The sequence below is a fragment of the Apteryx mantelli genome, chromosome 12 (assembly GCF_036417845.1).
Source record: "Apteryx mantelli isolate bAptMan1 chromosome 12, bAptMan1.hap1, whole genome shotgun sequence".
NCBI classification, from domain to species: domain Eukaryota; kingdom Metazoa; phylum Chordata; class Aves; order Apterygiformes; family Apterygidae; genus Apteryx; species Apteryx mantelli.
Genome location: NC_089989.1, coordinates 12,864,443 through 13,108,235, shown reverse-complemented (window position 1 = coordinate 13,108,235; position 243,793 = coordinate 12,864,443). Strand labels below are relative to the sequence as shown.

General features: G+C 43.3%; 3 protein-coding genes and 2 long non-coding RNA genes across 18 annotated transcripts; 3 read left to right on the top strand and 2 right to left on the bottom strand.

Annotated features, from left to right (window-relative positions):
- Positions 1–8,092: 8,092 nt before the first annotated feature.
- On the top strand, positions 8,093–41,898 carry LOC106485965 (6-phosphofructo-2-kinase/fructose-2,6-bisphosphatase 4). 3 transcript variants are annotated; one of them, XM_067303254.1, is made up of 14 exons: positions 8,093–8,229; positions 15,003–15,119; positions 18,474–18,570; positions 20,308–20,374; positions 21,829–21,903; positions 22,802–22,858; positions 23,224–23,345; positions 24,712–24,919; positions 25,501–25,647; positions 26,258–26,362; positions 27,186–27,315; positions 27,692–27,754; positions 30,647–30,711; positions 39,048–41,898. In XM_067303254.1, the coding sequence occupies exons 1-14, from the start codon at positions 8,124–8,126 to the stop codon at positions 39,105–39,107; spliced, it is 1,419 nt and encodes a 472-aa protein (XP_067159355.1). In that variant the 5' UTR covers positions 8,093–8,123; the 3' UTR covers positions 39,108–41,898. The 3 variants fall into 3 exon arrangements, with proteins under 3 accessions (XP_067159355.1, XP_067159354.1, XP_067159356.1); XM_067303253.1 differs by lacking the exon at positions 39,048–41,898 and adding an exon at positions 33,927–34,228; XM_067303255.1 differs by lacking the exons at positions 25,501–25,647; positions 39,048–41,898 and adding an exon at positions 33,927–34,228.
- A 2,750-nt stretch (positions 41,899–44,648) lies between these two features.
- On the bottom strand, positions 44,649–108,908 carry PRKCD (protein kinase C delta). Of its 4 annotated transcripts, none has more exons than XM_067303250.1 (18): positions 108,782–108,908; positions 72,694–72,833; positions 68,698–68,897; positions 66,036–66,096; positions 58,219–58,375; positions 57,482–57,513; positions 56,646–56,731; positions 55,704–55,833; positions 55,009–55,109; positions 53,711–53,804; positions 52,168–52,301; positions 51,584–51,757; positions 50,921–51,012; positions 49,172–49,234; positions 47,742–47,880; positions 46,640–46,828; positions 46,247–46,375; positions 44,649–44,845 (listed from the first exon to the last, which is right to left on the bottom strand). In XM_067303250.1, the coding sequence occupies exons 2-18, from the start codon at positions 72,806–72,808 to the stop codon at positions 44,687–44,689; spliced, it is 2,055 nt and encodes a 684-aa protein (XP_067159351.1). In that variant the 5' UTR covers positions 72,809–72,833; positions 108,782–108,908; the 3' UTR covers positions 44,649–44,686. The 4 variants fall into 4 exon arrangements, with proteins under 4 accessions (XP_067159351.1, XP_067159352.1, XP_013799910.1 ...); XM_067303251.1 differs by having other exon boundaries at positions 52,168–52,298; XM_013944456.2 differs by lacking the exon at positions 108,782–108,908 and adding an exon at positions 107,987–108,007.
- A 60,705-nt stretch (positions 108,909–169,613) lies between these two features.
- Positions 169,614–174,174, bottom strand: LOC136993199 (uncharacterized). Its single transcript, XR_010885432.1, has 3 exons — positions 173,844–174,174; positions 172,219–172,443; positions 169,614–170,549 (listed from the first exon to the last, which is right to left on the bottom strand). It is a non-coding gene; the product is annotated as an uncharacterized lncRNA (long non-coding RNA).
- Positions 174,175–174,260: 86 nt separating this feature from the next.
- On the top strand, positions 174,261–196,050 carry RFT1 (RFT1 homolog). Of its 5 annotated transcripts, none has more exons than XR_010885375.1 (16): positions 174,261–174,344; positions 174,437–174,522; positions 175,074–175,190; positions 177,140–177,329; positions 177,924–178,025; positions 178,924–179,058; positions 180,152–180,230; positions 181,444–181,494; positions 182,916–183,046; positions 184,285–184,429; positions 186,607–186,712; positions 188,693–188,942; positions 189,883–190,631; positions 194,202–194,257; positions 194,458–194,551; positions 195,986–196,050. XR_010885375.1 is itself a non-coding variant. In XM_067303249.1 (13 exons), exons 1-13 carry the CDS (start codon positions 174,282–174,284, stop codon positions 190,045–190,047), a joined length of 1,620 nt encoding a protein of 539 aa, XP_067159350.1. In that variant the 5' UTR covers positions 174,261–174,281; the 3' UTR covers positions 190,048–193,368. The 5 variants fall into 5 exon arrangements, 1 of the variants encoding a protein (XP_067159350.1); XR_010885374.1 differs by having other exon boundaries at positions 194,451–194,551; XR_010885373.1 differs by lacking the exons at positions 194,202–194,257; positions 194,458–194,551; positions 195,986–196,050 and adding an exon at positions 192,966–193,368.
- Positions 196,051–196,822: 772 nt separating this feature from the next.
- On the top strand, positions 196,823–239,056 carry LOC136993168 (uncharacterized). 5 transcript variants are annotated; one of them, XR_010885370.1, is made up of 6 exons: positions 196,823–197,138; positions 197,306–197,506; positions 200,232–200,560; positions 201,258–201,320; positions 237,262–237,590; positions 238,288–238,601. It is a non-coding gene; the product is annotated as an uncharacterized lncRNA (long non-coding RNA). The 5 variants fall into 5 exon arrangements; XR_010885369.1 differs by having other exon boundaries at positions 196,823–197,506; XR_010885368.1 differs by lacking the exons at positions 196,823–197,138; positions 197,306–197,506 and adding an exon at positions 238,979–239,056 and having other exon boundaries at positions 200,159–200,560; positions 238,288–238,350.
- Positions 239,057–243,793: the final 4,737 nt, after the last annotated feature.

Sequence of the window (243,793 nt, the reverse complement as noted above, 5' to 3'; positions counted from 1 at the left end):
TCCACTCTGGAAGGCGGCTGCCCTTGTTTTGCTATTTTTTTGTGCGTTTCTCAGACCAGATTTGTGTTACAAACAAATGACACTCGTAGCATCTGAGCTGAATGAAAGGACTAAAGGATACATATGTATGATAAATGTTAAAATATAAAATGAGCTGTAAGTGGGCATAATTCATATGCCTCTTAGCCTGGAGGCAGCTTCTCTGTTCTGCTTTAAAGCTGCAAATACTTTCCTTATGTTCCTTCTAGCTACACACCTCCTCCTAAGAGCAAACTCAACCTCTGGGAATTGGGAAGAATTTTCTACTATGCTTATGTGACTGCAAAGGGGTAAATTTTTAAGGTGATAGGGTCACTTTTAGATTGCTTAGTAGACACTGTGCCACTCGAACCTGCATATAAGCAATGACAAACGCCTGGGGAATGCAAGTATTTTGTTTTTCACATACTTGGGGTTCTTTAAGCCTCGGTGCTCCTGGGGTGCATCAGGGATTCCCAGGAGCTGATTCAGCTGGCGCGGAAGCGCTTGCTGCTGTATCACGGTTCCAAGGAAGACTGAGTTTCCGAATACACCCGCAGCCGGCCAAAGGTTGTGCAACTCGCTACGTGCTGTTGCTGTAGTAACACCCTCGGGTACTGCCGGAGCAGTGTGTAGGAATGACGGTCCTCAGTAGACTTCCCATCTTGGAAATGCGGTATTTTCAGTTACCCTCCAGCCCTGCGAAAGTGCATGGACAATCTGCGCAAATGCCAGGTATGTTGATGGCCTCTGCTCGCATTTCCTTGGGAGCACGCGCCCCCGTGTGTAATTAGTTTGAAGTCCGTAGTATGCAGTAAGCCGTGAAGCTGCCCACTGGGTTGCACTCGGAAAACACAGATAATGAGTGCATCTTTTTGTCTTGCGTAGTAACAGTAAGATTTAAAATGTTTAATGTTATGATGCTGGAAATTGTTTTAAGCAATAGCTGGAGGCACTGCTTGAGGATCTAGCCTGCTTTTCAAGGAAATAGCTTCAATGCCCTCTTGGAGGGGAAGGTGGGAGGTGGCTGCTTGGGTTGCAGGTGTAATGGATTAGCTGTTGCCCTTCAGATTTAAAGGCACTTCATGCAGAGTGGCCTGAATCTGTGTGTTGGTGTTAGATTGTAAGGACTTAACACTGGAAACTTCCTTGCATTGAGAATAACGGCATCTCATTGGTGTGGTTTATCTCCAAATGTTAGGGGGGGGTCTCATGTTTAAAATCAAGTGATTATTTCTTCTGAAATGTCATACACTTCTAAATTAACACATCTATATATTTAGGAATAATAAAAATGCTTTAAAAAGGGTTCACTTAAAAATAATAAAGAACGGTGATAATGTGGCAAGGTGTATTCTTTATTTGATGAAATTATTGTGTGTGTGAATCTCGGTGGATTCTCATGCAATCTGTGTTGATGACTTTCTGTTGATAGCATGTAACCCCCACCCCAAGTTATCTTAGGTCTCCTGATAGGTTTTATGTGCATATAAAACAATGCTGCATTTTGTAGAGAGCTATTTAAGTCATTATTGGTACAATTCTTATGATAAAAACCCTCTCATGAGGGGAAAACAACTTTGTATAGCAAGTGCTCATTTCCTGATCATAGTCATCGTGGTTTTGAAAGCACCTAACCATCCTGGAAGCAAGTCACACACAAGTACTGCTGTAAGTGATACATCACTATTTTGCATGCCTTATGATAATCTTCTAAGATGTTTCAGCAGATGACGAGGGAAATATAATGAATGCAAATTAGTGTGGGAATTAGTCTTCTCTTCAGCCAAAGAAGCATGGACTGAGGTTTCTGAGTGCTGGAGCCCTATCAGACCTTCAGTCATATCAGCTGTGCTGATGAGTGTTAGAATACATAGGGATTCATTTTCTCGTTGATTTACTCTATACCAGTGTCTTCTGTTTGGATGAGTTTTCAGTCTATGCTCTCTTGGCCTGCATGTTATCTGGAGGCTTTTGAGGTGCCTTATCTACACTGAGGACTATTATTTTGTTTCAGCTTGAGCAATCTCTAGTATGTGTGTGTTTATACAACTTTGTTTGGGATCTAGCATCTTGTTTACATCTATTGCTCAATTAGCACAGAAGAGATTTCTTGTTCTTAGCTCATTCTCATGCAAAGTGTGACCACATACTACTATTTTTCTGAATCACTGTTGTAGATTGATCTGTAGCCAGGAAGTCTAATAATAAAAAACTCTTCTAAAATAACTTCTAAAGATGAGTGGTGTTGAGGGTGGATTTATTTATTTATTTTTGTCCTGAATCCTTAATGGCTTTGCTCATCTTTGACGTAGCAGGTCTACCTCAAGACAACAGGAACTTCCCTGCCTCCAGGCAATGATAGAAAACAGAATACAGAATGAATGGTATCAGCAATACACTTTTTCTGCTCAAGAGACAAAAATGCCATGGACATGCAAAGTATCTCTGCTCTTCAAATCAGAGACCTGGTCCAAAATTGCTTGTGATTTCAGTTGGTTTGGAATAAAGTCCCAGATGGAAGGATGCGTGGAGATGACATGGGGAACCTGCTGAACTTGTAATGTGGGATGCTTGAGATTTTTGAGTGCTTAGTGGGCTATTTCTCATTTTTGCTCGGTTGACTCCTGGGATATTAGACTGAGTGGGGAAACACAGGAGGGCGCTTCTGGTTGAAGACAAAACCATAGGCGGTCTTGAGGAGACAGGAAATCTTCATTTAAGAAGTTGATGTAATGGAAGGTCCTGAGAAACTGCACTTTGAAGGTATGAATCAATCTATGTCATTTTGCTAATATGGCATTACAGCTCTCTTCCCCAGTTGCTTGGTAAAAACTCTTCATGGGAGGCATTTGCCCTAATCTCTGTAGGAAACTGTGAGTTAAAAAAAAAAATTAAGTTTTTAACTAATGAGAGCTCTCACCTGCAGGGTGACAGTTCCTACAGCACCAGCTTCGCCCTCGTCCAAGGGCTCAGGAACAGCCCAGTGGGAGAAGAGCCACCTTTTGGGTTGCTAACATGACTTCCTTTATCACCTAGGCTTCCTTGGCAATCGAAGAGCAAAACTTGGCTAGGTCTCACCTTACAAAAGGTGACCACATCCCTAAGCAGATTGGCTTTGTGTTTTTAGACAGCTCGTTGAAAACACCTCTTCCACAGAGACAAAAACCTGCCAGGCTTGCGTCAGTACTTGGGGAATATGGGAATTACCTCGGGGAGGGAGCTGTCCATCACCTCTTGATGTGATGAGAGATATGACTGAATAGGCCAAGCCTCCCAAGTTTTGGTCTTTTTAGTTGACATCCAGTGGAGCTGCAAGCTTGGATGCTGGTTTTACCCACAGGCAGCAGTACTTCACCACGTGAGAGCACCGTACCAAATGCAGAGGCCTCATGGGAGCAGCATGGCAGGCTCACAGGGGTGGGAAAAGTCTCTCTTGTTCCACCTGAAACCCAGTTTTGAAGCTTTGGAGTGGTGTTCTTGCAAGCAGAAAAGGTGGGCATATTTGTGTGTTGGGTCACCATCTCTTCTAACTGGCTGGCCATGTTGTGATTGAGGACTGCTGTATGATGCAGTAGCTGCTGCCTGTCCTCAGGTGACACTTCCAGCTGCGTAGTTTTGGCCAGTGAAGTACTACCAGTGAAGGTACACTTGATGTGATCTTTTTTCATTAAAATAGAAAATTAGTTATAACCTCAGAAATAATCCCGCACGTTTTATACACATACTGTGACTCGGGGCAGCAGGCCGCCAGTTAACTGGTGGTTACAACAACAGGGCGTGCTGGTCAGGTGTCAAAACTGAGCACGCGAGATCTGTGTGTGCTTGGAGATGGTGCTGGTGTGTCTATATCCCACAAACAACATTCCTGCTTAGTGATCGTTGCAAATTCTGCATTTCTCTGTGCCTCCTTAACTTTCCTGAAACTAAGCTTGGGTTTTGTGATGAGCAAATCTTTTAGAGTTGTTGTAAAGTGTCGGCGGGGGGGATGCAGCCCTACCTATGCTCCTACCCAAAAGTTGGAGTCTTGATTGCTCCTTCTTCTTCTTCTTCTTCTTCTTCCCTCTTGCCACCATTGCAACAAGTGGAAAATAGATATGTGTTTTGAGGCAGAACTATTTAAACTAATTCCTACTTCCCTTGTTGGTTCTAACTAGAACAGTGACCTGCTAGGTGTAGTAGAGACTGTCTGGATGTAGGTTTTTTGTATTTATTGCCAGCTGTGTGTTTGGAGGTCAGCGGCTGCTGGGTTTCTCAAACTGGCTAGTGAATAACTGGCACTGTGGGGGTAGAAGTCTTGCCTCATGATACTGGGCAAAAAAAATTGCTTTGGAGAAATGGAAGTATTAGTTTAATGATGAAATGCCATGTGATAGTGTTTAATATCTGGGAATAAATGGGAATACTTAATTCTTCTGAGACTGAGTGGGGATTCCCCCCCCCCAGTAAAATGTAACATCAATTTTCTTTGGTTGAGAAAAGTTGGGATTAGTAGACTCTTGGTGGCACATAGGGGTCAAACTCCTATAGGAAGTGATATATATAAATATATATATTTTTTTCCCTGTAGCTTTCCATAATCTCTGTTTCTACCCTGGGTAGCTCAATAGCTGCTAGCCGATGTGTTTTAGCAGCAGCCTTCCGCGACGCTGTGGACGGGTTCGGTGTCCCGCGGCGCGTTGCCGCAGCGCTGCGCGGCGGCTCGAGCAACCGGCGCCCCCGCGGAGCGGCCCGCGGGCGCCGCCTGCCGGGCAGGTCCCTGCAGCGCAGCTGGTGTGTGGGTAGGTGTGTGCGTATGTGTATATATATATATAAAATATATATATGTGTGTGTGTGTATATATATATATATAAAACAATAGTAGACTTGTTTGATAAGTGTTGGCTGTTTACTGTACTCCTCTTCTTGGAGAGCATCGCCAATGCCACAAACCGTGCTCGTTAAGCGTAGGTGATCGGAGGGGAAAAACGGGTGTTTTGGTGTCTTTGCATCTTGGAACCTGAACGACGTTTCTGTGCTCCGTGTTTCAGGAATTTTACGGAACGAGCTGCTTGTGTTTCCCTGTGAGAGCAGGGACAGGGTATCACCATAATATGACCAGGGCTGCAAGCGCTGAGCTGGGACGTTGCGTGGGCAGTGTGGCGCTTCCCGTGCAAATACCCCGTGTACCTGACCCACAGGCTGTGACCTCCAGCTGTCTGGGTCTCCTTTAATCATTTTACAGATATGTTTTCAAATAGCTGGCTCTTTGGTGCTGCAGTGGGGTTTGCAAACTGGTTTTTCGTGACCTGCATGTGCCATGCTCATTGCAGCAAGGGTGTGGGTACCGGGAGGACGGGAAAGTCCTCTTTCCTCATCCCACTCACTTAGCTGCTGGAGCAATGGTGGACAAGAGTGGTGGAGGCAGTGATGTTGAGCGTTTGTGGATGTTTTCCAGGCCGGCAGGCTCTGAAGTGACATCTTTAGGGAAGCTGAGCTCACTGGCCTGCAAGTTAGTCATTTGAACGCAGTCAGTAAAGCCTGGTTAGGTGGACCAAGCACGTTCTCTCACTGTGCAACAGGTCAGGTCCGAGACTGCCTTCCCCCCTAGGCCGAGAGGTGCTACGCTTGTGCTTTCGGCAGTGGAAGAGATTTTCCTGGTCCTGTCCATTCCATTTCTTGTATATACCGAAAATTGTCCCCCCAAGACAGCGAGCTTCCTCTCATAATGGGGCAGTTGTCCTTCTTGAAATGAAAGCGTTTTGCTGAGGCTCTTGTAGGTAAACTTCCAGGTCAGCACGTCCCCGAGAGCAGAAATTTTGTGTAAAAGTTTTGTAAAGAGTAAAGGCTTATTTATGATTTCACTGTAACAAAGCTGAATCTCCAGCAGGTCACCTATGGGGACCTGCTTTTTAAGCCTTAATATTAGGACAACTGTTGACATCTTGATTGTGCAGAAGTTTATTTGGAAACTAATGAGCAACGCTTGCTTTGTCTTTCTGGGAATTCAGTGTATTCTGCATTCACTTTGTGTTCAGTCACGTATCCCATTATGCACTTAAGTTATATAAAACTATCTGCTTGAAAAGTCTGACCAGCAACAGCAGCAGCTTGTCATCAACGAAGGAGAAATCTTCACCTCACAAAACCAGTTCATGAAAATAAAAGCTAGGAGGCCGAGTAGGTGCTCACATGCACCTCCAATGCTGTTAGAAACACCTGTAACACCCTTGCTTAGGCTTTGCACAGGTGCCACTGATTTAAATCTGCTAGAGCAAGAAGAGTTGGTTCATGGTGTGCTTAATGTGTGGGTGCAGGACTTAAAAATGTGCTAACTCATACTGCAGGCCTTAGAAAAATGCTAGGGATTTTCTTAAGAGTAGCATGTTAATGCTTTCAGAGGTAAGGTGGGAGCAAGAATGGACTTTCAGTTCTTGTGCAGTGGTGTAGATCTGCAGAAAGAAGTGCAAACTTCATTATTTCTGGAGATCAGAGAGAAATGGTATTTTGCCTTCTACTTAATACATGTAAAACAGGCCTAAGTGTTTCTTTTTTTCGAAAAAACTGGTGGTATTTCTGTTAATCTGTTTTTCTGTTAATATTATGTTACATCTATTGCGGACTTGCCTGGCTTTACTGGAGGAGCTGTTAAGCGGTTACATATATGCACAGGAGAGAGACTTCCAGAATGAACCCTGAGCACGTATTAAACTTCTACTCACAACCATGGAGTGAGACTCTTTCAGTAACTGCTGAAAATAAATGCAAACTTTACAGAAGAAAACAAGAGGCTTTAAGTGCTCCAGAAATGCCTTCCTCTCTCAGGTGCCACGTTTCTACTTTTCTGACCCTTGTAACATAATCCTTCCCCCCGCCTCCCCCATGCCTTGGCTATTAAGTCAAAACAAAATCAAGAAAAAATGTTAGCATAAAAGTATATAGTGTAGGGCTCTACACCTGAAAATACCTGTAATCACTCCTGAAGAGAAAGAGAAACTGCAAAGAAGGAAGGGCAGGTCAAGGAAACATGCTTGGGGAGGGGGGGAGGGGGAATGTTAACTCTTATGGGCAGCTTTTCTGATGCCTTAGTACAGATTTTCTGTTTATAAAAGCTAGCTCTTAGCTAGCAGTTAAATAGAAAAACTAAAAACAGCCCTCAGATGCCCAAACCCTGACTCGTTTAAATGCCCACCTAACCACCTCCAAATCCCAGCTCTATACCAGGCCTCATTGTATTTAGGCCAGTGTTGTCATGTCCGAGTACCTGAGAGTTAACAGTAATGAAAACGCATCTACCATGTTACTGTCATTCTTAGTGCACTTCATTTTATCAACTTTTGGGTAAAAATACATAGATGGAGAGGAATGTCATAGTAAAATATTCAGCTTTTTAGGACTTTGCTCAGCTCAGTCAATATTAGAGTTGATGCACAAAGTTTCTTTCAGGTGTAAAGGTGACAAAAGTGATGTGGAAAGGTGGCAGGGGGATGCTGTGTTTGAAAACACCACCTCTCATATTAGAGCAGAGAATCTTTCCACAGCAAGTTGCATATGAGTTTGGCTTTTTTTGTGGCTGGACAAGATGACAGAAACCTATGGACATATTGTTCACTTGGGCTTTTTTTGAATTGATGTGAACTTTGCCTTCAGGGCAAAAGAGACTTTAACTGGAAGAGGTAACGTATTGAACGCTATATTGTTCACTCCCAGGTAAAGGCACTGTTTTCAGAGCTCCAGAGATGAGCATTCAGAGGTGCTGTGCTGGGTGGCTGCAGAAAAGGGCCTGTTTGGGCTCCTGCCTATAGCTATGGAAGGCAAGGGCTGCGCGACCCCGAAGTGCGCATTGGCGAGAGCTGCCCGCAGCTGCGAGCCGGCTCCCGAAGCGCTGGGGCCTGCAGCAGCCGCCACCCGGCGCTCGCCGCCTCCGCTTCTCCTTGCTTCCTCCCCCCGCTGCGGGAGGCGCTGCCCGGCCGCGGCCCCGGGCCGGAGGGGGCGGGCGGGCGGGCGCCGGGGCCCGGAGCTGCCTCGGGGCGGTGCCGGCGCCGGCCTCGCCCCCGCGCCGCTCCGCTCCGCTCCGCGCCCGCCCCGCGCCGCCGCCGCAGTGGGAGCCGGGGCGGCGGCGAGGATGGCGGCGGCGGGGGCGGCGCGGGAGCTCACGCAGAACCCGCTGCAGAAGACGTGGGAGCCCTACGACAACGGGCTGCCGGCGGGGCACAGCGCCCAGCGCGGCGGTGAGGGGCGCCGGGGCCGGGCGGGGGGAGGCGCGGGGCCGGGGCCGAGGCGGCCGCGGGAAGCGCCGGGGGCGGCCGGGGCCCGTCCCCCCCCGCCCCCCCCGGGGCTCGTGTCCCCCCCCCCCCCAACCCCTCTGCCTCCTGCGGCGGCCCGCGCGCCTCCCCCTTCCCGGCGGAGAAAATTGCCTATTGCCTGAAAATATTGTTGTTATTATTTATTATTTTGGTCCGGTGCTTTATCAGGCCAGCTGTCGCGCCAGTTAATGGCTTTTCTCCCTGTGAGCTGCAGCCGCCGAGTCAGCAGGCTTCAGAGGTCTTGGCTGCAGCGTTTGCAGTCCGCAGCCTTCCAGACAGCTTCGCCGTGCGGTGTTTTTCCTTTTCCCCCCCACTTAACTAAGTCTGAGGGAGGCTCAGCACCCCGCGAGTCGCGGCCGCCCGAGGGACAAAAGCGCTTTTGTCGTGCGGAACCGGCCTTTGTTTGTCGTGCAGACGAGCTGCGCGCTGCGCTGCGCTGCGCTGCTGGGGCGAACGTCCCCGAGCTTCCTCGCCAGGGTCCCTTTGGGTCAGGCCTGCCTAACCCCCCCCGACCGCCCGCGTTATTAGGCAAGCCGGCGTGTGTCTCGGGGGGGAATGAATTGCTCTGGGATGTGAAAAGCAGTAGGCGTTAAGGGGAAAAGAATGGTCAAATAAGAAAAGTGGAAATTCCTAAGATTGCTTTTGCAACCGTGCTGAAGGGGAATGCTTAGCTTTGGCTTTAGAGCTGGCATCTTCCCCCCCCCCCCCCCCCGCACAAAATAATGCTTGTGTGTTTTTATAGCTATAGATATCGCATCTTATCAAAAAACAAAGGAATAAAAGAACCAAGAATAAAATGTATATCGGTCACATATAATCTGGTGACACGTGGAGTTTTCTTAAACTCACTGAGCTTCTCTTGACTAGAAACTATTGAATAATCAAATCGGGCTTATTTTTTTTATTTTAGATGTCTCTTTTCTTTGTAGGGTTCTGTAATTTTTGATTGCCAAGACCCGTTACAATTGAGAAACATTTCTGCTAGAAAACCAGATCTGGACCTATAACTTTTTTTTTTTTTAATCTTTCTGCTTTTGCATGGATTTACACTTGCAATGTATGTATATAACGTGTCCACAGGCATTTGTAGTGTAGCAGCAATTGCAAGCCTTCAAGGGAGCGTAGGAGCTTCTCTTCCTTGATAAAACTGTGTGTCTTGTTTCGGCACACTGAGAACACTTTGTAATTTTTCCTGCGTGAGTGGGCTGCTGAGTCCTGTATTCCCAGATTTTCTTGTAATATGGTGCCCCACGGTCTGAGGAGGCTTGTAGGCCCTGTTGACCAAATCCAGTTCTCTGCTGCTGTGGTTAACTATGTTATGGGATACTGCTCAAAAAGACGAGAGCAAATCTGCAGGCGATTTCTTGTCTTTCAGAACAGCTTCCCGGTGGAAGAAGTGAAGCTGGTTGCTCTGGCGTCTCCCTGATTTCTTACGCCACTTGGTGCCCATTCGTGCCTTGGTGGCCCTTTGTTCTTGAGCAAATTATTAAAAGCAGCTCTCTCTGTCCTACTTTTTTTTTTAAGCAAGATGAACTCTTTCAGGCTCCTTTGGTTGGGTTCTTTATGTCCTTGTTTGCGCTAACGGCATTTACCTGCACTGCTTTTGTCTTTCTAGACGATGGGCGAGCAGGACCGGGTGCGTTGGTCCACCTCGGGCACGTTGTTCTACCTCAGCAGCTCCGTGTTCAAAGGCGCCTGTCCATGCTAACTGGGATTTCTGTGATTTTCTAAAAGTTACAACATCTAAAATTAGCTCAGGAAGAAGAAACTCAGTTAGACGTGTCACGGTTGTAGCTTTTGCAAGGCTTTGAAGTGCTGCTTATTTTAGCCCCTGCCTTGCGAGGGCTTTGAGGAGGAGCACAAGAGAATTGTGCCTGCAGGTAGCCACTGTGAAGACAGCGCTTTTGAACCTGGCGAGATTAGTAAAATGAAGGTGACTCTTCCAAATGAAGCCAGAATCGTAGACGAGAGAGATGTCCGTTTTTATTAATAGCTACCACTTACCTTGTGTGGTCTTCTGTGAAAGCTTTTGTCTGGAGTGGGTTGCACTAAGGCTACTCTTAGGTTCTGCTGGCAGCTTGCTTCAAGTCCTATGAATCACACAGTGCACTACAAACATTAACATTAACAATAAATGGCAAAATATGCTGCAGTGAAAGTTGTTCTGAGAGACTAGGACAAGTTGTTTATTGACTTAGAGTGGAAGTGACAGACAAATATTAAACTTCCTGCAATTAAACTTTGCTTCCCTCCCCCTCTCCACTTCAGTTAACTGATTTTTTTTTTTTTCCCCCAGAGCTGGAATTTGATAATTCTAATGATTTTTCTTTGCCCTCTATCCCCTGAGGGGCTGCAGTGAAGATTGGTAACGTTTTTTCTGAAAACTGGCCAGAGGGCAAGTACGAATTTTGCGTCGCCTGTACGTGAGTGTCATTGGAAACCGATGAATTGGAAGAGAGAGAGGCAAGAAATAAAATACGAGGGACCTCTTCAGGTATAGGAGAGGGGAGGAAGAGCATGAGGATGAGGAACCTCCCCCCCTTGGTGATGGGAAGGGGGGTGATTGATTCCCATAGCTGGTCAACAGGAAAAAAAATGAATTAGGCATAGTTAAATTGGATATGTGATGTGGGAAAACATGTGGGGCTAACCTTATTTGGAAGGGTAGTTGTATCTGCTTATAGTTTAAAGATATTTGTGTATGACCCTCTAAATAGGATACTAATTTCCGAGAGCAGGGCTTTTCTCAAAGGACATTGAAACATCAAGAACGCTTCCATAAACTTCAGATGGCTCACCACAGCAACTTGATACGAAAAACGTCTGACCGTAAAGGTTGACGCAAAAATTTAACACAAATAAGGAAAAAAGAAAATCTTCTTATAGAGGAAAAGCAAGGGACAGTTGATAATTTGTTAGGCAGTAGGTTAATTTGCAAAAAATCAACTCTGTCTCTGATTTCACAAGATCGTGTGCATTTAGAGGGCTGTTGAAATTCTGTTCGGCTGATCTAGGTTGTTCAGTGTCCCAGTTTGGTTTCAAAACCACCTTCTTTATCTTGCATTAGTTCACAGTAGAATCTAGGAGGCAAGAAATAAGTATGTGGTTGCTTTTTCCCTTGGCTGTTAAGTATTTAACTTTAGAAGGATAAGGAGTCTTAATTTTACTCTGAGATACAATCCGCTGTGTTGTTGAGCAGGTAGATACAAAAATTTTAACCGGAATAACAACTTTGCTTAAATTGCAGTATTTGATTTTAATGTGGTTCTTGTCACTTGGCCATTTGCATTACTTGATTGCTATTTTGTGCGTGCTCTTTCTGATGGGGTGGAGGAGATGCAACATGCATTTCCTTTGGGTATTGCTGTGTATAAACTTGTGTTCTTCTGTGCATATATTACAAATGTCTATATGTTTAAAAAAAAAAAAAAAAAAAAGGACTGAGTAAGGAAGTGAAGCATCTTTATCAAATGATGGCATATGACCCTCTACGTTCGACTGTGCTGTTCTGAACATGCAAAATTCCTGTTGGTGGCACATCCTCATCTTGGGATTGTCGGAAACCCTCCGGGTTTGTATACTAGAAGCAGAATTAAAAAAATTGGTTTGGTTTCTGGAGATAGATTGTGGTGAGGGAGTCCTGGAGGTTGGCCAGGCTGTCCAAGGATGAGGGATCACGGGAGAGCTGCCTTGTCCACCTTGGCGTGGGGACTTGGGGTTATCTAACTCCCCTTGCGTTGCAGACAGTATATAAAGTAAGGGAGGGTTAAGTGCTGTATAAAGGGAAAATTGAGCAGAACTCTTAATCTCATATAACTCTTAATCTCTGTAATTCCAAGCTGTAAATTGGCAGCTCTTCTAGCTCCTCTTCTGCTTGCTTCTTGATGGACGTGCTGGTTGCGAAGGGATGTGGACCACAGACACTAAGGAGACTCTGCAGTTCTTGTCTGTGTGAAGCGGGATGAGGTTTCGGCACTGATCATCAGAAAAAGGGACGGGGATAGCTAAGTTTGCAGGAATAAGTGGCCTGAATACTTCTGTGCCATTGGGAAAAGACTAAACTCCATAGTATTTTTTTTTTGTAGGAATATTTTTTTATCTAACATATTTCTTTTTCTTTTTTTTTCTTTTATCAGTTCACATCCTCAGAGCAAAATTGCTTACATTTCTTCAAAGGAAGCTGGAAATCTTGAGACACTGACTTTTTAAACACTGTCATTTAAATGAATGCTTCCTCCCCCCTGTTTGCAGTGAGTGTTTGCAGTGTTTTGTTAAGAAAGCTTCAGTTCAGAAAGATTTTTTTTTGTTCACTTTTTAGTATTTGAAAGTCCTCAAAACTGTCCATTTTGTTTTAGACTTGACCTTTTTTTTTTTTTTATCGGCTAATGAGTGAAATTAAGCCTTGATAATTACACAGCAGCTGTAAGGAAGAAAACAAAAACCTTTATTTGCTCTGCTGAGTCTTACCGGTATTGTTCAGAAGGCTACAGTGAGGTACAGAAGAACTCAAGTAATTGCTCTGTGTGCTTTTGTTTGCAGTCCTGTCGTTACGCTGTTAACATCTGCCATCCGGGCCAGCGTAAAACGCCCTCGATTTTTCCTTAGCTCTGAACGTGTAGGTGTGCTTGTGCACCAAGTGCCCCTGCGTAACTGGTATTAGACAGCAGCCACTGTTGACCGTCTGAAATAAGAAAATACCAAAAATTTTTTGCTGCCTTGAATTTTAGTTTGTGAACTAGAGTTTTAGATTGTGAACGAGGACAAAAGTGCTTTCAGACTAGTGCAGCACTAAAGTGTTGTATGCGTAAATACTGCGTAATAGTGTGTGGGGGGCTATGGTATTACGTAAAAGTGGAGTGTTTAAGATCGTGGGAACTGGCAGTATTCCTCCTTGTGGTGTGCAGAATATCTTCTCTCTTAATGCTATAAAATGTCTTTAAAGAGGAAAAACGCTCTTTCAGCCAACCTGGCACCTAGTCAGAATGGCAACTGCAATTGGATTGGGATTGGTAAATAATTCCTGTGGTTTCTAATATACGTTTGCAGGCTAAAGAGCTGTGCACGGAGCCATCGCAGTAACAGGTTAGGCTTGCCCGATCGGCTGTATGTAAAGGGAGTTTTGCTAGTTTTTGTACCTTATTTGCAGGAGTTTGCATAAAAATATACATTAGATGCCAGGCTTCGACACTTGACTGCTTGGCAGTGGGAGGAAACGTCCCTCTTGCACGTTGTCATTGTGGCACTGATCTGCTTCCCTGTCGGCAACAGGACAGGGCGCTGGCATCGCCCGTGGAGCAGCTCTTAAGAGGGTTACAGGTTTCTGAGCAGTGGCTCTCGGTTTTGCAAAATGCAATTTTGTTCCCGCGTAGCAGCTCAGCTTTGCCGTTACGTTACCAAAAGGCAAACGCGCCCTGGGAAGCCTAAATTTACCTGGCTCACCCAGGGGAAAAAAAAATTTTTTTTTTTTGCAGTGAATTTTTTAAAAATACGTCTGTCCTTGCTAATCTGCTCTTTCTTTTCTGGTGGCATTTCTATGCGAGATAGCCATGCAAGATCTGTGCGAGTAACTTGTTGGGGTGGGACGTTGTGTGGACCCAACCTCTGGGAACATCGGGAGGCGGCAGTGCTTCGTGCACCGGTTTAGTTATGATTTCCAGTGTAACGCTGAGGCTTCGTCTTTTGGAGCTGATTGACTCCTTTTCCGTCGAGGAATTGAGGAAATCGATGTGAACATGGGTTGCATACGTAATCGTATATATATAATTAATCCCCTTAGAAATGTGGGGTGGGGGAAGCTGCTGCTATCTTTGGGCCACCTTAATATCTTCTTTCTTTCTAGGCAGTTCCTTGTAGCTGCGATAGATTCAAACAAGGTATCCGCAGTCTTGTACTGCTAAAAATGTTAGAAAGCCTTGTCATTTGAAAGGAATGCCTTCAAGGTTTTCAGATTATAGATATAAATCCTCTAACTTGGTAAGGTGGCGTTGGTGATTAAAATCTCTGCCTTTGATTTAATTGTGTTTCCGTACGTATATCTGCGTATCAGATGATCGTGGCTGATTGCCTAGAACATTTGTGCTTTATTCCTTTTTCTACCCAAGAAATGAGCTCTATTTCAAGAACGATGCTTGTGTTGACAATAGTGAAGGAGAAATACTAAATAGCGCGGTCCTTCTCATACTGTTTTATATATTAAGCTGCCACCTTTGTTTCACTCAAAACCAAGAAAAGGTTGAACAGCGGTGAAGTCTTGTCTCAAAAATTGGCCCTTAAAAATTGGCTAAAAATTGTGTTGCTTAAAAAATGATTGAAAAATCGTGTACACCTTGCAGTTTCCTTTCAATACAAGCACTGAACCGAGGTACATAGAGGCATAATACATCAGCATCCTTTTTTTTTTTTTGGTGCTGTTTTTGTATGTCTTAAACATGGATGCAAACACATAGGTTTCTTGTCTTCTGTCTGGGTATAGCTTAATGTGTCCAGAGTTGCACTGCTGCCACTGACTTGCCTTTCTAAAATTCGACACAGCGTAAAAATTGCGGTTAGGTCCACTGAAACCCCCCTGCAAGAGCGTAAATCCCGGTGCATGGGCTGCTTGAGCAGTCGCTTCCGCTGAGAGCGCGCGGCTTGTCATCTCCTGCTGCACTAAAGCCTGGGCTTATGGTCGTGCTGAATTCTTGTTTTTTCTCTTCCAGTGTGTATGACCAATTGCCCCACGCTGATCGTCATGGTGGGGCTCCCAGCGAGAGGGAAAACCTACATCTCGAAGAAGCTGACGCGCTACCTGAACTGGATCGGCGTGCCTACAAAAGGTGAGGGGTTTGCTCCGTTTACTCCAGACAGACGGGTGTTAGGCGTTCCCTAGCCCGAATTCCCGGGAATTCTGTCGCCCAGTTCACCTGCGTAGGGTCTTTCCGCTTTGGTGATTTTTTTCTTAAGTGATGGGACACGCTCTGTTCCGCTTAGAGGTTTATTAATCAAATTCTGGTGACTCTTCATTTACCTCCTTATTCTGCCAGACACCTGAATAAACTGTTTGCCCTTATTTCTGACACTTTGGTTCTTCGGTTGCCTTTATTTTTTCCCTTTTTACAAGGGGACGAGTGGTCGGTGCGGCTCGGTTAAAGTTCTGCCTGCGCCACCGTCGTCTCGCTGCGACCTTTGCACAACACACAACTTCTCTGGGCGACTCTGCGTTTAACTGCGTTTTTAGTGTCCACTGCAGTAGCAGCAGCTGTGTAGTTATGACTAGTTAATCATTTAAATAACATTAAACATGTTAGATCATGCTAAAGGGTTGACTTTTGGCTGAATATTCAAAGATGTGTTTTCTAGCAGCTGTAAGAAGTCAAAGTGAGAAGAGTTCTGGCCTCTATTTAAATTGCCTTTGAACTCTAGGGCATAGCTTTGGGAATTAGTATTTTTTTAAGCTCCAAGAAACATGTTTAACATGTTTTGCTTAGGTGAGACATTATAGAGGGTACTCGATACTGTTTCAGTATGAAAATTTGCAGGATACTGATTATCACTTCTAACAGGTTTTGACTCTCTTCACACCGGATCACCCTTCTGATGAGCAATAGGAGGTACTTAGGGACTTTAGTTTAATCCAGTAGACTGACATGGAATAACTATCAAAATAGTTGAGCCTGTATCCAGTCCAATTAGAACGTGTGTGCTATAACTAGGTATGGATGTTAGATGTATACGTTATGCATAGATGTCATTTTGTTGAGGGTGTTACTGCTTGAACTTTGAAAATGCAGAAATCCAGCACTGGACAAAACCCAAGATATTTTCCACATCTGAATCATGCTTGATTGAATATATCCTGAATACAGTAAAATAAGCAGGGGTTTATGCTTGAATTATAGGAGAAATTCCACAGGCTACTCTAAAAGGCATGTCAAAAAATATATGTGTCTGTGCTTAATAAAAAGTAGTTAGAACACTTCTGTCTAATTTTTACACATCAAGTTGGTATAAGAGCTTCTGTTAGAGCTTGCTGGTTATTATTCGTCTTTGTTAGAAAGGGTGACTGGGGATTTTCTTGGAAAACCATTTTTCCTGTGTTTGATGCAAACAGTTTGTTGCAGTGATGCAATTTTGTTGAAGCTAAAGTCAGTTTAAAATACCTTGACTGATTGAATAGATGACACGTTGCCTAATGCTTCCACTTACTTGGGATTGAATGAGTGATATGTGATAAGTATTCATTATTTCCAACATCTGTTACCCTTTGGCTATTAATGTCTTAAAATTAGTGTGTGCTTAATATGGTAAGTGTTTTTATTCTCTGGGACAGATGGTTAAAATTATTAGGTTACGTAAAACAGAGAAAAAATAAATGCCATCTTTTAATGTATCATACATTAAGCACATTGGAGAGTTCAAGAACATGGAGGTAAGGCCCAGGCTGGATGTTATTTCAAATATTTAAACCATCAGGTTTGTATCTGCTTTTGTTCCTTCCAAAATTCCCTGTCATTTAGAGTTGGAAATGGTTAAAAAGACAAGAGGCTTCTGTCTGGGCCTTTTGGAGGAAAGGAGGTCAATTAGATGCCTGAACAGAATTGTATTTGAATGTGGTGTGTAGACACGAAGCTTTGTGAAGCTTTTTGGAATAGTTTTGCCCATTTGGTAGTGGTGAAGCCAGTTAGCGTTATGCGACTTCTCCCCCGAGGTAGATGCTAATCCTAAGGGAGAGCGACTGTCCCACTAGACAGCGCTTCTTCCTTTGCTCTGCATAACGCTGCCGTGCTCGCAGGGACTTCTTTTTTATGACCTCTTGGGTTGCTTTCAAAAGAGGCGCTGCCTGCCATCGCTGGCGCTCTGAACCTCTTCTCCCTTCTGTTTTTTAATATAAGCTGGCCACATTTTCGGGTAGGTGGTGTGGCCTGCGCTTGTTAAACCTGCCCCAGTATAAACTGGGTTATCCTATAATCGAGGCCATGCAGCTGACCACAAAGAGTTACATCAGCGGTACTGAATTGAAACAAAACCCAGCTTTTTGGGGGGTTAAAATACCATTCCTTTCCTTATCTTCCTCCCCCAGCCCAGCACCAATCAATGTATTTTTTGTCAGGAAAATGTGTGCTCGAGCCCTTTGGTCATATGTTTCTTTTAGTCCTCATTACACCGCAGTAATTACATCCATTATTTCTTTTCCTCTTTTACAAATGAGGTCTGGCAAGTGGTGATGCCTTGGCAGCTTGCAAAACAGAATACTTCAATTTGATCTAATATGCTGTAAAGTTCAGCAGGGAAAGCCTATAGGTCACAAAAGGAGTTAAATATTAATTGCACTTTGGAGACCTCCTTTCAGAGCTGTTGACTGCAGTTAATTAGGGTACAGTGTCATTGCCTGCTGCGTGGCAAAACAGAGCTGCCTTGCCCTAATCCCGGGTCTGATATCGTGGCAGATCGGCTGGTGCAAACCTTTGCCCAGCTATAGAATGGTTTTTCCTTGACCGCTGTTAACAGGTCATAGTAAGATTATGTTCAATGCTTATACTGTTTTTTTCTTTCTTTTTTTTTTTTCCAACTTAAGCATTTTCTTAAATAAAGGGAACAGAGGGTTGCAAAGCAATATATTCTGATTCGGAAGGAATAGAAATATTTGAGCAGGGTTCTTAAAAAAGATTTTTTAAAAAAGATGTTTGCACAAGATGAATTTTAAGCGTTGTTTAGCAAAAGCTAGATTGGCTAGTCCTATCTGAAACCCTTCCTCGCCTGAATGAGAGTTTAAAGCCTTGGGAGGTGCTGTCATAACATTATTTCACTCTACATATACACAGAGGGAAAAACTAGATTATTAGAAGCCCTTTGCCGACACTACTGAAATACATTGCCAACCACCCCCGCGAAGCCAGAAAAGCGTTTCCTATTTTGTTCAGGCAAACCGGCGGGCAGAGGTGTAGCCATATGGGCAAATAACTCCACCGGAACTGCCTGCGTCCCCAATGTCCTTATGCCATTTCCACGATTTATTGCTGAGTTATCTTCGTATTAAAAAAGACAAGAAGGTGCATGCTATGGTGGCTTGGTACATGCTAAATTCTTTTATCCTTGAAGGTGGTTTCAAAAGCTGTTGTAACATTTATCCCTTTTAGGCGGGCACTTTGCGAGACTGTTGGTCCCCACTAATACTGATTTCTCCTTGGCAGAATTCAATGTTGGTCAGTATCGTCGAGATTTGGTGAAAAAGTATAAATCCTTTGAATTCTTCCTGCCTGACAATGAAGAAGGCTTGAAAATCAGGAAGTAAGTTTTGGACGTGCGCGGCTGCGCAAGGCTAACTGTGGTAACGCGGTGCCCTGCGCACTTTGCTCTTAGACGCTGCTTTAAGTTTGCTTTCTGCGTGCTCATGCAAACCCTTAAGAGACTGCGGTAGGAAATGACAAGGGAAAGAAATTTTGGAGGAGGTGGAAAAGTGATTGGTCCAGACTGCTTCAAATTGGGAGTATTTTGTTGTTAATTGCTTCACTTCAAGCACCAAAAACATGGAGAAGGTAAAAACTTGATTACTTTTGACCTTTCGGTAGGCTGTGGCTGCCGTTTTTCCCTCTTGCAGGTATTGCAGGAGATTTTCCCTCGAAACGGAAGTGAGGGGTTGTATTTTTCCTTCCTTTTTGGGAAGGTGCCAGCTAGCAGACTTGACCTTTCTCCTGTCTCGTTCCTCAAACGCCATTTCAGAGCTTTTGTGGGGGTCATAAAAAAGAGAAAACCCATATAACCGCGTTTCTTCCAGTTTCTCATGCTGGAGTTCCTCACCTGAAGCACTTTGACCCTATTTCTCATCGTGCCCTTTTGCTTAGAGGTAGGGGAAAAACTTTAATGCACCCCTGTGACACCTGCTAGACTAAAGGCTGGCGAATATGATGTGAAATGGGCTGTGTGAGCTGATCTGCCCCGTTAGCGAGGAGGAAAGAAGGGTTATATTTGTTCAGCACAGCCCCGAGTGATCAGTCTCGGTCCCTGACGTCTATTAACCATGCTAATGTGGAAATACTGCCAGGATTGGAAAGCCTGCATTTTTCTCGGAAGACAAAGCTGCGCACGCAGAATGTGTTTTATGAAGGGAGCGCGATGCATTTCAGCCTGCAAGTCAAAGCAGGAGAGTAATGCACAGAAGGGCCATTGAACCGGGCAGCTCTTCCTGTTGGTGCTCCCGAAAGCCCGCAGTTAATTTGAAATAAGTGGGCTTTTGTCCTGTCGACAAGTAAATCGGGCGCCACAGACAGTGTTATTGTCTATTACGGACTGGGAATTACAGTGCCCTTAAGATATTAGTGACGCTGGGGAAATAGGAAAGTTGCAGCCAAATTTATTTTTGGCCAGATGTAACCAAAGCGGAAAGGGCATGTGAGGTTTCTCCTGTGTTCCCCCCCGCCCATCTCCAGCACTGACCGTGTTGGGCTGGTGGTTGCAATGGGATGCTTTGTTACCTCTAACGAACCCATTTTGTTACTCTCTAACTTTGTTTTACTCTCGGCTTCAACACGTTTTTTGACATAAGGAATTTTGGCGCGATAGTTGACAGGAGAACGAGCAGAGTACTGAGAAACGCTTGCCAAGTCTGTAGGTTCAACAAGCATTAACTTCAGACTACAGGAGAAAACACCGAAGCTGATTTTTTTTGGAAATTAAGACTCGACCCCCCGTGAATAGGTGACTGTGAAAGAGTACATTGGAGGGATGAGTCTGTAACGCTGCTATGGATCAGCTAAAGCCCATCCTGGCCAGCAAAGGTGACGGCTATGTGGTGGTGGCACATAGTTGATGGGGATTTTTTAGGCAGATGGCCATGACCATGTTCCCTTAGTAGCTTCCTTCGCCTCTGTTGGCTTTCTCCTGTTTAATGGGGCACTGATCAGCAATATGCGTTTTTGAGAGCGAGCATCTCGCTAATGCTCGCAGGGCGCGTTAATCGCGGTAGGTAAATGCATTAATAAAATGACTTCAGCTAGCGTTTGAGTTTTGTTCTCTTTTGTTTCTAAGACAGTGTGCCTTAACAGCGCTGAATGATGTCCGACAGTACCTCAGTGAAGAAAATGGGCATGTGGCCGTAAGTTTCTTTTTGAAGACAAATTCGTGACATGTTTCTCTACAAAACAGTGCATCTGTGCCGGATAATGCACAATCTTAATCATTCCGATATATCTTAAGTATATCAGATTTTTTTATTTTTTTCTGTTATACCTCCACACTAGATCTGCCTGGTTGCTGCAGTGGAGGGAGCATTTAACTTCATGGTGATGATGATATATAGTGAATCATCTTTGGAGTTTGGGGGGTTAACTGGGGAGAGGACGACACAAAGGAAAATGGGAAAATGTCCCCTTCCAGCGCACATCATATGACGTATACATCTGTTGCTTTGGTTGCACTTGTATTGCTATTTGGTGGTCCAATGTCCCATCCTAAATACCGCCTGACAGTAGAGTTATTGACTCTACCGAAATCTTGGAAGAGAGAAGGAGAAACTTGGAGTAAATTGCTGCATATCTGAGTATTCAATGACAGGATGCAAAACATCGGCTGTCCAACTAATGAAATTTTACGTTGCGTGTTGACATTATTAATATTTTATGCGTAACGTTTTTGAAGCTGTACTGACATGCAACTTTTATGCAGTGTTTTAATGAACTCATCGGGAAAACCATTAGCCCTAATTGTGAGTTCTACTAAGGGGTTTGAGGCAAGCTTTTGCACTTTGGTAAAATGCTGGTAGGTACTATTCTTAACCCTAAGCTCTTAGAAAAATGGCTCCATGTTTCCTTGTAATTCAGAGGTACGATTTGCAGATTTTCCAGGTCTTCTGTCTGGAAAGTAAATGCTATTTTTGCTGAAGGTTTCAGCGCAAGCTGGTTATTGTCCATGTCGCATAAATCGCTGTGAGGGCTGCTCTTTATTTGGTTGTTTGCTTCTCCCTTTCTCTGAGCACGCTCATGTTGCTGTTAAGGTATTTCTATTTAAGTTAAAAATTAAAAAAAAAAAAGAAATTGTCTCCTGTATGCTGTGCATGTGCCATATTCTTCCTGCAAATGTGAATTTACAAGGGAACGGATAGGCACCTGCTGACCACTCTGAGACAGCTCCTCCTGGGCTCTGCTTTTACGCCTCGGAGGTGCTGAATCAAGGCCCCTTTCAAGAGTCACAACCTTTACACCTAACGCTATGTGACTGCAAATTCAAGGGCATCTTTCTATTTATCAGGGTAAGAGGCTGCCATAGAAACATAACCTAACGTCGCTTTGGGAGCTTCTCGGATCAGGGTGAGATATCTCAGCAGAGCCTGGCCTTGAACCAGATAGTAAACTTATTTTCATGCTTGTTTAGATATTTTTCTGGCGATAGCAGTCTCCTGACGTAGTAAAGGGCAGTGGGGTAGAGGAAAGCAGAAGGGTTTCCTTCACATTGAGGGACTTTGAAGCCTTATTTTTGTTGTTGCTAACACGGTGCTTCTCACAGGGGTTTTTAATGATGCTTTTTGAATTCCCTCCTCTCTCTTTCTCCTAGGTCTTTGATGCCACAAACACGACTCGAGAACGTAGAGAAACTATTTACAAATTTGGCGAAGAAAATGGATATAAGGTGAGTCGAAAGCAAAGGTTTTCTGAGCTAATACTTGGAAAAGCAGCACAGTGATAGTTTTGCCCCTTAGCCCTGTCTGTTTTTGGAGGGACGCGCTAGCACGGGCCACATCCTTGTGTCTATACGATGCATCCATAGATAGTTTTGTGCTTTAGAGCGTTGTTTATATGATGAACAGAGTCACTGCACCTTCCTTTCTCTTGTGTTTAAAGTCTATACAGTTTGGAGTTGATCTCTTTTCTGCCGTGGCTTCACTTGGATCATCCTGAACCTATAATTCTAAGTGTGATGTTAGCAATAACTATTTAAAGTGCGGTTCTCGGTGCAGTTTGGGTCTTCCCTGCCGAAGCACATAGGGAAATTTATGTTAGCTCTGTACGCACCAAAGATTTTATGTGGCTTTCTGCCTCGTGTCCCGGATTGTTTTGCATTTAGCAAAAAATAGTAGTCTTCCCTTTGCTCTACTCTTGCTTCTATACACCTTTGAGGGAGCAAAACACAAACCTCTTCTGCTCCATTAGTTGAAGGAGTCCTACGTTATTTATTCCAGAAACATTAGTTACTGTTTGCATGGCTGAATTTGCGTTCTCCCCGTTTATTTCTCTTCTCCGTCCTAAGTATTTCTCGCCTCAAAACTGTCCCGCTTTTAAGCATCATTGGGGAAAATAGTGTAGAGCATAACGCTTTGGAGAATGGCGAGCCATGGACTTCTGATGGGAGCATGTGGAGGGAAAGGAGGCTTTCTGAGTACGCAGAGGGAAGTTTAAGGCATGGCCCTGCTCAAAAGGGGTTAACAGAAAAACAGACGTGTGGTTGTGTGTGTTAGTCCCCAGAGGCGTTTTCATGCATCTTCTTCCTTCCTTCCTTCTGTCCGCATGACTTCCTGTTTGGATCGAAGACTTTTTTTGTTGAGTCAGTGTGCGTAGATCCAGAGGTCATAGCCGCAAACATTGTGGTGAGTACTGGAAAGTTTGCTTTAACTGCTTTTAGTCTGGAGGCTTTTAAGTCAGGAGCTTAAAGTAGGTCAGTGTTTTTAAAGCTACGTTAGAAGAACTTCCGATAGGAAAAATCATTAGCTCCCATTAACGGAGCATTTTTCCTTTTCATGTATTTTCCCATCCGTGTATATGCTAATGCAAAAGTTCAGTTCTGTGAAGAATAGGTGTTTTTGCTCTATGTGTATTTTTATTAACTTTCAGAAAATAAGTTTGTGTGTTCTGTTTTTTTTTTATCACAACTCCTGTTTCTTTAAACTTCTCTTAAAAAAAAAGAAAAAAAAGAAAAGAAACTCATGTACTCCCCTGGGTTTATTTTAAATAGCAAGTGAAACTGGGTAGTCCGGACTATGTTGATTGTAGTAATGATGAAGCAACGGAAGATTTCATGAAGAGAATAGAGTGCTACAAGAACTCATACGAGACTCTAGATGAAACTCTTGACAAGTAAGTGGTGGAATAGTACTGCGGTCACAACTACATTATCTTAAGATGTTTCATTAGGGGATGGAGCATCCCTTTGGGGACTAGTGTTTTCAAATCATGCTTTTTTGATGGTTTGAGCTTTCTTATCTCTGGCAAATTAGAGTAGATTATGGAGGTATAGCCTGGAAACTTGGTTGTCTGAGGAAAATTGGCTAATAAGTCTACTCTGGGACAATACTCTTTCCTGTTTTCCAACTTGGAGGATGGTGTGGTTCTTCTGGAATAGAGCCTGCGCTTAGAAATGATTCCAGACTAGCTGTGGTGACTGCTTGTTATTTTTTTATTAGTGTGTAGAGCAGACCTGAGTGATTTGGAAACATAACTTCAATTTGTTAATGTGGCTGAGATGAATTTTGAACACACCAGCCTTACAAAATGTCATTTCCAAATTTATTTATTTGCCCGGGCAAATAATCCTGCAAGCTCAGGACTGTGAGAAATGTTCATAGTTAGATTATTTGCCCTTCTCCCAAAGCATTCAACTGTTTTTCATCCACATTCAACACCTGAAAGTAAGGTAGAGATGAATCGTGTTGTTCTTGGTGCAGCCTGGGTCTTGCAGAATGAGAACTTGAGCTGCGCTCATGCCAGGGATGTCCCTCTCCTGGCTCGTTGCAGGACCGGGGCTATAGAGAAGGCCGAGGTGCGTTTTAATGTAATTGAGTGTAAGTGATGTGAAGCTGGTTCAGTCAGATCAGCTCATGCATGTGCTCTCTCTGATGGACCAAACGGTTGTGCCTGTGTGAATCAGTAATGATTAACTCCGGAGAATGGCATCAGAGATAAAGTGGTGATGCTTGTTTCTTAACACCTTCGTGTGTTCTTATTATAAATTTTCTTATTTTCTTATGGTGTGACATCCGAAATGCATCTCTAGACACCAGCCGCGCTTTATTTTAGGCTTATTAGTTTTGACTTTTTTCCCGCTTTAAACTGGATGCTACTCAAAAATTAATAACTCGGATAGGAAAGGATAAGGATGAATAAGTGAAATTATAATCTGTGTGGTGCTGGGAGAAGGTAGTGGTGGGTGAATTATAGTACTGTTGATATATAGTTGTTAGTAGGGTGGTTGAAAAAATGTCTTGCTTCAGGGTAGCCCTTCTGATGCTGCAGTTTTACTGGAAGGATTCACTGAGACGGGTAAATAGTGACGGCGCCTTTTGGCCCTGGCGCACGATCAGACACACACGTGCTGTGGGAAGTGTGTTTGTAACCCGGAGAACAACATCTTGGTTTTATGATGAGTGAGAGGGTGGGAGGATCCTGGGAGACGCTAATAAAAAACACGTGGAATCTTACGTATGTTTTTGTTTGCTCGCGAAAGGGACCTTTCTTACATTAAAATTATGGATGTTGGAAGGAGCTACCTTGTGAACAGAGTCATGGATCACATCCAGAGCCGGATTGTCTACTACCTCATGAATATCCACGTGACTCCTCGGTCAATCTACCTCTGTCGGCACGGGGAAAGCGAGCTCAACCTGAAAGGGAGAATAGGAGGAGATCCTGGGCTGTCCGTCAGGGGCAAAGAAGTACGTGCCTCCTCTGCCGCTGGGACTTTGGATTTTGCATGCATCTGTGCATATATACGCGTGTTGTGTTGTGCAGTTGCACTTTCTCCCCCTACCCTCTTTTCATCTTAACGCAGAAAGGGTTTCTTAGTTATGTTTGTGGGCTGGATGCAGCTGGATGGGCACACTTTGGGTGTCGCAGTTTGGTGGGTGCTCTTTTATCTGCATTTCATTCTATTCCTCGAAACTTGTGTTTATCCTAGAGCACAAAGCAGTTGCAAAAGAGGCGTTATTTTTTACTGTCCAGTTTTTAATCCTGATGTGTGTTGGATAATCGGGAGGGTTCACAAGTTAAAGGTGAAAGGAGAATTCCTGGAGATAACGTTAGGACCTGCAGTAGGTTCGTGTCTTTCTTGTACTCCTTCCTTCCCCTCTTCCCCTTGGCTTAACAGAAAGTGTTGCATTTCTAGCAAAAGCCTTGACGGAGCCTTTTTGAAAAGCTGTAATGAGTTTTTAGGGAGGCCCAGAGCCTGCGGCTTCCAAACTGAGCGCAGGAGGTTGGCTCTGAGCCCTCATTCAGTGCCTCGTGTTTTTTCTTTCAGTTTGCCAAAAGCTTGGCACAGTTTATTAATGAGCAAAATATCAAAGACCTGAAGGTTTGGACCAGTCAGATGAAAAGGACAATCCAGACGGCTGAAGCCTTGGGAGTGCCTTACGAGCAGTGGAAGGTTTTGAACGAGATAGATGCAGTAAGTTCTTCTTTTCTGAATGTCTAATAAGCGGCTTTGTTTGCTAGGGGAGAAGGAAGTACTTTGTTTTGCAATAGCAAGGCTTTCGTGGGATGGAAGGTCATTAAAGCGGCAGTTCTAGAGGCTGGAAAGTTTGTGATTAATTCCTCTTAACAAGGCTATATATTTTCTGAAAGTTGCCTTAATTGATTTAGATTTGGATTGTCTTTTCCCATTAAAACACTTCCCAGGCAAAGTCGTGATGCTGAGTAATTTTTGGTAGATGGGGATTAGAAAGCAAAAAGCATCGCTGGCATCTGACATTTTCCAGCTGCACGCGTAAGGTCTGTAAGCAGTTGCAATAGATAAAAATGTAACCTTGCTCATATAGTGATGTCACTTGTGCATATATGTAAGCTCACTCATATGGTGATTTAATGCTCCATTCTAGCCAAGTCTGGGTCCAGCTGAATGCCCAGTTCATTTTGTGCGAAGATTTTGGTTTTGGGCATCAAAGAGCAATAAAATACATTTGATAAAGGACATTTATATTTGATTTTATTATAAGAGTGATATCTGCTTTTTGTGCTGTTGGAAATGTGTGCTTTTTAATTATTTTTATTACCTGTAGGGAGTGTGTGAAGAAATGACATATGAAGAAATACAGGAAAATTATCCGCTCGAGTTTGCACTGAGAGACCAAGACAAATACAGATACAGATACCCTAAGGGAGAGGTATGCTGTTTTTTCCTCTCTTAAGGTGAAGGACTTCTGTATCTTCTTAAGTACATGCATGCTAGCTGTCAGAAAGAAAAAATCCACTTCTGACTAAATAAAAAGGTCATTCCTTTCTCCAAATGAAAGCACATAGGAACTTGCAAGTATTGAGCCCAGACCATTTAGCTTTGAGGCAGGGCTTGAAAAATAACAGTAAGTGTAAAAAAACAAATAAAAAAACCAAACAAAAAATCCACAATTGAGAGATTTGATTTTGTCAGCATCATTTTTATGCTGGTCCCTCAGCAGGAAAAATGATGGCAAGGCTTCAACTTACTGCACGTGCAAACATACCGGCCTTACAGGGAAGAGAGAAGCTTTCAGCGGGTCCTTCCCTGGCCATAACTACGTGTCCGAGGTGTGAGGACACTTAATGTGCATCAGGGCAAGGGGTGCGTAGTCGCTGCGGTGCAGCCTCCCTTGTGCCCTGCGCTTGCAGACTTTGCATGCGTGGGACGCCCCTCTGAAGCTGACGTATGGAAAAACAGAGTCCTTAAATCAACCTGCGCGTTGGCAGCAGCCCTGACTTAAATTCTGGGGATTGCTGTGGGAATTCTTGAGCGCAGTGACTAATTTAATGCGGCTTTTCCACGAAGGAGGCACGCTCTTGCATAGCCTGCAGGAGCTAGACTGTGTTTTTAAGTTACGGAAAACTAATTACTACAGTATTTGTCTGCGTATTAACAAAACATTTGGAAGATGACTAATATGAAATGAATACCCACCATATATAGATTTGCTTTTCCCCTTTTCATGTGCTGTGTGTTTCTCTCCCTGCCAGTCCTATGAAGATCTTGTCCAGAGGCTGGAGCCAGTCATTATGGAGCTTGAAAGGCAGGAGAACGTGCTTGTCATATGTCACCAAGCTGTCATGCGCTGTTTGCTTGCCTATTTTCTTGACAAGCCTGCAGGTAAATCTTCTCCCATGTGCTAGAAAGAGTCTATTTTTCCCTGCTGAGACATCTTCAAAATTTACCAACCGAGGTGCCAAACACCAAATTCTGACCATTTGCTTTATCATCAGAGTGCATTTGTGCGAGGGAAGTAAGCAAAGAGACTTTCTCATGTTTGACCCACTCATGTTACTTGATAAGTGCTTTTTTTGAGCTACTTATTTGAAATGCCACAGTGTTGCTTTTTCTCCTCTGTTTTAATTGCATGCTAGGAAAGAAAATAGATACACTGCCAGTTAAGGAACTTTTAAAGGGTTGGCCTGTAACGCTTCAGAAAAGATAAAATGTTCTTGCAATCTGTACTTCATACGTAATTTCTTGTTCAAATTTTCAGAACAACTGCCTTACCTCAAGTGCCCGCTGCATACTGTCTTAAAGCTAACCCCGGTGGCTTATGGTAAGTAGTATTTCAAACAACTTTAAATACACCATTAGTAGATACTATTGTCCATGTCACCAGTAAAGTTTGAAGTATTTTAATTAAAGCACATTTAAAATTTATCTTGCTGTGAACCCCAGTGGGACTATTAGGTTTGACTTCATGTGTCTGCCTGTACAGCTTTGCTGAAATTGGTGAATCCTTTGGGTTTGATCTGCTTTGCATTATGCCAGAAACTGCGCATGTGTTAGTGGAGGCCTGGGGCTGCCAGAGAAGCTTCGAGAGATGACAGGCAAAGTTAAATTAGGTAGCTTCAACATCTTATCAAGGGTGTTCCTCTGCTACCCTTAAATAACTTGGATTTGTTTTCCTCAAGGATTTGTCCGTGGACCTTCACACTAGCAGGAGGGCTTATCTCGCCTTGTTGCTGTTGGCATGCGTTGGTCAGCAGTTGTTATCTGTGCTGAGCTCAGGGGATTCGGAAGTTTGGGAGAAGGTACCAGTTTTAGGCCGATGGCTAGTTAAGTTTTGTGTCTGCTGCTGATGATTTTCTTAAAATGATGGCTCGAGCGTGTGCTCCGATATCTAATCATGCTTCAGAAAATAATTTATAGATGGGAAGAAATGTCTGCTTGACTTAGCAGGAGACAGAGTGCCAAAAATGGTAGTGGGGTTTTGAGCGAGTCATGGAAAAAGCAAAGCTGTGCTTGATTATTGGCTTTGAAAAACAGCAGTCGTGAGCCATAGTTTGTGTTTTGTTGTGCTGCAGATAAGACAAGCAAAACAGCTCTTCGGTTGTGCAATCTGCCTGAAGAAATAGTTGTGAGCTGAACTGCAGGGGTGGCCCGCAGTGACTGAGAACCGCCTGCGCCCTGGGGGTGCCTGGCGCTCCTGGGCTCGCACACCACCCTTGGGCTGTGTTATAGAGAAGTTTGGGGGTTATTTTCTTTTAGGGGAAGAGCCAGGTGACTTTGCATATAAATTGCAAGGGCGCTTGAATGTTTTCAGTGTTACACTGTCACGCCAAATGAGGAAGGAGAAGTGGCCATGTGAAATGCTACCCTTGCCCTTTGGACTTCAGTGAAGGAAATGCTGTGGTTTCCATTTTAAAGTGTTGGGTGCCTATGTCTGATTAGGAAGGACGCTTCAGTCCACCTGCTTTTTGGAACATGACTGTCTGGAGGGGGGGAAAAAAAGGGCTTTGTAAAACTTCCTAGATGCTAATAGTTCCATAAAACCATCTCAGACTGGTCGGTGAGTTGGATCCAGCGAGAGAGGACGCGTGATCAGACATGGTACCTTGAGTCCCTGCTGGCTAATCCGTGCTGGGACCCCCCTCCCGTGGGGCTTGCTCTCCCCAGCGCTTGGCCTGCAGCAGGAGCCCCTCTGTCGTGGGCCGCGGGGGAATGAGACCTTTACCCAGCCATCCCGCATGGCGTAACGTGGTTATAGGGATGCCCAGGGGCGGGCGGGGGGCCTGGGAACGCCCGAGAAGGAGAGACGGTGTCTTGCTGTCGGTAGGAACTTGCACCTCCATGGTTAAATTGAGTTATGAATATGCCCAGTGGTGATTAACAATGGAGTAACTGATGTGCCTTTATTTTATATTTAAAATATATTTATTTATATTTTATATTTAAAGCTTAGCATAGGATAACTTTTTTCAGGAGCTGGACTCGGTCAATAGTAAGGACTGAGAAGTCTCTGCGGAAGCAGGTCTGGTGTGCAAGCAGTCCTTAGCAATGGCCAGTATCGGGGATCAGAGCTTGCTTTTGCTTCTTCTCAGGGATCTCAGTGTGTCTATGGACAGAAAGATTATGAGGGTGTTCTTCTAGTGGTAGACGTGTACTTTTTCCCCTTAAAATCTGTTTTTTTGTGGAATCCTTCCCTGAGTGGTGGCCCTCCTGCAGTGTTTGCTCACCACAGCAAATGGGGTTCCTCAGAAGAGACTTCTCCAAGGAAGCAGGTAGTTGTCTTATTAATTTATATTAGGTTTCTTTTTTGAAAGTACAGTGGCTTCTAAGGAAAGGCTAAAATTTTCCCGGTATGTAGTAGTTCTATGAAATGTGTAGTTATCCTAGGAAGGCAGTGAACAGAAAAATCTGAAAACCTCGTCTGTCATTTGTGGCAGGACATGGACTCTGTTAGGTGTGGTATGTCAGAGGAATTTGGCTATTTGTGAATGTTGTGTAGTTTATAAAAAATTACGTTAATGATGTAAAAAGCGTCTTAAGGTCTGATTGTGTTTGGCAATTTAAAGTTGTTGAAAACAGTATGGCCACAGATTATATTGGGTAATTACAATTCTCTAGGTGGGTCAGCTTATCCTAACTAAATCATATTTGTCTCTTCTGACTGGATGATTTTTCTTTTTTTTTTCTTTTTGGAGTTTTCTGTCTTTGGGCTAAGAGGAACGTCCCTTTTCAGAAGTCAGCCTCGAAGTCCCGTTTAGCTGGTGGAGTTAATACTCTTGTTTTCTGTGCATAGAGGACCGGGGTTGCTAGCAACTCCTGATCATTCTCAAGTTTTAAAAAATGAGAGCAGTATTTAAATTGTGTATTACAATGAAATTCTAACGAGACTAGGATGTTTAAAAACAAAACTACAAGTAGGAACTTTCTCATGGAATGTTGTTTGTGTATGTTTAAAAAATGCATATTTGTGTTTCATTTTTCAAAACAATATTAAAGCTAAGGTGGGAATATGAGAGGGGTTATCAGATCGGGCACAATATTTGTTCTCGTGGAGTTGATTCACTTTCAGGCTAAAGCTCTTCAGAATTTAGGAAATCCTGGTATAAATCACAAGAGAAAAGGGATTAACCTTCACCAGTTTAAAATTAGATTGCATCTTTACAGTGACTTTGTTTTTAAAGCAGACTGATTCTAAAAATGTGTTTTCTCTCCGCAGGATGTAAAGTGGAATCAATATTCCTCAACGTGGAAGCTGTAAACACGCATAGAGATAAACCTGAGGTAAGACTATCTTCCACCTCGGAGAACTCGGTGTGATGTACCATCTGAGCTGATTCCTGTTGTCCTCGTGTTTAGAAATGATTTTTATAACTCTGCTGAACGTACTTGATTTTACATATCCAGCTTTGCTGCCAGCTTGTTGAGAAAGCAAATCTTTTTTTATTGAGCAAATAGGCCTTACCTATATGCTAGGGGGAGTTGTTTTGTATCTTCCAAAAAGATGCAGTGTATGTGTGTATATGTGTGTGTGTATATATATGTATATCTACATACATACCTATATACATATACACACACACAAATAGAGTATGAGGATACATTATCAATCTGGAAACTGTACAATTCTTCCAGTCTCTGTGAGCCAGCGTCAGTAAATAGAGTGCAGTCAGAAATACGTTGTTAATGCCACACTTACTTTGGGGAGCATAAATAATGAAAGCATCGGCTTTTTCATCACTGCGATGGTTGCTGCTTGCTTAGAAAAGCAGCGCTGAGGAAGGCTGGGTCTCGGCATGCAGCAAAGCAACTGGGAAAAGGGAACTGAGCCTGTCTGTAAAATAGAAGCAGCGATGGGGTGTCAGGCTGCGGTGAAGCATTGCAAAAAGGTGAGCATTGCAAAAGTTATGCAAAACGGGCAGTGACTGAAATGTCTGGCTCCCTTGCGGCTCCCCACGCTCGTGCTGCTAGGTACGGCACTGACCCCTTGCTGCGGTTGCCCCGGGGAGTTAAAAATGAGCAGTGTCCCCTGGTGAATTAAAAGCCAATTTGGTAGCGGGAGGAAAAAGGGCTCTTTGTGGTGCCTGGCAGAACAATAGCTTAGGGTGAAAAGGAGTATAAAGATAAAGGAGTTTGTATCTGTGTATGCAATTAGGCACATGCCATAAAATACCTTACTTATGTGAGGGTATGCATTTGTGGCGGTTGTGTGTAAACCATGCCAGAGGGATCTGCAAAGAAGTTTTATTCAATGGCTTGGGTGTTCTGAGTTCTGAAAATACTGACTTTTGGTCGTTTGTAGTCAAGACCTTTTCCATCAAATAGCTGGGCTGTTTTATTTCCGCTCCATCCCCTTCTCCCCTGCACCTTTGTGCTTTCCCACTCCTGTGTCTTAGCGTGGTCTGCTAGGTTTAGGAAGCCCACTGTGTTTTCATGGTGCCTGAAAGGTGTTGGATGAGTGTGGTGAAAATAAATTCAGATGTCTGAAAGCAGGTGTTGTGATATCCATGATGAAGTGTTAAGTAATTTAGATGGATTGAGCATTTTTTAGTTTGCCTGGTAAAACACCACAGCTGAATTTACACCTTGCTAAGATTTTGGGGGAGTTGCTGTTGGAAATAGCAGTCAGCTAACTGAAGATGTGAATTTTGAGGATTAAGCTCTACCTCAATCTCCAAACGTGTCTTGCAAAACTTAGATGCTGATGGTGGCATTGGTGCGGGGAAGTTGTGTTTCAGGTGTACATAAGGGATCACGCAGACGGTTGCACTGCCGTGGACACACAGCTGTTTATTTAGAAGAGAAATAGATTGATTTCTATGAATTAAAAAAAAAGAGCAGAGACTCTTTCATCAAAAACCCCCAAATGACCTTCCCGCTCTCCCCAAGAAACCCAAAGCAGGAAAATATGGGCCATGTCACCTTATTAAGTAAAGCTGGATGAAGGACTGCGTTGATTCTCTGCCGCTCAGCGCACTATAAATATTTCAAAAGCTTTCATTTACAAAACCTATGAAAATGTTAATTACTACCATCAAATTAAATTTTCAAATACTCTCTTGAAGCCAAAGCATTTAATTAAATATAGCTTTGCAGGTAGTAACACTGTTAAGCAGAGAAGCTATTTGATTAGGACCTGCCCAGTGTGCTGCTCTGTGCCCACACAAGTCATTTGTGGTCCCTGGCAGATCAAGTATTTCAGAGCAGTGCAGTCCTTGTCTGCTTTAGCTGAAAATACATATTTTCACGTTGCAGAAATGCAGGCGAAGTACTAGATTATTAGTTTATAGTACGTGTAAACTTCATTGTATAACGATGATTTGTCTGAAACAGATTTAACACGAGCGCTTGTCAGCATTGTAGTGGTTTAAGTTCTTGTCCTTTTCCATTGAAGGAGTCTAGTCTTTTTATGGAAAATAATTCAGTGGAATTGCTTTAGCTGTTGCTTGGGTCCTCTCTTTGGGCCAGAAAAGAAGCAGTGGGGTAAAATGTCTACTTTGCACCTCCGTCTTGGTCAGTGAATGACAAATAGGGAGGTGTCAAGAAAACCAACCCCAAGCCCCCTTTTTCCTTTCAGAGGGAAGGGGGAGAGGTTATGGAAAGCTGAGGTTGCTTCCCCCAGGGTGTGACAAACAGACTCACGAAGCTTGAAGAGTGGATTACGAGAATTGGCAGTATTTTGGCCTAAATCAGGCCAAATCTTAGATCAAGATCTTAAATAGGAGTTGTCATGGTTTGTATTCTTGGTAGTAGACCCATTTAGCAGTCGCTTGAGATTTAAATGAGGTGATACCATGGTAGGCCTGATGATGGGCCATGGTGTGAGGCCATGGTAGGCCTGATTCCCAAGACTTGTTCGGCGCAGCTGCAGTCCAAACTCTGCTTCCCAGCCTGAGTATTTGGCTGTGCTCTACTTTTGGCTTTGTTTGGAGCAATTTGCTGCCTTGAACGTGATCATTTTTTTCCTACACCCTCTGCAAAATCAGGCGAGACCTAGTCAGTGTGATCAGTTGTGCGCTGGTAAGGTGTCTGGGAAGAGATTTTTTTATTTTCTCAAGTGTAGGATTTGTACTTTCATATTACCTGTAATACAAACAAATGGAAAATCTTCCCTTGGAGAATAAGTGTATGACATAGTTCAGGAAAGCAATGAAAGTTCTTGGAACTCAAGTGCTTATTTTGAATAGAAGTATATGTACTAAAGTACGTGTTTAAGTGGATTCCTGCTTGGGCCTCTAAAAGACTTCCTCCTAAATATGAATGAACTGACTTTTTGGTAAGATTATCAGCATGGGATCAGTGATTACTGTAAATATGTTTTCCTGCTGTCTAGTCCAGGGACACCAAGCAGCTCTCAGTCTGCTGCACTGTCTGGGGAGGGGGGGGAAATCTCTGCTTTTAACTGAATGCAGCTGTGTACTTGTGAAGGAAGCTGGGATTTTTGTTGCTCTTACTGCTGCATGATAAATATTCTCCTCTGTATTTTTATTATTACACAGAATGTAGACATTTCCAGACCTCCTGAGGACGCTCTTGTAACAGTCCCTGCTCATCAGTGAATCCTGTGTCCTGATCAACTCTCGAACTGAGGGTGCTGTTTTCATCCTACTACTTCAAAATAAATTGAAAAACTAATCATTCCAATCACTTTGAAATAAAAATAAATAAATAAAAGGAAAAAAAATGAACAACTCAACCCCCAAACTGAATATTTGTATAGCGCATGGCTTGAAAAAAAAAAAATCAAAGCACAATAAAGCTGTATTGCGTTGGTTAATGTATGTGGGTGAGTTGCTGAACGTTAATTGGCTCTCACTGGAATGCTGTTTTTCTCGATTGCTGTAACCTAATGATCATGCAGCATTGATTTGAAGACTACTGGAACAGCCAGCAGTCATTTGCTGTTAGCTGAAGTGTGTTTATTCATGAAAGCCACAAAGTCGAACATCCTGTGTAAGACGAGAAAAAGTTTGCAGTGTGTTTTCTGGATGCCGGTATTACCTATTTCAGTGCCCCTGGGAGTGATTGGACTGCTCTGTAGCATAAAATAACAATTCATAGTTACGGTAAAGTTTTAGTCCTGCTGAGCCATAGCACTAGTCCTCTAGATGTGCTAATTAACGTTGTGCTGTTTGGAAGAGGGTGGCGAGTTCCCATGTAGCTCCAGAACAGTTTTTCAAGGTATAGGAATGTGTGTAAATATTTTTAATGTCAAACTCATCTTAACAGCTGTTTTGCATTAAGTAGGCTTTAGCGTTTGCCAATCAGCTTGCTGGTCCTGGAGAAGAAGATGAGTTCCCCTGGCTTGAGCTAGACCGTTTGCTGCCCGGGGAGCCTGGACTTCCCTGAAATGTGGTCCCTTTGGTGGCTGGCAGCAGCCAGGCCTGGTTTATCTGCTAAACCCAGAGCTTGGAGCGGCGCTGAGACGCATTTTCTTTCCCAAGGGTCTGCCTCACGCTCCGTGGTTCGGCGTGCAGCCGGGGCGCTGCGCTCGAGTGCCACTTCTCGTAAGGACGTGGGTGACTGCCGAGTGTTTGCAGCTCTGCTTCATATGTTTGGCACCCAGATTTTTTCCTAGGCTACAGTAAGAGGTGATGAACATCTCAGAAAATGGGAGCAGAGTTACGCCGATTGTTTTGTGGGTTGACTTGCCTTGAAAGGGATTGAAATAGGAGGCTTTGCCCTCCCTGCAGTAGGTGCATCCTCTCAAAAGAGCTGCTGGGATGCGAATCCTGAAGTTTATTCCAACAAAATCTTTTACGTGATGGAGAGACCACAGTCCATGCGAGGTGCGGTGTTGTGCCCCGGTGCCCTCCTTTGCGGCATTGCGGGTGGGCAAAATGAGACAGTCCAGAAGCATCTCTGCAGCTGAGGCAGCCTCATTTGTGTAGCATCGAATCCGGGAAAGGTAGTAAATGGCCGATTCCTTGAACTGCTTTCCGAGGGGCTTCTTTTCATCTTAAAAGTAAGCAAGAATGGCATGTCATGTAAAGCTTTTATCTGTTAGGGAAGTTTCTCAGATGGCCCACTTTTCCAAAATCAGGGTTTTGGAAAAAAACATTTGCCCTTCTAAAATTACACTGCAGTCTGCAGAGGTTTATAGCATTCAGGAATGCTATATAATAATGTAATGCCTAAATATCATAATGCCTAAATATCTTAATACCTAAATATCTAAACAACCTGCTGGCCAGAGAGACTCCCACTATCTACCACTCGACATCTAATTAAAGCGTTGTCCTAGGCTTGGAATAGGAGAACCTGAATTATTTTCCTCTCTCTTTCGTGAACTCGGTGTGACTTGTATGTCACTTTTTTGAGTTGTAGTTGCCCCAACTTCTTCCAATGTGCTGTAGGGGGAAAAAACACCATAGAGGAACTTGCTTGCACAGTTAATTAGCGAGTCCAGTTGCTTCTCTCTGCCCGGCAGTGGGGCAACATCCCTGCGAGGTGTGCAGGGACGTTGGCCCCAGGCGGGTGCTGAGAGCCGTATTGGGATGACTTTGAATGCTTTCATCTACGTGGTTCCTGACTAAGGAAATACTGTGCAATTTGAAACTAAATTTCCAATGGAGCTAAAATCTTTCAAAGACTTCTGTTGTGGGAAAACCTCGCCAGCCGCTGCCCGCCTGCTTTCCTGGGGCCGTGCCCGCCGTTGGCGCTGAAGCTGCTCGTTGTCCTTGCCGCGCGCAGCGCTCGCTGTGCAGGTGTTTATAGCGGAGCGGATGCTTAAAGGTGGTTTTGCACTTTAAGCGGGCTCCTATTATGGCAGCGGAGCAGATTGCTTAATAGTCCTTTCTAGGCTGTTTTCTTAGCGGAGAAAAGGCCTGGTGCTGGGTGGGAAGCGGCGGCGACAGTTCCCCACGAAGCTGGCTGATAAGAGCACTTTACGTCGGGCTGCTTATGCCTCTGTTCTGCGTTGTTCTTTAGGTACAGCTGCCCCTTACGAACTTTATCGCTTAGGGCTTTCTTCGTGGCTCCTTGCATTTTAGAGCCTCCTTTCCTGGAGGAGCCTTTATCCTAAAGCTCCCAGTTTTGTTGCTGAGATTGCACAGAGTTAATAAAAGTGAGAGTAAAATGCCAGATTTTGGCGTGTTACGAAACGCACGGCACTTTGTGGTGGTAGGAGGCCGCGTTCGGTAGAAAATAACGCACAAAGCGGAGATGAGTATAACGAAGACAGGAAGATGGCCGGGTCGCCGCGGGACGAGGCCGAAACCTTTGCGGTGAGCAGCTGGGGTGGTGCGGCAGCGCGGGAGCGTGCGCTGCCACCGGCCGAGGCTGAGTGCGGCAGCGTGCCCCGGCCAGGGCGCAGCGAGCAGCAGCGAGGCTGTACCTAAGCTGCCTCCTGTGTCTTACCTGGTCAGATCGAGTGTTTGGTCCGTTTACGAATATTTTGGGGTTTTTCTGGTCTAAGAAAACCTGGCTTTTTGAATTTAAAATGACACGTGCCTGCTGGCTCTGGTTAACTCGATGCTCCAAAGAATTTGTGTGCCTTGGTTGTGTGTGCTGTGGAGAGCCCAAAAGCATGGGTAGAAATACTGTTCCAAAAAAATACTTTTTTTGTTTATTTTTATTCCCACTCCTGTCTTTTCCGAGCTCTCCAGAACATGCTGGTGTTGATGCATCGCAGTAGTAATTTTGGGGTTTTCCTGGAGTGGTAATTTTGGGCAGGTGTGTTGAGTATGGGCTGGCTGAGTAGCTGCAGGGAGACCTTTTGCTTCCAAAGATTCCTCCAAGTCGGAAAGCCTTTACCATTAAAAGGGCTGTTAGTCCCTTTCTAAGCCTCGCTCTGTCTGCTCTTGCAGTTAGGTATCTTGAATGCATGTCTAAGATGACCCAGGAGCCCTAGGCAGAGTTTAGTTTTTTCGGTGTGACGGTTCAGTATGCTTCTGTTCTGCCTCCTTTTCCCCAACTCGGATTGAAGGACTTCTTGCTCTCAGCTTTCTTGATTGCATATTTTTCCTCCTGAGTCTGTCTCAGCTGCCAGGATGCTGCTTTCATCTGATACAGCTTAAGGCAACGAAAGGTGTCTTCTGCCTTGTCTTGACCCCATCATTTCTATTTATATCTCTCTAGTTCTTGCTGCTTGTGGATTCATTTCTGGTACCTCTGGCTTCCTGGGGTACCTCATGCTCCGTTTCATTGCCTCTGAATCAACAGCAGATGCTCCGCTTAAAAGATTTCTGCCAATATTCTTGGATTGCCTGTGGAGACACTCACGTGGTCACAGTCCCAAGGAATTACTGCATGTGTTAACTGTGCTCCAAGTGTTGCATCAGATGTTAAGAAAAATATAGACAAATGAAAGAAATGCCAGCATGGTTGTGTTTTTATTTTTTCCCCTGTGGTGGTCATGCGGAGTTTGGCTTGTTCTGCCAGGTTCTTGGACAGATGGCGACACCGTTTCTGTGTCCTGGGTTGCAAAAGGGGTGCTGCCTGTAGAAGCTCCTTTCTGAAATAGGACTTGCTCAATCTTTTTTTTCTTTTTTTTTTTTCTTCAAAGTGAGAGGTTAGAGCGGGGTGGGAGGTGTGCTGGGGGGTGAGGAGAATCGCAGAACTTGGCCAACTCGGCCCCACGGCAGTCGTGTAGGTGTCCTAAAAATCTTTGTGTTTTCAGGGTGGGAAATAGGCTGATTTGCCCAAGAGCTTAAAAGCTGATTTGAAGGAAAAGAATTGATGTTAACGTAGGAGAATTGGTGAGAACGAAAAAGGTGTAGGCACGTTTCAACCCCAGATCAAATCTAGTAGTGCTTCTTATCTCCTGTATTGAGAAGAAACGGCTGAAAATCCTAGAAATATGGGGATATTGGGAAGGGGAGCGACTTGCTTTTCAAGCTGATGCATTTTGACGATGGAGTGGTGTACGCGGTCTGATTCGGCCTCCCTGTGTGCTAGTGAGTCTCCTTTTCCTTGAGTTGGATGTGCACCGAAGAGACTTGCCTTGAAAGTAAAAGCTACGAAATGCGGTTGCAAAACCACTGAAACTGGTTATCTGATGCCAATGAGATGTCTGCCGACGGGCCCACGCATCCTGAAATGAATTTAGACTTTGCATTACCAGATCTTTAGGAAGCCCTTCCAATGAGTTAACTGCTTGCAAACAAGACCAGAATTAACTTTCCAGTTGCTGTTAAATAGTTTTCTTCCTGGGGTTTGCTCTAAACAAAGGAGAAACGGGTTTCCAAATTTGGTCAGTTATTTTTGTTGTCTGGTTTATGACTTTTGCCATGTGTTTTTTTTTCCTCTTATGCTGTAAGTGTGTCTGAACCACTAGAAGAGATAGTGCTTAAAAAAAAACAACCCTTAAAGCATAGCAATGTCACCTGCGTATAGTGTGCAGGGGCACCGAATGTCCTACCAAACCCAGTGAGATACGTGTCTCTTGCGATGCTTTTTTTTGGCAGCTCAGGCACCGTGGGGAACGTAGTGGCTGGGATGAAGGTTGAGCATGGCTTCTGAATTATGTTTCTAAGCTGGGACCTTTCGTTTTGTTCCTCAAGACATTTTGAGGCAATAAGTGTTAAAACCTGCTCATCTTTTGCCCGCATCGTAGTTGCGTGTTAAGCAGGACGCCCGCGAGACCCTCGCTTTAAGACCTTTTTGTCTTTCTTTGGCAGAATGTCGGCGTGGATCGGTCCAGAGAAGAAGCGTTGCGGACGGTACCCAACCACCTATAGCTCCAGCTCCCGGCGGCGACAACCCTTCCCCATCCCAAGAGTGTTAGGGAATAGCTCAGGTCCGCGGGGACGGAGAAGGCAGCACCGACCGTCAACCAAGCTGGAAGCAAGGCGCCTCCCCTACACTTTAAGACATTTTGAATGTGGCTCTGCTTCTTTGGAGAAAACCTGTCGTCCTGGATAACTCCCAGGGCCGAAAGGTGTCGGTGAGGACTAAGAATATTTCTGGGGAGCAGAGTATAGTTGGTTTTAAATTTTCATACATAAATTTGTGCAGTTTCAGTGCTTTTTAGTGTTCATCTGTGGATACTGCAAGGCAGTTAATTACCTGTGTTGATTTTACTGTCAGGTTTTAACTAGACTTCACTTTCTTTTTTAAGTGTTTTTCTAAGAGTCCTTTTGTTTTTACTGTGAATGATTGCCTAGAATTAGATGGAGGGCTTTTTTCGATGGCATATTTAATATATGTGAAATTCTGCATTTTGGGCATTGGAGGCTCCATGTCGTAAAACTACTTCAGATTGGAAAGCTTCTCGGCTGTGTTATCTTCTGCGCTTTGAGCTGAGCCTGGGTTTGCCAACTGAAACCTAAACTTTTTGGAAATGGGGAGATTTTCCCTGCGTTGTGACAATGCAACTGTTAGAACTCGATTTCCCTTCCAAAAGCTTCTGCTATTTTAGCAAGGTTTTAACGTTTTCCGGAGGCCGACTGCATTTTGGACTGCAGCGGAGAGACAGTATTAAATAACCCCTTTGGGGGGACATGGGTGTAAGTATAGACAGCAGACTTGTATAATAAATCTAAAGAGAGAGAAAAGCCCTTTCTGCTGCCGCTACGGTGCAGGACGAGCAGCTTCTCTGAGACTTGGAGGGAAATGCCGCAGCCCAGCAAAGGCTCGAGATACTGCCTGTATCTCATTCAGTGCTGTGATTTTTAGGCAATTTTTGGAATGAATTTCAACACAAACTATACGTTTTTCTTTACAGCCACATTCAGTGCATAGGTAAGGAAAGAGTCAAGAAAGGTTTAGTGGAGTTTAACCCTTCTAACAACTCACGCAAGAAAAAAACGGAGTAAATTCTGATTTTTTTTTTTTTTAAATGGCACACCTAACTTTTTAATTTGTTTTTGAGCAACTCCAGTGCTAAAAATGGCATTTGTTGTGTCTGTCGAGGCCAACACCGGGTAGCTGTACCATGTCGATGTATCGTGTGCATTACTAGACAACTGCAGCAAGCTGCAACACGGTCGCTGGCTCTTAGTCCGGGAAATGAGGAGAACGACCGTGGGAATGTGCTTTTTTTCCTTTAAATGACTTTTCATTTAATGGAACTGTTACCATGTATGCCGATGATTTATTTGCTCGTGTCCTGTGTGATATGCCGGGCCCCGCTAACGTTGCTTTGCGGGCAAGGGCTAAATGTGTTTTGTTTGTGCAGGGTTTATAAAATAACATGCTGCTGTTGTGATTTGTCGTCATAAGCTGATTTCAGCAATATATTCCGCTCCGGAAGCAAGCCATATAACTAGACTCCATTTCAGAAGAGGAAAGTATTGGATGCTAAATGACCAGAAGCACTTGCTTCAAGCTGTACTGTCTTTTTGTACGTGATCCATGCGTTCAGTAATGTGCATTTAAGGTCTTTATTAATTTAGCTGTGTTCGTAGTTGCTGTCTGAGGAGAGGGACCACGCAGCGCGCGGCTCGGAGCACTTTATTGATGCGTTGCAGCCGAGGCTGCGCCGGGGGCAAAGCTGTGCAAATAGTTTTCCCCCTCGGCTTTCCCACGTTTCGTATGGGAGAGCGCGGCTACGCCGCAGCCAGCCCCCGTGCGACCCTGCGCCATCCCGCCCTGACGAGGAGCTCACAGCTTTTAAACGGAGGAAATCAGAGTTTAGCCTCAGTTAGAGAAAGCAAACCCCAGAAGGCGGCATTTTCCTGCTGAGCTTAGCCAAGCAGGTGGCTCCACGCCTCCTGAGCATGCGGACCCGGCTGGAGAAAGGTGGCGGCAGGAAAGGTTTCCCGTGGGGGCAGCGGAGCCCACGCGCCCCGTTTCCTCCCAGGAGAGCGTGGAGTGTCCTCGTCCTCGAATGTGGCTGGCCAGGGTAGCTTGCGCTGCGTCCCCCCTCCCTTCCCCTTCTTCGTTTTACCTCTCCAACCCTTCAGAGGTGCTGTAAAATTCTTTAAGGCTAAATGTTTTATGTATAGTAGGGATTTTTATAGGCGGCTTTGGAATATACTGTGATGAGTGTTTTATGAAGCGGGCGTTCAGTAAAAAGAATTGTATACAGGTGTAAATAAACTGTATGTTGATACTTGAAGAGAAAAAAAAAAGTATGAAGTTGTCTGTTCTACTTTAGGAGCTTAACTAAATCGTTGGCTGCATCTGATCCTTGCTCGCCGGCGAGAGCAAACAGCAGCGGACAAAGAATGTAAATTGTGAGCGAGTGGTCGGGTCTCCCCGGGGCAGTTACCTTTCTGGAAACGCACTGTAAAAACTGCCTGGTACCTTCATGGTCCGAAAGGCGTATCCATCCTCCCGCGCTGTCCCTGGCCACCCGTACGGAGTGACCTGGCATTGACAGGGGAGGCGAAAGCCCGTTCCTGCCCTTGTATGTTTTACCCCTTTTTATTTTACTCTATTTTGACTGTTAATGCACTTGCTCGGTCAGATGCAGCCTTCTGATGGGATTAAACTCTCTTTTCGTACCTAGTTGGCCTTCATCTTAATCTTCTAGACAAATGTAATCCTGTGACCTTTGATCCAAGTAATAAAGATCGAGTGCTGGAACGTGCGCGGGTCCGTGCCTCTTTCCTTGTCCGTTTGCAGCAGCCAAAGTGCTGATGAGATAGTCCTGCAGGTCAGCAGCCTGCCACGGCTTTCAAAGCTGCAAGAACCATAGCCTGTTGAGAAGAGGTGGTACAGAAACGAGCACAAGAATTAAGTTAAAATTACTCCATGGGTTGCTATACACTGCCAGACACAACCATGAACCTCCCTAGCGTTTAAGCAGCAGAAACTCGGTAACGGAAGGAAAAGCTCGGCGGGTCTTTCAGATTCGCACGAGTCAAGATTTGCACAAAAGGGCGGAGAAAGGTAAGATTTATGAATTTTCATTTAAGCTATCCATTGGTGTTTTGAGGTGTTTAAGAGCTGATTTGCGCTTGTAAAGCCACCGCATTGCAATGCAGCCTTCCAAATGCTGCTGCTTTTTGGAGAGCGCTGAACACCACCAGAGAACGCTGCTGCCCTGGACCTGTTTGCCCGTGCTGATTAGGGAGAGCGCGCTGAAGCTGATGCTGCAGGTGTCCTGCTTGTCTCGCCGGTCTGAAGGGTAAGAGCAAAATTAATTAATACTTGGCGATTCGAGAGCCATGAGTCTAAATTTTAATATTGATCTTGTTCATTAGCTTATACTTGTGGATAGCATTCACGGGGGATAGTGTATATCTTTTATGACCTATTCAGAGTGATTTTTGGGGTTTTTTTTTGGTCTTGTTTCAAATATGTGGTAGTGTGTCCTTATTTTTTTTAGCTCTACTATGTAGTTATGTGTTGGTGTGAGGCTTTTTTGTTTAAGGAAAGTTTTAAGGCTTTGGACATTAAGCTTTAAGCTCTGGACATTAAAAAGGGTTATCATCATCTCTGGAATGCCTTCATCCCAGTGTGCTTTGAGGACTTGGCGGTGATGCTGCTGGAGCTGCTCGGTCTGTTGCCTGTCCAGCAGGTGGCCCTCGGCACAGCGATCCGGCAGGCCGAGTCCCCAGAGCCGCAGGACGCGCGGGGCTGTGCTTTCTGGGGGCTGGTGACCTGAGCGAGCTATCCAAAATTGCCGCCTACGGTCTCACGGTCCAGTCTACTGTCTGGTTGTATGATAGCCAAGTCTCCCTGGAGTTAGCTGGATTGTAACAATAAGGTAGAGCTGTTCATTAGAGGAAAAACAGAGAAATCACTCTGGGTTGGTTTTTTTTTTTTGAGTCTACAGCAAGTTTTATTGAGAAAGAAGGGAGATCGATAGCTTTCTCCTGCTTTTACAGCAGAATTAAGGCTGAAGCTACCCACAAGCTTGGACGGGCTGGTTTGTGTAACTGCCGGACAAACTGATACGCAGCAGATGACTTTGCCTGCCTGCTCAGTGGGTGACAAACTGAAGCCTTTGCAATGGGGTTAGCAGGTGCGGAAAGCTTCTGAGCGAAGTCGGAGGGACTGTAGCATGGTGTCTTCCCTCAGGCTCTATTTTGCTAGCTAGGTGCAAGCAGAAGAGTTTCTGACCGAGCTCTGCAGTAATTGCATCTTAGTTTGTTCCTTCTCATTTGTGTGCAGAAATAGTTAAAAAATCAAAATTCAGAAGTGGCTGTAGCAAAGCAGATTTTGTTTTAAACCCTTTTTACAGCAAGTATTAAACAATCGAGCAAATAAAGGTGGGGAAGGAAGGCTCTGTGCTTGGCAGTTCAACACAGTGCGCCCTTTGCAGCAGGCGACACAAGTGGTCCTAATGCTCTACACGACGACTGAATTGAGTTGTTTTTCCTTCTGGTAAGGCACTGTGATCATATGGTTTATTTCTATTAAAAGGAAGTAGAATTTAGCAGTGGAAGCTTGTTTTCCCAAGCAGTATGCTGCTGCTGCTGGATACTTAGGCCAAAATGTCTTATGCCTATACTTCCTCGGAATAAATATTTGGACTAATCAGTGCAGCCAGGCACCTGGGAGAAGGGGAGAATTGTCACAGCAGATCTGGCACTTGCGAACACCTTCCCGCGGTGCTGCACAAGTCAGATTTGACTGCAGCTAGTGTAGCATGCGAATTAAAAAAAAAAAAAAGCTTTTTGTAGGAAGGAAAAAGTTTGCTTCTTATTTTTTCCTTAATTTTCCATTTGTAATGCTGTAACTTGAGGTTTTATTAATTATAATAGCTAATGGTGTATCCCCAAGGGTAGTCCTGCCTCTGTTTGTTTAGCACTGGATGCTTTGGTGAGAGGGACTTTGCATTTAGAAAAAAGTAGTAAGAGTGGTGCTGAGCTAACTCTTTCCAACAGCAGCTAGTGTCTTAGGACTGTTTATTCTGTGGATCCTTTTGCCTAATTCTTCATATTATTATTCTTTTTTTAAATCATGAGGGCTTATGAATTATTATGTTTTACTCCCATTTAAAGATAAGATAACTGGAGTTTAATTGAATGTTTCTAGGAAAAAATATCATAAAGCCAAGAATGAAAGTTTAATGTAACTTTCTTTTAATTGAAGACAAATAAAAGAACCAAGGGCTCAAACACTTTTTAAAAAGACATCATCTGTTCCCTGATGTCTTCTCTCGAGCAAAATATACAGCATATTTATATAACATAACTACATTCAAGTAACCAAACAGAATTTACATTTTCCCAAATAGAGAAAATAATGCACATGATTCACATACCTTAAACCCAACCATGCATAAAAGAACACTGCCAATAAATCAGCAGTTACACATAAGTAATCACACTACTGTGTATTATTCTGAAATATTGACAACATCGCTGGACTGTGTAACACTTAACAAACTTAACCCCGCTTTAAAGTCCGACTTGAGCAGAGACTATTTGTCTAGGATCTGGTCAAATTTGGGGTTAATGAAAGAGAATCCATCAAATGCAGACTGATCCATGGACTCAATCAGGTTTTTGTCACTGTAAGATAATCTTGGCTTCTCATTCAGAAATTCTCTATCAAAGTTGTTGTAGTCGCTTGCTGACTTCTGTGTTAAACAAAGAAGAGGGAAGATAGTTTGAGGCAGTGGCAGCAAACTTTTTTTTCCCTCCCCCCTTCCAAAACTAACTAACTGCTAAATACAATACCTTAGCAAATGGTATCTTGAACTATTTAAAAAAAAAAAATAGCTCCTCTATCTCTATGCCTGTTGCAACAACAGTATAAAATTACAGCTTGGCAATTATTTATTGTTAGCTGAAAACAAATAGCATTGACTAGCTTTGGAAAAGAACCACCTGGATTTGTGATAAAGTTTCATTGAATTACCCAAAGATTCTGTGGGGACAAAAGCAAATCATTTACATTTAAGCTGAAGACTTCTTGGTATTAACCAGTATTTTTTTAAACTCTGGAAAGCATTTTAAGTTCTGTGCTTGTTCAGAAAAAAACTCAGATGCATTATGACAGCTGCTTGGTGTCTGGATAAAACGTAACATTTGTGACTGTTACATGAGAATTCGCATTACTAAAGATGACCAAGTTTTCCATTCCAAACCTCCAAAGCTTACGCTTGCAGGGTCCTCGCGTTTCCCGAGTGCGTGGGAACATACTACGTGAACCTCCTATTCTTGACTGGAGCAACTCTCCTGCGTCGAGTACGTGAGCACGTTTTAAAGAGACTGTGTTACCTCCAGATCACTTTATCTGTACCAGCATGGGACGGAGGAAAACCGTTTTGGATTTTTAACTAATTGAAGATGAGGTGAAGCAGCAGCTGCCCATGTTGACGCAGAATATCACAGTAGTGTCTGCTCTGTTCTTTATATGCTTTTCAGGTAACATTAGCCGCATGTGCTACAAAGAGTTCTTGAATGTTCAGTAGTAGTTTACAGAATGCATCTTTTTGCCCTGGTGGAGACTCTAGGCCAAGTTTGAAAAAGCACAGATTTAATGCTTATACAGAGAAAATACTAGCTGAGTAGCTCAAAGGTATTGGTCCTTCTCCAGCATGGCAATACAGGAGAAAAAAAATCCAGGAAACTATCAACAGTGCTAACTTCTTAAGGCATACAAAATGTTGCATTTCTCCAATGATTTAAATATTTAAGAAGGACAGATATCAACTGTTATTTGATATCAACTAAATTGATTTGCCTGAAGATGATATTAGTGAAGAGGTTCCTTGGGGTTGTATAGGGAGACAGTCTAAATACTACAGTAGGAAGATTTTTGGGGCAGTCAAAGGTGTGTCATTTCATAACTGGACTCTCCAAGAGCAGTGGGGTTTGGGATAGACATGTGTTTGGTTTATAAAAGTGAGAAAGAACTGCAACAGGATAGTTTAGGTAAGTAACAGTTAGAAAAACACACACACCCCCCCCCCCCCCAACCACTCCAAGACTGACATCTGCAATACTGCTGCAGGAACAAAGAATAAAGCATGTACCACTTTTGGCCTGAAAGGAGGGTCTACCTCCCTTTTCTCTAGTGCTGCCCAATTGATGGTTTTGAAGAACGAATGGTCTCTGATGTTCCCGGTGACCCCTAGTCGTCTTGTTGGATCCCTTTCAAATAGCTGCAAAACAAGATACTCAGTAAAGCTTTTACGTTTACTCAAACAGTAGGTGGCACTAGAAGAAATAACGGGTATACTGCTAAAGAGAACAAAAAAAGTTGCTCGCAGTAGCCCAACCATTAGCATTATAGTTCATTTGGCTTTCCACTTTTAAGAATTTGCTTCCTGATAAACAGCATCTTTTACAAGTCTAGCTATTTTTGCCAGACTCCGTCCCTAGGACAAACACAGTACCGCAATCCCATGAGTGATCACCAGTCCTACCTTTTCTAATATGTCTTTTGATTCCTTAGTAATCCAGCGTGGGTAATGAGGTGTGTCCACTCGGATTGACTCAAACAACTCATCTTCATCGTCCCCATGGAAAGGAGATTGTCCAATAAGCATCTCATACAGCAAGACCCCAAATGACCACCAGTCCACGGAGAACGTGTACCTCAAGCCTTGCAGGATCTTTTTCCGCAGAAGGAGAGGAGCAGAGCGAGAAAGGCAGGTAATCAGTAAAAGGCAGCTTCCCCATGATGGATGTATTTCAGGCTTTTCAAAAACCTGATAATATTGTATGTCATACACGCCAGAAAAAAAGTTATTTTAGGAGGAAATAACTACCTAGGATTTTTAGGGAAAAGAAGAAAAATAATCCACCTGTCCGGCATGGTTGTTGACACTGATGTACATCCGTAGTTTTATTCTTGGCTACTGTTTGTGCAGATGTGGACAACTCAAACTCTTTGCTCTCACTGACAGATTTTATCCGCTAATTTTAAACACCCTGTACTTGGAAATCATCTTTCTCTAGTTTCTTTACAAGATGATAAAGCAAGGAAAGGGAAGGGGGGAAGAAGCAGTGATGAAAGCAAGTTAGTAGCAAACAGACTTTGATGCCATTTAGAACCTAACTGACTTATTTGGACTATTTTGCAAGTCATATATTTTTTAAAACAACTCTGAGCACAAGGACTTTAATTTAATGAGATGCTCCGTACAAGCTGCTTTTTCTTTGTATTTTGGCTGCTGGCAGCAACACATGCCTCTTCTTTATCTGAAGTACTAATATATTCATTTTGAGGGAGCCCCTCGTGTACACTCAGTGTAAAGGCAGAAGGGAAGATTAATTTTTGAAACACAAACTTTTATCATTTCAAAAACACGTTTTTGAAGCTTGCCATAAATACTGCAGACAGAGCTTATTTACAAATATTAAGTACCTTCTACAGAGAACACAGAGATTTAATGTTTTTACATGCTAATTATCTTCTTTAAATTTATGAAGTATTAGCCTACAAAGGAAGATTAACAACAGCTGCTGCTCTAACATCATTGTATTAAATCTGCCCTGAACAGCATGTGGCAGTGTCATACTGACCTCAGGAGCAATGTAGTCTGGGGTGCCGCAGAAAGTGCTTGCCTTGTTCTCGCCGACGACATTTTCTTTGCACATTCCAAAATCAGCTATTTTGATGTGGCCTTCTTTATCGAGCATCACGTTGTCCAGTTTTAGGTCTCTACAAAAAGTGCGAAAAAAAAGAACCAAACTTGCTTTAAGAACAAGTGAATACTTTTTATTTTCAGATGCATGCAGCTTCTTATTAAAATTAAAATGAACCTACCTGCACCATACGAAGAGGCTTTTCAAGAAAATAATCGTCAATCAGCACAACAGAGACAAAATTATTACTTTGTATTTTGTGTAAGGGTAAGGACAAGGAAAGAATTATGTCTCTCTTGTCTGAGTAACTAAAGAGGCTGATGTATAGTGGGTGACTTTATAACTGGCACCATTTGCTTTCAAATCTAACAGGGCGCCCGGCGCCGCTGTTGCTGCTGGAACGAGGCACGGGTTAACGTGTGCTACGCTGCCTAATGTAAAGCAAAGGCAGCATTGCTGGCGTCCAAGGGCGTTTGGCACGAGAGTGAATGCTCCAAGCCTGCCCAGCTTTAGTGCTTGCTCCTAGTTACGGCACTGGGGAGCTCCGGGCTTGCAGTCGCAGTGAAGGGGTCTGTGAAGTGCCATATTCATGCCTTTTTCAGAATAATACGCCTCCCTCAAGTACAAGCTTTTTAATGGCATTTTCCAAAAGCTGCATTCCCTCACTTTCACAGCAATGCATTTTTTTTGGTCCATCTGGCTGCAGAAGCACATACCAAGGAGAGCAGGCTGAAGGGAAACTCAACAGCCCTGCTGCTTACCAAGAAAAACTTGAATAGAGCAGGCAATTTTACATGAGAACAGTACAGTCTTTTCTCCTCGGTAACTTAAGCTTCCAGTATCAGCCAGGCAGATTGCCAAGTAGGTGAGGTGCTGCTCAGACCAAGATTCCCCAGGCTAAGGCAGCACACCATTAATCCTTCCTCTCTGTTTGGACATCAGCTGCTGTTTGCCTGAGCAAACAATAAACTTCTGAGAGGGGCAAATGCATTGCAACTTGTTCAAATGACAGCTAGAACAAGTTCTAAAATACATCTCCATTATGCTAATACCTGCAAAGACATTGCTCTGTTTCTTCTATGCAGCGATGTTTGTTTGTATGAATCCAAGGGATTCATTTACGTGCAAAGTCTACCTGCAACCACACCAGTCAGTTTGTGTGATTACACCAGCAAACTTTCATTATTCTGGTTGCCAAGGGGAAAAAAAAAGATAAAATGGGTCTCAAGCATGTTAATGCCCTTGGAATAACACCAATTCTCTTAACAGAAAGCTGTTACTAGTTGCATTAATCAGTAGTTCTGAGATAGATACACCCGGTGTTATGACAGTTCATAGGTCCCACACTGGAACTAATAGGTACTCACCTGTAAATAATGCCTTTGCTGTGAAGAAACTGTAACCCACATAAAATTTCAGCTCCGTAAAACCTGAAAAGACCAACACATCCTTTAAATTGGCTTGCTCAGTTAAGACACAGTCAGTGCAGCTGGCCAGAAGAGCTGCCATAAGTTTGTCTTTATGGAGTGAGACGTATTGTACATGTCTTTCAATACTAGGAAAGATAAATGCCATATTTAATAGTACACCTGTATTTGTACAGCTTGTTGCACTGGATGTTACAGTCTGCAAGTTAATCTCTTTACTGCACATCTGTGGTATCTAATGCCAAACATTCAAGGGGTCAGCAGCTGCCTTAATGTTTCATTCCACTTCCATTTGAGACAGCGTCCCTTTTCTACTCTTTAGTAGTCTATGTACATGTTTGCAGAGAGCTATATGCATGTGCCTTTTTGAAAGCCAGCTATCAGGAGCTCAGCACTCACGGGATTGCTGTAGGAGGGGACGGGGCATTAATGGCTGAACTAGAAACAGGCCTCAATTATCTTCTTCTGCACCTGCCCAGTTGTAGAAGGCAGCCTAAAAGTAGCCTTGCTTCAGGGCAGTCTCCTCAAAACGGAGGTGATAATCCAGAGCATACGAGGGAAGACACTAAAGGAATGCTTTCCCCTCCACCTGAAATGCATTAAAAGATTTTTTTTTGTTTTGTTTTTTTTAAACAAATACAAAACTATTATTTCCATTTCTGTATAGCAGATAGACCTGAATGTTGACCCAAAACTTCAAAAATGTGTGCTGAGGATGCAAGAAGATGTTGAATGGAGGTGAGGCAGAGGGGCTTTATCCAGATTTTTGCTGGGGACAGTGGGAATGGAGCTAGTCCTGACCTGTAACACCGGCTACTGCCCAGTCACTATTTATTTCAGACTCCTTGATCCAATCCAATCCCGTATTCCTTAGTACGGCACACAGTAACACAAGTCTAGTCTATTCCTAGTCTGTTTATACAACCATCACTGATGCTCAGGAGTGGATCCAGTATCCTACACTGTTACCTTTAAGATCTTGCCTATTCAATTATTTTAATTAAAACCTTCATGCTTCTGAGTGAGGGAGGTAGAAAATACTGTCATAAAACTAGCAAAATATGATAGATATAATAATAATAATACACTCTAAGTCTTCAGCTCCAGTGATTGCTAAAGTCATAGGTAACTGTGGCAAAATTACACCTGCTAAAAATCAAGTACTTTTTCCTACTGAATAGACACCTTTTTCTTTGGCCTTCCCAGCCCTTTATTAGTATCTTGCAGGAATTGCAGGTTCCAGCATTTCTGCACTATCCTATCAAATTAACAACAAGAGTAAATAATATAGGGATTTTTTTTTCCATGCTGTTTTCTTAGGAATTTAATTATTTCATCAATAATGAAATATTCAGCAATAATCAATAATGAAATATCCTAAGAGGCACTGAAGTGGTACCTTGTGCTTTTCATTGCTGGTCATGTTGTGGTTTACCAGGCATCCCTAGGTACTTAAACTGCTAAATATATTAAGGTATACTGCTAAGTTAATTAAGAAAACCTAACCCCATACATCATTAAATGAGCTTCTTTCATTGTATCAAACCCCTGCCTAGGAATACCCTTAGAATCATCAGCCACTGAAACTTGAGCAGAAGATTGCAGGTAAGGGGTGTAGAATTAGTAGCAGTAAAACCACAAAGATGATGTTTGTTCAGGCAGATAGGGACGGAAGGGTTTTGGACTTACGTTGCTCTGTAGAGATCAAAACGCCCCTTGTCCTGTATGTGGAACATCAGGTCTCCCCCATTCAGGAACTCCATAACAAAGAACAGATGATCCTGTTTGCAAATCAGCAGAATGAAAAAATTACTGATGTTATTGCAGCCACAGCGTGGAATATATGAAGCAGTGATGTGGCTATTGGGGACCAAGCAGTCACTTTCCTCCTATGCAGAGATATTTCTCCACTACGTACACATCTAAGATTGTATGAAATTGCTATAGATTTGTGTATCCTGGTCTTGTATTGTAAGGCTAAATATCTCATCTTGTATTCTGTGGACTTCTAGACTTAATATAAATACACATTTAAGTAAACTTACTGACTCCTACCTGTGACAATCTTTACCCTCACCAAGAATAAATCTAAGGTCAAGGATTTAAATTCAGTTGCCTCTTACTCTAGATTGCATAGATGTTGTTTGGGTCTTGTTCTGTTCTTATCAACCTATATTGGGGCAGCACTCATATTTACTTTCCACAAGGCCTGTGAACTATTTCAGAGTGCAAGAAAAGAAAATTTACTTTTTTGATCACTAACTTATTTTCACTTGACTGCTGGTAACAGCATCCATTGAAGGGTTAAATCTGTTGTGGTGGTGTCATTTTTTAATTTATTTTTCCCCTTACCTTTGTCTGAAATGTGCAGTAAAGGTGCGTGAGAAATGGATTTTCCCATGCAAGTGCTAGGACCCGCTTTTCCACCATGGTACATTCCACATCATCATCGATTAGCACCACATCCTTTTTCAGTGCTTTGATAGCAAAGAATTCATTCTTCCCTTTCAGCTCAGCAAGCAGAACCTGCCAAATAAATACAAACAATGAGATTAGAGCACGCGTATGAAAGACCAACTTTGTCGCTGATGGCAGCAGCAGGAGGAAGTCAAAGGTGACTATAGCAGATGCCACGGCAACAAAAAAATGATTTAAGCAGGAAAGGCAGGTGAGATTTGAGAAGGTGAGGGTGCTGGGTGTAGAGATGAGGGGACAGAGAGGATGTGAGGACCAAATAACGCAGGCAGGGCAGAGTCCAGGGCAATTTTTTTGTCCGTGTCTTGTGAGTTTGGCAAGCATGGCTATAGTCTGTTCTCTTAAAGGTTATCTGCCCAACCGGCTGCAACTGAGAGACCTTTCTGGTTAATGAAAATAGCCCGTAACATTGCAAAGATCCAGCAAGGCAGCTGCCTTAAGACTGCAAGTTTGCTACATACCTTCCCAAAACTTCCTTTCCCTAGTACTTTATGGAAGACAAAGCTGTCTATGTTGAATTTTCTCCTGCTTGCAATCCGCGACGCTGTCTTGGCTGTGCTTCCCTCCCAGAGCTTGTCGTACTCTCTGTTATCTGCTAATTGAAACAGGGAGTTTAAAGTTCAATATATGCAAAAATGTTGCATGACAGATCCTCTGTTAGGAGTTCAGTACTGACATGCTGTTTCAGGGCACCTGCTGCTGGGATCCTGGCAGATCTAAACAAGAGAGGCAAATCAGGTATTTTATAACAAAGTTTAAATTATTCAAGTGTACTTGATACTGTTGAATTTGAATCTGTGATTCTTTCTGATGCTGGCTTTAAGCAATACTTACGACAGGAATTATAAAATCAAAAGCCCTAACTTTTCCCAGTGACTAAGATACAGAGCGTAGTTTGGAGAAAAGGATATTTCACTAGGCCTGCTTTTAAACAAATTATTTATCTTCTGTTAAGCAGAGCAGGCTAGTCCCTCAGCCTAAGCAGGGAGGCCATGAAAGATCTGATTTATGCCTGCTGCTGGCCCATGATTCCAGCTGAGAAGCGTGAATATGCTCGTTAATCCCAATTATATCCTAAAATTATTAACTTTTTCTTTTGATCCCAGCTGCCTAGGATCTGCTGGATCAACAACACAACCCTCTGATGGCGGCTGTGCTGCCTGGTAGCTGCACCCTTAGTATTCAGACAAACTACCTTTGTAAAACTACCTTATTGCCCTGTTCTGGCAAGCCAGATAAGGTGTGATAATTATATCAAAAGTAATTTTCTTACTGGACATGTAAATAGAACTAGCTCAATATATGGATGAATAACTGTATCACTCCAAAAAGACCAGTTATCTCTTTCTGAGCATAGAGATTTCTATCTGGTATAAAGTGACTTTTACAGTTGTTTTTTATTGCATAAATTATCATAGGCTAGCAGTTATTAAAATAAGGCTTATACAATGCTACAATTCTTTAGCCACAATAAAAAAGTGCAGAACCTTATATTGAACGTAAATAATCAGGATTCCAGGTGGTACTGAAACTATCTTGGCTATTAGTAGTATTTTATAGTAGTATTTTGGCTAGTTAAATTCTAACATTGATAGTATTTGCCATTGCACAGGGGTTTCTAATATTTGGTGAACAAATCAAGGTAGTTAATAATGTGCGTGGCAGATTTCAGTTCCAGGAGGGAAAGAGGCATGTTGTACTCAGATTAGCAAGGTTTTTCTCCAGCTCCACCATGGAGAGCTGTGCCGCAATGAGTAAAGCAAGCATTTGCAGAAAGGTGGATATGCTCATGGAATAAAGAACCGTAGGCATTTGTCAAAAGTTATGTAAGCATTGTGTGTGGCCAGGAGACTGTGAAAAAGAAATATATACTTATATTTTTAAACAGCCCTTATTGTTTAAAAAAATGCCTAACACAAGGCAAGAATGAATAACTGCTTAAGTTGTCAGTTTGTGTAGTCTGGTAGGTAAACAGCTAAAAGAAAATAATGCAGCTTTTCTCACCTGTTGTATCTCCTGGACCTCTAGGTTTCTTGTCAAAATCTTGATAAATACCAACACTTTCTACAGATCCAGAATCAGATCTTCGAGTAGATTTCTGAGGAGGAGGAAAGCACTTGAAATTATATTTGCACTGTTAGTTTAGAAATATTCATTTTAACAACACTAGTTGTTAAATACAACATGATGGCAGTATAAATTTTTCTTTTTAATTATCAACTCAGATCACATATCTTCTTTTGTCCAGAAGTTTGGTTCACAGACTATTTAAGCCACACTCTACAGCTTCAGATCACCCAATGTACTTTCTACCCTTTGGGAAAGTACATTATTAAATTTTATAAACAGTCTATGTAGTGTTATTCATTGAAAATTATTAAAGGTACAATGGTTTGAACCCATAATGAGAAGAATTTACACTGTGGGAAAACTTCCCTCTCGGGCATGTGTTTATTTCTTGGCCCGGGAGATGGGAACCACAGTCATACTAGACACACTGAAGTCACACATTCTTGGTCTTCAGCACATGCAAACAACTTTTATTTATGGAAGATCCCCGGTATCAAGTTTCAGTAATGAAAAGATTGAAAACAGTGAGGGCTGTCGCAGCAGTTCTTTCACTACACAGAAAAACTCAAAGTATCTGGTGAATGCTTAGGAAAGCTAAGCTTAGAGGAAATACTATCAGCTTGCATGATACATTTTCCTGTTGTTTTATTTCAGAGCTTGCGTCTGAGTCTTTATTTGCAAGTCAGAAGTCCGCGGCAGCCTGTGCACAAGGGACCAGTCACGCTGCAGCAGGAGACAAATAATGTAAACCATGGGGCCAGTGTGAATTCCAGTGGGGGTTCCTATGTGCATATCTCAGGTTAATAAAAATTGAAAATATCATCTGGTATGTTTCTCCCTATTTTTTTTTTTAATTTTGGTGTTCAAGGTGAATTCAAAGTTGAAGCATGGAAAAACTGACTCTACCTTTATGCTACCACTGTTTAAACACTATTCAAGAAAAGGGGAGAGAATAACCTTGGCTTCATAAAGGAACTAAGTTATATTTCAGGACAACGTGTCTGTTCCTTTTAAGAATTCTGTTAGATGGGATTTTTCCACCCCAATTTGAACTTTAGCCTATCAACATTTTTGTTAATCCTTTTATGAGTCAAATTAAGAAGAGAAAGCCATCTGCATTTCCTCAGTTTCAAACTTCCAGTCCCAATAAAAGTGATATGGAAAAGATTAAGCAAAAAACCAAACATGCTCCGAGAGCAACTATTTACATGGCAAACAGCAGGACAGCATACCTGGCTAACTTGATTTAAAGCTTCAGCTAGCAGCTTCTGGTTTATTCCACACAAGTTTGCCACCTTCTTTTGGCATTTATGATGCACGTTCATTCCACATTCTTAAAAAAAACCCAAAAACAACAACAAAAAAAAACATTTAAGGACAGTTATACAAATGTCATGAAAACATTGTCCAGCATTACACCAAAACCCACCTATCTTTCTGTGTAGTTCAGAAACCTTGTTATAGACCTAGATAGGACATGAATACATTATTAAAACTGCAATTTTAATCTTTAATTTAATGAAGGCTACAAATCTGTTCAAAATGGAACAAACTTCAGGCAGCTTTAGTTTCTCCTCAAAAATCCATTATGATAAAGATCAGCTTACCTTTGCGTAGGAGAATTATAAAAAAATAGGCATTTACAGCAACACTTTGACTACACTTTCAGATACTGCCTTGAGTCAGACTTGTCGAATTTCAGCTCTTGCCGTGCAAAGGGGTCGGACTGGTTACGCAGTGCGAGGGGGGCACGCAGCACCCCAGCCCATTCCCTGACTGCGTGAGAAGCTAGCGCAAAAGCTTTTTAAACAAGGTGTGGATGAGCTGAGTGCCGTATTGCAGACATATATAAATACATGATTCATAGCGGTAGCTGATGTCTCGCGGGGGGCAGCGCGACGAGGTCCCGGCCAGCCTCCGGCCCTACCTTCGCATTTGAGCCCCTGCTTGACGAGGCCCCAGAGCAGACTGCCGCAGTGGTCGCAGAAGGTCGGGCTCATGTAATTGTAAACCTTGAAGCGATGGGGCATGTCGATGTTGAAGCGCTCCTTCTGAAACTGAGAGCAGTGACAGCGTTGAGCCACCTTAGCCTGAGCAGGACCAGCTTCTTATAGAAAATAGCCGGGATATTATAAACCTACAGTTTATGTTTCCTCCCCCCGCGACTACTCCAGTCTTAACATCCTGCATATAAGGCAGCGATACACCTCCAAGCCTAACTAGACACCTAGCGAACACCACAAAGCACTTGTCCACATCTCTTTACACCTCACCATTTAAATGTCTCTTAGCAGTGACCGTGATGCTACTTGCATAAAGTGCTTGGCTTTTAAAAAAATATTTGAGCCTTTTTTTTTTTGTGAGATTTAGGGGTCCTGATAATAGTGAGCTCACACTTTCAAGTGGCAGTGCTGTGATGAAAGATAGGAGAATGCCTACAGAATATGCCCAGAACCACAAGAAAATACGTCAATTTATCCTCCCATACACCATTAGAAATATCAATACACCATGCCACAAAACACACCCAAACAGGAGGGAAAAAAAAAAAATCAGCATTTTTGGATTTTTGAAGCCAGCCAAAATCCTTCTTGCTCCATACATAGGTCCCTCATCTAGAGGGGAAAGAAACAACCCATCATTACTATCCAACTCCTTGCAAGGGGTTTTCTTTTTTTTTTTTTTTTGCTTGAAAATTTCTTTCAGCACCCATTGTATATAATCTTCAAGAGAAGACAGTAACTTGGTTGTGCAGCCAAGTACCTCCCAAACGCACTTGGCTGTTTCTGCGCAAGGTGTTGTCAGCTCAGGAGTGTTCAATTACATATTTATGCTCGCTGTATTATAACCATATTGTTTCACCTCTTACCATTGTGTCCCTGCTGTTGGCTGCAGTACCGGTACACCTCCCAATGATTTTATCAATACATTTCTTATGAATAGCAGCATTGCATTCTTCAAGACATGCACAAGAAAAAAAGGATTCCTTCAGATGATAAATACATGGCATGAGGTGTTTGCATTTCAAAGAGAACAACGTGAAATTCCTTTCCATCATACTAGACACACCAAAACCATTCCCCCCCCCCGTTAAGATGATCATCTTTTTAAAACAACTTCCTCCCATTTCTTATTATCATTATTTGTATTTCTAGACTAAATCTGCCTCCATTAGGCAACGCCGCTAGTACTTGATAACAGGAAGATAATATTTTGTTTTTGAGTTTTACCCTTTGATATCCACCCTACTGTATTGGGTAATGTACAGAGATCAATCCTAAGTCAAAAGTGCTGATCAGTTCAGCTGTAAACCCCAACAATATTTGCAATCCTTTTTAGAACAGCTTTCACAACTGTTCAATGTTTTGTTAACAAAACCTGCTGTGATAAAAGAGTGCAACTTCTCAGCTGCATTATGTGCTTACAAGAAGAAACATTAAGTCTAAATTTTGATACTAAAATTCAGATAAAATGGAGTTGATCGTAACTACAGTGCCTTGGGTCGTCATGCAAAACTTGTGTTTAACATTCACTTATTAAAAAAAATATATATATATATATATGTGTATGTATATGTATATATAAATAAAATGGTGACCATGCACTTTGCCATACATATTTACAGAGTTTTTTTTCCAACAGTAACTATTAGAACTATAGATTAGTGCAGAAAGTAGTACAAGAAAAAGGTAAAAATCAACTTACGCCTACATTTGTAGCCTTGCTTGTTGAGTCCCCTGGGGGGAAAGAAAAAAAAGACAAAGAAAGAACTCATGAAAGCATACGTTTGTTGGACTGAAAAAATTTTTTTGAAGTTGTTTTTACCATGTCAGCCAATCAAGCCTTTATCTGTTGGAATATTTATTCTAATTAATAAACTGGACTAAGTTCTGCTATACAGAATTGTCTGTCTGAGGAAGGCAAGGTTCAAAGAAAAGGTAGCATGTTTTGTTAGACCAACAGATTATGAAGACAAAACAGAAAAGAGGTGGTTTCAATCACATGGGAAGTCCTTCTTCTGATATGACTTACTATGAAAATGGTCTAAAGGGATACAGCTTCTTGCCCTCGATGGGTCTTTACTCTGATCATCCTATCAGCCACTTCACATCTCAAAGTCTGAGCGTTATTTTCTCAGGTCCACACAAAGGAAAGCAGTAATCAATCACACTCTTCCGTGAAAGCGCCGTTGTTGATTACATGCCAGACCTCGCTTTTGGCTCTAATTTTTGCCAATTATTTCAATGGCAAAAATGTTCAAGTTTTTTAATGTGAAAGAAATGACTATAGCTCTTGGGCAAGACAATACTACTAGTAAATATATTTTTTCATCTCGCACCACAGATGAAATTATATGTTACGTTTTGTCTCAAAGTACCCGAAGCAAATTTTACAATTATTTAGCCTTTGGGTGTGGGGGGAGCTTAGCATTTCCTTCTTACCATACAAAATCCTTGCAGACAGAGCAAAACGTAGGTTGTCCAAAGAAGGTAGCAATGAATTCATGATTTTTGATGTAGTGGATTTTGGCTTGCTTGATAGCTCCTCTCCTGTTCATAGTTACTGTCCCCTCTTCTTCCCTCATTGACTGTTTGCAATCTGGGGGGATGGTGGGGAGAAAAGAAGACACACTTTTAACACTGAAGTTATTAGCAAGATTAACATTTGCTTTCCAAAAATGCTCAGTCTGTCTTTGCTTCAAACTTGTATTTTTATTTATTTTATGTCTGTATACCGCAGACTTTCAGTCCAATAAGGGTGGAGGATAGGCATGCGCGAGTTCTAGAGCCTCCCTGCGACCGTGTTTGCAAGCACTTCACACCACTGCTTATTCCTAGGAAGTCTTCAGCAGATGAGCTGAGAGGAAGGAGCAGGAAATGGAAGTACTATCCTGCTAGAGAAACGACAACCGCAGCTGTTTCTTGACGAATTATATACTCCTATATGTTATATGATTTATGTATAAGAGAAATAATGTTCTACTGGAAGCATGAAGGTCTTCAGCAGCAGCAGCCTTTCCATGCTGCAGCTGCATGTGCTCTCCTGAACCAGAGCTACAGAATTTCAGTAAAACGAACATGAAGTGATGCAGGACCCTCTGAACCATCACTGGACCATGCCAGTGTTTCCTTTTGACAGAAAGGTGATAAAGACCAATCTTCCAGTCTCCAGGGTCATAAAATAGTGAGGACGAATGAGATTTCCAATTAGGCATTCCCATTAGGCTCTCTTATAACAACTCCTGATGTCTGTCAACGTGTCCCAGCCCTAATCCCCTCTCCCCTTCCAGTCCCCAGGGCATCCCCTTGAATTTTCATGTAGTATTAACCAAGAAAACAACAACATTCTTGGGATCTGCATCCCATTGGCACATACAGCTCTTTCATTACAGGGTGTAACTATTTCCACTCATTTTCCAAGGAAGCATTCGAGTGGCTCTTACAGAAATGAGCCTCCTGCATTGCGGTCTTTCAGCCGCAACTCACACTCTATGGTCTTACTTTTAAATTTTGAAAGTGATAGGAGGAGGTTGTAATGGAGATACACTCTTTAAGGTGCAAGTGTCAAAAGAGACAGGGATGACTGGCAATTTAACCCTAGGACGTGTTTCTTCTGGACAGAGAGCAGCTGTTGAAGTACACGCTTTCAATGTCATCGGGGCTTTGCTTTTTATGCAGATAGGAACAGATCTGTTTTCTTCACCAAGTCACCTTAACTGCAGTGCTCGAGCTTGCTGCAAGATCATCCAGGACCTCTGTTTTTCTTGCTGCTAGCTGTGCTTCTCTTTTAGTAGCTGGCTGCCAGCACAGCTGTGCTAACAGACTGCCCAACTTGGGAAGCAAAGGCCAAAGTCAGCTGAGAGGTTAAGGAAAGATTAGGCAATTTACTGTAAAGAAAGGTCCAAAAGGTCCCTGGGTCCTACCACAAGATAGCAATGCAACTTCTCTGAGAAGCTGGCCATTGGTTCAGAAAAAAATGATGTTTCATCCCATTTTTCCCCCGAAAAAGAGTTCACAAAACACACTATGAAATCTGGACACCACGTACATCACTAAGCTGCCTCTTCCCACCAGGAAGGGGCTTCATTTCTTCTGCTCAAGCAGCTGACTGGGATCACCGCACACAACCTCCCACCGACAGCTACATTTCGGCTTGTAGATGCCTGCAGACAACACCGTCCTTTTGTTCAGTACTGCCGCACAAATGTTCAGCCCTCACCCCCTGCTCCTCCAATAGATCCAGGGAACCCGGCACTGCATTGCGCGGGAAGGAAAACAACGTTGGTGGGAGCTGGTGCTATTTTGCACGGGCTGCTGGGTGCACAGGGTGTCTGCAGAAGTGTGATTTAATCAGTAACAGCAAAGTAGAGAAAGATTTGTCATTTTTTTCACATGTATTCTCAAGGAATTCCCTGCGGAGGAGCAGTTTAAGGGACAAAAACCCTCCCTAAAGTTTGTGGGAAACCACGTGGCTAAGTGTGAGATGAGCAGGATTCACCGGGTGAGCAGGATATGGCTTCTCCTCACCCTGTAGCAATCTAATACTGCTGATATTGCATGCAAAATTCCCAGAGAAAACTTCTAACCAGTATCAGGGAAACTGTGGTGCATCTTCCCTATTTGGAAAACAGACATTGAACTTGTCTAGCATCTATTTTTAGAGGGTAGTTAAACAGGGCTGTATCATTTGCAATTTGTACAAGAAAAAAAAATTCATTTCCCTTAAACATATTTTAACCATGAGGAATCCTTGAGCCCAGCAGAACTTCCAAATCAGCTGGGAGAACACACTGTCTTCACCACAAACCACCTTATTCAATACCTTTGCTCAAAGCAACCAATATGCCAAAGCACAGTTGAAAATGTTTTCTCCTGCATGCTCAGGAAGAGCAGAGAGCTCTGGGTGGCAGCTACGGGTCAAGCACATTAAGCGAGTTTGCATGGACACTACGGTTCTCCAGATGGGCTGTATCCATGTGTTGCACATGGGACTTAATTTCGGTGCCAGCCCTTCGGAATATTTCCATCCTTACAACCAATAACATCTCGTGCAACCAATAGTCTGGACAACGTTTGCTGAGCTACCCAAAACAGTATTGCTACAATTGTGCTGCACTCTAATAAACCCCAAGGTGACATGTCTAATTGTCTCCATTTATCCTCCCTAAGTTCAAGGACAAGAGAAAACAACCTCCAAAATAACACTATTAGAGTTTAAAAAAAAAAAAAAAAAAGGAAAAATATTTACCGTCTTCAGAGTTCATCTTTCATTTTAAGTCACTCATTTTGTGGCGTTGTTTATAAGCTGAGGAGAGGAAAGATAAACCGGGACTTTGCTTCAAATGGGGATAGGCAAAGCCTTCCCTGAGCTAAATGGCTGATCAAATTGGAAGAGACTTGTCTCAAACTTTGCAATATATTATAAAGTTTACTAACGTTCCTGTTCAGCATAACTGTAAACCTTCTGTTGCCTTGCAATTGGCTTTGTTTGAAAGTTAATTGTGCCCTCCGGGTCAAGAAAATATTAATCTAAGAGCACCATCGTTAAAAGGAAAAGTTATATTTCTCACAAAGGAGACTCTGCTGGTACAAACTGCTTAAGAAGAAAACTGCTTTTTAATTTGGTCCTGGAGAGGGTCACTGTACAGGCATTTATGTATGCATAGGTCACCTGTATATAAAACATTCACAAAACACAACAGTTGCCCAAAAGTCTACATTTCTGTGACTTAATTTTGCTACGCCAAATCATTTGGGTTTTTGGAATCAGCACAACGTTTCATTTACAGGCAGAGTACGAGTAGGTGACGTCTCTCAGTCCAAAAAAAAAAAAAAACAACCCAGAAAAATCCCCCAAACTCCTCCCTTCTCAATCTTGTTGATTTTACGCTGCTGACACTGAAGTTGCAATAGCAATTTGAAATGCACGAGCCGATTCCATCTCCTCTCGAAGCTGGCACGCAACAGCAAATTCCCTCTCCTGGCGCCGAGCAGTTGTAACTACAGGCTTCAATATGGGTGGTCAAAAGTGGTGGTTGCAAACACTTAGTAGCATCTTTATTAAAGACATTCACATGTGTTGTAGTTTATGTAGATACATGGATAAAGTAACCCCACCGAGACTGAAGGACCCCTTCCTTCCGGGGTGGGCTGGCAGCTCTACGCAGACACCCGATCCCCTTCTTCGTGTGCATGTGCACGTCAATGCATGCATGTGCATGGTCAGGGGCAAACGGGACAAGCCCATTTTTTCCAAGTGCAAAAAGTCACAGGGAAACTAACCTTTAAAAATACATCATGAGGTCTGTGATGTTTCCCGCAAGCAGATTCCACCTAGTTTGCTCTGCTCGACGCAGCTCCTGTTAGCTCCCTGCCCAACCAAATACACAGCCAGCTTTGCGTTTAGGAGGGTACCGTGCCTGTGAACGCTCACTTGTCTTACCACAAACAGAAAAAGCCAAACCCACACACCTAAATGCGAAGATGGTTTCCATTAAATGTGTGCAATCACACTGCTAGATGCAGACTAATGCAGGTGTGCAAGGTACTGCTGAATTAATATTAAATCTGTCAAATTTTTAGAAAGAGAATTTTCTCTGCTAAATGATTAAATCACACCAGCTTCCCCATTTACAACTATAAGGCCCAGTTCTGGCTTTTCAGCCCTCATTATATTTTACTGATAATGTGAAAACCCTCCCCCAGCATGCCTCATCCACAGAGAAACTTGCTTCAAATCTTAATTTAGACCCGTGCAATATGCAGACTGTGTGAGCAGAGCATCTGCAAATCTGTTATTTACCCCATTATTTTTCGCAGATGCCTCTGAACAGTCTCAGCTCTCGTGCTTGCTCCACACTCATCTCTACAAGCACAGAGAAAACCACCACATTTATAACGTATACACACCCCTCTGTTCCATATTCCTCTCCCAGGAGCCAGCTACTTTATCAAAGTTCACATGCAAATTATTTGCCTTCTGATGCATCTAACAGTGTTTTAAGGAAAGAATTCACTAACCCTTTCTCCAGAGAGCTGAAGACAGCAAAATGGCAATTCCGAATTCAAAAACGAGGCAAAAAGCGTATTTCAAAAGCCTCCAAAGTGGCTTGCGCAGAGCAAGACACTCAGCAGTCCAGAGAGCTGTCTCTGCGATGCCGCGTTTTCTTACTCGATAAGGTCATTAACTTCACTTGGATAAACAAGATCAAGCAAAGCATTAAGCGTATTGCAACTCAAAGCTATTAAAATTAAAGCTGCTTTACAGAAGCATCACCTATTTTCAACACTAAAATAAGAGGATATGCAGCAGAAAGAATATTATATTATAAAATGAAAATGGGGGTCAACACACTATTCCCTTGCTTTATTTCCAATTTCTCATGCCAGAAGAAAAACTTACAGATTTCCAGCCCAAACTTATTTTCAGCTTGTACGATGGAAGGCAGAAAAGTTGCTAGACAGCTCTAAGTCAGGGCTCTGCAGTCCTATTTTATACAGTCTGGAAGGAAAACACCTCTAAGACTGGCAAGACTTTTCCTACCTACCTCCAAATTAACTGACCAGGCCTCAGTCTGCAAAAAGGACATACAAATGAAACGGCTCAGTGTAGCCCATCGTGGAGCACATTTTAATACCAGTTTACTCCAAGAAAATTATTTGCTAGCAGTAAATCTGACAGTGGAGCAATAACATGCTTACTTCTCAATACAGCTGCCTATGAGTTGAAGTAAAAAGAAAAAAAAAAACCCAATTTTCCCTAAAGATGGAAGGATGTTTGCTGCTTAGAAGGAGGGGTTGGGAATCAAAGGATTTAGTCTGCAAAGCAAGCCAAAGAAAGAACTGGGCCCCTTTGCAAAGAGCTTGGAGATTTTCAAACGAAAGGTACCGTCTGTAAATCAAAGATATTGGCAGTAGCGATACCTTCAAATAATCTGGGGAACAACTGAAATACTAGTTTCAGAAAAAAGCTTTTTTGCATCTATTTTAGAAACACAGCTAATGTACAGTTCTTTATGGAAAAGCACGTCAGAGAGAGAACAAAATAATGTGTGTATAGGGAGGAATCTGAACTGTCTCTAAGCTTTCAACTGCTAACTAAAGGCTTTAGCGATGTAAAGAATGGAAGTTAATACAAACATTCTTGTAATGCAATAACAAACTTCTCTGCTCTAGCACTGATAAATGGTAATTTAACAAGGGGAAACATTTACAGTAGTGATCGTGAGCCAAGATCATTGTAACATTTGCCCATTTAGCAATACTCAGTGACATAAGGAAAAGTGTAATTTTTAGGAAGGTTAACATGTTAAAAAATAATAATTGCACTAAGTGTTCGATGTGAACATTGCAAGGATCAGATTAAGTCTTTCCTTCACAAAACATGCAAGCATAAATATGTCTCAAAAAGGAGACTCCACTGCCTCTGCGGGTTGGTTACCAAAAAGGTCCATAAAATAGAAGGACCTTCCACCTTGCAATAATTTTCTATTTACCTAACAAGAACATTAACACGTGAATCTTAGCTTGCCAATGAACACCTGGCTGTATGATTTAACGATCCATTCAGTGTTTAGACTTCATCCACTATCATCTGCAATCCTTAACTATGGCCTAATAATAAAGATGATGATAAAAAAACCTGCAAGAACATTATGCCTATTTTTAATTTATTTTGATAAGTAACTAAGTACAATTATCTTTGTATTTATTGCACGCAAGTGTATTACGTTCATAATAACAGCTAATAACTATTTACAGAAGGTTTTCACTTATGCCATCTCTACTGTTTTTCATGTCTATGCAGAGGGAAGGACACATGCTTCAGCCTTATTAAATGAGCAATAGAAAATAATGAAGTTAATTTTGTGCATTTTGGCTGAGAAACATTTAAGCCTCTGGATAGCTGGATTTCCGCATATTTTTAAATAGATATATTCTCATAATACTACTGCCACATAAAGCTGCTTTGCACACAAAAGCCATGAAGACCACGGAGATTAAGGTTTTCTAACATGAAGGTTCACAACAGTTTGAACCCAAACCAGAATATTACTGATGTATAAACAGAGCGCTTTTGAGCTTCAGAGAAATGCTCTTATTTAGGGGCTCTTCAAAATCATGCTTTTTTGTTTGTTTGTTTTAAAGAGTTACCTTTTCATAAAAGAGACCAAAGTAATGAGTGTTTTTGCTGTTGCGTTGCCACCACAAGGATAAAATGTCAACTCTGAAATGTCACCTACTGCACATCACATTATTTTTAGTAGCTTTTCCAATAACTGCTATGAAGATGGCACATATGGTACAAAAAATGTTCACAATTAACTTGTTTCATGAGAGCAGAAGTGTGTTCCCTGTATATGTCAGAAAAAAAAATTCTTTTCAACTTACATGCTTATTCCTTCCCCTGATTATTTAAAAACACATGGTATGAAATGACGGAAGACTGATAGGTTAAAATGACAGAAAATCCACTTAATACCCAAGAAATACAAGTTTCAAGACTTTTGGGAGAGGAAAGTTTTAAGCACTAACAGAGCAAGTCATAGGGTTTATATCACTGTCTTTAGGAAAGAATTGCACAGATAAACACATCCCCATCAAAATATTTATTCTTGTTACTGTACCTAAAGCTTCCACACTCATAATTAACTGCATCCATCTTACCTCCTAGTTTCTTTTTCAAAAAGCATGCGCAGATTTCTAATGTATACAGGATGTTCACTTTATAAATTGAAAGGGCAGGACACTGACTTGATTTGCATTTGCATTGATTTGCACTTAATCATTCACTCATTGCTACAATCAGCCTCAGGGATTAGCAAAAATCCCAGGAAACCCAGAGCCCATCCCCCAGTCCACAAAACAGTTTCCCATGTAAGCTAGAACAACAAGATATATAACTTTGCGTCTTAAAAGGAACAGATTATATTTTTCTATCACATCAAAACATGAGAACAGAGAGATTAAAGACCCTAAAGTGGCTAAATGCAACAGCAATATAGGCATAAAAGCATTTAAAAATGCAGCACCCATGACTGTCTCAAAAAAACAAACCAAACCAACCCAACCTCACCCAAAAGAAAACAAAACATCAAAACCCCCCACAATCCTACAAAACAAATCAATGAAACCAGAAAACTCTACTCAGTGCATTAAGTGATTTTTTTTAAGCTACATCTTGTGTTCTACAAATGAAACTGGGAAAAAAGTTACATTTGTACATAACTGACTGAAAAAAAATGAAGAGTTGACATTACCTGCATCTTCTAAAAAATACTGCACAGCCATCAGCACCTTCCCCTGAGGTTGCAGGTCAAGCTACGAAAGAAAGATATCAACAGTGAAGTCTGCGGCCGACTGAAGTTCTCAGGCATTTAAACAGCTCTTTCTAGGGAAACAAATATATTATTCAAGGACTGTTGGACTGCGACTTTGTTCCATGGCACTGCCGCGGCTAAACCAGGTGCTTTCCTTCCTTCGCCTGCTTTGCCGGTGTGCCGCGTTGCTTTGATGCCTACCCGAAAGCTCAGCGCAGTCATAGCTCACATCGTCTTTGTGTGCCTTCTTCTGCAAGCCAGTTTGGTGGCTTCTGTTTTCATTTCTAATAATTTCAGTTTGCACAGGAACCCAGTTTTAAAACGTCTGTACAGTGCTTTAAATGTTTACTGCAAGCGCAAGCCATAGAGATATCAAATACTGTTGTCTGTCATCAGAACAATAATGGTATGAACAAATTTGATGGTGCTTGTCTCCCCAAACCGTGACAGACGGGTTTTGTGGCAAACCCCAGAGGCCAGAGTAATTGCAAAGCTCCCCGCTGCAAAGGGGAATGCCTCTGAGCTGAGAGAGGGAGGGAGCCAGCTCCCGGGCTTGCAGAGTAACCACAAATCCTTAAATTGCCGCCTTCATAAAAAGTAGGAAGATATTACGCATGAGAGAGTCTGATTCAGTCTTCACTTCAGAAGAGAGCAAAATATCAATGGATTAATATCACATAAGTAAAAATAACTTATAGATAGATAGATAGATAAAGAATATAAAATATATATATAAATAAACCCAATTAGAAACACCCATTAAGGTACCCCACCAATCCCACTACTCTAGCGGGCTAGGGGCTAAGCTTTTATCTCTAAGGCATTCTGTCTGACAACCATCAAAACTTTTGCTTTCCACAGCTTACAGACAGCTAAGTCTTCTGCTAGAGCTACTACTGGTTGGCAGCGTCTGCATGCACAAAAATAACCATATAGGCAGAACCTGAATACTAGTAGGTGCTCTGCTAGCATTAGCACCTACCAAGACATCCACACTTCTCTCTCCAGCTGTATTTATGAGTCTTTATTTTAATTCTCCGACCTGCTTACCTTGAGTTGAGAAAGACCAGACTAAGCCTTAGAGGTTTCTCTTTTTCTGCAAACAGAAGAAATAGATATCCCTGCACACGAGAGGCATTTCAGACCAGTACAGGGGAACAACTGATTACCGGCTGTCCCCCTTCCAACCGGAAAACGCTCTGCTGTGCGATAGAGATTTTGTTGATTTTCCTTTGCACTAACCATACTCTGAATACAGAGATGGGCAGTTCCTGTATTACCAAATACATGTATTTTCTGTACAGCTGCCTACAGTACAGCTTCAAGGGCAACTGGATAATTGGCAAGACTACTTACAGCTTTACCCAGAGCACCTATCCACCAAGCCAGAGAGCTCTCACCCAACTTACAGGAAATCCCAATATTCCTCTCTGCATTTTATTTCTCCATTTGCAGAAATGTTGAATATTTAGGACACTTAGAGTCACTTCCAAATTTTATATAAAGTGCCTTATCACATTCTCAACCCCCTTTTTGTCCAACCAAGATGCGGTCAACTTTATTCAAGTGAGAAAAAGGAAGAAATCATATTTATTTAAACCTATTCAGCTGGGTTTGAAAGTAGAGAAAGAAGCTAGAGAACAGGATTTTATAAAGATGATATCATTGAAATCTCAATTCATTGGAAATTCATTACAACTCATCAATTGAATGAAAGCAACAATATGCTCAATATTTCAGATTTCTGGACTCCAGGTTTTGATCTACTCTGCCTCCTTCTCTGTCTCTTTCCCCTCTCTCTAGACATACAAAATCAAAAAAAAAATTTTTGTTTCTAATCTTTTTTATTTGAGTTTATTTCAGTTCTAATTGAAAGTCATTCACATATAACTATTTCAAAGTTGTACTTTGGGTTTATGTAGTTTGACAACTAACAACAAGTGCTGGCAGTCAGAGGAAATGCCTATTTCTTAATTTAAAACCACATTAAACTCTAACTTCTCCTCTGTTATACTTCTGAGCTTGACTCACAGATGTGTACCCAGTATGACACAGGTGCAAATGACAGATACCATCCGGGGAGATGTCATTCCCCTTGACTTCACACACAAAAAATTGTCTGTGTCATGGGACACAAGGGCAAGAAAAGATACTGGGAAAACAGAAACGGGGATCAAAGGATCCCCATTATTGCAGCATCAAGCCCAGTAATTTTTTTTTTGTAAATATAAATAAACAAAATAAAAATCCTAAAGAGAAACGCCCTGGAATCAGCTTCTTTTTTCTTCATCCCTGAATTAATTACAATGATCGGATCCTATTTAAACATCTGCTAATTGTTATAACGACTGTTAAGCTTTTGAAGTAGGCCCTTAGTGTGATATACCATTACTTCACACACTAAAGCCACAGCTTTTATTGTCAGTTCCTTGAACTTTGACAGTAAATCACATGCTTCAATAAAATTGCTAAAAATAATTGTTTTACAAGTCCTGCCACACATTAAAAGGAATTGAACACTCACTTTAAAAAAGCATAATGTGTCTGTCCAGCTTGGAAGAAACCAGGTCAGTGAATTTAAGGAATGAATCTTCTCCCTTACCCAGAATTCTGCTTTGCCGTTGCCTTTCTTGCACCGCTCTGCCAGGACGGATACACCTACAGTCACTTCAGATAGTGGCTCTTCTGCTGCTTTCATGAGAACGATCTGAATCACCCGCCCTTCGTAAATGTGGGCATCAAAAGTTGATTTCCATTCTGGGTACATGGTGGGTTTCTTCTGAACCAGCGTCTTCCCTCTCTCTGAAAGCCACACGCAAAAGAGAAACTGTAAAATCAAATTATGCAGAACTAGCAGTTGAATCTGCCACAATAAAACAAAAAAGACAATCCTCGTTGTAAAATCAGAAGCAGAAAAGAACTTGCTACTTTTTGTGCTGTGGTTGGTAATAATGGTAAGGGTCAAGCCAAGTTTAAACACTGAGTTCAACCATTCTGGACTTGGAGGGCAAAGCTCACCCTGACGTCCAGCCCACGCGAAGGCAGGGAAAGCGTTAACAGGCAGCCCAAGAGCTGCAGGGACAAATCCCATTTTGGAGCTCAGAAGCTCGTTCAGTGAGTTGCATCTTGACAGGGAGTATTTGCACGGCTGCTTTTTGGCATCAATCTCCATGACACATTGTCTGATCAGAGTGAATACCTACTGCTAGAAGATAAATTAAGCTATGTCTTATGCTGACCTAGTTTAAATTGAAACTGGTGGCTGAGAGATGAAAAGCTCCACATTTCATTAATCCAACTCTAAGTTATCACGACATCTCACTTCTATTCATAAGGCAGCCACTCTCATTAGCACTGTACTTTCTCTGCCACAATCATTACTTTTTAAAGGATATTACAAGGTCTTATTTTTCCTCTCTAGCACACGCAGACCTTTCATAGTCAAAGAATAAGGAAAGGACCTCAAAAAAAAAAAAAACCCAAAAACTTGTTGAACAGCCATTCTTTGGCAAGTGTTTTTCTAACTTTTACTCAGCCTCCCATAATAGTGTCTCGACAAATTCCTTCGAGTCTTTCCGTGCTTTCCTATTCTTATTAAACATTTTTTTTCCCCTAATACACAACTTTAGTCTCTCTTCTTACCTGTTAAGCTAATTTCTTCTTTTCTTTACCTTAGGAATAGGAAACAGCTGATCGTTGTGCTCTTTATAACAAGCTTCAGTGTATTTCTAGACCTGGGTTTCTTCTTAGCACATCCAAAATGACACTGCCTCCTCATCAACCACACCCAATTTTTCACTGCGTTTCTAGTATATGATGCCACCTCTGCAGTGTTTCTCTGGGATGTTGCTTCCTAGCCAATTATTACCCATTTGCACTCAGGTAACTGAAAATCTTTTGGTACATTATGCACAGTTTCTACTGCTTATCAAGATCATTTGCTGCAGTAAAAGTGCTAAGTGCTTCCCCAGCTTTGAATGATCCATTTTCCCCCCTAAGCATGTAATCTGCTCCTGAGCTACCAAGGCAGTAGCAAAGCTGATTAAAGAGCTGTTCCCTGCCCCAAGAAGCTACACAGAGTGACCCATCTCTTAAAATCAGCAGGAGAATTTGTGTTGACTCCAATGAAGGAAGAATTAGATGCTGATTATCTAAGTATCTTCCTGGAAGTGGAATGCAAAGCTTGCGTTCAGTCGGTAATAACTTGTTTGATGCACTCCGCTCATCGTGCTGAGCTGTCCAAACAGTAAAGAATAGTGTCCTTGTACTACTTTATTAAGGAATGCCTGCCAACAACAACATCACAAATTACACAGCTTGGATGAGCGGGCACAAGTCTGCTTGCCAAAAAGTGTTCTGAAAGGCTCACAAGCAGCCACCTGAGGACCTCCTCCATTTCACAGCAAACTTTAGTGTTTCTTCTCTGCTCTGTCAAAAGCTTTTAATCTGAATTTGGAGAAGCTGGCAGGCAGAAAAACTTAAATTCCTATCTGTCCAAATCTACTCCCAGAACTTTGTACTCGGTATTCATAACTGTGGAAAACTTTGGATATATTACAGTGAAAATATACGCGGAAAGCTCAAACAAAAGACAATTCAGAGATTATTATGACTGACAATAAGTGAGGGGGGAAATTAAATCCCGGCTGTCTGCACAGCAAGGCTTTTTTGCTAGCCTATTTTTTGGATTGCTAAAACCAGACCCCTTCATCAGTGAGGCACACTTTAGGAGGCATCTTTTGGAAAACGAGAAATCGCAGCTATATGTAGAACCTTTGACAGTGATTCAAGGTTTGCAGCAGCAGCAGCAGCAGCAGCAGCAGCAGCTCACAGAGGAGTTGATAATACTCTTTGTAAGGTTTTTAGAGTGGGAGAAAACTATTCCCACACATTCACAGGACTCTCCCTATTCCCATGTCCCAATACTAACTATTTTGATTTGTTACTATAAGCATTTTTCCCCTATGTAGGGCTGAAGGAAGTCATCTGCATTACTGGCAACAATTTGCAGCCTGGCTGTGCTGCTTCAGTAACTAAAATCGTACTCATCAAGACCCATCGCAGATCACACTATCTGTCTGCAAGTTAACACACAAGCGTCAGCAAAGAACAGCCTTTAAGAAGAATACTGTTCTTATCCCTCCTGGATTCAGGCCTCCATTGTCTGCTAATCCTATTGCCTTCAAAACGCTTTGCATGTTTGCAAATTGGCTTAATCCCTAATCATTAGGCAAATGATTTTCTTCCTCCTATACAATAAGCTTTTTCTCAGTCATGATTCAACATGCAAATCCAACAAAAGTTATTCGAGATCCTGTCAAGCTGATAACGGGAGTGAGTTTCTTTTCCTAGGTGCCCCAATCAATCACTGCTCTGAGATCGACAGCACAGCACTCTTCTCCCCCATTTTTCCGTACTTCAAATACACATGCAAGCAGGAAGGGGAAAAGCTGGGATAATTCTACTGTCAACAGGAGACGAAAGCTGGAAAAAAATGAAGTGGATGTATTCAGACCACTTCCACCTCTCCACACACATTCTGGCAGCTACGACACTTCAAAACCCATTTCTTCAGTGGTTCTCCCAAGAGACTAGGAAATTGCTTCTCTGGAACTTAACACAATTGCTTGATGGCCACATTTTCTGGAAGGGTCCTGTGCCTCATGCTTCGAGTCTCAGTGCAGCCTTTACCTCAAAGAAAAGGGGAAAGCGCAGGCATGCTGTGAGCAAGACAAAAATTCACCTCATTCCTGCATTCATTGGTGTTTTGTGAAGCCCTGGAGACGGAACGCAGGATTAGACAGTCCTGGTCTAATCCAGTACAGCAATTCCTAGGCTCATCCTTCTCAGCTACAGTGATGTTTTCTAGCTGAACATCAGAGACTGTATTAAATGTTTCAAGTAGTTTCTGTGAAGCAGCGTTCTTTGAAGACTGAGAGGCCTCCAGAACAGCCACGTGGCAACAAGACCCAGAGTGCAAGCCATTCCAAGCAAATAACTCTACCAAAATGCTCCAGCTACAACAAAAATCTACATTTCTCATTAATAATTATCCCCTAAGCCAAAAAAGGTCATTTATTATCCTGTGTTTGAGAACTGAGCCTGCTCAAGTATTCTCAAACCTGCCGCAGAGGGCACCCCACCACAGCGTTCCCCACAAGGTCTTCTGCAAATGCCCTCTGTCCCCTGCACAGCTGGAGAGAACAGCGCTTGACAACTTGCAAACCTCTGTCATGCAAAACTCACTCCTCACCATAACGACCCATGCAAAAGGCACATTTCAACTGCTTCCCCAAGTATTTTGGGAATAGTTGGGTATGGGTGGTGAAGTAGAAGGTTAAAAAACTTAAGACTTCATCCTACCAACCAGTGAGCACCCTAGCCGCAGGACAGGAATGCATGAATAAAGAAGCCTCATTTCAAGGTGGGATTACAGATAAAAATCATTATTTCTCCCATTCTAAAAGAAAAGCTTATGTGGAGGTGTTTGTCATGGCAGAAACAGCAGGACTCATCACCATTCACAGACTAAGAGTGATTGCAGCATTTCTCAACAGCTTAGTCACGTCCAGCGAAGCCTCACCATTTGTAACCTCACCTGTGGTCAATGACTCCTTCATCTTGATAGCGCAGAAAGGCTGTAGCTGTTCCCCTTGGTTCTGCACGGGTCCCAGTTCAAAGGAGTTGAAGGATATCCGTAAGAAGGGGGCCATTGCTTACAGCAGTGCTGATGCACACCTGAGTGGAAAGAGGTGAAACACAAATCCTACAATAAAAAGCCTGGTCTTAGACACGTAAGAAAACAATACACAGTTCTCAGTCATCATTGCCCACACAATCCACCGTCTTAAGTTTGCAAGTCTTGCACGTAATTTTGAGACCGTGAGCTTGAAGTAAAAATGGCATGTACTGCAACCAAGAACATTACATGTACAATCAAGGACTGAGTCCAAGACACCCCTTTAACTGTGTCCTGTTAACTGTAAGTAGTGGTTGTGCATTCAACTTAAACATCAGTCAATTTTTAATCAAGACACCATTCATTAAAAAATACCACAAATACCTAAACCTTCTTACTAAACAAGCAGTTCACGAATTATGAGACAGATCACAACTCAAGTGGACAGACTACATACATCTTTTAACACACTGATGATCCTTTGATTTCTTAAATGTATTTTTTTTAAACAACAAAAAATTATTAGTCACTTGCACAACCAAATAGAATGGGTATAATTAGGTATCATTTGATACGTCAGATCTTAGAACTATATAACAACAGGGCTTTTATTTTTGAGGCAAAACTTAATTTTTCAAAGGGTAAGAGAAAACAGCCACTTGTTAGCAAGGGAATGCAGCTGCAATCTGTCAGAGAATGAGGGATGCAGGGAAGAATGGATTAGGAGAAAACAAGTTAGCAAGGTCATAGGAAGAGATGACAGAAAAAGAATCAAAACCAGGCTAGCTGGCCTTTTTACTGTAAATTGTTAAGAAACCTCAGTTGAGCAGCCCTGCGCATCTGTGCATTTTTGGTTATATAGTGCCATTAACACTGAAAGCAATCAGCATTCCTCTTAGATCTCTCAAGGTTCAGCACCGTTATTTAGATAAAAGATTGTGAAATCCGAGTTTTTGCCAGAAGACGGAGTATAGCTTCCGACACCATTATTTGCACACCATACACACTCTCCCTCTGCGGAGACCATTCTTAATAAATGGAAAAGTGTTATGATTCCCTAAAATTGAATGAGTTGGTTTTTATTAACTGATTGTTTCCCTCCTTTCTTTTCTCTAGAGCAAGACAAAGTTAAAAAGCAGGTTTAGGATTATTTGGCACCATTGTTTATCCCACTGAACAGCTGAAAATCCTCTCCTATAATTCAAATTTCCGCAGTCTGCCATGCAGACAAAAAACAAGGTCACAACCTTTCGTACTAATCTGTTAGTTAATGGAGCCTGGAGCTCCATTTCATGGGTTTAGGGACTGTGATGACCTCGCAAGGAAAGAAAAACACACAATTTTTACAAAAATTAACAAATACCATCTGATATCTCAACGCCCTACTTTGACAAACGCAACATAAACAGAACGCTCATCAAGAGCTTTAATGAGGAACATATTTTAACCGCTCAAGAGACCTCGTGCTCACGACACTCAAAAGGGACTAGCTAGATAATTTGCCAACACTGGATCGCGTAGAGTTACCGCTCAATACGGATGTAAAGAAAGCCAGATTTCATAATCTTTCACCTCTAGGGAAATAGGTTGAAGACCCAGTTAGGCCATAGGTAGAAACAAGCTGGGAAGACCAACATCTAGCTCCCACTGGAAAGCTCATTTGACAGCATCACAGGATAACTCAGGTTGGGAGGGACAGCCCAGCTAGCAAGCACAATTTCCAGTAAATCTGGGACTACCCTAACAAAAAATTGGAAAGCACTGACAAGGCTAAACTCATGTTTGCACCAATTTCACCCAGACTGTCTGATACAAGCCTGCACTAGTCCTGAGACAGAATACAAGGCTTGTTATTTGACGTTTACTTTTTTATCTCCAAACAGAGATAAAATAAAAATAGGTACAAAAAGTATGCATTTTGAATAATCCCATGGTGTTCCTTATTTCCAATGGCCGAGTACAAAAGCTGCTTTGAAGGCCTCATTTCCAACTCTGTGTCTCAAAACACTGCTCTCTGGTTTTGAGTAGGGTTCTTTGTTTTAGTTTTCTTAGTACTGTGCTTCGCTGCAATCTCAAACTCGCACACAGAAATGCAGGGCTAAACACAAGCAATTAGGGGGGTTCAGAAAAAAACAGCAAAATCCCAGAATTTCTGACTATGGTCAAAGGAGCTCAGTCAGTTCAAGGTCACCGTCAAAACTAGAAGATACCTTTTTGCTTTTCCATGTAACAAAAATCTCCACACCTTACTTTCACAGAACAAACTACCCCCTTCCTGCCAACTTTCTCTACCCTTATACATGATGCTTTTTTCCAGAAAGGTTGAGATTTTAAGTGGCTGGGTGCAAACTCTCACTACAGTCGCTAGACTTTATTGGGATGCAAGGAGGTGAGAAAGGCGGGTTTGGATTCGCTCCGCAGGTATGCTTTCCAAGCCTTGGCTCTGCTAGGATATGACAGCGAGATAGCTGACATGGATTGGCTATACTGCTGCAAGCAGCAAAAACCTACCCCACTAAAACTGGTTTTGGCAGCGGAAACTGCAGACGCAGAGATTCACTTGAATTCAACAGAGTTTCTCAAAATCCCTGCTGGATGCAGTCACCCAAAGTTGTGTCACATCCAAAATGCAAAAGCATCCAATGCAATATGTTTTTACAATGCAATACATTTTTTTTTTTTAACATTTACTCTTTGCATTTTAGACAGCAGAAATCCCTCTCGTCTCCTTGACTTTACTTCAGAAGTGACAGAACAAGGGCTGACTCCAATTTTAGGAGCTTCACGTGTAAAGAACTGAAACTGCTATAAAACACCAGCTACGAAATGAAGCACAGTTTACAATCTACTCACACGATCTGCATCACTGCTATGAAATATTAAAGCCAAACTGCTTTCCCTAAAGGGTTTGAGTTTATCCAGACCAAACGGTGGAAAAATTGAGATGCAAACTCCAAAAATACTGCAAATCTAAGTTACAAGTTCAGTATCTCAAACAGGTTTAAAGTCATGCACAATCTGAGAAAAACAGCTAGGGGAAAACACTTTTAGCACCATTACTCTGTAGGAAGCACACAGTGATGGCCACGTACTGCAGACACTCTTGGATGCTGTCCATCCTAACATTCGTTTCATCACAAACCCCTAACTTGCCCTATTGCAAGCGAAAGCTAAATTTGACAGTATCTGGAAAACATTCTGAAAAATCCACAATAGCTTCCATTAAGTTTTAAATCTGGGAGCTTTTGTCTGTATTTAATACAAGGAGAAAATCAACCGTGTTGCCACTGACTATAATAATCGTGGAGAGGGAAGGAAAAACCTGAAAAAGCATCATGCAATCAATGTCAACATCTACTCAGTGAACGTGTTTTCAGTTTTTACACGGATTTTTTTGCAGCGCATACTTTTATGAAAATCCTCAAAATAACTTCAAATATCAAATATTCCAAGCAGAACGTTCAAAGGATTTGCCAGCACAAAATTCACTTGAGACTAAAAAAAAAAAATCACAAGGGACAAAGGGTAAATCCTGCAGTTTCGCACAGCAGAGATCCGTGGCTCACATAGTGATGGAAGAAGCCACTCGTTCAGGCTCCTCTGTTAACTATAACTCTGCTTCGTTATAGACAGCGAGAGCCTCCGATCTCCTTGTCGCCATCTGAAAAGCGACCAAGCACCTGTGTTTTACAGACGGGTGTAAAGCTGCACACGCAAAAAGGGTCACCTCCTCTCCGTGCTGTCCCACAGCAACCCTCGCGACTGCACGAAACGATTGCTTTCTGCCAACGAAACGGACTGCTGTTCCCTCAGCTCCTCGCTGAGGCTGAGCTATGGTCCTGATCCTGGTGGGCAGCATGACGCAGAGCCCACCTATTGGGGTTTTTCCCCTGAAAACCTTCAGCAATAACTTCTTTTTATTAAAGATGCAAATATAGGAGTTGTTTCCAGCTTGCAGATATCTTTTTTATACAAGGGTTTCCTGTCCTCCATTCTGGTGATGGACAAGGGGGTTCGAGAAAGGCAGCAATCTGTCCTCCACCTTCCCATGCTCCCACGGCACTTTGGTAGATGCCAACAAGGACCTCCCTCCACTTCGTGCTCTTCCTACAAAAACGCTTACGCAACTCATGGTGATAACACATGAAAGCCTACAAGTTGCTGGCCCTGGCCTCTATTTGATATTCTGCAGGAAGGAGCCAATCTAAAAGCGAAAAAGGGACTTAATATATTTGCTGTGCTCGATGCCAAGAAAACCTGCTGCAGCGTTCTTTATCAGCCGGACTTCCCTAGGCACTACTGGCTATCGCACTCTTGCTGTCCCACTAAAGGCTGGAAAAGGTGTTTACAACCAGTACTGAATCACTGTACAACACGATGCCAAAAATTCAGAGCTATCACAAAAAGCATTAGCTGCACATGCTGCTATGAAGGTTTAAAAAGCCATGGAGGAACTGAAAAGGTTTCTCCAAGAGAGAAGACTAAGCTCACATGATGTATGTAGGTCCCTGCAGGAAAAGAAGAATTTCTTTCTACAGACCCCCCAAAATATTCTCTTCTGCTCCTGTACCAGCATCACCTTCTCCTTGATCTAGGTTCAGCCATTTGTCATCAACAGTCTAATTTCACCAACAAAGATGAAGTGACATGATCAACATGAGGCGAAGGTGCCAATAAAATTCACGCGGCCACATCCCTATGTTTTCCCAGCTTTGAACCCCACCACAAGTCCAAGGAAACTACCAGAGCTCACAGAGGGCTCTGTGGACACACGTAGAAACTGTGAGGTTCAACTCCAAGAGGTCTGGCCCTATTGACTGACTTGCACTGAGCAAGAGGACCATAGCTATAAATTTAATGAAATCTCTGTATGTGCTGGAAAAGACTGAAGAGCTAAAGGCTGGGCCTATAAAATACATGGACCAAAATATTCAACGTTTTCAACAGTGCTGTAGAAGTTTGCCCACAGGGATTTTCCTATTTTAATTGCTGCTGTTCCTGCTTAGATTAGGATCATTTTTTTATTATTATTATTAAAGCATAATCACATTTTTTGCCTTCCATTTTGACCTCATATAGAGCACTTCTCCCCCCAAACTGCTTTTGACAGCAAGTTTTGGTTTTGCATTTCTTCACATCTGCCAACGCATCAGGCCACAACATGTTTCAGCGTGAAGTGACTGGTATAGGAGAAAGCCTCAAGGAATTCTGCATTTTCTGTAAATACTTTGAATTACTCCTCAGTTCGCAAAATTGCTTCCAGTTTTCCAAACCGGAAACCTTCATAACAGGTTTTGCACTGGGGGCGTGGGGGATACGGAGGGAAATCAGGATGAGAAGTATGTTTGAATTTAAAGTATCATACTGCTACATATTCTTCCTAGTTAATGGGACACTTGCACAATTACATCACTGGAAAAATAGACTTTCACACAACTTCAGCAGCACATGTTACTACCTTCTTGAATTTAATGTATCTTTTTCAGATTTCTCTTCATTACCTCTTTTGCCTACTTTCCTAAACCCTTCTCCCTGTTCCCAGCCTGTTAACCACAGATTGCTTCTGCTTGAATAAAACCTATTAAGTATTGAAATCATAACTAAATTTTGTACTAATTATGCATAATAGGCTACCCCTCAATTACAGCACTGAAATGTAGTACTCTCATAGCATGCAAGATTCTTTAACAGAAGTGTTACCCAAATTGCAAAAAGACTCTGAAAGTCAAATTATACTTTTATGAGAAACTTGCTCCATCTAGATAAGATGTCGTCCTGCAACTTCCCTTTGCTTTGAAACATATTTCACTCCATAGGCAACTGAGAACCTGGGCTTCATAACTCACATCTTACAAAGCGCATGAATCCCAGTTTATAATCCTAAAAGCAGCCTAAGGCCATGAAACGAACACTCTTGCCCTCTCCTTTACACGGGTAGTATATATTCATTTCCACTTAAATTATACTCCTAATATACAACCAACCTCCAAAAAGAAAGAAAATACAGCTCTGTTATTTTAGCTATAAGAAAGCAGGCCAGTATTTATCAAGTAATAGAACACAGTGTGTAGTTTTTTGTCTTTTGTTTTTTTTTTAAGAAAGCTTGTTTTCTCCAATTACACTGAAAAACACACCTCTCGGCATGCATCTGCTGGAGATGCTGCTTCTATTAGCTTGTTGCTCAGCAGGAAACAAATAACAAATAAACAAAACAAAAAATCCCCTGACCTTAAGCTGCAAATATTAATTTGTCACCAAAGCACAGTTAAAAGTGTGTAAAATTAAGTAGTAGTGAAGCAGGGAAGACTCCAAGAGTGATAATTAGAAACATTAAGTTTCGCAGCATTTGTTTTGATTTAAAAAAAAAAACCTTATGGAGAAGATTTTACCAACAAAATAAAAATTAATTTTAAAATCGGAACTGCTGGATTATACCTATGAAAGCAAAATACATCCATTAGGAAGTATTTTTAAAATGCAATTTCATTCACAAAATCAAACATGGAAAGAACGTCTTTAAAACTGCACCTCAGGACATGAATTTTCTGCCTATCACCTACAATTTCTGCAGTAGTATTTCAAAAAGAGTGCATCTTCATTAAAAAAATAATAATAATTACATGAGTGAGAAAAGACAAGAAATATAATGCCACATTTTATTCAGTGTTAACTTAATTGCCAAATGTATATGATACTTGATAATTTAAAAAATGAGAATTCTCTACACTAAATTGTAGTGTAAAGGATATATCTTAAGTTTTTGCTTTTTATTGTTTTTAAACAGTGCGTGTAGAACAGTTCACAAGGTCCTTTAAACCTAGCTGGAAAAGCAGCATAGTTACCGTTTCCTTCTTCCCAGCCAGTATTTTCGTTCAGATACTTCTGCTCTTGGTGGTTGAGGACAAGACCAGAAACAGAAAGGATGACGTGATACCTCTCGTTATTTATGTTGCAATAGCACAGAGAAAATCCATCGACATGTAAGTCATGAAAGAAGAGATGATTCTTCCTTTTACCCTGCACTCCTACCTATTTCTTGGTTGGCCGGAAGCAATTTGGAGAGTTTCCATGCCTGTTTTGTATGTCCAACAGGTCCCCCAAGCTGCCTGGATTTATGGCTGCCTTATAAATTGTTGATGCTTCCCCACCATTCTCATGGCCAGGAAAATTACCGATGATTTTCCTGTGATTATTATGAGAAACTGCTCAAAATATGAGCATCAGAAACCTTGTTCTAAACAGACAGGCCAATATTTTAAATTTTGGGAGACCCAACTGCTGGAAAGCTTCAGCAAAAGGCAGTTAGCAAGCGAGTAAAAAAAAGATCTTGAGCAGACTTTTTTTTTTTTTAAGATATGCAGCCCAATTTATTTGGGCATATGATTAAACCCGTAATAACGGTTGTCTTTTCTTAAAGTGCTTGCTTTATATATGTCGAACAAGACAAATCTGGATCGTATATTAAAAGACCAGCAAGCTGAGGAAATTTTGGAATCTTTGAAATAGCAGGATGGGCTGTTGCGTAACATATGCTCCAAGAGTTTAAAACAAAAAAAATTTAAAAAAGCATTTACGCTGAATGCCCTTTTTTTAGGAAATGGAAAGGGAACATTTGGAATGCTCAAGCTGGCTTTTTGGATATTTCACAACTATTACTTGAGGAGTGGTGCGGGATGGAATATATATATAAAATATGTATATGTATATACATATATTAAAATATATATATAAAAATATAATTCCTGAGGTCTCTTTTCTCTTTGAATGCACAGGACTAAACAGCAGATGAAAAGCGCTGTAGGCTATTTTTCACCTTTACCAAAAATCACATCTGAAACAAAAGGGCAAGAGAACTCTCTCCATTAAAACAAGCAAGAGAAGAAAAGCCGCCTGCAATCCAATGACTCGGCTCATGATTTTCGACAGCGCAAGCCGATACCAGCTAAGCAGCAACTGCAACAACACGGAAAGGTTAATACAACATTAACGAAGCTCTAGGCAAGGGAACAATTCATTAGGAATAAAACACATTCTGAAATACGAGGATCTCCAGACACATTTGGGAGGTGAACCATGCTCTCTCTAGGCATGCACGACTTAAGACTAACTAGGAACTTTCTTTTTTTGATGAGGAAAGTGGAGCAAGTTGAGGGTTTTTTGGCAGCTACACAACAGAGCCGCCTCCACGTGAGAGGGGAATCGTACCAGAGGAAAGGGATGAAGCGACACCTCTTCTTCCCTGCCTTAATACACTCCGGATCCAAGCTGTCCTCCAGTTCGGGCTGCGTCCCTCAGCAGTCCTGGACACCTCCAGGTGTTTTAAGCTCCGACAAGCTCTTGCCTCGCGCTTCCTCTCCGGGGTTCAAGGAATACGTCAGTATTTAGTCAGCACAACCAAACTGCAAAACTACGTCAAGCTTATCATGGGAATGCTGGTTTTCCAAAGAAAGTGTAGTTCTGCAAGAGAGTTTATCGACTTTTTTGAAACAGCCAGGAAACTCTGGGAAAGCTGAGCAGAATCCATTCTTCTGTACAGTATTCCTAAGTATCACCATAACAGAAAAACAACCTCTTTCACGTTCAGCTTTTAGGACCAGCGCTGCTGTCCTCCCAAGCACAGTAATTACACAAAAAGCTATTAGCTCACTGTCTATATGAGTAATCAGGTATCTTCACACCACGTGGCCTCCAGGCTTGCGCTCCAGTGGTTTCTGAAGAACTCATTTTGCTCCTGTCCCACCTCTGTAAAAAGCCTCGGAACCAGGCTATTCAAAAAGAAAAAGATAGCACTGGCGAGTAATGCAGGTATTATGATTAAAAACATTATACAGAGCTTTTAAGCCCATTCTCTTCAGTAGGTTATTCAAAATACCGTAATAAGCATAAATAAGTAGGTCTGCTGTGTATTCTCCTATTCTGCTCTTCTTTGTAGTAAGTGAGATAACATGGGGCTATTCATTGATTCAAGATGTCTCAATTTTAGTAACCCCTCAGTTCTTGCACTGCAAATCGTCCCTTGCCAGCTGCCCACCTTCCCCTGCCCGGCGGTGGCCATGCACGCAGCGGGCCGAGCAGCAAACGCTCCTGTGAATTTGCAAAAATAGGCCTCCTCCCGGCAGGCCGGTGGGCTCTCAGAGGCGGCTCTGTCCTAAGACAGCGCATTAAACTGGGATCACTTCTCAGACCAGCAAAGCAAGAGCCAGGCGGGAAAGCAGCAGCGCGGATGAAGGCAGGGATCCATATGCAGGCATTCGCCGTTAGCATCTTTTAACGGAGGGGTTACGACCAAGCCCATCCTCCAGCTCCATCCACGCTCGCACCGCGTGTTTTGCTCTAGGATTCAGTAAAACGTTCTAGATGTTTTTTTCTGATAGATAAGTGCACGCACAGAGCTTCAGATTTTCTTCGTGGACCATAAATTTGCTAGAGATTGCAATATATCTCCCAGGCAGAATAACACAAAATGCCTACAACTGCAGCTAAACTTTTACAACCCAATATACCTCACCCCTTTCTCTCCAAAACACTGTACTTTTTTTACTTTTCATCGAGACGAAAAGCTCCGTCTTTCTTCTTCACACTGAAAAAAGCCAAATACCATAGAGACAGCACATTAATTACCTCTAAAAAAATCTGGAAATTTGTCTTATTTCAAACATACCAGGTTAACATTTCTATATGAGCAATGAAGAAGCAAAAATGGAGAGAGAGAAACTGGGCTTTCAAAGGATTTTTTTTTTTTTAAAAAAAAAGCCTTCTAAAATGTTCCAATTACAGAACAATTTTACTTTGCACTTCCAAAAAAAATAAAAAAATCAGTAGATTGTGCAGTGTAAGTGCCTCTTGCAGAGTATATGCCAGAAATGCAGACTACTGCCAACACTATGATCTAACCCTCCAAGTATCTGGAAAGCCACAATGTTTATTAGCTGCAAGAACTGTATCATCATTCATACATGCTGGAAATCTCCTACTCAGATAACCCCAGCAGATGAAATCCATATTCACTGCTTGGATGCATGATTTTAATCAAGGCTTTCAAGGCAAAAGGACGCAGGATTTGGGAACCAAAAATTGCGTTTGCTAGTTGGGTACTGAGTTGTAGGAACAGATGCAGCTCTCCCTCCTCATTGCATTTGGCATTACTAGGGTTTTTTTGTTTTGTTTTTTTGAGACGCTGTGTTTTCCCGGAGGGCCACAAACATATTTAGGCTGTTTCCACTGGACAGCAAGACAGACCAGTTTTGCCTTGCTGAGCTCTGTGCTCCTTCCCCTTGATCCTTTTGGGTACTTAAAGGCTGCCCAGGGTAGGAATCCTCCTTTTACCACCCTTTTCTATGCCTGGAACGCAAAGGCCAAAAAAACCCCACCTCAGAAATAGAAGTAATAGAAATAAAGAAATAAATGAAGACTTTCTCAATGGTTTAATAACTGAAAATAAACAGAGAAGCTATGGAAGGACACCAGGCATTGCTGACTGTGAAAGCATGTCTCACCTTGGTAATAAAAAGGTGAAATAAGTGCAACTAAATGACAGCGATGGATGTATATGATGGTGCTAAATAATGAATGGCTACAGGGACTGAAAAGGAGAAATCGGAAAGAAGTGAACGTAACTGAAATTTATATCTAATTAAAAGCATTTGTCCCTGCTTTAATTTCCAAGACCAGGCTGAGATTTCCAAAGCCAGCCAGGAAAACAGAGCAACAAACGCTTTTTACTCCCTGCCCGCTCCCAAATCCTTTTCTAGGGGAAATGAACATTTAAATCTCTGCAGTAGCCCTGTAACTCCCAGCCAAAATACATACACAAAATTTAGAAGAAATGGACACAGCTCATTAGCAGCAAGTTGAATTAAAGCGTAAGGGGAAGTTAACAGAGATTTGGTTTATTTAAAGGAAGCACTGAGCTCACAGTGCAATTTGTAAGATAAACTCAGGGTGAGATGTATTATTTAATACCGCTTTTAATTCTTTGCTCTTTAATCCACTGGAGAAGAAGTTAAGAGTAACCCTTTATTCTTGACCTTTTCTTGAATTCTGTGGTTTAAACATACAAACCCCCCACACTGTGATGGCAGGGATGCTGCCTTTATTTAAGTACTCTGATATGTGTCTGCTAATAGCCACATTAAATGATCTCCCACTAAATAAATAAAAAGCATCATTTTAATACCCTTACTGGGAAGAAAACCCTTAAGTACTGACATATCTGAGGCCAAATGCAATAAATAAAGAAGAATAAGCTAAAGAAAAAATCGTGGCGCTTCAGATGAGCCAGAACCTTGGCTGTAGAGATAACCGTTGCAATACACACTCAACTATTTTGAGTTTTGAGAGAGTAAGAAATCTTGAGGCCTGGGTGCTGTCAAGAATTCCCTCTGGCCACTTTCTGGAAATGTTGCTCCTACTACTAGAAAGCCAAAGACCCAAACATTTGGAGAGTGGGCGCAGAGCAAATTATCAGATGCTACGGTCTTTCGTAACTTCTTCCAGCTTGTGCTCCAGGGCTTACTCTATTTAAAACTGGGGAACCATTTAAAAATGAGATGTTTGGTTTGTGTACGGAAAACACTTTATATTGGTACACATATGCACATACATATTCATATGTACATACACACAGAGAAATATTAAACACCGTGTACCCAAGAACTTCACTTGACAGTACTGCAAGTCAGGATCCGTTTTGTTACTTTATTGGGTCCCTGCACTAAGGTACTGAAAAAGAAAACATAAACTTCAGTATTTGTATAAAACTTATTTGCAGAACAGAAAGACGTATGCAACTCACTTGCAAGAGCACCTGTAGATTATCCAGAAAAGCAACTGAACACAAACTCTTTGATTGCAGTTCTGCTCCCATGTCCCAGTCAGCCCTTGGGAGCAACAGAGTATTTAATGGCTTTGCTACAGACAAGCTTCTCCAGCTCATTTGTCCTATCATTTCATCCTTCAATGAACAGATAAATGAATTAAAAGCTTGGTTACTTTCCAAGAAACTTCCAAGTATTTCCATCTTTTCTGCTGTAAATGTGATAAAAGCATTCCCTTCTGATAATTGCAACAGGCATCTTTTATATTTCTTATTAAATCACAAACTGATATCAGATACTGTCTGCTGCATCATGCCACGGCTAGGAATAGTACCATTAAAATGTGTCATTTTTGTTAGATATTTAAGTTAAAAAGGATGAGGGATGGTCACTACTGACACAGAAAAAACTCGAGAGGAAAACCAACCAGCTGCCAACCAAGGCACAGCTAAGGCAATGGGCTGTATCCTGCCATCTGGCTGAGCACTAGAGCCCTGGAGGGTGCAAGGGAAAGTGATGTTTCTGCGTTTTCTGTGCTTTGCATTTTCAGAACTTGAATAATAAGGTGTCTAGTGTCAGCACTCCGATCCCAGTGCACATTGCGCTCTGCCTTTTCAACTGATTTCACCGATTATGTAAGGATTTTTCACCTCTTTGCTTGTGCTATTCACAGTTAAAACACTGAAGGCTTAAACCCATTTGTTCTCTTACATCTCAGGTCAGACTCATCCAGTTGAGCAAAAAAGCTCTTCTTCCTTCCGTTGATATCGGTTTTGCTTAAATACCCTTACAAGCATCCCTTTACCCTCCTCATCGCACATACAGTGCTCTTCCCAAACTTTGCAGTGCTATCGTACTCTTAAAAGGACAGGAAGGGTAATGGGAGGAAAGCAAGTGAGGGTCTGTGAAGCACACAGGAATCAAATTGGTCTTAATGTTTCCAAATGAAATGTTCCCACCCAAACTGTATCCCAGTTATTCCACAACCATGTAAAGATCTTTTCCTTAACTCTGTGCAGGGGAAGACTGTGACCCCAGGCAGCAGAGCAGGACACTGCTTCTGCACGGTGTAATTTGAGTAGACCTGGGCTCGGTGGTCTGCCCAGTTCTGCTGCCTCCTGGTCTTCCCTCCATATGGGCATTTAGCTCTGTCCCTACTGCCTTGATTCTTACTCTCCTTGGAGGTTCTCCCGCCGTTCACAAGCGGCCACATCATCAGCACAACTTACCCCAAAAGACTCCTCTCTGCCATGTGGTTTGCAGCGTGCAGTGGTCCCCAGGCCGCAGGATGCTGGCTTTCCCCCACGGCTCTGGAGGTTTGCTTGCACTAGGCCACTTCAAGTACATAAATACCGTTCTAATAGTACTTTTCCATGTTAGCAATTACTCTCGTGCCCACAGACATGCTGGGGAACCAGGCCTGGGAGGCGATTCGCACAGCTCAAAGCGGGTAGCTAGCTGCCTGCAAGCTGCCGCTTAGGCAAAGCTGGTTCGCGTCGGGAATAATTTGAGAATCTCCTGTACTGAGTAAACAAAAGGGAACTAAACTTTGCTCCAGTGAAACCAAACTCTGTGGGAAAGGGCAACGGAAAGCTGCGATTGCCAGCTTTCCATGCACAACCCCACTCAGTGTCTGTGGGAACATGCTAAAAAATAAACATTTACTCTGACCTGCAACATGGCTAGGTTGACAAGTGTATGTGCTGGTGATGTAAAAAGCTTTAATGAAAAAAAGCACTTTTGCAAAGGTGATATTTATGCTCGCGTAACATCTCCTTGTCCAAGATACACTTTTCTAATCAGAGCATTAGTAGTTAAGAGTTTTCTTAGCTGTTCTAAAATTAAATTCCACTCTAAAAATAAAGCTATGAAACGTATTTCTGACAGAAAACACCAGAACTATAAAAAACGGAGCTTAAAATTCATCTGATGAGATGTGACAGGGGAAGAAGAACCTCACGTGATTCTCTTGTTGCTATAGCTGCCCTGAGCTCATCTAAGACGCGTACCGAAAATACTGCCTATTGGTAAAATACGCAAGTGTGTATCACGTGCACCAAGGTCAGAAATGCTGAGGCAGAAGGCTCACTTCATAATTATCTGCCCACACTAATGCTTTGTCCTACTGAAGGTCTAGAGTTTTTTCAGTTTTAAAAAGTTGGAATAAAACATAAGAACATTAAGACGTTCCTGATATTCAACATATATTCCTTGAGATTATATTGAATTTTTGAACATGTTCAACTACCAAACATATGCAAACATGTTTAATAGCTCCCTGGACCAAAGGGAAAACCGAACATCTGTATCTATTGTATAAGTGAAATGGAGAAAAAGGCTTTAACTATTACTGATGGAAATACTGTACTTCATACACGCTTGTATTTGCTCAGTAGTTTTATGCAACTATTCCCCTAATTTTTTTTTAGTATTTTGGTTTATAGTGGGGTGGAAAAAAATTGCAAACAATGACTGCATCTGTCCTGCCCTTCATTCTAGGGCAAAAGAATACACAGAAAAGAAAGCAAATATTTTTCAAGAAAGAAATAGGTCAAAATAATGACTATAGATTCTTTCCTGTCATTGCAAATAGTCTTAATGCATTTTTCCAGCAATTGCATTCCTTTAAAATGGAGCAAAGATAGATAGAAAATGCCTAACTAGCATGAGCAAATTGAAAGAAATTGAAAAAGGCTCCTTAAAAAAAAAAAAAAAAAAAAAAATCCAGCCATATTCTCAAAGGTCCCACTAACACAATGTGTTAGTCATATATGTATACTGACCTTTCTCAAAACGCATGACAGATTAACTAAAAGGATCAGTGCCAAATAGATAAACATAATTAGACCTCTATACATTAGGTCATTAGGGATTGCAAGAGTTTAAATCCTTAGTTATTCCAGACTTCGTTAAAATTTCCCAAGGTCGTTACCTCTGAAGGACTCAAATACCACAAGTATACAGTACAGTTCTGTAGCAATGATGCACAGTTTAGGTACTGCCCAAGAAATGGATCCTCTGCCCAACTTAAAAGCAGATTTGAGAGGTTCCAGAGTTTTATTGCGAGTCTTATGAACAAAGAAGGGGAATAAAAGCATTTTAAGCATCTTGTACTGTTGCAGGATACAAATGCAGCTCAGGAGAGCCAAACACCCAGTTCTAGGGTAGAAATGTTTCTGCAGTCACTGTTTACACCTTCCAACACCGTGTTGAAAACTTAGGACAAGCGAGTACAATAAAGCTCTTGCCTACAGAAGAGCAAATACTGTTTTAGGTTTGTTTTTCTTCTTAACAAATATTTCAGGGCTCTTGGCAAAATACACCTTCTACGTGCTATGCAGCAATCAGCTCCGCTCTCCCTACAACCCCAGGGAAGCGTTCCCCTTCCCAATACACTAACATGGAAAAAGAGGCCAGACCAGGGAAGCAGGTGCTTTTTCATTTTCTTTAAATCTGCTTCCAGGGACAGGAATCATCATCTATGACTATGAAGATATTCCTGGAAAGCAGTGAGATTCTCCAAGTACAGTGCAGAAGCAAGGCAGAAGACAGAGTTACATTTCTTCTCCCTTTAGGTCCTCAAAGAAGCCAAACAAGAATGACACAAGGAAATAGTCACAAAATCAACGCCATACTTTTAGAGAGACACCAGAAGGGCCAGTTGCAGGTTCCTAACTCCTTGCCACAGCGAGTTACTGGATCCACATTCAGCAACTTTCATCCCGTTTCCTATGGATGAGTTACTGGATCCACATTCAGAAACCTTCATCCCGTTTCCTACGGAAAGGGGAATCAACAATCTTTCAGCAACTTTGGGAAGCTCCATTACGCAGGCAGGTTAGCTAGTCTGCTCCCACGATCAGAGAGGCGGGAGGAGTAAGAGCATTCCCCCCGGGGATTAGTCATTTTGGGGGAAACTCCCGCCTTCCTTCCTTACTCGTGAGCCAGGGACCGAGAGTGCTGACTAAGCACGGGTTACAATTGTAGGGACAGGTAATCACTAACTAGATGTACTTATTAAAACAAAAAAAGAGCAAAAAAGCTTCCGGATGCACAAGCCCTTTTTCAGATCTGAAACAAAATCAGCAAACTTTGAGCTAAGAACGAGTTGAAAACAACTGGTCTGAATTCCCAAGCAGCATCTCAAGCAGTTTGGAGAATGTCTACTCACCTTTGAGCTACATACTTATAAAATTATAAACAAGAATAATAGACTTGTTTTGCAAAAGCTGTTCCTTTCAAGGGCCCTGGAACAAGTTTGTTCCAACTGACCTGAAAACCAGAAGGGACTTTGTGATTATGGCAAAAATAAATTTTTTTCTACCAAGTAAAGAGCTCTTAGGCTATTTAGAGCCAATTCCATACCTTAAGGATTATTTAAAACTCTATAGCAGCCAACATAAATACCAAGAATTACTGTAATATTATTTTTAAGATGGTATCATACTGAATGCACATGCTGTGCCCTCTTCAATACCTTTCATAGATTTTAATAGCAAGTCCATGAAAAGCACTTTGTAGTACTATTGCTGGGAACTACTGAGGCTCTATATGTTTCCTAAGAAAGATCATGAAAAATGTCCTACGAAGCCTAGAGCAATTGAAATGAGCTGTATGCGGGCTTGGTGGGTGGCTGGATGTTGGAACCAAAAGGAAGATTTTTCTGAATATCTAAAAAGCACATAAACGTAACCGCATGTTATTTTTGGACGCCAAGAATACATGCCAGGCTTGATGTAGGTGTTAATAGCACCTTAATTGACAAGTCCCTAATTTATACCATGCACAATGTTACATAAAACCTATTTCCTCTATAAAGCTGCTATCACTCAAAACCCCCAGCTTCCTCTACCAGTACCTTCACAATAAATAATCCTAAGTAAAAATAGCTAAATCTAATAACTGATGGAGTATGGAAGTACCAAGTGGAAAAGAGAACTTTAGAAAATTATTTTCCTGCCATCACGCTTCATACAGCCCCTATCATTTCTTGGTTTAACCACCCCATTTGGCAAAACAGAGAAAAATATTCCCACCCAAGCAAGCCAGTGGAGTACATGGGAACATGCAGTTTATTAGGAAAACATAACAGAGAACAGAGAAGAACAACATCATGAGTGGATTCATATGATACTGAAAATATTCACCTGATAATTCCTAGTTCCAAGACCTAGGCCACTAAGTCTGGAAAAGAAAAAATCCTTGTGCTACAACTCAGCATTCAAACACTCAACAATTTAAGGGAATAAATATCACATGTGTAAGTGATTTGACCGTAAGATATCACTAACTTCATTTCTCCTGCTTCTCGGAGGTGGTGACATCCCTTTCAGGATGCAGTCCAAGGACCACCATTAGCAGCCTCCCTGCAGCTCCTAAAGACATATATGCCCTCTTAGGAGGAGGTGTATGCCAAAACATATGTCTGATCTGTTATACCACCAGTAGAATAAGAGAAGATCAGGACAGCTACTGCGATCCCATATACCTTGTAATCAGGCCAACTCCACAGTGCTCTGATGCAGGCTCTGTAGGCACCAAAACCATGTCGATGCTAACACCCCTAGCAGCCTGCTGCCCCAGGCGACTACCAACAGTGCAGCCTTCAAGCCTGGCAGCTACAGAAATAGAGGAAGTATGTTGTCTGTTTTGTTCTTCATCTTTGTCCAAAGGCACGAGTGCAGAAGTTCATCTTTACCCATCATCGCTTATCTTCCTGGCTGCAAAGGGCTGTTCATCGGATTCCACCCGTCCCAGCCATGCAGTCCAGGGTCTTCTCTCCAGCTCCAAAACCTCCATCCGTTGCTTCTAGAAGCTCTTCTAGGTAGCAAAGAATCAAACCAACAGATCCCTTTTGCTGTGGACCAAAGACTTCTAGAAAGACTTGACACGTCTGGAGTTTGAAGCTGATTTAACATGCTTCAGCTGACCTTAGCTTTATGCTGAATGCATTTTATATGTAACCCATAAGGACTAGATTTTTTAAAATAAACGATTCAAAGATTCACAGCATTCCCATGGAAAAGCGTGCCATTTGCTAAGGCAAGAGCAGGATTATATTGGGGGGGGGAGCATTTTGATGTCTCACAATGCTGGGCCCATGAAAAACATATTTCTGGAAGAAAAGTTGTTAGAATCAAACTCAGTAACATTCAGGGTTTTTGTGGAGAACATCAGAAACATCATGGACAGAGCTAAAAATCATTCCAGTTACTTTTGTTGTCTCTTGGTCATGCAAGAACTCAGCATGGACAAGCTAATTACAGCAGCAGCTCCTTCAGCTGTGCATTTCCTTCCATAAATCCTCTGTTTCAAGAATTGCCATTTTTTTCTGCACCTTTTTTGAGGCATGGCAGCAAGGGGATATGCTTTTTTTTTTTTTCCTTCAGAAGAAGCAACAACAAAAAAAGTAGCAAACCAGGTATGACCTGATTTTTGAATCTTCCCCTTGGTGCTGATCATTACTTGGGCTACGATATTTCATTACATGAATCTCTGGCTCATTTCCAAATGATAGTTCCTCTTTTGGCAGGAAACGGAGGGACGGCACTTTCTGAGAAAACACTGAGCAACTTTTCTGGTAGCTGACACTTGATCCTGCCCATTTCACAAGTCTTACTTTAATATCATGTAATATTTCAGTGTGGCACCAAATAGATAGAAATCTATGAGAATACATAGAATTTAACCTATGCAAGCATATAGTTCTTGCAGACTGCTTCTCTCCCTTTAAAAATACATTTCTGAATGATGAGACAGTAAAAAGATATTACAGTGCAGAAGTTGTTAATAGAGCATTCACATGTTCTGAACACTTTATATATATAATTACAGATTAGGTTAAAACATCTCCTGCCCAACTAATTAATTCAAAATAGTAATAATAGCCTATGACTGCTCAAATATTATAGGTATGACTGCTAGGGAACTCCATCAAAGTTGCTTAGCGCCTCTGATTAGTAGATTAGTAGACTTGTTTTCAGTTATTTACAACTACGTCTAATTTTAATCACCACGTTGAAGTTTCGGACTGGTGTTTTGCCTCAAGGGGACAGGGCTGTTTTTAAAGTTTCAGCCAAAACATCTCAGCTGTTTCTGAGGACAGGACTAAGAAATCATCTGGGATGTGCTCTGGAGAGGCAGGTATAGGTAAAAACAAAACAGCAGACTAGGTATCAAAAAAGAGATGAGAATCTTACTTTTCCTATAACAGTTGCCTGCCTTTAAATGAGGATAATTCCATCTCTTCCTGGCATTGTGAAACTTCTTTACAAAACTCTGAGTCACAATAATCACAAGTGCGATAGAGAAGACAAGGAAATAACTCATTCCATCTTCAGAGCAGTTTCAACGGAGAAAAATAAAACTAAGGCAGAATTCCTACAAAATTAAAGGACAACAACAACAACAACAAATGCCCAGCTAGCACCAGCCTTTATGCACTAAGGAAGGAAGCTAACTCATAATAAGAGACTGCACTATTGAAATATTCAGAGGCTGGCCCAGTTGTAGTTTACATATTAATCTTCCTTTGGGCATTTCCCAGCACTTTATGAACTCTTTTTTCTAGGGAGCAGTGGGAGAGGTAACCAATACACATCCAGTGTCTGGAATCAGCCACAGGTTTGGCCCAGGGGGGCTTTCCTACCTGCCACAAAATAAAAGGCCCTGTTTCTATCAAAGGACAGAAGGACACAGTTTCTATCGTATCGTATGCCTTGATCCCAGGGACTTCGTCAGGCAATTATTTTCCTTTATACGTGGAAAGCTGGAGGCTTGCCGCTTCAGATAGCTGCATAATAACTGGAATTGTCTGTGTGCCAAGAGTACTCACCCATCATACCTGTCCTTCCTACCTGGCAAGGATTTTGTTCCGTCTTCTCCAAGTCTTGGCTATAACTACATTTAGGCAACACAGAAACAGTCACACCATCATCAGATTATCTTTGCTTTTTCCTTGAATACACAAGGTAGTAAGTGGTAAACGCACTAACCCAACGAGTCACAAGGTTTGTCCTTCTCAGGAAGCCCAGCCCAACAGTTTACCCTTCCTAAACCAGACCCTGTTTCCAGTGCAGCCCAACTACAAGACTTCAACTCTATTAATGTAATTCCAGTGACAACACAATACAAAGTTTGAAGACTCACTGTTTACTTCTCTTTTTCTGTTTTTTCCTTCGGTAGCATCTTCCCAGACATATAAGTTTTGGTTTTGATCGCCTACAACTTTTAAGACACAGGCTGCAATGAATTTAAGTCGCAGGGAACCCTTTAGGTGCAAGGAACTCACAACTCGGTGAAACCAAGAAGAATCCACATAAATGAGGCCCATAGCTTCAAAACTTTTCCTGCTTTTCCAGGTAAACTGGGCACAGCTGAGGGTGGTGAGCGTCCCGCATTCTAATGGGAACGGCAATCAAGCTGGACTGCATGATCCTCGTCCCTTGAGCACTCATGCTGAAGTCAACACCAATTATTTCAAACAGTACATATGTTTCTTGCCAAAGTGACACGAGCTTCATGCAACTGCTGTAACTTTATTGTACCAAATATCTCAAACTAAAAGAATAATCGGAATAAGAACAACAGAAAGCAAGTAGGAGGGTAAACAAAATAGGAACCTTTACGTTTTGTATGTAACAGCATCAGAAATCTTTTGATCAGCCACAGAAAGAGCCACCTCTGAGGCAGAATGCAAAATTATTAAAACTCTGCCTTGGATCAGGACATTAGGAACATATTAGAGGGGCCAGCCAAAATGTAAGCCAGGGCGCAATAAAGACAACGGTGTCATATTTTTGCTGTTTTATATCAATCCGATCTGCAGGATACAAGATTGAATGGTACCCAAGAATCTGCACAAGGGTTCCCAAGTGCTTTTCCTAACTGAAAATCGCAAAGCAAACCTCACTGGTATAAACCAAATACAACATGCAGCACTGCTGGCCTGGGAAATATATCCTCAGGCACTTACTATAAGGATATGTATTATTTAAGAAACTGATATTCTAATGGCATCTTTACACTTGTAACCATGAACAGAGAACTGAAACATTAAATATGTATCTTTCCATTCATTGCAAAACTGCTGATTTTTCTTCATGGTGTCTCTGTGCCCCATAAATCTTGGGTTCCCCAGTGCGAAAGGAATTCCTGCTGAGCATGCCCTAGGCCTCAGCTCAGAAGGGTTGCAGAGAGGAGTTAGGAGGCAGCAACAGATATTAGATACCCTCGCAAAAGGAAGTAAAGTATGTTATGGCTATGCTTGCACTACTCTAACAGAGACCTTTTTCTATTTGATTCCATAAAAAGTTATGTTATCCCCCGAGGATGGTCAGGGATTTGAATGTTTCCACAGGCACTGGAAAAAATACCCTTATAACAACAACAACAAAAAGTTCAAAGTGCAGGGTAAAGTTTCAGCTATCAAACTCTGGAGTCATAACAAAGGCTTTATCATCTAAAAAAGATTAAATGGTTGCTATTGTAGAGCGCTTCTGTGAGCGAGAGATAAACGAGAGCATGTTAAAGGTCCAGCACACATCAGCTGAATAAAACCCAATCTGTTACGTTTTCCAGGATGGCATTCTGCTCCGTGAGCTTTATTAGAAAAGGCATGTTGAGTCTGGCCAGTTTTTCCTTCAGCAGGAAAACCTCAGCCCTGTATATCAATGGCAAGAAGAGACAAGGACCCTTTCAAGCACAGAAAAGTCCAGCTATGAAGGACTGAGAGAGAACCAAAGCTTAAGTTGGGGTGTTATAGGAATACGCCTCTTTATTGGTGCATCCTTACACTTTGCACAGTCATAATATCAGTTCTTTTCATTTATTTCCATAAATAAATTTCAGCTGTGACCAATGCAAAGTAAGGAACCTTACACATTTGCAGAACTGTTCAATTGTAATACAGTTGTTCAGAATTTTATTCCATATATCCATATCTCTGTTGACTTTACAAAGCATGCTGAAAAGGAAAAAACTCAGTATATCGGCAGCTTCAGCATGCTGGCTCACCATGATACCTCCTGTGCTATTAGCTATTGAACACACATCACTTGGGCAGGTTAATATAAAACTTCGGCAACTAAGTTGCTCTTTTGAAGGGATTCATGCAAACAAACCAATTATTGTGACACATTCTGGAAATATCCAATTCCAAACTGCAGAGGGACTTTACAATAGCACACCACAGAGTCTGTTCAGAATAAAAAAAGTAAATAAAAACAAAGCAAAACAAAAATCCCAAACAGATAACACCCCCACCTCCCAGATCTCCATGCTTTCAAGCTTCCAGAGAGATTTAATTTGGGGCAAAAGATAACATTTTGCCACATCAGGTTTATTTTCCAGAGTTATATCAGCCATTCCTGAATAAATTAGATACTAAAATTAAAGATAAATCTTTAAAGACTGCAAACTTGGATTTTCTCCAGTTAGGACACCTGTGCAACCAGCAGTTCCTATATAGCAAATTAAAGATACAGCAAGATGACATACTTAATGACTGATCTCAGAAATTCCTTAAATTGCAGTGTACTGCTTCCTGCTAGTATTTCCATTGGAATTGGTTCTTTGTTTTAGTAATGGCCTCTCTGTGGAAATGTTAAGTTTCTTAGGAACACAGTGTGTGCAGGAAAGAAATAAAGCACGCGCACAGTGTGTGCCTGTATCATACACCCAGGCTGAATTACCATCAGTCTCAAGCGGGGGGGGGGGGGAAGCCAAAGTAACTCAGTAAAGTTTCTTAAAATCATTTTTTGACTGTTTGCTATTTAGGTGTCCTATGTGTCACAGAAACCAAGGATCAAAAAGAGGGAGAACTTTGATCAAAAAAAAAGAGCTTTGTTTTCCTGGGCAACAGGAAAACAAAGCTGTTTTGGGTTTCTTGATTTAAGGTTTCAGTGCAAATCTTTGTATGGAAAGTCATTTAAAGACAGAAGTATTGAACTAAAGTTCTGGAGCTGGCTCTTCAGCAAAGCACAGGAATAAAAGCCATAGTATAAGAAAACAGCACGCAGGAATAAAAAAAGGAAATGAAAGAAGGGTTTGAAACAATTCTGTGAAATAGTATCTTTAAGATTGATGTGCACATATGTTACCTGAAAATCAGATCTGAAGAAGTATCAAATTTGAGAGTCCAGAGGTCTGCAGACTAGTCCCTTATGAAAACGGTATCAAAATTGTGTTTTGCTCTTTTTAGTTCTCTTTTTGCTCTTTAATCTTAACAGCAAAGGGTTTTTCCTTTTGACATACAACCCTTATCAGGTGCAATGCTGCTGGTCAAAGCAACTGCAACAGAAGGAACAAAAACATTAGCGCTTCGTCAAGAAGAAAGACCCACTGAAATCAAACAGGCTGTCTGGCTAAAACCAGGGAAACCTCATTCTTGAAACGGAGAAGCTTGCAGCATGGAGTATGAGCACGAGAGTTTATTATGTCTATGCCAATGATGGTACTACTACATCAGCTAAAATACACCCATATTGAGATCTTAGTGAGCACCTCTACACTATCTGAAAAACAGGTTTAACTGTTTTCAATGTGATTTACTCAAATATTGTTCAAAGACTGGTGAACTCAAGTCCAACTACTCATGTTATTATCTAGCTCTTTCCTGGTATGCTGGGCTATATGGTATTTGAGTATGTGTAGGCAAGCCAAAGCATAACAACAATAGATAAATTTGGTTGTCTTTGCAACAGAAAATGGCTCTGAGGCAAAGCGTTAGTACAGAGGTTTCTGGCTTTTGTTTGGGCTACAAAGTAAAATAGTATTTTGCTTTGCCTTCTGGGTTACTTACTTCTAGTACTATTAGGACTGGGTGTTACTAACAGGACAAAATTCACCTGTGACCCTCTCTCAGGCCCCCTGATCTCCCATCCATGCTGCTGCATGCCCCTTACCCTGCTGCAGTGCTGGGGAAGTAACACGCTGGCCATATTCCTGCTACCGGTTCGGCCCTTTCTGCTGACCTATAAAGGATGCAATGTTTTGTTTTGCACAGTAGGAACACACAACCAAACACTTTAAAAACTGTTTCAAAGCCAGAGCTTACATTCTTTTTAGTAGTTAACAGCACCTGAAAACACACAGCCTGCCCAGATTGCAAATGCTGTGCTCCAAAACGCCAGCTCAGGGCTTACTTGGACAACTTCAATACATAAATGACTTGGAAGCCAGCTCAGAAATGCATTTATCTACTGTCAAAGTCAACTAGCCTCTAGATCCTAGGACCCACATAAAAGGACTGGAAGCAACCAGCTTACTCCTTCCTCATACATTGCTTGTTAGGAACATAATTACCCACTTGTAGCTGTTCTTGTCACTCAGGTATAAAAAATGTTCATTTTCACCACTGGCATATTTATGAATGTCCTCTGCATCTGATGTCACATTTTGCTACACATTTGCAAAAAAGAAAACAATTCTAGCGTCTGAGCTTGTGGGAAGATGCAACTACGGACACGTGGTGCAAAGGATCTTATTCTTTAGCCTACTCCCTGCATCTCCAGCTACCCAACCCAGGTTGCGAACACAAATTACAAGGGTGCTAACTCTATACAGCAAGGGAACATTCAGAAAAGATTAACAAAAAACACTGCTGCAGATGAAGCCCGCTGAAGAGACCAGGCTAACACATCACAAGAATCCCAAACACACAATTCTCTGATCTACGTACAACCTGTGACTCCAGCCTGGGGCTCCACCAGACACACAGCAGGGACTGCCCACAACCACGTATTCTTCTCCTCCTCTCTGAGGGGCAAGGCTTCTCTTCACCGATACCTAGAACTTGCCTTCCAGTTTTTCAGTTTACCAGAACGAGCACTCAGAAGTTGTGAAAGGAGAAATGCTGCTGAGCTGAGAGCAAAGACTTGCAAGCTCAACCAACCACAAGCTCAGGTAAATATGAGGATGACGTGAAGTTGCTAATCTGGTTTGTGATGGTGGCTCCCAGCAGAGAGAAGCACTCAGACTATCAGAGCAGGGGTCCAAGCGATACCAAGCAAGTGTCTAACTGGAATCTGCAGAAGGATGAAATAAAATGGAAAAAAAAAAATTCCCAAACATCCTTTTCCTGCTTCTTCCCCGAAATGACTGAAAACCTCTATCTCAGTTACTGCTCTCATTTTCCTCTTACCAACACACCTGCACGGGTATACAAGATGTGAATTCTTGATGTAAAGTGCAACTGCAAGGGAAAAAAAGTTTCTCGGGAACTTCATAATACATCATAAAGCAGCAAAAAGTCCCAGAGATTGCGCCAGAAAACCCACAAAGTCTCAAGACTGTTTGTCTTTCCCTGAGATTTTGGCAGAAACATTTACCTCCTCCTTGTTCCAGCCCCGACACAGACCTGAGCAATGCTAATTACACAGAGATTGCTCAGGTTTCCGACAGAGAGAGGCCCCGGCTGTGCAACGCTGGAGGCGGAAATGATCCAAGGGGGCTTTCCAAAATAAGACCCTGATCAGAAGAGCCTAAGCACACTCTTCTTCATCTACTCACTGCAACTGGAGCTCCAGTTAAGTACTAGTGGACCATGGAAAAAACGACAAAAGCATGGAGAAATAGGCATGTTTTTAAGTTGGACCTACTTTAACTTTTGCTCATTAGGCAATAGGATGCTATTAGAAAGGCAAAACTGAAGGCAATGGAATAAGGATACATTTTCCCATCCTCTGTCTGCCTAGGACACCTACCTATAGGAAACATTTTTGATTACATGAATCCAACGTCTTTATTTGTGCTTTTAAGAAGATAAAACTCTCAAATATGGCTCTTTCCTCTGCAGAGTTTGGATGCTCATACTACTGCCTCAGCACAGTGTCTGCAAATGGTCAAGCATATAACCTAGCCTGGAGAGCTCTTAATTCAAACCAGAACCGTATAGCCTCCATGGTTTGTTTAAAGCAAACAAACAAAACACCCCTCTGCTAAGCTCACTCAAAAATTTTTTTTAGTATTAGGATTAACTTACTTACTGGAAAGCAGCACCAAGTAGAAGTAGTAAGGAAATCAGACTTATGGAAAAAAAAAGACCAGAAATGTAATACAAGTAGAGATTTTTTTTTATCTAGACTAGAAACAACACACAAAGCCTTCCCTAGCCTCCACTTGTTTGTTGATAGCATCAAGCCTTCGAGAAAATAAAAAAAATCAAGAATCCAAGTATGCCATTACCATACGTATGTGTGTGTGCGTATCAAAACCTTTTAAAAGGATTTAGAGGCTTTTCCTGAGTTTCCATGGAGGTGTACACCACTTTTTTTCCAGTAAATGGCGATCTAACAACTGGGTAACTGACAGGCCTTACAAAGTTACAGAACTGGAAATAAATAAATGGGTTTTCTTCCCCACTGACTGACTTACACTACAGACATCACAGATATTGTAGCAGTTATAAAGCCTTGCAGGAAAAGGAAAAGAGCCATTTTCTATCTGACTGTGTCTCTTTCACAAAACTGAATACCCGCTATGTCACGGCTTTCAGAGTATTTTTAGCTTAAAAAACAAGATTTCCATTTTCGGTCAACCAGAGAGTACTGCTGATAAGCAGAATCAGTTTTGGTATCACGTAGATGAAGCTCAGCTCCTGGATGCTCTGCTGTAATTTCTCCTAATTTCTTTGATGGGGCCAGGAGGGGTAGAAAGATTCCTTCCTGGATATTTTCCCCCTTAGAGTCCTAAAGGATTTTACAATTTTCATCTGTCGATCAGGTTGAACTTTGCTCCAACAGCAGCAGAGTTTTGTATCCATGGAAGGGACAAATCTGCGTATAACTACTTATAATGACTGTGTTAGCACAAGCTTTTGTGTTTGACTGCATCAATGTTAAAACTGGCTTCAAGTGGAGTGCCACACACGCTTAGACAAGGTTTAGCTGAGATAAGCTCACTCAATTTGGGCAAGGTAAAGCTGTTGAAATGTATTTATAATAATTATCCAATTTAACTAGCTTCGTCAAATACCAGTATAATCTCATTTTGTGCTGGAAGATGACAGAGATTCATTGGTAAATTCGCTATAATCAAATATTACAGAAGAAGGACTGCCAGTTCCTCCTAGAAAAAGAATTATTCATAAAAATAAAAGACTTCTCCAGGTTTTTATGTGGAATTAAGTATTTACCCAATGTGTAAAGCAATGGAAAGTGCTGGAAGGCACTATCATAATTTTAATAACTTGGAAAGAAAAAAAAAAAGAAACGTAGTTATTCCTAAATTAAATCAAATTATGCTCCTCCATCCAAGCACAATTCCCAACCTGACTTTTGGTTTCAGCTTTGACATACATACTTCATCCAGAATTTTTTTCAAATAGATTTAATCTAATTTATAATAGATGCAGAAAAGTATTAATTTTCACATTAAAATATATATTTATATTGACTAAATATGTATTTTGCCTATGCTTTACTTCTAATTATATATTCATTAAATGCACTAATGTGTACTTTAGTCAAGCAGCACTTGGAATCTAGAAAGGTATTTTAATAATAAATACTTGAAACTCAGCTGTGAGTAAGCTATACACTAACTCCATGCAAGAAATGTGTGTGAAAAAGCTTCTCGGTCACAACTCAGTACTTCAGGGAAATAGGTATCGGGGTTTTAGTACATAGTACATTTCTAAGGATCAGTATTGGATACTTGTGGTCATGATTTGCTTATTAAAATGAGAAAGGATCCCCCTCCCTGCTGGTTGGCAGCACTTTCAAAAGCCACACAGGAACCTTTGCCAAAAAAAAGAAAAAAGCTCGTTTCGTCACAAACACTATTTTGTGAACGTACCGAGCGCTCTGGTGACAAAGGCAGTGGGATGCAGCACATGCAATGCCTCTGAGCGTCCAGACGAAAGCAAGCACGTACTGCAAGGGCAGCCTGGCCGAGCCTGCTGCATCATCGCTCACGCTGCAAACAGCGAGCGCCTAACGCAACGCAGTTCAGAACTTTCTTCCACCTTGAGTTCAGCAAGAAACGGCAATAAATGCTACTACTTACCATGTTCAAAATCTAAATACAGATCTGAGAAGCCAAACGTGCAACTGCAAAGGGTTAGGCGCCCCTGCTTCGGAGGTTGGCCATTAGGCTTACCCGAGGCGAAGCTCTACGGATGGAAAGACTGGGCTCCCAGCTATTAACCACTAGGAGAACAAAGAAAATCAGCAACAGAACAAAACACACAAAGTAGATGCAACTGAAACTACAAGTAGATTTTGGTCACAAGAAGTCCACATCTGATTTGTCCTTCTCCTCAGCCAGGAGACGTAATTAGCGAAGAGAATCCAGCAGAAGGAGAGGCAAAAGCCATGAAGTTCTGGCCTACCTTGGCTTCTCGTCCCATTCCTTAAATCCTTATCACTATAAACTTCCAAGCAAATAAACATTTCTCTTTGCCTCAACTGCCACCCACTGGAAAAGGAAAGTAACATTAATTCCAAATTGCAACATTCAAAATAGGTCAGAAAACCAATCTGGCAGATACCAGCACAGATTACATCAAAGCTCTGTGATTGCCTTGGAAAACCTAGCAGCACTGCTGGAAATAAGAGAATTTGCAAATTAAACTCAGGCAGAAACCGGAGTACAACAACAAGCAGGAGCTCAATGTCCTCCTCCGCCGCCCCAAGCCCGGCCGGCTGGTGCTCGGGTTGTGTTACGAAGGTTTTGGAGACGAGCTGGCGTTGGCAGAGCTGGAGTTGGAGCACAGCGGGGCTGGCGGCACCCCATGATGACCGCAGTGCAGCGAGGATGAGCGGGGTGATGCAGCCCGGCAGCCCCGACCGCTCCGGCTGCGCTGCACCAGCCCAGTCCTGGCTTTCCCACCCTCTCGGGGGCTGCTCTCGCAGGACCTGTCATTGGGGGATGCTGGGGTCTCCTTTGGCAGCTGAGAGAATAGGAGAAGACAGGTCCAAGTGCTGATGACTCACCATTCAGGCCAAAGCAACGCTGGACAAATTTTAAGGTGAAAGTTTGGCTCAACTCTTAAATTATCCAGAATGGTAGACCTGCGTACTAAGAGGCTCCTGCCCCCAAAGCACTGCTTCTTAGGGAAGCCAGGATAAGCTCGTCAAACAGTAATTACAAGTGTCAGCTCCAGTAACTGAGGAAAACAAGCAAACATAACATGAGAGAGCTCTCCCAGTTTCCAGACAGATGGATCTGCTCTGGGTATTTGGCAACAGGCGCCCCTGGGCACCGTGGCATTCCTAAGCCCTTAGTAGGAATATCCGAGTTCATTGGAGGCAACAGTCCTTGGTCAACGGGTATAGAACAAAACAGCTAAACTCTTACTGAGCAACTCAAAGTTCAACACGGACACAGTGTTAATGGAGCAGCACACCGGATGTGAAAAAATGTAATCATTATCATCACACAGTGACTGTAAGAAATGATATATTAAAAAAAAAAGTATTTTTTTTCAAAACAGATGTCTTGCAGCCTTTGAAAAGATATCTATCAATACTGAAAGTATATATAATCAAACCTACACCTGCACATGCAGAGATACTTGTATGACTCTGAGGGTTTCAGATCTTACTGCAAGATTTTTTTCTCTTATCTATAAAGGGAACAGAGCTCCTCAACAAAAACAAAGATCCTGAGAGCACCCTACTTGATATAAGACATAACTATCTGTACCGTCTCTTACAGGCAAATACATTAGGCACAATTTTTAAAATAAGGAACAATAAACCATACTTTTGCAAGAGCAGTAAATTGTTCGGACACATGGTTGGGCTCTTCAGCAAGCACAGCAGTGAATTCTCCAGTGCAACAGGCACTAACAAAATCAATGGGGTACAAAACATTCCTTGTTTTGGTTACATAGCTGGGCCAGCAAAATGCAAAGTCAGCCACAGGCATTACCAAATGTATCTTGAGAATCTTGAGATAAAATGTTCAGAGCAGTCCGTGTCACACTACTGACATGACAGTCTTTCAAAGTTATTGCCCAATGTCCATCTCCGTCTTAGTTTTCTCCTGAGAACACAAGTCAAAAGCATGCAATGGGCCCTACTTGCTACTGTCTGGACTGTATTTCCTAAATTCTTACCAAGTTTTCATAGAGAGGGTTTTTTGGGAAGGAGGGATTGTTTCTTCTAAGGAGTAGTGCAAGATTCCTCCTTTGGTCAAGCAATATCCAGTGCACTCTTCTCCTAGAAAGCGTAGTTGAGACACACCAAACTGTGTTAGCAATAGCTTATCTAAACCGCCTTTGTACTCAGAGCCTATTTTCTCAGAAAAAGGTGACCTGTGGAAGCCAAGTGTAACCTTGAGCTTGGCAGCCAGGCATTTTTGATCATCTTGTTGAGCATCTATCTAGATCTTCAAGCATCTAAATCCAGCTTTAAAAAAATCTGGCTATAAGTTAAAAAAACTAAACTATCAGAAAGACAAATCTGATCTCACAACCAAAAATACTTCTTCCCTGAAGCTATGCCTGTATTGAACGTGGACACACCAGATACACTGAAATAAATTAGATGTCATTGGCAGGATGAAGAACAAAGCAGTACTGACTAAAAACTTGGGTTTAACAGGTCCCTTGGACAGAAAAAAAAACATGGCAAAGCTTAAAATGCACTTCCTCAAGAAAACAGGGAATACGATGAAGAGTAAAACTCAACATACACATAAAAGGCTTTTCGTAGATCTCCAGTAAGTAGGTGTTGATGAAAAATGAGGTTTTCAATAGCTCCAAAGGTAACTTGACACTTAGAGTGCTAAAAAAAAAAAAAAAAAAAACCACACATGCAATTTTCTCTGTTTGTCATCTCATCATTATAAAACTCTCACACAACAACCACCTGGGCTGAACCAACCCAGGCCTAGGCTTTCAGCTCCAAATTAGCAACATGCATGACTTCATAGCTTAGGGATGGGGAACAAACGGGGGCAGAGGTTTAGATCTACTGTATATGTTTTAAGATACACTGTATATATTACAGGTGGCCAAGATTAAATCAAGTCCATGAATATTTAAATCACTTCTGAGACTACAGAAGACTAAACATATTGCAAATTAAAGCCACCCATTCACAAACATGCATGACATTTCAAAGGTTTTCAGCCATCCAGGAGATGAGAAACAGGATACTGTTTTGGACATCTCGAACAACTCTTCTGAGCCCAGTGAAGCAGAAAGGACTTCAGACCACTTACACTTCTTCTAAAAAGAGGGGCACCCTTCCTAAGCTGTTTGGGAAGGGCTGTTTTAGTTGGGTCTCTGCCATAGATACATATAACACCTAGCGCAATGATATCTTGACCTAGTGCCTAGACTCCTTGAAGCTATTCCAACTCCACTCTGGCCACCAAAGGGTAAAAGTGACACCACTTGGTTACATTTCAACCAACTAAGACCATATTCTGCACACAGCTCTGAGGAAAAGTACTAGAAATAACAGGACAGGAATTTATGTTGCATATCTGTTTTGTTCTCAAAAGGCAGCGCCTTGGAATTCAAAATAATCCTGTTCTGGGGCATACAGAGAGGTGCTATTTTTTTTTTATTTTCTTTTTAAAGATATATCTGTTGTTTGCCTCATCAAAGGGCAGGAGATAGCAAGCACACATCCTCCCCCCTCAGAATTTAGGCAAGTATCATACAAGGCTTTAAAAGCTTAAACTACGTCATGTTTATGAAGTTTTCTCTGACAGTTGTTCCAAGAATTTATGGATCAGTTATTAGCATATAAACACCAACTGAATGCTTTTAAGTATCCTTAAATAAACTTTTCTAGATAGTGCATTACACTGAAAGGAAAAGATATTTCCTGCAAAAAACATAAATTTCAATACTGGGATACCATAATAAGCGTTCTGCAGTTTTACACACTTTCTCTCTTAGTTTAAGAAGTATTTTTAATGAATTTATTTTATGGCCTGCCTCTTCAGTTTGCAGCTATTGATCTCTAACTCCTTCTTTTAGTCAGAAACTATCAAATCTATCAACCAGGAAAGAGCAACAGCTAATTTAACAGGTTCAAAATGTAACTCACTTCATTGATGAGGGAAACCTTTCTGTCACTGAAAGGTAGATATAATGCTCCAGTTAAATGAATTTTCATTTAAGAAACAAGCCAAAAAAGCAAAACCGGAAAATAACTTGAAATACATATCTGCACATCAAATTTCCATTCTCTAGATCAGCATTACTTCTAATGGCAGAGGATGGTCTAGATCCGACCACAAATGAATTTTGCACCACTCTTGCCAAGGACGGATTTGCCATGTCCCCTGTGCTCCTCTGCCAGCTCTCTTATTTCCTTACATATCTGGGTATCTGGAAAGAGCAAGAGCATAGTGTTGCAGGTTGCAGGTCCAGTCACAAAGGCAGTGTGTACAATTTAGGTGGCCCTGCGCGCTGCTTGCCACAGAGCAGAGCTTTGCAAAACTACCCAGGGTATACCACAAAAGTTAATTGGGTGGCTCTGGCTTGGAGAGGTAATGCCTCTCCAAGAAAATGCCAAAGCACTATCCATACAGTTAGAAATACAGCCTTTTTAATGGGAACATAACAGAGACCATTTCAGCATTATTTTACCAAGCCTGTAAAGACAATGCTTGCCAAGGCCCAGCTCAGTTAAGCCTACCTTTGCCAAGCATGACCAGATAGAGGCAAATGGCCAAATAGAGGTGAAACCACCACTTTTTCTGTGCTGCCCCCCGAGTGCTGAACGGACACATGTAGTTTCCCCCTTCCCATGTTGCTGCCCCATGTCCTTCGGCTTCACGTGGAGCTCCACAGGACCAAATCAGGCGCTCGCATTATGCCGGTCAAGGAAGCTTCAGAGGAAGCAGAGAGGTTTTCTCATGGAGCAAGGGAGACAGTTAAACACAAACAGGTTCAGCACCTACTAGGTGCCTTTTGGGCAGGACCTGACGTCCAGGATGGAGCAGCGCACTTAATGCGGGGGCAACAACCGGGTAAAATCCCACTGCCTTCCTCAGCAGTGAATGCTACCAGAGGCCTCGGTTCTCCGCAAAGTCAGCCAGCCCCCAGACTCCACTGGCAAATCCCTTCTTGTCCTCTTTTACATTCGGCTCTGACTCATCTCCAAGAAACATTTCAATCCCTTGCCTACTCCTTTTTCCCTCCATTCTTTCCATGGTGAGTTAAATATCTACTTCATATATTTAATGAAGGGGATGGAGGACTGTAGACACACAACGAATGTGGCATGAAGAGACACACCTGAGTTAGCTTTAGGGCACTTAAATACCTCGGTCAGTGAACCTAAAACTGGCACGCGCTCTCCTCGCCTTAGCCAGCACTGAGGTATTTACATGCACAGACTTAGGCTTATGACACTGCAGCTTCACCGTAGGTGCTACTAGCCAGCCCGAAGGTAGCTTGGATGCATCTGTCCGCACGTGCTGCGATCACAGCTTCGGCTGCGCAGTGAATCGCAGCGAAGGGAGGCTCCTCTTTCCAAGGCAGCGGCCAGGGCTGAGCTCCAGCCTGCGACCAGCACCAAGGCCCCGGGGCAGAGGAGCAAGGCGCAGAGCCCAGTGTCGGACGCCAAAGTCCCTCACACAGAAACAAGGACGCATGGGTCCTTGTTAGGCCCCCAAGTACTCAATTTGAGATTAAGTTTAATTCTGATGACTGCAGCTTTCAGACATGAAAATAGACTCAGAGGCCTGAAAGCGTGCATGTTTTTCCCAGGAAATCAGTTATTTTCATAAGAGATGTCACCTTTCCAGGTTTGAATGGTATTTCCTTAACCCATCTATTCAGCAAATAGCCAAGTTTTCTTTGAAAGATCTGCCTAAAGTTTTCTCTTTATAAAAGGAGTAGCTATAGAACTTCATAAATTGTCTAGTTTAGAAATAGTTTCTAGTTTAAAAATAATTCCTTCCTTACAGAGGATCTTTTCGGCTATGTTGTGTGGTTAAAAAGCTAAATTTATTATATTGCTATATACACTATTTCACTTTCCCATTCAATAATAGATTATGACCCTGCTCTATAACTATGCCCAAGGAAAAGATGGCTTATAATTTATGAAATACAAAGTGTGTGTGGGGGGAATAAAAAGGTTTGAGAATGAGTTACTGTTCAGAGCAATATGAGCATCTTCCTGGACAACTACATCACGCAGATTCATCAGACAGAATTACCTTAATGATGTGCTCAATAACTGCGTGTACATCCCGGCAGTGTAACAGATTATAGTTTTCTATACTTTTGTGTCAGCCACTGAGTGGCAGCAATTCCCTCATATCCAAATCTGAATTACTAGATTTAGGATGAAATGTTGGAGGTATTGCTAACTCTTAATTTTGTTATGTTTAGCTTCATATACAACCATAAAAAAAACAATGCTTAATAAAATATCTAGTAATGTGTTTCAAATTTAAGATTGTCACAGTTTCAAAAGTTATGCACTTTATTCTGATGATCATGCCTCAGCTTCTTCAGAAGTTCACTATATTCAATTTTACAAAGAGGTAATTTTGAAAATGATAGGAAAATGTTATAGTCAAATAACCTGGGTCAAGAAAATTATTACAAAAATGCTAGTACTTAATCATTTCTTAAAGTAGAGCACAGAGCTGTATTTTTTTAAAAACAGATTTTTACCTTTTAAACATGATACCCAAAGTGAGGGAATAAAACTAAAAAAATTACCCCAAACCCTCTAAGCTATGCATTGCAACATATTATGTTTGTCTCTTCCCTCAGTATTTGTAGGTTCCCCACAGTAGTGGGGGCAACTGAAAATCTATCAGTTAGAAGACTAAATATCAACTCTAGTTTATTTATTTATTTTTAAAACAGCCATTTTCAGGAACTGAATTAAACAGGAAATGCTGCATATACACTTTTTTAGATGTTTATGAATTATTGCTAAACCACTTAAGAAGCATTTCCCAGTCTCTCATTCAGAAAGCTATACTAGTTTTACTCGGTTACATCTTCCAGTTTGACCAGGATGCATGACATTGCTTTATTTGATGGACAGGAGGCCCGGACAGGTTATTTGCTGGCTTATTACAGAGCTAACAGACTGACAACTGCACAAGGCCAAGGCCCAAATACGATTTGAAAGAAACTAGACAAATAACAAGAGTATCCAGAATTTTGACACAGGACATTCGGAGAGATGTTAAATATTATACTTTGGGCTTTAAATTAATTCTTGAAATGAGGGTAAGGTCTAACATAAGGAGCGGTTACTCCACGCCTGTCTCGTCCAGAGTTTCCCTTCTCTCCTCTGATGCAGCCGACACTAACCGCTGCCCAGAGACAGGCTACGGACCAGACTATCCTCGCCCTTAAATCCAGCGCGGCGATTCCCGCGTCCAGATCAACGCTACCGACTCTGCACCGGTTGGACAACTCGGAAGCGAACGGGCACAACAGCCAGAGCCCAGCTCACTCATTCAGGAGCTCACACGCCGCTGCGAAGGGGAATTCTCTGGCGACGAACGAAGGCGGGTCCGTTACGGGGCGCACGGCTGGCGGCCCGCGGCAGGTACGCGCTCCCGCTCTTCGGCTTCCCATCGCCCTCCGGCAGCCTGGCGGGGGTCACCCCGCCGCAGAGCCGGTGTCTGAGGCAGCGCGCCGGTCACCCGCCTCCAGCTCGCTCTTGTGCTAGAGGCAGAAACGGCGCATTGATAAAACTAGGCGGGGAAAAAAGTTGCTCTACTCAAACTTCGCGTTTCTGCGAGGAGCGAACTCCATGTTTCTGCTACGGGACCAGACCATACGGATCTCATTATCTCGTCGCACGGCGCCGTTTCTTCCCGGCGCCGCTAGCACAGCAGCCGCCTTTCCCCTCCGCCCCCCCCCGCCGCCGCCGCCGCGGAGTTTCCCCGCCGCCGGCGGGTTTCACGCATGACCGCGGCCACGGCCCCGCCGCGCCCCGGAACTCGGCCCGGCCGCGGCACCCGCCGCCGCTCCGGGCCAAAGTCCGCCGGAGGGAGACGGCCGCCCCCCGCCGGGCCGCGGAGCCCAACATGGAGGCGCGTCCGCCGGCGGAGCCCCGCGGCCCGGCCGCCGCCGCCCGCAGCGCTGCCCGCCGGCCCCGGGCGGCTCAGCCGCGCCGCTGCTCGCCCCGGCGGCGCCGCAGGCGAAGCCCGCGTCGCTTCCTCCTTCGCCCGGCGCCAGGCGGGGCGGGAACCGCCGAGCCGAGGCAGCTGCCCCGCCGCAGCAGGTATCGGCGCTCACTCACCCGCTTCCCGCGGAGCCGCCGACGGCGCGGGGCTGCGGCCGGCGCCGAGTTCCGGGCGCCGTCCCGGGCGAGAGCGAGCGAGGCACTGAGAAAGGGAAGGAGGCAGCGAGCGAGCGCCCGCCGCCGCCCGGCCCGGCCCCGCGCTCCGCCCCCGGGCGCAGCCGCGGCCCCGGCGCTCACCTGCCGCCGCCGCCCCCGCGCCCAGCTCCGCCCCGCGGGCGCCCGGGGAGGCGCCGCGCCCGCCCGAGCCGCCGGCTCCGCTCCGGCTGCGGCTGCGGCTCCCTCCCGCTCGCCGCCCCCAGCGCCTCCGCGGAGAAACCCCTCGGCGGCGCCGGGCCGGGCCGGGCTGCGGGGCCTCGTGTGAGGCGAGTGTGGGGCCGGGCCGGAGCTCGGCGCCCGCCGCTTCCTCCAGGCGTTAAACGGCAGATATTTTGGGGCGGTTTAAAAGCCCCGAGCGTTGTTCTAGTAACGGGGCCAAAGGCCGGGTAGGCCCCAAGGCGCTGCCGTGGCCCCGCAGCCTCGCCGGGCAGGTGCCCTTGCGCGAGGGGGCCGCCGGCGTCCCCGAAGGCCGCGGCGTTGGAGGGCGTGCAGGGTCCCGCCTGTGCTCCGCTCCGAATAACGGGGCTCAGCTTTGCTTCGGGCTTCTGGTGCCCCTGTCACCAGGGCCCAGATGAGATGTTTCAGGGACAGAGCACAGCGCGGGAACGCGTGTCGAGCCTGAAACGCGAGTAGCAGAGAAAACCCCACCAAGCTCCTACAGGAATGCAAGGAACGCCTTTGTCATCCGTTTTTTTCCCCCTCATACAGGTAATCTTATTACCAAGTCAGGTGTAATTGCCCTCACATTTTCATCTAGAACGATCTCATTCTTTCCTAGCTGAAAACAGCAAGGAAACTCCCAAAGTTTTCCTTTTGAGCCTCTGCCGTAGCTGTGGGGGACAGGGGTGTTTGCCGGCCTGGTGCCCAGTCGGTGGAGCGTTGCTGGAGGCCGTGACCCTGCCCGCAGCCTGCTGCAGGCTCGTCTCTGAAAAGCCAAGTCCCCCCAGTTCGGTGGCCGGCTTCTTCCTGAGGCGTTTCCCGTGCGCCTTTCTAGCGCTTCCCAAAATATTCCTAACATAACTTGGAAGTTCCTTAGATGGTCTGGCTGATGTCAGAACTGAAAGGCTGTAAAATACATATAAATCAGCCTTGTTAGTAGTTAATTATATGGAGAGTTCAAAGTAGTTTGTTTTAAAACAAAACTGCCAACAACTGAGCGCTCTGGGAGATACAATGATGATCACAGTTGGGGTGAAAGCAACAGAACGGAGGAATCTTTGGTCACTTCCTTTTTACTCCTGCTAAAACTTAAGCTATATAGTACTCTATACAGAAACATGCTCTTATGCCTGTTGTACTGTGCTCTTTTTAAACTGAAAAAAACCAACAATCTTGCTTTGGCACAGAATATTGTCTAATAGACTGTAATGCTGAAAAATTGCACGAGGACCCGCATTTAAAATTATGTTCACTGCTGTAACACGGAAATCTGATGCAGTTTGCAAAATGGAACTTTATATGCATGAGCAATTCTTGAATGTTGTGTTATAAAAGCAAAACTAAAACTAGTCGGAGAGAGAAAAAGCAGAAACTGACTGCAGCCAAGCAATTTTCCTCATTTCAATACTTCCAGTGAAGTTCAGCAAAACGGAAAGTGCTTTATAATGTATTTCATTTAATTTCACGTTCTTTGGGTTTTTAATGGCATGTAAGTGGCCAGACAGAGCCCATTTGGGTTTGTGACCTTACTGCATAATGTTGCACCAAGCCACCTGTTAACTGTCATTGCATTTCAATAATTTAGAATATCACTTGAATGCAAGTCTTTCTGAAACGGATAGACATTTACATTTTGGACTGTGAAAACTGTTCAAGGCCTGGACAGATTTGAGCCTCATTTCTTTGTTCAGCGAGTCAGTGGGGAATTAGGACTTGAATCAGGACTAAGTAAAAATGTAAAAAAATTGGTCCGTAGGATATAAAATGGAGAGTCTTCTTTACGAATTCAGAGGTGTGGCTTTAGCGACTCGAGGTGTTTCCTGGTATTGAAACTCTGCTGGCAACTGATGATTTTCTGTAATTTTGCTCTAAATCTCTGCAAAATATATGGTAATGCTTTTACAGTTAGAAATCATCTTTCATCAGAATAGCTCTTAATGCAGCTCCGAAGGCTTTATTAGCACATTTTGCAGGCAGTGGAGTCGAGAAGGGATGAACACCAGTTTCAGTTGAACATCATTTAGCAGTGTTCCCTGTCATCTGCTGAGTAAATGGTAAAGCATGCTGGATTTCACTGAGATTTTTCTTTTTCAGTTGTCTTAAGTACTATCCTTTTTAGTTTTACATTTCCTTTCTCAGGTAGCTGAATAGCCAGCACGATACCTTCCAAACCCATGCTAAGGCACTGGTTTGTTACAAAAGTGTGGGGAGAGAAGTGCTATCTAATGAGCTGCTAGTGCCTCCTGCAGCTGGATTTTCTCTGGAATTCTCCCATCAAAAATACTTGCTTTGCCTGAGGCTACTCGATCTGTGGCATATGGCACGATGACGTTAAAGGGCGATATGACTGCAAGCCATTTTGTGAGTGTATATTAAAAAGAAAAGTGAGCAATTAAACTTTCTGCAGCAAAACATAAGTGAAAAATTGATAGTGGAGGGTAAAAATTAGTTCCCTGAAGATTTCAGAGCTAGATTGGCATGAAACAGTTTCCCAAAACTGTGTAATCACCTTTTGTGAGTTAAACCACTGTATCTGCAGTGCCTGTTACATTGAACAAGTGAGCCTGACTTTGATGCTAGCAGCAGATACTTGATTTATACAAAGAGGATTATTTATGCAGGAGCATCATTTCAGAACAGAAAACAAGCACAGCAGTTATTGCCGACCTCTATTTCACCGAGCCCCGCTGCGTAACAGGACTTCATTGGTCTCTTTCCCAAGCCTAACCACGAAATGCCGGCTCTCATTTCCTCTTTTCTAGCAGTCGTGGGGGTGTGAAAAGACAGGTCTGGCAGCGATCTAAAAGTGATGGGGGTTTCCACCCAGCACCTTCTGCACGAGTCTGTGGTCTACTGTGCAGATTCTCTTTCTGAAGTATTTTGATCATTACATATTGTCATTTACTTACTTATTTATTTTTAAGGTTGAGGTCAAAAGGTTCTTTGTTTTCTGTATAATGCTTTTCCTCCAGTTTTCATACTTTTCTTCTTCAAGGACGTGAGCTTTTTGTGGGTTGGCAATGACAAGGATGGGTACTGAATTTGGTCCTGCGAAGGTCCAGCTGCTGTATGCATTTGGACTAATGTCCAAGTGAAACAGGAATTGGCTGTCCTTTCCTGAAGTCTTGAAACCGTGGAGGTTCTTTCCATAGTGATATATATTAATCACTATTGCTTATCTTTGCAGATTATTTTAGTTCTGGTATTGACTACGGAAAGGTTTCTTCTTTGTATTAGTCAGCACACCGTTTATTGTGATCTGCAGCTGGTCTTTCCTTCTTTTTAAGAGTTTGCTTCTGTGTGTGTTGCACTTGAGCAAGCTCCTGTGCCTGCACAGAGCTGTAATTGGGTCAGGAAGACTATCTGCAGGTGGGACGATATGTTCAGGCGTGACATCTAGGAGGAGCTATAATCTCTGCATTTAAATTTATTTAGTTCCAGAACGTGCAGTTGCATAACATTCAATGCATAGTAGAATTTAAATAAAACACTGGATTTGTTTTGTTTTGTTTTGTTTTTTCCCCGAAGGGTGAGCTGCATAAGCCAGCTGAGGGTTCTAGTGCAAATTCTGATGTCAGATGCAAGCATGCAAATTGCTCCATATTTGTATAAGCAACTTATTGCAGAACAGTTTTGGTTATCAGATGTGAGTCTAAGTATTTCAGATTAAAAATGAGATATGCTTTACATCTCAACCACCTTGCAGTTTTGCACATTTGAAGGAACTGGTGTATGCGATTCACTTACAAACAAGGCAAGAAAGTAGTTTCCTAACACTTTTAAACCAGTTTTGCTGAGACACCAACCTAGACCGTTGCCAATTCTTATGGTGTTTGATGTTGTTAAAATCTTGATCCCTTAGGAAAGTAATGACACAAAAAGCTCAGACTTATTAAAAAAAAAAAGGGAAGGAGCAAAATGTCCATTCCACATGTTTGTATAGAGTATATTCAAATGTGATCTAGGAGTTCCCAAAAGATTGAAAATCTGGGCTACAAATAAAAAGAATCCCCAAATCTTTTAAGGTCTTACTAATACCCTTCCTCGCTGCCGCCTTCTCATGTGGGGGTGTGGACCCAACTGAGACATTTTGAACATATTGGTCTGTAGTAGTAACCTTATGTTTAATCCATTTTGGGGGAAGAATTTACATTAAAAAAAAGACTTTATGGTATTTACTGCACACACACCCTTACATGGGGTTTCAACATGCCAGCTGCCAGTGTTGATTTTGAGCAACGTAAGCGTGCTACTTCCCCTTGAGACAGCTTTACTTTGCAAAGCGAATGTGATGGTGAAACAAGGAAGTTTATGCGTTGATGCAATTTTCCTGCTGACCACAATCCTATTCCTAGTTGGTTGTGACTACTGAAGAAAGAACTGCGCTGCGAAGGAACACAGACCTTGATTTCTGATTTCTTGCTTTCTTTTTAAGCTCCCTTTTGAAATAACTCTGGATTTTGTGGTGTTCAGGTAAGCTTCAGGAAATTGAAATCCTGTTTGTTCACGGAACAGAGAGTAAATATATAGAGCCAATTCACATTTCTGTGAATTTGTTCTGTATATGGTGGCTTCATAAGTCGGTTGTTCCCCAAATCCCTTTTTGGCTTGCAGCTGAGGTTGTCAGTGCTCAATCATTAATCAATAAGAACAAGCTGGAGGCCATCAAGTCAATGAATTTAGGCTGTCACATAACTTCAGCTGGTAGTACCTTCTGCTTTTACTGCTCACCTGAGAGGAATTAGAGTCTCTACAACTACCGTGCAATCAGCTGACACACTCAGTTCTGCTAAACATGGCTTTCAGTGGAAGGTGGTGGTTCAAGGGCTTTTGTCAGGGGCTCTAGTGGTTGGAAGTCCTAGCAAAGGGCAGTATCCGATGCAATGGTAAGATGTCAGGATATCATACATGGGTATTACACTCCTGGAGCTACTGAGCAGGGCACGCGAGGCAAAGCAGTAAGTGCTGGAGCACCTGGACCTCCCTGCCCTGGGACAGAGGGCCAGTGTTATTTTTCAGATAACTAAACTTTGGGGGCCTTTTTTTTTCCCCCCCTAGTTGATGCAAACAGTTATTTATCCAAAAATCTAAACAGCAAAGGCATTAGTAATTTTTTTTTGGTCAGCTTAAAATGCTTTAGCTGTACTATCAGAATGTACAAATATAATGGATCATTCCCAAACTGTAATTGGAATAAGGCTTTATTTGCAAAGAGAAAAACGTGTCTCGTTGTGACCTGGCATGCAGCACGTTGCAGAGGCTGTGGGAGCGCCTGAATCCTAATTTCATTGACCACTGTGTAATATTAACAAGCAATTCGATCAGTCCAAATGAACAGCTTGTTTTGGCAAGTTAATGTTTCTAACTAACATTTAATTCTCAAGTCTTAATTCTTTTTCGCTTGGGCATTTTTCCTTGTTGAATTTATGAGTAATGTTCTTCCTTGTTTTCATGTCTTCCAGGCCATCTCGCTTCATCCTTTCACTTGTGTGTGCTCAGGCATATGCTATTTAGAGGGTTATTTTGTTTTGATAGCTGTTTAGTAGGATTTATTTTTATTGGTATGGTCTGCGTTGGTATCAAAAGCTGAACATAGTATTGGTGAAACGAGCCAGCATGTGCAATAAGTGCTAGTAAACCTGTAAAACGAAAGCAAACAGCAGTAATGAAACTACGTGGTGTGTATATTTGCATAGGAGGGTGGACTGGAAGATCGAAACAGCCTGCCCTAAGTATGCCACAGGTTTGTTGTCCCAAAGAGGTGAAATCCAGCGTAGGGGTGGCTTTATAATGCCTGGGGTCATAGCACGAGTGTCGAGCCGGCGGCTCTGGCGGGATGTTGACCTGCTTCTTTTCCCCACGTAGCATGGTGGTGGGAGAGCTGGTTGGGGGGACGGAGTGGTAGTTCTGCTCTGAGCTTACCAAGTACCGGGCGAGCCAAACTCCTCTTGTTTGCTGCTATTGGTAGCTGGGTGAAGGGCAGGATTTGACACTGCAATTCAAAACCTGATAAGAGAATAAAGGCACAGGGAGAAAACTTAGTTTTTAGGAAGCGGCTACAAATTGATCCTTTTCCTAAGGACTTAACTGTGCATAAAAATAAACTGGGGTTGATAGCAAAGCTGAAGATGAAAACTTGCCTGCAGCAGAGCTACTTTGCCAACATGTTTGTGTGGCTCTAGTGCGTCTAACAATATAGCCCATTTCCTGAAAAAACTCTGCTGCGTATCTGATGCCTTTACGACTGCGTTGGTGTAATTCAGTGGTCTCCGTTATGTCTCTAGTTGAAACAGTTAATTTGGGGGGTTGCACTCCATGCATTTGAAAGAGGCTGTAGATTAGCTGCCTTCTTAATGCAAGTGTGGCGTATTGTGCCAGCTGAACGCTAGTGTGAGGCCTCTCACTTCCACACTTCAAAAGTATTTGTGAAGTTGCACCCATGTTTCTGGTTGTTGTTGATCTGACCTCATACCTCTTCCAAGGTAAAGTCCACTTCAAGTATGCTTACTTGTGAATGTTCCCAAGTTAGTGGTAGTCCAGGCTGCCTTTTGCTTTTGGAAACCTATTATTTTTTGCACTTTTTAATTAAATATTCTATGATTTGCAAAATAATACATGAATGCATTTTGATACTTTTTTAGTAGGCATACTCTCCTAGACCACTACAATTTGTTTTTCCAGCCTGATGTTAAATATGATTTCCCACCAGTCATACTCATGATAAAAGGGGGCCTGTGTTTTTTCATCACAGAAAGGGAAATGGAAGAACAGCTCAGCTGTTCAAATGTTACTAGTGTGGTTTTTCTCATGCTGTCAGGACAGCAAACGTTACCGTATTGCTAAGGACAAATGTGTTCAGAGGCAAGACTTCTTACATGTCTTTACTTTTGGCTGAAGGAAAGCACATATATTTGGTGTACAGATTTGGAACTGCAGGGAAGATTTTACTAGCTGGTTATAGGGAGGAGGCCAGTGATATAAATCCTTTAGAGGAGGAAGAGGTGAGAGATCTCTTATGTTTATCCAAACATGCTGGTTTTGGGTAGGCCTGGAGTGGAAGAGAAAAAGTTGTTCCTGGTCTAGCTGAGTAGGTTTTTCTTTGCATTAACTGTTTAGGAAAAAACACAGGTTCAGAGCAACTGAGGGGCTTCAGAACCATTGCTTAAGTTTGTTCTCCATGCTAATTATTTTGCATCTTCGTCCTCAAGGATGGATACTTTAAAGCCCTAGACATGATTCATGTTGACCGGTATCTTCATATGGCCTTATTCTGTGTTTAAATGTAGATTAATGCACTCTACAGTAAAGCAGTAAGTACCACTATTTGGGATATTTTGTGAAACGGAACAAATCAGATTAGTGGTGTTGCTGCATCAAACCCCTGTATTGACAGCTGTCATTTAGAGAAGTGGAGATCAAAATCCAGATGTACTGCTCTAGTTCGTTTACATCCAGGGGGGGAAAAAACCTGAATTACAAAGAGAAAATGTACGTTTCTTCAGTAATTTCCTTTTCAAGTTGTATGGGATTGTACTGCCTAAGCAGGCAGATATTGCTTAGTTAATCTAGAATATTATTGTGGGCCTTTTCTTTCATTGTAAGTTCATCATAAAGCACAATTATTTAAAAACATATCTTTGTTTTCATGCATCACTTTACAGCTTGTTTGTAGTAGGCCTAGAAGCAAATGTTCTAAAAAGTTGCTTAAAGGTAGTTGTGGTGAGGTTCCCACTTCACTTGGCCTTCTAAGGATCATCAGGTAAACACCACATTTTTGGAGCACTTCCCTGAACTTGGCATGCCCTCAAAACCACTGCGTTTGGCTTTTTACTGAGAAAATAATTACAGCCTCAGTGTAAGCAGAAAGAAACATAATTTTTTTTTGAGTTGTTGCAGTTGAATTCTCCTGGATAAAATCTATATTCTCCTTGTGAGATTTCATTTGTTTTTCTTATCTAGAGAAGTAAGAGGGTAAGCATGGATGCAGGTACTTTGTCTTACTTTTTGGGATGTGAACTTCTCTTGCATTTCTTAGTTATAATAAATTGTAGGCTTTGTTTTTCTGCTTTATAAAAGCAGGAGGGAAATGCTTGCCTTATAGGCATCCAATAACCATACAAAAGACAAAGTTTCATCTGTGTGTGACTTCATGGGTGGACACAGCTAAAAAGCAATTACTTTACACTTGAGATTTAATGGCATTCCTAGGCTGCACTTCATTTATGTTTGTAAAAAGTACAAAGTTTTAAATGCTTTTTCAGGTACCTAAGGAATTGAGATGATAGCAGTACTGACATTGCCTAGGAGCTTTGCAAAAATCATTAAAATTCTTTGTGTTTTTAGATACTTATACTACATACATGCATGTGGTATTCTGGTTTTTAATTTTAGAAATGAACAGGACTGACTGAATTTTTGGTGGTGCAAATGATTTCATGCCGGAAAAGAACTGCAGGGATATATTCAATTTTAGGTAGCTTTTTTTTTTTTTTTAGCTGGTTATTACTCCTGGGCTTCTTTAGAAAGCAAGGTTCCTCCACCAGCAATTCAGAGCACCTGGCCTAGGTCCCTGTTCTGAATTGCCCTGTGGAGGACCTCATCTCTTCCCATTAACTAGAGACAGAATACTTTGCTTAAAGCAAATGGTGAGAATACCTTCTTAAGTCTCTCTGGGGAAAAAAATAAATAAATCTCTAACTATATGAAGAAAAAATTGAATTGTTTGATAGGAAAGATGCATAAAATCCATTTCATTTGACTTGATTGGGAATAGCCAGAAAGCATGAGCAGAGCTGAAAAGCTATTGCTGTGTACACAAGTACTTCGTACATAAAACTTCCACCAGTGAAGGTGAGATGATTTTTACCTTGTGTAGATGCAGATCTCTGTTGTGGATACTTAAACATCTTGAGCATGACTTAACTGGTTGGGTGCTTTTGAGAAGTATGAGAAACTGCTAAATATCTGCCTACTGTCAGCATGGTTTCTTAACACAGGGTGAATAGACTTAACAGCTCGCTACTGCTGAACTGAGGAGTTGGATCCTGCCCCCAGCTCCTTGTTCCTGTCTTCCTGCTTACTTGTTCTCGCTAGGTACCTTGTGCCAGCTTTGAGGCTTGCTGGAGCACTCCGTGCACGGATTGAACTCGTTAAAATGTCAGCAAACCCTCCCAGCAAAAAACATGGTCAACTTTCTGCCTGGTTATTGAATTGTGGAGGCTTGACGAAGGGTTTCTGTGCTTTAGAGGTGTAGGATGAGTGGAGCACAGAGTAGGTGGAAGGCAGCAAAACTTCTCCCTTTTGTCAGCTGGGAGCTATTATGTTGATTCTGGCAGGCAAGAAACTGCCTAACTTGAAATGATTTCATTAAATTAGATTGCAGTTGCATGTTGGCTTGAAGTGGTTCAATTTGCATTTGGTATGTGTCTTTTTGGCCCATGTGCAACCAAGTATGGCATATAAGTATACTGTATGTAAGTATTTACTAAGGTGCAACCATGCATGTAGTCACATAGACTGCAATGGGACCATTTGCTTCTTTGAAGTTAAGTGTATTTGTAAGTGTGTGTGTAGGTGAGGTTCTCCAAGCTGATCAAAGGGCTGAGTGCCCTATTCCACTGATCCAGCTGTAGGTACCAAAATTCAAGTAGTAAATGTTTTCAGGATCAGGCTTGCTCTTTTCATGAACTGAGTTCTGACTCTAGATGTGTGCAAATGGGAGGAATAAAGAATTTACAGATGCTCTTCCCATTCAGAAACTTAAGTCTGGAATAAAAAAATACTAATTTAGAAAATGAGGGTCACATCTACCTTGTATCTCATGTTGAAAAGATTTCGTTCCTAGAGTCCTAAATCATGGGTCAAGGTTTGCAGGTGGCTTTACTCCCATCTGATAGTAGGTTTAGCTCTGGACTCACTCCTAGGGGTAGTGGCTCTAGGTGAGGGCTGATGGGTGTTACCAGGATGCTGTGGCAGGGGTCTTGTATGGCTCTTTTTCAGGTTGCGTTACTCTGTGGGAAGAAAATTTATATCTCAACTTGATGCCTTTCAGGAGAAACAAAATCTGAGAAGATCTTGTGTTACCTTCGTTACTTTGTTAATCCATAAACCATAATTAGTCAAGATCTGTGCTTATGGCCAAGGTGGGAGGCCTGTTTTGACCTAGCTGGACTAATCCATGCTATGTGCTCTCCAACAAGGTTTGGATGAATTTATTTTTAATCAGTAAATACAAATTGTCAGTTTTCCTTGCCTCCATAGCAAAAATGAAAATGAAATGTCAAGATGCTCGGAGAGGAAATGTTTTGTGTGCTTCAGGGCTTTTAAACATAAATATATTGGTTATGCAAGTTGCTCTTGCAAATGATTTAATATTGTGATGCTTGAATTATAAAATTTTATCATAAAGTTGTGATTTTAATTCTTAATCCTTTTTGATATCCTCAGGAAAGGTCTACAAATAATTATTAATTTACAAAAGAACCTAGCAAAGATAGAAACCTGTCAGTATAGTCATCGTGAACTAAAAAAGTAAGCCTATGACTGATTCTTCTGAAATTAACTCCTTTTAGGTGCTTATCAAGTTTTAGAAAATGTATAGTTTCCAAGTTGAAATGCCTTAGTAAGAAACAAATTAAATACTTGCAGTGAACAAATGTGTAGGCACAACAGAAACTTGATGGTGTAGTAGGTGGTAAAGATTAATTTATGATAGGTTATAATGGATTTCCCCAGGAGCATGTATTCCACCCACTTCAATGCGCATTAATTCAAAAGTTTTGTAGTATGCAGCAAATACCAAGACATAAAAAAATCTGCAGTTTATTATGAAGCATTGGACTAAGTATATGACTGAGCCACTATCTGTAACTAGCTTGTGTAGTTTTGGTGTATATTGGTGTATATTGTGGTCATATATATGTTGTAATTCTACTGTTTACCTCTTGTCTGATAGTGTTCATTTAAGTGTTTAATTGTCCAGAAGACGTAGCCCATGTAGATTTTGGTCCAGAGTAGGGGGTCTACTCATAAGGGGAAATGCTACACATCCTTCTAGAGATTGCTAAATCAAATTTGTTATACTTAATATGTTGAGGTGCTTGAGTGACATTTTGAAAGTCACTTTTTCTATTTCTGTCTATTTTTACATAGCGGGCAGAAATTTTGGAAACTTCCTATGTGACTGCAATTTTGGAGGAGCAGGAAGAGAGGGATGGTTGGTTAGGGCCACTTTAAACACTCTCCATTTTAGTGGAGTTTTAGTACAGTATTCCATGTGGATATTGAGAATATTTGGTATGTTTTTTACCTGTGTTTACCTGATAGAAACTAAGGAGGGAAAAACATGTAAAATGTGGTTGCAGGTTGCTAAAATTTTGCAGGGGCTTATTACTTATCTCTTCAGGATATTACATCTACTATGTGGAAATCGAGTTTTGGATAACAGGGCTTTTATGGTCAATGGGGCACAATTTGTCAATTTACCTAAGTTGTTAGCAACGGACTTGGTATTTCAGCACAGAGCTTGTCAACAGAAATAACTTCATGCACTTTCAGGAATACTTAAAAGGTTTCCTTTCATGGTGGTAATAGCGCATTAGCTGCAGTGGCCTAAGAAAGCCACATAGAAGGAAAATCAGTTTGTTCCATTACACTGAGCTAAATTGAAGGGAAGTGATAACAGTATCTGCTAGGATGACCTAATTTGCTTCATTATATATAAAAAAAGAAAGAAATGGTTTAAGAGTAAACTTAGAGAGAACTCTTTGACAGCTTAAATTCTTTTGACAAATCTTGGTGTTTTTGATCTACTCAAGACTTGCTTAAGGAGCTTTAAGGGAGCTCATGCAGTTGTGCCATGTGGCCCAGAAATCCATATGTAGTAATACTGGGGGGGGGGAATCTTGATTTCTCCCTCCCTTCCCCCCCCGGCAAAAATTAAGCACTAATGAATTTAAGCAGGTGGACTGGAGTGTTGTCCTGCTCAGGGCAATGTGAGTGATTGCCCTCTGGTCTATTAACTGTCTCTGAAGACTGAGGTATGCTTCTTTGGGTGTTAGAAATGATTATAAATTGAATTTATTATTATTATTTTTTAATACTAGTAATATTCTGATTTTGGCAAATGCATCACGTGGATTTTAGTTACAGCAGCTGAAAAACCTCAGTAAATTGAGTCCTTCCAGGTAGTGATTTGTTGCCAGGAAAAGTACTCTGCTTTTTAGTTTATTGCTTCGTTAGAAGAAAGTTACGAAAATATTTCATTAAAGATGTTGCAAAAACATCAACAAAAACAATAAAGAAACCCTTGGCTAAAACTCTTCACTCTACACCATGGAATTATAATTTTGCACCTTAAGTTGTGCCATGATTGACCAAGAGTCTTTCCAAAGATTTTTTTTCTCACAATTGACATGAGTACAAAGCTGGTGTTCAGAGCCTGACAACATGATGTGGGCTACGAGTCTTAGCTCAGGTTTCGGTAATAAGCATATTTTCTGAGAAGCTAGATAAATCACTGATACTGAAATAGGTGAGGTAGATGTTAATACAGATCTAATAAGCTGCATTAAAACTATGATAAACTGTTATTGTGAAGAGAAAAGCTCATATAGACTGCTAAATCCATACTTTGTGGAGAAGCTTCAAGTCATTAAGTACTTAGCATGCCATGGCATGATGGCATCCTAATGTAATTACGAAAGAGCACTATTGATGGGGCATTGTTTTCATATGTGTATATTTTAACCTGTACATCATTTTCCTCGGTTTCAAGCTTTACTCTGCAAGCTGCTAAAAATTCTAGCTGTGATCCAGAAAAGCACATAAACTACTTACCGAAGGTTCAAAAAAGTTGTGAACTGAGCACCAGTTTGTTTTGTTTTATAATATTAGTTAACTTGCGTAGCCAGACAGTGTAGTAGGTAATTGGGTATCATTAGCTTAGGCATAAGTTGATGGAAGGAAATCCCTCCTCTTTGAGTTGTCGCATGCAGTAGATGCAGAAGGTTGGGCTCACCTTTTCTTAGCTCTCCAGCTAAATACGTGGTTATCACAGTAGTAAGGAAGTGGTCCAGTCTGGTAAAGGTGGTGACTGCTTTTGTCTAAGTGCTTATTAGTGCACATATGTATATCTGAGAGGGAGGTCGCTTTGTGGAAGCGATGGGAGAGCGACATTGATGTGAGTGAGTGGTGCTATGCTGAAGAGTGGCTTGTACTACCCAGTTATCACTGTTTTCTCCTGGGACTGCTTGCGGTTAGCTAATATACCCACGCTAAGGTCTCAACCATCTCTTTAACAGACTGTTTTCACCTCAGGATAAGACCGATATATCTAGATTTGTGTATTTCAAACCATCCTGACTTGAACAGTTAGAAAAGTTGAAGATGCTGAATTTGGTAGGACTATTAAGCCTCTGTTAGGAAGCAGCTCAGTAGGTGTTCGTGTGCTGATTTCGTATAACTTCATGTCGTTATTGTTTAGTAGAAATTTTCAGTACTTCAGAACATATTTAAGAGAAGTATACTGTTCTTTATTTGGGGTTCTGATTCATGTCTCGTTTAACACTGCAAATGAGGAAATAGTGGTTGCACTGATGTTGCAATTGATTTGGGGGTATTTGTCTTCTGTGAGCCCAATAGGATGCAGTGTGTTTTGGTGGATAAGGTATCTGGAAACCAGAAGAGCTGCTATGTGATCATTTTGTTTCCCTAAGATGAAAATAATACCAGTTACCTATTGTTTTAAGTGCATTGCTGTCTCTAGAGGAAATCTTTCCTTACTGTTATATATTAATAGATTAAGTTCAGCTGCAGGGCAAGCAGAATGAACTGCAAAGATAACAGAGAAACCACACCTGTGTCTGCAGTGGTTGAATTTGCTCAAGTGTTACTGCTTTGGAGCCACTGCTGTTCTGGAGGGTTCACCCACAGAGCATGGTGGTTGCAGAGCATGCTGTGTCTACTTGCTGATCAACTTGCATTTCAGAATAGCTTGCTACGTATTAAGGACTTTTGCTTGTATACCATGAAGAAATGTGTTGTTTTCGGATTACTATTGAAAGGATTGTAATTTGTTTTTATTGGTGAAAACTGTTAAGTGTAGAGGGCAAGAATGGAATGTGTGCTCCATTCTCCATGCTCTCTAGTGGCCTTGCTCTCTGCTTCTCACTGGTATATGGTCTGTTGTTTATAACCTTGGTAGTTTAAAACTCTGCTCTGGACCACTGCTTTGTCCAAAGCAAATCATGATGAAATTCAGCCAGTGTCAAGGGGGGTCCTGAAATAACAGGGTTTCCAGGCTTTAATTCTGGGAGCCACAGCATGCAGCAGAGGGTCAGAAAAGTACTCCTCTAAGGAAAGGATTTTAATATTAGGTCTGTATTTAAATACAGTTCTAGGTGACATTGCTTTGCAGTGTGAAACATTGGATGAAGTGCTTGATCAAGTTAACCGTTCAGAATCTTTATTCCTCATGTCCTGCATTGAGGAAAACACTGCAAAGAGCAGTTAGCATGGACACGGCCATATCAAAGTAGTGGAATCTGGAGTAACTGCAAGTCTAGACTAAAGTTACTCTAGATTAACAACTACTGTTGTGTTGTGCTAGGCAGATCAGACACGCACAAGGCACGTGCAGGGAATGTCAGGTCCCAAATCAGCCATGTATGCAGTCCCTTGGGGACATGGGCAATTGCAGGTCCTGGTGAAGGCAGACAACCCTCTTTAGACAGAAGGCCATGCATTAGTGACCTTCTCTTGTTGTCTGTTTGCATAAAAAGTGAAACGGCTAAAATGCTCTGAACAAAATTGTGTAGGACAGTGGTATGCGAGTGTGTATGAACAGCATTAAAATGCCTTTAGTACTTTTTTTTTATCCATGAGGAAGACTGAAATCAAATGGTAATATAGTACAGAGTTCATGTCTGTGGGTCTTGAAGCTTGTTTTCTCTGTCAAGGTCTGATTATCTAAGGTGTCAAGTTTCATTGCTTGGCTCTATCTCCCTGCAAATCATCAATTTCAAAATTGGAATGATTTCCCTCATGAAGCAGAAGCTGCTCATCTTTGTCTCAAGGAATGACTAAGGCTTACAATTCTGCCTCATCCCTTTAGGGAAAACTGTCTTGTACAGTTGTTGCGTGTATAGCTATAGGCGGGGGAAAAATCAGGTTTGACTTTGACAGCAGCAATGTAATAGAAGGAATTGTATTTATGTCCCTCTTTATGAAGGTAATTAGACATCTTGAAATAAACTGTACTTGAGAGGTGGATACCTTGATGAATCAGGATACTGAATCTCAAATATGAAAATTCTTTTTGCATCTATAGCACTGTGCTTCCTTTCCTTGTCCTATGCCCTTTCGAAGCTTTCCTTTTATTTCAGCCTTTTGTTAGGGCTTTTCCTCATACAGAGAGTTTTTGTTCAAATCTTGGCAGAGATGTAGACAAGCAAAGATTGCCAATTTTGGTCTGAACCTTGCCTTCTAATGTTGATTCTCTCTGTTACTGTGTGAGTTTTAGTTGTCAAATAAGGTTTTGGGGAATGGAATGAAAAACTTATCTTCCTTTAGTGAGTCCACAACAATTACTCTTTTCCTTTTGATAGCGCACAGAAAAAAGTGAAGGGATCTGTCATCCTTGCGATTAAGGCCCATTTGACGTGTGCTTGTGTTTCATGCCTTTGCTGGTGATCAGCTGCTGTTCCATAAGATGCTTTCCTGATTTTTTCAAGTAAACCCCAAAACACGCAAAAAAGGAGCAAGTGATTGTGTAACAAGGAACGCTACTGTTTTCCTAAATCCTATTATGTTCTTTGCAAAGTGCACTTGGCTTCCTAACTACTCATGTGCACCCTTTTATGTTCTGTTTCACTTTATTATAAAGCAGAAGAAATAGGTTTGAAAGGGCAGAGGAAAAAAATGGGGATGTTGCATTTTAACCTGGGGAACATTTGCAGAGGTGTGGGAGAATATAATTTCATCATGTGATTCTTCCCTATGGTATTTGCTGCCACAGTCATTGCCAAATGACTGCCAAACCTCAGCTTGAAACAGCCACAGCATCACAGCTGGCGATATTGCTGTTCTGTTCATGAGGAACCAAAACTGGAAGAAGAAAAGATTAAAAATATGAAAATGTGAAAAGCAGACATTTATTTGCTTTCTGAACCCCTTATGTCTGTTCAGGTGGTAGCTTCATGCTGCTTTAATGCAGCTATGGTAGGTAAAAACTTCTTTTCAATGACAACCTGAATTTGTCACACAGGTTTTCAAGAGAAGAATGCTCTATTAATGTTGATGATGGTTGTGCCTGGAGCAATCCTTTTTGCCCAACCTTGTTTAAATGCAGAAAATTCATAATTCGAAAAGACAAAAGAGGGGGGAGGAAAGAGGAGAATGTTTGGCTGCATGCCATAGGTGATGGCACTGAGTGGGCATGTTAGTAGTATTAGCTGCTTAATTTGGGATATAAGTTTATTTAGGAGGGGTTTGGGTAAATGAAAAGAAAAGGAGACCAGCTGGTAAGGGGACAGGTGAGGTGGAGTAATGGGTGAGGAGTGAGGTTGCTAAGGGTGGGGAGAGGTCTGGAATAAATAAACCTACAGAATTAGGGCAAAGAACTTTCTTAGACTGTCCTTAGCATCCTCCTTTAACTGTCTGTGCTGGCTGGAGTTTTGGGATGCTTTGCCCTAGACAAGAAAGCCATTTCCTTCAGGGAGAAAAATCATAAAGCCCTGAATATCTTGCAGTAAAATCACGGACTGTAACAGCACTGATGCAGATTGTTGGGTCTCTTTCATAGGAACACTTTTAAAAAGAACTAGATGGTAACTGCTTTTTGTTTCTTTACATTGCCTGTGATCTGTCTGTTTGTTTATTTCAGGCTTGTTAGTACTAGAAGTGCTGGCTCTAGGGTTCTTAAAGAATACATTGGGTGTTGATGGTGGTTATTTCTCATACTTTCGTTTAAAGGACAAAGGTTCAAAGTAACAAGAGCTTCCTTAAATGTTTTACAAATATCTGGAGCAAGTCACTAAAAATCTCATCTTCTTGATTATACGCTTTTGGAAGGACTCTTGATCTTATCATTTTTGTAGTCCTTCACTTGCCACAGAGTCTACCAGAAAAGACTGATTAGGCCAGAGATTTAAAAAAAAAAAAAAAAAAGTGTTTCCACCTGGTTTCTATGTCCTACTGAAGCAGCAGTCGATAGGGAAAATGCTTATTCTGTCCTTTCAGCATTTAGGATTGGTGGTAATGCTTTATGAACCTCAATCATACTAAAACCCAAGAACTATATTTTCTTTCTCCTGTCTGCACAAATCATCACGAAAGCTTTATACTGCTTTCTGATTCTGTTTGTTGACACACTTGTTTTTTTGAAAAGGATTAATGTGCTTGATTAGGAATACTGAGTTTGAACAAAACAAACTCAGTAGCACTGAAAATTATTTTTAATTGGTGCCAGTAAAACCTGGTAGCAAAATCTCATGACCAAGGTTGCCAGAGATTGGGCTCTAGATTTAAAGAACAAGGGAGCCGAAGCTTTCCTCGGGGAGAAAATGGAGGAGTTTTGGTGAAGCTGGTGACAGTTCCTTCCTTTGATTTTTGTGGCGCAGACTAGCTGCATTTAGAAAGCACGATGGACGTAGAGAGGTTGAGTGCTGAGCCCAAAGGATGACGTGCCGAGCTGCAGGGCAACGAAAATCACCGCAGTTTAGCGTGGGTTATGGTTAGTCTAACCTGTAGAGGATATGCATCTTTGCCTGAAGCAAAGACTGACAAATTCAGCTGTAACTATGGCAATTCAGAGTAGACTCCTCTGATGTATTCGTAATATAGAATAGTATGAAGTGTAATGCAAGTTATATGGCCGCAGCATATAACAGCCGACTACACGGTGTTACTGTCCTGATTTTCTTTTCTTGTGGTTTCACCAGAGTGGCTCCTTCTGTCTCCACCTTCAATACTTGCGCAATGCTGCTGTTTGGTAGGCAGGCCACGTGCTGTCCTTCACGCCACCAGCCATTCGCGTTTTACTCAATGTGCAGTTGAGACTTTTTAGGGTGAAAGTCAATATGCCTTAAGCAGTTAAATTACTATTATCTGAATTTAAGTTTTGCTTTAGCATGCACTTTGGAGAAATGTTGGAGTGCTATAATCTGAACAAGCAAATAATGTGATAACATGGCTACTAATCAAACTGTCAGAGCTACATTTGTTCCTCAGCGCACCCAATTTTAATATCAAATAAATAGATACTGAAGAGTATTTCTGTCACTGTGTATTTCAATAGTCAAGTGCCTGGATTTAGAGGATATGATGGCAGTATACTACTATAAATATAATATGTAGCTTTGAAAAAGATTTAAAGTTTCAGAAGAGGGTATTGCGCAGTGTTCCTTTAATTGATTTCTGCAACAAAAAAAATCTAAAATCCCTCAAGTGAATACGATGGAGGAAAGTCCCCATCGGAATACCTGTCATGCAGCGTTTCCCAACTTCCTTGTTTGTCCGACGGTGACTCAGGCTGCCTGCTGGTGCTGACTCAGGTGTAACTTTTTTTTTTTATGTTCCTGTTTTCATGCAGATACTGTTATTGGTGGGCCGGCTCACCTGGTAGTGGATTTCCATCCTGTGACTCAGGTGTACTGCAAGCTACATGACAGTTATAGGAAAACAGCTCTTAGTATCAGGTATGTCGGCATTTATATTTTGTTTGTGCCTTCAGCTGAGAATTTCAGAGGCTTTCACAAGTATTAAGCAAGTCTTAAAGCCTCCTTGCACCTGAGGAATAGTCGCTCTGTATTAAATGGAGGACATCTATCTGAGAAGTATTCAGACACCTTGTGTGGGTTAAAGAAAATGTGTAACCTGCTGTTCATAGTGTCTGGGCAGCAAGTGCAGCTGGACCTGAAAGCAGTCTTGTACCTGCAGCATTTCTCTCCCCCTCGTTGGCCCCAGCTGCTTGCTTCATGTATGGTGGTGTAGCCATGCGTGGGGAGGACATGTCCTTGGAGCAGAAAAAGCAGCCACAGCCCCACTGTCTTTGTGGTACAAACAACTTAAGTCACTGTAAGGCTTCTCCGTTATGCCCCAATCTCCCTTCCACCCTGCAATAAATGCTGCTTTTTCTGTTGTTGCTCCTGGCTGATTTGAGCAGCTGCTGACACCTCCAGGTGTGCTGCAGTGGTTCTCACTGTTAGCCAAAAAAGTGGCCTCCAGATAGAAATGTTTCCCCCCCACCTTATTTAGTACTTCACTGAAGAACTCTTGACCAGCTCTGCTGTGTACCTTGTTTGCTGCTCAAGTCTACTTGATTTTCTTAAGGTTTTGTATGAAATTACTTACACTGCTTTAAACAAGATCTGCAAGTCAGGGTCTTTCTTGGCCTTACCTGAATCCAACTCATCCACTATTTCCCTAATTAAGGAGGAGGCAGACACCAAAGGGAGTCCCCAGTTCCTCAGGAAATTATTTCCTCCCGTTTTCATTTGTTTTGCTCAATGAGTTAATTTATTTTCCTTTGTATGCCCAACAGAGAGGAGGTCTCACCTCTCAATTTGCATCCTTGTGCTTCTCTGTGTTGAATCATTGTCAGAGAGCAGTTGCAGCCGGTGCCCTGGCCGATGCTGGCGACCGGCCGCTCTGTGGTGGAGGAGAAGCCTGCACCACGCTGCTGTCCTGGAGCTGAGTCAAACTAACCGCGGCTGCTTTGTAATTTGAATGCTAAAACTGAGATCTGCCGAAGGGTTTGCAAGCAAGAGCCAGGAGGTAGAAAAACAGAAAACCAAACCAGCCTTTTAAGCAGTGTCAAAAGGTTTTATAAAATTTGCCACAAGCAAAATCTGACTTCTTCATTTACAAGATGTTTGGCTTTTCTATGACGTTGGAGGTTGGAGTATTCTGCCTTTCGTTTTTCTGGGAAACAGAAGGAGGCTTTACATATGATGGCTTCAGAAAATTGAGAACTAAACATTTTGCTGTCCTGGCTAAACCTGGCATCAAAAATGTGTTTGTACAGCTGTCACCTTTGTCCCTGAAGCTATTCTGCTCTGTGGTCAGTGGGTGTTTCTCGTGCGTCTGTCAGATGACAGCCCAGGAAGGGACACACCTTGTGGGAAAAGGCTCTTTAAGTCTGTGCCCTTTTGACACTGTCTTGAATGGAGCAATGTCCAGAAAAACTTTCTGAGATGCTGCTTTGCAAAATAGAAGCTATTTTTCCTCAGAGAGCATCTAAGATTGAAGGAAAAAAAAGTGCATGAAAGACATTTGATTAAAATGAAAAAAGAATTGGTTTTGTCTACGTAGGTGAATGCTGAAAATGGATTCAAAAAGAGATGTTTTATCTCTTCTAGACCATTGCGAACGCTCAAAATTCAGGCCAACCACCGTCCATTTAGATTGTTTTATGAAGATAAATGCCTGCAGCTGGATTCTTAAGCCTTCTTTATAAGTAATCTCAACTTCCTCCATCAGCCGTAAAAATACAAACTGGTGATGTTAAGTGGTTTGGCTGCTGCATAATAAAATCAGAACTAATTCCCAGAATGGAAAAGGTTTGGCTTATTTATATTCTTATTCTGTTTCCCCTTCAAGTGACTTGTCAGAAAATTCATTTAGGATACTAATTAGGTACCTTTCTAGTGTTTTATCATCCTATTCTGCTCTTTTTTGTACAACAGAGGTTAAACACAGACCTCTCTATCTTGGGGATTTCTGCAAAGATACTCTTTTTAAAGACAGCCAGCAATGCCCAGGAAAATAATTTGCATGTTTTGGGGTGATTTTTAGTTAAATTATCCACTTTGTCATTCTACAGTCCTGGTCTGAAGCTGTTCTGCAGTAACACTTTATGTGGAAGTAGTAGTATGGTAAACAGAGGAGGAAAAATGACTTATTCCTAAGTGTCTCTAATACTACTGCTGCAAATGACAGACTTTTCTTTTAGTTCTACTTTCATATTTTTCTAGATAAGCAAAAGAAAAAATTGAGCATGCCACAGAAATAGCTGGTGAGCCTGGGCTGTGTCGTCTTCTCTCCTCTCCCACCCTGGTCTTAGATGCTCTTTATCCATTGGCCCATAAATGGAAGAAGCGGAGGTAATCGGAAGAGGGTGCAGGATGCTTATCCTCGAGGCGATTTGGGGCAGCTGAAATTACAGTTAATTGCAGCTGGACAGTGGAACCTCTGATCTTGCCAGGAGTTTTATTTGTGGTGTGTAAAGTTTTACAAGAGTTGAGATCTGTGCTCTGTTTCCCACTAATGAAGAAGAAAATGAGTGTTGTGAGGGGATTAAATGGAATTGCTCTCTCTTACCTGTTCTTTTGGCAAATGTGCCAGCTATGATTTATTGGAAACCTCGTCTTGGTGCACCCTTTTCAAAGAACTGTGGAAACCCCAGATTAATGCAGTCTGTGCTGTGAAAAAAATGAAGTTCTTGATAAGCTTTATGAAAAGGCTTAAAAACTGGGATTGAGGGGTCTTGCTAGGTGTTTTTTGTTTGTTTGTTTTGTTTTGCCCTTTGATTCTGCTAAAACCTGTAAAACTCGGGATAAATTGCCCTTCTAAGGTTAGGTTGGGAACTTTGTTTTTTCTTTTTCACCAGGTGCTTAACCAGCTTCCATTTATTTGAAGTAAAACTTAAGTTTCACTTTCTTTTTGAAGAGAACAGAGACCTTTTCTGCTGCTTGAGCTGCATGAATGTCAGCACGTAGAATTAAGCGATCCAAACAGGCATGGCTCCTCTGCTGTGACTTGTGTTGCGCAGCAAAAGCATAAAGCTGAGCTCACCTCTGTCTTCTCCTTTAGAGTTTGCTTTGCATCAAGCACTGTGTGTCGGAGGGGCTAAGAAGGCAGTTTTGTCAGCTGCTTTTGTCAACCCTTGTTTCGAGTCAAGGGTTATACAGATTAATCATGTAATCATTAGCTCTGCTCAAGGCAAGGAGCGCAGGAGATAGTGTCAGGCAGATATTGATGGGTAAATAATTGCAGGGAAACTGTGGGCTAGTAAAGTTGCTCTGCCCTTGAGCAGCACTACATGCCTGGCGAAAGCTGGTGCAGGACTGCTCGAGCGCCTATTTTTAGCCCTGGGAGAGGGTGTGTCCGTAATCGCGCACTGGTGACGAAGCTTTCTGGAGCGCTTTGTGGGGCTATAAATACAGAGCGCGCTATTTTGGGGGCAGTACCTGTGCGATGGGTCCGAGAGAGAGAGAAGGAAAAGTTTTCTGCCGGTAAGAGTGCTCTGCCAGCCCGACATCTGCTTTGAGGTCGCCGGCATCCCTTGCGTGCCGTGGTACTGAGCTGCGTTTATGTGCAGTTGAATCCCACAGAGATGACCAACATCGTTACTTCTAAGGCAAATGTTAGCCAGTGGGAGTTTCTGAAGGACTTCAGCACAATCTGAGGGTAGACTGTGTCCAAAGATTTTTTTATTTATTATTTTCAAATAAAACAGCCCTGCAATGAAGCACATTATTGTACTTTGCACTGTAGATATGCAAATTGCTCTTTGCAAACAAGTTTTGCTTTTTTGTTGTTCTTTTTTCTTTTTTTAGATGCCATTGGAGTGTCCCACCAGGTATAAAATTGTTGGGCAAGCATTACAGATTAGACTAACGCTATTTAAGTTAATGCGCAGGGATAACACTCTATAGCAATGGTGGGTAACTTGTGATCCTTTTTTTAATTCAGTTGAAGTAGCTACATGGAAAAGAATTTAGATGTCTCTTGCTTGCTGTCTTTTATTTTTTAGTATGAGCCCCCCTGTTTTAAATTTAGCCTATCTATATTCACTATCTATATTCATATTCTTAACCTAAACTGACCTCTTCTTTTTAGTAGACTGCCTGCATATGCAGGCAGAGAATGGAGCAGAAGGCAGGGCCAGGGGAGCTGGACTACAGGGCTGTTTTGTCTTGGCATCCTCATCAGAGATGTATGGTCTTATTATAGGGTGAAGCCTGCAAGGCTGTTCTGTGATTACCAGGATAAACCTGCTTAATGTTGCCAGGGGAACAAAGGCAAATGGTGTGTTTCTAGGTGCTGAGCTGAGCTTTGTTCTGATGCTCTCAGCCCTGTGAGGAACTTCTAAAAGCCCCCAAAATAGATCCATGGGAGCACCCTCTAATTTTAAGGCATTTGCACCTATCTGCTGCTTTGAACACCTTTGACAGCTTATGGATCCTGAAAGAGGAAAAGGTTCATGTTTTTGCCTTGGTCACGGTGCTGCGTTGGGTTCCTTTGGGCACTCTTGTAGAGCAAGAGCTATAGCCACTGCAAGATGGGAGAATCCTTAAGAGTCTTTAAGGCAGGGGTTACGTCTGCGTGGCCTTCTGGGAGCCAACATGAGGATTCAACGATTGCTCTTAAAGGAATGTGAACGGCGGGACACTCGAGGGAAGGGTTGAGCAACTGGTGGGAATGGCATCATAGCGAGTGCAGCTGCGAAAACATGAAGCTATTTCTCCCTACAGATTTTGAGGGGAGGAAAAAAAAGGTGTTTCCTTTCACAGCAAATCTTGGGATGTGTAAATGGAAAAGAGCAGGACAAGGGAGCCTTTCCCCTGCCCACCAATATTTTGGAAGGCAGTTTGTTGAAGCCTGTGAGTCATACTGTGTTATCAGGCTTTCTTTTTTCTTGTCTTCACATCCATTTTGACAGCTTAAGTTTGGGTGGGAGAATTTTTCTCTCCGGCTCCCACCCTTTCTCGTGTTCCACAGTAGCTGAACCAAAACATTTAAAAATTTCCATGTTCTAATACGTGAAAGAAAGGCTTCCTCTGTCATCTCTGCTAAAAGCCTGTACTTCATGATGCCCCCCCCCCAAGCTATTTCTGTGTTGTCATTGCCTTTAAGATCCTTGGTGTCCTCTTCTCCAGGGCTGTGCATTTGTCTGGAGATCCCTACTGTGGTACAGAAGCTTGCTGCAGTTTGCCATTGTAACACAGCTGCTTTCAGTCTTACCCTATTCATAATTTAATAGCAAAGCACTGTATCAGGCATGCAAAGTAAATGGGGTGTGAATTAGTTCTGCATGGGGGGAAAAAAAAGTTTCAGAGAAGTGGATGGCTTTAATTCAGGGCCCTAAGCTCTCCTTTCTGTCACTTTTGGCCCTAAACTTTTTGGAATAACAAAATGAAGGCAGTTTTTGGTTCTGTTTTCCACAGAATCCATTCCTAGGGAAGGCGAAATAATGAAAAACACAAGCATGTTTTCAAATTATAGCTTTCTGAGGTAAAGTGCCAGTGTCACTAACCACACTCAACAATGTTATTAGCTGGAGCAACAGGCAAAAAGCAAAATAAAAGGGAGGCATTATGCCTTTTGCCCCTCAGACCACAGAATTATTGAAATGGTTAGTTTGGGGCATTTTAAAGCTAGGAATTAAGAAATTATTGGAGTGTTGGTAACTTCCCATAACACCAAAGTCGCAAGGGATGGTTTGTCAGTGAGAAAGATGGAGCCTATCATTTTCAGAGGTCTAATCTCAGAACATGGGGATGAGCTGGTGGTTTTTATCTTATTCTCTTCTGAGAATATTGTCCACTTCATAAAACCAAACATCCAGCAAGTCTAGTACTTTCTATGCGAGTAAGGCTGCAACTTGGACAGCAGAGATCATCAGGTTTAATATTTGACAAGGTACCTTGTGTGTGCTGTGCCCGTACTCATTACTCCCTGAAATCAGGGTTCCACCACTTAGTATCACAAACCATGTGAGGTTAAGGTAGGAGATCTCAGTTGGAAGGTTTTTCCCATTGGGAACCTTTCTCTCTCTCTTTTGGGTGATCTAAGGCGGCAAACCTCTAGAATCCGTTCCAATTCTTGGAGTCATATATATGCAAAAACTATTCATCCTCCATGTTATGGTGGTGGAGCCATGGGATGAGACACTGTTTAATGCTCGTCCCTTAGGACATCTGTTCTGGCATAGCTGAGGGGTCTGCTCATTGCAGCACAAGGACAGAACAGATGACCCAGATCTAGCTTCTTAAACTGGCTTTGCTGCCAATGTGTCATGAAACTGTGGGGCACTTATTGAGGATTCTTTGTCTGTATTATTTCGGTTTCCATTTTTTCACAGAAAACTCTCATGGTGTTTTAATTCAGTCACTGGAAATTATCTCCAGAGCTGCTAGAAAACATCCAGAATTTATAGTACCTGTGCCCAGCACAGCATTCTGCACTATCTGACTGCAAATCTGAATGGTCCTTTAATTAGAAAGCAGAGCTCTGAGATCTGCTCTTTGACGAAGGATATTGTGTCCGTCAGAATGATACAGATTAAAATATGCTAGAAATAAAGAACTGGTGATAATTTAGATAAGGTGTAAATTAAGAAGTAAGAAATTGTTGGGAATCTGTGACCTTATAGAAAACACAAATATATGAACATTTTTCATATTAAGATGATGAGTGGGGTCAATGTATTAGCTAAATTGATACATTCATATACAAGATGTGCTCCTGACAAATTGGAGCCTTGGTGTGTGGGGTTTTTTTTGGTTGGTTTTCAAATGATTACTCCTTAAAAGTTGGGTGAATAATTAGGTGAATTAGGTCACCCACGAGGGTGAATTTCCGAAAGAGCTCTACGTTTGCAGTGAATACCTTCCATGCCTTGGAGCATTTGATGCATTGCAGCCAGACTGCCCTGCTGGGTAGGACAGTTCCAGTTCTGGAAGGCAAGGCGTTCGTTTTATCACGACGGAGAGAGCAGATTCACAGGAAGCGGGTTAGCCTTGTGTCTTGAAGCACCCTTTGGAAAATTACCTTGGAAAACCTAACAAAGGCTAACTCCTCATCCTAATCTTTTTAGGATCCTTCTGTAGGAAGGGAAGTGAAAGGGCTTCTCCTAAAGGTGCCTGGAAGGGCTGACTTGAATTCTACTTTGAGACTCCTCTAAAGGCTCTCTGTCACTCGACTTGGAATGTGTCTCTGCAGGCTGAAAGGAGGCATCATGAAAAGGGCTATGCTGAACAGGTTTAATCAGGACAGCGTGCCTGTGACTTGTAGAGTTAATTTGCAATGTTATTAATGGGCTTTACTTGACATTAGTCCATTTGTGATTACAGATTAACTTAATTTTGTATGTCACAACTTATTTCTCCATGGTGTGTTTCATATACTGATCTTTTCTACTTGCTGTGCTTCCCAGCTAGTCCATCCCCACTGGCCTGACAGAGTGCAGAGCCTTAAAACATCGTATCAGCAGGAGAAGTTCTAATTTGAAAAAGTGGATTAAGTTATGCCCTTTCCAAAGGTATAAATCAGGTGTACATCTGCTGAAGCTGTTAGTGTGATAGTGTTGAGCCAGATACACCGAGTACAGAACTTGGTCTACAGCTTCTGCTTAATATTTTACTTTGGAATGAACTATTGTTTCCTGTTAAGCCCGAATGATTAATGCTCTTATTGCTGGTACGATCTTGTTATCTCAGCATTACTTTGTGTAGGCAGGCCTCCGTTAGTAGAAGATAGGGAGGCAGAATACGGAATATTCCTGGGTGTGCAAGCAAAACATCTTTTGTTTTCAGACTCTTCCAAAGCCATGGCATCTTCCTCTTGGCGTGAGCTTTCTATTTCAGGAGCACTGTGAAGAGGCTTAATGGCTTTTTGCTTGTTCTCTATTGTACAGTCACAGAGCTCTGCGCTTCCTATCTTTTCCCCTGGTATTAGAGAACAGCTTCTTGCTGTTTGTGGAGGTACTAATCAGTGGGTTACATTAGCACAGTGTTTCTTTATATATAGTGAGAACATTTCACGACGTGTATTCTATTTCCCCACGCAGCGCACGGTGTCTGTCTGTTTAAAATGCAATTAAGGACTGCAAAGCCTGTTAGATCAACTGCTTGGGGAATAAAGTTTACTTTGTTAGGAACCAAAGAGAACATTGTGAGCGCTGCATTCAAAGTGAAGACTATTTAGAAAGAAAAAAGTAAACTTGAAGTACGGCTGAATAACTGTTCTCAATTTGGAATGGCATCAGCCACTGTTGGGGTGTTGTCTTAGATCTCCAGCACTGCAGCAATGTTCAGCATCTAATTTAGTCAATGAACATATGCAAAGTGATACCTGGTCTTTAAAAAACTGCAGTCTAATCTTTTCAAGGATCACTGTTCTCAACTAGGCTGACCAGAATTAGCTCCTGTTCATTTTATGGTATGTTTACATTTTTGCTGGAATAAGCTGTAGGATTCTCTCTCCCTCTCTGTGTATATATAAAGCATCCAGCTGTGTTTTTCAAAGGATCAGTGCTTCTTGCACAGCTGTTCCACTGTAGCAAGTGCTACTGGAAGAAATTGCTTGCATGTGCTTTGTGGTACTGCCACAGTTTTCATTCTTAGCTTTTTTTTTTTTGAACAAACTTTAGACTTAATTATGATAATGAGAAATAATTTAGCATCAGTACTTGGCTCATGACTCTGAGACTGTCAGCCACTTTCTGTGAAGGGTGGGGGAATGGAAAATCCACTTCCATTTTCTTGCATCTGCCTTGTGTTATTGCTGACAGTTCAACTACTCATACCTCATTTGTTTCTTTAAAAAATTAAGTTTTCTCTGAGATATGGTGAGAACTGGCACAAAAGACTCTTGGCACTGCTTGAGGAGCATTTGCTGCAAGGATTTGATTAAAGGCGCAGAGGAGAAAAATGGTGTTACTGTTAAGCCTTTAAAATATCACAAAAAATTATAAATTAAAGACTTTCTCATGGTGCCATAATCTTGCTTTATAACATGGTGTGGAGCACATCTCAGATGCTGAGTTTATTAGACACCAAATACTCCCTTCCCTAAAGAATATAGGACTCTAGACACTGTATTGCATGTCTAATTATATTTTAGCCTTAAAATTGCAAGTCTGACTACCTGTAATAGGTGCTTGTAATTAAAGTTTTAAAATGAAGCTCAAATTTTGAAGGACAGCTCTTATATTTTTGGGATTTTTTGTATTTGGATATAAACTAGATTAGTTTCTCAGGCTAGGTCCTCAAGTATGGTCTTATATAAGACCATACATCAGTTCAGTTTTGAGTCCTATCAGGCTTTGCTTTCTCTTTGTTCATCCCTCTTAGCTAGGAGAAGACCAGAATTCATGTAAGCAACCTTCAGGAAGCAAAAGCTTCCTTATGCCAGTTGATTGTAAGTTACAAAGTATCTGATTTTATATCTTTATAAATAAGTGTTTATATTTTTTAAAAGGCTTGTGGTGTTGACAGCCACTAGTAATGGTACTAGTGAGGTTTTAAGAAGTTGCCACTTTCATTTTGACTGCAATAACTGAGTGTTCCTGAGGTTCTGTAAATGCAAATTAACTTGAGTTTAGCTAAGCCCTTGTCAACTTGAACACTTTTTTTGGTCATCTTTTCTAACATTTTTTAAAGCCAGTATTAACGGGAGTGTCAGCTGGGATGAAACTTAAAACTCAATTTTCTGACTAAAGTCTACTTAAATGATCTCTTTGTATATGCATGTGTGTGCATACACACAGAGTGACATTTATAAAAGCTTTTTTCTACTTTTTTAAGCTATCTGTTCCAGCAGACATTTTCATTGCTGCTTTTTAAAATCCTTCATAAATCATTTTCCTCATTAATCCCCTCAGTTAAAATAGACATATGTTCTGTGAGCAGTACTATATATTTTTTTTCCCCTTGTAGAGTCACACACCTAACTATGCTATCTTTACTTGTTTAGGGCAGCCACAGAGTAGGAAAGATAATATCAAAAAAGAATTCTGGAGAGATTTCAGCTTTGGTATCACTGCCTTAACTTGCCTTTATTTGCCCTCTATATTTGATGGCTCAGTTTTGACCTTGTATAGAAACCCGTACTTAATTTTAGCTGTTAACATCTTTAATTGATTTTTTTGAAGTTTGAAGAAATATGATAATAGACAAAGAAAGAAGAAAATATACTGTTATAAGCACAGATGAATAAGAGGAAGTATGACTGGAAGTACATTTATTTGTGATATGAAACAGGAACTGTCCCTAGGTACATTCAAATTTCTCTTCATTACTTATTTTTATTAATTCATTACTTGTCTTATTTACTTAATTACTTCTATTACTTTAAAAAGCATCTTGAATTAGTTATGAAACCTGTTCTTTAAGAACTGGCTTTGTATTTAGCATTCAACTGTCTCAGTGTTTCTCCTAGCAATCGTGCTAATTATTTTGCAGGATAAAGTCTTTTAGAACTACACGTTCCTTACGGTATCTAAGCCTCTGTCATATTGAACGGTCCCAGGTAATATATTAAATAGCTGAATATGGACAGTGCTGTATTTAAATACAGATTGACTGGGGAGAAAGTATGTTTCTACTGCAGAGTTGAGAGCAAATGATTAATGCGCTGGAAGATTTGCCGGAGTGGGGCTCTGCCAGCTACCCTTCTCATTCTTACTCTAGGTTAACATTTTCATTTGCTCCGTTTTATTGGCATGCATGAAACACCTAAGCATGGTGCCATCACACCCCTCCTGCTATACTAGGATTGTTGCTACCACAAATTACAGGGTCGTGACTGACCGAGAAGGGCAGGGCTTGGTCTCTTGTACCTTTTTATGGCATTGCAAATAGCTATGCAGCCATCCTGGAGTAACAGTGCAAGAATACAAATTACAGGCTAACCCAGGCTGCTGGTGTCTCAGTGCAAGAGCTTGTTGGCTTCATCCTTCTAGCGCAACGAAATGCCTTTGAACATAAAGGGATTGCTGAAGTGTCAAATGGGCCTTATCTAGGCATAACGTGTATTTTCTTATGAAACTTTACTCAGAAGTGACGAAGTAGGTATTGTTGAAGTTGCCAGTGAAATGAACTGCCTGAGAGTAAATCATCAGTACTGCATTGGTGTACCATCATTCAAAGAGTAGAAAGTTCCTTCTCCAACTGGAAGGGCAGGATGAGTACGGGGAAGCAGGCGGTAATTAATGGTACTGAAATTTGGTCAGGAGAAAAATCCTTTTCCAGGGAATGTCAGCAAGACTGTATCTGTGCTTTCTGATCCAAGAACTGCATTAGCATTGAGCTTTGTTAGGGTCCTTCTGTAGTCATTACAGCACTTGGAAGGAGAGAGAGTCACAGATATATTAGTGGAAGTTCACTTAGTCTTTAGATCTGCTTGACAAGGGTAAGTGGTAAGAAAGCCTGACCCACAAAGCACTAAGTAAATCACCAAACCTAAAGAAAATAGCTTTCTCGGATGCTGTTAGAAGTCATGGTTCTCTAATATTTGACATAGTAAAGATTGTACATCCCTCTATATACTCATTAGCAGTATACATTGCATAGAAAGGCCAAATTTCACTCTGTTGCCTTAAAGTTAATTGGAATGAGAAGATGCTTTTTTTCCATCCCCCTCCTCCCTCCCCCCCCCCCCCCAAGTAAAAGCAGAAGGCCTGATTTTCTTCAAGCCCTGGAGAAAATCAAAAGTCCGCCCATGAAAGTCAGATGGAATAACTAGTGCTGGTTTGACCCCCCTGTGAATGATGGAAAGATTCAACTGAATGATATTGTGTTACTAACACCGGCAGCGATGACGCTTTGAAGTTTAAAGCTCGAGCATGGCAGCTCAAACAGACACTTGAGAAGAAAAGAGTTGGTTTGGAACAAAACAAATGTACATTGAGTGGCCCTCTGCTTTGAGTCTCCTGATGAAGTCCATCTCCTGTCATACAACTGCAAGCTGTTATGATATGTGCTGTCTATTTTTAGGATTAATACAGCACAGAGGTTTAACACGTTAAAACTTTCTGTTACACAGGTGTAAGTTCTGTGAGAAAACTTTTGTCCTCCCGAGCTGGGAAGAGGACTTTCCAATTTCAAGAACAGGAAGGCAAATAGGTGTTTTTCTGGGAATTGGAGTGTGGACTCTGAGTGTAGGATTACTTCTGATTTCATTTTGCTGTGTTAGAGAAAGGCAGCTGAGATCTTTTCAATTGCATATGCAGATCTTCCTGGGCTTTAATGGACTTGGACGTAGGGCACAATAGAATTTGGCCCTACTCTCATGTAAGCTGAAACCTAGGAGTTTTACAGAACAAAAGTTGCACTTTCAAGTATCAGTGCATGAAACTTTACCCAGAACAATTTAAAAAGGAATTGGCATTAAGTAGAAGATGCTGTTAGAAGCTACTAACTCAACCCTATATTTAAAGAGAATTGTCTCTAAGAATTGGAGGAGGAGAGAAAACAATAGATAACTTACACACAATATTCTTAAGTCTTCTATTCAAAAGTACAAAACTTCTGCTCAAAAGTATAAAAATAGATCTATTAACTTTTAAAGCTGTGCATAATCATTTACATCAGAAGGCTGACTGCAGCTTATGTTTTCTTTTGCCTAGGCAGAGCTTCTACAGGTTAAAAAAAAAAAAAAAAGTTGTAGGTGTTGCTGAGAAGCACATTTGAATGCTAATGTGCTCTGTGCTGTTGTCTTGTTGTATCAGCTTGCTTTTTTCTTTTTTAAACTTCATACTATTTGTCCTTTTTGTAAGAAAATGAGCCAAAGCCAGTATGAGTATCTCCAGATAAGTGAGTAGATCAGCATTGCACTTTGAGCCTCCAACTTGGTTATACCCACAGCTAATTCTGAGATGGTTGCTGCAGCGGTAACCTGGGATTGTTCCGATTTCCTGAATTAACACACAGATATTAATTCGTAATTCTCACCTCAACAACGTATGTTTCATTTGTTATGGCTGGGGGGAGCAATAATCACTCACAGAAATGTAGTCAAGCAGAGTCAGGGTTGAGAGATGCAGTGACTTATGGCCTTACTAGAACAGAACCAGCTCAGGAAATGTGGCCTTCAGTAGTATCAGATGTATTGCCTTGATGGTGGCATCGTTATCTTTTAGATCTCTCCTGCCCTAATTTCTCTGTAAAATATTGGTGTGAAGCGTCAGCAGTCCTCTTAATCCATTCTGCTTATGATTAATAAAAGATAGGGTATAACCCTTTAGCAAGCAACACTTTAGCACCAGGCATTATTGTGGGAAATGGTCTATTTTAGCTCTTAGCTGAGTTATTTCTGAGAACTCTCATCTTTCTTTAAAACACAGCTTTTGTGCCTTGTTCCTATTCTCAAATACTAGTTTTCATAGAAGCCTCTGAAGGGCTAAACAAATGCTAGTTTAAACTCTAAATAACTTCTTTATTTATTCAGGAGCAAAGATTTGTGGCAAGCCTAGCATTTTTAGCAGCAAGTATACATCTTTCCTTAACATCAACAGATTCCACTTGGCTGCTGTAGGAGAACTGAGCTGGCCCCAGCTGAGCTGGGTGAGGTGTGGCCTCTGCACGTGTCCTGTCTTTGATCATTTCTGTTCAAGTGTTTTGGATATTTGCAGTTATTACAGGACTTTAATGCCTAGTTGCGTTTCTGTTGGCTGCCTGTGCCTTTACAATAGCATGCGTTCCCATGTGACTTTTCAAGATTGTGAGTGGTCCGCTTTGACCTTGGCTACGTCATCCAGAAATGGAAATCTCCAGTGTGAAACAGCTGAAGTATCTGGTGACTGAAACACGAAGGCTTCTGATACGGTTACGATATTACATCGGTTGTTTCATCTGTCTACTTCCAGTTCTGCCTGCACGAAGGAGGCCTTCTTGCGAAATGCTGAGATATTGAGAAGAAAAATGTAAAAGACAAAATTAAGACTTTTCTCTCAAAATTATTTCTAATTTCAGAAATACAAAGAAGTGCATTTGTGTACAACTTACTAAAGGGTCTACCTGTACCTCATGGTTATTTACATGAACTTCATGTAAATAATTGTAAAGGAAAAAGCATAATTTTTTGTTTTCATTACCTTCAATTTATCACTAAGTTAAATCACTAAATATAAAGTAGCTTGCTATAGCAATGGCAGCCACAGAGGGATCTGAATAGTATTAATGATATGCAATAAGAGAAGAATGCTGCAGTCCTTATCAAGTGTTCAAGGTCTTTTTTAGAGACTATTAGGCTAGAAGATACTGCATGCCAACTGAAAAATTAAGAAGATCCTAATAACTGGAGTCATTAGCGGTGCTGAGTAACTTTTTGCAAGGTGACAGATGCTTAAATCAAGGTGTCTGGAATAATTGTTAATACGCACTGTTGCTTTCCATCTCCTCTTGCATTTTCTGCTTAAATTATAGTGAAAAAAAATTTTTTTTTCCCCTGCTAAAATGATAGTAGCACAGCAGTGTTTAGCAACTGCTCTATTTCTTTTGGCAGCTGAAGTTGCTAACTACCTCTGTTAGCGTGACACTTTCAGATTCTGTTGGATAAGGTTTTAGTACATACCCCAAACTATTAATGTGCAATAGCTCATTTAGTGTCTTCTACAGCCTTGTTCTGGTAACTGATTCTCTTCTGATTACTGAAGTTGGTGCATTATTGAATGTTGCAGGGTATCTGGAAGCCACCATTGACTCTCCTCCTCCTCCTCCTGCTCTACGCATCTCTCAGACCTGGAAAAGGGAAAGTCGGGACACCTTGTTGATACCTGCTTGAAGATCATGTTTGCTCCAATGTCTCTGTGGGAATGTTCAGGTTTGTTGCTGTTTTTCTGGATGTAAATTTTTCTTGTATTTTCTTTGAAAGACCAATTATTTTTGAATTTTTTTGTAAAGATCGGATCCTGCTGATAGTGGGTTGCTACTATTATTTTCCCCAAAGGAAGTAATTGAAGCCAAAATATCCACAAGATGAATATCTAGAAAGAAGTGCACAAAACTGCTGAAGGGATAAAGGAAACTGGTTGTGCTCTTTAGGTGAGGTTGCTGGTCTCTGCGGTTTCAGTTGCTAGCAGGGGCAGCATGGCACAGCGTCCATGGCTGAGAAGATGCCTGCAAGGCAGAGGCAGTGTCTGTATGTTGTCAGACTCGGGAAGTTTGGGCCCAAATGACTAGATAGGCCCAAATAAGCAGTTAGATGAGTGATTGCAGTCAGGACCATGATCATTCCCAAATTGGCCCTGTTTCCTTTGAAAAAAAGAGGAAGAAAAAATTCTGGTATTGTGTTTGGTGACTGGTGCCTATTCTCAAGCCCCACAAGTGGAATATGTCTGTAAATACAAATTCCAACTTTGTCATTCAGCCCAATCTCCAGAGAGGAACAGGAAGTGATTGGGGCTCATTGATGCTCCATCTGTCACTGGTGTCATTGCTGTCGCTTCCTGGTTCTTTCATAAGGAGATCTGCCCAGGAGATAAATCTAGAAAAGTAGTTGGTTAGACAGCGAACAGCAGGATGGGGGGAAGCCTTTACAAAAGGAAGTCTGCTGGCCTCAATTTCTGAGTCTTTGCTTCAAGACTAACAGCCTTTGTGCACCTTTTAGATTGCAAAACATGTGATGTCACCTGCGCTGAGCTTGCCATGATGCACAGGGTTGGTTATTGCTGTTCTCGTAACAGTCAGGCTTTAAGAAACCTCAGAAATAAATGCTTTCTTTTCTATTGTTAAAAACCTTTTATAATAGCTATCAAAACTCCTAATCCTTCCATGAAGCAGTGAGGCAAGTACTGTGGTTTCCATTTAAGAAAAAAAAAAAAAAAAACTTAGGCAGTTTGCCCAAAAGTAATAGGGAGGAACAGCAGATCCAGTATTAGACTACACCTACCAGAGTGTTGCTGGGCCCTATAAAGATTCCTTTAAAACAAGCATTTCTACATCTTTTAAAAAACAGTAAAAGCTAAAACGATACCAAATTAGCATACTTGTACTTTTTTATTTAAGTCCAATTTTTTTCTCCTTTCTAACTTGAAGGCTGTGGGATTGTTTCCAAACAGTCTGATGCTGAAGGGTCAGGAGCCTTAGAAAGAACAAACAAGGGACTGAATTTTGCTTTTGCTTATGCTGGGTTTGTGCCAGAATAACTCAGCTGAAGTTATTGGAGTTACTTACCCCTGTGCAAAACCAGAGTAATAGAATGAACTGACTTTGTGTTTTGCTGCAAGGAGGACAAAATTAAGAAATTTGTTTCTCAGGTGACTATTGTTTTGTTAGGCTAAGTAACAATATACTGCTCTTACCTGTGAGTTTTGCTTTCTCTCTTCAACAGTAATTATCTTTCTGAATTTGTACTTGTGTTCCTTGTGAACAGCAGGACCCCAGAGTTTATGGAATGCCCTAGAAAAGGGGTTGGCCTGGCTAAGATTCTTCCACATTATGGGGAAAAAAGACAGTCCTTAATGAGTGGAATGGATAAATTTGTTCAATTGCAGTCTTTAGCAGTCGGTTGCTTACTCTTTGCTCATGTGCGTTTTCTTTGTTGACAGCATGATCGCAAAGAGAGGTGGCTGTCTCGGCAAGGGTGTCTTCCTGGGGACGCTTCATCTAGGATTTTAAGCAGCATGGTGCAGGTATTTCCAGCTTGTGCTTGGTTCTTAGGTTCCCCTTTTCTATTTTATATTGACCCCTTAAAGCAGGATCCCAGCTGACTGCCCACTGTTGCTGCTGTGCCACAGTGGATAGTGCGTGGCTTCTGCCACCCCATTTCTGCAGTTAAATCTGGATGCGAACAAACCACCATTAAGTTGTGCTGTTATGATGCAGATAAAATCGTTACTATAGGAAAGGTATTTTGGTCTTATCCTGTCTTATCCTGTAGTTTCTAACCATTTTGAAGTACCTTACCAAGGGGATTAGGATTGTAGAATAGTTAGGTTGGAAGTGAGATCAAGCCCACCCTCCTGCTTGAAGCAGGGTCAACCTCTAGTATCTGGGATGTGGGGGATACTCCATTGCTTTTTTACATTCCTTAGATGTGGAAGAAAAAGCATACGTAAACTTGGATGCTTTGTTAGAACAAGTGACATCCTCTACCCTGTTTCACCATAATACATTTCACCTCGCGTTCAAACTTGGTCACATTTTTTGACAAAGAACATCAAAGAAGATGCTTAATTGCAGCTTTCCAAATTGCTTAACTTTTTCATTTGATCAGTGAGAAAAACTCTCTCTGTTTTGGGGAGCACTACTGGCCTGAAGATTTTTACTTTATTCTGTTTTCCGTGTTCCTCAACCCAGGGTGCTGTTTCAAGAAAACATCTGTTTTAATTATTAGGTAAGTAATGAAATTTCAGAATAAAACTAACTTCAAATTTAACTACATAAGTAACAGAAATTGTGGAAAACTTTAAAACTAACACTGTGATATACTGTACAATTTAACAACACCCCTTGTCACTTTTCCAGTTCACAGCTGAAAATAAAACTCAGTCACCCCTGAATTAGAAAATACATACCGTGTTTTCAACAGCAGTAAGGAATCCAAGCTGACAATGTACACTTATAGAAGTTCATAGTGGTTTTTGTTTGTTTGTTTTTAACAATTTCAGTACAACTGTTCTGGAATTAACTTTCCAATAATTGTACGATTTAAGACTGCTTTGTTCAGACTAGTGCTGGAACATGTCTAAGAAGCAGACCTACAGAGAGAAATTTCTCATTTCAAAGTTTTCTCTTATTTGGAACATGCACAGATTTAAAAGTTCAAACTTGCTTAATGTCCAGGTTATCCTAGTACATGAAACTGGCAGCCCTCCCAAAGACATCCTCAATCAGCAACATCAATAAGAGAGTTTTCCCTGAAGGTGGTCTTGGAAGAGTCACTAAAACTCTACTTACAGATGGGGCTGCTGAAGTGTAAAAATAATAATAATAAAATAATAAAAGGCCATGAGACTTGCCTAATATCGTACAAGAGATAAGGTAGATATATAAAGTATGTATAGAACTGACCCCTTTAGTTTGAAGTCACTTGCATCAGCCTCTGTCAGGTCACAGGAAGACTTGACAAAACTCGAAGGTCTGCTTTTCAAGTTTGCCACCCACCAATAAAGGTTAACCTTAATGATTAACCATATATTGATCTATTACATTCTCTTTCCAAGATTAGAAGGGAGCAGGAGGAAAGAGATTTTGCTGCTTTTCACTAGCCCTTCTCCTCTCTCAGTATTTGTTTCAGAATGTTTATTGAATGTCAAATCTAGCTGTTACACATTTTCATTTGCTGATTCTACAAACCTTCCCTGAGAAAAGGAAAAAGCAACACTTGTACCAGCAGCATCAATTGCAACCACAGGCTGAGCCTATTAAAACTGGATGTGAGCATACTTCGGAGATATCCTGCCATTAAGCACACAGAGGCCCTTAACTTTGGCCATATTCAGACTGATTGATTAAAGATAACTGTCTTTACCTGCCCTCCTCCCTAAAATGTTTTGTGCCTAAAGCTGAAACACATCAGTAGGCAGCAGTACCAAGGCAGGAGCAAGGTTGTCTATGTTGAAAACAGATGCAGCCCACAAAAAGTATTTAAATAATATGGTTTTAATTTTACATGGGGGCAGGCTACATATTTGGACTGTGTCCTGGAAGCTAAGAGAAGAGCTCCAGGCTCCTGACCACATTTGGTTTTTAGCACAACCCCCTTTACCATTCTCCCCATAACACAGGAGAAAAAAATATATATATTTTTGAAGCGGGGGGCCAAGGCTGAACACCCAGCGGCATCCCAAGGTAGCAATGCCAGGTGAGAGGTCTGCTAAGTCTCAAAGGGTACTTTTTTGCCACATGCACAATGTGGCTATTTCTGTACGTGTTACTGAAGATGGGAACAACAGAGAGGGGAGAGAAAGGGAAGGCTGTTTTCAGGGTTTTCAGGAACTTGCTGGAATAACAAATGTAAGAGCTTAAAACTTTTTCACAGATGTGAAAACAACACCAGAAGAAGCTGAATAACGGAAGACACAGAGGAGACTTCAGAAGGGATTTCTAACTGCTCTGACCTCAAGTCAGACCCAGATGCTGACAGCGTCGGTGGGGCCATGCAAGCAGACATCTAGGAGGAGCTCTGTGTGCCATCTTCAAAGCACATGATGTTTTATCAAGGTATAAAAGGGACTTTAATCCTAGTGACATTACCAAGGATATCTACACCCTGATATTTTTATTGGGAGTAGATTCTCATTCACTGTTCTTAGTCTTTGGTTTCTAAAATGTTCTAATTTAAGTCACTGGCTTACCATCGTTTTTGATGGGTTGGCAAATAAGGGATGGCAAAAAGACATTTAAAAAATACATATTGCTCAGGCAAGCTGTTTCACAGCACTTAAGGAAATTTTATGTCCCTCCCTGATTTAGAAAGCATAAGTTTCATTTTTATCGAAGTGCAGTCGGATAGCTCTAGCAGTCTTATTCTTTTTTAATTTAAAACTCTAAATAAAAAGAAAGAAAAGTGGTTTATTATTATTATTTTTAATCTCAGTAGCTCTCTTTAAAAAAAACTAGCAACCAATGTTCTTCTGTCTGGAAGCAGGAGTTTGGTGGGGTAGATGGAGTAACTCTAGAACAGTGTAATATAGTCAGCTGTGCTGAGCATTTAAAGTTTCTTCATGTGGTCGGATGCAGTCTCGTGCCTTTTAGTCCAGTGGTCTGTGTATAGCCTGCTAATCAAGACTGAAAAAATGCGATATATATTTGTTTCCTATGACTGTATGAAACCATTACCTGTTCATTTCAGTGGTATGTTCCATGGCTGGAGCAACTCCAAACAGCCGCTGAAGAAATCTTGGAATAACATAGTCTGCTGTTTGCCTAGAGGTAATCCAATGCATTCTGTCCTCTGATCACAAACTAAGTTCTCAGGTAAGAGTCGCATTAATCATTCATGCTGGCAAGTCAAATAAGCTACCAATATTAGGCACCTTTTTACAATATAACAGTGTCTACTTATGGATTATATTGTATTATTATAATAAGAAAAGTCACACACCTAAGTGATGTAGTTCTTCAAAAGATTCCAGAGAACAGTTGAAAAATTGGAGAGAAACCTCACTACAGTCTCTTACCAGCCAGCAGCAGATGTGGGTGAGCAGGACTGCAATTGAAAAAACATGTTTTTTGACACTATGTGGTTATTAATTGTTTTAGAAAACCTGTCATCCTTCTGAATTGCTGCTGTCTAGACTATTCCTGCCGTAACTGGGTGAAGCAGTCTATTGCAGGCATCTCAAGTATTTGCAGTTGGCTAGTGGCTGGAACCAGTATGTCAAGATGCCTTTCAAAGGTAATGGAAGTTTTGGATGTAAAAGGAGCTTTATGGGTCATGATATTGGGTTGAAAGCTTAAAGAAGTTTAAAGGCTTCCATCCATGATCCCTAAATCCATGAAAACTGTGCACTGAAATGTTTTAAGGAGGTAGTGAATTATAAATAAGAAATGTAGCTTGCTTGTTGAATGCAATTGCATGCTTGCTCATGGATGCAGATACTCAAGCTAATGCTACAAAATGAGAGTTATAAATGCATAGTAAAGCTACAAATAACACTCGTGTCTCACTTCTGTAGCCAGAGTGAAAGATGAGAAGGCTAAAATTTCATAATGGAAATGCAAGTTAAAAAGCTGTAAAACTATGAACAAGTTAACAAAAATAAATAGTTGCTCTGGTGCTGAGCTCGCGTTTCGGTGCCCCGTTCAGCAGTGCTCTAAGTTCAGACACTGGCAGCCAAACAAATATTTCTACCTTCTCCGGCACCAGTAATTCTAACATGCCTTTTTGGGGAAGAAGTTTTTCTTTTCCCTTCGAACATATGGAATTGTCTGGAGCTAACAGACTGCTTTGTGGACATTTCCAAAAAGGGCAAGTCTGATATTGAAAAAGGCCAAGAATGCAACTTCATTTCCTTTTCCAAAATTTAATCTAAAAGTATGTATTTGCTGTTTTTTGTGCAGATCTAATTTGGAGCGCATATGTATGACACATGTAAAATCATCAGATAGTTACCTGGTGCTCATCAGAACAGTGGGAACACAAAGTGAAATGACAGCTTCAAGGTATGTATGGGTAACTGTACTGACTGGTACGAATTTGCTTCCAGAATTGTTTGGTTCCAATTCTGGTCCATGTTAAGAGAAGTAGCCAGAGAACTGGCTTTAAAATGAAGGCCTAGATTATATTAATATTCATATTGCCTTTGTGTACAGTGTATATTATAAGCACTTAAAACCTTAAATATAGTCAGACTCTAGTGTATATTTTAAACGTGTTAAAAAGTTCTTCAAATATTTTCATATGCCACTGTGTAGGCATCACGGTGTAATACCTCATGCTGCTGCTGAGCCCAATGTGTTTCTCTGCAGAACACCGATATTTTCTCTTTTGGAAATGATAAACACTGAGTTCTGGTTAAGTGATCTGCGTGGTATTGTAGGGATACCATAAAAATGTCATTTATGGAAAAAACAGTGGCACCTTAAGTGGTTTGGCATTTGTATGCTACAAATTGCATGTGGTAAGTAGGTGGATTTGTGAGTTGAGCAGTTAATGTAAAAAGTTTCATGTAAACTGTCAGCAGTCAGCGTGCTCCATAATGCTAGTGAAGGAAGAGGCTTGCAGTAACACCTCTGCAAGCAAGATTTCTGTTCCTGAATGCCATTTTCAGGTCATCTGTCCATCTATGTCACAGCTTACGTGACAGAAAAAACATTGGGTTTGCTCAGCTGTGCACATCACATGAGCATGAAATTGTTTGGGACTGATTTTGCCTGAAAATGAGGAGTAACTTTATTGCTATCTATAGATTTTGTAGGATAAATACAACAGTTTCTGACCCTGTAGGGTTTTTCTTTTTTTCTTTTCTCTCTCTCTTTTGTTGTTTGTTTTTTAGATGGTTAAATATAATTAAAAAAATCCAACATATTTCAACTCTATGATGCTAACAGTAAAATTAGGTTGCTATGGTCTCACTGTAAAAATGTTATTCTGCTTATTACTTAGGCGCTGAAGGTAGACCAAGGGCTCAGAGGAAAGCTCTAGCGGATGTAGCTGTTTAAAATGTTGTAACTGTGATTTCTGTTCCTCATCGTATCTTGGCCAACTCGGTTCAAAGCTTTAGCTTCAAATCCATTTCTGTTTGTATATCAGACTTTTCACAACAACAGCTGAGGCATAGGCATATTTCCTGTTCTGCTGCCCCTGTTTATAACCTCTGGCAAAGGGCTAGTGTGAACATCTTAGGATAATTCTTTCTTATATTACCTTAGCTAAGTCTACTTAAGGAAAGTGACCTAAGAGGGTAACTTCCCAGAGTCCATCAGTGATTCTTTCTGCCAAAGAGAGTATACTGACTTTTCAGCTTAATTTTCATAGCAGGTGACTCCCTGCATCCTAGACTTCCATAAAATTCTGAATCTTTATTCAGTTTTTTTTTATTTTTATTCAAAATTACATGAAGAAAGTAGAAACAAACACAAACTTTCCATTTGCAATGGGTCTTTTTAGGAACAGGCATTTCTACAATTCTTTTTGGCAGAGTTCTGAATCCTTTGTTTTATTTTAATGTAATGCAAAGTCAAAGCAAACTTTACAGAATAGCTGGTCCAGATACCTGAAATACAGTTATTCTGAAATAAAGTGGGACAGTTACAGCCCCAGATCCTCCTAGGGCGAAACCACGATTGTAGGGAACAGTGCTTGAGGGCTGCAGCTAAGATTGGACAATGCAAAGTACTTGTTCCAGCCTTCACAGAATCACCTGTTATGAGTCTTACTAATAAGACAGGTGGGATTCATTCAACTTGTGTGTTCTGCATTAGTACTAACTTTGCACAGTTTGCAGTTTATTTCAAAATGTCTTAATTATGTCTATTTAAATTAGATAACACCTCCACATTTGTTATGTGGTTTTCATGTTCTTTACAGAGCAGACAAATACAGTTTAAATACTCCTTCTTCACTGTCAAATCCTGTCAACACTGCTTTTCCACATGACTCTAAAGAAAGGAAATGTCACTCCAGTCTTCAAAAAGAGTGAGGAGGGCTCAGGGAACTATGGGCCAGTCAACCTCACCTTGATCCTTGGAAAGGTGATGAAGCAGCTAATTCTGGATACCATTTCCAAGCACATGAAGGACAAGAATGTGATCTGGAGTAGTCAGCATGGATGGATTCACCAAGGGGAAATCATGCCTAACCAACCTGATAGCCTTCTATGATGGAATGACTGGCTGGGTAGATGAGGGGAGAGCAGTGGATGTTGTCTACCTGGACTTCAGCAAGGCTTTTGACACTGTCTCCCATAACATCCTCATAGGGAAGCTGAGGAACTATGGGTTAGATGAGTGAACAGTGAGGTGGATTGAGAACTGGCTGTATGGCAGAGCTCAGAGGGTTGTGATTAGTGGCACAAAATCTAGTTGGAGGCTTGTACCTAGCGGTGTCCCCAGCGGTTAATACTGGGTCCAGTCTTGTTCAGCTTCTTCATCAATGACCTGAGTGAAGGCACAGAGGGCACCCTCAGCAAGTTTGTTGATGATAGAAAACTGGGAGGAGTGGCTGATATGCCAGAGGGCTGTGCTGCCATTCAGAGAGACCTGGACAGGCTGGAGAGGTGGGCGGAGAGGAACCTCGTGAAGGTCAACAAAAGCAAGTGCAGGGTCCTGCACCTAGGGAGGAATAACCCTATGCACCAGTACAGGTTGGGGGTTGACCTGCTGGAAAGCAGCTCTGCAGAGAAGGACGTGGGAGTGCTGGTGGACACCAAGTTAAGCATGAGGCAGCAATGTGCCCTTGTGGCCAAGAAGGCCAATGGTATCCTGGGGTGCATGAGGAAGAGTGTTGCCAGCAGGTTGAGGGAGGTGATTCTCCCCCTCTACTCAGTCCTGGTGAGGCTGTGTCTGGAGTATTCTCTCCAGTTCTGGGCTCCTCAGTGTAGGAGAGATACAGAGTTACTGGAGGGAGTCAAATGAAGGACTACTAAGATGATTAGGGACCTGGAGCACCTCTTTTAATGAGGAAAGGCTGAACATAAAGAAAAACTTCTTCACTGTCTGAGCATTGGCACAGGTTGTACAGAGAGGTTGTGAATTGTCATCCTTGGAGATGTTCAAAAACTATTTGGACAGGGTCCTGGGCAGCCTGCTTTAGGTGACCCTGCTTGAGCAGAGGGGTTAGACTAGATGACCTTTAAAGGTGCCTTCCATCCTCAACCACTCTGATTCTATTTTATCTCCTTCCCAAAATCCTTGCTGCTCCTTGAAGGCCAAGCAGGCCCCCAGTGCTATCACTCCCTTCCTTCTGTTCTTCAGTTCTTCTTCCTTCCTACCTCTACACCCCCAACTCATTCAAGGATCTAATTTTCAGCTGGTATACACCTTACTTTTACTTGTATGTATGTAAATCAAGTGGAAAATTAGGTCTAAGATTGTACTTTAGTATAAGAAAGAGCTATCTGATTTGTTTATGTCCCGTGCAAGGCTGCAGAGCCCCAAGGTGCTGGAGAAGATGGTCAGCAGTAAGCAATCCAGCCCAGAACCTTGCTGTGCCATAGACAGAACCAGTCAGCATAGCGATGCTTTGGTGGTTTCCTTTACAGGAAATGCTTCATGGAGAGCCTGAGCTCTGGATCAGGGTAGTGTGTGTTTTCTTTCTTTTTTTTTTTTAAGTTTGTAAACTACTTTATAAAGTTGCATATAAGGTGACAGTTACTTGTTGGGGACAGAGATATCACTATGTGTAAGCTAGGATCTGTCAGGCACATCATGGAGAAAATGTACGCATTATTTCTTTGTGCCTTAAAATACATCAGGGAAAGATTTAAACTTCAGATGTGTAGCATGGAAGACCATATGGCCACATCCACACTTGAAAAGACATTTGACTTAGCTAAATTCATTTCTCAGCAAGTTTGTCCTTGTTGACTAGAGGATTTGGGGATTACATCAGGAATGTAGACAAGGCTGTCATGTCCTCCAGCTTTTTTAGCATGAGTAAGTATGAGCACAGGTGGGTAAATAAACACTTTGCACTTCATTTCCCACTGAGCACCCATCACGATTTCACTCCCACTACTAGAAATAAACATCAGTGGTCATGGAACACTCTTCTCTATGTTCCATAGTTAAACGGAGGCACAGCGATATCCCAAAACCTGTCTTGTTTTCTTTGTGGCAGGGACACCAGCTCCTAAATGCTTTGGTGCTTTTTTCTAGCCCAAAAGTAAAGTATGTCTAATCCTTGCTTATTTATGTGGATCTTTCCTCAGAGCTGCACTGCTCTGCAGCCCCTGGTGATAAATGGCTTTTTTCTTTTTTCTTTTTTCTCCCTTTTTTTCTTCTTGATAAGCTCTGAAGGGTAGAGAATAGCATGTTGTCATCTTGTGGATGTAGATGCCTGGATGAACAGAGAGGCCTCCACAGAGTAATGAAAGGTAGCAAATGGTGCTGAGTAATACTGTCTTTATTCACAGAAAGAGTACACTAAGAAATCCAGAAGAGTACAATAGGGAACAGTCTTGATAAAAAAGCAACAACAGGAAAAATATGAGATTTTGGGTGATCCTGTTTTTTTTTTTTTTTTCATTTTAAACAAGCACAATTTGTTTACAACAAGAGAGAGATTAATTCAATGAATTAAAAGCACAGCACAGATAATGTCTATGCTGTGCTATAATCAGTAAAACAAAAAGAACAGTGAAGTCTGTTTGCTTATGAGCCGGGCACAGAGTCTTCAAATTGACCTTTGAATGTGCTTCAGTTTGGGTGAAAGAAGCTGACTTGTTATGGTCCCCTCATTTTCATAAAGGTTCTGGAAAGTAAGATTAGAGATGTTTTCCTCTGGAAAGCTTATCCTCCTAGCTTGGTATTACCCAACATTACTCCACTTTTAGCTAGCGAGGTTTGGGCGAGTGGAGGAAGGGAAGAGTTTTTATGTTGAAATTTTAGAGGAGGCTGAATTTTATATTAGTTTCACAGTTTATTTGTTTTTTATTCCTGTCCAATGAAAATCTCCTTTTCCATGGGAGCCTGAGGAGAGCTCCCTTAAGATGAAAGGAAGTGGAATGTGTCTGAAAGAGCAGCCAAATTTTGATGGGTTTTTCTTGCAGATGGAACAAGCAGTCGCATCTTTTTAAAAGGCGGTGTTGCTTTCCATTTAGCCCTGTCAGCTGTACGACTCTTTTCCATCCTTTGTAGATATATCACGTTTGATCATCTGCCAAAAACTGTTGTTTAATTAAATTCTTTTAAGAACAAATCACTCGTCTATGAAATCAGAAGGATCGTGTGCAGCTTGGGTTTCCCTTGATGCTTTCAAGCTGGTTTTGCTCATCATCTTAGCATATTGGATTAGATGCCCTTTATATGCTGCTTAATGCCCCAAGGGGGATGTGACAGCCTTGTATGCCTAGTATAATGCTCATGTTTCATTACATATAGAAATGCTTATCACTGCTGAATAACCTATTCAGGATGCACCTGTGATGTTTTTTTTTCCCTTAAGATGGATGCTTGGCTCCATGGGCTTGAGGTACGTAGTGTTTTGCATTTGTTTCTGCAATCGGGAACGGGAAACGGGGAGGACCATGCACAAGTCAGTTGGTCAGGAATTAGCAAAATCGAGCTCATGCTGACAAGAATTACAAAACTGATGGTACTGGGCTGCATAGGTGCATTTCTAATAAGTATTACTGTGTGGCATGTTATATACTAATCTTAATATTTCTTAACCACTAAGACACATTGGCCTGTGCGGAGTACTAGACTGTCACAGGTGAACGGTTCTGGTGCTTGAGCTAGCGTGTTTATATGAAGAAGCTCCTATCAGTGAGACACTGAAATTTGTAGTCTCTGAATCCATTCCCTGGTAGAGTGAGGGCAAAGGAACCTGCAGTTGAATTTTAAGTTAAAATTGTTACCCTTTAGGGTAATGATCTCAGCCTGCCTCCAGAAGATGATGCCATATTATAAATGTAGCATGTCTGTTGCCATCCAGACCACATATGGTGTGAACAGCATGATCATTTTCATCTCCGTGGCAGGTTCATTTTGAAGCACTTTCTGGATGAGGAGTGTGGGGGAAAAAGTATGCACCTCCTGTGGAGTGAGGGTATAATTTGTTCAGCAGTTACATCATTTGATCAGTCTAACTATGTTTGCATGTGCTTATCATTCCAGAATTTAAGCGCAAGAACTTTACAGCAGCAAGGAGGTATTTGGACTGTTTAGTGTCTTGTCTTGCTTAACTTCAGACATGCACATGTTTCTTAATTCAGCCTCTCTCCTTGTTTTGCAGTGACTGTCTTAGAAAAGAAAACAAGGTAGCTGCAAAGAGACGTTTCTTATTATTTATCACTAAATGGACTGAATCCCAACCATGCAGGCAGTGACTGTGTCTCAGTGTGTGTTAGCCAGTGAGCCCTTGCTGGAGTGAGCCATCGTTCCTGACACCTGTAGCTCCAGTGGTGCAGAACTGTCACTGGAATGTCACTGCCAGGCCATGAAGGAGTTTGACAAATTGCCTTGGATAGGGAACCCACAGAATGCAACTACACTTCTGCGTTGTTGATTATACTTATTGGCCTGAATTGCTCAGGAGTTGCTCATGGTCAAGGAACTGAAGCTTCTTGAAGATGTCCCCAGGTACCCCCCAAGAAGGACGGCACTGACTTGGTACGTTGTCTGGGTTGTCTGGCTACTGCTGTAGCCAGTTGCTCAGTCGGTGGCGATCTAGCCAGCTAACTGAAGTGGAGGAAAGCACATGTGAACAAATGACCTGCTGCCTTTGCTCTGATTGTTACCAGCTTGCCATTTCACCTGAAGATATAAGCTATGTTACTACTAAAATGGGTTTACAAAGTGTTCCCTACTTGTTTCTGTTGAACATTTACAGTATAAATGACACCACGTGGCACCAGTTAGCACAGAGCTCAAGGAGTAGGGTATAAAAAGCAGCAAACGTAACTCTTTTTCCAGTTCTTGCCAGTCCTTCTCATCTGTTCTGTTTCAGTTTTGAGTTTTTGTTGTTGCTTTCCAGAAATATATTTTCTTTTGCCCTTTGCAGGCATCATTTCTTGGTAATTTTTTTTTCCCTGGTTTATGTCCATTGACAATAATTTCAGTAGAGTAAAACAATTCAATGCGTCTGTTGTTAAAACTTAAAACTTTGTTTACGGCGGTAATAAATTCTAGTAGTTAACATATGACATTGGGTGGGAGTTTGCCTCTGTACCATGACCAGTTACTACTTCTTATCAGAAACTTGTCCTATTCTGCTTCATGTCTGCACCACATTCAATTCCCCCCCCTAAAAAAAAGAAAAAAGACAAAAACTTTGTGACGTATATTGTACAGAACAATCTTCTCGGAGGAAAAAGAGCTGTTTCAAGTGTTGCAAAATGGTTTTCAGTTTTTAATAGAAATATGTATTACATCTGCTTTAGTTTTTCCCAGGTTTCTCACAACATCATTATCAGTTATTTTTTTCAAAAAGTTCCTCACTATTTCTTCATGTTCGTGTTTCTAATTCTTCAGAGGTTGCAGACGTACGAGGACAAGACCCTTTCTTCCTTTTTTTGTGGTCATTTGTTCCAAAATCTTTTTCTAGTCCTCCTCATTTTTTTCCAGAAATGATTTTTACTTTTGTATGACCTTATTTCTCCTATCACATATATGTGATAACATTCAGACTGGCCGATCTGAGAACTACTCGGAGATTCCAATAATTGTTTTTTAGCAGCAATTATTTTTACAGGGTCGTCTTTGCTCCCAATTGCCCTTACTTTTATTAGGAAGATGTGAAAAGCTATTTGCGCCTAATCTAGTTAGCTAATTTTCATCTTTTTCACTTTGTATTATGGAAGCTACTTTGCTGCTGTAGCAGTATCTTTCTTTTAGCTATGCATCTGAATTCTTTCAGTCCATATGGTCATTTCATATGCTTACAACCATCATCTGTTGCCTGCAAACCTTAATTAATAGTCCATGTTCAGTCTCTTTCCCTTTTACATTTCAAGCATGTCGTATCATTTACTCCTAATGAATCCGCAATGACTGATGCAATATATTGCATCATATTATTCGTGAGAAATAATCTCATATCCTGAGTATTTTAACTATTCTCCATCTTACTTTCCACACAAATGGATTTTAGTATTTCCTTTTTTTTATTGCCCACTAGACTTCTTAATTACTTAAACGTTTCCTTGAAATCTAACCCTCCTCATAATTATACTTCATACATCTCTTTACTTCTGCAGTGGTTTCAGCAAGTCCAGAATTCACATTTTCATTACTCAGCTCTTATGGTAGTAACAAATTTTCTTTATCAAAAGTCTCCATCATGAAGAGGTAAAAAAAGTAAAAGCAGGTTGAATTTTTGTATGTGTAATTACAACTGCAAGAGTATTCATGCTCCTTTTAAAAGGGTTTATACAAAAGTGAAGACTGTATTTCCTAGTCCTTGTTCAGATTTCTCATGTACTTATTTTTCCTGGTTTCACCATCTTTGCTAAAGACAAAGTAATTTGTATCGGAGAAAGGATTTATTATCTTGGATACTGTAAATGTGATCAATAGTGGTCATTTGCCTGCAGATGGCAAAGGAATCTGTGGGCCCCTGTGCAGCAGGTCAGGCCGACTGTCAGGCTGCTGCTAACTAAGGAATTGGTCCCTCCAGTACTGCAATTTGTCTTTCCTTACAGCTGTGAAATCCCAAGCAGCAGAGATGAGGAGCCAGATGGAAAATCCGTGACACAATTTCTACACTGCTTCTGAAGCCTTGCGCACTGAAGAGCTATAAATGCTACTAAACTAATGAGGAAAGTGAATTTGATGGAGTATTAATGATGATAAAATGACTTTGTCATTCTTTGATCTTTTTAAGCAAGGCAGTTGCACAAAGTGAATGGGAATATGTTGGTAATGGGAAGCCTTAATTGATTAACCCCCCTGCACAGGAAGCAGGAAGCCGTTTGAGCTGCGTGCCGCTAAATACTGAATTCTTGGTCACTGTTCAACAAAATCTATGCAGAACAGAAGTCGGCAGTCAATCTGGTGCCTGCAACAGTACTACAGTTTGACGATAAAAATCAATAGTTAGTCCCAAAGTCTGGCATTTAATAGTATCCGTGGCTTATGTCTTTTATTGATTCTTGTGGTCCTTAAGGCCGATGGTTAATTTACTCCTTCTGTCGGAATCTGGGAAGGTCGATGGCTTAGACAAATATGTTATTTTCTGCTTGTTCTGTATCATGTACAGGTTACTGTACCTAAAATTTGTAAATACGGTTTGTGAAATGTTGCTTGAGGCACATAGCCAAACACACCTCGAGAGAAAATACCATTTCCTGCATGGCGAATAGGCAGCAGTGTTTTTACAAAATGGAGCGGGGTATTCTGTACTTTGGTTTTTTTTAAATTGATCTCCTGACAGTAATAACCATAACTTTTATTTTTAGAGTCCATAACAGACTCTTTATTAAAATACAATTTTCACATAGCTGACTTCATTTAGCCAGTTTAGCCAGTTTTTACATACCTGGTAGAAATATCAGGACTGCAAGTGGGTTACAAAGAGATCTTATATCATCTTAGAATGAACTATTAAACAGCAGCGTATGAAATATGTAAGAGTTTTCACTAATTCATAATTTATTAATCAGACACTTTATAATTTGCCTGAAAAGCAATTACAGCGTCTCTCCACCTGTGAGTGAAGATTTCAGAGCTGTGCACCCTGAGGTCTCATCTCAGCAACACCTCATTCCTTTCCCCAAACAAACCAATATTTACAAATAAATATTTGTTAGCAAACAGATACTTACTAATGTTTTATGGAATAGAAGCATAACTTGGTTCTTAACATTTCACAGCAAGTCTCAACAGGTTTTACTAGTAACTAGTTTATTTTTGTAGATTTATATGGTACATTTTGTCCTGTGTTATAGTATCTCTGTAAAGTACTTTGTATATAACAGAAAACAAGGCCTTTAAAATGTAGAAGATTGCTTGAGTTCACAGGTCTTGAAAATTCCTGGGAATAGTGACTGGAGTCCTGACTCACGCTTCCCTCTAACCAGCAGGTAATGTTCCCTCTGGGATGGTAAATGACTAAACCCCAAGCTGAAATAACTGATCATTTGCAGACTTCGAATGCAGTCCATTTTCAAGTTGCATCAGAAGTCTTGCTCTGCTGCACTCATTTTGCAAGCTACAGAATGTACTCAAAAAAAAAAAAGTTTCTATGTCCATACATGGTAAAGAATTTCTGAGAAATGCTTTGGAGTTGGTGCTGAATCACTCTTAAAATAAAATACTTGGGAGAGACCTCTGAATAAGGCACAAAGATGAGAAGTAAATTAGCTGCAGATGGCTGTCTTCATTACCAAAAAGGATTTTTTTTTAAAAGGATGTTAATTAATGCATATAAGCTCCCACTGTAAATTTTAGTGGAGACAAAGCAGTTGTAATTTTTACTATGAGATAGAAAGGTAGGGCTAGAGAAGCAGTCTGTACTTTTACCTATGATTAATCTAATTGTAAAAACTGCAAATGTGATGTTTGCTAACGTGGTAGTATGTGTGGGTAATCCCATGTGAAATCATATCCTTTGCTACCTTTTGTTTTGATGTACACTTACGCATTGACACTATAGCTATGGCTGGTAAAGGTGTACCACAGGCACACATGTACAAATAAACACAATTTATATAATTGCGGTTACAGCAGAGAAAGAAATATTCCTGATGTTGCGGTTTATTCAGGCAGAGCTGTTGTACCCTTGGTGATAGAAGCAGGACAAAATTTTGAAAGAGGTTTTTTTGCTCTTTTATTAGGCCAGTTTGTTTCTCTTTGTTGTGAATCGGAAAGAAGATATTACGTCTCTTAAATTCTTGCCTTGCTTTTCACAGGTTAACCTAAACTGCCAAAGGATGCTCTTGCCAATATGGCTTTATATTTCAGAAGTTCGTCTGCGTAGCCTCTTACAGCTAATGCTGTGCCTTGTACATAAACCTGCAATGCCACAGCTGTGGCCGAGGGCACCCGACTGTCTTCATCTCTAATCTCTTAATCCAATCAGTCGGTGCACACTAATTCCCAAAACGTAACAGGATTATCGGCGCAGTCAAGCTTTTAGCCAGTCATAGTTTAAAACGAACCATGTAACAAGACAGTGGTAAGGAAACTTTGTAATTATAGTAGAGATGCTTAAAGCACTCTTAGGAAATCTGATTAATCAGAAGGTCTTTGAGAATGCACTGGATTCTGATGACTGCAGCCTGAGGTTCTGGTTTTGTCTGCTTCTTCCAGCCTCAAGACAGGCCTGTTTGCTTCTTGGAAGGAGAGTTTGGTTCCTCGCGATGTCTGGCTGTGAGCAATAGCTGCTGTGGACTGAGGAGTGGGTGAGTCTTTTTTCCAGTTTTTTTGCATTGTGGGGTTGTACAGAAAAAAGCTTCCAAGGGCAAGGTACTACTGCGTGCAACTATACTGTTGCTCATGCTGAAGGAGTCTTACTGTTGCCATCCACCAGCCCATGTTTAGAAAAAAATGATAAATTTTGTAATTTGTAGCAGCATTACAGTTAAAATGCTACGGTCTTGAGGAAAAGAACAATGTTGTAGCTCATGGGTCTGTGCTTTCACCTGGGATTCTTATAAGTAGGAATGAGAGGTCACCCAACAAGAAATCCAGTTTAACTGGAACCTACTAATGTTTTTGGGCTGCTGACTTGGCTACCATCTGAATACGTCAGCTTCAGACACGAGTTACCTCATCTTTAAACAGTTGTCCTATAACACAGGTCTAACACTGCCTGCTAATATATAAATGTAAAGCAGAAGAAGTCAATGCAGTGTCCAAATTGTTACTGCAGTGATAATAGGGATACTCGGACCACAACGCACATGTTCACATAGCAGTAAAATTATAATCTAGTAACCTTAAATAGCTAGAATCCATAGTTTAAGTCTTGCCTAAAATATTTTTTCCAGGAATTCAGACCCCCGTGTACTGAAAAATCAGCTCAGTAGTAACTGAAAAGTGAGACTTACTATTTAACACCATTAAGGGGGCTGAGAAAACCTCAGGGAAGGGCCCACTGGATCTGGCAGCTACATGTATAAACCAAACCCTGGCAGATTCCCCCTGCAAAGTACATGGTGACATAAAAAAAAAAGCCATACGTGCAAGGGAGGGAGCTGAGCTTATTGATTGCTGTTACTGCCTGTCTTTTGTCTGCCAAGCCAGATGTGGACGCTTTTGTGCAGCACAGCCAGGCTGTGTGGTTAGTTGTAAGACGGAAACATCTGCTTCTGAACAGCAGTGCACACCTGAAACTGCAAACAGCCACCTGGATGTGACTTGTTAGCTTGTGCTGGTAGCTACAGACAGCCCATCACTAATGAAAACATACCACTATTATCAGAGATGTGATAAAAGTGCAGGAAGGAGGGTTAGAGAAATACTGTCTGCATGCGGAAAACTGCTTCTTAATTTACTTTGCCATCGCTCCTGAAGAATCTGATGAAACTAGAGGCAGAAAGCCAATAAGATAAAATCAGCACTTCCTGTGCACTGTTCTTTCTGTGTTAGTTGTCTGGCTTTCTGCAACATGTCATTAAGTGCTTAATAAGTATTAAATCTAATTCTGGTATAACTTCTGAGAAATTATTCTACAGCATTAGCAACTGGAAAAGTGTGCTGACTTTTAATTATTTACATTATCTTTCCCTAGAATGGCGGCTGGTAAGCAAGAGTCCAGAACAAAATCCAGTACACAGGTAAAAGCCACATTTATGTAGGTGTAGGAGCACACTGGGTAATCTCTTGGAGCCGGTATCTCCAGAAGTGATGAAACACTCTGATGTGGGGACTGATTGAAGTATATCCTGCATGTACTTCATGGTATGTCTTACAAATATTAAGTTAGATGCGAGGACCTTTTCTATGTGTTGATGTAGACAAATTCTCTAATGTTGTGTAGCATGTGGCAAAGAAGAGCTAATGAGTTTCTGCATGCGAGTAGTGAGTCTAAAAATGTGTCAGTCAAGACCGCTGTTGTCTTTGAAATGCAACCATCCTGGCTGGTTTCAAGAAGAGCAATATAAAGATATCAGTCATGAAATCTCCATTTGAGTTCTGACATGAGCAAATTTGTTTCTTATTTCTTTAACAGTGTGTGGACACTAAGCAACAAACCCCTTATTGCAGGTAGTGGGAGTGTGACTCACTAGCGAAACTCCTCTTCCTTGTGGACAACTTGTGATGGCTGTTTTGCTGAGAAGGCAAAACAATAAACTAAAAACATGCATTTTGTCCTTCCAGAGTCTAAACCTTTCCAGCCTGTTTCCCAGGGAGGTGGCAGTCGCTGTTGTTTCCTTCAGTGCATTTCTTCCCATGCATCTCCTGGGAGTATTGTGAAGGCTTCTACATGTGCTCACACTTTGCTTGGGGACTCATCATTAGCGAGTCCTGTGAGGTCTTGATCCAGAATGAGTCATTTGACCCCTCTCTCAGATCTTGCTTTATAAAATAAGAGAGTCACAGAAACATCTTTTTAATGAGCCAGCGTGCTCCTCCAGTGACAAAAAGGATGACTGCTGATGAGCTGTAGCTCTTAACACCTCCATGACATTTTTACAAGAGGAGGGCATTCACTCGTAGGCTCTCTACATTTTTTCAGTCTCTAAGTGGAGCTTGCAGTATCACTTAGTTAAATATGCTTTAATTCCTGTCCTACCCTCTCAAGTTGTATTACTAGAGCAGCGGAAATACTGTGTTTTCCCCAGAGGCAGATTTGTGAAGAACAACATATCTGGAAAACTTTGGGATGAAGAGGAATTTTAGGAATCGCATGGCATAATTTTGAAATAAAAATCCCAAGATGTTTTTTTAATTTTGTAAAGGAACAGCCAATTTTCCCCTCTCCTCCTCCTCCTCCCCCCCCCCCCCAATTATGATCCATGTACTTTGTGGCTTGTAATTAGTTACATAGGTGTAGACTGTGTGGTATGCTTATTGAGAATATGCAGCTTGACTTGCACTGTCCAGGCTGAAAATACTAGTGAAAAGCAACAGCGATAAGAGGATCTGATTGAATACAGTGGTGTTTGTAGCTTCTGGCTGTCATATTTCTATTTGCTTTTCTCATAAGGGCATTCTGAACAATTAATCAATATTGATATGTTACTCTGAATGTGCAATGGTTTGGATAGAGTAAGTGCCAACATGACCATATGCCTTTTGGCAGAGCTGGATGGTCTTAAAAAAAGATTATTTGACTTGTGCAAATTTTCATTAGGCATAAGCTTTCCTCATAAAGGAAGATGCTAATAAACTGATATTTTGAGGTCCATGAGCAAGACCCTTTTTTGCAGTATTGGGGCACATATTCCAAAGAAAGTGGTAGCGCTGCATATTCAGTCCCTTTCCTTTTATTTATATTGACAATATAGTCACTGGTTTTCCACTGTTCACAGTAAACTTTTGGCAACTGTGCATTGCTTGTTGACCATAAAAATCCTCTTTACCATGCAGTTCCAAGGGAAGACTGGGAAGTCCTGCTGTTCCATCTACAATCTATTCATCGCAAAAATTGCATTGGAATAATAGACTGAAATTTCCTATTTATTCACAAATCAACACAGGATGGGCAGCAGTGCTGGAAACTGTCCTAAAATTGCCCTGTTAGTTCTGGGGCTGTCAGTGTAGTTTAGTCTCTGTAGAAGTCTAGTGCCGCCAGTTTTTGCATATTGCTGGTCGGATTCTGTTTAGCAATAGTTCCAGATGATAGTTTTGTGATACTTTTTTTTTTTTCTTCTCTCTTGTGTTCCGGGGTGGATTTAAAAAAAAAAATAAAAATAAAAATAAAAAAAAGCAATTCTTGGCCCCACGCTGCTTTGGCAATCCTATCCACTTTTCCCTTTAGTATGTTTTCCACATATGGTTGTGAAATCCACAGATTGACTGACTTTCTAAATATAGAATCATCATCCTTTTAAAATGATTGATGCAATAAGAATAAGTCTCATTTGTTTTCAAGACCTTTCTTTTTCCTTTGCAATATGGTAAAGTATGAGCATTCTTCTATTGTCCATTTCACACAGTCGCTTTTGAAGTAACTTTATTATTCTTTTTTATTTTACTGTATTCTCTTAGTAGTTTCTCTTTTGATTGTTCAGTTTTGAAGCAAAAAGCATAATAACAAAGAGCACATTTAACAGTGGAAGAGTAGCCATGCATGACCTTGCCCCTGCTATTAGCTTTGAGCTTGCCTTTTACACAGCCGTGTTCATTTGTTTGCTAAAGTATACATAGAACAAAAGCAGTGATGACTGTGTTAGCAAAGAACAAGCTTACTGTTTTCATTCTTGAATTCTGGGAAAATAACTTTTGTTTATTCTGTTGCACTATGCAGCTATAACCTCCTTGTATGCTTCTACATTATTAACACGATTAAATAGAATTATCTTTAACTGAATGACCTGGCATTATCTGTCTTTAATGATGCTAGGTTTTGGCTCAGAGGTGAAAAATGACTGAATGTAAATCTGGATCACAAAAAAGCAAGTAAACTGAATGAGTTTATTTTTTCCTGGTAAAGCTGCATGTATTTAGAATATCTATACAAAAAACAGGAAACATCCTATGATTTTAATAATAAGCTTAGAACAAAATCTGAGGGTTTGAACAGCTTTCACTGCTTTGGCAGTGTTTTCCCATTGTCAAATTAACAATTACTTATTACATAACTATTCAAAAGCAATTCCACCACTGTAGGTTTCAGTTTTAGGGGCCTATAAAAACCCCAAACTGCTCCAGTTCTTTTGGCATGGGGAAGAATATATAATGTCTATAGAACATCATGGAAGCAAACCAGTAAATGGCACTTTAAAGCAAATAATTTTATTCATAAAGAGAGGAAATTGCACAAGTCTGAAATTAGTCGTCACAATTAATGACAGTTTTTAAAAAAAGTTTTTTGTGGGGTGTGTGTGTGGGGGGAATGCGAAGATGTAAAATTATTTTTAAATTGCCCAGTGTTACTCAGATTTATCGACAGGTCTCATCCTGCTAATGTAAGTTGTCTTTTGAATTCTAAAAGCAAGTTTAAAAAACCTCTTTGCAAGGGCAAGGACAATCTTGAAAAGACATTGGTGACAGCTGCAGAGTTGCATAGAAGGCTTGTCTGCTTATTCGCTACGGATTACCAAGGCTTCTCAGATTTTTGGGCCTATGTTGTAGCAAATCACGTCTTCTGTATCTGTACAATGGAACTGATCTCCTTGTTTAGTATTATGGCTAGGAGAGTGCTCTCTTCTCCGTCAACAAACGGGATGAAATGATATTGTGTAACTAGTGACATAAAGATCTGGAAAACTGCCAGAATTTCAGTGACAAAATGAAGATTTCTTATATAATTTCCTGACTAACGGCTTTCCCATGCTGCAGTAAACCTGCACGTAGCATTTGAAAGCATTATCAACAACATTACAAAATGAAGCCCAGTACAATTTAATATATGAAAGAGGATGAGGGGATTAAAGACAAAGGCTGAGGGCACAGACTCAGTGACAGACGATTTTATATATACATACATACACACACACGTGTATGTATGTAAGAGGAGACATACATGCACACACATATGTGTGCGTATTCCTAAGAGTATGTATAGGAACGTTTTAAGATGTGCAGTTTCTGTGTTTCTTTGATGGAAAGGATTTCAAGAGTTTGCCACAGACTGAGAACAATTTCCTTGCTTTTTATGTTAGATTCTCAGCATGACTGATAAGATAAAGGGAGCTTTGCACACAGGACCTTACTTCATAGCAGACATTAAGTTTTAGGAGTATGGTGTGGGTAGATGAAGATGGGCATTGCTGGTTTAGTCTCAGACACGTGGTCAGATCCTTTTATTTGAACTTCTCCACATTTTTCAGGATGTGAGTGGGAGTATTCTACCATTCGGGAAAACCTGAAATGACTCTTGTGACATCTCTTGTGATGAGCTTCTGATATTATAGGTCTCTAAGAAAAGAATCTTAAATTTATGTTTAAGGTAGGATGAACACGGAGAGCTAACCATGTAGGGTGAAGTACACAGCGCTTTTGAAATCTTCTAATGAAAGAACTGTGATGTGAACAGTGACATACAAGTTGCAGAGCTGGGAATAAAAGGAATAGTGACAGCTAATGGCTCCTGATTATAGTATGTTGCATGCTATGTGTTTAGATTTCTAACCTAAAGGTCGTGAAGTCATGAAGATGAAATTTCTTCCACTGGGTGATAGTTCTCTTCTGATGCAAGTAGTAGTCATAGAAGCGATGGCAGAATATAAGTGCAGGGTATGGCTTTTCTTGCCAGGCGCATACTGTTCTCGCCACCTCTGTGTTGAGCAGACACTGCTATTTATGAGAGGTGTCCGGCTCCTTTGATCTGATGTGAGCGGTTCTGTCCACTGCTCACTCCGATTTCCTCCCCTTTGGCAAGCACAGTAAGTTTTCTCAAGAATGTGGAACTTGGATACAACTCAGCAAGAGCTACTTTTGGTGTTTGAGCAGGTTACTTGTGCCCTCTTATGGGCTGCAGGTTTGACAGTTTCTTCTCATCGTCCTCTCGTCTACTGGGCAAGAAGTCAAGCCCCTGCTCTTAGCTAAGATGCAGATTTTCCAGTGAAATGGAATATCTGATAGGATGTAACTGCATCTTTTCACAGCATAAATTCTTAGGAAGTTAGGAAGTATAGCGAATGGAAACACATTAGCATCAAGGTACCCATGTGGCCCTGGTATGATTATCAGGGAAAGAAAACAGAGTCCATTAAACGTGTCTAGAGTGCCTTCCTGGTTACATTAAAGCTATAGCTCATCTATTTATAAGGAAGCTGCCTAATAATTCATGCCCAAATATATTGACAGTATTACAACCAATCTTCTATCCACACCAGAAGGTAGGCATTGGTCAGGAATGTATTAGAGAATGATAACATCTTCTGTTGTTATAGGCAAAATTTGACCCTCTGAGCTGTGAACCTGCAGAAAGAGAAAGGAAGCAAAAATACATAGCCAGGTGGAGGCAACAATTAACCTAAATTAACTGCTGCAGTTACCTATAAGGGGTTTATTCCAATTGTGAATTTAGCCCAATATACCTGTTGCTTAAAAAAAAAAAAAAAAAAAACCCAAAACACCCCCCCCCCCCCCGGGAAAACACTTCAGCAGTGAGCAAAATGAAAGTTGAGTGGACATGTTAGTTTCTGTGTTTTTCAAGTTACAGACAAACTTCTGATACTTTGACACGTAGTGTTTCAATTGTAATATAGTTATAATTTGGTTGAACAACAGGAAATGTGTTTTTCTATTTGACTGTTTAACATAAACTCTGAGTGGCAAAAAGTATGTTTTTAAGAGGAAATACAACAGAACACCTATTTAGTAGGAAAGCAAGAGGGGAAAATTTTACTTCAGAACCTTTAAGAAATTAAAGGACAAAGCTGGGTAAACACGGTAATATTGTTAGCATAAAGCAAGATCTTGTGTTTGTCTGAATCTCACTTGTTTTTTCTATTTGTCCCCATACATCACAGTTCTCATGATGGACAGCTGATGTCCTTAGACCTAACACATCCTAAGCTTGTTCCGTATAAGCCTATGCATTGAGCCAGGTGGGACTGCAATGAAGCTAAACTTGGAGAGCTGAGTCTTGTTCCTAGTGAACTGAGAACAGTAGGACTTGTCAGGATGAATTGTCATATGACCTTGGGTTTTCTTGAGCTAGGAAAGAATAACTTTACTCTTGTCTGATGAGAAAGGTGTATAGTGAAGTCACGTGTTCGATACAGATGGAGGCAACAAAGCTCAGTAACTTGCACATCTGGATTAGAGGCAGAGATGATTTTGGCTCTCAGTATTTTTTTCCTATATTGCAAAGAAAGTTCTTTCTGGGTGATCTCCCACTGAAAGGTAAATAAGCTTTTTGGGAACTCTCCTCTCCTCTTATTTGTAGTTGAGAGTCTGCTGGGCATAGTGTTAAGTTCTGCTTCCCTTATTGGTAATGACCTTTTCTAATTAGATCTGATTTTTTTTTTTTGTACTGAAAGTGAAGTTTAACTGATGTGCTATAGAGGGATAGTGTTGGAGTTTCTGAAGCTGATAAGATAAACGTGTTAGGACTGTGCTGTTTAAGAGATTCCTTGTTTGCCACTAAGGAGTAAGAGGAATCCAAAAAATGTATTTCACTTAGAGTCACAACTGTCACAAACACTAAAGGGGGTTCCACAAGGATGAGCGAGTTATTTTATTCCATCAATTTGTCAAAGTGATCACTGTCTTCCACAGAAGGAGTTATTTCACCAAAGAATGGAAGTCAGCTCTTGAGGGAGATGGAAATGAATGACGTGAAGAGTACCTGACTCATAGTTAATTCTGTCCTACAGGTGATCATGCGCCATGTTATATAATATACAAATGTAATCTGAAGGCTGTGCATGGTGACTCACATTTAAGTGATGGAATACCTTTTGCTTCCAGATGCTGAAATACTTGGTAGCAAAAAACACCCTTTCTTGTGTCAGAGGTTCCCTTTGGTTCTTAAGTCCTGCATATCTCTAGCTACTTGAAAGGTAAATCTCCAGGTGACTCAAAGGAGAAGAGAACTTGGAATATTCCACATTCAGTGCACTTTTAGAATCCAGACTCTAGTATGTATTTCAGAAGCACTTGCTAGATGAGTCCTTTCGCTGTGAATATCCTACTGTGTTTGCTGAGTTTCCACTGTTGATTTTTAAAGTCTTAAGGTCATTTCATGCACAAAGAAGTCACGCTGAGGTGAAAGCAAGTTTAAAAACATTTTTGTTGAATTCTAAAACATATGAGGATCATTCTACGTTAATACTCAAGAGCTATGAACTATTTTAATGAACACAGCATCATTTCTGTGTCAGTATTAGAGGAAATAGTGTACCTGAACATATGTGTTTGCATAGCAAATAGAAATCTCATTTTCAGGCTTTCTGTGCCTCCATATCTTTCGAGCATATTTTTGCTTAAGGGAGGTAGCTGGAGCTTATGGAATGATTCTATAGTACGAAGACGCCAAGCACTTCTTAGCAGAGATCTTCAACTGCAAGTGCTCAATGCTACAAAATCTGTTTCTATAATTTTACTGTGGCCATTATACCCCAGAAAACTCTTTTGTGCGCTCACTAAGATGTTAATCAATGCCAGACCTACAGCAAAGTATAACCATGAAGTTAATCTTATATGATGATTAGAAAGGAGGAGATATTTGTGTGTTCTGCCTCTGCACCTACTCATCACTGCATCCATAATTCAGGCCTGTAGGTTTCCAAAACGCACAATAGTTAGCTTAATTGTGTATTCTTCTGCATTTAAAGTGGGGAGCACTGGTGCAAACTGATGCAAAGTTTCCTAAAACCAATTATGAGATAGGCGAGACAGAGAATCTGTCAGATCGTAGTGAAAATGGTTGGAATTTCTAGCTTTAAAGAGGGCAAGACAGAAATCACCTGCAATTGAACATTTTATAAGTACGTTCAAAGGAAATGCTTAGTATTTAGAAGACTGTTAAGATTGTACAGATTTTTATATGGATATGTTTGTTTAAAGAATGTACAAATTTTGCAAGAATTTTAAGCAAGGAGCTTGCCAGTTCCAGTGACAAAATTAGTGTAACTTTCTAATTCTGCAAACTAAAGAATTTGGCGCTTATTTTATTGTCTAGATTTTAGAATGACTGTTGAACTCTACAGCTTTCTAAATTGCAAAAAGAAGCAGCAAAGTTTAAAGCATATTGGAAAAAGACAGCATTGTGCAGAACATTTTCATATTCTTGCTTTTCTAATTAATACATGCTGTTTCTTAATCTGCCTAATGCGAAGTATGCAGTGCAATCATCTAACACCACTGTTGAAAATTTAGTATTATTCCATTCTTAACATTTTATTTGAATCATCTGTTGCATTTATTTTGCTTTTCTTTTGACTTACACAATGGTTTACATTTCGTCTTACATGTTGGAAAAAATGTCAGTCCCCAAATCTATACACTTAATACATAAAAATCTTTAAATCAATTATAATTGAATAAAAGTGAAATTGATAAGGCAGCAGAAACAGTTGATCAAATTGTATATAAACAGCACATTAAAGGCCAATTCACTATGAAAAACCTGTGTGGCAAAGTTAATTCTAACACTAGAAAGTTCAAGACTTCTCTGGAAAGCCGCAACAGTGCATTTCTGAAATGTAGCATATCACAGAAAAAGCACTCCTCTGCGTTCTTCAAAAAGCCCCTTTATCCCACCCCAAAGAAAAGACATAGATGAAATCCTAGCTGAACTAGTAATGCAGCCAGAAAAGAGATGCAAATTTTTGTTTAACTGCTCGGTATGTACTAAGAGATTAACTCGGTCCACAGGGCCTGGTGAAACTAATCTATAAAGCCCTTCTGGGACCCTCTGGTTGGAGGTGAGAGAGACAAATTGGCAGAGCAGTAACTCTTCATGTGTCCTTTGCTGGTGAATGGCCTGTGAATCTCTTCTCTTGCTTCCTGCAGCTCTCCACTGAAATGGAAGTTTTACATCCTCAGGCACTGATTCCTCCTTGGTTTGAGAGAGGACTGCTCGCAGGAGGGAAGAAAGCTTAAGGAGATGTTAATGCCTAGTCTGGTAAGTCTACATGTGACTCCTTGCCTTGACCACAACCTGCCAGGTATTTCTGTAGAGGAACAAACTTTATATGATCATGAACAAAGACACAGACTTTTTTTATGTGTTATTAAAAAACAACAACAAAATAAACCCAGATTTCACATAATTTGTGTCCTGTGCTGGCACAAGGCTTCTGAGCAGTACAGGGAAAACAATGTTTTGCCACTCCAAGTATTTTGTCTTCATTAATGAAATAGCAAAATGTGGGCTTGCAGCAGAGGCAGAGCAGTTCTGCTAAGCATCGCACTCCCTGCAAAGGTCGGGCTGTTGTGAAAGGCGAGCTCTGCAGAGCCAGTGCTGCATAGCTGCAGCTCCAGGTCTGTTCCCCCTCATCTCCATCACTAGAAGGCACCTGCCCAGCCAGGAGACAGAATAGTGCTGCTGGCCATAGGGAAGGGTGGGAAGCGGGGAGTGTATCCAGCCTCTTGTACATCCCTTGCTGGGCTGGCCTGCTGCTCTCGGAGCCTTTCAGCTCAGCTGCGGAGGACTCTGGGCAAAGGGAGGCACAAAGTGAGGCTAGGCACGCAAGCAACAGCATGTGGCTGTTTTCTGTGGGGGTCAGGGATCTTCCTTAGTCTCTGCACTAGATCAACTGGAGAGGATGCTATTTGGTGGAGGGTTGCTCAGCCACCACTAGGGTCTTTGACTACTTATTTTGTTTCTAAAATGGTTCCTGCTTGCCAAGCTAAGATGCAGTCTCTAGCTCACAGTCCTTTCAGTGTTATATCATGCACTACTCTAGGAGGTATCAAGCACTAGCAGAGAGCTTTGCCTATGATTTTATAGCAAGGTTATTTTTCTAACTCGATTTCTCAAAGAGTCTTTGAGGGAAAGGAAGTCCACAAGTAAAATGAAGATATGAAATTATATCACTAACTTTCAAGTGCAGTATTTATTTGGGTTAATACCATGCAAATTTGGTATTGATCCATTACACTGGCCTTGACTTTGGCTCTTGAACAAGATCTTTGTTTCAGAACAGATGAAAAGTGGCAATCGTTCAGGCTTGTTTCAGGATCTCACTGCTGATTTAATAGGTTCTTGTTTCTTAGGTATCGCTTTGTCATTAATTTGTGAATTTTTGTCCCTAGGGAAATTAGCTGTAATATTTTAGCTGAAGGTGATTTCCCCTAGTTTAGTTCCAGATGCAGCCTAACTCTGGAAGTAAGGACCTCCATAGTGACTAGTTTATTTTGCTGCCTTTGCTGTTAAGGTTACTGAACTATTTCAGAGTATGCTACCACAAACAGTCGCCTTAGGACAATCAACAAGGTGATTCATTGCAGTGAGAAGATGCAGGAACTCTTTAAGTGGGCACTGCAGGCTCTGGGAATCACAGAGCAATCGATGATTTTGACTGAATAAGAGTTTCTTATTGAGATTGTACGCTGGTTCAGTAACTCAGTTCTCCCTTAAGTTATACCTGCTCTCAAATTATGTTACCAAAAATAAGCCTTTTCTGTCAACTCAGTAGTTCAGTGAAAAGCCTGCTCACACAAACTTGTGAATAAAATTGAGTGAACTGATAGGTCAGTTTGCAAGCCTGAAATACGGCTCTTACTCTGTGTTTGACCTATGTATGTCACACTGTTGTTGCAGTTTAGCCTGTTCTGCCTGTTGTTAAGACACAACATACAGTAGACTCAGAAAGATTTTAATAGAGTAAAAATACTCACCTTCAGCCCAACCTCAACTGCTTTGGGAACTGAACAGTGCTGTTTCTGTGCTGGCTGCCTCGAAGGTTGTTTGCCATCTAGTGGTTTAGATGCATGAATGCCGAAAGGTTGCAAGTGGCAAAGCCGGTTCCTATTAAAACCAGTTGAAGTGAACAGTTGTTTCTCTTCTGCTTGCACCTCCCCATGTTTTACAGCTGTTTCTGCTTTATGAGGTGACAAACCAAGCTGGAAAGGAAACCATCATTAGTTGTCACTTACTGTTGCCCATGGTAGATGCCTGAAAAGGTCAGACAGTGTCCTCCAAATAGCACACTTTCTCCTGTTTCATTCCTTGAAGATATCTGTTTTTATCATGAGCGTGTATGTATGTATACAGATTTGGAAACCTAAATACCATATGAATCCTTACCATAGTCTGATAAATGCTACATGCTTGATGTTCCTTAACTGCACCTTTATTTTCCTTTGCCATATATTTACTAACTTGTGATGGGTTTTAATAGGTAAGTTCAAATCCCACAGTTTACCACCAATGCAGAAGCCATAACATACAGTAAGTCCTTTGGACTTAAGCTGTCACCATTGTTGTCACTTAGACAGGACCTGGAGCCTAAGTTATCCCAACACTTTTAATTGTCTTTTGCATTTGAGAACTGGATAGAAAGCTGCTTAAAAAAAGAGGGGAGGAGGCAGTGTTTCCTAATAGCTACAACACTCTTCTGTAACTCCAGATCTCGAGATCGGTTCCTGTCTCGGCCATTGGTCTGATACCTGACTTAACACAAATTAGTTTCTTCTCCCTGTTGCTGTTTCAGTATCTTTAAAATGGGATAATAAGCTGGTAAGTGTTCTGGATTATAAAATTCAAGAGTTAGCCGTTAACTATATTAGTATTGCACTTAAAAGTATTCATAGGGTATATTCCTCTGCCCCATATATCCACATTTATGTATCACTTCCAGATTATTTAAAGAATGTTACTGTTGTTATTGACAAAAATGACCAAAGAAGAGAGTCTAAAAAACTATGCCCATCACTTTACTCTGAAGAGCTAAAGCAATGGGCATAACATCCCAGAGAAGATGGGACTTTGATGCTGGCAGAAGACAGAATTGTTAGAGACTGCTTTTTTTGCATGAGCTTGAAAAATTTTAGTTGGTCATCCAGCTTCTTTTAAGATCCTAATTTAAACTGTGGCTGTTCATATTCTGTCATTAAGCAGCTGAAATCAAGTAGGCCTTGGATTTTTTTTTTTCTCTGAAAGCTTTTTAACATCTGCTGTTAGAGATGAAACATTTTAGTTCAGCTGTGAAATTGCTTCGAAAAACTTTGCTGTTCTGAGGCAGGAGATCCACGCTTTTGTAGGGGCTGTTCGAACATATAGTACATTACTGTCTTTTTATAGAGGGCTGCTTAAATAATAGTCTGAAATAGCCTGGAACAAGTGCTCTGATTTACATCGAGAGAAAGGTCTTCTCGGTTTTAAAGACTCAAGTCAGTGCATTGCTAAATTCAAGTACATTACAATTAACTTGTGTCTATATTGCTATATGCTATTTGAAGGTCTCTTTCTTACAGACTTAATTGCCATGCTCTCTCCTTGCTACAGCGAAGGTCGGTTTTACCTCGGCTCTGGAGGAGGCTTGTCTGCCTCCTGAAAGCAGGGTAGGTTAGCGGGTTTTGCTCTCAGGTTAGATAGGTTTCCCCGCTAAAACTTGCAGGGAAATTTTCTTGAGCTCCCCTGTCAGAAAAAGCAACGTAAAAGGCGCTCTCTTGTCGTAACCCCGCGTGCGTTGCCGTCCCGCGGCGGAACGCTGAAAGCTCGATTCACGGCCCGGCGGAAGGCGCAGAGGTCGCAGAAGTGTTCGCGGCATCGTCTCAAAGCCGCCTCGCGTGGGCCCGGCTCTGCCCCGCGGGAAAACCGCTGCTTCCCCTCACAAGCGGGAGCCGCCGCTTCCCGGGGCGGCGCCGCTCCGCCCCACCTGCCTGACGGGATCGCGGCGCGACGGCGGCAGCGCCGCCTCCCTCAGCGCCGCGCCGCGCCGGGCGGGGAGCGGCGGCCCATGGCGTCGCAGGACGCGCTCAGGCAGACGGCCCGGCTGGCCTCCTCCAGCGCCTTGCTGCAGGTGCGGGGCCGCGCCGCGCCGGTCCGCGCTGGGCGGGAGGCGGCGCGGGGGCGCGGCGGCAGGCGGCCCCGTGCGTGTGTGTGTCTCGGCAGGTGCTGTCCCGCGGGGTCTCCTTCGCGCTGAACGCCTTCACGCTGCGCCACCTCTCCAGGGAGCTCATCGGCGTCGTCAGCGTGAGGTGCGCGCCGGGGCCGGGGCAGGGCTGGGGCCGGCGGTGCGGGCCGCGGCAGCGCTGTCTGCTCTTGCGGGGCTCCCGCGCCTCCTCGTCGGCCGAAGCGCGGCGGGGCGCGGCCTGGCCTGGCCTGGCCTGCCTTAACGTTAAACCCCGGCCGGCAGCGGGGAAAGCTGCGCAACGCTGTATTACGTGCTGCTGCCGCAGATCTGACAGCTGTGTTGTCGCCCTGTGGCATTGCTGAAGTATTCTTGCTATTTATTATCTTACGCAGTTGTTTTCCTGCCTCCTTAGAGGCGGTGGCAGTTTTCCTTGTGTCCCTGCAGCGTGGGAAGGTTTCCCCTGCGTTCCCCTTGGGTTAGGTTTGTGCATCACGCGGTCTCCTGTGACAGTTTGGTCTGTAACCGCGCTGCAGGAGCAGTTCTGACCCCAGGTGATCTCCGAAGGTCCCTTCCAACCTCAGTTGTTCTGTGATGCTGCGAACAAGCTCAGAAACTATATATATAAAGGAATAATTCTCTTTTTCTCTTTTTTTTTTTTTGTCTCATCTGTTTTAGGCTAACGCTACTTTATTCAACCGTTCTATTCCTAGCCCGGGAGGCATTTCGCAGAGCTTGTCTGAGCGGAGGTGCAAAACGCAACTGGACTAAAACAATTAATCTACTGTGGTTCACGTAAGAGACCTTTAAAAATTTGTATTTACTCCTGGCTTTTGTCTGAGAAATGAAAACAAAATGGAAATAAGTATTTAGAGAGACAATTATTTCATAACTGAGCCACTTAGTAATCTCGATCCTATTTTCAGGACTGATACAATGGAAGTAGTCAGCTCTGTTGTTTTTACCATTTATGAACTTTTTTTTTCTTGAGTAAGTGGGCATGTGTCTTGCTAAAGGTGCTACCAGGAACCATTAGTTTTGTCACTTTGACTGGATTTTCATTTATGCTGTAGTTGTCAAAGGGACAAACCTGTTGCCCAAATATATAGGCTTTTCTTTTTCTTTACTTGCCTAGTCTTATTTCTTTATTACTCCGTATGTGTTTGTGAAGGTATATTTGAATTGAGCTGGAGAACCAGTTTGAGCTGGGTTTTTCTTCTTTTTTCAGAACTATTTTTGTCAGTGTGTAAGCCCTGATCTGGTTTAATGGCATGGCAGCATAATCGTTTATGTTGGGTTGGAAGAAGGGATGATGCGAGGATGAAAGTGAACAGCAGAGAATAAGTAGGACTATTTCTTCCAACAGCCGTACAGTTTTTATCTAAGAACTGGGTATCTTAAAGTTTACATGAAACTGCAGCTAGAGAGTCTAATCGCATATTCTAAAGCACCTAAATGCACCTAAACTGATTTTTATGGCTGGTTTGCTGCTGGATGCACATCCCTGCTACTACTTCTCTGTCGGGTCTAGCAGCTGTGCAGCAACAGGTTGGGGAGTCAGTTCACCTGGCTGACATGGTGGAAAACTAACTCTACAAGAAAAAAGAGTAGTTTTCCATTAGGTTATCTAGCTGACTTTCCCTGGAACTGCACGGTTATTAGATCTGGCCCAGCCCTGGGGGGCTGCGTGTGGTCATCTGCATCCAGGGATAAGGAGGAGGGATCGTTCCATTCAGGGATAGCTGCTGTTAGTCACTGCAGTTGTGGCATGGATTACTTTAAACAGATCCATTCTCTTCACTGTGTGTGGTTGGTTTTTTTTTTTTTTTTTTTTTACAAAGTTCATTTTTCTGCTATTTGAATGCTTTTCAAGTGGGTATTAAATGATACAGTTCAGTTAGCAATGACTGTGTGCTATTTATTCTTTTCTCCTAGTGAAGCGTAACTTAAAATGAAGATTAACTTTCTTGAAGGAAATGAAAACCTAAAATACCTTAGGGATGTGATAATGGGAGGGTGAACTAAATCCTGCTGCAATGGTATAAAACTTTCTGCCCTCTGCCAGAGGCTTTGTGTTCCAGGAGCAGTGTCAACAGAAGGTAATACATGTCTGTGCTCTTGTGCATCGCTTGGCTTCTTAGCTGCAGTCACTAATCGAAGTAGCTTTGAGCTATGGTGTAGCAATGTGAGCTAGCATACCTGAGGTGCAGGCATGCATTTTCTTCTGCTAACTCTGCTGTCCCTCTCTGGAGAACCAGTGATCTCTGGAAGCGTGAGACTAGCAGTTGGAGTGGTGACATTGTTAGCTGTTACACCAAGATTCCCCAAAGCTTGTCTGTCAAGTCCCTGGTAATCATACAGTACTATAAAAAACACAGGGCTAAAACATTTAAGTAACTCTACAGGCTGATATGAGACCAGAATTGTTCAGAAAAATATAAAATGTTAGATAGTTGACCTTATTCTTAAGTAGGAAGCAGACAAGTCAGAAAAATGTTTTCTCATCTGTGTCTCAGAAAAGAATGTGCAAAGATGTCCATTACCAAAAAAAAACCCACCCAACCCACCACAAACTCAAACAAAAACTGAAGTATTCTTGATGTAGTTGCAATAGAAGTGAATTCTGTAGAGCACTTTTTAAATTTTTTTTAAAATATGGCAATATGTGAAGTTTTAATCTAACTTTCACTTTTTTTCTTGCTTAAGTATCACTTCTATTGATTGCTTTTATGTTAACTTTTTAGGGTTCCTCTTGGCATTTTTTGGTCTGTTTTCTTGGGCGCAGTCTGGCTACACTTGCTTGAAGTACCTGATCCTACTGTCGTTCCTCATTATCAGGCTGGTGTAGTGGCATTTGGTCTCTCTGCAGTTATTGAGCTTCTGGGAGAACCTTTCTGGGTTTTAGCACAAGCTCATTTGTTCATAAGACTTAAGGTTAGTAAAGCAGGCTAAGTATACGGGGAAAAAAAATCCTCTCTTTCTCTATTGAAGAAAAAATGAAAAGTTAATGCAAAAAACAAATTCCCTGACTAGACGTTTGTATGTTCAAGCACACTAAAACACATCAAGTTTAATACTGTGCAACTTGTAACATGAGTGCGTACCTGTTAAAGCAAGGAAGTTAGTTTATTTAGAAACTATCACCTTACTGATTATTGAATATGTAATTATGGGTTTTAATTGGGGGGAGAGGCATACAGCTTCCGCAGTTTTGCATTTCAATTGATTGTGAGTATTAAATTGTGAAATGCAGCAATTGAGAACATGACTGTCTTGAGCAAAATTTTCTCCCTTGTATCCTGTACAAGGGATTGGGAAAGTACAGTGAAGGAATTGTGAGACACAAGAATAGAGGATTTACAGAGTAATTGCAATCTAAGATGACCAATTCAGCAGAAAGAAAACTTTGCAGTAAAGTCCCGCTGACTTTTTATATTCCTTCTACATAAGTTGTGTGTGAAATGTGTTTTAAGTGTCTGTATGTGGTTAAGCTGGCAGAAGATAAAATTTGTTTTCTTTTTCTTAAAGGTAATTGCTGAAAGCTTTTCAGTATTGTCAAAATGTGTTTTAACGGTTATTTTAGTAATTCTTTATCCTCAGTGGGGCCTCTACATCTTTTCCTTGGCGCAGGTAAGTTTCCTGTGTTCTTTTTTTCTGTAAATTCTTGATTCATCTGACTTTTTTTTTTTAAAATTTTCTGTTGCCTTTGGCGTTTAGCCTGCTAAATAACATAGAGGAGGTGAGAGAAAATGCTCCTGTGAGATTTAAGATGCAAGTCTCATTGTGCTGATACTCATTATTGACTTGCACTTTGACCCAGATCAACTTGAGAGGTATAAGAAAGCCCTGTGTTCTGTGTATGAGGACACATTTCTGCAAATAAGGTTATGTTATTCTATGTCAGCTTTATTTTAACTTTTTTCTAAATCACTTATACATTCTAATGCTTGAGGAGTCTGCTCATCAGCTGGCTTCAGTATTAATTTAATGTTTGACTTGTGTTCTGCTGTATAGAAGGTGATAATCAGAAGGTAACAAGTACTTCTTGCATCTGGTTGACTTAGGTTAAGACTTTTTCTTTACTACAATAAAGAATGAATAAATTAGCTCCTGAAAAATAGATGTGGCCTGTGCATTATCAGATCAGCTATACCATGCTGGCTGTGGTATATAGCTTATGTAGACAGTAGTTGCTCTGGCAATTCCCCCTGACCCCCATCCAAATGAATAATTGCTTTAAAATTGGGCTGAGCATATCATAACTTTGAAAATACTGAATAGAACATAAAAAAAAGCTGACGAAGGGCCAGTCATGATGCTAAACTGTTGATTAAAAACCCAATCAACTGCATTCTTTTTTTTTCTCTCCTTGTTCGTTAAATTAATGTCTTTAGCCTAACATTTGACAGGGGTAAAAACTACTTAATACATTCTCTTCTTTCTGAATTTGGCGTTCTAGTATGTAATTCTGCATTTGTAAGTTAATTTTGTATCACTGGTCGTCTTCTATCCTTTCTTCTCCTTCCAGCTTTTATATACCAGCATTCTGGTAATGTGCTATGTAATTTATTTTATGACATTTCTGGGATCTCCTGAAGCAACAAAGAAGTCATTTCCAGTTGCTAGAATGAAAGCTCTTTTACCTAACTTGGTAGAAGATGAGGTTGGTCACACAGTTTATTTCTTAATTTTACAGTCTTTCTTGGGGAAAGTTTTGAAAATTAGTTTGAGGCACTGGAGTTAGTAAGTGTGATTCTTGAGGATCTCTCTGAACTGTGAAAGAAATGGCTGCTTAAGAATAAACTATTACATAAAAATTCTGATATTAGTAGCATGTTGTATTATTTATACCTGGGCCGAGTGCAGTGCCAAGGGAATGGGCTGTTTGCACAAGCAGGTGACCACTCCTTCTTCGTACACCTTGCGGTCCCTCCTGCAATGGGCAGTGCAGCCGGCACAGCTGCTACCCTCTATTTTCCCCTGTTCTCTTCTCCTGGTGAATACATCCCTGTAGCTTGGCAAATTGCTGTGCCGTCACCACTCAATTTCTGTCAAACATTTAAAGCCTTGTCAGAAAAATGTAATGATACTTGTCCTCTTTGTTTTTATGGGGTTGTTGGTGACATGTACTTTGTTGTGAAGATACTAAAAGGTAAGTTGAAGGTGGAACATCTGTAGTGTGAAGGGGAAAGGCCAGGTGTCACTGCATCAGAGGCAGGGGAGAGATCAGAACCATGGATTCTACCACAGATTTTAGTATTTACTGTTTTCCACAAAATAAACACTATGGTGCCCAGAGCCCTAAAGACACTTAGATATTACCATGTACTCTCAGGAGGAAACTGGGCAAGGGAAGAAATGAAAAGCCATAGTGAGGGAAGAAGACCTTTTGAAAAATTTACAAATTGAGGTCATTCTGGGTTGCTAGACTTGCTGGGACGGTTTGAAGAGTGGTAAGATGTTTATGTCTAGAATGAGAGTAAGAGTTGCACTGGCCTGATAAACAGTCCCCCCCCCCCCTACTTTGCACTGAGTAATCTTTTCTGTAGAAAATTTCTTCAGGTCCTGTAGCTATCTGCAGCAATAGTAATTTTCACCAAAGGAAAAAGTGTTACTCAGCCAAATCAGAGTGAGGTTTGTGCTTGAATTTAGCTATATTTTAGATTAGTCATGAGTAACGCACTGTCTTTCTATTTTGTAATTCTACGTAGTAGTTTCAGTGATGCTTATTACATTTCAGTACTACTTTTTTGCAGACTTTTGTTAACTGGAAAGAGGCACGATTGACTTGGAGCTTCTTCAAACAGTCTTTCTTGAAACAGATTTTGACAGAAGGTGAGGCTTAATATATAGGTGTGATGGAGAAGGGCCAGAGCAAGGAGGGGGTTGCTGAGACTGGAATTATAGCCTGCAGCCTGCCTTTTGCCTGTGTGCAAGAAACGGTTGGAAGGAGGGGCGGTTGGAAGGAGGGGCGGTTGGAAGGAGGGGCGGTTGGAAGGAGGGGCGGTTGGAAGGAGGGGCGGTTGGAAGGAGGGGCGGTTGGAAGGAGGGGCGGTTGGAAGGAGGGGCGGTTGGAAGGAGGGGCGGTTGGAAGGAGGGGCGGTTGGAAGGAGGGGCGGTTGGAAGGAGGGGCGGTTGGAAGGAGGGGCGGTTGGAAGGAGGGGCGGTTGGAAGGAGGGGCGGTTGGAAGGAGGGGCGGTTGGAAGGAGCCCAAAAGCTGGATAAATTGCTGTGGCAACAGCAGCCAACTTTTGGCTGTTTCTTCCTCAGAAGCGATCAGGAAGTAGGTACGTGCTATGCGTACACACTTCGGTTGGTTCAATGTATTTGGGACTTCTGGAACTGTTTGGGCATACTGCATGTATATAGATAAGCTATAATTATGTACAGCTGGGTGGGCTTCCATGATGAGGAGACAGGCCACCCTGCTGTGGTGGGGCACCAATGTGGTCAGCTAATGCTAGCCTGTTCTCTGCTCTGTGTGGGGAAGAAAACAAACTTAAAAAAAAAAACCCCAAACCCCCCAGCCTTGTCCTAGAAATGGATGATAATTTTTATATTCTTTAACATTATGTCAAGGTAATACTTGATTTGTGAATGTATTTATGAAACTTTTATACAACTTTCTTAGATAATAAATATCTTTTAAATGACATTTTGAACTTAAGCTTATTTTTAATTCCTTACTTCCACTGTCCTCGAGTATGTTGTAGTATGAGCTGGTGACATTTTTCTTCACTGAAAAGGCAATAGAAATCTTTAAAGATGAACAGATGAGTGGAAAATAGAGATGCTAATGAATAATATACTAGTTATATAGTTGACTTGGAAGTTGAGAAAGCTGTTGGGAGGCTGACTTTCAGAGAAGTTGCCACCAGCAGATGTTTCCAACCTGAATGATGCTTTTGAGGGTCTTCTGAACCAGCTGCTGTCCCATTTGACCTTGTCTCTTGAATCCTTAGTGTTGGATATATCTGAATAAATATTGGGAAGGTTTTAGAGACTACATTCGGTGCTTGCTGTTAATGTCTGTGTTTTGAACTTGCAGGTGAACGATATGTGATGACTTTTTTGAATGTGTTAAATTTTGGAGATCAGGGTAAGTGCAATGTTGTTGTGGAATGGTGGTGCAGTTAAGTCCCTGTTTTTGAGTTAATTCTGAAAATAATTTACAGAATTTAAAAGCTAACTTGAAAATCTGGGAAGATTTCAAAACCTTTGTGACTTTGAGGTACATGTCAGAGAATGACTGATAAATGGATATAGAAGAGAGAATTTAAGGTACTTGGTTTTAATTTAATTTTTCTCTGGATCAAAACTTTTTAATTAGGTATAAGATACCTTTTTTTTTTTTAAATCTTCATTAGTAGGGGTCTAGTACTATCTGATGCATTACATTTGTATTTGCCTTCATTTTTTGTAATTGTATTTGTTTTCTTGCTGGTTTTTGTCATCTTTTTGTATCTGTTTAGCTGCTGTTACAGGAAGAATGTTAAAATTTTCTAAGAACGTTTTGCGTTGTTCATAGCATTGCATCTCAGACTGAGTTGCATTCTGTGAAAAGATTCATTGTGATTATGCAGTAATGTACGGCAGCAGCAATTCAGATGCCTAAGTTGGCAGCATCTCAGATCTTACCACTTAGAGAACGAAAATAGGCCATAATTGCAGGCCCGCTCTTAGAAGTTTTGTGGCTAGTTCAAACTACTCTTAATTTTTGGCAACAGTATGTTCGCCTGTAAATACTGATGGAGCGTAAAAGCTTGCTCCCAGGAACTGCAGCTGCTTACCATCCTCCTTTCCTGAGGAACAGTTGAGCTGCCTCTTACTCAAAGGGTTTTTAAGAGACTGATGAGGGCAGAAATAATTGTGTTTTCAAACCATTGAGAAATGGTGGTTCCAAGTCCGATGATACTGTATTATTTTACTGTGAACATGTAAAACGCTTATCCTTATACCCAGCTCCATATGCTATGAGTGATTGTATTGTAGTAATATGCATAGGTGTCTTAGTAGGTTTGGAGCAGTACTTGGCATCTTACTGAGGATGGAAGTGCCAGTAAAATGTTGTACAGGATTGCTCTTCCACCTCAGTGAATGAAAGTAAAAAGAAAGAAGAACCTTACATTTAAAGATGGATATCTTTCTTTTGTCCTGTATTTAGTAAAATCTTTACATTCCTCTTCCCATTCAGTGAACAGAATCCTATTTATCAAGGTCTTTTAACTTCCAATACAGTAGGAATTTTAAGTGTATTTTGGTGCTGTTGCTAGATTCACGTCTCCATAGTTGATACTCTTGCTCTAGCTCTGCTATCTGTCTGTGTGCAAACCTTGTGTTTTCAGGGTGTGGTTGCTGTCATTCGTCAGAATTTTTAGGGAATACCACTTCTAGGTGACACCAAGGTCCACTTGTTTTCTTTGTTCAGTGGATATGTTAAATTAGAATATGCATCTTTGTTACAGACTTGGAATTAAATTGGTTCTTAAAATGAGTTGTTGGTATCCTTTCTTTTTAAAGGTGTATACGATATCATAAATAATCTTGGTTCACTGGTGGCCAGGTTTATATTTTTGCCTATCGAAGAGAGTTTTTATGTCTTTTTTGCTAAAGTATTGGAAAGAGGGAAGAATGTAAAGCACCAGAAACAGGTATGTTTCATTAAGATTAATTAAATGTCAAATGCAGCTTGCTTTTTGTGTCACAGAGAGGGACTGACAGAAGTGTGTGTTTAAATTTTTGAGGATAGAGCCTGTTAAAGTTGAAAATAAAAACTTGAAGCAAAAATGAACAACAAAAATGAAGTGAGGCTAGACCAAACAAAATGAAAATAGGTAAAATTCTAACAAAATTGAAATTAAGGTATGCAGTGGCATAATACTGCATTATATTCTAACTGATGTTAACATCATCTGCTCTAAATAGTATGATGTAAACCCTTGTGTACAGTGCATTTTCAGATGTACTTAGGCAATCATATTGTAAAAATACCATGTTTTCATGATTTAATCTAACAAATGAATGCCTTTTGAAAATACTTGGCTTACGAGTATAAGTAACTTGTTCGTATTAAACTGTAATGCTTCCAAAGAATGCAATTTTGAAAAGAGAGGAATTGGAGTGCGTTTTACTTGAGCTTTTGAATTTATGTAGAATAACAGAGGTTTATGGTAGGTAATGTAAGAGCAAGGGGTTTGTTCTGTGGAGCATTCATGCATGCTCTAGGTAAGAAATACTTGATCAAGCATGAAGTTCAGCCTGGACTTTCTCCTCGTACTGCACTTGGATAACTTTTTCTAGTAATCCTAGTACTTGCACAGTAGCACACAGTTAAACAAATCCCCTGCTTTAGGTTGTTGGTTGAGTAAGGAAGGCATATGTAACATGTTCTATATGCAGTATTGCACACCTGGCAAAATGACTTAGGAGTTTTCACAGGGTATCTAGTGTCAGCTGCTTCCGGGAATGAGGCAGGAGAGCTGGCAGGTTACTTGTTCTGCTGTAGCAAATCCTGCAGTCCTATGCAGCAATAAAAACCTGACTCTCCTGCTAGCTGAGATTGTGGCCTTAGGCAAGCGCAGTGCCTTTCTTTACAATTTACTAACTTTTTAGCAGGGATGGAGCAATGTGCTGTTTGCCCATCTCCTTGAGCAGACATATTGATGGCGAATATTTGCATAAAGTTTTGAATAAGTAAGCTGTAGAACAGAATAAGCATATAAAAATTTTTTGGAAGTTAAGACAGTGTGTATTGTTAATTTAATACCAAAGGATAATTTTGACACTTCTCTGCAGCATACAAACTGATTTTTTTCCATTAAGCAGCTTTTCTTTGTGAAAATAACTTATTGTATTGTTTCTGATTCATGTAATTGACTATTTTTTTCAGGATGATGTTGCTACGGCTGCAAGTGTGTTAGAATTGCTGTTGAAACTTGTCCTTCTGATTGGCCTTACCATCACAGTTTTTGGCTATGCCTATTCTCAGCTGGCTCTGGATGTTTATGGAGGCTCGATGCTCAGTTCTGGAACAGGTAAAGATTTATAGAGCTGGCAAAGTAGCAATCCTTTCTAAAGGGAAACTGTAGCAGTTATGAATTCTTGGGTAAATCAGCCGTTCTGTCTATCCGAGCAAGGTCATCTCAGATGAAAAGGAACTTAAAATATTGAGTCCTAATGAGGAACTGAATTATACTCTCTGTTATTACCTGTTCTTGTTTTGGCTAAATTGTTTTGTTTCTTTGTCCTGTTGCACACATTTAAACTTGGAATATTTTGACTTTCTCATCAGAGCTTGTGAAGTTTATGGAAGCTATAACGTTGCTCAGCAGCAGTATTAATGGTATCTGCAGGTTTGCTTACAATGAAGAATGAAGAAATTATCTTGTCTTGGGATCCAGAGCACTTACTCTTGGACATGCAGTATAATGACGATTGCATGGCTGCAGAGCGCCCTCCATTCCACCTCTGTAAACTCTGTTGTATCTGACTCTTAAAAATCTTGGGTTTGTTGCTAGTTCCAGTTGAAGCTGATCATTGCTGTGTTATTCCAATAAAATAATGGAGCATCCCTCACAAGACCGCCGTGTGTGGACTGTACAGGATAAAATTGAGTTGTGCAGAAAACAGGATCGTTTAGGCAGATGGATGAATGTTGCAGAAACTGTTACATGTGGACTTTTATGTGTGTGTACCTGCCCTTCATTAGAACCAGTGTAGCTTTTTAATGATAACCTGCTTTCATGACCTGTTAGTTGGTGCTCACAGAAATTTGTTTGCGTAAGTCCTGTTGAAATCAGTGATTTAACTTGTCTGATTGTAGAACTAGTCCCTTCATTATAGCATCTTTAAATATGTAGTTATCTTATGTTTAAATGGGTTGAAGAGCTCTAAGTAAGTGTGGTCGGGTTTGGGGCTCTACCTTTCTGAAATTTTGTGTTGTTGGAAAATAATGCATTTAAAGGATTGTATGTATTTGACTACTCAATAATGCAAACTTGTGAACTCGGCTGTTGAAGTACAGATCATAACCAAAGAATCTATGCTTCTATCTAGAAAAGATAAAAACTTCTTGTACTGCTAAAATATGTAATGATAACAATCTCACTATAGTTTTGCATATTAAGAGATAAGATTTACAAATCTGTCCAGAGAAGCAGTCAAGCAGTTAGTAGGCCACCTGGGATTTGCAGATGGAAAAGCAGAGGTTAGTTACTTCTTCCTGAAGCATAGACACACAAACTGGGGTTTTCTCAGGCTCTGTCTTCTCTGCATGTTTCTGTTTCAATAGTAGTTTGTCAATTGACTTATATTAGCTCCTGCTAGAAGATGCAATCATCCTACTGTAGCTCCTCTTCACAGAAGCTTTTTGTCTTCCTGCATGGAAATTTGTTCAGTAGCAGAACCCCTTTTGCTGGCTTGGTTCCTTGCCTCCTGGGTGAAGACCTAGCAGCTCCTCTGTGGGACCAGCTTTGGTGTTGTTTCTGTCTGGAGACTCTGCCTGTCCTGTTGCAGGAGGCTTCTAGTCCGGCTTGCCTTTTTCATTTCACATACGTCTTAAGAGAAGGTTACAGGGAAGATGAAGCATGGTGTGACATAATATTGTGTTGAAGACAGTCATGTATGACAGAGCTCTGCACCATCAAACAATGTCCTTGGGATGTTACTTAGTGGGTATTAAAATAAATTGCAATTACCTTATTCATTGTTAAGATCATCTGAGTTAGAGTAACTCCATGAGACTTTTTTACTTTTAAATGTTAAGCATTTAGATATTTCTGCTTATAACATCAGGCTTTAAACTCCAGCATGTTGTTTGAAAGCTGATGCCTGATTTGTATGGTGATCTTAAGTAAAATCATGTGGCTGTGTAACCGAGACAGTTTTCAGTACTTCTCTCCTGTCTGTTGTTTTGAACTGTCTTGTCACTAATACATGGAGATATATTCTGTTACTATAATAATGACTACTCTGGTGTATTTTGGGTTTTATGTTTTTATTTTGCCTCATTTAGTTCATTGATTTTCCTGTAAAGATATCTAGGCTTGATGCTTGTCCAGATGAACTTGTTTCCATTATCATCAATGATAACATTACAACTTTTATCTCTTAGTATCAGTGAATGTAAAAACAATTTGGTTTTGTAATAGATATAATGGTATTAATGGTACATTAATCATTTTCATGTGTTTTTTTTTGTTTTGTTTTTTAGGTCCAAGTCTCCTCCGGTGTTATTCTTTATATGTCCTATTTCTTGCTGTCAATGGAGTAACGGAATGTTTCACATTTGCTTTGATGTGCAAAGAAGAGGTAGACAAGTAGGTAACAGTAGCCACTAGACTATTGCTGTAGTTAATCTTTATATGATTCTCTTGGAGTTCAGTGTCTAAACAGAGAACTGTTGTTCTGCATGAACGTGTGTTTGGAAACTAACTTGAACTTAGTTTTAAAGCAGACTGTCATTTAAAACTGTCGTTCAAATCTCGTAACTATTAAACAGTTTCATTTATTTACATGTGCAATTTCAGAAATACTGCATATCAGTTGTTCCGAATGACCTAAACTGTAGCTTTTTTCTTTCTTTTTTTTTCCTCTCCCCTTTTCCCCTGACTATATCCTGCATCTGTGCCTAGGTGGAGCAAAGCTGGCTTTTGTTGAAAAGAGAAAGAGGTTGATTGTTTCTTAATGCTTAAGATTCCTCTGTGTTCTCTTCAATATGAATGAAATTGAAAACAAAATCTTTTGGTTCTGTGCCCTATAGGCAAGGACTTAACAGCTGTAAAGATCTACTCAGTCTCGTTTTACTTTAAAAAACGTGCTGCTGTTTTTTTGTTACAAATACTATATTGCATTGCCTATTATGTCTTAGTTGTGGGTAATTTTTTGGTCTTGAAGGTGGTGATGGTGATGTTTCTCAAAGTATATTAATATTCATTTTATGGAAGGCTTTCAAACTTTATGTATTTGGAAAAAAATTAACTGAAGTACACTTTTCATTATCTCTTTTTTGACCTGTTTCATTCATGTAGCATTTTGTAAATTTAGAAGAGTTAGTCCCCCAAATGTTAGAAATTTTTTGAAATACAGTGCCAATGAGAGGATTTATTCTTTCCCTGCTAAGTTTTTTGTTCTTTTTCATCTCATCAGACATGGCAAAGAGCAAAAAATCCAAACGGAAGTAATGTTTTAAAACATATAATCTCTTGTGTGAAGCCTTCATTATATTTGGTGATACTAGATCAAATTTTATAGAACTGAATTTTCTTGAGCCTTGGGTCAATGTTAAGTTTGGTAATTTAATTGAGCTCTTATTAACTGAAACTTAAGAAATGATTTTGATACTATGATTAGATTTCTTGAATGAAAGCTTGCACTGAAGCAGAAGGTTAGCTCAAAGTACATTAGTGAATTTGTCTAGCCTTCTTTTGGGGAATTGCAAATGTGTTTTGGAGATGTCAAATTTGAAACCAGTTCTACTGCTGGGAGTCAGGAGGTAAGCTTTAGAAGTATGGTGCAGTACAATATTTCAACCACACTGCTCATTGCTAGTTGTATAAAAGTCCATCAAATTTCAGGAAAACAGCATTTGCAGTATAAGTCTAGTGAATCTTCCTTTAATTTCCTAGCCTGGATGCTTTGGGTGTGACTGTAAGATTAATAGGATATGGAAAAAAGGGTTAATTTCTCTGGTTTCCCAAAGAAAGTCTGGTTCCCCCTGCAATGCTGCTATCAGACTTTTTTCAGTTCTGTAGCAGCTGTCCATTACAAGACCATTTTAAAATTAATTTAAATGAGCTGTTTTCCACAGGCAAAGAAGTACCTATTTTAGATTGACAAGGTCTACTTTCATTACCCCTTTAAAGTGTGAACTTGTCTTCAAAGCCACTGTTCAGAGCAGAACCTGAGTAAGGTTTCACCTTATTTTTGAGCATTATTTTTCTTTTAATAGCTACTTAATATAACATAGCACAAAAACTTCAAATTTTTACAACCATTGCAAACTATTGTTACTAAATTTGACTTTCAGATGTGATTACAGAGTTAACTACTGAAATAGAATTTCCCTCACATAATGGTAGTGCTTGGTTTTTATTTGTAGGATTTTCCACTCTTCCAATGAAATTTTTTGTTACCATCTCGGTTCTCAGATTTGTCTCTATTTCCATTAGAAAAGGATAAGACAATTTGTCCATTCCTCTTTTTAGAAAATAAATTGTGGCATTTGTTTTCAAATATACATTTAGTAAATAAGTATTATAACTGGATGTGTTATTTAAATTGTTTCATCTTTTCCCTAGGTATAATTTTGTCATGCTGGCCTTGTCATTCACATTCCTGTGCATCTCTTATTTCTTGACCCATTGGCATGGCAGTGTAGGATTTATCCTTGCCAACTGCTTTAATATGGGTATTCGAATAGCTCACAGCATCCACTTTATCTATGATTTCTTCAAAGAAAGCACTTGCAGACCTTTGTCAGGCTTGCTGCCCTCACCACTTCTACTACTTGTTTATATCATAAGTGGAGCAATTACCGTTTTCTCAGAGGTAAGTATCTTTGTCAGGTTTGCTTTCACTGTGAAAATTAATGTCAGATGACTTGTGTTTCCACAAGCAGTGAAATTAAATTATCAGAAAAGCTCATTGATCATAGGCTGGAAGCCTTTCACTACAGGCTTGCAAGGCTGCTTATATCTATTAAGAGACTAAATGAATACATGTGATATATTGAACTTCATCATGTGTATATTTCTACATGATACGTAATTACCTCTGCCACCTAGAGAAGGTGTATCTGACAAGAGAAATAAAATTTAGTGTATTTCTACTGTCTATAGATGACTTAAGCTCCTCAGTTTTTTAATAAGACTTGAAATCTTGTAGTAGAACCATTAAAAAATAATAATAAAAAAAAGCAGTGGGGAAGGGGGGGGAATGATGAAAACAGAAAATTGCCCTAAAATTGTTTATCAGACTACTGGATCATATTTGGACAGACCGATTATTACAGAGATGGTAGCATTTCAATGTACAAGAGCTTGACAAATTTAAATCCATTATGCCTTAAAAAGGAGAGCTGTATATTTTGGAATGGAAGATTTCCAATGGGATTTTTGTTAGAATATAGTTTAATACCTTGCTGCAAAATGGCACTTATGTGGACCAGGAGAGTTTTTCTAATGTATCAATGTATTTCTACATGGCAAATAAGAATAACTTCCACATTTATTAGGTATATACTGAATGCTTATTTTTTGCTGTTTGACAGAAATTCTTTTTCTAGCAAAACAAGTGTCGTGACTACCAAAGGTAATTTTTACTGTAGGATCAATGCATGTGGCAAATCTTCCTAGCAGCTGCTTACAGTGCTCGCCTTGATAATGTTGGTAGCATGATCAAGAGAGGTGTTGGACCTTTTGTTACTGAGATGGTTTATCCACCTTGTGCTGACTAGTTTTCCTCCAATTGCTTGTTGCCTTTGTTGTAGGTATTCTTCTGCTGCGATAAGGGTTGGATGGCAAGGCTGATTCATATCAGCGTGGGAGCTCTGTGCCTCGCAGCAACCATCGTTACTATGTTCTGCACAGAGACCAAGCTCATCGGCTTTGTCAGAAGCCAGTTCCTCTCACAGTACATGAAGAAAGGAACCTAAAATGCTCATGTGCGGAACAGCTCTTGTGCATGCTTGCAGTGAAGGGCTATATTTTTCCACGTAAAATATGTGCAGAAAAATGTTTCCATATGAATTTCTTAAAACCATCAGTACTGGAACTGAAATGGAAATTTTTGCCAACTGAATACTATTTCCTCTTCTAAACCAATCAGTACAGTGAAAGAGAACTGAGTCATTTCTTTGAGGCTGCCTGTAGAAAAGAATGATGCACAATGTGCTCTTTGGTGAACGAGTAGCCAGGATGTATCTTTCTGATGTAACCTAGTTGAGACAGAGTTCACCTGGGGAGCTTCCATTCTTACCAGTTGGGCATACATGGATGAAGGCATTGCATGCCTTACATCTTAATTAAGATGTTATTAAGAAAGCCCTTTCAAAGTTGGGCTAACTGGTTGGAGAAGAAATTGTCTGACATGAAAAATGCCGAAGAACGTAGCATTAGAGCAAGGACCAATAACCCTGTAACTGCTGTTGAACTAGAGCATAGAGTTGAGTGCAGAGAAATTGAATTATCAGTGTCTTGAAGTGTAAAGCAGTGAACAGAAAGCTTCTGACATCTACAAGTAAGTTAATAGAACACACTGTGTGTCCATGCTAACTATGCAAGTTTATGTATTTCATTCCGCATATCCATTTTTGAGGGTATTGATTGTCAAAAATACCACGCAGCCTTGACTAAATAATAAATATAAGGGGGTTTGGGGCTGAGCTTTACAAAAGGCACTGGTAAGTACAGTCGCACTGAAGCTGAAGTTCTAGAAGGTTGAGTTAACCAACAATCTTCTACTCCATTGTTTTTTGCTTTTTATCTGAGATTTTTAAATGCCAGCATGAACAAATTCTTGTCTCAAAGTGACTTTTGCTTGTCTACCAATTAGACATAATAATGTCTAATAAGATTTCTTTCTGGCAATTGTGCATATGCATACTGAGACTTTTGTTGCTAGACAGAAAATGCTTCTTTTTGTTTCAACTAGATTTTTCTCGTCTTGTGCATTTACTTGTTCAGTCTTAAACTTTGTTTTTTTGATTGTTGAAAAATTTGGACATACTAAAGCTATAAAATGAGATACTGGGCTGCTGTTTTATGTTTTACTAAGAGGTATATTCTAATGCTTATCTAAGATCTGAATTTGGCAGTTTGGGACTGTGCAAATGGCAGGTTTTAATAATCAGTGTTCCCTTTGCAGTGTTTGGATGGACCAAAAATGTCAAGTGATGGAAAATGTGTGCTCAAACATGTGCAGTCTAAAGATTTTAGTCTAATTACACGGCTGTCCAAGAACCATGGAGTCGCTTAAAGAACCCTTTGCTGTAATGGCATTGTGGAATTCACCTTAGTAACCTTTGCTCACAGAGAGAAATGCTTTCTGGTGTCACTGTATTCAGTTTGGCACTGTTAGAAATATAAATATTTTTTAAGCTCTAGTACTTAAAGGATATTGCCAGAGACATTTTATATGAGAATTTGATGACTGAGAGGTCATCCTAGAGAAATCAACACATAAAGGTGGGAGGAAAAGGAAGGTGCCTCTCTTCAGCTAGTGGCGTTACTTCTTTTGCCTTGCTGGAAGGTAGATGGAAATTTGTTAGTTCTTCTGAAATTGTTATGAAATCTGTCTGAATGAAATAAACTGGACGGCATTCTGTACTGTTATGTGAATTTGGTAGGGTTTTTTTGCCTTAAAAAAAATTTTTTTTTTTTCTTCTGACTTGCCTTGCAGCTTTTTTCTTGCCTCTGCCAGGTATGGAGCTTGTTATAAAGTACAATTCTATAGATTGCAGAGGGTTAAATTTTTTTTTATTACGAGCTACCACTGCATAGAGTTGCTTTACCTTTACCTCTTAGGTCATAGTTTAAAAACACAAAGGAGTTGCATGTAAGCATTATTTTCAGGCTGTTTTTTCTTTTTTCCATACAACTTGGGGACCTTATGGGAACATCTCAATCTGTAAAGTAAATCGTATGTTTCCTGGGATGAGAAATTTTTGTGTAGCCCATCAGTTAATGTGCTCTGAAGTTTTCATACAAAATGATCTTGAATTCGTGCCGTCCTGTCTAGTCTCGTGATCCCAGTTGTACAGTGATACTACTCCTGCTGCTAGTGTTGTCATAAGTAAGGCAATGGTGGGATCTCATTGTTCAGACAGTGGGCTGTCTAGCCTGATAAATCTTGTTTAAAATCAATGCTGTGTATGCACTTAAAGGGAAATTATTTCATAGTATATAGGAAGTATATAGTAGTTTGATTTCATAGTGGAAAGGCTTATAAACTTCTCTTGCTTCTCAACAAGTGGAAATGGAATTTCTTATTAATCAGGAAGACATTTATGGTGGCTTAGTTATTGCTTATTTGCAAATTAGGGATACATTTCTCCTTTGAATTGGGTCTGTAAGAAATTTAGTGTTTTGGGTTTTTTTGTTTGTTTTGGAATATATTTTATGTAGCAGGAAACTGCAAGGGGGGGGGCAGGAAATGTAGACCTCTGAAGCTGTCCCCTGGTTTCTTATGCATCTGTGTGATCCTTAATGTGAAAGCTGTTAATTGCCTGATTTGTAACAAGCAAATGCTGTCAAACTCAGGGACAAAGTTGGAATTAAACTTGCCCAAATTTCCTTTGTGTTTATGGTTCTGTCCATTGAAGGCAACGAAGGAGCGATTGTCTATAAATATCACGAAGCTGTTCTGTAGTTTTTCCCTGAAATCCTTTGGTTTAAGCCGAAAGAGGGTTATATTGCTTCTCTTTGGAGGAAGGGGTTATAATTTCATACATCATATGACATGTTTAATTAAACTTAAGGAATGACATTCAAACAATTGTAAGATACAATGGCTATATAATAGGATAACATTAAATAAAGTTGGTCTCCCTTATATTTTGTCTTTGTCTTCCAGTTACAGGCTTGTTGGAGTACTATTTGGTGCAGCTGAAGCTCAAATTTGATGGGATTTTCTAGACTCTTTTACAAATGAATTAATTTATTAGCCTAGAAACTTGCATACTATTTCCTAACAAACACAAAGAGAAAATTTGTAATATTTTATAAGAAGTGGCACCTTTATAGCCACTTTTTTTTCTTCTTTCCTTCTGTCAAAATATGTGCTGATATGAGTTGGAATGCCTTTGGGTGGTGGTTTTTTTTTTTTTTTTAAATGTTATTTTGGTAGATAATGTTTAAATGGCCAAGAATAAACTTGATACTTAATGAAGTTTGTCAGCTAAATTACACTGCAATTGGCAGTATAGATGGACTGTTAGGTACTAACCAAATATTAAACTGTTTTTCTTTGTTTTTTCTTGTGTTGTAAATGTGTTTTACCTATACAGAAGAGTCTTGCTTGTCTCTGTTACTTTTAATGCAAAGCATCACGTAAGCTTATTCTTTGTTGGTAATGTGTGAAATCCTGTAAAAGTTAAGAGGCTTTTGAGGCAGACAGAGGCAGGCTGGATATCGTTCCTATTTACTGTTATTCTGCCTGTGGTCCCAGGGATCAAAATCCTTCCCATGAGTCCTGATCCACTCAGTTCACTGGAACATGCTAAAACTACTTTAGATTGAATCCAAGAAATTGACTTCCAGTTCAGGACTTAATAGTCCATGATGTATAGGGACGCCTCCTTTAACAGTTTGAGTAATGGCCATAGAATATTTAATGCAGTACAGCCATTTTGGTTTTATAGTGTTTAATCTGCTTTTTGTCATCTACTTTGGATAAAGTGAGCTAATAAATGGGAAGCAGCATTGGCTTGCAGAAGCAGTTTCAATCTGGCTTGTAGCTGACCTGGCTAATTTCTTAAATCAGCTGCCTAGGGAGAATTTCAGAAGACTGTTCCTGGAATTTGTTTTCTATAAATGCAAAACCCTTGATTATTATCTCAAAAGTACAGATATAAATAATACAGCAACCATAAGAGAAAGATTGAATGAGGTATTTAAATAGCAAGTCATTAATGAACTCGGGCATAAGTGGTTGTTTCTGCCTCACTGTTATACTGGGAGATGGTGCCAGGGGAATTAAAACAGCAATAAAGTTGTGCAGAAAATTGAGTGTAGTGGAAACTCTCCAATAAATTGTATTACTAGATAGGAAGTTTCATCCATGCAATGCAAGATTTATTCTTTGTTCCAGGCCAACTGATTGCAGATATGAAAGCTGCTCTCTGGACCTGTGTGCTGCTGATCAAGGTAAAAGGTGGGGAAGAGCTGGTGTTAAGGAGACTGCGTCCTCCGAGTTGAGGGAAGGGGCTTTTGTTTAATCAAAGAGAACTTAGGAATTTGGTTCTTGAGAAATCTAGCTGTTTTGTTTGTTTGGGGGCTGATTTGAGAATTGGAGTAATCTTGGAATTTATGGAATGAATTCTTATATCCCACCTCTGAGACTCCAGGGGTCAGATGCTTCAGAGGAAAGTACAAGAACACCCTGTAGCGCATGATTAAGGAAACTTGCACGACTGGAGAATTTCTGTGTAAATCCATACTGTGAGTGTAAAAAGTTCCTGACTTGTCTGTTTTCCTTTGGCAAAGTTCTTGGTATCCGCTATATCCTGCAGTTGTACTTCCACAGGCTGCTTACCTACAGCTTTGTCTAATCAACTCCTCTTGTTTATGCAACCTGATTTCAGGCAGCTGAATGCCCAGTACTGTTAAACATTGCTTTAGAAAATTATCACAGGAACCTACATGATGTTGAAATTTGATATGGGAAGGTAGGATTAATGTTGTAAATTTGAGGAAGGCTTTGGCGGATAATCCTATTTCTTTCAAACATAAAAATCAAGTTATTTTGCATATCAATACATATATTAAAAAACGCTTTTTCACAGATATAAGGCTACAAATTATGGCTCCTATATTCTCTGTTCTCATCTGTTCAGCTCAATGCACAGTCTGCCCTGTGTCTTTGAAGAAGCACTGTTATAAATGTTAGTGATTGTAGTTCAGAATTGTAGCTTTCACAAGCTACAAGGACAAAACAGAAAATGCACAGCAAGACCATCTCTGCTGCCAGCTGAGCTGTTATCACAGCAACTGTAATGTTCTTAGCTGCTCGTTTGGGGTGGATTTTTTTTAACCTGAAAGATCCAAACAGTCTGTTTTCATTTGATTCTAGTTAGTCCTGTAATGCAGTGAATGGCTGAAGAACACAAGCCTTTACCTTTAATATTACCAGAACCAAGCAGTGATAATTTCCTCAATAACTGCCACGTTCACCCTGCAGAGTACCTGATCAGAGTGTTTTCTTGGGCTCTATTTGGCATCTCTTTGGCATCGAGAGTTATGTTTCAGAAGCTGACATGGACCAGTATCATTTCCAATTGTTTTGATGTGGCATCTGTGTCTTATTGATGAAGAAGCTTTGATAGGACAGACTTGGCCAGGCTATGCCAGGTGACCTCAAAGACAGAAGATGAATCCTGTAACTGATCCAGTCACTAGCATAGGTGTAGCCAAGAGTGTTTTTAACAAGGGCAGTGTATGAACACTGAAGTACTGAACAACAAAACATGTTAATCAAACAAAATTGTTAGTCTTGGGACAAAACTTCCTAAAGGAGCCCTGCAAAATGAAAGCTAGGAGATGAAGAACGTGTGTGTTCCCTGAGAGCTGCTAACGGGGAGGTTATAATGATGTACAGCCTTTTGTAGTTGCCAGCTTTTAGGTGAAAGCTGATGGTGTGTGTTTCTTTACTTTGTTGGTAATTGAATCCTCTGTGAAGGGAAAAGGCTGTAGAAAAATAACTGTAATTCACAGTACTCCGAAAACAGTGTTGCACTCGATCTCTTGGTAGATAGGTTGCAAACAAGGAAACGCACATTGAAAGACTGCAGTGATATAAGATTCTTTAAAGCGATGCTCTTGATATAAAGGGAGAAATCTGTTAGTGTTGATCTGGTTGTATTTTTATTTTGTTAGGTCTTGTGATGGCCAACTTGCGTATGTTTTCTTTCTGGGCCCAGGTTTGCAGTCTGTCTGATGGAGGAAAGGTATAATGTAATCACTGTAAAATAAAAAAGTTGTAAATTCTTTCTAAAATGATCTTCAGTCTAGATCTGATCTGAAGACATTAAAATAGGTGTTTATTACAAATAGAGTTTGTATCTGATTGCTGACATTAGTTACATATTTCAACTATACCTTGCACTTGTTTGTCACTCAGATCATCTCTAGTATTCTACCACATCTAGATTCTCAAGAAATAATAAAAAAAAAAGAAGAAAAATGAAACCGCTGGTGAAATAGAGTAGATCATCTTTTTTTGTGGAAAAAAAATGAAATTAAGACTTTAGCTTGATGGTTAATGTACTTCAGTAGGCATGAATTATGGCAACAGATACAATGTCGATTACAGTTTAGCACCGATAAGAGGTGCTGACTCGATATTCATGTAAAGAATTCCCTGAGTGTGAGTACCCTGATAGCAGCCGGTTCTAATTAGCTGGCTTCTGGATAGTGCTTAAATCTGAACTTTGAATTTCTTTTTGTGTATTTTGTATTTCTTGATGTTTGAACATTGCGTTTTTTGTGATGCCCTTTTTTATTTTTATTCTTTTCCCCTTTTTAAAATTGCCCTCGTTTTAAAGATAATATTGAAAGGGGGAGGAGTGTGCTTTTATTCTTTTTTTAAAATCTGAGGCTTTTTGAAGCATATCACTACATGAATAGATCTGCTAAGAGATAATGACTTTGTTCAGCACAGAATACAGGACTCATTTGCATTCTGACAGTACTATGTAAATGTGGTTTATTTTCATTACAAGCTTAAAATGAAGTTTGAAGTTCTCCACATCTGATGTACAGCTGGGCCATGGAAACTAAGTGCAAGGCATGCTCAAAAGCGTTAGCATCTGGAGGGTCTAAACAAAAGAGCAATAGGAAGTGCTCTGTTGCATTTTGGGTTACTCCCACAGAAGGACGCTTGTGTTCTGCAGTTTGTGGATCTGATGGTTCATGCAGTACCTTGAAGGAGAAATGAACCCTTTCACGTTGTGATGCTTGCAACTGCACACTGTTGCAGTGAGCTGCATTCATGGAACCCAATGAGTATACAGTTTCATATGCAACTAAGGTAGGATATTCAGTTTTCCTCTTGTATTTGGAGGGGAGAGGTAAAACAACTCTGGTTATGTTTTTTTTTTCTTTCTTTCTCAGAGTACCTATTTAGTCATGGTAAGCAAGCCTTTACTAGAGCTCCATTTGTATGTTGGTTTGCTAACTAGGTTTCTTGGTTCACAGATAAGTCTGTCTTCAGCATGGCTTATTTCCAAGGAGTTTTATGGGCTTTATATTGTTATCTCCCTGCACTGAGAGAGCAGAAAGGAAGGCAAGCAGGAAGACAAGTGTGTTACATCTATAACCCACTTAGACTGAAATAATTGAAGCTGTATAGTGTAAAGATGAAACAAATTGAGAGATATAGCAGTCCTTAACCTGCAGGTAAGTTCTCTAAGTCTTTCTAATCTAGTAATAAATGAGAAGTGTGCTTTCTTCCTCATGATACACTATGGAGAAAGAGCTTCAAAAAGGGAAGACTGTAACAGAGCTTGAGAGAAGACTGCAGTCTTGTGCATGACTTCATGAATGCAGGAATATCTCAGACTCTTGCTGCCTTGTGGCTTCTCCCTGGCAGACAGAGGAGTGTCACACAGTGAATCAATGCTGTTCCAAGGAGATGTGCTTATGTCTTGGACAGCAACTGAGGCGCAGCAGTGCACTAGCTATGAGAAAGAGCCTTGTGATGACCCATGGATTTCTTCAGTTCCTTATTTGTTTTTTGTTTGATTGCTGAGGCAGCTCCATTTGTATGTTATTTCATTCCTAACCAACTTCTGTATGTAGATATGGTCAATCTCTCTCTCTCTCTCTCTCTCTCTCTCTCTCTCTCTCTCTGTGTGCTGAAAAGACAACCTAGCCAATCCCAATGTAAAATTCAGTGCATCATCAGGGTCTTGCACTGAGCTGGAATGAGGAAACATGTTGGTCAGATAACTGAAGATCACATTATGGCCTCCTTGCAAGGAATGGCAATAGGGAGTGATGAGAGGAAACTAGAGGGAAAGCCGGCAGGAGGTAGTACTTGTGCAAGGAGCGTGGCATTCCCTGTGTATGAGGAAAGCTGTTCAGTCTTTGAGTTACTTCTGTCTCTTTGAACATGTTTCTGTCACTGCAGATAAAAGCTCTGAGCATGTATCTGCACAGGTGCTTCTCTAGGCAACTGGTGGAACGCTCCTGGAAGAAGCAGAGTGTGCCCATGAAGTAGAGTGTAGCTTGCTACAGATTGCTTGTCTTTCTGCTTTGCTGATCAAATAGGTTTTTATTTATTTATGCATTAAAATGCAGGCAATGGTGTGTGGTAGAGTTTTGTGTTGAGGTTGGCTGTATATTAGTCTGTGGAAACCATGGGGTGTTTTTTTTCTTTTTTTTTTTTCTTTCCAGCGGTTCCTTTAGAATTGCACTGATTTTCTCCCCCCTCCCTCCATGTGTGTGTTACACAGTAGCTCAACACACGCTTTGAGCTGGGAGCTTTGCTGAAGCCCAGGCTTGGATCAGGGAAGTGAGGGCTTTCGGAGCTGGGGTCCCGCTGGGGTGCTCAGTTTGGAGAGCTGCAGAGATAGGACTCTTCCTTGCCTCTTTGACAGCTACCTGCCAGTAGAGATGCTCTGAGGTTTTGCTGGGAGTTGTGAACATACTAACGTTTGGTAGCTTGTTAGTGTCTGGCTGTGTGCTGTGTTTTTTTTGTTGTTTGGTTGGTTTTTTTTACTTTTCATCTTAACTCATAAATGTTTTATCCTTTTCAGTTGAATATATCCACCTTGCAGGGTCCATTTGCATTTGACTAAAGTTGCCTGAACAAAATGACTCGGAGGGAGAATTGTAGATTGGTGGAGAGTGCAGGCAAATGAGGTCCTTCTGACCGAAAGCTGGGGACTGTGAGAGCAGAGAAACAGAAGAACAAAAACTGAAAGCAAATACGCAGTCTGTTATTGTAGTAACTGAGTATTCCAGATATTTAGCTAGGATTTGACCAGGGCTGCCTGCTCTCCGGGGTGGGGGAAGAAGAGGGAATGACTTCCTCCCATCTGGAGGAAAGTTTAGGGATATAGGTCATCTGAGAGGTGCTCCATGAGAGTCCATGGGAGCAGGAAGCTTTCATGGGTGAAGAGGCATTGAGGGAAGCTGGAAAAGCATTTGCAGCCTGTCAGGAGAGCATTGCATCTAAGGCTATACTAAGGCTGCTGTAGTGTGGACCTTGTGGAGAGTTGCAACCAACTTGACTAGTCTGGTACAGTTAGTAACAGGAGAAGTAGGCGAGCAAGGTGCCACAGCGGCCCCAGGCCCTGTGCTCACCGGTGGCAGCAGCAGGCAGAGATGGCTGAGGGCGCCGAGGCAGTGGGCGCCGCGCAGCCATGAGCCCTGCCATGTCCCGGCAGTGGCGGCCCAACTGCGCGGCCGGGCAGCTTGGCAGGACTCAGTGCTGCTGCGGGAGGGCAACAGCGGCTGCGCCCGGCCCCTCTGCGCCGAGGTGGCCACATGCGGTTTGAGTGGGTACAGTGTCTGGAGGCAGCGGGCTGTCCTCCAAGGTAGTCGCTGGGTTAGAGGGAGCTTTCAGGCCCATGCGCCGCCTCCTCGCTGTTCTCTGGAGTTAACTGGTTTCTCAGGGAGTCAGAGCTGCAGGTGGAAACGCGCATCCCCGGGGAAGGAGCCTCGCGTAGGAACGGGGGGCTGGAAGGTCTCCCCCGGTCCGACGCTCATGTCCCCCAGCATGGGCAGCAGCTCCCAGCAGGCAGAGGCCAGCGGCACCCAAATGTCCTCCAACTCCAACCAGAGAGACTTGTCTTTTGAATGTCTTTTTAATTTACAGTTTTCAAAGACTCCCTCTTCTGAGCTGAGCATTAGCTTACTTGATCCTGTTGCTAATGTTTAAGTAGCATTTGATTTTTAGTTTAATACTTTTCCTACAGATCTACTTTAGTAGATGCCAAGAGAAGGCACTAAGGGCTTCATTTCTGAATCCATGTGACTGTGCAAAAGCATAATCTGTGCCCATTAGTTATGTCTATTATTTGCTAGCTGTGACCCCTTGACAGGGACAAAGCACCCGTTTTGAAAAGGAGCCGATATACTCGATCTTAATTTTCACTTCAGCTTCTTCCTTTTCCAGTCCCAGGATTTGTTCTCTGTGCTTCTCAAAACATCTGTCCCTGCTTGAGAGCGCTGATCCTCTGCTGCCCAAAACAGACTCCCCTGCCTCACGCCGGGAGTTTGGCGCCACCAGCCGAGGTGCCGAGTGGGAGCCTTCTGCTGATGAGGAAGCCCGGGGACCCAGAGCTTTCCTGGGGCCCAACCTTGTGCCCAGCATGTGCCCTCGGGAATCGGGGTGTGTGAAGACAACGTATCTGTCATGAAATTGCCTAGCTAACCAAAGCAGAACAACCTTTCGGGAGGATTGTGAACCTCTGCTTCGTTTCTTTCCTTCTACAACTCAACAAAGTAAGTTTGATTTACATTTTGGTGTGTCTATATTTAACTGTGTAGGAGAAACAAATGAGATACAATAGTGCCCTGTAGCAGTAAATTAACTTCCGTTTTGATGTCAAGTTTGCTTGACGTCCTCTCTGAGGAAGCCAGGAGAACCTGGGAGCTGTCCTGCAGGGCTTTTGTGCCAGCTCAGAGGCCACAACTGTAGCCATACTTAAAGTGGGCAAGCTGATTTTCCCTGGTGGAAGTGACGTCTTGAGTGAGAAAATGCAGGCGGAGGGAAGGAAAGGAGGGTACGTTGGTGCTCCCCGGGAGCTCTGCTGGGGCTGCAGCCTGGGCTGCTCAACGTCGGGCCTCCGCCAGCACCTGGGCCAAAGCTTGTGCTGCAGCGCAGTTGCCAAAGACACCCAGCGGCTGATGAAGCAGCTCCCTCAGCTGCGTGGTACCAGCCCTGGGGGAGCACCCTCTGCTCTGCGCTTCCCACTTGCTTTTTATTCAAAAGACGTGGCGGTAGGCCTGCAAAGAGAAGGCTAGCAAGGGAAGGTAGGCGTCTTCCACGTCCTTCCTGGCTTCTTGCTAAGCTTTTGAGGAGTCTTTCACTTGGGGAAGGATGGGAATGCTCAGGTGTGTGAGAAGATGACACTGAGCATTGCTTGCTTAGACACCCGTGCAAGTCTCTTCCTCTGAAAGACCTTCTTGTTTCCTTCAGGCAAATTTTCGGGCTGTTTTGATCAGTGTGAAGAGGCAGGGCCGCCTCGTGACTGTCTGCCAGGTAAGTGCGCAGTCACAGACAGACCTTTTCGTACCTAGTGCTCTTGTCGTGGGAAGGGAGCCAGGCTGTGGGTTACAGTCCCTGCATAGGGACCAGGTGTGTTCCAAGGACTCGGGCGCATTCACACCGGTGGGTGATTTGGAGGAAGATGGCCAAAGTCCCATAGCTTCCCCTAAGTGGCTCTTCCAAAGGGATGTTTCCTGAGCGCCACCGGTGCATCTCTGAAATGTGGATTGTTTTCTGTGCTCTACCTGCAGTTGTATGACGTAAACAACTGAACAAAATAGATCCTCGTCGTATTGGCGAGGATGAGGAGGGAGGCAGAAGCAAAGAAATTCAATCGCGTATCGTAAGTCGAATAAGCAGTGGCTGCTCAGCATGTAAGACTGTGCCCAAAGACCAGTGCTAAGATTAACGGAGTGCCTAAACTCCACCGTGTTCTGGTCTCCCCCTGTTTTGGAACAGATATCTCCAAGCCCGGGCCCTGCTGCCCGACGCGTGCCTGAGGCCCCGGGTGTGCGCAGAGCCCCGCCGCGGGGACGGGGGGCCTGGGGGAGAGCGGGCAGGCTCGTGCTGTGCTCCACCGCCAAGGGCTGTACGTGGGACGCCCGTTCGCTCTGGGGCTGTGGGCCATCCGGGCCAGAGGTGCCCGGCAGGATCCACCCAAGCCCCTGGGGCCAGGAGAGCCCAGGCTGCATGGCCAAAAGGCCAGGGTGCTGCACGGGCACCCGGTCACCAGCACTGTGAACTGCTCTTGTCCCGCAAAGGAAGCCCGCGATTTCCCTGGCTCCGCAGCTCCCAGCACCCGCCCTTGGCTCCGTCTCAGCCCAGCCGGCCTCCTGAGGCCAGCAAGGCCAGAGGCACGTGGACAAGGCGCTCGCCAGGTCTGGGGAAGGTCTCGCCAACAGCTGGCGAGAACAGAGCCCCGCCGGTGCCCTCCCCGAAACCAGCCCCCGAGAAAGGCGACGGAGGAGGAAGGCAAGGAAGAAAAGTGAGATCTCCCAGCACCGTTGAGATTAGGTGGCACTTTTATTCTGCAGGGGGCAGGGGATTGGTGCCGTTGTTGGGGCTGCCCCACGGCTCGTCCTGCGGGGTGTTCAGGACCGGCTGTAAGGATGTTGTGTCCGGCGGAATAGCCGGGAGCGTCCTGGCCGTCGCTCTGGCCCTGGCCGTCCTGCCTGGGGGCTGCTCTCAGGAGCCGGAGAGGTGGAAGACGACTCCGATTTGTCCTGGCTGCTGGTTTGGGAGGTGGCCAAGTCCGATGCGGATGTGGAGGGTGTAGCGGAGTCGGAGGATGACTCTGATTTGCCCTGGCTGCTTGTGCTGGGCTTGGCCAGGTCTGGCTCCGAGCTGGAGTGTGTAGCAGAGCTGGAGGAAGACCCTGATTCTCCCTGGCTTCTTGTGCTGGGCTTGGCCAGGTCCGGCTCCGAGCTGGAGTGTGTAGCGGAGCCGGAGGAAGACCCTGATTCTCCCTGGCTGCTTGTGCTGGGCTTGGCCAGGTCCGGCTCCGAGCTGGAGTGTGTAGCAGAGCCGGAGGAAGACCCTGATTCTCCCTGGCTGCTTGTGCTGGGCTTGGCCAGGTCCGGCTCCGAGCTGGAGTGTGTAGCGGAGCTGGAGGATGCCGCCGCTCCTGGCTGGCTGTTGGTGCCGGGGCCGGACGGCTCTGGCTGTGCCCTGGGGGCTGTAAGGGAGGTGGGAAGGTCAGCAGCACGGCCCCGAGCCCTTGCCTGGCCCTGGCCCGAGCCCGGGCACCTGGGTGCTTTGCCTCTTACCGGGGCCCCTGCCGGCGCACCCGTCACATTCCCAGGTGTCTACGTTGGTTGCTACAGCTGAGCACCGTCGGTGCGTCCCTTCGGACGCGCAGGAGGAGCATAAGAGCAGCTCCCAGGGCCTGCGGAAGCAAAGGGCAGAGCTCTTGCGCTAAGTGCCTGCTCCCGGCACGACGGCATCTGCTGCCGCCCCGGCAGCTGCCACGCTGCAGCTTTGGTGACGTACCCGCTCTCCTCCGCCTGCTGCCTGCCTTCCCGATGGAGGCACTGGCCGGCATCACACTGGCTGTGCCTCTCATAAAGCTCTTCATATCTCCCGTCCTCCTCCCAGGCTGGTGGTCTGCGAGAAGGAAGGGAAAGGCATGAGCCTCCCCCGCATCGGGCACGTGCAGGACGTCCCTGCTCTCCCGGCCCCCCGTCCCGCTTCCAGCTCCGTGCGGAAGCAGGGCCCAGGCTAGCCGGAGCCCTGCGGGCCAGGACTGCCTCGGGAGCCCTTGGCGCGGCACAGCCCTTGGGCCCTTCTGCCTCGGGAGCCCGGCACGAGGGCAGCAGGAAACCAACCTGAACGGGACCAGGATCCCCATTTTTAACATTTCAGGAAGAAACTTCCTCTTGTTTTTGCATTGTGGGCAGCGGAAGCATTCCCTGCCCGCGCTGGTGGCCTGTCCCTGCGGGAGAGAGACAAGCGGCGTTCGCGGGGCGCTGCTGGGCCCCGGCGGTGCCCACGGGGCGAGGGAAGGCTCCTACCTGGATGCAGCCCCGGTGGAACCAGGCCCCTTTGCAGGATGGGCACACCATGGTGCCGAAGGACAGGTTTTCATCCACTGGCTCCATGCAGATGATGCAGGCGGTGTCTGCATCAGGACGCACGGGCACCGCCTGCTTCGGGCGGTGCTCCGAGCAGAAGGACCTGGGGTGAACATGGAGGAGAGGGGCAAGGTGAGGAAGTGCTGAGGCCTTCCACGATGCCGAGAGGAGGGCAAAGGGGGCACAGAGGAGCCCTCCGCGGCCTGGCTCTGGCTCCGGCAGCTTCCCCGGCTGCTCGGCCAGTGCCGTCACGAGGGCCGTTGAGGCAGGGAGGCTCCGGCGCCAGGGCCGGCAGCCCTTACCTGTACGCCTTAAAGAACTGCGTCACGCAGCCGTTCTCGGAGGCGCAGGGAAGGTGGAAGCTGCGGCTGCAGCCCTCTGCCTGACAGTTAATTGCGGCTCCGCGCTCGCCGCAAGCAAAGCAGCTCTGCAAAGAGCACGGCAGCCGCCGTTGGCAACGTGCGCTGGGCCTCTGCGGCCAGCCCCACACCCCAGGAAAGGCCCGGGGATCCGGGTCCTGCCGGCTCCCATCCCGCAGAGCCACCTTGCGGATGAGGTTGCTGCCCGCGCTGGAGCCGCTGGGCAGCTCCTGGGAGCGGGAGCGTTGCCCGGAGCCGCTCGGGAACACCGGCATTTCCGTCCCGTGGAGCTCCCGTCCCTGCCAGCTCCTCACCTTCTGGCCTGCATTCTTTGCTTTTTGATTGATGTCCGCGGGAAGGAACCCGCAGATCCCTTCCCGCTCCATCCTGCGCTGCTCCAGCCCGCTGGCGAGATACTGCAAAGTGGGAAAGCACAGGAGCTCGGCAGGGAGCTCCGAGGGCCGGTGCCGGCCGAGCCGAGGGAGCCTCCGGGGCAGCTCACCAGGCAGAGCTCGTGGACACACAGCCCGCCCTTGAAGTGTGTCGGCCCGCAGACGTCCACGCTGACATCCGCCCGGCGGCAGAGCACGCACGCTGGAGGGAGAGAGCACCCACGCCCGCCGCTGAGCCCTGCCAGGCCTGGGCCAGCGTCCCGCGAGACTCCCCAGGCCTCGCCCAGCCCCGGCTTCGCTGGGCAGCGGCACCGGGAGCTGTGGGAACGGGAGCTACGGGAACGGCACCCTCACCCTTCTCGCTGGAGTCAGGCGCCTTCCTCTTCATCGTGACCGCAGGGGTGGTCAGTGGAGCGTTCCGGAGAGCCCTGGCCGCAGACGCGCCGGGATTTCTCTTCCAGATCCTGCTCTGGCGACCCTGCCGGAGAAGCGGGTCCCGGGTGAGTTTGCGGAGTGGGAGCCCGGAGCCGCGGGACAGGGACACCCGCTCCTGCCCCGGAGCCCCGTGCCAGCCCCTGCCTCCCCTCCCGTCTGTCCCGTCCCGTCTCTCTGCTCCTCTGTGCTTTCTTCACCTCCCCGAGTCGTTCGGAGGTGTGCTGCCTCCAAACCTGGGCCCTGCTGCCGCCGCGGCTCCTTATATGCAGCCCGGGGTGGCCGTGTCGCAGCGATGCGGTGGCCGTGTCACAGTGAGGTGGTGGCCGTGTCACAGTGGGCAGCAGGTCGCCGAGGGCTTTCGCGCCCCTATTTGGCCTGCAACGGTGGCCATGTCACAGTGGGCAGCCGCTGATGCGGGGGAGGCTGGGAATCTGATGCCATCGTTTTTGTATAAAAGAGAAAATAAAACAAAGTATTTGCAAATTGGTACAGTGGGATGTGAAATTAGTCCTAGCTTACATCTTAGGAGAATGTGTGTACATGTGCTTGTGTGCGCTAGCCACTTCCAGCAGGAATCTCACTGGGATGTGAACAGGGAGGATTTCTTGGAATGAAGCTAAAGGTACGGGGTGCATTGATGCTAGGAAAAATCAAAGTTTAAGTCGATACCAAGGCTGCTGAATGGAGCACGGTGATCATGGAAGTGCTGGTGCGGACGGGACAAGGGTGTCTTGACTGCTGATGTTGTCCAATCCTGTCCAGTTATTTAATTGTGTAGCCAAGGCCATTATGATCCTAAATTAGTAACGGAACACGTGTGCTTTGCCTGCCCTTGACAGGTGAAATGTTTTATCTCCCATGAGCTGCTCTGGGGGCTCTGGGATGTGCCTCGCGCCCAGCAGTGGCGACGGCAAGCTTGTTCCCTGAGCAATTCCAAGTGCGTCTGTAAGAGTCCTGCAGAGCTTTGGATCGGTTCAGGGCTTGGAAGGGGAGTTAGAGAAGGGAGGTTGAGCTGTTTTGTTTGCGAAGGATGCAACGGTTTTAGATTCACACGTATTCTGTTAATGATTAGGTATTGCAAGGTATCTTTGTATGCTTTCCTTAAGTGTATTGATTCACCTTAATGGAAGTTTTGCAGGGCAGCTGGAGCGAAATTTGATGCGTAAATCTAGCTTTAACAAAGTACTGCTGTATGTGTAAATTCAGTAGGTATCTAGCAGGTTGGAGAAATAAGAGAAGTCGCGTTGCAGCCTTCAGAGTGTTTTTTGGTGGTGTGTTTTTTGGGTTTTGTTGTTGTTGTTTTAATTAGTAAGGTATGTATGGAATCTTCTTGCCAAATTTCAAGGTTGCGACTGTCTTCTGCTGAGGACTTGCCTGTCCTCACAACCAACCAACCTTTTGGACTGCAAAGCTATTTGCTTAAAGGTAAATCCTTTCATGGTACTTCATTTTAGAAAAAGAATGTATAGTTTTTATTTCATTAAATAACTGGGAAAGCAGTATTAATTGGAACAGTTTGTTGGCAGGAACATTGTCACTGCAGCTCAGTGCACAAGAAAGAACTAATTTACTGATCTGCTTTCATCTGACTGCTAGAAATGTTCATCATGTGGAAATGTATTTTAAAGTATAGCAGTGCAAGAAAAAAAATTGAGTACGTTTGGCAGAAGGTTAAATATTTTATTTGAATACTGGATGCCTTGGGTTCTGTTTCAGTGATGTAATTTATGCTGTTGAGGGAAGTGGCATGTGCAAGTATAAACTGTTGTTTAATTATAGTGGCTAATTCCTCTTCCTCTCCCACTCCAACCTTCCAGTCATTGTGTGGAAAACCCTATAACTACAGGTAGGCACTTAAGGACAGCTTAGGTCAGATGTGCAATGGATGTGAAGGAGATGGAGCTAAGCAGCATGTAGGGAAATTACAAATTTGAAGTCTCCAAGCAGTGCGCCTGTGGTACAGAAATTCTTTACTGGCCTTTGTAAATTGCCCAGTTTATTAAATAAAGTAGAAACCGAATAGTCTTAGACCTCCCCCATATATACAGCCTCATCTTCAAGTGTGTTTGAATTCCCAAAGGCTTTGCAATACTTAGCCGCAAAGATGGGCCATTGAACTGAATCAAGCAGCAAATCCTAGTTTTTGAGTATTTGGAACCATCATGGATTGTACTAATACCACCAGATTCTCTTGTTTCTCACCATTAACAAAAATTGCACCAAAGAACCCGGGATGAGTTTTAGTTAAGTTGTTGTTGTATTTATTTTCTTTTGAGGACTGGACGGGACTCCCTTTGGAGCCTGTAGAGCTGAAATTTTTAATTTCTCTGAGGGTCAGTGGTGAGCAAACTTGCAGCACTGGCTCTCTCCCGCCCGAGTAGCTGGGGCACTGCTGGTGCTGCTCTTTCCGGCCCGGGAGCAGGAGATTGGAAGTGCGGATGAAACCTGGCTCCTCCCGCAGGGCAGTGCAGAGCACTACCGCTAAGCCCCTGGGCTGGCCCGAATCAAGTCTTGTAAGCGTTGTTTATTTATTTCAAAATCATGTCTCTGTACGTTGGAGGCGGTTCAGTCGATTGCAGTAAAATTTAGGATATAATGGCTACAGTCTAGAATTCAAAACCAGCAAAAGAAGCTTTTTCTGACTCTGGTTTAAAGAAAAAAAAAGACATGTCTGTCTAGCTGGTGCCCCCCCTTGTTGCGCGCGTGCCCCCCCTTTGTTGCACGCTCGCGCATGCGCCCCCCGCTTTCTCGCGCGCTCTCGGTATTTGAACCCCTCATTTGTTTTCCACCACCGTTCATTTTACTGGAGTAAGTGAAACTTCCATATTAAAATAAAAGTACGTATGGGAAACGGTTGGTTTCTGTGAGAGTGGAAAATAGATTAATCTAGGACCGGTATTTGCATAAACCACTTGGAGACCACTTATTATTTGTTTCACTTTCTCAGTCCTTCCCTTCTGTGAGAAAACTTACTGCTTGCGTAAAAACTCAAGATGTCTCTGTACAGTAAGAAAAGGTGGATTAGAAATCAGAGGTTGAACTGTTGAAGGAACGGAAATGGAATCACAGTGCTGAGCTGGAAGAACAGGAGAAGAAAACCAGTGGAGATCAATGTGCCTCTGCTGCGAAGAGTCCATGTGATGAAGCGAGTCCGGAGAGCACGTGATGACGGATGTACAAAAGCTCGGACAATAAAACCTGAAGCTGAGAAGTTCGGTCGGCAATTGAAGGAAGCTTAAGGAGCTTTCAGAGTAGTGGTGAGAGGCAATGTTGTGGATTGGATCATTCAGCTTGCTAGAGGGTGACTCAGTCTCTGCAAAGGGTATTGCAGGAAAAGCAGGGTGCGGTTGCAGCCATCAGTACGGGATTTAGAGAGGAAGACATTGACTAAAGTGGACGAATGTGGAGCTAGTTGGTACAGTCCAAACCGTTTTGATGCAGATACTCCAGTTTACCTGGAAAACGCATTCCTTTCCCTATGCTTCTTTGCAAAATGACTAAGAACAAACAACTCAGAAGGGCTCTCTCTCTCGCGCAGGACCGTACGGGCAGCCCTGATGCAAAAGAATGGCTGTCATCCACAATTTCTCCCAAACTCTGACACTCCCAGAACAAGTTTTCTTATCCTGTGAATGCGAATGTTTAGTTCTGGTGTGGATCGTAGGATGCAGGGAGTTCCTGGCAGCAGGAAGTCGAGTTGTGGTGCAGACCATACCTTCCCCAATAATATACATGGTGTCTGCAAGACCTCCAAGCAGGCAGGTATCAAGCCCGCAGTAAGCCCAGTGAATCCTAGGTGTAATGAATTGGGGAAGAGCAGTGGGGAAAAACGAAAGGTTTTTGCCGAGGTACTGTATGGATTGCTAATGGAAGGGTATGAGTATGAGTGTGCACTATCAGTGTATCAGAGAAAAATGGGCCGATTAAGTCTTGACTTGGTCTTGAATGAGCAAAAGAAAGAATTTGGCAAATACTGTTTGCTACAGATCCGCTTGCTTTAAACAAGGGAGGAAAAACAGTTTTACAACAATTTGGGTAAAGCAGGAGACAGAAACAAAAGGAAGAGTGCCCGCTTTGCTCAAGGAGATGAAATTTCAGCTATTAAAAAGATAATAGAAGAAGATTCAGAGAAACCGCTAGCTATTTTCACAGATTTGGAATAGGTTTGCCAATCTCTCTTTCCCAAACAAGATGGGGAAGGAAAGGGACATGTTCAGAGGGTGATAAAACAGTAATACACACCACCCTTTGGGAACGTGGGCTCAGTCCCCAAGGATTACACAAGCAGTGTGTTTGAAAAAGCACAGTCCAGTTGTGGTTGTGGAAAAAGCTGATTGTACAGGGTAGCAGGAAGAAGTAGCGAAACAAAGAACGGACACCTCTTGGGACAAGTGGTTTCATCCATCTCAGTTAAAGCTTTGGAAAAGCGAATCAAAAATGTAACTCAGTATCTGTGGATGCGGTAATCAAAGGCACTCCAGGATGCATCAGAGCGATAGCAGCTACAGCAGCCCTTATTAGAAAAACACGACCTGTAGTTTTGGGTCACCCAATGACTGTGTATATGCCACAGAAGAAGAAAGAGAATTGGAAAAAGCGTGAAGCGGTTCAAGACGAAAAAGGAATTTGGACTATCAGGGGTAAGCCCCTCCTTTCCTTAAGGTATTTACTTTCTATGGTTAGGTGATATCATGATCGTGGACATGGAGGAGCATTGACTGTTGCCTCATGTATTCTACAAACCTGGGCAGCTCCCGAGTGCATGTGGTTGCGAAATGCATAACAACAACCTGCCCAACTTGCCAAAAATTTAACGATACTTATCCAAAGATTAACAGAAGAGGCCGCCCACGGGCTTATTTTCCATTCCAGCGTCTACAAATTGACTATGCTGACATGCCAGCAGCGGAAAGATTTAAACATCTCCTTGTGATAGTTGATCAGCTAAGCAGATGGGTGGAAGCCTTTCCTACCTGCAAAGCAGATACGGCTGCAGTGATTAAAGCCTTGTCAAAAGAAATTGTCCCTAGGTATGGAGTCCCAGAAACTATAGATTCAGATAGGGGTTCTCACTTTTCAGCTGGAGTTTTAGGGAAATTATATCAAATGCTAGGAATTCATAGAGAATTGTACACACCTTATCATCCCCAGTCTTGAGGACAAATTGAGAGAATGAACAGAACTATTAAAAACAAGTGAGCATGGGTATGTACACAGGCAAGTCTCAAATGGCCTAATGCCTTAAACTTAGTGCTGTGGGAAATTAGAACAACCCCTGTACAACCGGGAGGATTATCCCCAGCAGAAGTCTTATTTGGGCATCAGTTGGCTACAGGAACTTATATCCCAGCTAAGACCAGCCTGTTGGATGGAGATGAACAGCTAACCCAGTATGTTCTAGGTATGCAAACAAAGGTTTGAAAATCTTAAAATTATATATGTATTTATTTGTGAGATAAACACTGTCAAAGCTCAAGACATTTGTCTTGAAACTGAACAAAATGTTTGTCATTTTGAAATACATCCTGATGAAACCCCTGAAACTATACTTGTATATATTGGAAAAGGATGTGTTTGTATGAGAACCCTCTGTAATCTTATATTCGTAGATAACATTACTGTAGACACAAGTAATCGCTCAAATATTGGTGTTTGTAATTTTACCAAAATTATGGGATGTGGCTTTAATTATTCAGCTCCTGTTGTGTCTTATCAATTATTACAATCTAATTATACCTTAAGTCAAGATTGATCGCCTACCCCCATCGGAATGAATCTTACATTGGTAAAGAAACTACTACAACATGATGACCTGTGTCAACTGTTAAAACGCATCTGAAACAATGGACAGAAAACTCTAATCACCGTTCATCATGATACAGAAGAGATACAGCCCATCTCGGAAAGAGTGAAGAAGGATGGAGAATATCATTGGTGGGAGGCTCTTCTGGGATGGTCACCAACCGCAACAGGGGTCTATAATCACATGTTGCACCCAGTAGTAGTTGTGTTAAGTTTGACCATGTTACACCTGTTGCTTACAACCATATTGTATATGAGATGATGGAGAGTGATAGTATGCCTCGAAAGGCTTCGAGAACTCTGCTTAGCATATTGGCAGGGATGCTTAATAAAAACAAAGGGAGGACTGTTAGAGAATATTGAACTGAAGCTGTTTAGAATTAATTGCTTAGCATAACTTGCTTAGCATTAGTAGCTAAATTTGCTGAAGCCTTAGGCCTCGGGCCGTGAACTTTTAGTTAGATAAGTAAAAGGGGGCCCCAGAGCTGATTCAAGCAGGAGGGATAAAGAAGTTACACGGATGGCAGGAGTAGCCAACCTTGAAGATAAGCAGCAGCCTGCCTGGAGACAATGAAGGGGCCCAAGGAAGAAGGGGAAGAACCCAGACCTAACTGTTACTATTGGTCCAAACTATCGCTTGAGGGGTGGGGAATTTAGATTGTAAGGGTATAATTGCCCAGGGATTTCTTTGTTCGGGGTCCCTCTTCGGAGGCACCCAGCTTGAGCTGTAATTACCGCGCGTGTATCACTAAATTTTATTTTTCTTCAATCTGACTTCGAACTTCTGCCTCAGCAGGAACCTAGGGTCGGACCCTGTTATGGAGGCCGGCGAGCCTGATTTTCCATAACGTCCCCTAAGTGGCTCCTCCAAAGGGATGTTTCCTGAGTGCCGCCAGTGCATCTCTGAAACGTGGATTGTTTTCTGTGCTCTACCTGCAGTTGTATGACGTAAACAACTGAACAAAATAGATCCTCGTCGTATTGGCGAGGATGAGGAGGGAGGCAGAAGCAAAGAAATTCAATCGCGTATCATAAGTCAAATAAGCAGTGGCTGCTCAGCATGTAAGACTGTGCCCAAAGACCAGTGCTAAGATTAACGGAGTGCCTAAACTCCACCGTGTTCTGGTCTCCCCCTGTTTTGGAACAGATATCTCCAAGCTCGTGTACAAACCTTCCCATTTCTTTGCGTCTGCTGTATAGAGGCTTGGGCTTCCATGCCATGTGGCAGAGGTAGAAAGTCCCCTGTAGTCTCCAGAAATGTTTTCTGTGTCTCGTTACTTTTCCCTTAAATAATTCCCCCTTAATGCTCGTAGATTCTCTAACGCCAGAAGAGAGCACGGGCTAAACTTGCGAGCAGCCCTCCAGGGCTGCTTTGGCACATGGCAGCAGTGCCTGGGGGCTCGTGGCTGTGCCCAGCCGGGGCCCCGGGAGGAAGGGTTTCGGCGCGCGGGGCTCTCTCCCCGCAGCGCCCCAGCACAGCGGACCTCTGCCCAGAGCCTGCTGCCAGCGCCAGCCCTGCGAGCGCCCTGCGGGAGCGCCCCTGCTCTAAGGCCCGGGCCCTGCTGCCCGACGCGTGCCTGAGGCCCCGGGTGTGCGCAGAGCCCCGCCGTGGGGACGGGGGGCCTGGGGGAGAGCGGGCAGGCTCGTGCTGTGCTCCACCGCCAAGGGCTGTACGTGGGACGCCCGTTCGCTCTGGGGCTGTGGGCCATCCTGAGAGTGGACTGATGGGCCAGAGGTGCCCGGCAGGATCCACCCAAGCCCCTGGGGCCAGGAGAGCCCAGGCTGCATGGCCAAAAGGCCAGGGTGCTGCACGGGCACCCGGTCACCAGCACTGTGAACTGCTCTTGTCCCGCAAAGGAAGCCCGCGATTTCCCTGGCTCCGCAGCTCCCAGCACCCGCCCTTGGCTCCGTCTCAGCCCAGCCGGCCTCCTGAGGCCAGCAAGGCCAGAGGCACGTGGACAAGGCGCTCGCCAGGTCTGGGGAAGGTCTTGCCAACAGCTGGCGAGAACAGAGCCCCGCCGGTGCCCTCCCCGAAACCAGCCCCCGAGAAAGGCGACGGAGGAGGAAGGCAAGGAAGAAAAGTGAGATCTCCCAGCACCGTTGAGATTAGGTGGCACTTTTATTCTGCAGGGGGCAGGGGATTGGTGCCGTTGTTGGGGCTGCCCCACGGCTCGTCCTGCGGGGTGTTCAGGACCGGCTGTAAGGATGTTGTGTCCGGCGGAATAGCCGGGAGCGTCCTGGCCGTCGCTCTGGCCCTGGCCGTCCTGCCTGGGGGCTGCTCTCAGGAGCCGGAGAGGTAGAAGACGACTCCGATTTGTCCTGGCTGCTGGTTTGGGAGGTGGCCAAGTCCGATGCGGATGTGGAGGGTGTAGCGGAGTCGGAGGATGACTCTGATTTGCCCTGGCTGCTTGTGCTGGGCTTGGCCAGGTCCGGCTCCGAGCTGGAGTGTGTAGCGGAGCCGGAGGAAGACCCTGATTCTCCCTGGCTGCTTGTGCTGGGCTTGGCCAGGTCCGGCTCCGAGCTGGAGTGTGTAGCAGAGCCGGAGGAAGACCCTGATTCTCCCTGGCTGCTTGTGCTGGGCTTGGCCAGGTCCGGCTCCGAGCTGGAGTGTGTAGCGGAGCTGGAGGATGCCGCCGCTCCTGGCTGGCTGTTGGTGCCGGGGCCGGACGGCTCTGGCTGTGCCCTGGGGGCTGTAAGGGAGGTGGGAAGGTCAGCAGCACGGCCCCGAGCCCTTGCCTGGCCCTGGCCCGAGCCCGGGCACCTGGGTGCTTTGCCTCTTACCGGGGCCCCTGCCGGCGCACCCGTCACATTCCCAGGTGTCTACGTTGGTTGCTACAGCTGAGCACCGTCGGTGCGTCCCTTCGGACGCGCAGGAGGAGCATAAGAGCAGCTCCCAGGGCCTGCGGAAGCAAAGGGCAGAGCTCTTGCGCTAAGTGCCTGCTCCCGGCACGACGGCATCTGCTGCCGCCCCGGCAGCTGCCACGCTGCAGCTTTGGTGACGTACCCGCTCTCCTCCGCCTGCTGCCTGCCTTCCCGATGGAGGCACTGGCCGGCATCACACTGGCTGTGCCTCTCATAAAGCTCTTCATATCTCCCGTCCTCCTCCCAGGCTGGTGGTCTGCGAGAAGGAAGGGAAAGGCATGAGCCTCCCCCGCATCGGGCACGTGCAGGACGTCCCTGCTCTCCCGGCCCCCCGTCCCGCTTCCAGCTCCGTGCGGAAGCAGGGCCCAGGCTAGCCGGAGCCCTGCGGGCCAGGACTGCCTCGGGAGCCCTTGGCGCGGCACAGCCCTTGGGCCCTTCTGCCTCGGGAGCCCGGCACGAGGGCAGCAGGAAACCAACCTGAACGGGACCAGGATCCCCATTTTTAACATTTCAGGAAGAAACTTCCTCTTGTTTTTGCATTGTGGGCAGCGGAAGCATTCCCTGCCCGCGCTGGTGGCCTGTCCCTGCGGGAGAGAGACAAGCGGCGTTCGCGGGGCGCTGCTGGGCCCCGGCGGTGCCCACGGGGCGAGGGAAGGCTCCTACCTGGATGCAGCCCCGGTGGAACCAGGCCCCTTTGCAGGATGGGCACACCATGGTGCCGAAGGACAGGTTTTCATCCACTGGCTCCATGCAGATGATGCAGGCGGTGTCTGCATCAGGACGCACGGGCACCGCCTGCTTCGGGCGGTGCTCCGAGCAGAAGGACCTGGGGTGAACATGGAGGAGAGGGGCAAGGTGAGGAAGTGCTGAGGCCTTCCACGATGCCGAGAGGAGGGCAAAGGGGGCACAGAGGAGCCCTCCGCGGCCTGGCTCTGGCTCCGGCAGCTTCCCCGGCTGCTCGGCCAGTGCCGTCACGAGGGCCGTTGAGGCAGGGAGGCTCCGGCGCCAGGGCCGGCAGCCCTTACCTGTACGCCTTAAAGAACTGCGTCACGCAGCCGTTCTCGGAGGCGCAGGGAAGGTGGAAGCTGCGGCTGCAGCCCTCTGCCTGACAGTTAATTGCGGCTCCGCGCTCGCCGCAAGCAAAGCAGCTCTGCAAAGAGCACGGCAGCCGCCGTTGGCAACGTGCGCTGGGCCTCTGCGGCCAGCCCCACACCCCAGGAAAGGCCCGGGGATCCGGGTCCTGCCGGCTCCCATCCCGCAGAGCCACCTTGCGGATGAGGTTGCTGCCCGCGCTGGAGCCGCTGGGCAGCTCCTGGGAGCGGGAGCGTTGCCCGGAGCCGCTCGGGAACACCGGCATTTCCGTCCCGTGGAGCTCCCGTCCCTGCCAGCTCCTCACCTTCTGGCCTGCATTCTTTGCTTTTTGATTGATGTCCGCGGGAAGGAACCCGCAGATCCCTTCCCGCTCCATCCTGCGCTGCTCCAGCCCGCTGGCGAGATACTGCAAAGTGGGAAAGCACAGGAGCTCGGCAGGGAGCTCCGAGGGCCGGTGCCGGCCGAGCCGAGGGAGCCTCCGGGGCAGCTCACCAGGCAGAGCTCGTGGACACACAGCCCGCCCTTGAAGTGTGTCGGCCCGCAGACGTCCACGCTGACATCCGCCCGGCGGCAGAGCACGCACGCTGGAGGGAGAGAGCACCCACGCCCGCCGCTGAGCCCTGCCAGGCCTGGGCCAGCGTCCCGCGAGACTCCCCAGGCCTCGCCCAGCCCCGGCTTCGCTGGGCAGCGGCACCGGGAGCTGTGGGAACGGGAGCTACGGGAACGGCACCCTCACCCTTCTCGCTGGAGTCAGGCGCCTTCCTCTTCATCGTGACCGCAGGGGTGGTCAGTGGAGCGTTCCGGAGAGCCCTGGCCGCAGACGCGCCGGGATTTCTCTTCCAGATCCTGCTCTGGCGACCCTGCCGGAGAAGCGGGTCCCGGGTGAGTTTGCGGAGTGGGAGCCCGGAGCCGCGGGACAGGGACACCCGCTCCTGCCCCGGAGCCCCGTGCCAGCCCCTGCCTCCCCTCCCGTCTGTCCCGTCCCGTCTCTCTGCTCCTCTGTGCTTTCTTCACCTCCCCGAGTCGTTCGGAGGTGTGCTGCCTCCAAACCTGGGCCCTGCTGCCGCCGCGGCTCCTTATATGCAGCCCGGGGTGGCCGTGTCGCAGCGATGCGGTGGCCGTGTCACAGCGAGGTGGTGGCCGTGTCACAGTGGGCAGCAGGTCGCCGAGGGCTTTCGCGCCCCTATTTGGCCTGCAACGGTGGCCATGTCACAGTGGGCAGCCGCTGATGCGGGGGAGGCTGGGAATCTGATGCCATCGTTTTTGTATAAAAGAGAAAATAAAACAAAGTATTTGCAAATTGGTACAGTGGGATGTGAAATTAGTCCTAGCTTACATCTTAGGAGAATGTGTGTACATGTGCTTGTGTGCGCTAGCCACTTCCAGCAGGAATCTCACTGGGATGTGAACAGGGAGGATTTCTTGGAATGAAGCTAAAGGTACGGGGTGCATTGATGCTAGGAAAAATCAAAGTTTAAGTCGATACCAAGGCTGCTGAATGGAGCACGGTGATCATGGAAGTGCTGGTGCGGACGGGACAAGGGTGTCTTGACTGCTGATGTTGTCCAATCCTGTCCAGTTATTTAATTGTGTAGCCAAGGCCATTATGATCCTAAATTAGTAACGGAACACGTGTGCTTTGCCTGCCCTTGACAGGTGAAATGTTTTATCTCCCATGAGCTGCTCTGGGGGCTCTGGGACGTGCCTCGCGCCCAGCAGTGGCGACGGCAAGCTTGTTCCCTGAGCAATTCCAAGTGCGTCTGTAAGAGTCCTGCAGAGCTTTGGATCGGTTCAGGGCTTGGAAGGGGAGTTAGAGAAGGGAGGTTGAGCTGTTTTGTTTGCGAAGGATGCAACGGTTTTAGATTCACACGTATTCTGTTAATGATTAGGTATTGCAAGGTATCTTTGTATGCTTTCCTTAAGTGTATTGATTCACCTTAATGGAAGTTTTGCAGGGCAGCTGGAGCGAAATTTGATGCGTAAATCTAGCTTTAACAAAGTACTGCTGTATGTGTAAATTCAGTAGGTATCTAGCAGGTTGGAGAAATAAGAGAAGTCGCGTTGCAGCCTTCAGAGTGTTTTTTGGTGGTGTGTTTTTTGGGTTTTGTTGTTGTTGTTTTAATTAGTAAGGTATGTATGGAATCTTCTTGCCAAATTTCAAGGTTGCGACTGTCTTCTGCTGAGGACTTGCCTGTCCTCACAACCAACCAACCTTTTGGACTGCAAAGCTATTTGCTTAAAGGTAAATCCTTTCATGGTACTTCATTTTAGAAAAAGAATGTATAGTTTTTATTTCATTAAATAACTGGGAAAGCAGTATTAATTGGAACAGTTTGTTGGCAGGAACATTGTCACTGCAGCTCAGTGCACAAGAAAGAACTAATTTACTGATCTGCTTTCATCTGACTGCTAGAAATGTTCATCATGTGGAAATGTATTTTAAAGTATAGCAGTGCAAGAAAAAAAATTGAGTACGTTTGGCAGAAGGTTAAATATTTTATTTGAATACTGGATGCCTTGGGTTCTGTTTCAGTGATGTAATTTATGCTGTTGAGGGAAGTGGCATGTGCAAGTATAAACTGTTGTTTAATTATAGTGGCTAATTCCTCTTCCTCTCCCACTCCAACCTTCCAGTCATTGTGTGGAAAACCCTATAACTACAGGTAGGCACTTAAGGACAGCTTAGGTCAGATGTGCAATGGATGTGAAGGAGATGGAGCTAAGCAGCATGTAGGGAAATTACAAATTTGAAGTCTCCAAGCAGTGCGCCTGTGGTACAGAAATTCTTTACTGGCCTTTGTAAATTGCCCAGTTTATTAAATAAAGTAGAAACCGAATAGTCTTAGACCTCCCCCATATATACAGCCTCATCTTCAAGTGTGTTTGAATTCCCAAAGGCTTTGCAATACTTAGCCGCAAAGATGGGCCATTGAACTGAATCAAGCAGCAAATCCTAGTTTTTGAGTATTTGGAACCATCATGGATTGTACTAATACCACCAGATTCTCTTGTTTCTCACCATTAACAAAAATTGCACCAAAGAACCCGGGATGAGTTTTAGTTAAGTTGTTGTTGTATTTATTTTCTTTTGAGGACTGGACGGGACTCCCTTTGGAGCCTGTAGAGCTGAAATTTTTAATTTCTCTGAGGGTCAGTGGTGAGCAAACTTGCAGCACTGGCTCTCTCCCGCCCGAGTAGCTGGGGCACTGCTGGTGCTGCTCTTTCCGGCCCGGGAGCAGGAGATTGGAAGTGCGGATGAAACCTGGCTCCTCCCGCAGGGCAGTGCAGAGCACTACCGCTAAGCCCCTGGGCTGGCCCGAATCAAGTCTTGTAAGCGTTGTTTATTTATTTCAAAATCATGTCTCTGTACGTTGGAGGCGGTTCAGTCGATTGCAGTAAAATTTAGGATATAATGGCTACAGTCTAGAATTCAAAACCAGCAAAAGAAGCTTTTTCTGACTCTGGTTTAAAGAAAAAAAAAGACATGTCTGTCTAGCTGGTGCCCCCCCTTGTTGCGCGCGTGCCCCCCCTTTGTTGCACGCTCGCGCATGCGCCCCCCGCTTTCTCGCGCGCTCTCGGTATTTGAACCCCTCATTTGTTTTCCACCACCGTTCATTTTACTGGAGTAAGTGAAACTTCCATATTAAAATAAAAGTACGTATGGGAAACGGTTGGTTTCTGTGAGAGTGGAAAATAGATTAATCTAGGACCGGTATTTGCATAAACCACTTGGAGACCACTTATTATTTGTTTCACTTTCTCAGTCCTTCCCTTCTGTGAGAAAACTTACTGCTTGCGTAAAAACTCAAGATGTCTCTGTACAGTAAGAAAAGGTGGATTAGAAATCAGAGGTTGAACTGTTGAAGGAACGGAAATGGAATCACAGTGCTGAGCTGGAAGAACAGGAGAAGAAAACCAGTGGAGATCAATGTGCCTCTGCTGCGAAGAGTCCATGTGATGAAGCGAGTCCGGAGAGCACGTGATGACGGATGTACAAAAGCTCGGACAATAAAACCTGAAGCTGAGAAGTTCGGTCGGCAATTGAAGGAAGCTTAAGGAGCTTTCAGAGTAGTGGTGAGAGGCAATGTTGTGGATTGGATCATTCAGCTTGCTAGAGGGTGACTCAGTCTCTGCAAAGGGTATTGCAGGAAAAGCAGGGTGCGGTTGCAGCCATCAGTACGGGATTTAGAGAGGAAGACATTGACTAAAGTGGACGAATGTGGAGCTAGTTGGTACAGTCCAAACCGTTTTGATGCAGATACTCCAGTTTACCTGGAAAACGCATTCCTTTCCCTATGCTTCTTTGCAAAATGACTAAGAACAAACAACTCAGAAGGGCTCTCTCTCTCGCGCAGGACCGTACGGGCAGCCCTGATGCAAAAGAATGGCTGTCATCCACAATTTCTCCCAAACTCTGACACTCCCAGAACAAGTTTTCTTATCCTGTGAATGCGAATGTTTAGTTCTGGTGTGGATCGTAGGATGCAGGGAGTTCCTGGCAGCAGGAAGTCGAGTTGTGGTGCAGACCATACCTTCCCCAATAATATACATGGTGTCTGCAAGACCTCCAAGCAGGCAGGTATCAAGCCCGCAGTAAGCCCAGTGAATCCTAGGTGTAATGAATTGGGGAAGAGCAGTGGGGAAAAACGAAAGGTTTTTGCCGAGGTACTGTATGGATTGCTAATGGAAGGGTATGAGTATGAGTGTGCACTATCAGTGTATCAGAGAAAAATGGGCCGATTAAGTCTTGACTTGGTCTTGAATGAGCAAAAGAAAGAATTTGGCAAATACTGTTTGCTACAGATCCGCTTGCTTTAAACAAGGGAGGAAAAACAGTTTTACAACAATTTGGGTAAAGCAGGAGACAGAAACAAAAGGAAGAGTGCCCGCTTTGCTCAAGGAGATGAAATTTCAGCTATTAAAAAGATAATAGAAGAAGATTCAGAGAAACCGCTAGCTATTTTCACAGATTTGGAATAGGTTTGCCAATCTCTCTTTCCCAAACAAGATGGGGAAGGAAAGGGACATGTTCAGAGGGTGATAAAACAGTAATACACACCACCCTTTGGGAACGTGGGCTCAGTCCCCAAGGATTACACAAGCAGTGTGTTTGAAAAAGCACAGTCCAGTTGTGGTTGTGGAAAAAGCTGATTGTACAGGGTAGCAGGAAGAAGTAGCGAAACAAAGAACGGACACCTCTTGGGACAAGTGGTTTCATCCATCTCAGTTAAAGCTTTGGAAAAGCGAATCAAAAATGTAACTCAGTATCTGTGGATGCGGTAATCAAAGGCACTCCAGGATGCATCAGAGCGATAGCAGCTACAGCAGCCCTTATTAGAAAAACACGACCTGTAGTTTTGGGTCACCCAATGACTGTGTATATGCCACAGAAGAAGAAAGAGAATTGGAAAAAGCGTGAAGCGGTTCAAGACGAAAAAGGAATTTGGACTATCAGGGGTAAGCCCCTCCTTTCCTTAAGGTATTTACTTTCTATGGTTAGGTGATATCATGATCGTGGACATGGAGGAGCATTGACTGTTGCCTCATGTATTCTACAAACCTGGGCAGCTCCCGAGTGCATGTGGTTGCGAAATGCATAACAACAACCTGCCCAACTTGCCAAAAATTTAACGATACTTATCCAAAGATTAACAGAAGAGGCCGCCCACGGGCTTATTTTCCATTCCAGCGTCTACAAATTGACTATGCTGACATGCCAGCAGCGGAAAGATTTAAACATCTCCTTGTGATAGTTGATCAGCTAAGCAGATGGGTGGAAGCCTTTCCTACCTGCAAAGCAGATACGGCTGCAGTGATTAAAGCCTTGTCAAAAGAAATTGTCCCTAGGTATGGAGTCCCAGAAACTATAGATTCAGATAGGGGTTCTCACTTTTCAGCTGGAGTTTTAGGGAAATTATATCAAATGCTAGGAATTCATAGAGAATTGTACACACCTTATCATCCCCAGTCTTGAGGACAAATTGAGAGAATGAACAGAACTATTAAAAACAAGTGAGCATGGGTATGTACACAGGCAAGTCTCAAATGGCCTAATGCCTTAAACTTAGTGCTGTGGGAAATTAGAACAACCCCTGTACAACCGGGAGGATTATCCCCAGCAGAAGTCTTATTTGGGCATCAGTTGGCTACAGGAACTTATATCCCAGCTAAGACCAGCCTGTTGGATGGAGATGAACAGCTAACCCAGTATGTTCTAGGTATGCAAACAAAGGTTTGAAAATCTTAAAATTATATATGTATTTATTTGTGAGATAAACACTGTCAAAGCTCAAGACATTTGTCTTGAAACTGAACAAAATGTTTGTCATTTTGAAATACATCCTGATGAAACCCCTGAAACTATACTTGTATATATTGGAAAAGGATGTGTTTGTATGAGAACCCTCTGTAATCTTATATTCGTAGATAACATTACTGTAGACACAAGTAATCGCTCAAATATTGGTGTTTGTAATTTTACCAAAATTATGGGATGTGGCTTTAATTATTCAGCTCCTGTTGTGTCTTATCAATTATTACAATCTAATTATACCTTAAGTCAAGATTGATCGCCTACCCCCATCGGAATGAATCTTACATTGGTAAAGAAACTACTACAACATGATGACCTGTGTCAACTGTTAAAACGCATCTGAAACAATGGACAGAAAACTCTAATCACCGTTCATCATGATACAGAAGAGATACAGCCCATCTCGGAAAGAGTGAAGAAGGATGGAGAATATCATTGGTGGGAGGCTCTTCTGGGATGGTCACCAACCGCAACAGGGGTCTATAATCACATGTTGCACCCAGTAGTAGTTGTGTTAAGTTTGACCATGTTACACCTGTTGCTTACAACCATATTGTATATGAGATGATGGAGAGTGATAGTATGCCTCGAAAGGCTTCGAGAACTCTGCTTAGCATATTGGCAGGGATGCTTAATAAAAACAAAGGGAGGACTGTTAGAGAATATTGAACTGAAGCTGTTTAGAATTAATTGCTTAGCATAACTTGCTTAGCATTAGTAGCTAAATTTGCTGAAGCCTTAGGCCTCGGGCCGTGAACTTTTAGTTAGATAAGTAAAAGGGGGCCCCAGAGCTGATTCAAGCAGGAGGGATAAAGAAGTTACACGGATGGCAGGAGTAGCCAACCTTGAAGATAAGCAGCAGCCTGCCTGGAGACAATGAAGGGGCCCAAGGAAGAAGGGGAAGAACCCAGACCTAACTGTTACTATTGGTCCAAACTATCGCTTGAGGGGTGGGGAATTTAGATTGTAAGGGTATAATTGCCCAGGGATTTCTTTGTTCGGGGTCCCTCTTCGGAGGCACCCAGCTTGAGCTGTAATTACCGCGCGTGTATCACTAAATTTTATTTTTCTTCAATCTGACTTCGAACTTCTGCCTCAGCAGGAACCTAGGGTCGGACCCTGTTATGGAGGCCGGCGAGCCTGATTTTCCATAACGTCCCCTAAGTGGCTCCTCCAAAGGGATGTTTCCTGAGCGCCGCCAGTGCATCTCTGAAACGTGGATTGTTTTCTGTGCTCTACCTGCAGTTGTATGACGTAAACAACTGAACAAAATAGATCCTCGTCGTATTGGCGAGGATGAGGAGGGAGGCAGAAGCAAAGAAATTCAATCGCGTATCATAAGTCAAATAAGCAGTGGCTGCTCAGCATGTAAGACTGTGCCCAAAGACCAGTGCTAAGATTAACGGAGTGCCTAAACTCCACCGTGTTCTGGTCTCCCCCTGTTTTGGAACAGATATCTCCAAGCTCGTGTACAAACCTTCCCATTTCTTTGCGTCTGCTGTATAGAGGCTTGGGCTTCCATGCCATGTGGCAGAGGTAGAAAGTCCCCTGTAGTCTCCAGAAATGTTTTCTGTGTCTCGTTACTTTTCCCTTAAATAATTCCCCCTTAATGCTCGTAGATTCTCTAACGCCGGAAGAGAGCACGGGCTAAACTTGCGAGCAGCCCTCCAGGGCTGCTTTGGCACATGGCAGCAGTGCCTGGGGGCTCGTGGCTGTGCCCAGCCGGGGCCCCGGGAGGAAGGGTTTCGGCGCGCGGGGCTCTCTCCCCGCAGCGCCCCAGCACAGCGGACCTCTGCCCAGAGCCTGCTGCCAGCGCCAGCCCTGCGAGCGCCCTGCGGGAGCGCCCCTGCTCTAAGGCCCGGGCCCTGCTGCCCGACGCGTGCCTGAGGCCCCGGGTGTGCGCAGAGCCCCGCTGCGGGGACGGGGGGCCTGGGGGAGAGCGGGCAGGCTCGTGCTGTGCTCCACCGCCAAGGGCTGTACGTGGGACGCCCGTTCGCTCTGGGGCTGTGGGCCATCCTGAGAGTGGACTGATGGGCCAGAGGTGCCCGGCAGGATCCACCCAAGCCCCTGGGGCCAGGAGAGCCCAGGCTGCATGGCCAAAAGGCCAGGGTGCTGCACGGGCACCCGGTCACCAGCACTGTGAACTGCTCTTGTCCCGCAAAGGAAGCCCGCGATTTCCCTGGCTCCGCAGCTCCCAGCACCCGCCCTTGGCTCCGTCTCAGCCCAGCCGGCCTCCTGAGGCCAGCAAGGCCAGAGGCACGTGGACAAGGCGCTCGCCAGGTCTGGGGAAGGTCTTGCCAACAGCTGGCGAGAACAGAGCCCCGCCGGTGCCCTCCCCGAAACCAGCCCCCGAGAAAGGCGACGGAGGAGGAAGGCAAGGAAGAAAAGTGAGATCTCCCAGCACCGTTGAGATTAGGTGGCACTTTTATTCTGCAGGGGGCAGGGGATTGGTGCCGTTGTTGGGGCTGCCCCACGGCTCGTCCTGCGGGGTGTTCAGGACCGGCTGTAAGGATGTTGTGTCCGGCGGAATAGCCGGGAGCGTCCTGGCCGTCGCTCTGGCCCTGGCCGTCCTGCCTGGGGGCTGCTCTCAGGAGCCGGAGAGGTAGAAGACGACTCCGATTTGTCCTGGCTGCTGGTTTGGGAGGTGGCCAAGTCCGATGCGGATGTGGAGGGTGTAGCGGAGTCGGAGGATGACTCTGATTTGCCCTGGCTGCTTGTGCTGGGCTTGGCCAGGTCTGGCTCCGAGCTGGAGTGTGTAGCAGAGCTGGAGGAAGACCCTGATTCTCCCTGGCTTCTTGTGCTGGGCTTGGCCAGGTCCGGCTCCGAGCTGGAGTGTGTAGCGGAGCCGGAGGAAGACCCTGATTCTCCCTGGCTGCTTGTGCTGGGCTTGGCCAGGTCCGGCTCCGAGCTGGAGTGTGTAGCGGAGCTGGAGGATGCCGCCGCTCCTGGCTGGCTGTTGGTGCCGGGGCCGGACGGCTCTGGCTGTGCCCTGGGGGCTGTAAGGGAGGTGGGAAGGTCAGCAGCACGGCCCCGAGCCCTTGCCTGGCCCTGGCCCGAGCCCGGGCACCTGGGTGCTTTGCCTCTTACCGGGGCCCCTGCCGGCGCACCCGTCACATTCCCAGGTGTCTACGTTGGTTGCTACAGCTGAGCACCGTCGGTGCGTCCCTTCGGACGCGCAGGAGGAGCATAAGAGCAGCTCCCAGGGCCTGCGGAAGCAAAGGGCAGAGCTCTTGCGCTAAGTGCCTGCTCCCGGCACGACGGCATCTGCTGCCGCCCCGGCAGCTGCCACGCTGCAGCTTTGGTGACGTACCCGCTCTCCTCCGCCTGCTGCCTGCCTTCCCGATGGAGGCACTGGCCGGCATCACACTGGCTGTGCCTCTCATAAAGCTCTTCATATCTCCCGTCCTCCTCCCAGGCTGGTGGTCTGCGAGAAGGAAGGGAAAGGCATGAGCCTCCCCCGCATCGGGCACGTGCAGGACGTCCCTGCTCTCCCGGCCCCCCGTCCCGCTTCCAGCTCCGTGCGGAAGCAGGGCCCAGGCTAGCCGGAGCCCTGCGGGCCAGGACTGCCTCGGGAGCCCTTGGCGCGGCACAGCCCTTGGGCCCTTCTGCCTCGGGAGCCCGGCACGAGGGCAGCAGGAAACCAACCTGAACGGGACCAGGATCCCCATTTTTAACATTTCAGGAAGAAACTTCCTCTTGTTTTTGCATTGTGGGCAGCGGAAGCATTCCCTGCCCGCGCTGGTGGCCTGTCCCTGCGGGAGAGAGACAAGCGGCGTTCGCGGGGCGCTGCTGGGCCCCGGCGGTGCCCACGGGGCGAGGGAAGGCTCCTACCTGGATGCAGCCCCGGTGGAACCAGGCCCCTTTGCAGGATGGGCACACCATGGTGCCGAAGGACAGGTTTTCATCCACTGGCTCCATGCAGATGATGCAGGCGGTGTCTGCATCAGGACGCACGGGCACTGCCTGCTTCGGGCGGTGCTCCGAGCAGAAGGACCTGGGGTGAACATGGAGGAGAGGGGCAAGGTGAGGAAGCGCTGAGGCCTTCCACGATGCCGAGAGCAGGGCAAAGGGGGCACAGAGGAGCCCTCCGCGGCCTGGCTCTGGCTCCGGCAGCTTCCCCGGCTGCTCGGCCAGTGCCGTCACGAGGGCCGTTGAGGCAGGGAGGCTCCGGCGCCAGGGCCGGCAGCCCTTACCTGTACGCCTTAAAGAACTGCGTCACGCAGCCGTTCTCGGAGGCGCAGGGAAGGTGGAAGCTGCGGCTGCAGCCCTCTGCCTGACAGTTAATTGCGGCTCCGCGCTCGCCGCAAGCAAAGCAGCTCTGCAAAGAGCACGGCAGCCGCCGTTGGCAACGTGCGCTGGGCCTCTGCGGCCAGCCCCACACCCCAGGAAAGGCCCGGGGATCCGGGTCCTGCCGGCTCCCATCCCGCAGAGCCACCTTGCGGATGAGGTTGCTGCCCGCGCTGGAGCCGCTGGGCAGCTCCTGGGAGCGGGAGCGTTGCCCGGAGCCGCTCGGGAACACCGGCATTTCCGTCCCGTGGAGCTCCCGTCCCTGCCAGCTCCTCACCTTCTGGCCTGCATTCTTTGCTTTTTGATTGATGTCCGCGGGAAGGAACCCGCAGATCCCTTCCCGCTCCATCCTGCGCTGCTCCAGCCCGCTGGCGAGATACTGCAAAGTGGGAAAGCACAGGAGCTCGGCAGGGAGCTCCGAGGGCCGGTGCCGGCCGAGCCGAGGGAGCCTCCGGGGCAGCTCACCAGGCAGAGCTCGTGGACACACAGCCCGCCCTTGAAGTGTGTCGGCCCGCAGACGTCCACGCTGACATCCGCCCGGCGGCAGAGCACGCACGCTGGAGGGAGAGAGCACCCACGCCCGCCGCTGAGCCCTGCCAGGCCTGGGCCAGCGTCCCGCGAGACTCCCCAGGCCTCGCCCAGCCCCGGCTTCGCTGGGCAGCGGCACCGGGAGCTGTGGGAACGGGAGCTACGGGAACGGCACCCTCACCCTTCTCGCTGGAGTCAGGCGCCTTCCTCTTCATCGTGACCGCAGGGGTGGTCAGTGGAGCGTTCCGGAGAGCCCTGGCCGCAGACGCGCCGGGATTTCTCTTCCAGATCCTGCTCTGGCGACCCTGCCGGAGAAGCGGGTCCCGGGTGAGTTTGCGGAGTGGGAGCCCGGAGCCGCGGGACAGGGACACCCGCTCCTGCCCCGGAGCCCCGTGCCAGCCCCTGCCTCCCCTCCCGTCTGTCCCGTCCCGTCTCTCTGCTCCTCTGTGCTTTCTTCACCTCCCCGAGTCGTTCGGAGGTGTGCTGCCTCCAAACCTGGGCCCTGCTGCCGCCGCGGCTCCTTATATGCAGCCCGGGGTGGCCGTGTCGCAGCGATGCGGTGGCCGTGTCACAGCGAGGTGGTGGCCGTGTCACAGTGGGCAGCAGGTCGCCGAGGGCTTTCGCGCCCCTATTTGGCCTGCAACGGTGGCCATGTCACAGTGGGCAGCCGCTGATGCGGGGGAGGCTGGGAATCTGATGCCATCGTTTTTGTATAAAAGAGAAAATAAAACAAAGTATTTGCAAATTGGTACAGTGGGATGTGAAATTAGTCCTAGCTTACATCTTAGGAGAATGTGTGTACATGCGCTTGTGTGCGCTAGCCACTTCCAGCAGGAATCTCACTGGGATGTGAACAGGGAGGATTTCTTGGAATGAAGCTGAAGGTACGGGGTGCATTGATGCTAGGAAAAATCAAAGTTTAAGTCGATACCAAGGCTGCTGAATGGAGCACGGTGATCATGGAAGTGCTGGTGCGGACGGGACAAGGGTGTCTTGACTGCTGCTGATGTCCAGTCCTGTCCAGTTATTTAATTGTGTAGCCAAGGCCATTATGATCCTAAATTAGTAACAGAACACGTGTGCTTTGCCTGCCCTTGACAGGTGAAATGTTTTATCTCCCATGAGCTGCTCTGGGGGCTCTGGGATGTGCCTCGCGCCCAGCAGTGGCGACGGCAAGCTTGTTCCCTGAGCAATTCCAAGTGCGTCTGTAAGAGTCCTGCAGAGCTTTGGATCGGTTCAGGGCTTGGAAGGGGAGTTAGAGAAGGGAGGTTGAGCTGTTTTGTTTGCGAAGGAATGCAACGGTTTTAGATTCACACGTATTCTGTTAATGATTAGGTATTGCAAGGTATCTTTGTATGCTTTCCTTAAGTGTATTGATTCACCTTAATGGAAGTTTTGCAGGGCAGCTGGAGCGAAATTTGATGCGTAAATCTAGCTTTAACAAAGTACCGCTGTATGTGTAAATTCAGTAGGTATCTAGCAGGTTGGAGAAATAAGAGAAGTTGCGTTGCAGCCTTCAGAGTGTTTTCTGGTGGTGTGTTTTTTGGGTTTTGTTGTTGTTGTTTTAATTAGTAAGGTATGTATGGAATCTTCTTGCCAAATTTCAAGGTTGCGACTGTCTTCTGCTGAGGACTTGCCTGTCCTCACAACCAACCAACCTTTTGGACTGCAAAGCTCTTTGCTTAAAGGTAAATCCTTTCATGGTACTTCATTTTAGAAAAAGAATGTATAGTTTTTATTTCATTAAATAACTGGGAAAGCAGTATTAATTGGAACAGTTTGTTGGCAGGAACATTGTCACTGCAGCTCAGTGCACAAGAAAGAACTAATTTACAGATCTGCTTTCATCTGACTGCTAGAAATGTTCATCATGTGGAAATGTAAAGTATGGCAGTGCAAGAAAAAAATTTCAGTACGTTTGGCAGAAGGTTAAATATTTTATTTGAATACTGGATGCCTTGGGTTCTGTTTCAGTGATGTAATTTATGCTGTTGAGGGAAGTGGCATGTGCAAGTATAAACTGTTGTTTAATTATAGTGGCTAATTCCTCTTCCTCTCCCACTCCAACCTTCCAGTCATTGCGTGGAAAACCCTATAACTACAGGTAGGCACTTAAGGACAGCTTAGGTCAGATGTGCAATGGATGTGAAGGAGATGGAGCTAAGCAGCATGTAGGGAAATTACAAATTTGAAGTCTCCAAGCAGTGCGCCTGTGGTACAGAAATTCTTTACTGGCCTTTGTAAATTGCCCAGTTTATTAAATAAAGTAGAAACCGAATAGTCTTAGACCTCCCCCATATATACAGCCTCATCTTCAAGTGTGTTTGAACTCCCATAGGCTTTGCAATACTTAGCCGCAAAGATGGGCCATTGGACTGAATCAAGCAGCAAATCCTAGTTTTTGAGTATTTGGAACCATCATGGATTGTACTAATACCACCAGATTCTCTTGTTTCTCACCATTAACAAAAATTGCACCAAAGAACCCGGGATGAGTTTTAGTTAAGTTATTGTTGTATTTATTTTCTTTTGAGGACTGGACGGGACTCCCTTTGGAGCCTGTAGAGCTGAAACTTTTAATTTCTCTGAAGGTCAGTGGTGAGCAAACTTGCAGCACTGGCTCTCTCCCGCCCGAGTAGCTGGGGCACTGCTGGTGCTGCTCTTTCCGGCCCGGGAGCAGGAGATTGGAAGTGCGGATGAAACCTGGCTCCTCCCGCAGGGCAGTGCAGAGCACTACCGCTAAGCCCCTGGGCTGGCCCGAATCAAGTCTTGTAAGCGTTGTTTATTTATTTCAAAATCATGTCTCTGTATATTGGAGGCAGTTCAGTCGACTGCAGTAAAATTTGGGATATAATGGCTACAGTCTAGAATTCAAAACCAGCAAAAGAAGCTTTTTTCTGACTCTGGTTTAAAGAAAAAAAAAAGACATGTCTGTCTAGCTGGTGCCCCCCCTTGTTGCGCGCGTGTCCCCCCTTTGTTGCACGCTCGCGCATGCGCCCCCCGCTTTCTCGTGTGCTCTCGGTATTTGAACCCTTCATTTGTTTTCCACCACCGTTCATTTTACTGGAGTAAATGAAACTTCCATATTAAAATAAAAGTACATATGGGAAACGGTTGGTTTCTGTGAGAGTGGAAAATAGATTAATCTAGGACCGGTATTTGCATAAACCACTTGGAGACCACTTATTATTTGTTTCACCTTCTCAGTCCTTCCCTTCTGTGAGAAAACTTACTGTTTGTGTAAAAACTCAAGATGTCTCTGTACAGTAAGAAAAGGTGGATTAGAAATCAGAGGTTGAACTGTTGAAGGAACGGAAATGGAATCACAGTGCTGAGCTGGAAGAACAGGAGAAGAAAACCAGTGGAGATCAATGTGCCTCTGCTGCGAAGAGTCCATGTGATGAAGCGAGTCCAGAGAGCACGTGATGACGGATGTACAAAAGCTCGGACAATAAAACCTGAAGCTGAGAAGTTCGGTCGGCAATTGAAGGAAGCTTAAGGAGCTTTCAGAGTAGTGGTGAGAGGCAATGTTGTGGATTGGATCATTCAGCTTGCTAGAGGGTGACTCAGTCTCTGCAAAGGGTATTGCAGGAAAAGCAGGGTGTGGTTGCAGCCATCAGTACGGGATTTAGAGAGGAAGACATTGACTAAAGTGGACGAATGTGGAGCTAGTTGGTACAGTCCAAACCGTTTTGATGCAGATACTCCAGTTTACCTGGAAAACGCATTCCTTTCCCTATGCTTCTTTGCAAAATGACTAAGAACAAACAACTCAGAAGGGCTCTCTCGCGCAGGACCGTACAGGCAGCCCTGATGCAAAAGAATGGCTGTCATCCACAATTTCTCCCAAACTCTGACACTCCCAGAACAAGTTTTCTTATCCTGTGAATGCGAATGTTTAGTTCTGGTGTGGATCGTAGGATGCAGGGAGTTCCTGGCAGCAGGAAGTCGAGTTGTGGTGCAGACCATACCTTCCCCAATAATATACATGGTGTCTGCAAGACCTCCAAGCAGGCAGGTATCAAGCCCGCAGTAAGCCCAGTGAATCCTAGGTGTAATGAATTGGGGAAGAGCAGTGGGGAAAAACGAAAGGTTTTTGCCGAGGTACTGTATGGATTGCTAATGGAAGGGTATGAGTATGAGTGTGCACTATCAGTGTATCAGAGAAAAATGGGCCGATTAAGTCTTGACTTGGTCTTGAATGAGCAAAAGAAAGAATTTGGCAAATACTGTTTGCTACAGATCCGCTTGCTTTAAACAAGGGAGGAAAAACAGTTTTACAACAATTTGGGTAAAGCAGGAGACAGAAACAAAAGGAAGAGTGCCCGCTTTGCTCAAGGAGATGAAATTTCAGCTATTAAAAAGATAATAGAAGAAGATTCAGAGAAACCGCTAGCTATTTTCACAGATTTGGAATAGGTTTGCCAATCTCTCTTTCCCAAACAAGATGGGGAAGGAAAGGGACATGTTCAGAGGGTGGCAAAACAGTAATACACACCACCCTTTGGGAACGTGGGCTCAGTCCCCAAGGATTACACAAGTAGTGTGTTTGAAAAAGCACAGTCCAGTTGTGGTTGTGGAAAAAGCTGATTGTACAGGGTAGCAGGAAGAAGTAGCGAAACAAAGAACGGACACCTCTTGGGACAAGTGGTTTCATCAATCTCAGTTAAAGCTTTGGAAAAGCGAATCAAAAATGTAACTCGGTATCTGTGGTAGGTCCCTATGGTTTAGTTTACAGGATGATGCTACCAGCATCACAGGCTTGAAGAGAAACAGCTCAACCTAGTGATGGTGTTGGTGACTTCAGTAATGTCCCTTCAAGCAAGTACGTAGACATAGAAGGAATTTGGGAGAGGTGACTAAAACAGAAGAAAAAAGGCTTGAAACAGAGGAGCACCGAGTACTGAGGCAGTACTTTAGTAAGGAGTTGACAGAATTGTTGGTTTAAATGTGTATGCGAAGGAGAAATGAATAACGAAATACTGCAGCTGAACTGAGATAGAGGTAACACTGAAGGAAGATTGTGTAAGTAAGTATTAGAGGAGGCAAAAAAGTCTGTATTGTGTCTCGTTCCCACTCTTTGCTGTCTGTTAACACGATCTGTGTTCTCTTTCAGGTCGTTTTACTGTATGGGCTGCAGGACCTCAAGGGGATCCTTTTGGGGCTCTGAGCTGTGAAATGTTTACATGCATGTTCTAATTTATCCTTCAGCTGAGTCATGTATTGTTTGAGCAAAGTCCGTGTATAGCAATTCAGAACAAGATTTAGGCATACTGCATTGCACTCTACTACTTAGCTCTGGACCTAGATGTTTGTATTCAAGGTAGGAAGGTGTTCATCTGCCCACAGCAAAGGGAAAAAAAACAAAGACTGATTATCCTGGATATATTTCCCTATTATGGGCATAAATTTCAGTTCATGAGTTTTATGAATCCTCTGGTGCTGAAGTGGAGTCTGAAAAGGACAGGATCAGTGCCAGTAGGTGTAATGCAAATATGCGTTTCCAACAGTGAATGGATTCTGTCAACTCAATTGAAGTACGCTTTCTAAAACCAGTTCCCTGGTAATTTTGAACAATTTATGAAGGGTTCTGATCAGTTGTTTGGTTTTTGTTTTCCTGTGGCTGTTATTTGGTGGAAAAATACTGCAGCTGAACCTAATATTGTTTTGTCACTAGAAAACTCACTGCTGGCACTGAATTCAGCCTGGAAAGGTCATGGCACAACATCTGTTTTGTGGAGAGTGTGGTTATTACCACCAAGTAATATAGCGGACAGTGGAGTGGAAAAAATAACTCCAAAACAGAGCTGCTGTAATGATGCCTTTTTGACCACGGTCCTAAGGATTACATTGACTGGATTTCCCAAAGATGTATGCTTGGAAGGTAAGTTTGGACAAAATACTCATACCGCTCAAGTATCAGGTGCAATATTTCTTTGTGACAGAATTTTCCACCTCAATATTTTCACAACCCTTTTCTCTTACCATATATTCAGCATTGCTAGGGGCTTTTACAGGTAGTATTCTGTCCTGCGTTCCCTTAAATTGCTTGCATTTCTGTTTTAGCTAATACAGCCCGTATCAGAGATCAAGGGATCCCACCACTACACTTAGCTTTGGTTAATTCCCTTCCCCGCTTTGCTACTCTGAACTGACTTTCATTCCTGTACCATGCTTCCTTAGGCTAGTAGTAACGGTGTTTTTTCTGTTTTGCTTACTACCTCTCCCTTACGGTGCTTGTCTTTTTGTGTCAGAAACAAAACCTCTGGGATTTCTGAGTTTGACTGTACTGCAAAATATAATTTGTTCTTCTGCGCTAGTGCTCTCAAAACCTGCTTTTTACAGACTAAGCATTCAAATAGTTAGGAAAAGCATGTTTCGTGAATGTTTAAAGCATGGACACAATTTGGACACGTGCTTCATCTGTTTGGACCCTGACCAGCTTTTCCTATCCTCTTCTAAAGCCTGGCAAACATAATTCCAGCCTTAAAGCCATGACCTTGCAAAGTGAGAAGTGCTAGTGACTTCTTGGAGGTGCTAGGTGTTTTATTATTTCTGCTGGTTTTAATGCGGTATGTGCCACAGTGGCAATATCAGGTAGTTCTCTCTGCACGGATGCCCATAAAGCAGGGGGGAACATTAGCCCGCTTTCACAGGAGTAAACCTGGCCAAAAAAGAAGTGATTTGCCATGGGCTACTTGGTGGGTTACTGAGAGGCCAATGCGGGTATCCAGAGGGCTGAACTTTTTCTCAATCTTTCTGACGATACTACTTTTTATAGATGCGCCAGCTGCTCAAGACACTGCCACTTGCTGCATTTTTCTAAAAAAAAAAAAAAAAAACAACACCCAAAAAACAAAAAACAAAAACCCACCCCAACCCCCCATCAACTACTACAGTAACAGCAAAACAATTGAACAAATACTGTTCACAGGATGACAATTATTCTCTGCCCATCAGGGTAGATACTGGGCGCTCTAGTTTTATTTCTAGGTAGTCCAGATTCCCTGAAAGGGCCTGCCATGTGCACTCTCCCTTTTACTCTGGCTTCTTTGGAGCCATGATTCTTTGGATTAACAGGGCAAAGGGCTTTTGCTACTGGAATTTGAAGACTATCATGCTTGCTGCAGAGTTGAAGTCAGTTAAATTTGCTTCTTAAAAGGTATTTAAATTACCAATCGTATTTTCTTAATGTGTGTTTGTGTGTGTGTGTATGTATACACATACGTATGCATAAAAATAAAATCTCCAGAGGAGCAGCTATCATTCAGATAGTATTTGGGACTGTTAGGATTTTTATAAACCCATAGTGCACAGTTCTGGATTTCCATCTGAAGGATAAAAAGCAGTACACTGACAAAGATTGTAGTGTCCATTGCCCGGATACTTTGGAGGACTTCTGAAAGGATGCTGAAGGTGTTTTCCTGTGGATAGTTTGTGGCTACATAGCTTTTTTTCATTTGAAATATTATAAATAGTAATAAGTCACACTTGAAGTGTAACAAACTTGTTAATCAACTCTAAGCACTGTTGGTTTCACACAAAGCACTGCTCCTGACAGTCTGCAGGAGAGACGGTGCCCTGTAGATGACATGGTCTGGATTGCGAATAAAACCTTCAGACCGGCTACCTGAAACTAAACCACATTAAAAACCTTTGGAGAGGAAACTTGCAAAGGATACCTTCCTTTGAAAAATCTGTACATGATATAGCAAACAAAGAAGTCCTGGCCCTGCAACCACACAGGAAAGTTCATGGGAGGACAGGCTATTCATGGGATTGTGCCTAGTGGTGACTCCTCAGACTTGCAGTGATGCTGCTGGGCCTGAGCTTACTTGATGATCTCAGTATCCTGGCCTAGAGATAGAATCCAAGTGACGCTGCCCATTCTCCTGGCTTTGGCTGAAGCCACCTCAAAGATGAGACTTGCTTTGCTTTTGTTGCTTGCTCCCTTGTATGTCCTTTTCCCCTCCGTAATATACTCCTTCCTTTTCTTCTTTGTTCTTTCTGCTTTTTAAGTAGAAATGTGTTTGTGCTGGCCAAATACCATCTATTGTAGTATAGCTGTGAACTTGTAACCAAAAGAGCGGCTGAAATCAATTCCCTAAGCAGTCCAGTGCTGGTACAAGTTTCCAGGTCTCGGAGCAGATGCTAAGGCTGTTTGCTGCACCTGTCTATTCTTCGGTAAGGATAAAAGTAGAAGTCAGTGTTTGCATAGATTCTGTGTTTTCTCTTGTTCTTTCTGCATCGGCATGTGTGTGTCCGGTTAAGTCATCTTGGACTTTAGCAGATCCAATCCCTTTTAGCTTTGAAGCAGGAGTTGAAACTAAATTACAAGATTGCTATCAGGTAGCATCATGTGTTTAAAAAAAAAAAATTCTACAAAGAAAGTTATATAAATACAGGATTAAGTATTGCTTTTTCATTTCATGGTGTATTTTTCTGCATTTTTAATAAGAATTTTAGATTGTAACTACTGGTGATCATTTACTGAAGGTAAGAAGCGTCCTGATATCCTTGTAAGCAAGGGTCCGAGTTAAAAGAAATGTACAGTGACTATGTTGACACCTGCAGCTCTCTGGGCTGCTGACCCTACTGGAACTATCACAGTAGTGGGTTTCTGTACTTTGGAGTAATATTTTGAAATATGGATGCAGTCCTCCTGGGGGAGAGTTGGAGACCACAGTTGCAGTCAGCCTCCAGAAGTAAGCATCTTTCATCCGGGCTAGTAAAACCCCCTTTTGTGCCTGGCCACATCCTTTGCTTTAGCTTTGCAATTCCTTTTTCCAGGTCCTAACCTGCAGAGCTTCAAACTCTTACCCTTCTTGCTAAAAGCCAGCTCCTCAATCTTTGCACTAACTGACTTGCCTGAAAATCTCGATTATTGATGTCAGAGCTGGCCTGCAAACTGAATGTGATATGTGACTTACTGGGCGATAGCCAGAAGTTCAAAATATGAAATTCGCTTTCTGTGAGTAGCAAGTTGTGCTAAATGAGACAGCTCTTAGGAAAAACCGACCAGACAAAAAAACAAAACAAAACCCAGCAACCTCTTGTGATCTCTTTGTCCTCAGATTTTGCAAACCAGCCATCTTGTATCGGTTCTTTTAAAAGTCACCTTCCTTAAGATCACCTGCAGCCAGTGAAACAAATCCTTTATATGAGGTCACTCATCTCATATGTTCAGTTTTGCAATTGTAGAGTGAACTTGCCAATCCCTGTAGTGGCAGAGAAGTCTACAGTGTGATCTATGCTTTTTCAGCCCTGTTGTGCTACGTATTAGTCAGAGTTCATTTATTTCATTAGTTTACTCTGTAAAGCAACTACATAACTGTTACCACAATAGGACTGGAATGGTGTATTACATTTACTAAAACAACTTAGCAATTAATTTCAAATGATCTGTATGCAGTAATCTCCTACATGTAATAGAATTATTCAAATGTCTATGAGCATTTTACATGCAGTACTGGAGTGAGTTAGATCAGTCAAAAATTAACTGCATCCAAAGCATCAGTATAGCCTTCTGGGATCAGCTGAATACCAGTATGTCACAGTAAAGTCATAGTAATTGATGTAGCATAGAATCATGCCTCTGCTTCTCCCTTGTAATGGAAATTTTATTAGCCAAGCAGGCTAGGTGGAAAAATGGAAAGAAAAGAGAAATGAAAATAAGTTAAATACCAGCTAGTGGCCATTAACATTGATTTGATTCTGTGCTTATGTGGTTTATCATCCCGACACTTTCCTTATGCTTAGAATAGCCTGTCCTTGTTTTGCACAACTGCATTTTCAGTGTACTTTGCATTTATATCTGTAGAGAGGGAAAGAATATATAGCTCGGCGTTCAATTCAAGTTGTCAGCCGAAACCGTTTCTGTTGAACTTTCATCTGCTGACTTGGGCATTCAGCGCGAAAAGTCTCTCTCCAGGGAAGTATTCAGTCTCCCTTAGGCTTTCCCCCACCCAAGGCGTGAATGTTGGGTGACTTCTGTCATACAAATATGGTGTGGATACCAAAATATTTAATGATTTCTCTTTTCCTTGTCAGCTTTTTTTTGTCATAAGCCAGGACTATCGCTGTATTACAACTGCTGAAGAGCGACTGAACTGACTTTACACTTGTGTTTTGTACGCGTGTATTTTAGTGAACAAAGAGGAATTACTTGGCTTCAAATCTGAAGCCTCTTCAAAGGCTGAATTTCTTTTCATAGATTCTATGAACTAGACAAGTGCATATTTTCCTTGGTTTATTTTTGAAGAGCCAGATTAAGATGGGCAGCAGAGGTAAAAAAGACAGTTACAAAAGAAGGATTTTAAACTTAGGAGGAAAAAAATTTTTTTTTCCATTTACGTGTTTAATACCTTTTTTTTAAACCTATCTTTGCTTCTGTCTTGTGGAAGTTCACCTTATCTCCTAGTCTCACTTCCATAATTCTTCTAAAAGGCTATGTTCTTTATCAGCACGTGTTCACTGGTCTGGCCACTTGCATGTACCTTCATGTTGTTTATCATCAGATGTAGGTCTGGCTTCTTAAAGGCATCATTTTGGACCTTCTGTGTAACGCATACTGGCTTTCCTGTCTATTAACTACTGCCTTAAAAGTGCTGTTCTTCCTCCTACCTATTAGGTAGCTAATATATTTCTGACTGAGCTCATAAAGAAAATGATTTGGTCCCTGAATGAAGAGAAGTTTTTCTGTTATCCTGGACCATATCCAGGATTTCTAATAGTAATCGCTGCTTTCCCAAAATGCAAGAGGGAGGAGATGCTGAAGCTCACACCAGCTGCCTGTCACGCTGAGAAGGAAGGGAAAGGCATGAGCCTCCCCCGCGTCGGGCACGTGCAGGATGTCCCTGCTCTCCCGGCCCCCCGTCCCGCTTCCAGCTCCGTGCGGAAGCAGGGCCCAGGCTAGCCGGAGCCCTGCGGGCCAGCACTGCCTCGGGAGCCCTTGGCTCGGCACAGCCCTTGGGCCCTTCTGCCTCGGGAGCCCGGCACAAGGGCAGCAGGAAACCAACCTGAACGGGACCAGGATTCCCATTTTTAACATTTCAGGAAGAAACTTCCTCTTGTTTTTGCATTGCGGGCAGCGGAAGCATTCCCTGCCCGCGCTGGTGGCCTGTCCCTGCGGGAGAGAGACAAGCGGTTTTCGCGGGGCGCTGCTGGGCCCCGGCGGTGCCCACGGGGCGAGGGAAGGCTCCTACCTGGATGCAGGTACAAAGGACAGGGACGAAGCGCCCGTTTTGAAAAGGAGCCGATATACTCAATTTTCACTTCAGCTTCTTCCTTTTCCAGTCCCAGGATTTGTTCTCTGTGCTTCTCAAAACATCTGTCCCTGCTTGAGAGCGCTGATCCTCTGCTGCCCAAAGCAGACTCCCCTGCCTCACGCCGGGAGTTTGGCGCCACCAGCCGAGGTGCCGAGTGGGAGCCTTCTGCTGATGAGGAAGCCCGGGGACCCAGAGCTTTCCTGGGGCCCAACCTTGTGCCCAGCATGTGCCCTCGGGAATTGGGGTGTGTGAAGACAACGTATCTGTCATGAAATTGCCTAGCTAACCAAAGCAGAACAACCTTTCGGGAGGATTGTGAACCTCTGCTTCGTTTCTTTCCTTCTACAACTCAACAAAGTAAGTTTGATTTACATTTTGGTGTGTCTATATTTAACTGTGTAGGAGAAACAAATGAGATACAATAGTGCCCTGTAGCAGTAAATTAACTTCCGTTTTGATGTCAAGTTTGCTTGACGTCCTCTCTGAGGAAGCCAGGAGAACCTGGGAGCTGTCCTGCAGGGCTTTTGTGCCAGCTCAGAGGCCACAACTGTAGCCATACTTAAAGTGGGCAAGCTGATTTTCCCTGGTGGAAGTGACGTCTTGAGTGAGAAAATGCAGGCGGAGGGAAGGAAAGGAGGGTACGTTGGTGCTCCCCGGGAGCTCTGCTGGGGCTGCAGCCTGGGCTGCTCAACGTCGGGCCTCCGCCAGCACCTGGGCCAAAGCTTGTGCTGCAGCGCAGTTGCCAAAGACACCCAGCGGCTGATGAAGCAGCTCCCTCAGATGCGTGGTACCAGCCCTGGGGGAGCACCCTCTGCTCTGCGCTTCCCACTTGCTTTTTATTCAAAAGACGTGGCGGTAGGCCTGCAAAGAGAAGGCTAGCAAGGGAAGGTAGGCGTCTTCCACGTCCTTCCTGGCTTCTTGCTAAGCTTTTGAGGAGTCTTTCACTTGGGGAAGGATGGGAATGCTCAGGTGTGTGAGAAGATGACACTGAGCATTGCTTGCTTAGACACCCGTGCAAGTCTCTTCCTCTGAAAGACCTTCTTGTTTCCTTCAGGCAAATTTTCGGGCTGTTTTGATCAGTGTGAAGAGGCAGGGCCGCCTCGTGACTGTCTGCCAGGTAAGTGCGCAGTCACAGACAGACCTTTTCGTACCTAGTGCTCTTGTCGTGGGAAGGGAGCCAGGCTGTGGGTTACAGTCCCTGCATAGGGACCAGGTGTGTTCCAAGGACTCGGGCGCATCCACACCGGTGGGTGATTTGGAGGAAGATGGCCAAAGTCCCATAGCTTCCCCTAAGTGGCTCTTCCAAAGGGATGTTTCCTGAGCGCCGCCGGTGCATCTCTGAAACGTGGATTGTTTTCTGTGCTCTACCTGCAGTTGTATGACGTAAACAACTGAACAAAATAGATCCTCCTCGTATTGGCGTAGATGAGGAGGGAGGCAGAAGCAAAGAAATTCAATCGCGTATCTTAAGTCAAATAAGCAGTGACTGCTCAGCATGTAAGACTGTGCCCAAAGACCAGTGCTAAGATTAACAGAGTGCCTAAACTCCACCGTGTTCTGGGCTCCCCGTGTTTTGGAACAGATATCTCCAAGCTTGTGTACAAACCTTCCCATTTCTTTGCGTCTGCTGTATAGAGGCTTGGGTTTCCATGCCATGTGGCAGAGGTAGAAAGTCCCCTGTAGTCTCCAGAAATGTTTTCTGTGTTTTATTTTTCCCTTAAATAATTTCTCCTTGATGCTCGTAGATTCTCTAACGCCGGAAGAGAGCACGGGCTAAACTTGCGAGCAGCCCTCCAGGGCTGCTTTGCCACATGGCAGCAGTGCCTGGGGGCTCGTGGCTGTGCCCAGCCGGGGCCCCGGGAGGAAGGGTTTCGGCGCGCGGGGCTCTCTCCCCGCAGCGCCCCAGCACAGCGGACCTCTGCCCAGAGCCTGCTGCCAGCGCCAGCCCTGCGAGCGCCCTGCGGGAGCGCCCCTGCTCTAAGGCCCGGGCCCTGCTGCCCGACGCGTGCCTGAGGCCCCGGGTGTGCGCAGAGCCCCGCCGCGGGGACGGGGGGCCTGGGGGAGAGCGGGCAGGCTCGTGCTGTGCTCCACCGCCAAGGGCTGTACGTGGGACGCCCGTTCGCTCTGGGGCTGTGGGCCATCCTGAGAGTGGACTGATGGGCCAGAGGTGCCCGGCAGGATCCACCCAAGCCCCTGGGGCCAGGAGAGCCCAGGCTGCATGGCCAAAAGGCCAGGGTGCTGCACGGGCACCCGGTCACCAGCACTGTGAACTGCTCTTGTCCCGCAAAGGAAGCCCGCGATTTCCCTGGCTCCGCAGCTCCCAGCACCCGCCCTTGGCTCCGTCTCAGCCCAGCCGGCCTCCTGAGGCCAGCAAGGCCAGAGGCACGTGGACAAGGCGCTCGCCAGGTCTGGGGAAGGTCTCGCCAACAGCTGGCGAGAACAGAGCCCCGCCGGTGCCCTCCCCGAAACCAGCCCCCGAGAAAGGCGACGGAGGAGGAAGGCAAGGAAGAAAAGTGAGATCTCCCAGCACCGTTGAGATTAGGTGGCACTTTTATTCTGCAGGGGGCAGGGGATTGGTGCCGTTGTTGGGGCTGCCCCACGGCTCGTCCTGCGGGGTGTTCAGGACCGGCTGTAAGGATGTTGTGTCCGGCGGAATAGCCGGGAGCGTCCTGGCCGTCGCTCTGGCCCTGGCCGTCCTGCCTGGGGGCTGCTCTCAGGAGCCGGAGAGGTAGAAGACGACTCCGATTTGTCCTGGCTGCTGGTATGGGAGGTGGCCAAGTCCGATGCGGATGTGGAGGGTGTAGCGGAGTCGGAGGATGACTCTGATTTGCCCTGGCTGCTTGTGCTGGGCTTGGCCAGGTCTGGCTCCGAGCTGGAGTGTGTAGCAGAGCTGGAGGAAGACCCTGATTCTCCCTGGCTGCTTGTGCTGGGCTTGGCCAGGTCCGGCTCTGAGCTGGAGTGTGTAGCGGAGCCGGAGGAAGACCCTGATTCTCCCTGGCTGCTTGTGCTGGGCTTGGCCAGGTCCGGCTCCGAGCTGGAGTGTGTAGCGGAGCCGGAGGAAGACCCTGATTCTCCCTGGCTGCTTGTGCTGGGCTTGGCCAGGTCCGGCTCCGAGCTGGAGTGTGTAGCGGAGCTGGAGGATGCCGCCGCTCCTGGCTGGCTGTTGGTGCCGGGGCCGGACGGCTCTGGCTGTGCCCTGGGGGCTGTAAGGGAGGTGGGAAGGTCAGCAGCACGGCCCCGAGCCCTTGCCTGGCCCTGGCCTGAGCCCGGGCACCTGGGTGCTTTGCCTCTTACCGGGGCCCCTGCCGGCGCACCCGTCGCATTCCCAGGCATCCATGTCGGCTGCCACAGCCGAGCACCGTCGGTGCGTCCCTTCGGACGCGCAGGAGGAGCATAAGAGCAGCTCCCAGGGTCTGCGGAAGCAAAGGGCAGAGCTCTTGCGCTAAGTGCCTGCTCCCGGCACGACGGCATCTGCTGCCGCCCCGGCAGCTGCCACGCTGCAGCTTTGGTGACGTACCCGCTCTCCTCCGCCTGCTGCCTGCCTTCCCGATGGAGGCACTGGCCGGCATCACACTGGCTGTGCCTCTCATAAAGCTCTTCATATCTCCCGTCCTCCTCCCAGGCTGGTGGTCTGCAGAGAAGGAAGGGAAAGGCATGAGCCTCCCCCGCATCGGGCACGTGCAGGACGTCCCTGCTCTCCCGGCCCCCCGTCCCGCTTCCAGCTCCGTGCGGAAGCAGGGCCCAGGCTAGCCGGAGCCCTGCGGGCCAGGACTGCCTCGGGAGCCCTTGGCGCGGCACAGCCCTTGGGCCCTTCTGCCTCGGGAGCCCGGCACGAGGGCAGCAGGAAACCAACCTGAACGGGACCAGGATCCCCATTTTTAACATTTCAGGAAGAAACTTCCTCTTGTTTTTGCATTGTGGGCAGCGGAAGCATTCCCTGCCCGCGCTGGTGGCCTGTCCCTGCGGGAGAGAGACAAGCGGCGTTCGCGGGGCGCTGCTGGGCCCCGGCGGTGCCCACGGGGCGAGGGAAGGCTCCTACCTGGATGCAGCCCCGGTGGAACCAGGCCCCTTTGCAGGATGGGCACACCATGGTGCCGAAGGACAGGTTTTCATCCACTGGCTCCATGCAGATGATGCAGGCGGTGTCTGCATCAGGACGCACGGGCACCGCCTGCTTCGGGCGGTGCTCCGAGCAGAAGGACCTGGGGTGAACATGGAGGAGAGGGGCAAGGTGAGGAAGTGCTGAGGCCTTCCACGATGCCGAGAGGAGGGCAAAGGGGGCACAGAGGAGCCCTCCGCGGCCTGGCTCTGGCTCCGGCAGCTTCCCCGGCTGCTCGGCCAGTGCCGTCACGAGGGCCGTTGAGGCAGGGAGGCTCCGGCGCCAGGGCCGGCAGCCCTTACCTGTACGCCTTAAAGAACTGCGTCACGCAGCCGTTCTCGGAGGCGCAGGGAAGGTGGAAGCTGCGGCTGCAGCCCTCTGCCTGACAGTTAATTGCGGCTCCGCGCTCGCCGCAAGCAAAGCAGCTCTGCAAAGAGCGCGGCAGCCGCCGTTGGCAACGTGCGCTGGGCCTCTGCGGCCAGCCCCACACCCCAGGAAAGGCCCGGGGATCCGGGTCCTGCCGGCTCCCATCCCGCAGAGCCACCTTGCGGATGAGGTTGCTGCCCGCGCTGGAGCCGCTGGGCAGCTCCTGGGAGCGGGAGCGTTGCCCGGAGCCGCTCGGGAACACCGGCATTTCCGTCCCGTGGAGCTCCCGTCCCTGCCAGCTCCTCACCTTCTGGCCTGCATTCTTTGCTTTTTGATTGATGTCCGCGGGAAGGAACCCGCAGATCCCTTCCCGCTCCATCCTGCGCTGCTCCAGCCCGCTGGCGAGATACTGCAAAGTGGGAAAGCACAGGAGCTCGGCAGGGAGCTCCGAGGGCCGGTGCCGGCCGAGCCGAGGGAGCCTCCGGGGCAGCTCACCAGGCAGAGCTCGTGGACACACAGCCCGCCCTTGAAGTGTGTTGGCCCGCAGACGTCCACACTGACATCCGCCCGGCGGCAGAGCACGCACGCTGGAGGGAGAGAGCACCCACGCCCGCCGCTGAGCCCTGCCAGGCCTGGGCCAGCGTCCCGCGAGACTCCCCAGGCCTCGCCCAGCCCCGGCTTCGCTGGGCAGCGGCACCGGGAGCTGTGGGAACGGGAGCTACGGGAACGGCACCCTCACCCTTCTCGCTGGAGTCAGGCGCCTTCCTCTTCATTGTGACCGCAGGGGTGGTCAGTGGAGCGTTCCGGAGAGCCCTGGCCGCAGACGCGCCGGGATTTCTCTTCCAGATCCTGCTCTGGCGACCCTGCCGGAGAAGCGGGTCCCGGGTGAGTTTGCGGAGTGGGAGCCCGGAGCCGCGGGACAGGGACACCCGCTCCTGCCCCGGAGCCCCGTGCCAGCCCCTGCCTCCCCTCCCGTCTGTCCCGTCCCGTCTCTCTGCTCCTCTGTGCTTTCTTCACCTCCCCGAGTCGTTCGGAGGTGTGCTGCCTCCAAACCTGGGCCCTGCTGCCGCCGCGGCTCCTTATATGCAGCCCGGGGTGGCCGTGTCACAGCGAGGTGGTGACCGTGTCACAGTGGGCAGCAGGTTGCCGAGGGCTTTCGCGCCCCTATTTGGCCTGCAACGGTGGCCGTGTCACAGTGGGCAGCCGCTGATGCGGGGGAGGCTGGGAATCTGATGCTATCGTTTTTATATAAAAGAGAAAAGAAAACAAAAAGTATTTGCAAATTGGTACAGTGGGATGTGAAATTAGTCCTAGTTTACATCTTAGGAGAATGTGTGTACATGCGCTTGTGTGCGCTAGCCACTTCCAGCAGGAATCTCACTGGGATGTGAACAGGGAGGATTTCTTGAAATGAAGCTGAAGGTACGGGGTGCATTGATGCTAGGAAAAATCAAAGTTTAAGTCGATACCAAGGCTGCTGAATGGAGCACGGTGGTCATGGAAGTGTTGGTGCGGACGGGACAAGGGTGTCTTGACTGCTGCTGATGTCCAGTCCTGTCCAGTTATTTAATTGTGTAGCCAAGGCCATTATGATCCTAAATTAGTAACAGAACACGTGTGCTTTGCCTGCCCTCGACAGGTGAAATGTTTTATCTCCCATGAGCTGCTCTGGGGGCTCTGGGACGTGCCTCGCGCCCAGCAGTGGCGACGGCAAGCTTGTTCCCTGAGCAATTCCAAGTGCGTCTGTAAGAGTCCTGCAGAGCTTTGGATCGGTTCAGGGCTTGGAAGGGGAGTTAGAGAAGGGAGGTTGAGCTGTTTTGTTTGCGAAGGATGCAATGGTTTTAGATTCACACGTATTCTGTTAATGATTAGGTATTGCAAGGTATCTTTGTATGCTTTCCTTAAGTGTATTGATTCACCTTAATGGAAGTTTTGCAGGGCAGCTGGAGCGAAATTTGATGCGTAAATCTAGCTTTAACAAAGTACCGCTGTATGTGTAAATTCAGTAGGTATCTAGCAGGTTGGAGAAATAAGAGAAGTTGCGTTGCAGCCTTCAGAGTGTTTTCTGGTGGTGTGTTTTTTGGGTTTTGTTGTT

What these genes read in the sequence shown, in the direction of transcription:
- LOC106485965 (XM_067303254.1), top strand. Translation starts at nt 8,124, where the DNA reads ATGGCGGCGGCGGGGGCGGCGCGGGAGCTCACGCAGAACCCGCTGCAG. An exon ending in AAGAAAATGGGCATGTGGCC is followed by an intron (nt 20,375 to 21,828) that starts GTAAGTTTCTTT and finishes TCTTTCTCCTAG; the next exon opens with GTCTTTGATGCCACAAACAC. An exon ending in GCGAAGAAAATGGATATAAG is followed by an intron (nt 21,904 to 22,801) that starts GTGAGTCGAAAG and finishes TTTGGATCGAAG; the next exon opens with ACTTTTTTTGTTGAGTCAGT.
- PRKCD (XM_067303250.1), bottom strand. Translation starts at nt 72,808, where the DNA reads ATGGCCCCCTTCTTACGGATATCCTTCAACTCCTTTGAACTGGGACCC. An exon ending in CTTTAAATCAAGTTAGCCAG is followed by an intron (nt 53,805 to 55,008) that starts GTATGCTGTCCT and finishes CCTCCTCCTCAG; the next exon opens with AAATCTACTCGAAGATCTGA. An exon ending in AGCAAAGGCATTATTTACAG is followed by an intron (nt 47,881 to 49,171) that starts GTGAGTACCTAT and finishes CACTTTTTGTAG; the next exon opens with AGACCTAAAACTGGACAACG.
- RFT1 (XM_067303249.1), top strand. Translation starts at nt 174,282, where the DNA reads ATGGCGTCGCAGGACGCGCTCAGGCAGACGGCCCGGCTGGCCTCCTCC. An exon ending in GAAACAGATTTTGACAGAAG is followed by an intron (nt 180,231 to 181,443) that starts GTGAGGCTTAAT and finishes TTGAACTTGCAG; the next exon opens with GTGAACGATATGTGATGACT. An exon ending in GATGCTCAGTTCTGGAACAG is followed by an intron (nt 184,430 to 186,606) that starts GTAAAGATTTAT and finishes TTTGTTTTTTAG; the next exon opens with GTCCAAGTCTCCTCCGGTGT.